Source organism: Lepidochelys kempii, chromosome 8 (genome assembly GCF_965140285.1).
Source record: "Lepidochelys kempii isolate rLepKem1 chromosome 8, rLepKem1.hap1, whole genome shotgun sequence".
In the NCBI taxonomy this organism is placed as follows: Eukaryota; Metazoa; Chordata; order Testudines; family Cheloniidae; genus Lepidochelys; species Lepidochelys kempii.
In genome coordinates this window covers 54744088-54980044 of record NC_136387.1, presented here as the reverse complement: position 1 = coordinate 54980044, position 235957 = coordinate 54744088, and the positions used below count along the sequence as shown (strand labels likewise).

Sequence of the window (235957 nt, the reverse complement as noted above, 5' to 3'; positions counted from 1 at the left end):
CAAGGACAAAGGGTGGAATATTTTGTACCTTGGGGAAGTTTTGACCTAAGCTGGTAAAGATAAGCTTAAGAGGTTTTTTCATGCAGGTCCCCACATCTGTACCCTAGAGTTCAGAGTGGGGGAGGAACCTTGACACAGGCCAATCCAGTCTGTTCTTAATACCCAGCCTTTGGACCTTGGCAGCAACCTTCACAAAAGGGTCTGCACGGTGAAAGTTGGTGGCTGTAACAATGAAGCAGCTGTGTGCACCTTTCACTGCTCTGTCCATCCTGGAGGCATCCCAGGAATCCAGCAGCACAGTCTCTGCTCTGGGGTGACGGGAAAGGACAGATTCCCTCAGAGAGGAGTGGACTTTGAATCCCCCCATCATGCAGCAAAGCAGTCACCATGCTTCTCCCCTCCTTGTTCTCTGCTCCAGTAATGGCCACCATTTGCATCAAGTTAGACAAGCACCTGCATGTCAGGAATGGTCTAGTTATTATGTAGTCCTGCCACAAGTGCAGGGAATTGGACTAAAAGTCCTCTCAAGGTCCCTTCCAGTCCTATCCTCCTATGATTCTATGATCATCTATAGTAAATAAAACTCACTGCACACAGAGCACTTCGCAGAAGTTTTCAGTTTCCATGGCTCTACATCCTTCCCCTTTTACCAGTCTGAGAGTTAATAATAATCAGCTATTGTGTATTGCTGCTGTGTATACTTAAAGCAGCTGCCACATTCTATCCCCAGAAGCGGCTGCATTTCAGTAGGCCCTATAGAGTCTTAGCTTTCTCACCAGGGTGCTGCAAAGCTCAATCTTTGTACTGTATTCTAAGAACCCCAGGGGCAAAATGCTACCATACTGAATTGCTTGGTCTCCTTGAAATTCTCCATGAAGGAGAATGAAAAAGATTATACGATATAAATCAGGTTGAGAAGGTGCCAAGAGGAAGCGATTCCAGCTCTGGCACTCATACTAGCTTGGGTTCATTGGTTGCTTAGTTTCTATTTTAATAGAGGAAAAATTAATAGACTAGAATGAAGGTTGCTGTGTGCATCACAGAGTGTATGTACCTTTCAGAGGCTCTCACCTTTCTTTCAGTTGTTATTGCATAAGAAAGCTACCGCTCACACGGATAAAGCTCCTGGTCCATTGCAATCAACCGTCTATGTTTGTAGTAGCGCTCGCCCTTTGGAAAAGTTTATTTATATTACGGTAGCACTTAGAAGCTCCAACTGAGATCAGCACCCCAAGCATTAGCAGAGCTTACCACCTACATAGACAGGATGGACAAAGACTGGAAGGGAAAGCTGAGGGACAGAACAGAGAGGTGAAGTGACTTGGCCAGTGTCACAGAGCAAGACAGTGACAGCGCCAGGAGTAGAACCGAGGGCTCCCAAATACTGTACCAATGCAGTGCCCTTTGGGGATCTGTAATCCCATGTGAAACGCTCCATGAAATAACAAACAAGAAACATCCGTGAGTTTTAAATTACTCTTGTACAAAAGACACCAACAGGCCCCGCAGAGGAGGGTTTCCATACTTAAAGAGTTTGTTTTCCCATCCCTTTCCTTCCAGGTCACTTCACTTGCTCGCAGACTTCACTTCCCCTTTCCTGAGGCACAAGAAGATCACAGTCCCCTCTGTGTTGCTCGGGGTTGCTATAGCGATCCCACCAGAGCAGGCTGTGCCTGAGTAGAGGCTGACAGGGGCTCAGCTTGTAACCTGAGAGAGAGAGAGAGAGCAAGCGCGAGCTGGCAGGTTGGAGATGCTTTGTATTGTGTTTCTGATTGAAAATGAGTCATTGGTTCTCAGGAGTACAGGTTGGAGATGCTTTGTATTGTGTTTCTGATTGAAAATGAGTCATTGGTTCTCAGGAGTACAGATTTCCTCCCGCCACCCACTCTCAAAAGCAGATATCAGACAAAAGAATTTCCAACCTGTAATTGGCTACATAAGGTTACTTAGGCTGTAGCCAAGGAGCTGGAGCTTTAAAAACAACATGTTGCTCTTCTGTATCCCCTGATCTGACAATACTTTAGAAAGAAAGGTAAAGATAAATATCCCTATTTTACAGATGGGGAAACTGAGGCACGGAGGTACAGTAATTTGCCCAAGGATACAGAGGTACAGTAACCAAGGAAAGTAACCAGCAGATCTGGGAACAGAATGCAGCCACTTGACTCCTAGGCTAATTCTCTCTGCACTGGTCTTTACCGCCTCCCTTCCGGTCAATTTAGTGCTGGTGAAAGGGGCCAAATTCACAGACTCTGAAGACCGAAATCCTCTGCCAATCTGCTGCCTTGCCTTTCTTGTCTTGTGAGGAAACCTGTAGGCCCAGACAGAGCTAGTGTAACCCACACCCCTGCTGGGTGTGGTGTTCTGCCCCATCTAGTGACACCAAGCCCACTCAGAGCGAGAGAGAGAAAATGAGGCTGCCCTACAACCTTAGCTAATAGGCAGTTGGCTTTTAGCTCATGCAGTAGAGGCTCACGCTTTAAGCTCCAGAGGTCCCTGGTTCGATCCTGCCTGCCGCCGACCAGGGTCTGTCAGCATTCCACTAGTACCTGAGCCAGGAAGAAGGCAATGCACAGAAAAAGGGAGACTAAACAGTTCTTCCCATGTAAAAAGAAGTCATATGAGGTTGAGCAAAGCTCTGGAAAGATCTCGTCTGTCCTGCTCTCGACAGGGCAAGTGCACTTGAAGCACAGGACAAAGGAGAGGTGGAGTCATGGGACTGCAGTAATTGCATGGCTGATAGTGTCAGCTTCTGGTGCAGTCAAAAGGCAGTGGTTGGAGCGGGTTCTTCAGGGGAGTGATAATGTGAAAAAAACAGAGTTAAAGCAGGACAATCTCAGGAGTTTTAGAATTTTAATGTCTGGGGAGAAGCCGTTGCAGGCTGGCTCAGTTCAGCCAAAGCCACACCCACAGGCCTTGTCCCAGGACTGCTGCAAACACACTGCAGCATTTCAGCACTGTTTTAAGTCACTTCTGAGCCAGCTACAGGGGCTGCACTTCCCCTTCCCAACCCTGGAGGGCAGAGAAGATGATGCAGTCAGCACCAGGCTGTTGCTAGGAATTGCCCTGGGAAAGTGGTGGAGACATTGCAGGCTACCTTTCAAGGGGGATCCTGGTACTGCAGTGAGCAGTCCTGAGGCCCTGATTCCTCCAGGATGCATTGTCAGGGCTCTGTGACGCAGTCACGAGCTCACTGACAGACTCACATGACAAGCGCACTCCCCCAGTCACAAACATCCAGCTGACGGGCCCACATGATTTCAGATGAAGTTCCCTGGAAATCAAAGTCTAAAGAAGTGAGGGGCAGCAGGGGGAGAGGATTTAGAGTGACACATCACGAATGTGTTAAGAAAAATAATTTACCTTGGCCAGCATCTGCTGTACTTCCCCATCTCAGCAGGGCTGTTTCAGCAACTAGCGGTGGGGACACTTCCTGTTTGGTTTGCGACACTGCTGGCTCCAGGGCCAGAGGAAACACAGAAGTACAAGCAGGAGAAGTGCAGAGTGGCTGCGTGACTGTAAAGAGCAAAGAAGGGCTGAAGCAAGGGGAGGCAGTCTTTACCCCACTGCAGGCTGCTGCTGCACCATGTCTCTGGCTCAGACCATCCGACTGTGGAATGAGGGAGTGTGTGCTACAGACCGCGAGGACTGGACAGCTGCGCTGGATGCTTTCAGCTCAGTGCAGAACCCCCCTTCCAAACTCTGCTTTAACATTGGCTGCATCCACCTGATCCTGGGGAATTTGGCTGAGGCAGAGCAGGTGAGTCACTCCTGTTACTGGCCCATTTTCACAGGCCAGTCTGACTGACGTACAACAGGGTGCAAGCCCAGACTTCTCTGCCAGACAGACTGACAGACCCGCTGAAACGTGGAGTGACTAACGAGTGTAGACTGGCCGATGGGATGACTTGCAGACCAGCAGGTCCAACACCTGGCTTGATCTGTAGCCCGACATACAAAAGGGTATTCAGCACAGATCCAAGGGGCTGGCTGGCAAACTGACCAAACTGGGTACAGTGTGAGGGGAAGGGGAGGGGAGATTGACACCCCAATGTAGGGGGCCATATGGAGCATTCCCTGAGTGGAACACATCAACATGCAGGGATAAAGCAACTGGTTAGAAAGACACAGTGAGACAACTACGGTGCATCAATTCACCCAGTGCATTCCTTCTGCCCTACTGAAATTCAGTTAGTTCATGGGTCCTAGGGTGATCAGATGTCCCGATTTTATAGAGACAGTCCTGATTTTTGGGTCTCTCTCTTACATAGGTTCCTATTGCCCCCCACCTCCCTGTCCTGATTTTTCACATTTGCTGTCTGGTCACCCTAATAGGTCCCAGCAAGATCCAGGCAGGAAATGGTTTTCCTGATTCAGAGCAGGGACTTGAACCTAGCTCTCCAGGTTCCCAGCGAGTGCCCTAATCACCCAGCTATTGGCTATACTGGAGGGCTGGGCGGGGTCCAGAAATTCCACCGTGGACCAAAGAGGCATTTCCCGACAGTTTCCTGACCAGCTCTGGTCTCCACTTGGGGCATCAGAAACCCTGGTCAGGAGAAATACAGCAGGCATGTAACAGAGGGACAGGCAGCAGGGGAGGAGGCAACCCCTCCCTTGTCTTGCTTCTCTCCATGTTCCTCTTGCTTATTCACCCCTCATTTAGGCCCTTCCCCGGTACTCTGCCCTCATGCCTCACCCCAGCTCAGGGCAAGTGTCTCTCCACAGCATGTTCCATTGCTCTAGGACTCCTCCCTGATCCCTAGCCTTGCACTCAATGTCCAGGTCTCCCTCTGCCACTCTCCGCCAGTCTGTCTGTGCCGTGTATGAACCACCTTCTGCTCTCTACAGGCGTTTGCCAGGAGCATTAACTGCGACAAGCACTTAGCCGTGGCCTATTTCCAGCGCGGGACAGTGTTTTACTGGAGAGAGAAGTAAGTGTTGGGTGCACTCTCCAGAATCGAGGGGTTCATGCTGCCTTTAGGCAGAGCCATTTCCTGGTTCCTGACTGGTTGAGAACAGTCATTTTGGCAAGTCAGTCCTGTTGTGATGCCAAAGGTGATAACTGGGGCTGGGGCACACCTCCCAAGGTAAACATTTTCTCTTGCTTAGAGGCAGAGGACTAGTGGGTTGAGAATGGGTATCGGAGCCTGGGGAATACCCCAGTGTCTTTAAAGACCCCCGCACAAGACAAAGACAATGGGGGACACAGCTAAAACCTTCATGGCAGGGCCTGTCTCACACATTGTGCAGTGCCTAGTGTAAAGACAATACTATTAACGCTGATCGTGGCTTTGAAAATAGCCTGGATAGAGGTGAGAGGCGCGAAGTGCTAGGGCTGGCAAACTGCGATGGGCAAGGAGGAGGGGGACGCACTCACTCCAAGAGATTCTGACATCTGAGACCCTCGAGGCAGCCATATCTCATGAGAGTGACTCCAAACGACTCCAGGACTCAGTAGGTAAAAGGCCATCAGTATCCTACGGGCTGGAAGGAGTCAGCTTAGAGCAACTCAGGGCTAGAGCAGGACTCTGTGGGCTTTTGAAGGATGGCAGGCAGCGAGATTAGCACAGAGCCATACCCTGATGGTTTATCACCTTTCTTTGCTCTACAGGTACGAATTGGCCATTGAGGACTTTAAAGAGGTGTTAGCCCTGCTGCGAGGGAACCAGTTGATAGACTACAAGATCCTGGGGCTGCAGTTCAGGCTGTTTGCTTGTGAGGTGAGGCGGGTGCAGGGGCTGAGAGTGTTTGAGACAGGCGAGGGCAGCCGGGAAGTATGGGAGGTGAAAGAATGGGGTTGTATGCTAACCCAGCTCCACTCAGCCAGTGGGTGCAACACAGAAGTGGGTCACCAGGGGACACGCAGTCAGCACAGCGGCTGAGAAAGCCACAAAGTCCCAGAGTTGGTAGGACCCCTACCACATGCACCTGTCCCACAAACCCCCCTTCACCCAACACCACCAGCTCCACCCCCGTGACCAAACTCCCCCAATCCTTTGTGCATGATTTAGTGGTTCCTAGATTTAGAGATCACCTCCTGATAACCAGTGAGGGCTGGCTTAGGGCCAGGCTCCTTCCTGGGGACTCAGCTCTGGGGTGAGAAGCTAAGGAGCTCTCTGCAGCTGGGCTCTTCTTTCTCCGTCAGTCAGGTTTGAGCCCCACCCCTACCACCACCATGGGGGGAGACTGGGGCAGCACTGCCTTCCCTGAGACATCTCCTCTCTACCCTACCAAATTTATGGCTGTGAAAAATGCATCACGGCCTGTGAAATTTGATCTCCCCTGTGAAATCTGGCTATTGTAGGGGAGACCAGATTTCAGAGAGTTGGGTGGCTGGAGAGCGGCGGCTGCTGGCCAAGAGCCCAACTCTGAAGGCAGAGCCACCGCAAGCAGCAATGCAGAAGTGAGGGTGGCATGGTATGGTATTGCCCCCCTTACTTCTGCGCTGCTGTTGGCAGTGGTGCTGCCTTCAGAGCCAGGCATCTGACCAAGAGCTGCCCTCCAGCCACTCAGCTCTGAAGGCAGCAGCACAAAAGTAGGGGTGGAAATACCATGACCCCCCCTACAATAGCCTTCTGACCCACCCCAGCCCCGTTTTGCTTTGGGACCTGCCACAATTACAATACCGTGAAATTTCAGATTTAAATATCTGAAACCATGAAATTTATGATTTTTTAAATCCTGTGACTGAAATTGACCCAAATGGGCCATAAATTTGGTAGGGCCCTACTGATTATCATCTGGCAATTAGGCAGCATGGAGGAAAGGGGCATCTTGAGGATTCAAAGCAGGAGTCCGCAGCTGGGCAGGTTCTGCCTCACAGAGCTGGACAAAGCCAGGATTTGGCTTGCAAAGCATGGGGAGGGATGGGATGGATTACTGAAGGCTGTTCACTAGCACAGGTAACTTTAGAGATGTAAAACTAGCTTCTCTTTGTAACCAAATCCCCCTGAAAAGGGAGATGAATTAGCCCTGGTGAGGGCAAATCACATGGCCCCTGGTAAAGAGTGTGATCACTGTTAGGAAGGTTACAAGCAGGGAGCAGAATCATTACAAAGAGAAGCAAGTCCTCTCCTCCCCCCTCAAACACACACATCACCTCATTGCCTTCAGAGAGGCTTTCTCGATCCTCCTTTGGGATGCAAGGACAAGCAAACCCCTCAGCAGAGTCCTCAGGCAGTGGGTGCCATATGCAGTAACGTGGGCCATCACAGGTCTGCAATCTGCCCTCTGGTGTAGGCCACTGTTCTGGGAGTGGGTCAATGGAGATGGCTCATTCTCTGCTCCCTGTCGACCTTGCAGGTGTTGTATAACATAGCCCTGCTCTATGCCAAGCTGGAGGACTGGAGAAAAGCTGAAGAGCATCTGACGCTGGCGATAGGCATGAAGACCGAGCCCCGGCATAACAAGATTGACAGGGCGATGGAAGCCATCTTGGTAAAGAACAACACTAGGGATTGCTTAGTGGGTCTGTTCCTATCTAGGCTCACACTGAAAAGCCAGGGACCTGTAGGGATGAGAGAGACTCCGAATTCCAGGAAGGCAAGGAACTGTCTTTGATCAGAGACTTTACAGAGCAGCAGAAAACGCTGAGAAATATTGCAGGAATTGTGGGTTTCAGGGTAGACAGTAGGATTTGCAGGTGAGTGGGGCTTGTGAGGGGATAGTTGGGCCAAGTGGGCATTTATTGTCAGAAGTGGGGGTTGAAGCAAGGAGGTGGTTGGGCTGAGTGGGGTTTGTGGGGAGGGGCTGGGTCATGGGGCAGTTGGATCGAGTGGGGTTGTGGGGAAGGGGCGGCTGGATCGAGTGGGGTTGGGGGAGCTGGGGTCGACGCAAAGGGGCAATTGGGTTGAGTTTACATGGAGAGAGTTAAACAGAAAGACAGAAGTCCGGCAATGCTGGAGCAAGCTGTGCTCTCCCCACATATCCCTGAAAAGCACTGTGATTTCTGTGTGCTGCAGAAGCATAGACTCTTTGAGCCGGTGGCAATTCCTCCGGGGAAGCTGTTTAGGCCAAATGAAAAGCAAGTGGCTCAGCTGGAGAAGAAGGATTACCTGGGAAAAGCTACGGTAGGAAATTCATCCAAGGGGGAGGAATTAACATGCAGTTTTCTCAAGTCGGGCTGTGGGTCAGAGGAGCCAACTCACTGGCCTCTGCCTAGGGATCCCCACTTATTTATTATTGGCTGAGTCTTGGCAGCACAGAGGAGAACAGGGAATTGAGGACGTCCCCGCCCTGAGGGACTCAGCCACTTGTAGGGGGAGGGAAATCAGTAGAAATCCATTGTAAAATTTGGAAGCTGCATGAATAAAACAAGAAAACGGGCCTGTGTGTGACCATGTTTTCAGGCCCCCTTCAGTGCATGAGAGCCAAACACTGCAGCACTGACGTAGCACGTGAGAACCGGGAAGCGAATGGCCAATTCCCTTGCCACTGCCTGAGCCAGAAAATAAACCAGCAGCAGCTAAGGTGCAAAGCAGATCAGTCAACCAACATCCTGTCAGCTCCAGTGCTTCCAGGGGCTATCAGTAATTCACGTAAGGGCGTCTGGTTTCGAAGGCCAGGATTTTTGAAACAGCCTAAGGGAGTTAAGTACCAAAATCATAGTGAAAGGGAGCTGGGAACCTAGCTCTCTCCAGCTGCTTTCAGAAACTCAGGCTACAAATATAGCTGAATTTTAAGCCAACATGGTCCCTTTCAGTGCTGCAGGGACAAGGCTCAAGCCTGAGAGCTCACCTCCATGAGAGGGCAGGCTCAGGTGCCCTGCAGCGTAGTAGAAAGTGTTTAGCCCAAAGACATTGCTGCTCTTGAACCAGGGCTGGGTGTTAGAACCACTAGAGGAACAGCGGCCCCCATGGTGGTTGGGTCAATAATACATGGGAATTGGAGCAGTTAGCTGGGATTTTCCAAAGCTGGAGAGTCAGGGCCATGGGGAGATTAGACTACAGTGAGCAGCAAGCAAAAGCGTAGGAGCAAGGGGGCAGGAGAGGGAGTGGGAGCTGGGGAAAGCCAGGAAGAACCAAGTAACGGCCTTTCCCCTCTTTGTCTGTAGGTCGTGGCGTCTGTGGTCGACAAGGATAGCTTTTCAGGGTTTGCTCCGCTTCAGCCGCAGGTGAGGCAGCATTGGGTGCATCGTAACACACGTAGCACAATACAGCACGTGCTGCCAATGAGAGAACGTGTACACGCGTCTGCACTGCAATCGCTGATGACATAGCAGCTAGATTTGACCTCGTTAGCTCAAACAGCAGCAGTGAAGGCACAGGCGGCAGCCGGGGCTAGCTGCTCCAGCCCACGCCCAGTGTCCTGGGTGGCACTGTATAACCCGTGCTGCTGGGGCTTCACCTCCATTGTGCTGCAAGCTAGCTCGATCAGTGCTAGTTTGGTTATGTCCACGCATGTGGCAGTCCCACCTGATTGCAGCATCCGTACACACACCTTGCGTGTGATTTTCAACAACTTGCAGGAAATCCAACAAGACCCAGATAGTTCAGCTGTTATTTTCCCTCCTTCTCTCTCCCTCCCACCAGCCTCAGTTTCCTGACAAACACACCTCCCCGCTAGGCCTTCAGCTGACATTTGCTGCTTCTGAGGTCTTCCATCTGTTCAGACTCTTGAGCCACCAGAAGGCTTTAGTTAAAGTTCTTTGAAAGACTATCAAGGAAGTGAGGTAACCACAGGGTCTGGTGTATGTCCTCTTGTGACCTGAAACAGCTCCATTGCAAGAATAAGCGGGCTGATCCCACTACGGCAAGAGGCCGATAGCATGTTTCCCTACCATTCAGTAGTATGGCCATGTTTAATGTAGCAGAGCTCTTGAAGAGGTGGTAAAATTGGCTAAATATCCAAAATGATTTGGTTTAAGACTAGAGGAGATTGTGTAGCGCTGCAGAAGGGCCTAGCAAAGCTAAACACCATGATGGCAGCTGAAATTCATCAGCAGGTGAGTGCATGGTGCTGCATATTGGAACAAACAATGAAGTGGCTGAATGGGCTCTGGGTTAAATTGTGGCCTCTTAGGGTCTGTCTAAGCTGCATTTAGACCCCCGTGGCTGGCCCGTGGTTTGGGCTCACGGGGCTTGGCTAAGGGGCTGTTTAATTGCAGTGTAGATGTTTGGGCTCAGCTAGAGCAGGGCCCTAGAGCCATGCAAGGTGGGAGGGTCCCAGAGCTCAGGCTGCAGCCTGAGCATCTACACTGTAATTAAACAGCCCCTTAGCCCGAGCCAGCTGGCACAGGCCAGCCGCAGGTGTCTAACTGTCATGTAGACAGACCCTTAGGGGGATGAGCCAAAGTGACATTATGAACATCTCCTGAGATGGCTGCCCAAAGCACAGCAGAGGTCCTGGGGGCAAATAAAGGGTTGGGCTGCACTGAAAAGGGAACAGAGATTAATCATGCCATTGCAAGTATTAAACTGCTGGTCTATATTAGGAGAAAGGAAACATCCCGAGAAGGGCAAGACACGTATTAGGAGCCTGGAGGGATTTCTTTTGCAGAGGGATTAAACTGGCAGGATTATTTAGGTTCTGTTTGTTTGTTTACAGACGAGTGGCCCTCCACCCAGACCAAAGACACCAGAAATCCTCCGGTGAGTTAAACAGAGTCTAGGGGATAACAGTAATGCATGGAGCCAGTCTGATACTGCAGCAAGTAGGCTATGGATACAGAGGCACGGCAGGCTGCAGATGTGTGAATTAATCAGACATGCAACATCACCCCCCCCCCCGAGAATTGAGACACTGGGACAATAGGGAACTGGACTGGCAGGTGAGAATGGCTTTGGTGATGAAAAGGGGTCTCGGACACTAATAGGGAAGGAGACAGCTGCTCTAGCAGTGGCCGGAGGAGAGGGGAACAGCAGGGTGTAGCTGGAGAAGGCTGTAGCAGCAGGGGCAAGGTGAGGAGAATGTACAATGGGGGCAGCAGTAGAGAGATTGGCAGCAGCGGTACCGGGGAGGAATGTGGAGACTGGAGAGGGAAGGAGTGGTGAGCTGGGCTAGGCATGGGAGCAGCAATTACTTCTATGTATTCCAATGAAATAAACTGCTGCATTGTGATTGGTGGGGCTGTAATTCCGTCTTGGGGATCCACTGACTTCCTAGACCAAGAGAAACAAGCCCTTGTGGCTTTTGGTGCTACCAGAGCCCCTCTGTAGATTTATAGCCCCGCAGCAGTTAAAGCAGGCAAGAGGGAATCAGGGCTGTGGGGTTCTCTTCCCAGCTCTGCCACGGACAGGCGGTGCTAACCTTGAACAAGTCAACTCTCTGCCTCGTTGTATCCACCTGTGAAACGGGGATGATGCTTCCCTAACTCCTGTGGGGGAGGTATCAGTGTATGCAAGGGGCTGCACAAGGCTCAGATGACTCGTCCTATACAAAAGCAGAATAGTAGTAACGTGTGTAGCACCCATCCCCGTACCGAGGCTCTGCGCAGTTACAGCTCCCAGACTGGCCTTGTCACACGCACACTCACTCTATATTGGATACTGGATTTTCTCCAGTTCTGGTGCTGGTTTCATTCAGAATGATGCCACCCCTAACAGGAGTCAGTAACTTACAGCTGTAATGGCAGATAGATTCCGCTCCCTATCTACTATCCCATGTGCTTTTGGGATGCAGTCTGAGTGAGCGATGGAAGGAGTGAGGAGACTCCGTGTGTGGGGAGGATGAGAGATTGCATCAGACACTAGCCCCATTGCAACAGCACAAACACCACGTTTCTGTTTGCCCAACCTAGCAACTTCCATCCTAATTTAGCGGCAATCATATGCAGTTCTGCCTTCAGAGGGGCTCAACCTATGATTCCCTGAAGTGCCATGGAAAACCACATGCTCTTTACCAGAGCACTGGGGCCAGCTGCTCTTTACTCTTTATCAATAAGTCTCCCCGGGCTCTCTTCCCAGCCCTGCCACTGACCTCCTGAATGACCTTGGATAAGTCACTTTGCCATTCTGTGCCTTAGTTTCTCCATCTATAAAATGGAGCCAGGTAATGATACTTATGACTTACCTGCTTTGTAAAGTGCTTGGAGGTCTATGTATGAAGAGTGCTATGTACATATGATGTACGTATGTATGATGATCTTGGTACTTCGATACCATGGTGAGGGGTGCATCGGGCCAAAATCCAGCTCTGTCCTCCCACTGCAGGGCTAATAGGGTACAATGAGCAGATAGGGTGAGGAAGGACGATGTCCTGACGACATAGTGACTGTGACAGCCTCAGCCACTAGAAACACAGAGGGAGGCGGGAAGAGGCCCAGGAGAACAAGAGATCCAAGACAAAGCTAAGGAAGGCAGCAGCGCTCTTCCCAGCTGACTCAGCCATTGCTTCCCCACCTAGGGCCCTGGAAGGGGAGCCGTACCGCGTGCTGTACGAGTTCACGCCCGAGACCACGGAGGAGCTGCAGGTCCTACCGGGAAACATTGTCTTTGTCCTGACGAAAGGGAAGGACAACTGGGCCACCGTTATGTTCAACGGGAAGGTACTTAGAGCCCATTCCACACGTGGGCTTCGCCAGGCCAGTGCTGGCACTTGCTAAGGGTGTGTTCCCACTCCATCGAAGGCAGTGCCAAAGCTCCCCCCCCCCGACCCCTATGGGGTGGTGCCAGGGCTCAGTTGCTGGGTGAGTTTGCTGGGTTGCTTTGTATGTCATTGCTTTTGTGCTGGGACCTGTTACCTGATCCATGTGCCTTTGAGTCCTCACTGCAGCCTGTAAAGTGCTGCAAACATAGACACGTTTCTAGGCTTGGTAGGATCCTTCCCTGCTACAGGTCCCTTGGGGAGCTGTTTCCTGGCATCCTCTAATTCCATCAGCCAGCATCTGAGCACAGACTGCCTTGCTCACCCGCCCCAGCCCCACCCCAGGCTGTCTGGTCCCTGCGCAGTGTTTCCACTCACCTTCTCACTGTGGGCTCACCAGCTTGTTCCTTGCATCCCCGCTACCTGCTCCCTCGGCCCTGCATTTATACAGTGCACCCCATACACTTTAACAGTACCCATTACACCACCCCCGGGAGGTCCCTGTTTTACAGGTGGGGAAGCGGAGGCCACAAAATGACTTGCCCACGGTGAAACAGCAAGCACGTGGCAGAGCCAGGAAGGGGATGCCAGCCTCTCAGCTCCAAGGCCTGACCACACTTCCTTCCTGTACAGCTGGTCTCATTCAGCAACCCTCCCCCACTTCAGTTAGTGACCTTCAAAAGGCCATCCAAGCCCCGCATTGCCCTTTCTCCAGAAACTGCTCAGATGCATCCCTCAACTCAAAGTGCAAGAGCCCTGAGGCTGCACCTGCAGCCAGATCCCACACATGAAAGCAAAGCCTCGGGCACTAGCCCCGAGCAGTGTCAGCCCACACTAGCTCCATGACACAGCAGCGTGAGCTGACCAAGCTGCTCTTGGTGGCCTATCTGATCAGATGCCATGCAGAGGAGGCATGCTCTCTCTCCTTAGATCCTCCTCCTGGGACAGTAGGTTCGGCCCTAGGCTGCTCAGACACCTCTCTGAACTGGAAGAGGCCAGAAGAAACAAATCTAAACTCTGCAGCAGCTGCCCTTCCAGGCTACAGGTGTAGAGGAGACCCCCAGACTGATGGGCATGGTTGAGTTGCTCCTTCCCGGCCTGTGGTTCTACCCATATGTTAATACATAACCCTGCTGCCATCTCCTCCTAACCACTCCTGCTTTTGTCTTTGTGTCTCCCCCCCCCCCCCACAGAAAGGGATTGTCCCCTGGAACTACCTTGAGGCCGTGGAGCTCCAGAACCAGCCGCAGGTCCGGGTAAGGCAGGCTGGCACACTAGCAGCCCCTTTGGAATAGATGTTTCCCTGCAGAGTGGTGTCTCACACCAGGAGGATGATGCTGCAGCTCACCAGAGCCTACAGCGCTGTCATTGTTACTGTATGCAGGGGCACCTGCCTGCAGCACCCCCTGCCTCATGCTCTCCAGCCCTGCCTGCTCACTAGGGCTGCATGAATTGCTCCTGGAACACCCAGAACTCCCCCAAATCAGGATGACCATGGCACCCCACCTTCATGAATGTCCATATATCTGGGTAGGTGCGGATCCCATGGTCCACAGAGTGGTAGCCAGGGATTGCCTGCGCCGCTGGGAGCGGGGAGACAGAGTGTTTCATCACCCCATTCTCTCCATCAGGATCTGAATGGCCTGAGAGATGTAGAGGCCCTGCCAGGCAGTTCCCTCCAAACGCACACTGCCCCCTACAGGTTACCACCCAGCACTGCAGCACTATCACACATGGTGGGGAGCTGAGCTAGGGCTACCCAAACCACCCCTCCAGGATCCCTGTGGCCAGTGAGTCGCAGCAGGGATGTGATGCACAGATCCTGCCACCCAAGATCCCAAAGTAGCAGCTCTGCCGGTGTCCTAAAAGGGCATCCCACATGCAGGACAGCAGGACCCAAGCTCCCCTTTGCTGTCCCCTGCTGATAGTAACACTAACTACAGTCTCATCTTGCACAGGAGGAAACCCCCACTGAGTTGGACATCCCTGCCCCACCCAGTTCTACCGCTCCGGAAAAGCCCAGGTCTTCAGCACCAGGTCAGTGACCGTCGCACCCAGGGATCACTGAGATGGCAGTAGCTGGTGGGAACAGGCACTAGTTTCACCCCATCTGATGGGGGTGTGCCCCCTCTTTCTTGCTCTGCTGTACCTGCACTGCGGGAATTTGTCCCAGCCAGCTGCAGCTCTTGCGTGGCCCTTATTTGCTGTTAGCACAGTAGAGAGAGGCTGGAGCAGGGGACAGAGTCATTTGTAGTGTTATATGGCATAGTGCTGGTGATGGACTCGAAGAACAGAGGGTTGAATTGTGACACGCCTCCAGGTCACTTGGAAGCACTTTGAAACTGTGCTCCTAAATCACTTGGGCACTAAGACCCTCCCACCCTAAATCCTGTCTGACTGGTGGGGAACAGTACAAAGTCGAGGCCCAAAGCTCTGGGTACAAGCAGGGCGTGTTTAGGAGGAAGATGCTCATGGTTTGCAGGCTGCCCGCTGTGAACACGCACTGCCTTTGAGGGGTTAGTTGGGACTGTTAGACCCAATTTTGCAGCTTTAGATGTGGGCTTCTCTCCCAGGGCTCTGAACCCTGCTCCAAAGCATTTGGCCCCTGCTGGGGCTCTCAGAGACTCCCAGTGCTTGTTCAGTACAGCTGGGACAGGGGGCACGAGGGCTGTGTTTGAAAAGCTGCTTGAACCTTCAATTCCATCTCGTATGGACAGCCAGGCTGGTTTCACTCCCTCAGAAGAAAAGGTCCTCGGTGTGCTCGGCTAAGGGCTGTCTGGACTGCGGTGAATGATGCACTCCCAGCGTGCCCACACTCAGACACCAACGATCCGTGAGGTGGTAGTGCCGAGCGGCGCTTACCGAGATCAGGGGCCCATTGTGCAAGGTGCTGTACAGACAGTCCCAGATTCCCTACTTATTTCAATAGACAAGTCAGACAAAGGAGTTGCTATTGTCCCCTTCTGCAGAGTGGGAACTGAGGCCCAGAGTAAATTAAGCATCTTGTTCAAGCTTGTAGAGCTGAGAACTAAACCCACTTCACTCACCTCCCAGTGCAGGGAAATCAGCACAAGAGCATCCCATAGCAGGCTGCTGCCTGCCTGTCCTGGGGCTGTATTCTCTGCCACTGTACGTTGCGCCATTTAAGATGGAGCTGGGTTTGCAGCAGCAGCGGCTGACTTCACTGCAAGTCGCTGGAGTCCCGCGTTCCACACTGTTCTCCAGCATTTGCCTGACAGGAGAGGGAGGGGGCTCCAGTTTTGCTGAATGAGGGTGTGAAACTGTCCCATTCACCAAGCCCAAAGACAGTGTCCCCTGACCCTTGAGTCAGGGCCGGCTCCAGACACCAGCGAACCAAACTGGTGCCTGGGGTGGCAAATGTAAAGGGGCGGCAGGACGTCGGGCTCTGGGGTGGCAGTCCTGCTTGGTGGTGGGCACGCGACTCTTCTTCGATCGCTGGCAGCAATTCGGCAGACGCACCGTCACTCCGCCTCCGTGTTCGGCAGCAAGGTTTTTTGTTTTTGTTTTTTTTTGCCACTTGGGGCTGCAAAAATGCTGGAGCCGGCCTTGCCCGGAGCGGAAAGCAGCCACGTGCTGTAGGAGTCAGCTACTAGCAGCCGTGTTGGACCTGGACCAGAAGCACTCAGATGTGCTAAGATACAGTGGTTAACACTTGTTAAAGCTGGCCAACCTGGTGGAGGGTGAGGGTGACAAGAGAAGAGGATGAGTGAGCGTGTTCATTCTAAACCCTTTGAACCATCTCGGGGGAAGCATCATGTCTGAATGACCAGATTTGAGACATTGTTGGCACCCTAGAAGATCCTGATATGGGGTTCTAATGTTGGAATGGCTTTTCTATTAGACCAGCGGTTCTCAAACTGTGGGTCAGGATCCCAAAGTGGATCACGACCCATTTTAATGGGGTCGCTGGGGTGGTGTTAGACTTGCTGGGGCCCAGGGCTGAAGCCAAAGCCTGAGCCCCACCACCCGGGCTGAAGCTGAAGCCCGAGGGCTTCAAGCCTGAATGACGGGGCTCAGGTTACAGGTACCCCCTACCTGAGGTGGCGGGGCTCAGGCAGGCTCAGGCTTTGGTCCCCCTCCTGGAGTCTTGTAGTAATTTTGTTGTTAGAAGGGGGTCGTGATGCAATGAAGTTTGAGAACCCCTGTATTAGACAGCAAAAAACTGCCTACCATCTTTGGCCTCATTTGATGCAGTTTTGGATGGCTGCCTGCAGTTGGATGATCAGGACCAAATGTAAATGTGTTAATAAATGCAAAATAATGCCCATTGGAAAATATAATCTCAATTATGCATATAAAATGATGGGGTCTAAATTAGCTCTTACCACTCAAGATGATGATGTTGGAGTCACTGTGGATAATTCTCTGAAAACATCCACTCAATGTGCAGCGGCGGCAAAAAAGTGAACAGAATGTTGGGAATCATTAAGAAGGGGAGAGATAATAAGACAGAAAATATCATGTTGCCTCTATATAAATCCATGGTACGCCCACATCTTGAATACTGTGTGCAGGTGTGGTCGCCCCATCTCAAAAAAGATATATTGGAATTGAAAAATGTTCAGAAAAGGGCAACAAAAAATTAGGGGCATAGGACAGCTTCCATATAAGCAGAGACTAATAAGACTAGGACTTTTCATCTTGAAAAGAGATGACTAAGGGGGGGATATGATAGAGGTCTATATAATCATGATGAGTGTGGAGAAAGTAAATAAGGAAGTGTTATTTACTCCTTCTCATAACACAAGAACTAGGGGGTCACCAAATGAAATTAATAGGCAGCAAGTTTAAAACAAACAAAAGGAAGTATTTCTTCATGCAACACACAGCCAACCCATGGAACTCCTTGCCAGAGGATGTTGTGAAGGCCAAAACTATACCAGGGTTCAAAAAAGAACTTTATAAATTCATGGAGGATAAGTCCATAAATGCCTATTAGCCAGGATGGGCAGGGATGGTGTCCCTAGCCTCTGTTTGCCAGAAGCTGGGAATGGGCAACAGGGCATGGATCACTTGATGATTACCTGTTCTGTTCATTCCGTCTGAAGCACCTGGCATTGGCCACTGCTGGAAGACAGGATACTGGGTTAGATGGACCTTTGGTCTGATACAGTATGGCCGTTCTTATGTTGAGTGGACTCTGCAGAGGGATTTTTTTACACTGACTCATGGTCTTAGTGGAGGTCTTCAGGGAACCTGAAGATGTGTTCTCCACTCAAAGTGCAGCAGCTTCAAAAAAGCTAACAATGTTAGGAACCATTAGGAAAGGGATAGATAATAGGACAGAACATATAATAAATGCCCCTATATAAATTCATAGTGTGCCCACACCTTGAATACCATGTGGAATTCTGGTCACACTATCTCAAAAAAATGTTAGAGTTGGAAAAGGTACAAAGAAGGGCAACAAAAACAATTAGGGGTGTGGAACAGCATCCATATGTGGAGAGATTAAAGAAGACTGGGACTATTCATCTTCGAAAAGAGATGACTAAGAGGGTATATGATTGAGGTCTATAAAAATCGAGAATGGTGTGGAGAAAATGAACAGGGAAATGTTATTTACCCCTTCATATAACACAAGAACCAGGGGTCACCCAATGAAATTAACAGGCAGCAGGTTTACAACAAACATAAGGAAGTACCACATCACATAACATACAGTCAACCTGTGGAACTCTTTGCCCAGGGATGTTGTGAAAGCCAAAACTATAACTGGGTTCAAAAAAGAATTAGCTAAATTCATGGAGGTTAGGTCTATCAATAGCTACTAGCCAAGATGATCAGGGAATCAACCCCATGCTCGGGGTGTCCCTAAACCTCTGACTGCCAGAAGCTGGGAGTGGACAACAGGGGATGGATCACTTGATAATAGCCCTGTTCTGTTCATTCCTTCTGCCAGTGGCCAGTGCCAGGTGCTTCAGAAGACAGGATACCAGGCTAGATGGACCATTGGTCTGACCCAATATGGCCACTCTTACATTCTAAATCTTTAACCCTGTTCATATATCCAGCATAACTTTAATTTTCTCCCTGCCCTCTATAGAAGCTGCAACTCCTGAAGTAGCATAACCCTCAGGGACTAACAAGCTTAACATGAGCAGGAAACAAACACCTAAGCTTACTTCTAAGCTAAGTGGTCATTAGCCACTGCCTGCAAGAGCCTGGCTATTGCTCCATAAAGCATTGACAATGAACAGTCACCAATCCCTTAGTCTGAGCTGGATAGTGGGCAGCGCTGTGCTGGGGGACGATGATGGATTGACAGCCCTGGAGAATGAAGCGCTGCATGGCCCCAGAACTGGCAGAACCAAGGAGCAGCAGGGTAGGCAGAGGGTCTGGAATGGGGCTTCCATCCTGAGCGGGAGAACCACCTCTACGATGTCCCTCCTTGCCCTCTGCTCAGGCTGTCAGCAGAGGGGCCACTTTGCACTGGGTTGGATGGTGGCAGGTGGAAACAGCTACATCTGAACTTGCTTTACAGCTAGACACAGTCTGTGAACATAATCAGGTGTCAGACAGGGACATGACGACATTGGCAGCTGGCTGTCTTGTTTGGAACAGAACAATCACTTTCAAAGGCCACGGGCCAAACAAAGCCACCTTCAGCAAGGAGGGAACTAAAGAACTAAATGAAAACTTTCATTCGAAGAAACCAAACAAAACAGCTGACCAAGAATGGCACTCTTTGAGAATGAGAGTTAGTTTGAGCATTTACCAGTTTTTCCAACAACTTTTTATCTGGAAATTTGTAAACACTGCAGACATTTTTAGGTTTTTATGAAAAATTTAAAAAGACTTCCTTTCCCAGGCAGCTGTACTTCAGAGACACTAGCAGAGTAACATTCAGCAATGCCAGCAGAGCTGACAGCCACACCAATTAGCCTTGTGAGTCAGAAGGCCCAGGGAACCTTCACATCCAGCAGGGTCTCTAGCCCAGCAAAATCCTTAAAACGGAGCACAAATCTCACAGTGGGACCATATTGAATACACTGGCGCTTCTGTAATGCCTTCCAGTGTCAAAGCATTAACAAACGAGGGGGCAGATCCTCAGCTGGTATAAACTGTCATAGCTGCATTCACTTCAATTGCACCAGCTGAGGATCTGCTCCCATGAATTTAACCTTATCTCTGTGAGTTAAGAGTCATCTGCAGCGTACAGAGAAGGAAACATGCACAGAGAGATTTTCAAAAGTGTTGAGCACCTGGAGCTATGGGCGCTCCCCAGTGACTTGCCCAAGGTCACACAACAAGGCAGGGGCAGAGCTGGGAACAGAAGCCAGGAGGTTTGACTCCCAGTCCACACATTAACAGATCTTCACAGATCCAAAACCCTGAGCTGAGAATGTAAGAGGTATGACAGATGAGTCGCATACATATTTGTACGTCATGATCATTAGTTTATCAGTCTAAACACGGGGAGTCTAACTTCCCTTCCATTCTAAAAATCCAGACCTCTACCACTTGTGCTAACTTGGCTACCATTGGTTTGAGCACTGGCCTGCTAAACCCAGGCTTGTGAGTTCAATCCTGGAGGGGGCCATTTAGGGATCTGGGGCAAACAGTGGGGACTGGTCCTGCTTTGAGCAGGGGGTTGGACTAGATGACCTCCTGAGGTCCCTTCCAACTCTGATATTCTATGATTCTATGATTAGTGCTGGAACTTACAGTGTCTTGTCAAGCCCCCAGCCTCTAGGAGAGACCACTGTAAACTGAACCCTGAGCAGCTCTGACACATTTCATCCAGTTTTACCATGTGAACCAACCTCCTCTTCTAGGTGCACCGTCCAGTGGTTAAGGAGCTCACTCAGCCACATGAATAGCCACATAGGGCAGATTATGTTACGTTACCCAGCAATTTGTGCTTTTATGTTTTGTTTTGTTTTTAAGAAAAAACTGTCTCTATGCTCTATGGTTGCAAAAATAACCTTTAAAATGTTGATGATCACTTGATGATCTTGATGAACTTGATGATCACTTTAGATAAGCTATTACCAGCAGGACAGTGGGGTGAGAGGGGGTATTGTTTCATGGTCTCTGTGTGTATATAATGTCTTCTGCAGTTTCCACGGTATGCATCCGATGAAGTGAGCTGTAGCTCACGAAAGCTCATGCTCTAATAAATTGGTTAGTCTCTAAGGTGCCACAAGTACTCCTTTTCTTTAAAATGTGAAATCAAGTGTAGCTGATGCAGTGATATCAGCCTGAGTCATAGAAATTTGGGTTGCTTCCATTCATCTCAATGAGGTGTTAATGGCAAAACCTAATGACACTAATGATTTCACTCATTTTGGCAGCAACAAGCTAATGTGCTTATCTGCTGTCATTGTTTGACCTAATGAGAGATGTGGGGTGAGGGGGCTGCCATTAATCTGAGTAAAAAGAAAAGGAGTACTTGTGGCACCTTAGAGACTAACCAATTTATTTGAGCATAAGCTTTCGTGAGCTACAGCTTATGCTCAAATAAATTGGTTAGTCTCTAAGGTGCCACAAGTACTCCTTTTCTTTTTGCGAATACAGACTAACACGGCTGTTACTCTGAAACCTGTCATTAATCTGAGTATATGTCTGCATGGAGAGTGACAATAGTTACCTGCTTAGAGTCCATTCATGTACTTTTTCCTCTGTTGTCTACTCAGCTCACAGACCTGGTACTTCTGGAAAACAGCAGCAAGAAGCTCCAAAGGTAATGGGTGTCTCTGTGTGCTTGTGGAGAGGAACCACTGAAGGGTGAATACATACCGTCCATATACACATGCATTTATTGTACTGGGGTAAATATTTGCGCTTTTGGAAGTGCTGCAAAACCAGAAACATTTTTGAGCTTGTCACCTTCTAGACTAATAGCCTCTCTGAAAAGTAATAGCCAGGCTGCGGGTCAGCTGGACAGCAGGATCTAAGACAGTCAATGTACCCAAGCACATCCTTTGACTTTTTACTGTGCTGGTAAGTTAATGATTGGGGTAGCTTTTGGAGAGGTATCCTCTATCCTCTCCCTGCACAGCCAGAGCAATGCAAGCCTCTCTCACACCATCTGCATTAGCGTGCCCTGACTGACCAGAGTGAATTGCTTTCAGACTGGTCAACACTAGAATTGCCACCATGTTTGCCAATAAGCCTTAGTCGTGATGGTGGCTTTTGTGACAGACACTTACCTGCTGGAAAAGCTATTAAAACCCCCTAGCTGGCAAATTGCTGGTGACCTGGGTCAGAATGGAACCAATAGCTTAGAGTTGAAAGGTTTCCGTTTCCATGCCAGCCCCCTGATTTATGCAGGCCTCATTCCTTGTCTTTTTAACAAGTCATAACTACCTGTAGTTATACAATAAGGCTTCTGTGGTGCAGATTGCAACATTCAATTCCACTTTTCCCCGCAGGATGTAGGATCAGCTACTTCAAACTCATATGTTCTCAAGGTGCATTACAAGTACACAGTAGCAATACTAGTCTGGCTTGGAATCACCTACAGCAAACTCCTGGACATGGTGTGCAAGAAACTGGAGCTCTCACTAGAGCATACTAAACTGAGGTGAGCTACTGCCCGGTCTCAGCATCATCCTCATCTTCAGGGGGCTTCTGGTCTCACGCTAATTTTCCCCTGTGGCACAGGTACCGGCCTGCAGGGAGTGAGGAGCTGGTAACTCTGAGCGAGGAGAGCATGAAGACAGTATGGAGTCACGCTAAGGACTATTGCCTGACACTGTGGTGTGACGTCACAGAGGTCAGTAAACTTTGATTCTAATTCTTGCTGACTGTGGACAGCATATCTGGCACCAGCATTCCTAGTTTATCATCAGCAGGGACTCCTGCTGGCTGAATTTGGGAGAGAAATACAGTATTTGAGAATCTGGATATTTGAAAGTAATTCAGTCTGAGGGACAGTAAGAGACAATGTGGTAAATCCATAGCCGAGGGCCAAACTCAAAGGTACTAAGTAAAGTGGTGTAACAAACTCCCCTAGTTCCTCAGAGACTGGCACCCTCTGGCCTGTTTACCCCACGCCCAGGCTGGGTCTTTGAGGGAGCTCCTGTTGGCATAACTTACACCCTGGGACCCAGAAGGTGTCTGCTAAAGTAGATGCAGTCTGGTATATTCCTGTCTCCTGGCCAGTTACCCTGGCATGGACTCTCTTTAAATCAGTGAGGCATTCAGAGGTGATGTGTGAGTGTGTGGGGTGGAGAGGGGGACTGTGTGCATGATAGGGCATTAAGTGGGTAAGGGTCTACTTAAATCGGAATGACTCTGGGCCAGGGTAGCGTGCACTGGGGCAGGGAGTTAGAAGTTGTATCAGCTCGTGTTCCCCTCTAAATCTGGGCCCAATTTATTCAGATTTGGGCTCCTGTATGATAAGCCTATGCCCATCCCTCCACAGCTATCAGGAACTGGAAGGCAGGGCCAGAGGTGCAGGGGGCATCTCAAAGAAGCCAGCCCCTCAAATCGAGCGGTCCCGCCATGTCAGCCCCTTTCTCCACCATACCTACCCTGCAATTCCTGTCTTTCACAGGCTGGAACACCCCACCCCAGGCCACTGCTATGCCTGGGTCCCAAATGCAAAGGGGACCAGCACACTCAGCTCAGCACAGGCCAGCCCATTAGGCGGGAAGAGGTTGTATGAAAGTCTAGGAGCTGGGGTGAGAGCTTGCAAGGTGCGCTGTGGGAAGACACAGCCAGGTGGCAGCTCCCCGGAACAAGCCACCCAGCAATCCCACTCCCAGCAGTGGCTATGTGCAGAGAGGCTGGTTTGAATTTTTATTTTTTTTAAAGACAGCGCCTCCAGAGAATGCCAGAGCCCCTGTGAGAGGCTCTAAACTTTAAACTTCCCTGGTGTTGGGGGTCCTTCCAAGCCCTCTTCCTCTCGCCTCCCCAAGAACTCAGTTCCACTCCAAATTTCATCCCTCATTCGGAGCCCTAGAATGGCGGAGCAGCTGCCCATGCTGAGCAAGACTAGCAGCAAGGCCCAAGCAAGAGAACTTGATTCTCCTTTGGTTTTGCACAAACCTTTCTTTGGCCTCGCGTACAACCCCAGTCCTCTAGTGAAATGAGTCAAGCTACTGAGGCACCCAGCCCTGTACACCCTGCATCTGTTGGTGACCGAGGTAGCCGTCAAACACAAAGGCAGGTAGAAAGAGCTACCAGGGACAACCTAGCTCTGATGAGTGCAAGGGTGGAGGGAAGCCTGGCTTTGAACCCAGGCATCTCAGCAGTGATCGAATGTCCTGCAAAGGACAGCCCGGCCTCCTGCTGCACGAACAGCTCTGAGAGGCATTTTACCCCGAGCGTGCACACTGAAGAGCACCAGAGGGGGACAGAAGCAATGGCTGTTCCTGTCACATCAGTGCAGCCTTGTGGCGGCAGGGGGCAGCTGACCCTTCAGGGGCTTTGGCAATGGCTACTTTCCCCAGGAAGTCTGGGTGTGTTTGACCCTCATACACGGGTGGATTCCCTGGTGGGCCAGCTGCTCATTTCTTGCTCCTGCCTTGGAGACAAACTCAGCCCCCTTGACCCAGCTGTACCAGGCGAGGATCGGTGAGTGCAGGCCATGCCCACCACTTCGCTGACTATTTGAGTCCTGGACTGATCTCATGGCAGGAGCCTGGGAGCCAGGCTTCTGGCTGCAAGTGAATCTAGGAGAAGGGCCCAAGTCCCACTCCTAGTATCTTGCACTTCTGTGATGCCTTTCACACAAGAGTCTCAGGATGCTTACAAAGCATCAGAGTGCACACTCTATTCTCCTCCCCCTGCCTTAGGGCCAAAGTGCCCCCGGTAGGACAGTAGCTAAGGAACGTATAGGATAATTACATAGACCCATTTGGTAGTTCTTGGGCAAGCTGGATAGAGGGAGAGATACACAGTTCGTCTGACACACGTAAACTTACAGTGTAACAACACTGCTAGCTCCTCCTGTGAAATTCAGTCAGTAGCTTTTCTTACATAGACATGCACTTTAAAGGAAACACCAAGCGGCATCTCAACAGGCTGTTTCCTGCATTAGGGAGACAAAGATTTAACCCGAGGGGAAGATGGCCAAGCTGAGGAGGGTACCCAGAAGACATCACAGCAGCTGGAAGCAAACCACGTGGTAGCACAATACAGTTATGAAGCCATCCAGCCCGAGGACCTGGAATTCCAGGCAGGAGACGTGATACTCGTCTTATCCAAAGGTAGGTTTATGCTGCTGTGACCTGGACTGGGGCTCCCAGTTCTGGTAGGAGCACTGGCCTGACTTCAGAGCTGCTGAGCACCTTTACCAGCTCCCACTGAGTTCAGTGGGTGTCCTGGATATCCAGGTCCTCCAAAAACCATGACAAAAAACCCTTGAAAGTTAATTCATCCAACTGTTACCTATCTCTTTAGCAAGTCACCTTTCTGCTGGGTGTAGACGAGCCAGCTGAGAACTTCTCCGGCTGCTTCCCCGATCTGTTGGGTCTCACCCTGCACCTTAGCGGGCTCAGCCCCATATGGAGTCAAGCCGGCGAGACCAGTAGAACTCTCCTGTTTCCAGCTGCTTCCGCACGCTTGGCTGAGACACAGGCTCCTCCACCTTCCAGCCTGCAGAGAGTAATCCCTTGGCTGCAAAAGCCAGCATTGCATGTGACACTTGACCGTCGCTGGTCTTCGTAGGACTACAAGCTTGCTGAAAGAAGCTTGGTGAGAGGCTGTTGGGTGTGGTCTTAGGGCTGTGGGGATAATGCTCAAATCCTGCAGGTTGAAAGTGTGGGGGAGGATAAGAAAGATGCCTTCCTTCCTTCCCACCTCTAAGAGATGGGCATTTTTAATCTGAAACCTGCAATATGGGTCTCTGGTTCCCTTTTCTCTAGAGAGCCCCCATTTAGGTCTTGTCTATACAAAGAGAAAAATTGCACCAGTAACTACATCAATTTTTTTTTTTTTACACTGTTGCAAATTTTCTTACCATGTACAAGGCCTTCAGATCAAACCTGCTAAGGTAAGGGCAGCTTCTGTCCCATGTGCTGCGCAGGAAGTGAGCAGGATTTTCAGCCGATTGACTAACCCAATGAAGCAGCAGGCTAAGGAGGGTTTAGGGTCTACACATGGACGCTTTCTAGTTCTCTCTAGTCCAGCTTTAGCTTTAGTCCAGTCATCCCCAGCAGCAGTTCAGCCCACCCAGATCCTCCAGTTCTACCCTCATTTCCCAGTTTAACAGTATTGGATGTTACCAGGCCACCCCTTCCAATCCACCTCAGAGCAGTCTTGTCCCACGCCTAATTAAATGCAGCCACACCGATTTTTGCTCTTTTCTTTTTTAAACACACTACACGTCCAAGCTGAGCCGACTTCAGTCGGCCTCTTGAGTTCTATCCCGCTTGAGACATGCTAGTTTGTTAATCACTTTCTCAATATCAGTTTTCCTTTTTTGAAAGAAAGGAAGAACCAGGGTGGCCATTTCAGCCCAGGCTACCACACCCCACCTTCGGAACAGAGCCACTCAGTTATTTCCCCAGGCCCTCTCTCCTAATCAGCTTCCTTTTTCACTGCACTGCTCTTTGGCAGTGATCGGTTTAGGGTAGAATTTTGTATGAATCTTTGATCCTTCCCAATACCAGTCTGTGGTGTTTTCAGGACAATTCAAGCTTTCTGGGGGTGTGAGGCTGTGTAGTGGGCCTTTAGCCTCGACGGTTTCAGCCTATGCACGGAGCACAGCAGGGAGGACAAGGCTGGTAGGCTCCAGTGCAGTTAGGCACAGATATGGATAAGAACAAGGCTCAGCCCTCTGCCCTGACCCGGTGTGCTCCCTTGCTCCCAAGAGCTCAGGTTGGAAGAGGGGCGGATTTGGCAGAGGACGAGCATGGCAGGAGAGATGGGTTTTAGTGAATCCCTCAATATGCGAGACCTGTAGCTAGATGCGGCCCTTAGATCTTATGCCTGCTCTAAGGCAGGAATAATTTGGTGGCTGCACAGAGGTGCTGTCATTAGTGAAGTGTCTTGTCTTCCTACACTCCCTCCGTGGCCCACTCAGGTTTTATGCCTTGCTTTTATATGCCCAGATGGCACCTGCCCCGCCCAGGATAAAGCCCTCTAACGCCCTGTGATCCTGCTGCTGCTTTTCACTGAGCCTGGAAAAGCCACCTCTTCCTTCCATTCATTTTTCAGAAATTCCAGCACTCCATTCATTGCACCATCGCCCCCGCTGCTGTTCTCCTCTGACACTTGCTGGTTTTCGTTCGTCTCTGTTGCTCTGGTTTGTACTCTCTGATGTGACCAGTGACAGACTGCAGCTCTGAGGGTGTCAGGCTCTGGCCACGCCATATTTGGCTTTGCCCCTTAAGTTTGCTCCATTGTCTTTTAAACAGGGCCACCATCCCCCCAGAACTGGGTCTGTAGGAACTTAGGGCAGTTTGGTGCCTAAATCCCACTGACAGGTTGGCACTTAGCAGGCTTTTGTGCCTTTGAAAAGCTTCCCCTTATTGTCCTACTGCCTCGGCCTGGTACTGCCTGCAGCTTTACACTGAAGACCAGTTTTCCCTCAGAAAGGGAGAGTCAGGGCTAGTCTACTCCCGCAGCAGCACTTTAATGTGCCTTGCCTGGTCGTGGCGCTCTCCCAGTGCTCTAAAAAACCCACCTCAACGAGGGGCGCGGCTCCCAGCGCTGGGGCACTGTTTACACTGGTGCTTTACAGCGCTGAAACTTGCTGCGCTCAGGGGTGTGTTTTTTTCACACCCCTGAGCAAGAAAGTTGCAGCACTGTAAATTGCCAGTGTAGACAAGCCCTCAGAGACTTCACTATTGCTATTGATTTTACCTGAAAGACGTTCAGGGTTTCATACTAGCGCCCATCACCATAGTATCTAAGATAATACTCCTGCGTCCACCTACTTCTAGAATCTCCCGTCCACATTTCCAGTCAGTCCTCAGGAATTAATATTTTTTATTTAAAAAAAAAATAGAAAGCAAGATTGCTTTTTTTCCCTATCTGCCTAAGGCCTTCCTGCTCTATTTACTCCTATAAGCTTTTCCCATTGTTTCAGAAATACCTGCCCATCTTCGTACCGGTCCTCCCCAGTTCTGCAGCCTATTCTTTGTTGCCACCTCCGACTTGCGCTTTCACAGCTGTCCATCCTGTCTGTCCACTGGCTCCCTCAGTTCCTCCTTCTTTAGCCACGTCTTCACCTGGCTTTCAGCACATCTATTTACCCATTTGAGGAGCTTACTGGCGCCCTTAGGCACTGATCGGTTTGTGGGGTGTGATGTTGTTTACAAACTTATCCACAGTGAAAAAAGCGTCTGCCTGTAATTTTATCTTCTAGTGAATGAAGAGTGGTTGGAAGGCCAGTGCAAGGGGAAGGTGGGCATTTTCCCCAGAGCTTTTGTTCAAAAAAGTGATGCCGAAAACCCTGAAATTTAATTCCACAGAAGACTAAGGATCCCAGGACGTGCAACAGCAGCATTTAAGATGTCTCCTCTCATTAACCACTGTATGCAGAATTGTTACCCTCGTGTGTAAGAAAAGCCTTAATTTTCTTTTTAATTTTTGTTTTGCCCCAGCTCTTATTTAAGCATGTCCCAGTTAGCACTTTGTTTATGAACCATCTCCCAGCGTGGAGACCAGCCACTCAGGCCTGCCTGAACAGTTGCGCTTCTAGACCACTTGAGAAGCAGTTCTCCCTGTATCTATTCTGTCTCTGGCAAAAATCTGGAAACCTCTTCTCAAGGAGGGCAGTGCTGTTCTATTTATGGCACTGCCAGCAAGAATGGAAGAGGAGCTGGTGGTCAAGAGCAAAGGATCAGGACAGGTTAATCCTGCCACATCAGTAGGCACCTGTCAGCCACCACAACCCTCCCTCTCCTTTTCCCCCTTCCAACATGACTCTTTTTTCTGCTCAATAAAATGGCTCCTCTTTCACAGTGCTTCACCTTCACTTACCAGCAGCTGGGATTTCTCAAAACTCTTAGGAAGGCACCTTTTCTCGTATCAGAGCTACTAGCCCTTCTGGTAGCACAGGAGCTGTGGATAAAGTTACTGTCAAATCTCTGCACTGACATTTACACTATTAGGTGTTCTACACTTTTTATGAGACGATTTCCCCATTCTAAGTCCCCACACTCCTAGCAGTATAAATATTGGTATTTGTATTCAAGTGAATTTATCGTTCTTGAAAGATGTCTGAAAACAGAAACATGAAAGCTACCACATCAGTACAGTGCTGGCTCGCCTACACTGCCCCACTAATGTGCCTCAAACCTGACTTAAAGGTACTAGCCTCAGACAAGGCAATTCAGTTTCCAAAGCTCATTTAAGAATTGGCCCCACATTGCTACTATGACAAGAACAGTACTATCAAGGATGATGTAGACACCTGTGCCACTAAGACTTGAACTGAGACCAAACATCCATCAGGTAGTAAGGACATGGTCAACGCCATCCTGATGTGTATATGGACAAATGGCCTGTGGGCAAAAGGCTCAACATCTCAGTATCAATCCCCTGCCATCCTAAACTTTATTGATTCACATACCGCCTTCAAAAGAAACTGTTAAAAGTACCACATGCAAATTTCTCCTTTTGTGCACATTTATTTTAGACATTAGGCTCAACTGACGTATTTACAAACTCAGTAAAATAAGTGGTGAATTAGACCAATGGAGATCTTCCTGGGGAAGTCAGAGAAAGGAGTTTGGCTGGGGGAGTCAGAGTGTTAGGTTAGAGGACAGGAGGTTTAGAACTGCTCAGGAATTTTTTTTTTTTTTTTTAAACAAAACATTTCCCTCCCAGCACCATGGGAAAATGCCGCTTTGTTAAAACCAAAACTTTCTACAGGAATGTACCACAGTTTTAACAAAACTCATCAGGGAAGGTCTCGGGTCCAGGATAGAATTTCTGCTCAAAACCAGAGACACCCCCCTGCCCTCACACACATTAGAACAGCCTGGTGGTTTGGGCATTCACCTGGATATGGGTGATCCAGTGAATATCTAATTATTTATACAACAGCTCCAACAGGAGCCACACCCAACCCAGCATTCAAACCAGGGACCTGAACCTGGGTCTCACCAATCCCAGGTGAGTGCCCTGACCACCATGTTATTGGCAGTTTTGGGATAGAAGCTCTTGCTCGGGTTTACACACACTTCAAAAGAACTCAGTTCCATCAGGATGCAGAATGGGGAAGTTTCAAAATGGTAAAAAGGTTCACATGGGGGGAAAACCATTTCCTTCCCAGCTCTAATGGTGTTAGACTGAGGATACAGGTTCTGGCTGGAGTATAGAGGGGCTCTGGTGGTGAGAACGTGAGAGAGCAGGGAGGCACAGAGGGGTGGGGGAGTCTTAGCTGGACATCCAGGGCTTTAACTGGACACCAAGAAGCTTCAGCCAGTTTACCCTTACTCCAAGGCTTCCGGTTCCCAGTTCTGCTTTGGTTCTCTCTGAGCCAGGGAGCTGCCAGTTCCACTGCAACACCGGCCTCACAGGAGTTTTATACACAAAAGTCTCCTCCTACCCTGGGCCCATGACTCACATCATCATCTTCTTCATTAACACTTTGTAGGGCGTAAGGGATTTTCCAGCCCACCAGTCTCCCTTTCTGGTCCCCATCCTAGGGAGCCTCTCTCCTGACTTGATGCTCTCCTGTAATTCTCTTCTCCTCCTGGGAGTCACTTAACAGCTGGGTTTTATGTTAAGGTGGCAGCTACTTGATTAACACCTGACCCCATTCCCCCAGCTAGTCTGTGGTTCCCTTGGATTCCTGTTTCCTTAAAGGAGCAAAGTCCTTGGACAGGGGTCAGGTGGGATCCCTTAGAAAGGAACAGCCCACCCTGTTACAGCCTCATGTATCACCAGTGATGCACATACCACAGTTTGGAAACCCCAGCCCCAAATCTTTCCATCAGCCCACAGGATTAAAGTTTAACTCATTCTCTGGGCTCTGGCGGTTTGACATAATCAGCCTTCCAACTGAAGGCTTTGCCAGGAACTCCCATGCATCATTTTCAGTTCAATGTTCAGAGCCCCTGTGCTATGTTTGCCTTTTGGGTCTCCCATGCCGGGTCCAATCAGAATCTCTCTGGCTCACTTAATCTTTCAATCCCACGTGGATATTATATTCCTTAGTATGAACCTTGCTCCCTTTTCTACAAAAAAAGAGAATCTAAATAACTTCCGTTCAGTTAGACAGGAAATAAATGCTACTCAGGCCTGGATGGAGAGAACATGGTTTAATTAAAGGCAAAGCTGATTTCAGCAGCTGCAGGTCTTGCACAGACAGACGAAAAACACAAAAAAGCTTACGACACAAACCAGTTTCTGTTGGGAATCCCCGAGCCCTATGCAACTCCAACACCGGAGGGTGGGATGGGGAATCCCGGCCCAAGACTCAGAAAACATTCCAAACACCAGATTCTCATGCAGAAATGGGATTCTGTGGCTGGGACTCTGGCACTGCTGGGCGTGAGATGGGGAACCTGGTTAGCTTGTCTAGGGTGCAAGAGTCAGTGACAGTTCAAGCACTGGAATGTTGCAGCTGCCTGGGTGCACAGCTCAAAATACACAAACTGGGGGCCTGGAGAGAAGCACAGAAGGTTTCGGTTTGTATTCACCACCTCTAGGATGGGAGCTTCACTCTTTAGACCTTTCAAAGGAAATATCTTCAAACTGCAACAGAGAACAGTAATGTTGCTAGTGCAGGGGGCATGGGGGAGCCAGTCATACCCTAATGAAGGGCATTAAGCTCTAATCTTCCCTTTTTGTAGTAATGGGGGCTGCCCAGACTCCAGTGTCACTGAGGCTCCTGCATGTGCTTTGCTCTGCAGCTGTTTCTCAGCTCAACGATTCTGAATCATCACACACAAAACGCCCCTCTGGCTAGCATTGCAAATGGACATTTAGCTTGTTTCCATAACTTCCCTGGGAAACTAACAGAAATGCTGTCCTTTTTTCTATATGAGATTTCCAGTCTTCCTTTTCCCCTAATAAATAGCAAATAAAATGCTGTATTTCCCTTTCTGCGCCTTTTCAGAAGTGAACGGCGCTATGTTTTCTTCTGGGTGTGGATTACACGTGCCTGTGATGCCTGGAATTTCACTCTGGAACTGGAGGTTTGGGGCTCAGCTGCATGTGAGTCTGGAGTTGACGTATACCTATGGGGCTGTGTACACACCACACTGCCCAGCTGACTGTCTTCTTTACCCCATCGTGCTGGACCCATTCGTTGTTTGTGAGATGTTGACATCGGGAAAAAAAACTACGAGCATCCAGCAACGAGGGGAAGGTGGGGGTAGAAAGAAAAACAAAAAACAAAACAAAAACACTGAAAGCTTCTACCTACCTACCTACTAAAAGGAGTCAGGCTGTGAATGCACAGACTAGTCTGCCCTTTATGAGGCTGGTCACTATGCCACAGTAAAATGTACAGGAATCAGAAACATTAATTTAAAACCCCGTAGCAGTTACTTGCTTGCACTGCAATGCCCACTGCGTCCCCAAATGTAGCTTGAACACCTACAGAAAGGGCATTTTACGCTGGAGTCTCTAACCCACACAAGGGCTGGCCAGAGCCTTTGAGTGAAAGATGAAGTGGTGTCAAGTGCCAGACTCTCCTTCATGAAACTCCTTCACTAGCCCAGGAGATAGATCCTCACCCTTTCACCACCCACCTCTGACCGGAGCAGCGACTGGGGCTTTCATTGCTACACACTGACTACAAAGCACATTGTGTATGGAAGAATTCAGTGTGATCTTACTACTGAGACAGTAATAATAATAATAAAGATGTTTAGGAATAATTTCAACTACATTCTCAGTCAGCAAAGCAATCATTAATGGATTCCTATTTTATCTCCCCAAAGAGAGGAAAAGGATTGAGAAGTTCTCATTGGCTTCTCCCATCTGCCCTTCATTCTCAGCTTTTACTTCCCATGTGGCTGGGGACATGCACGATGGAGAAGGTGAGAGGCGGTGATATCAGGTTACTGAGTGAGACAAACAGCAGTTCCTCTCTCCCTCCAGAGGGCCCGGGGGGATGGGAGAGTTCCTGATGTTTTTTGTTGCACTGCAGACATTTCGTGCACACTCAGTGGGTTGGTGGAGCACTTACGCCCTCCTGACAGCAAGGAACAGAAGAGAGGGCTGCCACCTGCACAGGACTGTGTGGGCGAGTCCTGCAGACCCAACATGCCATGGTTTATGGAGCCTTTCTTTGCAAGGATTGCCACCTCATTCTCAGTGTGGTGGATTCATGGGGCCTTGTCCACGTTGCTGCTTCTGCTTCTGCTGCATTAACAGTTGCTCCAGGGCTGACGGTCCAGGATGCATCATGGAACTGGACCAGATGGACTAAGGAAATAAAACCAGCAAGGGTCAGCATTTAGTACCTGGTTGAGGGGGCCCCTTCTCATATACATTTCCCAGACTGGCAAGTCTCCCATTTTCTCCTGCCTCCCCCCAGTATTTATACCATGCTCTTCACTGGAATGGATGCTTTTGTAAGTGGTTGGATCACAAATTAGTTACTAAAAGGACCCTTCCTCTTAACTCTCCTCCCTTCTTCCTGTATGCCCATAAAACAAGACAACGTGAACAGAGATTCCCATTACCTTAAAACTCATCCCAGACTAATGAATTCTTCTGCATTTCCACTGCTTGTTTTTAAATAGACACAGATATGGTAAAATCAGACCTAACGTTTGGGTTTCTTCTAGTTCAGCCAGTCTATTCCTGGTCCATATGACATTTCAAAGTGAGGAGAGAGATTTCTACAGTGTGAGAGAACTGACACCTACAGTGACGTCTTCCAGCACTGGACATGCCTAACACGTTGTCTGCATTAGTGGGTTTTGCAGCAGGAAACCTTCAGCTCATAGTACTAAGGCCTGGTCTACACTAAAAGGTTAGGTCAACCCAGCTACACTGCCCAAGGGTGTGAAAAAGCCACACCCTCTGAACAACACAGTTAAGTTGATCTAACCCCCAGTTTAGACAGTGCTAGGTCTATGGAAGAATTCTTCCATCAGCCTAGCTGCCGTCTCTCGGGGAGACGGATTACCTGTGCCGACAGGAGAACCTCTCCCGTCGACATAGGGAGTGTCTATACCGAAGCGCTACGGTAGCGTAGCTACAGTACCATTTCAAGTGCAGACAAGCACTACATTAACAGTCTGGTGCTTGGAACGCTTGACACGTATTCTGCATTGAGTCTCATCACCCAGATCTCCACACGCCATAAATACATTTAGGAAATAGGGGAATTACACAACAGCACTAAAATCTATTTTCTTCTCTTCAAGTTCAATATACCTTCAAGCTCTCCATGAGCACAGCAGAAGAATCCTCCATAGCGGGGCCATGGGTTGCCCAGGTGCCGCTGGGAGTGCTGGTCTGGTGCCAGCTGCTCTCCGAGGAGGAGGATGTTGCTGGGAGATAGTCCAGCCCAAATCCTCCCATTGCTAAAGCAAACAGAGGCTGGTTAAAAGTGCATGTAACAAAAAGGCACTGCAAAGCATCAGATTCTAACTTGGGGAGTATTTGCCCCAGGACTGGAACCTAGCACCCACCTGGTTTATCTGTTTTCCAACGGTCTGCAATCCTCCTGTCCCTGTTGTCTGGCGTCCCAATAGGTCCAAAGTTGGAGAATGGAACAGAATTGTGGTTATGAGTTGGAGGGGAGCTTGGCAAACTGCTTGGGTTGGAGGAGTGAGGAGACTGGCTGGCTGGTGTTGAATGATCTGTTGAACAATATAAATCAAGATAGAGTAAAAGAAATGTCAAAAAATTGGTAAGGGTTTTCTGCACATCTGAGAATGTTAAACTCTGCTACAATATCTGCAGTCACAAGGCTTTTCTCTGAGGCAGGGTCAGTTTATTCCTTATTATATTAACTTCAGGATTTGGAAATCTGCCAACTGTAATGTGACTATGCCACATCACAGTAGTAGAATAATTTATTTGATAGCCAACGGAAAAAAAACACGTGTGCTTACTTGAGACCACTGGAACTCTCCTAGCAAGATCTTTGTGCAGGGCTTTCTAGCCAATGGAATGGAGTTCGCCAAACTTATTTCAAATATGTTGTGGGTGCAGTTTTCAGTGTTGAGCCCCTGTTCCCAATCTGAAATTTGTTTATTTTGTAGTTTGACCAAAGCCATTGTTTTATACAAAAATGATTTTCTTTCTCCACTGTCTCGATCATTTTGCAAAGAGTCTGGCATTAAGTGATGAATCATCAAATTCAGAAAGTCTGACTTATACAGAAATCTGCGATAGCCTGAAAGGAATTCAGGCTTGTACTGAATACCAAGCAAGAGGTGTTGAGGAAGTGTGGAATATTAGCAGATCTAGCTGGTAGAGGAGAGAATGTTACCTAAGGATAGATGAGAGCCCTATAACATAGGGTAGCAGGAGGCCACTTAAATGAAGAGGCGAGGTGATAGAAAGCAGAATGGAGGGTCTTGCCATAAGTCTTACTGGAATAGAGACCACTCTGCAATTGCATCTTTTTAGACTGAGAAACTTCTACCCCCACATCTCATCTAGCACCCCCCACCTCTGTTCTGCTGCACAAACTAACCTCTTCTGCAGCTGCTGCCATTTGGAAGAGCGTTCCCATCTCTTGGCTTCAGCTTGCCATTTTCTGAAATCAATTTTTCCCTCCCTTGCCTATGCCTCTTGATTTACCTCTCCTTTCTACTCTAACTGTATTACTATATTATGGTCTCTAAAAGGTGAGCTGTAAAGGAAAAATGTGTGCGTGCATTTTTCTGCCTCTTTGTGATGTATTAAAGCAGCACTCCACCCTATATCCTTTACTTTTGGAATATCAGGACCATGAAACCTAGTCTTCCCTGATTTGTCTGAAGGACTTCTTGGAGGATTAGGACAGAAGCAGCAGGTGTGTCTGAATCATTAGAGCTTTTCTCCCAAATGTTTGTCAGTAATTAGAGTTAAATAAGTGTTAATAAAATAGCTTGGAAAATGGACTACAATTTCTTGCCCCACTCAGTTGCTCAGGTTTCTCTCTCTCTCTCTTTTAATGTCAGAACCCTGTAATTCTCTGGCATTTGTAGTCTTCCATCAAAAAACAGGGTATCAAAGACACCAAGCGGTAACAGACTTTGAAAAAGACTTTCAGGCCTTCTTTCTATACTATAAAGATGCAAATAGAAATTTTTTGTTTGCAGGTCACATTTAACAAATACAATACAATATATATCACAATAGGTATAGAAAATAGCTTCTGTGCAGCCTTCTGAACTCCTGTGCAGGAAAGAAGCCATATCAAGATTACTACCTGAGCTTGCTGGAAGGGAGGGAGACCAGGGCGTCCCTTCAAAGAGAGAATATAGTGATGTCTCCTGATGGGCCATTGAGGGAGTGACCTCTGCTTTTGTGCTGGTATTCAGGTTTTTCCCATATACCTCATTGAACATGCTGCTGTTTGGATATCTTTCCTACAATATTAAACAGAGTTTAATCTGAGTACCAGACTTATTTGAAACATTAAAGGCTGTGGAAAGAACTTGAGGTGTGGGTTAAAACACTTCATGAACTCCATATTTATTCCCCCTTGCCCCATCCCCTTTATAATCATTTTACTTATATAAACTATCACTTCCTGAATCATCTCCCCAGCTATACCACAAAATCCTAACTTGGTCTGTAACTGGACAGTGGACCATGCTCACAGTAGCTTAGTGGGAAACATGCAAGCAACAGATGATGAAAAGAAGGAAAAATATACACACTAAGGGCCAATCCTGGGGCCCTACAAAGGCAAGACTCCCAGTGAAGTCAACGGGAGTTTTGACTGTTGGTCTGCAGAATCAGGCCCTAAGAGGAGACAAAGAAGGAACAAACAAATGAGACAGGGGGACCAGACAGTGTGCCTAAGAGCTCAGAATGGAAAGACCCAAAAACCATCTACCTATAGGAATAAGATTATAGCTGGGAATTCCTTTCCAGCTTGTGTACATTTTTGGAACTAGTGTAACCACCCTGATTCTATAACACGACCAGAGCTGAATGGAAGTTTCCAATACTGAAGGGCTAAGAGTTCTTGGTGTTTACATACCTGGTTTAGGGAGAAGCCAGTGAGGGACAGGAAAGAAGATGACTGAGACATCAGCTCCGATGGTTTTTCTAGTAGGGACTTCTTCAGAAATCAAAAGGGAAAGATGTCATTAGATGGTTATTGTATTTGTGAATGAGAGAGAAAGCACATTATGCCACATTAAGGACAAGTTGTTTAATCACCAGAATACTTTAAAGCAAGTTGTTAATCAAAAATATTTTACAAGTTATTTTCAACATTGGGATGAAGCAAATATTGATACATGCAGAAGAGTGTCACAAACCCATCACATTAACTGAAATCCAGTTAATGCCTCAGCACCAGCAACTACACCAAGTTTGAGATGAAATCTCAACCAAACCCGTTTTATGATTTGTCGTGCTGGATTAGGCCACTGGTTTATCAAGTCTTGGTATCTTGCTTTTGGCCTTTGTCAGTAACCGATACTTCAGAGGAAGGCAGTCCCCTCTACCAATAAAGAAGCCAGCTAATTGTGCAATGTTATACATTAGGAGAGCAAGAATGGGAGAGTTTTATGCCCATTTCCCCAAATGATCAGTTCACCTCCTCGGCAAGAGATTTTATCTTTATTTGCAGCTGTGCCAAATATGTTAGCTGTCACAAGATAATTCAACTCTTAAAATAAAATATACATCTACTGTATCATGAAGCATCAAGACGTGACTATGTGGTATATGCCTTTTTAATTAGTTTTAAAATACTCCTTTAATGTCAAGTGTTCTCTTGTTCTCATCACAACATGGGATAAGGAGGAAGAACTGATCAATTTTTATGATGGCAGGGTTTCCCAAATGTTCATAGGTGGGGAACCATTTTATAGACCACTCCACTACCAGTCAATTATCTGGATCAATTCCCCTCCTATATGTAATCATGTAACATCCTGTGAAGGAGCAGAGACTATTGCCAGACAAAGCCGGAGTTAAGAACACCTGTGGGTTCAGCTAGCCCGCCCCATTATACCTACAGCCAATGCCAGGCCTGGAGGGGGGAGAAAAGAAGGAAGCCTGGCTCAGCCAGGGGCTGACTGGCGAAGAGGCAGGAGCTCTCTGTATGCCTGCCTGAAGGCACAGACCAGCAACCTGCCTGCCAACGCAGCCACTGGAGGCAAGTAAGTCTTCCCCTCCTAAGTGGAACCTACAGACCAGCCCCAACTGTGGGAAAACTGGACTAGCAGGGCCATGCCCCAAACTAAAATGACTTGCATAGGGAGCAGCCCAGGAAAACAGGTCCTGAAGCCCACTTCACAGCAGGAAGGAAGGTCTATCTCCCCTGCTTAGGGGTGAGTGACACAGGATCCTGGGCCGGGACCTGAGGGAGGAGGAGGAGAGCTCAGGTCCCCCTTCAGCCCTCCCTAACCAATGATCTAGCCACTAGGCTGTCTGGCCACCGAAGGCCCTATCACACACCCCTTTGGGAACTATAGTAATTACTTGTATTACGTTCTGTATGTTACTCTAGGTCAGTAGTCTCCAGCTGGTTGATCGTGATTGACTGGTCGATCCTGGAGACTCTCCCAGTCAATTGTGATGTCCGGTGGTGCAGCGGGGCTGTTAAGGCAGGCTCCCTGCCTGCCCTAGCCCCACACTGCTCCTGCAAGCGGCCAGCATGCCCCTGAGGTCCCAGGGGTGGGAGGGCAGAGGTCTCCGCACACTGCTCCTGCCTGCAAGCACCGCCCCCGCAGCTCCCATTGGCTGGGAACAGGGAATGGTGGCCAATGGGAGCAGTGCCTGAAGAGAGGGGTAGTACGCAGAGACCCCTGCCCACCCCAGGGGCTTGCTCTTCCTTTTCCGGGAGCAGCGTGTGGCAGGGGCTGCGCAAGGTAAGTGCCCTGCCCCTCCACACCCCCCACACAGCTGGGCCTGCTGTACTCATGCTACTCCTGATCTTCGTGCTGTCTTAATGGTGCAGAGCCATTCAGAACCTTGAAGGGGGTGGCACTTACCTTTGGGGAAGGGGCGGGGTAGATCCTGGGTTGCCCTTAAATTCAAAAAGTGATCTTGGGTGTAAAAAGGTTGGAGACCATTGCTCTATGTATTTAAGTTTCTTATAAAGCAGTTTAGCAGCTAGAAACAAGGAGAGCCAGTACAATGCCAGCAGTCACCCTCCACAGACAGCAGGGAATCTCTTGTCATTTTTAACTTCACACCCCTCAATTGAGTCCCCACTAGTTTTTCTCCCTTCTGCCCTACTTAACTGCTAGTGTTAAGGGGTCAGCAATAATGCACCTCAAACCAGCACGAGGCATTTTGGCATGATGTTCCCGTTTGGAACAGAGGGTAAATGTGAATCAATTTTCAGGAAGTTGGATCTATCCACATAATATAAAAATTTATGTGCCGGTGGGCAGCGAGTGCCACAGAGTTCAGGATGACTGTGTAAGTCACAAATGAATTGTATGTGACAAAGTCAAAATTAAAATTGGGGCATCACTCAATACCTTGTTAAATTCATTTAAAATTATTTAAAATTAAATCCTCTGGATTACACTGCAGCCTGCATTGTAGTCCTTTCCTAGAATTTAGACCTTCGTATCAGGAACATCTTTGTGTTTGATCCTGTCAAATGACCAGGAATTCCCCTGTCAGTTTTCTAATAAGCAGAGGCTAGCTTATTGGGTTTTGCCAGGGTGACAACTTGGTACTTGGAAAATGTTTTATAATTCAGACAAATGCCAAATTTGGCAATTCCAAACCACTCAAAGCTGGCCTCCCTCCACTTCTTAGCAAAGATTGGTTCAAATATGGGGGGAATACAAGATTTAAGAAGAGGGGAATTTGTTTTATATTTGTGCTGTTGGTTGTTCAGAATTGTGTGAAGATGTTCTTTCTTTGATTTATTTTCTATTATGTATGAATCAGAGGCTCCCAATGCATTCAGGAGACACGCCTCTTCATTTTATAAATCTAAGTATTACTAAGACTTCAGTATTGTCACAAGATATTCTACAGGGTATTTAATCAATTGTAACTTTAAACTACAATTGCCATAATAAAAATATGAAATAATGCTTTTTAATTGATATTCTGTTACTAATTCACAACGTTCAGCAGTTTTCAATGGTTCTCCCGGTCAACGTCAATTAAGGCGGCTCTAGTATGCTACTAAAACATAACATTCAAGATTTCCCACCAAACCTTGTTGTAATCTACAAGACTGAAAGTTAACCTTATTCTTTATCCATATACTTCCAATTCTTTTCTAAAAAGGTATTTTCTTCCTTCTGTGATTTTTTGCATTTTTAAAAAATTATTTTTTCATATTATGTAACATATAATCATTGTTTTCATAATACATGAAAACAATATGATTTTACATATGGATAAAATAGAATCTTGTGAGTAACCAAGCCTATTCCACTGTGGAAGGCATAGTTTTATAGATTCTGGATCAATGTTTTGCTTGTGGTCTTAACACTTTTAAACAAAGCAATTATTTTGAATTCTGAAGAAGCCAAGAGTCCAGAAACTGGATCAATTGCTATTCTATTTTTTATAAATCTCCTCCTCAATTATCCTGAGCTAATGAGCCAGCAGCTTGTTTAAACTCGCAGGCAGAGACTAACTCAACAAGGGAAAACAAAATTTCACACATCTTGCAACTTCACAGAAAAAAGATGCCAGAATTAGAGTGAGAAGCAGCAGAATTAAGTCAAATACATACAAAGAGGCTTCGTCCAGGAAGAGAGGCGAGAGGCCCCAGCAGAGCTGGGTAAAGATCAGGAGGATTAGACAAAATCAGCTCTTCCTCCTCCTCCAAGGCAGCCAGACTCTTTAACAGGTCCGGAGGAAGCAGAGGGGAGCTCTTGGGGTCCTAGTGACAGAAAGGAGTACAGTCAGATGCAGCAGAGGAGGGAAAAAGGAAAAAAAGCAAGAATATGAATGAGAAGGGAAGCCACAGAAAGAGAATAGAAACTGTAATAACCTCAAATAAGGCAAGACAGAACAGTGTCCAGAAGAGAGGAATATTATAAAGCAGTTAAAAAGGCAGCATGCAAAAGAAGCACAAGACCATAAAGAACAGTGCAACATAAGGAGAGAAACAAGGAAGAAGGGATGGAAAGAGAATGCTAAACTGATATTAAAACTAATATCTTGTCCTTATGCATATTTAGCAGAATGATGCAGTTTTACATCAAGTTGAAGTTTTCAGTCAGAGACTAGTAACTAAATTAGAGAATGTGCTCCCTGTTATATTAGTGATCTGCAGACTAATGGATTCATTCCACATTTTGTAAGGCAAGGAAAACCCAGATCTGAAGTCTGGTTTTCTGATAAGAAAAATCACCATATTTTTTCTATAGCCAATCTGTGTTTTGCTTTGGTTATTTTTTTTTATGGTTAAGTTTAGTTTTCATGAGAAAAACATTTCTACCTCTAATGGCCCTTACTCTTATGGTCCACAAGTGAATGTACCATTGGGCAAAAGGAGGTTTCCCTACCTGGGAAAGGGGGAGTGGACAGAATTAGCCATCTCACATTGTGTGTGTAATCATTAAATCAGCCACAGGTGGGTTGCGTGGCATAGTCTCTGCTCATGCTTCAAGCAGCCAAATCAAAAGTTGCAGCATGGATGAGATCCATGGATGGGGGTGAGGAGATCAGGACACTGGCACTGTTCCATCTAAAAACACAACCTGACATTAGGGCATGAGGCAGTTTCCTGGTCACTGTCTAGCTCTTCTCCCTCAAGGAACTGAACTGACCTCTTAATCCTCAGTACACTCACACAAGTACACCTGACCCCAGGTTAAAAATGGAAACCATGTTTCTGCCTCAGTTTCCTTATAACCAATACCAAAAAGCATTGCACCCCAGACTTCTCTTCAGCAGGACTAACAGAACAGAAATTAACCACAATATTTGTAACAGCAATATGAGGCACAACTGGATGAGCAGAAGCAAAGGATGAGTCTGGCAAAGCAATGGACCAGGCAAGCAGGTCACCCATTTCTGTTTGGTGGAGTTTAAAAGGAAACTGAGGCAGGAGGCAACTTTTTTTTTAATTTCCAGCCTAAGTTGGATGTGTTGGAGAGTCAATGCACCGAAGATATCAAGTGCAAGTTAGCAGCTTGTTTAGAAGGCAGTAATTAAATTTCAATTGTTTGAATACGTTTTTTGTTCTCTGCTCCTAGACAATAGGATCTCTCTCAACCTGGTCTATCACTAAGAGGGTCTCTTGCAGGAGGCAGGGGAGTCAGTCACCAAAATCAGAATGTGGCATGAATTTTCCATTTTTCATCAAGCAGCAAATTCTTGCTTTAGTGCAGAGGTTAATGTCACTTCTACACTGAGTGTGACTGACAGTATCTTGAACCAACAGTTTCCCCAAGAACATGCTCCCATGTACTTAGACCAACTGAGTGGCAAATCCAGTACTGGTGGCTGGAATCTCAAGTGAACCACTCTCCAGAAGGCAGTACAATATCATATTATCCCTGTTGGGGGGTGGGCCAGAAACAGCCCCACATTTAGGCATTTCTTGCTAGAGGATATGGCCAGAAATTAGAGTTTCACATTTAGGGATATCAGAGTCTTGCTGATCTTCACCACTTAATAAAATGAATGTTTACCTCAAAAGCCATCCTGGGCACAGTGTCCTGCTCTGGGCGGAAGACTCCTTGTGGTCGCTTCCCCCTGCGATCCATGTTAGCCTGTTGTGCCATCACTACCCTATTATCAGCCATGCCATAGGAGGAGTCCCAATAAAATTCTGGCATCTTGACTTCTGAGGGGTTGTGGTTATATGGCTCCATGGGGAAAGGCTTCATTTTTTTCTCCAGAGGCTGCTGCTGCATCACAGGAGGCTGTAATGACTGTTCAAACAGTTTTAGAGGGTCCTGGGCCTGAAGATAATAGGGCTGCTTTACAGGCATGATCTTTCCCAGTGGGCCTTGGACTTGAGGAGGATTCCAGAGATGCTTTGATGAGTCTGCCTGTGGATACTAAAAAGAGATGCACACTTTCACCATAAGGCATAAACAATGGATTACCATCATAAAGGTTAACTGAATGACTAACTGTTCTATTCAGACGTTCATTCCTGGTGACCACGCCCACTGGTCGATTACAGATTCTCCATTTATAAATCCCAGAGTGTCTCTCACAGTTCTTATTCACTGAAGTTCAGAATCTCAGTGAGCACTCACTTCACACTCCCTACTCAAGCTCTGAGGTAACACCTGAGAAATGTCATCCTCATTTCAATTTGCAGACTTCACAGACCTCCAATTGAGGTGCCTTGGGTGGTTGTGGAGTCTCTCTCAGCTACAGATTTCAGACGGAGCAATGTTCAAAAGGAGATTTCTCAAGTGCTGAGTGTATAACTAATGGATGGCACGGAACCAATGTGGTGAGGCATTTAACTAAAAAGGATAGGAGGGAATAGTTATGGGGAAAGATCCAGAGCCACCCTCCTTACCTAGACAGGAAACCTCCTGGCTGTCTAGAAAAGCCTAAAGCAGAAACATCTAGTCGAAAAGATCACCTTTTAGCCATCTGTACACATATGCAGAAGGGCGAATACATTGTCTGCCATACAAAACATTTCAGACCTCAATAGCTAGCTTTAATTATAGAGACAATAGTCCACAGCACCAAGCCATACCCTCCTGTATACTTTGGCCATACTATACTGGCCAAAATTTTCAAAAATAGGAGCTTAAAGTCCATAGTCCTAAATCCATATTTAGGCGCCTAAAGGCAGGATTTTCAAAAGGATCTAAGTGACTTCTGCGCACAAATCCTATTGACTTCAGTGGGACCTGTGCTCCTATTTTGAAAAAATATTGGCCACCGCATCCTTCCCTTTCATGGGTGCTTGAAGAATTTTATAGTTCTTATGTTTTAAGTTTACCTGCTGGAATCCAGAGTGGTGTGGTGGGCTCTTCCTTAGGGCCTGCACAGCTTTTGTAGGGGACTGTTGTTGCTGGGCCAGAGCTTGGACCTGTAATTGGCTTGCAGACTGGGCTGTTGCCTGAGCTGGTAAGGATGTAAGGGGTTGCTGGGAAGGTGGTACTGACTGTTGAGGTCCCTGGTTCATTGGCCCTGGTCCAGAGGGCCGCTGCTGGCTGTAAGGAATGTGGGACTGTTTCCCACCTTGCACCTGGTTTCCTGCAGAGGAGTGAGCTGTAGGTTGAAGAAAGGTTCCTGGAACAGAAACACCACCTGGGAAGGTGTAACCCGAGCTCATGGAGAAAGCCACAGGAGGAGGTATAACGTATGCTGGAGGTGGGAACCCTAGAAAACATAAAAACACACCTTTAATCATTAGGAAGCCACACGCCTTAAGAAATGCAGGATATGCATGATGGTTTTCCATTTACTGTGTTTCAGTCATGAAGACTGTAAATATGAGCTGTAATTCCACATTTGTGAGACTTTATATTTTCCCCAAATGACATCCACACACTTTCAAAAATCAGGGGAAGGGGTTTGATAATTTTATAGGGAAGTTCTATTTCTGAATTTTTTTTAGCTACCCTTCTAGTTAATGGTTATGGTCAATGGGAGAGACCCCTGAAATTTCTCCACCCTAAATTTAACCTATTTCTTTCTACTTTTTCTCCATCTCTCTTGCCTTCACCATCCTGAGATTTTCAATCTACTACTCTCCATCCCACATTCTGTCTGATACTGAATCACTGCAATGCTGAAGGGAGGACTGGCAACCTATCAAGCTGCACCCCACGCCCAGGTAGTCTCCAGTCCCTGACTTAGTTCTGTACCCACTTAGCTCTTTGGATAAACTAAGTCCTCCTTTCAGCAAGACTAAGGCTATGTCTAGACTACAGCTTCTGCCAGCATAATTTATGTTACTCGGGGGGGTGAACAAGCCACCCCCGAGTGACAAATTATGCTGGCATAAGCACTCACGTACACAGCGCTATGTCAGCAGGAGAGCTTCTCTCACTGACACAGCTTCTGCCACTTTCAGAGGTGATTTTATTACGTCACCAGGAGAGCTCTCTCCCATCAGCATAGAGTGTATTCACCACCCATGCTGCAGCTGCACAGTTGCATTGGTGCAGCTGCACCGCTGTACATGTTGACATGCCCTAACTTCTTTTCTTGCAGTTTAGATTGTTGCAGTTTGGGGAGGAAGACAAGGGACTGAAGCTGCTCCTCCCAACCCAGATTTTCAGTTGAGTCTAGTGTAAGAACTGAGGGTCCTCTTTCTCCATCCCCACTTTTGGTCACTTGGGGAAGGTGGGCTCTGCAACTGCTCATTAGGCAAGCAGCATGGAGAAAGTAAACATGATAGTGGCACTTAAAGCCACAAGATCCCTCTGTTTATGTGGGTAAAACAAAGCCCTGAGAAACAGCAGCAGCAAATCATTAAACATATTTAGACAATATATCTTAACACAAATATTAACACCACACCTTCTTCAGTGGAAACTTGGCTGTAAAGCATATAAAATATAAAAGATCAGCTATGCAATTATGAGAGTATTGTGTACAGAAACAAGTTGGGTCAGGTAATATCTTTTATTGGACCAACTTCTATTGGTGAAAGAGACAAGCTTTTGAGCTTACACAGAGCTCTTCTCCAGGTCTGGGAAAGACACTCAAGGTGTCACAGCTATCTATAAGGTGGAACAGATTGTTTAGCATAAGGAGTTAACATATTGTAAGTGACCATTCAAGATGAAATAGGCAGTTAATACTTTTGCAGTTGCAGGACAAAAGGAAGGTTACTGGGTTATAGATTGTTGTAATGAGCCAAAAATCCAGTGTTTTTATTGAGTCCATGATTTTTAGTATCTAACAAAGTATCTAACTAAGCTCCCAGGCTCATCTTTTGAATACTTCACTCCTAAGTGAAGCAGCTTTGCTTAAAATCCTGTTTTACTCAGTTTGTCATATTATAAGTAAATACAAGAGCAGACTACAGCAGTTTCATATTATAAAGTTAGAAGCTTGTCCTTCAACCACAAAACCTAAGTGATGTGCTATATTTGCATGTAAACCATACAGACATCATGGCATTGAACGTAATTCCAAAATATAACGAACCCTATTTATCTCACTTTTCAGTTCAACTACAACCTCTGGTTATTATGCTTTAAGTCAGGTCCATAACCTGAAATGATTATTTTACTAAAACTGTTGCTGCCTTGAGGGGCTTCAATAGATCTTTCATCACATGAATTTCTATGCAGTTAGTAGTAAGTGCTGCTTCAGATGAGAATCAGCTGATTTACCTGGCCGACTGGGAAGAGGAGGGAAGGCTCCTGGGTGATGAATGGGGATGAACTGGGAGTTGCTTGCCTGGCTTGGAGTCTGAGTTACTGGTGTTTTCCTGGCTTCGGACACTGGAGTTTTCCGCATCTCAGTCTGAGATTTTACCTATATCAAAAGAAATCACACAAAAATAGTTAGATTTTTTGTCAGCCATCTACATCATCTCAGCTCTGAAATGGAAGGCCCAGACAGAGATATATTCACTTTGTCCAGATAGTCGGAGGGGAAGAATGATCCAAGTAGTTAGGGCATGAGGACTTGGGAGATCCACAAGCTTCCTGTGCAATCTTCTGCAAGTCACTTAGCCTGTCTGTGCCTCAGCTCCCGGTCTGTAAAATAGGGATAGTAGTACTTCCCTACTTCACAGTGTATAAGAACAAATGCAGTCTGGAAAAGAAGCTGCAGCAAGACTTCTCCCAGTGTATTGCTCCAGCCCAAATTATGCAGAATATATGCAAGGCCCTACATTTTATGCAGCACATTTGACCCAAATTATTTAAAAGGACCCTCAAGTGGTCCTCGCGACAAGCCTCCCTACCCGAACACCAGTACTCTACCACTTACTACTCAGCCCCATCCAGCACAGTATCTTGCGTTATTGGGTATTAAATTCAATTCTATGCTGCCCCCACATTTTCAGGTAGTCAAAGGTTTTGTACTGCATGATGAACATTTAGATTTGGGGAAACAATTATGTAGCAGATTCAAAAAATAATGCAAGAAACTAAGGGACTGAATAACTACTTTATACACAGGGCCTTGAGTATGTGTAATGTGCATTAAAATGCACATTACAATGTCTAGCCACTCACTTCCTCATTCTCATGCAATACAAAGTTCATAAATCATAAGGCTGTAACACAAGGGCCTATAGGACACAAGCCTGTATGATAATAAAGCTTCGCATAACTAAGGCCTAGGCATAAAATGTTGATATAGGTAGTTACTGGGTAAGTTGTCTTTAATTGACAGTTTGACCTTAAGTCCCAAGATAAGTATTACAGTAAATGAGAGTGGTAGGTGATGGGAAAAAGTGAAGTGAGGTACCACAAAAGTATATTTTTGGAATTTTAGGGAAATTTAAAAGGACGCTGAGCTTAACCGAAACTAACATGTACTAACTGCAGATGTACCATGGCAACTAATTGACAAATGCTAATGAGCATAACATAAGAGACTAATTGAGCGATTGAAGACAGGGACTCCAATTTTATTGAGAGTAGAAGTACCTATAAGGGAAAAGGTTAAAACCATCACTGGATATAGATTTAGTTGGGGATTGGTCCTGCTTTGAGCAGGGGGTTGGACTAGATGACCTCCCTGAGGTCCCTTCCAACCCTGATATTCTATGACTTTATGATATGCATAAGATACGATGGGCGTTAGCATAACACCCTATACAAGTTAAGACCCAGCCTGAGGGCAGTTGAACATGTTGAATGTGTTGATTTGACAACCACACGCAGATCACCTCATCTATTCCAGGGCTCCCCACAAGAGATGATGCGAATATGTAAGTGCTAGCCATTTTGTATTGGCTCTATCTCCTTTGTGTATTACAGGGCTTGTGATCTTGTTTGTTTAGCAAATAAATTTTACTAGACAGAAAACATGCAGAATTGTGTTTCTTGTATGCTCCTCAAGTTCCTCGTTCTACTGGCAATTCTATTACTGTGCCCGATTTGGAAGCAGACCCCTTTCAAATTATTGTATAATATCTATATGAAAATAAGTACCCCCTTAGCAATCAGGCAATAGAAGCATTTGAATAGCCCCAAAGTATTTTCCATAAAATGAAAATTAAAACATCAGTGTTGTACAAAAGTTCTGAAGGTGACCTGCAGAAAAGGGGTCTTCTGTCCTGTTTTATTTCTTTATGTAGTGAAGTAGGCTTTGAAGTTTTTCAAAACAGATTTCTTCTGCTTGCAGGACTGAACTGTATTAGATTTTTAAAAATCTGATCAGATTTTGTCATTAGTTTTTAACTTTACCATTTTATAGTCTTAACTTGCTGAAGTGGATGTTTTATATTTGTTTCCTTAGGTTCCTAAATAGCAGAATTTGAGATGTTACACCGGGGGGGAGAGGAGGGGAAAATCTCTCCCCCGGCCAAAAATCTCAAAAAAAAAAAATCCAAAAACATTCACATTTTAAACTCTTATTTATGCTGAAAAAGACAGAACCTCATTATCAACCTTACTGTGAGGAAGCCATAAACTCTCAACCGAAAAGCTGATAAATTGCATATCTGCAGCCAGCATCACCTTCTGATCTACTGAATTTCCACAAGTCAAGAAAGACTGATTATTTTCACCAGGCTATCCTCCTTCAGGGTTTGAAGTCAACTTTGGTCTTCAGTCACTAAGGTGACTTTGGAAAATTACACCCGTAAGTGCCTAAATATGGATTTAGGTGCCTAATTTTATACCTCTATTTTTGAAAGCTGTAGCCTATGTGTATTTAAAAAGTTAATAGCTTTGTTAGTGTTGAAAGTAACTTTCTTTCAGTGACAAAATCGGAGTACAATTTTAGTCTAAGATACTGTAAACACTCATACACATGCTTAACTTTAAGCAAAAGTAATCCCATTGAAATCAAAATTCTTTATCTATCAAAGCAGATTAGAAGCGTAATTTTTTTCCTTTGCAGGTTACCTTCATAATACTATCACCTAACAGTGCCCCTCATACAGTAAATATGCTACCAGGACATGAATTTACCAGCCAGCAAGCCTATCATTTCTTCAGCATTGGTTTACACAATGTTCATGCATAAACAAAATGTCTTCGCAACATTAAGCCTGAGGCAAGTCTTTAATATAACAGTTCCACAAACCACTTAAATCACTAACACAATAAGTAGCTGCATCGACTGATCGATCAGATCTGATTTAGAGATTATCGGGGAACCTCAGGATACTTGGAGAAAATCAGCTTTACATCAGAGACATAAGAATGGCCATACTGGGTCAGACCAAAGGTCCATCCAGCCCAGTATCCTGTCTGCCGACAGTGACCAATGCCAGGTGCCCCAGAGGGAGTGAACCTAACAGGTAATGATCTAGTGACCTCTCTCCTGCCATCCATCTCCACCCTTTGACAAACAGAGGCTAGGGACACCATTCCTTGCCCATCCTGGCTAATAGCCATTAATGAACTTAACTGGATAAATTCATGGAAGTTCTCCTTTAAACCCTGTTATAGTCCTAACCTTCACAACTTCCTCAGGCAAGGAGTTCCACAGGTTGACTGTATGCTGAGTGAAGAAGAACTTCCTTTTATTTGTTTTAAACCTGCTACCCATTAACTTCATTTGGTGGCCCCTAGTTCTTATATTATGGGAACAAGTAAATAACTTTTCCTTATTCACTTTCTGCACACCACTCATGATTTTATATACCTCTAGCATATCTCCCCCTAGTCTCCTCTTTTCCAAGCTGAAAAGTCCTAGATGCTTTAATCTCTCCTCATATGGGACCCGTTCCAAACCCTTAATCATTTTAGTTGTCCTTTTCTGAACCTTTTCTAATGCCAGTATATCTTTTTTGAGATGAGGGGACCACATCTGTACGCAGTGTTCAAGATGTGGGCGTACCATGGATTTATATAAGGGCAATAAGATATTCTCCATCTTATTCTCTATCCTTTTTTAATGATTCCTAACATCCCGTTTGCTTTTTTGACTGCCGCTGCACACTGCGAGGACGTCTTCAGAGAACTATCTATGATGACTCCAAGATCTTTCTCCTGACTAGTTGTAGCTAAATTAGCCCCCATCATATTGTATGTATAGTTGGGGTTACTTTTTCCAATATGTATTACTTTACATTTATCCACATTAAATTTCATTTGCCATTTTGTTGCACAATCACTTAGTTTTGGGAGATCTTTTTGAAGTTCTTCACAGTCTGCTTTGGTCTTAACTATCTTGAGCAGTTTAGTATCATCTGCAAACTTTGCCACCTCACTGTTTACCCCTTTCTCCAGATCATTTATGAATAAGTTGAATAGGATTGATCCTAGGACTGACCCTTGGGGAACACCACTAGTTACCCCTCTCTATTCTGAAAATTTATTTATTTCTACCCTTTGTTCCCGGTCTTTTAACCAGTTCTCAGGCCATGAAAGGATCTTCCCTCTTATCCCATGACAACTTAAATTTATGCAACAGCCTTTGGTGAGGGACCTTGTCAAAGGCTTTCTGGAAATCCAAGTATACTATGTCCACTGGATCCCCCTTGTCCACATGTTTGTTGACCCCCTCAAAGAACTCTAATAGATTAGTAAGACATGATCTCCCTTTACAGAAAATTGTTGCGCAAAGGTCAACATGGTTATGTTCTTCTATGTGTCTGACAATTTTATTCTTCACTATTGTTTCAGCTAATTTGCCTGGTACTGACGTTAGACTTACCAGTCTGTAATTGCCAGGATCACCTCTAGAGCCCTTCTTAAATATTGGCGTTACATTAGCTATTTTCCAGTCATTGGGTACAGTAGCTGATTTAAAGAACAGGTGACAAACCACAGTTACTAGTTCCGCAATTTCACATCTGAGTTTTCAGAACTCTTGGGTGAATGCCATCTGGTCCCAGTGACTTGTTACTGTTAAGTTTCTCAATTAATTCCAAAACCTCCTCTAGTGACTTCAACCTGTGACAATTCCTCAGATTCATCACCTACAAAAGACGGCTCAGGTTTGGGAATCTCCCTAACATCCTCAGCCGCAAAGACTGAAGCAAAGAATTAATTTGGTTTCTCTGAGATGACTTTATTGTTTTTAAGTGCTCCTTTTGTATCTCAAGCGTCCATTCCACCACGTGTGTTCTTCCCTAAGAAAATCTCCTCTACACTTTCTACTGCCCTATTGGATTCATTGTTCCCAGGGGAGATAACATGATCTAGTGCTCAGAGCAGGATTCAGGGAATCAGTCTATTGCAGACGATCATACTCTCTGTGCCACTGAGCAAACATTTCCCTCATCTGTGAAATGGAAAAAATTACCTTTGAGAAAGTTATACAATTAGGTGCTATTAAATTTGAAGTATTATTTATCCTAAACACATTGGGCCATATCCTGTGCCTTGGCTTCATCCCCCTTGTACTGCTCTAGCTTGCAAAGGAGATGGAATGCTGACTGAACAGGGAAGCTGGAGTGTCCCTTCAACATAAGGCTTAGCTGGCTCCACAAATCTCCGTTGCCTGGACAGTTGTCTGCAGCCAGAAATCTGGCTAATATTCAATACACCAGTGTTCAAACTGCTCTAGGAAGCACAATGTACTTCCATAGTTTCTCTTAAACTACCCAACAGCACAGTAAATACAGCAATTCACTATCAGGAATGAAACAACATTAGACTCTACCCAGAGAGCAGAGCCAAATTCAGGAGCCAATATAAGTTACACCTTTTTCCAGCCTATCTGTGAGTTATTAACTAGCCTCTCTTCCACTTCTAGTTGGATACATAGGCCAAAGGTGGAAGTGACTCGTAAGATGGTATACGGTAGATTCCGCTTAATAGCAATCCTGATGTTAGCAACTTCTAGTTAATGGTTCCCAGCAAAATGTTGCCAGTTCCATTCACATTAACATTATATACACACAAAAAGCATGAAAAAATACCTCCTCCCACCCCACTCTCCTGCTGCTAATAGCTTATCTAAAGTGATCACTCTCCTTACAATGTGTATGATACAATGTGTATGATAATCAAGTTGGGCCATTTCCAGCACAACTTGATCATCATACACATTGTAAGGAGAGTGATCACTTTAGATAAGCTATTACCAGCAGGAGAGTGGGGTGGGAGGAGGTATTTTTTCATGCTTTTTGTGTGTATATAATAAGATCTTCTACACTTTCCACAGTATGCATCCGATGAAGTGAGCTGTAGCTCACGAAAGCTTATGCTCAAATAAATTGGTTAGTCTCCAAGGTGCCACAAGTACTCCTTTTCTTTTTGCGAATACAGACTAACATGGCTGTTACTCTGAAACCTGTCATTAACATCATTGTTAATGGGATCTGGATATTGGCAACGGCACGCCGCTTATTAGCGCCCATCCCTTATTTTGAAGAAAGGCCCATCGCAGGCAGATTTGCAAGGCTGCAGCCAGGAAAGGAAGTGGTGGGACAGCCTTTCCCTGCTTGCAGCCCCACAAAGCTGCCTGCTGCCAGTGCTCAGCCCATCCCAGTTCTTCCTTCAGGGCCTGCAGCCCAGCAAACCTCCCTGCACACAGGGACTGTACAGGTATGGGGCTGTGGATGGGCAGGGAGGTTGTGGGTAGGACAACAACAGGGAGAGGAGCTGCATCCCGGATGTTACCGTGGCACAGTACCTCTCCTTGTGCCTTGCCAGGGCACTGCATACCACGAAGAAAGCACTGGGATGTACTGAGCCCTGACCCTTGGAGAGTGTAGAGAGACAGGTATGGTGAAGCCCCATGAGCCCCTCAGCACCTCTGCTCCCCATAGAAAGTCCCAACATCCAGACTGCAGCTGCCTTGCCACAGTCAGGTTTGCACGGCTACATCCAGAAAAGGCATGTCCCAACGCTTTCTTCCCTGGCTGCTGCTTTCCAAATCTGCCTTCCGCTTATTAGCAACACTCTGATAATAACAGGTTTCAGAGTAGCAGCCATATTAGTCTGTATACGCAAAAAGAAAAGGAGGACTTGTGGCACTTTAGAGACGAACCAATTTATTTGAGCATAAGCTTCCGTGAGCTATAGCTCACTTCATTGGATGTATGATGATGTATGATGTCTAATAATAGCATCTTTTTGCTAGCAACCGAAAAGTTACTAATAAGCGCAATCTACTGTGCTACGTGAGCAAACAACTCCTTACACCCTCCTATTTTACCTGCTACACCCCCCTTTTCCAGGGTTTCCACACTAGTTATTGTACACCAACTTTGCTTTCCTTAGATTGAGTGGGCCAGGAGTCAAAAGTATAGGGTAAAAGCACACGCACGACCACATTTCACAGTCCGTGACATGTTTTTCATGGCTGTGAATTTGGTAGGGCCCTAGTTACAAGTAATGCAGTATAAGTTACATGATGGTAAGCTGATGAGAGTCTAGATCATGGGTGGGCAAACTATGGCCTGCGGGATTGCCACCCCCATGGCACTGCAGACCCCGAGCAGATCCCGGAAGCGGCCAGCACCACATCCCTGTGGCCACTGGAGATGTGGAGGCAGAGGGCTCCGTGCACTGCCCTCACCTGCAGGCACCTCCCCCCACAGCTCCCATCCTGGAGCCGCTCCAGGTAAGCGGTGCCAGGCCGGAGCCTGCACCCTGAACCCCTCCTGCACCCCGCTCCCCAACCCCCTACCCTAAGCCCCCTGCTGCACCTCTCCTGTACCCCAAACCCCTGCCCTGAGCCCCCTCCCACACTCTGCACCCCCGCTCCTCCCCAACCCCTTGCCTTGAGCCCCTTCCTGCACTCTGCACCCCCTCCCACAGCCCGCACTCCCTCCCGCGCCCCAACCCTCTGCCCCAGCCCTACATTCAAGGCAAGTTTGTTTACATTTGCGGAAGATAATGTCACCTGCTTCTTGTTTATTATGTCACCCGAAAGTGAGAACAGGCATTCACATGGCACTATCATAGTTGGCATCGCAAGATATTTACGTGCCAGATGCACTAAAGAGTCATATGTCCCTTTATGCTTTGCCCACCATTTCAGAGGACATGCATCCATGCTGATGAGTTCTGCTCAATAACTATTCAAAGCAGTGCAGACTCACACACTTTCGTTTTCATCATCTGAGTCAGATGCCACCAACAAAGGTTGATTTTCTTTTTTGGTGGTTCGGGTTCTGTAGTGTCCACATTGGAGTGCTGCTCTTTTAAGATTTCTGAAAACATGCTCCACACCTCATCTCTCAGATTTTGGAAGGCACTTCAGATTCTTAAACCTTGGGTTGAATGCTGTAGCTATCTCTAGAAATCTCACATTTGGTACCTTCTTTGCATTTTGTGAAATCTGCAGTAAAAGTGTTCTTAAATTGAACAACATGTGCTGGGTCATCATCCGAGACTGCTATAACATGAAATACATGGCAGAATGCAGGTAAAACAGAGCAGGAGACTTGGAATTCTCCCCCAAGGAGTTAAGTTACAAATTTAATTAGTGCATTCATTTATTTTAAGAGCATCATCGGCATGGAAGCATGTCCTCTGGAATGGTGGCGGAAGCATGAAAGGGCACACTAATGTTTAGCATACCTGACACAGAAATACCTAGCAATGCCAGCTACAATAGTATCATGTGAACACCTGTTCTGATTTTCAGGTGACACTGTAAATAAGAAGTGGGCAACATAGTCTCCCGTAAATGTAAACGAACTTATTTGTCTTAATGAGTGGCTGAACAAGAAGTAGGACTGAGTGAGGACTTACAGGCTCTAAAGTTTTACATTGTTTTGTTTTTGAGTGTAGTTATGTAACAAAAAAAATCTACATTTGTAAGTTCAACTTTCAAGATAAAGAGATTGCACTACAGTACTTGTATGAGGTGAATTGAGAAATACTATCTTTTGTTTATCATTTTTACAGTGCAAATATTTGTAATAAAAATAATAAGGTGAGCACTGTACACTTTATATTCTGTGTTGTAATAGAAATCAAACGTGAAAATGTAGAAAAAATCCAAAATATTTAACACATTTCAATTGGTATTCTATTGTTTAATAGTGCAATTAAAACTGTGATTAATCCCAATTAATTTTTTTGAGTTAATTGCTTGAGTTAACTGCAATTAATCGACAGCCCTAGTAAAAACGTATGATGCTAAAGTAAACAGGCCTTTGTATAGTAGAGGAGCTGATCTGTTAAGTCAGAAGTGTCATTTTTAACTAGTGACTTTTCAGTGTAGAACTACAATTTAAGGTACATAGCACCCTCCATTACCTCCCTTCCCTCAAGGGTAAACTTGTAAGGAAATGCCATGAATCACTTTTATATCTGGTCCCTAAATAAGGCCTGTTGCTGTTCTTCAACTAACAACTACTGGCATAGCAGTAGCACCTAGGACCTCAGTCACGGCTCCTTTCAGCTAGATGCTGCACATAAAAAAAGACAATCCCTGCTCCAAAGAGCTTACCGTCTAACAAAACGGCAAGCGACAGACTCTGTACTCAGAATCTGAATGCCTTACCTGCACTGCCACATTCTGCTTTCCTGCCTCCTGCATCTTCTCCAAGCTGCATTTCTTGGTTTCATTCTTTCTCTTGTTGTCTTTCTTTCCATCATTTTTAGTGGCTGCTATTCCTTTGCTATAGTCCCGTCTTTCCCTACCCACATCTTTAGGTGGATAGATTCGCCCTTGCTCTCGGTTTACCTCTCGTGGTTTAATGTTCTCTTTGAATGTGACCATTGGTTTCTCCCCAGTGTCACAGTTGCTAAGATTTCTGCCAGTGGACAGAACTGATTTGAGTCCTGGGCTCCCATCTGTAGACAGTGGCTCTGCAATGGATGTTTCCTGTAGGACGAGACTCTCTTTGGCTTCACTAGGGTCCTCTAGCAACAACTCTGGGATTTCTGTCAAAAACAACAGTTTTCCTACTTCGTTTTCACACTGAATCAGCCTAAAAAAAGAAAAAGGTACTGAATAGCATGTAGTAGTCCTTTTAGCCATGTAGCCCATCTTCCCAGGCTATAATAATGGCATGACATACGCAACGAGCCAGCACACAGCACACTAACCCCCCAGCCTCAGTACTAACTCCATATAACAAATTACATTATACCTTCCAGGCTGCTGGCACTCTTCAATATGCACACACACCCACCATTGCCCAGTCTCTACGACTTCACATACTATTGCCAGTATTGTTATTTAATTGTACCACAGTAGTACTCAGAGGTCCCATTGTACTAGATGCTTTACTACCATGTAGGAAGATACAATCCCTGCCCCAAACAGGTAAATCTCAGGAACTGTGTATTCCTACAAGTTTCACGAATGCTCATTATCAGATCCATGCATTCGCACATTGTCTTTTGTCACTACCACAGTACAAAACATTAACTTACATATGTAGTGTTCTACAATACACTAATGCAACATATCAACATTACCACTCAAAACTAAATCTCTGGCACCTGTCAATGCTACTAAGCTTTACAGCAAGAACAATATACAAACAGGAGTGAGAGAGATAGCACCTGCGTAGATACCTTGGCTGGTTGTCAGCAATCCATTTTCCTGTGAAGATCAGTCGTTGCTGCCGTACCCGTCGCTGCAGCCCTTCTTTGTCTCCTGTAATCCCCTGGTGGCCTTTGGAGAAATCCAAGTTCCTAATGTTGACGTAAACAAAGAATGGAAAATAAAATTAATCTCAGTTGCCTCTTGTACCGTAAAGGCAAATGGAGGCTTGCAAAAAGGACTATGAATTGTACAGAAAGTCTATTGCAGGTTTCATTTTCAGCAGGATTTAATAACCTAAATACAGGTTTCAGATGCACCCGATGAAGTGAGCTGTAGCTCACAAAAGCTTATGCTCAAATAAATTTGTTAGTCTCGAAGGTGCCACAAGTCCTCCTTTTCTTTTAACCTAAATACAGTTATAGATATCGGAATTGTATTTTCAGTTATATTACTTTATTAAAGAAGGTCTACATTAAGCAAGTAAACTAGTGACGTCAAGTCCTTTATGACATGACAAAAGGGTGCATGATATTAGGAAACGCTCTCATATTAATTAAGACCAAAATTAAAGGTTAACAGTAAGCAAATGGATTTAAACCAAGGTTTCTCCCTCACTAGCCATCTCCTCCTTGCTTTGGTAGTGAAGTCATAGTGCTATTAGTACTCTGATGCTACGGAAATTATTCAGATGTCAAGTATAGGCGAACTACTTTGCTACAGGATCAAGCCGAAGAACAACTTAGGATCAGAGGGAGAAAATCCCACAACTTCAACAGCAGCAAAGGAAACACAAGGGCCAAGTAGTTTTTTTTTTTTTTTTTCATATAAATATATTCCTTTCCCAAGTTCTCAGTGTGAGTTCTCCTTTAAGATAGTCACTGTTTTCAAAGCTGGGTTGAAGGCTATTGAAGGAAAAATGCAAAAAGGCAAATTTAAAAATTAAAGCCAGAAAAAAGAACCCCATCCATGTTTCAAGTTTTAGTATATTTTATATACAAATGTGTTCAAATAAATGGAACTTCCCCTTCCTCAAAAATGTTACTCCTGTGATACTGGACATGGACTCCAGTTCATCACAAAACTAGAGAGATAGGAGTCCTGCATGCAGACCACTTTTTACTTATTAAAATTGTTTGTAAGGAGATCTACATTCATCTGTACTTGCTCTGAAAATAGGGTTAGTGCAGAACATCAGTATCTCCCTACCACAAAGTCTTCCGCTCAGTACTTCACCACCAGTATGGGTAAAAAGAACAGGAGTACTTGTGGCACCTTAGAGAATAACAAATTTATTAAAGCACAAGCTTTCGTGGGCTACAGCCCATTTCATCGGATGCATAGAATGGTACATATAGTAAGAAGAAATATATATACACACACACACAGATAAGCTGGAAGTTGCCATACAAACTGTGATAAGCTAATTAGTTAAGATGAGCATTCTCTGCAGGAGAAAAAAAACTTTTGTAGTGATAATCAAGATGGCCCATTTAGACAGTTGACAAGAAGGTGTGAGAATACTTAACATGGAGAAATAGATTCAATATGTGTAGTGACCCAGCCACTCCCAGTCTCTATTCAAACCCAAGTTTGTGGTATCTAGTTTGCATATTAATTCAAGCTCAGCAGTTTCTCATTGGAGTCTGTTTTTGAAGCTTTTCTGTTGCAAAATTGCCACCCTTAAATCTTTTACTGAGTGGCCAGAGAGGTTGAAGTGTTCTCCTACCGGTTTTTGAACATTATGATTCCTGATGTCAGATTTGTGTCCATTTATTCTTTTGCGTAGAGACTGTCCGGTTTGGCCAATGTACATGGCAGAGGGGCATTGCTGGCACATGATGGCATATATCACATTGTAGATGTGCAGGTGAACGAGCCCCTGATGGCGTGGCTAATGTGATTAGGTCCTATGATCGTGTCACTTGAATAAATATGTGGACAGAGTTGGCATCGGGCTGTGTAACAGGAATAGGTTCCTGGGTTAGTGTTTTTGTTGTGTGGTGTGCTGGAGAGTATTTGCTTCAGGTTGGGGGGCTGTCTGTAAACAAGGACTGGTCTGTCTCCCAAGATCTGTGAGAGTGAGGGATCATTTTTCAGGATAGGTTGTAAATATTTGATGATGCACTGGAGAGGTTTTAGTTGGGGGCTGAAGGTGACAGCTAGTGGTGTTCTGTTATTATCTTTGTTGGGCCTGTCCTGTAGTAGGTGACTTCTGGGTACTCTTCTGGCTCTGTCAATCTATTTTTTCACTTCAGCAGGTGGGTATTGTAGTTTTAAGAATGCTTGATAGAGATCTTGTAGGTGTTTGTCTCCGTCTGAGGGATTGGAGCAAATGCGGTTTTATCTACCACTAATTAACCTCTCAGAGTTTGTATTGCAACTTCCAACTTATCTGTACGTATATATATTTCTTCTTACTATATGTTCCATTCTATGCATCCGATGAAGTGGGCTGTAGCCCACGAAAGCTTATGCTCTAATAAATTTGTTAGTCTCTAACGTGCCACAAGTACTCCTGTTCCTTTTGTGGATACAGAATAACACAGCTGCTACTCTGAAACCTGTCAGTATGGGTAAAGCATCCTTCAGCTGCCACTCACCTGAATGAGGGTCTCAGAGCCAAGAATCCCTGCAACTCAAACTCCTCTGGAAGTGGGGTAGCTGGTGAACAATCAAGAAAGAATATCAGTAAACAAGGCCTGGAATATGCTGCACCAGTAAGGTTATGGATATCCAGTCACCACATACAGTACAGCTCACACTACTAGATAAATGCTGTACTACTCATGCTGTGGGATCTACAGAAAGTGAAGGATAGATAAAATGAAATACAATATGCTCAGCACAGGAAAAAGCAGTTTGTAAAATATTCATATTCTAAGTGTACTAATACTAGAAGGTGCTTTATTCTACCATGATACCCCACACCAATGATGTTAGAGACACTTCCTCCCCACCTCCCGCCGCCCTTTCACAGAACACAGACTAGGAGCATCCTTACCATTAGTGCTGGAAAGATCTTCCTCATGGGGCTGGAAGCTGTTTAGCAGAGAAATCAGCCATGGCCAAATGCTACAAATCAAAAGAAGATAGTTTCCACTTGTCATGGTATGTCTGAACTGGAATTCTACTCATTGTACCAATTCAATATGGAGACCTATGACAGAGTTGAAATCCAACTCAGCCCAACTGCTTCCAAGAATGGATAAAATCAAGATTTTTGGCATCCCTCCCTTACTGCAACTAGTCAGGAGCCCTTATTCTCCTTAACAAAGTGAACTCCTTCTGCAATGAAATGATATTTTTTCAGTGCTGTCAAGGGAAGGATAGAATTTTGAGATGCAAGGAAAATGCTTTCAAAAGGTGGTCTGAGATAACCAAAGAACCCAGTTTCCTGTCACCAAATTCAGGAAGTATGGCAGGTGCATTTACCAGCTAGAGAGAAACAAACCACAGGTGTCACTTGATTTTAAAATATTATACTAGGGGAATGAGTTCACAGCCTTTGTTTGTAGTTCGTACTTTCCAATTCAAAGCTGACTGTTCTCAAGAGAATATATCTGAAAATCAGTTCAGAGACAAAATGCTTCCGTAAGATATAGTTAGGGTTAGGCAGACTCATTACTTCTAAAAACCTTAACAGAATATTGTAGTTCTAGAAGTAGATGTTGGAACACCACAAGTCCTAAGTTCAGGTTGGATTTAAGTTGAACACTAAACTACCTTCACTCTAAATGCATGCCCTGCTAAAGTTGGTGCAATGACTGGAAATACTTTGCATAGACACCACTCTGTTTTGATGTCAAATCTGAAGGACTACTCTATGGGGCACGTATAAGGTGAGGCAATTGTTAGAGAATGAAATAAAGTACTCTGATTTTACAACAAAGGGGGAAATAGTGTATATCCGTCTATCGATGGATAGTCAAGTCTTATTATAGCCAAAAGGAAAATAAAAGCGTAGTGAGGTACACAAATGTGGGTATATTGGGTCCATGGCAACAGTGAGATGGAAGGGACAGACTGATTCGGCACTCTGCGGAATGCCTTTATTCTCTGGGGCCCTAACAGTTTTTGCATATTTTGTTTTAAAATAAATGAAAGCATAAATTAGCGAATCTTTCAGATGTGAACCTGTGTCTGCAGACAGACAGAAAATAGTTTGAATAGAGATGTGAAATACTCCATTATCTCAATAGCATGTTAACATTTAATTGCCATCAACAGGCTTAAAATCAACCATTGATAACCATCTTGCTACTTGTTTTGCAAGCACATGGTACTCTGGGATTGCTAGATGAACTTGAATGGAGCACAGTACTATTACACTTCCCAACCCTCCAAATCTGACTCATGGTGAGATATGAAAATATACAGTAGTGGTGGAAATGGAAGAAGGTGGAGAAAAGTTCTGATGGGTAAGACACAGGCATATTCCAGGAGTATGAATTCTAGTTGGGTCTGTGGCAAAACAGAGGACTTCTATATAGCGAGTATAGTCTGCATTTCTGCTAGTTTATGGCTGCTTTTGTATACTATAGGGCAGGGGTGGCCAAACTTACTGACCCTCCAAGCCACATATGACAATCTTCAGAAGTTTGAGAGCCATGGCACACCTAGACGGGTCTCCAACCTGCTGAAGGCCAAGCCCTGGCAGGTGCACCCTGTGGGGCTGAAGCCCTGAGACCCCTCTCCTCACTAGACAGAAACCTCTACCCTCCCTCCCTCCCCCCTCACCCGCTGCAAGGCAGAGGGCCCAAGCTCTCCCCCACTCCCCATACATTTAAATTCAGTGAAACAATACAGGTTGAAACGAAGACCAGATAAATCAAGAATTACTCAGAGATCAGAAAATTACAAAGCCTAACCTCCTTTAAACAGAATGGTCCAGCTAAAGGAGCTTACAAAACACCATTAGCCATACTGACAGAGCCTATAGCCACCTTGAACTTGAGCAGATTGGTTAACTGAGCTTACAGCTCTGTTAGCACAGAACAATTTAGTGACTCCAGCAGATATTTGCTGACGGTTAAAAAACCTGAATAGCCTGTAAAACACATCCTGAAAAACACATCCTGCAGCATGGACTCCTATAGTAGCCATATTGGAAATAACCTGCATCTTGATCCCATCTCACATTTCACAATCTGCCTCTCGCCCCTACAACTGAGCTCAAAGATTTCTTAAAACTCTGTCTCTGCAGGCATGGTTCTGGCCTGGAGACTCCTTCCAGTTGTATGGCTCCCTTCATGGAAAAATACTTGCAAACTGGGCTACAGAAAAGGAGTTAGTATCTTTTCACTGCCAGTGTTAACCACCAAGTACAGTGTGCGCAAAAGAGCAGGGGGCTGGCACCAGTATAAAGACGAGTTATGTGTCAGATGAAGGAGAAAGTATTTCCTACTATATTCTAGGCAGTTTCACCAAACAACCCCCACGTTTTGTTGCCTCGAGGGACTGAGGCAGCGGAGCAGAGATTAAAGAACACTAATCCATTTCAAGTTTTCATTGTGCCTAATTTGTCAGGGTCCCACAGGACTTAAACTTTACAAGTGTACCAGTAATGTTTATATTGCAGTTCACTTGCCTCCTGTGACAGATCCCCTCATCTTCCCTTCCCTCTGCCAGTCAATGCCTTGGACTAACATTTATATCCTGTAGTGACTGGCATCAATTCTGTGAAAGCAACAGGCATTCTATGTCAAAGGCATGCCCAGAGCTCTCAGAATGAATCTGACCTTTTTCAGTAAATCTTAGCCATTATCTACCACATGATGAATTGAAATACAAACATGTACCCTGAAGGTAGGTCAGCCACTTTTCCTGAATGACTGCCGAGATTGGTGAATGTAAAAATGTTGATTTTCTAAGTCCATCAAATCCTTTTAGATCTAAATTACGGTAAGTAACAAACCCTCATTCTGTTTGTATGGTAGGGTGTGAGGGGAATAGAGGTGGAGAGTATAAATATCATCCGTGTAGTTCTCATCCATGATATTTGCCATACTTTCAACATGCCTTTTGAAATAAATTAATAAAAAGTCTTTACTAACAGTAGATCTCTGTTTTAGCTATTTTTGAGTCTAGTATGTGAGTGTAAAATGTTTAAAAAGAAATTAGGAGGCCTACTTAAAATAGTTTCCAAAGTGCACTGGCTGCTGTCTCATTTATATCAACAGGGAACAAACTTTTGTACAATATTTTTAAAAGAATGAAATAGACATTCTGTTAAAGTTGTCTACCAACCTGATTCTGGATAGGAAAGTGACATGCAGATATTGCAGCTTGTGGAACTGCAACAGAAAGCGGTGGCCAGAAACCTGATTGTGAAGAGCCACACACTAGAACTGGTATTTTATGGATATTTCTTTTGCTATCTGGGATTAAAGATTCCTACCCTTGGGTAATATGGTTTCAGCAGAAGAAAAATCTGTATCAGCTATTTGTTTTGTTTAAGGTAAGAGCAATGCTCCACAAGAAAAAGCACATAAACCTTCAGGGTTGAGAACTTGTGTATTTCTGCATTTTTCAGAGTACAGAAAATTCTAAATCTGCATGTAGTACAAGGATTATTTCCCCAATGAGTCCAAGAATAAGCACAGTTAAGACTGACAGAGATGTTTTCAAATAAATAGGACAGGGATACTTACAGCTTTACTATATAATAGGAAAGCCTCAGAAGTATGACTAGGTCCTTTTTCATTTGCGGACCCCTTTGGAAATCTATTGTCTGTATATACAGTTGAATTCTGTTCAGTCAGTTTTCAGTTTAAGTCTTTCATGGACCCCTTAGACCTCCGCAGACAACAGGTTGAGAACTACTGCACTAGAGTATTACAGAGATGGAGGGACACAACAGATACAGGTTTCAGGAGAACCAATGAAGGGAAAAAAGGAAAAAAAGTGTTTTTTTTATCCTAAAGGAAGCTTTTTGTTATTAGCAGTACTGTGAGAAAAACTTTAAAGAGACATGGTCAGCTTGAATATAGGGCTAGATACCTTAAGGGCCTGATTCATGCTTTCCCCCAGTTTGGGAACTCCCTTTTTAGGGCCTCTAGTTCAAGCTGTGCATTTGACAGCTCTTAGTAATTTTTACTATGGATGTAGTCACAGCGTCTCTTTGCTGAGAAAAAATAAGGTTATTTCACTAAGTTTTCAGTTATATTAATCTTAGCTATTGCTTGCAACTAATGAAAGTATAACAATCAGACCAGTGCGATCAAGTTGATGTTGCCCCTTTACTACGAGAATAGGAGCATGTAGACAAATTGAGCAAAAGTGAGGGATTTTTAAGTAGGGCTCTGTGTCCTACCTTCTCACAGCAGAATTCAGAACTTTTTACTTTGAGGGGAAAAAAGGAATAGTGCACGTTCATCTGTTCTGAGGGAAGGAGGGAAAAAGATCAAGTCTGATGAATGAAGGAGATATCATAGAATAGAATATCAGGTTTGGAAGGGACCTCAGGAGGTCATCTAGTCCAACCCCCTGCTCAAAGCAGGGCCAATCCCCAATTTTTGCCCCAGATCCCTAAATGGCCCCCTCAAGGATTGAACTCGCAACCCTGGGTTTAGCAGGCCAATGCTCAAACCACTGAGCTACCCCTCCCCCAGACAGGGCAAAAAATTTTTACTATCAAAGATGATTTTGAAAGACTGATTACTTACCTTACAGTAAGTATGGTTGTTAGAGATATGTTGTCAACATGGACTCCACTCCTGGTGCACATGTGCCTCATGCACACATAATTAGACTCTTTTGACCAGAGGTGTTCGTTGGGGCTGTGCTTGTCCCCTACATGTTCTCATACCTTCACCCAAACACATAAACAGCAGAGCAGGCCCAAATGTTCTTGAGTTCCTTCACCAGTTCAGAGCCCTAGAGGAGTAGGACTCCATAGTAGTGGGGAAGGAGTGCAGGTCATGGAATCTAGATGGACAACACATCTTGAAGATGTCATGGAAGTTACTGTAATGTAAGTAATCATTCTCTCTTCTTTGAGAGATTGTCCACATGACTTCTACTCTAGGTGACAAACAGTTGTCTGTTTGCTTGGATGTGGGTACTAGGAGTCCTACTTGAACAATGAATGGAGAACAGCCCTGAAATAAGCAGCATCTGATCTGGAAGCTTCTACCAAAGAATAGTGTCTTGTAAATGAGTGAACCATACATGTAGCCAACCATATAAACTTCAGAAATAGGAACAGTTAGCAGAGGATGCCTGATGTCTAGCAGAATGAGCTCTAATGCAGCTAGGTGGATCTAACTCACTCATAATATGTTCTTATACAGTTGAAGAAGAGCTAAGACTCTCAGAGGATAGTGCCTAACCCATCACTCACTTTCTCTGAGAAGGCCACAGTTTAGGTATGTTCCTAAAATATTTTTGTCCTGTTAAGGTAGTCTTACAATCCCTTGACTAAATCAAGTGTATGAAATTTAGTTTCCCATGAGACTGAGTGAGACTTGGGGAAGAAAACGAAGATGAATAAATTGATATACACAAACATTTTAAACAACTTTGGGCAGGAACTTGGGATGAGAGCTAAGAGTGATCCTTTCCCTTATGAAACACAGTTTAACGGAGCCCTGTCCTGAGAGCCTGAATCTCTACTACCCTTCAAACTGATGTAATGGCTACTGGAAAGGCAGTCTTCATAGCTAGGTGGTAGAGGGAACAGATTGCTAAGCACTCAAAGGAGGGGACCTATCAACCTTTTAATGTTATAGAGGTCCTAAAAAGGGAGCTCCCAAACTGGGGGAAAGCATGAATCAGGCCCTTAAGGTATCATCTAGCCACTGTAGGGTGAGAAAATAGTGTGATTCTGGATAGGAAAGTGATATGCAGATATTGCAGCTTGTGGAACTGACAAGTCCAGCTTTGGAGGCTAATAAATAGTCCAATATTGCTGAAATGAGTGTTGCTGAGGGAGACTTCTACTCCTTATGCCAGAATAGAAAACTTTCTACTTGGCTATGAGTCAATGTAGTCGAGGCTTTCCTGCTTTGGAGCAGAATGTTCTAAACTTCTACTGAAGAGCTTTTTCTGGTGGATGTCAGCGAGCCAACATCCAGGCTATTAACAACACAAGGTGAAAGATCTAATCATTGTGCTGTGAGACTATGTTGCACAGGACAGGCAAAGTCATCTGAGGCTGCATGGGGAGGTTCACCAGATCCGAATATTGGAACTCCTTGGCCCATGCAGGGGCTATCACAATTGATCCAACATCTTGCCTAAGTTTTCTACGGTCTCTCAAGGATGTTAGGGGAAAGCATATATTAGTCCCAGTGTCCAGGGGATAAGAAAGGAATCTGATAGAGCCCAGAATGGAGCAGAACACTTGACACTTCTTTTCTGACCTATGGCTAATAGGTCAACTGATGGGTATCTCCACTTGCAAAAAATGATCTGCAACACTGAGTCCTTAACTGACCACTTGTGATTGTCTGAGAACTGCCCCGGGAGGTGATCTTCCAGCAAGTTCTGAATGCTTGGAAGATGCAGGGCCAGTGACATCAGTGGGTGAGGAATAGAGCTGAATGCTCTCTTGTGCAGATGACCTAGCTCCTCCTCTACTGCAGACATAATATATAACTGTGGTGGTGTTTGTTAGCACTTCGACTGTAGATCCCTGGAATAGAGGCAAGAATGCTTTGCATGCCAGTCAAATGGCTCTGAGGTCTGGGACATTTATGTGCAGACAAACTTCTTGAGAAAGACCACAGGCCTGGTGTTTGAAGGTGACTTAGATGAGCACTCCACATCTCTCAATGGAGCCATCTGTCCCCAGAGTCTTGGTAGGCAGAGGAGCAGCAAAGAGTTCTTCCTCATACACCTGAAGTGGGTCCTTCTACTAGTTTAGTGAGGAGAGAACTTCTTGTGGGACCATGATAATCAGATCCATGAAGTGTCCGCTGAATGTGGATTTTTCATTGTTGACTTTGAGCCTCAGTGTGGCAAAGAACTTTAAGGTTATTTGAACTGCATTGGCCACCTGTCATGCTGAACTTCCTCAGATCAACCCTTCAACAGGATATGAATAAACTCCTCCTTTATCTCTGTAAATGAGCTGCTATGACCACCAGGTACTTGGTGAACACCCTCAATGCTGAGAAAGACTAAAGGGCAGAATCCAGTACTGGTAATGAGATGTTCCTACTAGGAATCTGAGGGATTTCCTGTGAGCCAGGTGTATATTGTTGAGACACCAAAGATCTAGAATGGGCTGCCAACCCCCTTTCTTTAGGAAGAATAAATAATGAGAATTCAAAACCCCATCTGCCCCTGAATTCTAAATCTCCCCCCACATCTTGGAGCAGTGGAAGAATCCACCTTCTTGCTTCAACAGTATCTTGAGAGGGGCTCCTGAAGAGGGACAGGGCAGTCGAGGGGGCAGCAGGAAGAAAATGGAATTGTATGCAATACCAGTTGCTGACAATCTCTTAGACCCACTTCATACCCAAATGTGCCCAGCAGGGCTATGACTGATAAGCATTTGTATACTGAATCAATGGACACAGGAGAATACCAGGGACCCATACACTTTCCTGCTCAAAGAGAAATCTTTGGAGTCCATCCCTGATTCCCATTGTAGTTGGGAAGGGGAAGTATACTGTATTGATGTCTCAACTGCTGTATGCATTGCCGTGACTGAGGTGGTCAAAAGTCTAGTTTGCACTACTGAGGGGAATCCACTACCATCCCAGCAAGGGAAATTCAGTACCAGGTCCACAGACAGGTCACTAACTGTGCCAAAAAGACCACAGATGCAGTGTATGCAGGGTACAGAGAGTGAGGAAGAGTCTGTGTGAGAGGAAAGGCAATCAGCAGATACTCTTTTCATAGCCAGTAACAAGATTCCAGAGGAATCCATCTTGGGCTATTTGGATGCCATTGACTGTGGCACTTGAAACAAGTTAGACACATGTTGACTCTTGTGTCTTGGTTCTGAGGATGTCTAATCTGGTCTCTGGAGCATGAAGCTCCTTCCTAGCTGTGCCTGAAGAAGTCAACAACTGGATTGAAGCCGACAACTGGTGCCTTAGACCTCTCAGCCCTGGAGCTCAGGATGAAATCCCAGCTGGCTTGGGCATAAGCTGAGAGAGACTGGAGAAAAACTGAACCTTAGCCACATCCTTCTCTGGGTCTGAGGAGGCTTTCACTGAAATCCTCCAGAAGCAGGCACCACTAACCTTATGAGTCTGCCTGGAACAAGAGCAGCAAAATAAGCAATTGTCAGAGATATGACATTTGCCTAAACAAAATAGCCACTTAGATTGCTGAATGGAATAGCAGCACCACAAAGTGGCGTTCCTAAAGCCCAGAGATTTAACATCTACCATAACAGCTCAAGTCTCCGTACAAATGGAAGGGAGAGGAGGAGGCTCCAAGCCTATTATCTATGAAAAATTAGTAAAAGAAAGTAGTAAAAAAAAATTTTTTTAAACAGGCAATCTAAAAGTTAACAACCTGACAGCTGTATTACTTAAACACTCACTGCAACTGAACTGAAGAGAAGCAGGCAGACTGAAAGGACTCTCTGCCAAGGGTGGAAAGAAAGAACCTGGGTAGGTATTGTGGGTTAGGTGGAGATGGAAAAAAAACCTGCAAGTTGTAGAAACGGATGGCCAGAAGAATCTGATCTCAGGTGCATCTGCAGTAAGAGAGGAATCCATGTGGACAACACATCAATGAAGAACTTAATATCTGTCGATTTTACTTAATTTTAAGTTTTTTACATGAGCCTCTCTTTTTGAAACCCTTAAATTATACTTGCAGTCTATAAAAGGAAACTGAACATATGATGGAACAAGTTGAAAAACTGTTGAACTCAGAGATTTCCTTTTCATTATCCTGTGCCTGTGATTTGGCAAAATGAAGCATGGAGAGGTCTTTATTTTTTGAAGTAGGAAGATTATGGGAAGATAAAAATTTCCGTAAGTTTTCTTTTTTTTTTTTAAATTTTGAGTGACTGTTGGGGAAAACGGTACATAACACTTTTTAAGGGCAGATTTCAAAGCACTTTGCAGTGGTGAGTAAGCACTATCATCCCTATTTGACAATCTGGGAACTGAGGTGCAGAGAGAGGTTAAGTGACTTGCCCAAGGCCACACAATTAGGGGCTGAACAAGGAACAGACTATAACTCCAGACTCCCAGTCCTATGCTATACCCACTGCTTTTGTAGGGCTCTGTCCATTGTGGCCACTTACCCCCAAGGATGACAGCAGCCTTCTCTTTATTAAGGTATACAATACTCTATTCTTACTGTGAAGATTAGCATTTATTCAGGCAGTGCCAATTAATCCAGTCACTGTACTTCACCTTGGTTTTTTAAAGACATCGAGAGAGAGAGAGAGAGTGAGTGTGAGTGTGAGAGAGAGAAAAATAATAGCCACTTAGGTGTTGAAAAACATCCATAGAGCCAAAGAAAATTAAACAATTGCTGTAGTTGTAGAATAGACTGGGCAGTGCCACAAAAAGCCTATAATTATGGTACTATGAGCATAGAGTAGAGCAACACCATGAGATGCTCTGTGCTGACCTTCCATACAAAATTTAAGATTATGGGAGAATCTTGGATTCTAGCACCATCCAAGCCTCAGTGTATGACTTTTGGAAAATCATTTTACAGACATCAGCCTCAGTAAATCTAACTGAGCGAGTACAAATAACCAACACAGATTACTGGGTGAGGTTGTTTGGTTTATGTTATGCAGAAGTCAGACTAGATGTTTGTAATGGTCCCTTCTAACCTATGAATAAAATCTAAAAAACAATGGTTATATATTTGCAAATACTGTATCTAGTTTAACACCCAGAACCCACATTTTTCTTTGCAAAAATTATGTACTTTTAAAAACCTCAGTGTCTGTAAATGAACAGTTAAGGGACTCAGGCTATTTCTTCACTACCTTCTTCACATTAATCCTTCTTTAGTCACTATCACCTTACACAACTGACTGAAAGTCAAAAGAAAAAAAAATAATTGTATCAAAAAGAGAGAGACTCACAACTGTCTTTCATCAACCACTGCCTCCTGGAAGACACTGGGCCTAAGTTTCAGCCAGTCCATCGAGACCTTTACAGCAGGAAGCGGGTATGCACCCCAAGACTCCTCCTGGAAGTCATTCTGCAGTGGACACTTGCACAGGACTCCAAGAAAGGAAACTGAAAGGATAACAGGTGAAGTGAGCTGTAGCTCATGAAAGCTTATGTGCAAATAAATTTGTTAGTCTCTAAGGTGCCACAAGTACTCCTTTTCTTTTTGAAAGGATAACAGAGGAATCCATAACAACTTTTAAAAGTGTTACACCATAAATCTACTTTGAAGGCTATTTATTTAGAACAAGCCACCCTAATGATTTTAGTTTAAAGATTCCACTGGCAGATCATAATCTCTTATTTTCCATGTACTACTTCTTACCACAAAGTTCAGCCATTAGCTTTTTGAATTGTTTTTCCTAAAAAGGCTCTGTTGACAACTGAAGAGAGGTGGTAAATCCAGTAGGACAAATAGGTAAGTATCTCCTTACAAGTGAATCAATGGAAAAAAATAGAAACTGAATTGGGGGTGGGCGAGAGGAGGGAACAATCCATTTTAAATGTATATTATATGGAAGCAAAGAAGAAAAAAAAATATTTGGAATCTCAGTACTTACTGAAGAGGGCAAGTAGCTGTGTCCAGCAGAGCTGCTCATCCTGGCTGTAACTATGCTGTTCAGTTTCATTGCTAAAATCTCGCAGATGATGCAGTTGAAACAGGTTGATGACAGTAATATGAACTAACTGCTGAGAGTTGAAGGCTTTTTGGAATAACAACCTCTGTAACAAAGAAATTTATATAAGAGAGTGTGTACTATAACCCAGAAAGAATGCATCTGAAAGGGTTAGTTGACTGACTGACAATTCAGACTTGTGGTTACTATTGTACTGCATTAGCAATGGTTCAGCCACTGGGGAGAAGGCACTCGTCCTAAAATGTTTGAGTGCTATTAGATTATCCCTAATAGTGAATTATCCCTCCAGCGCAAACATACACTTAAGATGGCACCGGAAGGGGCTCAGTTAAGTCTGACAGACTTTGCTAGATCTCTACACCTGTACACATAAGATGGAATGTACTGTGGGGGACTGGCCCACTCCATGTAGTTTAAATGTAACATGCAACAGAGTGATTACGTTAAAATGTGTGACTATGCAAACTGCACAGAATCAAACCAGCTAATCTTTTTCCCTTTCAAAAAAATGAAACAGCAGCAACTGTAGTGTCATGATTAAGATTTTTACAGATAAATCAGGAAATTCAACCATGATGTATGGTTATGCATTATGAGTGTTTTCATATTTAATCCCATGTGACAGAACTATTAATAGTGATGAAAATGGCACATGTTTACAAAAATGATCTTGCTTCACTAAGTACAGTAACACTAGACACCTGCCATTCTTTGGCAGATGAAGACGAACTTTAAACCTTTCTGATGCATAGTGATAAGGGTTGATATCCAATCTATCACCATAATCAATTTAGACAAAATCACACAGCGAGCTAAAGTTAGTTGCCTAAGAGGAAAAAATGACTTTTCTGAGTCCCATGCCCAGTTTTGTTGTTTGCCTAAGAGCATACAGCACCCTAAATTCTACAACTGGAGTCAGAAGCATAATGAGACTGCTGGTATTGTTGAACAGTCCGAACCCTATAATTTTGGATGTAAAGAGAGCTTCAAGTTTATCTGCATGACCAACCATACAGTATCTACAGCTAAAAATATTTCTGAAAATATAGCCCATCATTTCATCAGTTTCATGACATCCCGAAGGCTGAGCTGTTAAATGCCCATTTTGCTTCAGTCCTCACTAAAAAGGTTAATCGTGACCAGATATTCCAGTTAATATTAACAAGGGGAAAGGAATGCAAGCCAACACAGGAAACGAACAAACTAAGTTAGATCTATTCAGCAGGGCCTGATGAAATTCATCCTAGGGTATTGAAGGAACTAGGTGAAGAAATCTCAGAACCGTTAGCAATTATCTTTGAGAGCTCACGGAGGATGGGTGAGGTTCCAGAGTACTGAAGGCTAAACATAGTACCTATCTTTAAAAAGGGGAACAAAAAGAGGGCCTTGGGAATAATAGACCAGTCAAGCCTAGCTGCCCCAGTAGATAGGGGAAAGCAGTAGACATGATATATCTAATTTTAGTATGTCTTTTGACAGTCCCGCAGGACATTCTCATAAGCAAACTAGGGAAAGTAGTCTACATACAATTACTATACAGTGGTTGCACAACTTGTTGAAAGACCATACTCAAAGAGTAGTTATCAATGGTTTGCTGTCAAAGTGGAAGAATGTATCTAGTGGGGTTCCACAGTGGTCAGTCCTGGGTCCGGTACTATTCAATAATGACTTGGATAAAGGAATGGCAAGTATTCTTATAAAATTTGTGGGTGACACCAAGATGAGAGGGTTGCAAGGAGGACAGTCACAGGAAGACAGGATTAGAATTCAAAACTACCTTGACAAATTGGCTAATTAGTCTGAAATTAACAAGACGAAATTCAATAAAAACAAGTGCAAAGTATTTTACTATGGAAGGAAAAAACAACAACAAAAAAACAAATGCACCACTACAAAATGGGAAATAACTGGCTAGTAGTCCTGAAGAGGATCTCGGGATTACAGTGGATCACAAATTGTATACGAGTCAACACTGTAATGCAGTTGCGAAAAACGTTAATATAATTCTGGGGTGTATTACCAGGAATGTCATATTTATGACACTGGAGGTAACTGTCCCACTCTACTCAGCACAGGTGGGGCCCTAAACTGGAGTACTGGCTAATTATAGGCGCCATGCTTTAGGAAAGACTAAGACAAACTGGAGAGAGTCCAGAAGAGAGGAACAAAAATGATAAAAGGTTTAGAAAACCTGACATATGAGGAAATGTTAAAAAAACTGGGCATGTTTAGTTTTCATTAAAAAAAGACTGAGGGGAAACCTGTTAACAGTCTTCCAATATATTAAGGGAAGTTATAAAAAGGACAGTGATCAATTGTTCTTCAAGTGCAGTGAAAGTAGGACAAGTAGTAATCAGCTTAATCTGCAGCAAAGGAGATTTAGGTTAGATATTAGGAAAAAACTATAAGGATAGTCAAGCTCTAGAATAGGCTTCTAAGGGAGGTTGTGGACTCATTGGAGGTTTTTAAGAACAGGTTGGACAAACACCTGCCAGGGACTGTCTAGGTTTACTTGGTGCTGCCTCATTGTAGGGTGCTGGACTTGACATCTAAAGGTCCTTCCCAGCCATAGGTATCTATGATTTCATGCTTCACTTCACAACCCAGCTAGATGAAATGATTTTCTTATATCATGGAGAGGAGGAAGCTAAAACTATTCAGCTCAGTGTAGCAAATGCCACGTTACAGAACACGTTGCTTATATACACACAGCACAATGTAATGCACAAAGTCAGGGTGTCATTAGTTCTTGCACACCTTGGACGTGTTCGGTACCACAGAGTCTTCCGCATGCCTGAGCACTGTTCATAATTACTAATAAGCACTCTGGAAAGTACCATTTATAAAATGGCTAAAATTAAGAAAAGAGACAGTGAAGAACAGTTCGGGGGGGAGGGGGGGAGGTTTCTTGTTTTAAATTGTACCTAGCTAAATCACATTGTCTGGAGTAAACATAAAAAAGCTCATCTGTTTGAATTAGAGAATGTAACAGTTTTAAACTTATGAGCGATGTGCTTAAATTAGTGGTTACTCTTTACAGAGGAGACAGCTCAGTTTTGAATGGTTCCACTCCATGCACAGAACTGAAGGCTTTCAAAACAAACACTGCTCTCAAGGGTAAACTTTGCCAGCAGGAGAGGCAGCTTGAGCAGGGTTAAAACAGTCTTAATTACTACTAAAGAGTAAACGTAGGAAATCAAAGGAGGAAGCTCTTGTTTCCGAGTTCACTAAAGAATTTAAGGAAGACTCATCAGATGAAATAGTAGTAGTTGGGAGAAACTGCTTTTCACAAAATCTCTTGCGATCATCCAGTTCAAGAAGCAGAGAATCAAAAGTGGCACTCCAAGCTCAGAATACAGCCTATGTTTTAAACATTTAAATTAACCTTTTGTCTCCAACAGAAGAACACATTTGGATAAGCAATATTAAACTGCAGAAAAAAAATCATGCTGTCTGTGTAGGTGAGTAGGGCTGACCCATTATCAGCCTCACCACCAAATCTTTGCAGCCTGCACCTCATGCATAGGGCCATACCAAATTCACGGCCATGAAGAACATATCATGGACCGTGAAATCTGGTCTTGTGTGTACTTTTACCCAATACTATAAAGATTTGAACGGGGAGACCAGCATCTTTCAAATTGAGGGCCCTGACCCAAAAGGAAGTTGCAGGAAGATCACAAGGTTATTTTAGAGGGGTTGTGGTATTGCCACCCTTACTTCTGAGTTGCTACCTTCACAGCTGGATGGCCGGACTGAGGGCCCAACTCTGCAGGCAGCAGTGCAGAAGTAAAGGATGGCAAGCCTGTTCCATGCTATCTTTACTTTTGCACTGTTGCTGGCAGCAGCTCTGCCTTCAGAGCTAGGCTCCCAGCCAGCAGCCGCCCAGATCCGAAAGCAGTGCCACCGCCAGCAGCCGCACAGAAGTAAGTAAGTAAGTAAGGAGTACCGCAACCTCCCCTACAATAAAACTTTGTGACCCGCCCTGCAAGGGGTCAGGACCCCTACAGCTACAACACCATGAAATTTCAGATTTAAATAGGTGAAATCATAAAATTTACAATTTAAAAAATCCTACAACCATGAAATAACCAAAATGGACCAGAAAGGAATTTGGTAGGGCCCTACTCATGCATATCATGTTCTATTTCAGGATGCAATACACTTACCCTCTGGTCAGAAATACTTCGTCAGTTTTCTTAAAGGAACATGTTTTTCCAGCATATTAAATCAGTGAAAGACTAGATTCCTGGATAGATGTTAGATTTCCAAAGTGAAAAATTAGGAATTTTTTGTGGCACTAACCTTGAACTGTTCCTCCAGTCTCTCTCGAAGAGGGCTCAGCTTCTCCAAGCCCTTACTCAGATATACATGGCCATGGAACTTAATAAATGCCTTGATGAAGTCAGACACCCCCCATCGAGTCTTCACCTCATCCCGACTGCAGTTTGAGAGAAATAGTTGGCTTCAGTCTTTGTAAATAGACATAGCTGCATAGACTAAGGATCTTCCAGGCAGAAACAATGCTAATAGCTGCATCCCCTTCCCAGAGAAAGGACAGGGGTGTGAGAGAGAAGAGGTAGTTTCCACTGTTGGCTGCCCCTACCCAAGAGATGTGCTGGTAACTTGATACAGTTCAGTTGCCCCTCAATGGTGCTCCCACCCAAGAGGATCTCAGATACAGGTACCTCCTGCTCAATACATATATAAGGCGGATGTGGCTGGAATGGGGGTCAGTGATCTCCTACTTCTGTGTGCACATTTGGTACTATGAATGCTTATCTGTGGTGGGTATACACACAGACACACCAAATAAGGGAGGGAATACTTGCCAGGACAGAGGCAAAGGGAGTGTTAGTTATGAATAACTACTCACTCCCTAGAACAGATCAGCCTCACCTTTCCAGTGCTTTAGAAAGTGCTTTTTGTAGATTAGTGGAGGCAGCTGGGAAAGGGAACTTCACAGCAATGCTTCTGCAGTAGTAGAAAATTGTGGTCAGGTGGTCTCCTTTGGAGGAAGCTAAAATAGCCAACTGATTGTAAGGCTGACCTAGGGGAGAAGAGGATGACAATTTCTCATGGAGTGAAGTGATCTTTTCTTCAACTGTAACCAAATCTATTTGCTCTAGAAAAGAAGCTCTATTTCAATCTAAATCTTAGCTATAAGGACAGCAAGCTTCCATTTAAAGCCTATATATCCTTTATACAGATCAGATTAATTTGCTGAACCAGTTATTTGGCCCCATCTCAGCACTGCTATAATTCACAAGCTACAGAACTCGTGGTTCAAATTTTCACAAATCTATTAAATGTAAAAACAGATGCAAATGACTTAATAAAAAAAATTGTCTAAGCAGGAAGGTACAGTCAAGGCCAGGCAAAGTTTTGCCTCTAATATACCAAATCAGAATCTACTAGAAGTTACTGATGTAATACAATTTAAAATACATAGGACAAAAAAAGACAGCTCCAAAAATTTAGAAGTCAGTTTTAGATGACTACTGCACTAACTGAGTCCTGGTGGGTGTGGCTCATAAAAGTGGTTTGCATTCTCGCTACAGAGCAACCTGCAGCAAATGGGAATCTGTATTCTGTTCATTGTAGTTGAATTAGTTCTATTCAGTACTATATCACTGCACCTGCATAAGGAGAGAGATCAGGAGAAAATAGGGAGTCAGTAAGCTGAACTACAGAACCACCTCAAATTTGTATGAGTGACTCGGAGACCCCCTGTGAATTACTGAATTTTATTTATTAGTAAGTAAATAATTAAAGAAAGCAAAGAATGTTTGTTCATTTGACAAGTGCAGTATAGGTTTAATAATACTTCATACAAAATTCATAAATGTACTATAGCATATTCTGTAACATAGCTCAGTCTTAATACTACGAGACCTCACTATAATACTTTGCTATTAATCCTTTGAGAAATGAAAATAGATTGTGTGTGAACTATGGGTGAATGCAGATTAGAAGTGTGAATTATCAAGGTTCTACTGTAACTTATTGCTGGTATTTTATTTTTTTAATAATCAAGATCTTAAAACTATTTCTCCATTTTCTATGGAGAAAAAAGCAAACGCCTGAAATACTGATTTGGGATAGTAAACTCAGCAGAATAGAGGCATCTCAGACTCACCATTGGAGGGAACAAGCTGAGCTGCATGTCTATAGTAGGACTCTGCCTGGCTGGTCTGATTCCTGTAGCGAGCTAAAAAAGGAAAGAAAGGCAAGTTCAGACAGCAGTTTGTCTTGCTGCTCAGAGGGCTAAATTCTCCTCAACATTTCCAAGTATTTGGTCCTGCAGATTACAAGTACATACAGTTTACTTGAGGAGACCCATAAATGTCTTGCAAATACTTTAAAACAAACAGTAGGATTACATACCGAGTACCCGAAAGAGTACAAGGAACATCAATTCACTTTTAGTTGCCCTCCCTTTCCCACTCCTCTTTCAGGTCCCAAAATCACAGATTACCAGCTCTTATTCACTACCCTCAAATACACTGTGTCAGACACATTACACAAAAAGCTGTGAATGCTCCTCATTCCTCTTGACACTCGGAATATTCAATACCTAGTCCTAATTTTAAAGTAGTTGCAGGTTGCCTTTTGCAATAACCCCTTCTACAAAAAGTTTAATCTAGTGTGGATCATATAATCTAAATATGTAAAGCACCACAATAAAATTATAAATGGAATAAACCTTTTGAATTTAAGTGTACCTGGATGCAAAATAAAACAGCCAGGCTTATGAAAGTTAGACTTCTTACCATGTTCTTTGTAGGAAAGACTGTTTAACATAGGCTCTCTCTGACATGAACGCCTGTTAAATGTTGCAACACAAATTCTTGTAATAGCTCTTGCAATTTAACAGGTTTCTACTTTTCACTGTCTACCTCTGCAAGAAACAGAGCTCCTCTAGATGAAAACACAAGTCTAAGCAAATCATTAGAAATCACTCTTCATAATATCACTGCCTTCGTGCATCACAGTCTTTCAAGGGCTCTAACACTCCAACATTACATTTCAGACCGTTCAAACTGTTCAGTCTACAGGCAGCAGTTCAAGGCAGAGTACTTGGTCTAGCACAGGGGTGTCCAACCCGAGCCTGAGAAGGCGCCAGAATTTACCAATTCTGTACATTGCCAAAGAGCCACAGTAATACGTCAGCAGCCCTCCATCAGCTCCCCCACCCCTCTCCCAGTGCCTCCCGCCCACCAGCAGCCCTGCCAATCAGCTGTTTCGTGGCACGCAGGAGGCTCTGGGGGGACAAGAGGGAAAAGAGAGCACTGCAGGCTCAGGGGAGAGGGCGGGAGCGGGTGGAGTGGGAGCAGGGCCTGTGGCAGAGCCAGGGGTTGAGCAGTGAGCACCCCTCAGCACATTGGAAAGTTGGTGCGTGTACCTCCAGCCCCGGAGTCGGTACCTATACAAGGAGCCACAGGTTGGCCGCCCCTGATCTAGCTGCAGCACAGGTTGCACGGATTCCTTTCCAAGTTTATGCTATACAGAGCATCTCATCTCTCCTTGCTCCAAACACTCACCAATGTCTCCGAGGTGGACAAGGCAGTGCTGGCAGATGTATGAGCAGGAGCTAGACTGCGGCTTCACAATGGCGCTGGTGTGCGTCTGTTTATTGCTGATAATTCCCAGCTGGGAGGACTTCACACGGCAGGGTAAGTCTACATTAAACACTGTGCACAGCTCCTGTAATAACTAGAAGAAAAGCCCTGGTTTAATAATAAAAATCAGACAGTAATCAACACAGCAATGTCAAAGCAGTGCAAATACTACTACTACTGCATCAACAACAACAACAGAGTTGCATACCCCACCATAAAGAGCACCTCCATAAAGAAGACATGTTCCCCACACTTCACTGCCCAGAGGCAGATAAGTAGGGGGCAGAGGGCAGATGCAGATCTGTTACCATCATTTTTAAATATTTTCTGAGAACAGCAGTTACTAGTTAGGTTTTCCCTTAAAATTCCTGACTCCAAAGACTAGTTTGGGTAAAGAATTCACAGGAGAATAAAATTACTGAATTCTTATAGTACCACTTTCTTAAATGGGCATCCATCGTATTCTCAAAGTATACAGCAAGGTCCAGTGGATGTACACAATACTTCCTAATATACCTGTATGGCAGTTTTGAACTGAGCAAAAACATGCTTTAAAGCAGAAGTGGGCAAACTTTTTGGCCCGAGGGCCACATCTGGGTGGGGAAATTGCATGCAGGGCCATGAATGTAGGGCTGGGGCAGAGGTGCGGGGAGGTGTACAGGAAGCAGCTCAGGGCAAGGGGTTGGGGCAGAGGAGGGGGGGCAGAGTGTGGGAGGGGGCTCAGGGCAGGGAGGGGTGCGGAGTGTGGGAGGGGTGTTGCAGGAGGCTCAGAGCAGGGGGTTGGGGTGCAGGACGGGTGCCAGGTATGGCAGGGGGCTGGAGTGCAGGAGGGGTGCGGCGAGGGCTCAAGGCAGGGGGCTGGGGTGCAGAAAGGGTGCAGGGTACGGCAGGGGGCTCAGGGCAGGGGGTTGGGGTTCGGTCTCCAGCCCGGTGCTGCTTACCTGGAGTGGCTCCGGGGTGGCAGTGGTGCGTAGTGGGGCCAGGGCAGGCTTCCTGACTACCCTGGCCCCATGCCGCTTCTGGAAGCGGCCGGCACCAAATCCCTGTGGCCCCAGGGAGTGGGTGAGGGGGAAGGGGGTAGAGGGCTCCATGCGCTGCCCTGCGGGTACCTCCCCCGAAGCTCCCATTGGTCTCAGTTCCCCATTCCCAGCCAATGGGAGTTGTGGGGGGCGGTGCCTGCAGGTAAGGGCAGCACATAGAACCCTCTGCCCCCTCCCCATCCCCCAGGGGCCGCAGGGACATCGTGCCAGGGGCTTCCAAGAATGGCGCGGGGCCTGTGGCACCACAGGGGTGGCAATCCCACGGGCCGGATCCAAAGCCCTGATGGGCCGGATCTGGCCCACGGGCCGTAGTTTTCCCCACTCCTACTTTAGAGGCCTAGTTCAATGGGCTTTAAGACAAGACACTGCTAAGTCTTTGTAGCATGTCAGTACACTGTGCTATCCGTAGATATTGATTCCCCTTTAGACTGGTCCAAAGAGTTCAAGAAACAGACTTGGAAAAAAAAAATTCTTATGCTTTTTGCTCTCAACATAAAAGCTAAAAGTACACAAAATTTATAGTCTGTGCAGGATCCCATTCCCTTAAAATACTGTTAATGAAATTCATGGAGAAGGAAGTCCAAGATCACTTAGCAAAAAGTTAGATGGGAGGAGAGCACTACCTTTTCTTTATGGGAAAGAAGCTCTTGTGTCCAACTGCCAGAGGCAAAGGGAATATACAGGTAAAACCTGAGCAATTGAGAGGGGAAGGGATTTTTAAACTGATTGAGCAGAGCTGAATGTTAACTACAACAGTTTCAACATCCCTACCCCTTCAGATAAAAGCCAAGAGAGTGCCCACTACAGTTCTCTAGTTGTTCATGACATCCACTGGCATTTTGTCTGACTTGATAGAATGCCAGGCCAAAAATTATAGGTGAGAGACTCAAGTTCCAAAGCAGAGACAGTTGTTACTGAATCAAATACACTGAACGCTGATGTGAGGGAGTGCTGAGGAATGACTGAGTTTTGTTTTCCCGGTTAATGCTTTTGTAGTTTTGCCTAGAGGCTTCTGGCAGAAGCTCTTGAACCAAGAGCATTTTGCTACACCATAACGGAAATACCTATGTACAACCTTATTACTAAGAAGTAGACAGAGATGTAAGGAGTACTTTGCAGCCCTGTAAATTCACTTTCCCCAAAAAAATTTTAAAAAGGAGAATAAAGTGTCTTTTAGCTTCATATTAGCTGCAGACAACTGAATCAAAAAGACAGGCAGGTGAGACAGTCAACTCTTATTTATGTATTTGGCACAATCTTCCAGAGTCTGAGTAATCACTTGGAAAGTACCTGTCTTGGGCTGCAACATCTTGGCAAGGTTCAAGAGTCTCTTCCAAGAAAAGCACCTAATTCATAATAGGTAAATACTGAATAATAAGCTTTCTCCAAGACAGAAGACTCAAACTTTTAATTTAAAATGTGATATGATGAATAAAGAACCATCCAGAACTAGTCTTGTGATTAAGAAAGAATAATAATCCAGAAATAGAAATTGCATTGCTGGGACAGGTAAGAGCACTTCTTTCATTTGTCCTTTTAACAATAATTCAAACAAAGTCTTTGAAGGCATACAAACTCAAAAATCCTCTTCCGATGTGCCTTTGTATATCAGAATTGCCACTAAGTAACAAAGAAGGACTACTTGTTAGCTGGTATCTGTGTTGGAAACCAAAGACATAACATTGACCCCTGAATGTTCTCCAGCTGGTGATATGAAGGGTCACATAGATCATGGCCAATCTATCAAGGATGAATAAGCAGAATGCTTCCATTCTCAGCTAAATCTACATAGGAAGCCCAAAAGGGAACCGTAGCTGGTAAGGCTGACGGGGACAGAGAGCTTATATCCCAAAAGTTCTTGGATATGATGGTTTCCAACTTAGCAACTTTCTTTACTCAAGAAAGGCACAGATGTGTCACTCCTAAAAATCTTCAAAGTTATAGCTATGAACATCCTTGAAGGTTAAGAGGTGAAATGTGATATCAAAGTCTGCTTCAATTGTCCAGACAATACAGAAAACAGCAGCACAGAAAATACATATGGCATCAAGCATTTATGGTTTATGTGCTGCTTGAAGAGTCAAGTCCCTCAAAGCAGCTTCTCAAGAATGCTTCAATTGCTCTTCCGATATTGAGGATTTTGTCCTTCTCAACTAAGAAGAAAAAACTAATGGTACTTTTTCAAGCTCTGCCCATAATACTTCACCCCCTGCCTACTTGAACCTTTAGTCATTTGATAAATGTGAAGGTCTTACTTCATGCACATTATAGTTACATTTTAAATGTACTTTTTGCTCAGACACAGTAAGAACAGTCTTATCGTATGGACAAAAGCAAGATAAAGAATCCCTTAAAAGCAGAACATCTCCAACTGATGAAGAGGAGAGAAACCTCTGAAGTGATCTTCCAATATACAGTGTGATAGGTATTCATTCTCAAAGATGCCATCTGCACAGCAGTTTCACTCCTGAGCATAAGTAGCTTGAGTGAGGTCTCCAAATTAAAAGCAAATCAATTAGCACTGCAGTGAGCAGAGAAAGAAAGACAGCCTATGCCACAACAACATAAAAGTAACATGAACTTTAGCATACTTCAGGGAAGAAAGACACTTCCAAAAGACAAAGGTGTAAAAACAAGTAAGGCCACAATGAGAATCCTCAGACTGTCAGAAGTTGGCTAATTAATATAAGAGATATCCCAAAGAGAGAACTCCAGAAGACAGGAGAGTCTGCTCTGCCTCACCCATCATAACTCACTCACATATCCTCCAGTACTGTCTGAACAAGAACTCCTTTTCCTAGAATCTGAATTAAAGTTATAATGCTTCATGCGGTTGTGCAGGAAAAACCATGGCAGCTTTGCACATATTCATAATTTAAGTAGACCTCATGCAGCAAATGAAGCAGCTATATTTTGGATATTCTGTGTTGTGGTTCCTATAGGCATCAGACAAGGATGACTTATGAACTTTTTACTGGTAGTGGACTGGTAATGAGAGAGACCACAGAACAATCAAGGGTCATACAATGGACTTTCACATAGAAGTTAGAGCACCTTGACTTTGCAGATGACATCAGCTTGCTATCCCATACCCACAGAGACATGTAAGCCAGCACAAATGATCTCCAGGCTTATGCACAATTAGTAGGGTTGACAAACTTCAAGAAAACTAAAATTATGAGAATCAACCCAAAAGAATCATCAACAACACTTTCTAGGACTAATATGTCACATATCTTGGCAGCACTGTAAGCACAACAGGTGGAACAAAGACATTAAAGCTAGAATAGCAAAAGCCAGCCATGCTTTTGTAACTCTAAAGCCAATCTGGAGAAACAGAAATCTTGTCCTCCAAACTAAACTTTGAATATTTAACACCACTGTAAAGTCAGTCTTACTATGTGGTGCTAAAACTTGGAGTCTCAAGACCTTACTATCTAACTTACAAATTTTCATGAAAAACTGCCTTAGACATATCCTCAGTCTCAGATGGCCAAAATAAAAAGGTGAAGAACTCTGGAGAATGATGAAACAGAAGCCAATAGAGATGACTATGCCATACATGGAAAGACCCAAAATATCATGACAGGCAGGCATTGGACAGGAACCCTCAGGGTAAGAGGTGGCAACCTAGACCAAGAATAACATGGAAACACACTACAGAAGCAGAACTGAAAGCTATCAAAATGACAGGGAAAGAAGCTAAGACTGCTTCAGGAGACTGACAAAGATGGAAGACTCTGGTGAAGGCCCTACATTCTGCATGGAATGGAAAGGCATAAAATGAAAATATCTAGGGTTGGGATTATCAGGAGTGTAAGGGAGTTGAGTGCTCTTAATATTAATCATAACCCTTTTACTGTTATCAAATCTCCACCACAGTATCATTTTAATTTCATCTTTTTAAAATGGAATGGCCTTCTATGTAATCAGTTTTATAATAGTTTTTAAACAGCCCAATGAGTAGAGCCCTACCAAATTCACAGCCATGAAAAACGCATCATGGACCATGAAATCTGGTCTCCCCCCCATGAGATCTGGTCTTTTGTATGCTTTCCCTATGCTATACAGATTTCACGGGGAAGACCAGCATTCATCAAATTGGGGGTCCTGACCCAAAAGGGAGTGGGGGGGGGGGGATCCACAAGGTTATTTTTAAGGGGGAGGTCACGGTATTGCCACCCTTTACTTCAGCGCTGCCTTCAGAGCTGGGTGGCCGGACAGTGGCAGCTGTTGGCTGGGCGCCCAGCTCTGAAGGCAGTGCCCCACCAGCTGCAGTGCAAAAGTAAGGGTAGCAATGCCATACCATGCCACTCTTACTTCTGTGCTGCTGCCTTCAGAGCTGGGCAGCCAGAGAGTGGCGGTTGCTGACTGAGGGACCAACTCTGCAGGTAGCAGCACAGAAGTAAGAGTGGCAATATCATACCACACCATCCTTAATCCCTCCAGCAGCCCAGTTCTGAAGGCAGCACTGCCACCAACAGTAGTGCAGAAGTAAGAGTAGCAGTACTGCAACCCCCCCCCCCCCCAATAACCTTGTGACCCGCCCCTACACACACACACACACACACACAACTCCTTTTTGGGTCCAGACCCCTACAGTTACAACACTGTGAAATTTCAGATTTAAATAGCTGAAAATCATGAAGTTTACAATTTTTAAATTCCTATGACCGTGAAATTGACGAAAGTGGACCATGAATTTGGTAGGGCCCTACCTATGAGGCCTCAGCTGATCACCACAGAAACATCTCCCCAACTCCGCAACTGGTGTTCCTTCAAAAGTCAAAAGATTGCTGAGGGATAATTATGGGACCAACAACAGTAGTAGCTGTGTTTATTAAGATTACATGCAAAAAAACTATGTTAGAGGAAGATTAAGGTTACAAACTCAAGCACTTTGTGTAGTGAAGGAGACTCCTCTGTACGACCCCCCCCTTATTTGTTACAGAAGGTAGAAGACATGTAGTGGATTACAGAAAAGGAAAGGATGGTCTCAGGGATAAGGCAGCTAAAAGTTGCTCTGGAGAACTGGATTCAATCCCTTCTGCCACAGTTCCTACATCAGGGGTGGGCAAACTTTTTGGCCTGAGGGCCACATCAGGTTTCTGAAATTGTATGGAGAGCCGGTTAGGGGAGGCAGGCATGGTATGGCCCAGCCCCCGCCCCCTATCTGATGCCCCCGCTTCTCACCCCGACGCCACCCCCCCCCGGGACTCCTGCCCCATCCAACCCACCCTGTTCCCTGACTGCCCCCCGGGGGACCCTTGCCCCATCCATCCCCCCACTCCCTGCTCTTGGTCCCCTGACCGTTCCCAGACCCCCTGCCCCTAACCCCTGCCACCCCATCCAACCCCCGCCCCGCTCCTTCCTGACTACCCCCCTGGGATCCCTGCCCCTGACTGTCCCCAGACCCCCTGTCCCTAACTTCCCCCTGCCTCCCCATTCAACCCCCCTTCTCCTTCCTGACTCCCCCTGCCCGGACCCCTGCCCCATCCACCCCATCCAACCCCTTCTCTCCTTCCTGACTGCCCCCCAGGATCCCTGCCCCCATTCAACCCCCGTTCCCCACCCTCTGGCCACCTCAACCCCTATCCATGCCCTGAACTCCCCTGCCCTCTATCCAACCCCCCCTGCTCCCTGCCCCCTGACTGCGCTGCCTGGAGCACCAGTGGCTAGCAGCACGGCTACACCAGGACAGGCAGCTGCGTCGTGCCGCGCAGCACAGAGCACTGGGTCAGGCTGGGCTCTGCAGCCCCGCTGCCCAGAGCATTGCACTGCACAGCGGCGTGGCTCCAGGGGAGGGGGAACAGCTTTCCGGGCCAGGAGCTCAGGGGCTGTTCTTTGCCCACCTCTGTCCTACCTGATGCTAGTCAGGTCACTTAAGCCATGCTTTTCAAAAGGTGGTTAACTAATTGTGTGTTTCTCATTTTATGGATGCTTGAACTTGAGACCCTTGGTCTGATTTTCAGAAGTACTGAGCACTCACAGCTGCAACGGAAATCAATGGGAGCTGTGCTTTGAACATATGAAGTCCTCTATAATGCGAAATACTCTAAAAATCAGGTTCAAGGTGTCTCAAATGCTTTCCAAAGACAAGGTTCTCGGGTGGTTTTTTTCGACACTGAAAACCAGTATATTTTTCCCTAATCTCAATCAGAAACAGCTGAATGGTTATGGCTGAAATAAAAATAAAATAAATAAAAATGGGGGTGGGGGGGAGGGCACAATTACCCAGCACTGAAAATTTCAGCCCAAACAGTTAAAGTTTGGCAAACTTAAAAAAAAAAAAAAAAAAAACCCACACAACTGAATCCAGGGGTCTTACAACGAGAAGCATCAGGTAACCTTAGTAAGAAGCTGGTCTACCAGCTTCACCTATAATAAATATTTTACCATTTTTAGACTCAGACTGCTGTAAGAATGAATACCTCATGCTCTTCCTTCTCCATGTACAATATTAAACAATTGGTCAAGTGCATTATAGGAGCTTGTCTGCCTCAAGAGTAAGCAACTGCTGGAGAGAACATACTAAGTTTGACAAAATAAACAGTGCAAAATAAGCAGAGGAGCTGCATACATTCACTATCAGGGCAAAAGTGTAAAAAAACTTGCTCCAAGGTTGTATATTTGTATGGAAACCAGTGTTTCAGAACTCACCTGTGTGTAGAAACCACTAGCTGCCTCTAGGAACAGAGAAAGGTTCGCCTGAACTTCACTCCGATTCGGGTTTGCTCGGTTTTTTGCCTGCCCCTGAAGTGTTGTGATCTGATTCTTAAAAGCATGATTCCAGCTGAGAATAAAACACAATTCTGTTGGCTACAGCAGTGACTCACTGGGCGGACACTGAGCTCCCTGAGAATGGGAAAAAACTGTCTGTTACAATTATAAGGCACCTGGAGCTAATTCCATCAAAGCTCTCCACTTATTCTAGTGCCTTAACTGCTCCCTTTTAAAATGGAACAGAACATGCAGTGGAAATCTAAAGTCAAACAGGGAAGAACGGCAAATTCCCCCAAATCTCCAAAAAACAAATAGATTGTTTACAGCATTAACAATTATTTATTTGCTGCCAGCACTAACCAGCATGTCAAGCACTATTAGTCATAAAGCTTTGACCATCAGTCTCATGGACAGACTTAGAGAAACTGTTCAGGAACTGATGTCAGGCCAAAATGTCTGAACATCCAGCAGCTTTAACATCACGCTCTTCCAGACTCTTTGCCAGGGACTGGAAGAAATGCAGACTATTAACCAAGGCTGGTACAAAAAGATGCTCCTGTTCCTCAAATAAGATCCAGGGGTAGAAGCTGGGGGACAATCCAGCAAGAACCTCACCTGGCTATGAGGAAGTCATAATGAATGCCCCACTAGAGCACTAGCCCTATATGATCTCTCCCCAATCTCTGGCATGGAGTCTTTGTCCCTAAATTAGTATGAATGAACATTTGGAGCTCCTCCATCACCAGTTTCCCAAATGCTCAGAATGGCAGTGTTAGGGAAGATTTCCTGCTCTTCTGATCCGCCTTTCCTTGATGGGAATAGAAAGGCAAATGTCTCTTTCCCCCTCTTTTCAACCTCACACAACTGAGGGGGGCTCAATACCACTAGTCCTCACCCCATAAGAGGATCTTCGTCAGTGATGATTGCATCACCCTCTTCTCATGCTGATCACGAGGATGCTTCCAGCTTGTTTTACTAACACATAGCACTCTACTTCTGTGCTTCAGCTATAAGGCAGGGTGGCACTTGCCCATTTGTAAGTTAGAGTTGACATGAGTGGGTAAGCAAGTGTGGTTTTGAGTCTTTTGTTTTTGAGTCTTGTTCTGAGCTGCATCTCACTCACATGGCTCTCAAGTGGAGCTAGATCCCATCCCCTGACCTCAGTAGGAGCTACACTATATTTACTAAGGCCGAGTGCCCAAAGCTTCTTCCATGTCAAAGATTATGTGGCAGAGCAGCTCCTCTTAGACAGAGAAAAACAGATTATTCACCTGTTCGACTAAAAAGGCAGGTCCATGGATTAGAATTCTCAAATATTCTCAAACAAGTTTTTGGGAATGCTGAAGGGATTTCACTAGGAATTACATATTGGAAAGTCTCTATGCAACAAGTGACACCCCTCTCTCCAACATTAATCAGTTCCATAAATCATGGATCTCACTCACAGTGTGTATGCTACACATGCCTAAACAATGAACTATTATGTACAAGTCCTTTTTTGAGAGTACAAGTCCATTAGAGATTTTCTGATGGACAGCATGGTTTTCCCCAAAGTACTTAAGGGCAGGAATTGTAAACATCCTTTCATTCCCCATTCCCATACATTCCTCCTAGTTCTTTAAATTCAGTGTAAGATTATTCAAAATGCATTTATTCAAGCTTCCACTTACAAAAAAATTGAGCCCATTTTATAAGTTGTACCCACTCTTCCATAAGTCTTGGAAGGATCCTGCTCTAGTTCACAACACATGTGAATACTTGCGATTAGAATACTTACAGGTCCTGTTCCACTTTCTTGTCTAAAGCATACTCCAGATCAGTTACTAGCATTTTCTGGTATAAGTCCTGCAGAGCCTGTCTGGATGTCCAGACTTCAGCTGGACCCAGCTTTGAATCTGAGCATCAAAAAACAAAAGAACAGATTTACCATGTCCCAGTACACAGAACAGCATTGTTTCAACTGATTTTTCTCATTCCTGCCCCAGGAAAGAAAACACCATGTCGTGCCACATCCAATGTCATGCCACACCTCCCTTCAATTACAGCTTCATCAAAAAACAAAAACTAGGAAAACTAATGAATACCAGGAAGAGATTTTCAGGCTTTGCAACAAAGGGCCAAAATGACAAGCTGCTAGAAACCAGAGGATTGCACACGAATTTCATATGCAAACTATTTTACCAAAAGCACATCAACATAATATTTATTGCAGTTCTGAAAAAAGACTAAGTTACCACTTATATAAATTCACCAGCAATAAAAACATGCTATCTTGTAAAAGCCAGAAGACAGATGCTGAAAAGCTGCATTTTAGGACTTCGCAGGCTGCATTTGGGGCACCCATAAGTTAGTGTTTGACACAGCAGTTCCAGCATCTTTGGTGCTAGAAACCAGAGACAGATCTTTTCTCTTACTGAGAATATCTGCTGTTCATTTTTAAATAAGCATCAGATCAGTCATTACCCAAGACATATGAGCTAGGTCCAGTCCTCCTCTCTCCTCCCAGGTGGAAGATAGGACTCATCCTACATCACCAGCTGGGACAGAAAAGGACTCGTCTCTCCATAAGTGTTTTAAGGCACTGTATGGGAGTTTTAATTATTTAAGTTTCAAATTTTCATTTTCTATCTATAGCAGGGAGTATAGTCACTTGTACAGCATTCTCCATTTAGCCACATGGGAAGAATAGACCTTTAACAGGACACCACCTACACACTACAGAGAACTTGGAAATCCCAGCTATTCACTAGATCATATTTATAAGTAACTGTTTGAACTCAGGATTTCAGTTAGGTCTCAATGTCCAAAGTTAAAATGAAATTTTACAGCCTGCTTCTTTTATGCCCATCGTCTCACTCCTATTAGGAGTCTGGTAAGCATTTTGTATCACTACAACACAAAGAAAAATAGGACTCAAACACAATTTTAGTTACTGCACTAACGGTGAAATAAAAGACAATTACCTGTCATGTCAGCCTTCAGGACTTCTGCCTGCCTGCAAGAGGAAGACAGGACAAGACATTAGATATTAACAAGGACTGATGAAGATAATCAAGTTACACCAAACAAGTGGGGAGGGATGCTGTTGTTGCTGGGGTTTTTTCTCTTTTTAAAACACAATTGCTTGAGTGTGAGGCAAAGACAAGGGTTCAAGTCTTTTTAGGGATTGTATATACCAATATAAGCTAAGATGTGAATTTAAACCACTAGAATTTGTCATGTAGACACTTACGCTCTTATAAGAGTGGCTTCACTTTAGTTTATGTTGCTTTGAAAGGGTTTAAGCTAAACTGATTTAAGCCACTCTGATAAAAGCCACTCTTGTACCAGAAGAAGAATGTTTACTTGGGGAGTTATACTGGTATAAATGAATGTTACTTACCTGTAATCACAGTTCTTTGAGATGGACTCTGCATAGTCACACTCATGGGATGTGCTGGCTAGTGAAGTTCAGGCTGTCAAGCCTTCTCATAGCAGTGCTTCTTAGAGCACTCATGCATCCCTCTTATCCTTTGACTTTGCATTCATGAACGTTCTAAGGACAAGGCTATAAAAGGTGTCATGGTGCTCCTTACCCACCTCAGTTCCTTCTATGGAGTCTTAACAGAATCTTGACTGAGGAGTCGGAGGAAAAGGGGAATATGCAGAAACAATCTTGAACTCCAGTTACAGGTGGGTATCCTTAATTTCTTCAAGTGTCCTTAGCATATTCCCATTCATGGGATAATTTGGCAAGCAGTACCCCATAGATGTAAGGTGGAACTCCAAGTCCTAATTTAAGTCCTTGAAGTTCTGCTCTGCCAAACTGAGTGTCAGATCTAGATACTAGGTCAAAGGAGTATTGTTTTGTAAAGGTACGTATAGAGGTCCAAGGAACAGCCTTACAGATCTCTGCAATTAGAACATATCTGAACCTGGTCTACTCCTAAATGTTGGGTCGACTTAGATACATCACTCAGGGCTGTCAAAAATGTCACACCCTGTCTGACGTACTTAGGTCAACCTAACCTCCACTGTGGGCACAGCGAAGTAGACAAAATAATTCTTCCATTAACCTAGCTACCGCCTCAAGGGGATGGATTTACTACAGCAGGGGTGGGCAAACTACAGCCCACAGGATTGCCACCCCTGTGGCGCCGCGGGCCCCACTCCGCTCCCGGAAGTGGCCAGCACCATGTCCCTGTGGCCCCTGGGGGAGGGGAGAGGGTGGCAGAGGGCTCCGCACACTGCCCTCGCCTGAAGACACTGCCCCCCATAGCTCCCCAGTGGGAGGTATCTGCGGGTGAGGACAGCATATTGAGCCCTCTGCCACCCCCTCCCTTCCCCCAGGGGCCGCAAGGACGTGGTGCTGGCCGCTTCCGGGAACGGCATGGGGTCAGGACAGGCAGGGAGCCTGCCCTGGCCCCGCTGTGTGCCACTGCCACCCTGGAGCCACTCCAGGTAATCGGAGCCAGGCCAGAGCCCGCACACCAAACCCTCTTGAACCCCGCACCCCAGCCCCCTGCCACACCCCTCTTATACCCTAACCCCCTGCCCTGAGCCCCCTGCCGCACCCCTCCTGCACCTTAAGTCCCTGCCGCACCCCTCCTGCATCTCAACCCCCTGCCCCGAGTCCCCTCCTGCACTCTGCACCCTTCCCTGCACCCCTGCCCTGAGCCCCCTCCGCCCCAATCTCTTGCCCTGAGCCTCTTCCTGCACACATTCCCACACTCCTCCTCATACCCCAACCCCCTGCCCCAGCCCTACATGCATGGCTCTGCATGCAATTTCCCCACCCAGATGTGGCCCTTGGGTGCCCTAGATGAGGCAACTTTTCTCCCCTCTTCTCTGGCTGCGAGGAGGAGGGCATTCAAGGAGAATACCTAGCAGTAACCTTCATTTTATCCCACTAAGAAGAATAAGCTTGTCTCTTCAGGTTCCAGTAACTTATGGAATTGCGAATTTGTACGGTGTACCTGCACTACCAGAGTAAATGTTGATACAGAGTGAATAGGAGAGGAAGAAACTACTTCCTCCTCCAGAACTATCTTTGGATCTGATGCAGTCTTCAGAACTGGGGAAGACTCTTAGGCAGGGATATACCTTGAACCAGAATCTTAGTTTTTGATTTAGGATCTGATGTTATCCAGTCTAGATGCAATCGATCTGAGGATTCCCTCAATTTCAATTTGTCCCTGCTAACACAAGCCTTCTTGTCTTGGAACTGAAGTAGAAAGATCCCAGGGGTTTCTCCCGTGGTTTGGCCTTCATCTTACAGGCTGAAACAGACTGAGTCCAAGTGCCTTTAAGGTCAGTCTAATGATCTGGGGGGCCTGACTACACTGAGGTGCTGGATCTTGATCCTTGGGCAGAGATTGAAACCTTCTACATAGTGCTCTTAATGCCAGAGGTGTAAGGAGCAGACATAGGCGTTTTCATCATGAATAGGGATCCCCTGGATGTGTCGGGTTCAAGAGGCTCTAGAACCAGAGATTCGTGAAGCAATAAGACTTACAGGCTGTTGTCGCATTCCTTGCATTCCCTCAGGGTAAGTGTGCTACAGACAGAGCATCTTTAAGGAGAGTGACCCTGCCCAAGGCATTTTGTGTGGGCATCCAACACCAGAAAAAGACGGCAAGACAAGAGTTGCACCTTTCAAAAACAAGTCTGAACTTTCAGATCTGCCATGGAACCAGTCGTCAAAACCAAAATTAACTACTATCTATTATAATAAAAAAACCCTTTTCCTTAACCAACTAACCTTTTCATTAAAGTGACACTAAAAACTACACTAAAGTAAACCACTAAATTCTTTGATAGAAGAATCCTGATGGGATAGATGTGAATCTCTCCAGATCTATCTGCTGGTGTGGCTGGAAGGAACTGAGGCAGCAAGCAGAAGGCACCACATCCCCTTTCACAGCCTTGCCCTCAGAACGTTCAGGAATGTAGGAGAGGAGAGGTAGGAAGGATGCATGAGTGCTCTAAGATTAGGTTCCACTGTCTGAGCTGATCAGGTCAGCGCATTCCACGAGTGTGAATATGCAGACGACACTCGAAAAAATTATAATTGATGTACCTATACAACAATAACTAGTGAACCTTTCCTGTGTAGACAAGCCCTTAAAGAGTAAGAACAGTTACAGTTTCAATATGTAGGAAGAATATTTCTGAACCACTAAATGTCCCAAATCAAAGCCTCCATTATGTGTCTATATGGCAGATGCATCTAGTTCTTCTGTTTCGCACTAGAGATAAAGTACCTTTTTTTTTTTTTAATTGCATCTTATAGGTACATCATAACACTAGCTATATTGACTCACCCTTGAGTTTAATACCCAGAAAAAAATAACTCATTCTTAATGTTAATTGTTAAGACTAACTCATTTCCAAAGATCAGTTTTCACCAAGTCAATTACCAATTTATGTCAATTCTTTGACCTTAGAATAATTACTACCATTTAATATTGAACACAAGAAACAACTATTAATAAAATGTGTTCACTGGTACAGCATATTTCAATAAACCTTATCTGCCCATCTTGGAACACTACATTTATGATTTGAAATAAACAAAACCTCTATTCTTTTATTAAGTCCCTATACTTGTCATAATGGAATCCACATTTTGAGGGCAGGCCCTAACAAAGTACAAGTTTATAAAATAGGCAATGGAAATTTCTTAAATATCAGGGCATGTCTATACTACAAACTTTTGCTACCGCAAGTTACATCGGCATAAAGCCACTGCAGTTAGTGTATCACTTGTGCACATGCATACTTGGCTCCTCGAACTGGCTCCGCATGTACTCATTAGGAGTGTGTCAATATGAAGTGCCAAGCATAATGAGTAGGTAACCCAGTGTGCAACCCACCGCCGCCCAATGCACTTTCTTTTGAGACGTTTTGGCAAAGCACAGTGGGGCAGAAAAAAGTTGCACAGGGGGACTGGGAGTAACAGGTCAGCTTCCCAGCATGCAACTGTCTCCATTCCAACATGTTATCTATATCCCATAATTTTTGCGCCTTTTTAAAAAAAATCCCACAAACCTGCATGGCCTTCTTTGCGGTCTGCCATCTTTGACAGAAGCCTGGAGACTGCACAGCTCTGAAATATTGTCATAAGCATTGCAAACACAGGACACATGTGTGATATTCGCCTCCGGTGTTATCTGGACTGGTGATCTGGTAGGTCAGTGGTCTCCAAAGTTTTTGGATCGCGCACCCCCCCGATGCCGCCAAAGCAAGAAGAGTGGAAGACCTGCCGCAGGCGTGCCGCCGAAGAAAGAAGAAGGGAAGACCTGCCGCAGGCGTGCAGAGCTGCCGCCAAAGAAAAAAAAAAACGGCAGAGTGCTGTCTGGCAGCGCTCCTCCTGGGATCCTCTGGCGCACCCCACTTTGGAGACCACTCTGCGAGGTCACTTCAATCTTTGACTCTGGGAGCCAGCCTCACCCTGCTCTGCTGTGAGAGCCCCCCTCCTGGGCTGTTCACACACAGCCACTAGCATGTAAGCTGCTCCCAGCTACTAGCAACCGAATGACACTAGCCAATATCTCTGGTCCCAGACACAACCCTGGGAACCTCCGTCTTTCACTGTCCAGTTATGCCCACTGGACGCTGCAAGCTTATATAAGTTCGTCAATTTAACAAAGAAATTGATATGTACCAGGATTGTTATCCCAAGGGGAGCCTCTGACACACTTCAAACCAAACGCACTGCTTCAGGTAGAACAAACAAACAGATTTATTAGCTATAAAGACAGACTGATAAGCTAAAGCATAACAAGTCAGATCTGGTCAAATGAAATAAAAGCAACACACATTCTAAGCTGATCTTAACACTTTCAATGTCCTTAAAAAACTGAGGTGCTTCTCACCACAGGCTGGCTGGTTACTTTTCAGCCAGGCTCTCCCCTTTGATCATTTCAGTCGCTTGGTGGTGGTGGTGGTGGTGGTGTCTGTAGATGTAGGTGGAAGAGAGAGAGCATGGCAAAATGTCTCTCCCTTTTATAATGTCCTTTCTTTCCTCTTGGCTTTGCCTCCCCCCCACCGCCACATCAGAGTCAGGTGAGCATTACCTCATTGCAGTCCCAAACTGACCGAAGGAAGGAGTGACTCCCTCAAGGGTCTAACAGATTCTTTTGTTGCTGCCTAAGCCAGTGTCCATTGTTCCTGTGAGGCTGGGCTGGGTTTGTCCCATCCATGCCCTGACGAGGTGTGAACTGCCTCTCTGTTCTTGGAGAGTTTTTGCATGGGCTTGCTTTAAGCCATGAGAATACATTTTCAGCCTCATAACTATATACATGAAAGTATAACCTATAAGATTACTGTAACAAAAAAAACCCAAGTACTTGTGGCACCTTAGAGACTAACAAATTTATTTGGGCATAAGGTTCCAAATAAATTTTGGAGTCTCTAAGGTGCCACAAGTACTCCTTGCTTTTTTTGCTGGTACAGACTAACACGGCTACCACTCTGAAACCTGATTACTGTAACAATTGCTACAACATCACTATAAGAACCATGTTCAGTGCATGATGAGACTTCCAAAGACACCCAACGTGACAAACTCTGCATTGGATACCACACAATCATTTTATAAAGATGAACATAGGGGCATAGGGTGTTACTCCAAGGTACAGAGCGCAATAGCATGATCCTCCAGTATTTGCACAGCCATCTTAAAAACCAAAATCAGCGTGGAACATTATGATTTCTTGGAGGACAGACTGCTGTGCAACATAGTGAGAACCAATTTGAGGCTGTTGGTGGCATTCATGGAGCAGCTGCAGATAGTGGAGTGTCACCTCTGAGCCCAAGAAATGAAAACTGACTGGTGGGATTGCACTGAAATGCAGGCTTGGGATGATGAGCAAGGTCACATTCCTAGATCTGTGTGCCAAGCTTGTGCCAGCCCTCCAGCTCAGGAACACCAAAATGAAACCTGCCTTGACAGTGAAGAATCAAGTGGCAATTGCATTGTGGAAACTTGCAATGTCAGATTGCTAGCAGTCAGCAGGAAAAAATTTTGAAGCTTGAAAATCCACTGTGGGGGTAGTTCTGTGTGCAAGGCCATTACGACTGTTACTCTAGGCAATGTGCAGGTCATAGTAGATGGATTTGCAGCAATGGGATTCCCAAACTGTAGTGGAGCAACACACAGAATGCAAATCCCTATTTTGGCATCAGACCATCTTGCCACAGAATACAAAAGAAAAGGGTACTTTTCTATGGTATTGCAACTGTTGGTGGAGCACCGGATACGCTTCACTGACATCAACATTGGCTAGTTAGGAAGGTGCATGACATGTGGATCTTTAAGAAGAAAGGACAGTTCAGAAACCTACAAACAAGGACTTTTTTGCCAATGTTAATCTGCCAGTTGAGGAAATGTTGACATGCCAATAGTAATCCTAGGGGACCTAGTCTACCGCTTAATCCCTCAGTTCAGGGAGCCACATGCTGGCCATCTCAACAGCACCAAGTAAAGATTCGACCACTGGCTCAGCAGGTGCAGAATGACAGCTGAATGTGCTTTTGGTAGACTGAAGGAAACTGGCATTATTTACTCACAAGACAGTTAAAAAAATCCCAATGGTTATAGCTGCCTGCTGTGTCCTGAACAACATTTGTGAAGCAAATGGGGAAAAGATGCCTGCTGTTTGCTGAGTGAACAGCCAGACACAAGGGTGATTAGAAGAGCTCACTGCAGAGCTATATGGCTCAGGGAGGTTTTGAAAGAGTACTTACCCAATGATCCACAGTATTGCATTGTACTGTACTGTGATCTACCTGGCCCTGCTATTTTAGGACCTCTTAGGAATTGTTTGGTGCTTCGTGTACAGCTATAGAACACTGCCAATGCACCTATTAATTTTGAAGTGGTTGTTGTCCTTTTATGATTATTACACTGTCACTGATCTAATGTGTTGTGTCACGCTATACAGTAACAAGTGAATAGGTGCTTTCTGAACTGCTAGGAACTCTGCAGCATATGTTGTGAACTACTAATGATGAATTCTTTTCCACATAATAGAATTTTATTCAGTAACAAAACCAGTGCAAAAAACCAAAAAGCCTGTGCAATTTAAAAGCAAATACATTAAAAATGTAATATATTAATGGAACAGAACTTAAAGGGAAAGAACACTCACGTCCATTTTAGCTATCCATACACCAAACCGTGGCTTTCACAGGTCAGAGCATGTGAAGCTGTGGCTGTCCTTAATGTTGCCCCAGGATGGAATGGTAGGGTTAGAAATGTGGAATGTTTAAAGAGGTGCTGCAATGGAGTTCTCATTGGACTACAAAAAAAGAGAGACGAGCCTTGGACTGTTGAACCTGTAGGTCTGCAAGAGAGTCTGCAGCATCTGTTTGTTGCTGGAGAAGCTCCATTATGTCCTGATGCATCTCCCTCTCCTTTTTCCTGTCTAGCCTTTCTCCAGGATGTCTGCAATGTTCAGGCCCTTTACTCACAGTCTAAGGAGATCCTGCAAGCCAGCACTGCATCAAACATGTCATCCCAAGTCCTCTTCTTTCTACTCTCTATCTGGCTCTGGATCTGCAGGCATGGAGGAAGAAACCCCTTGATGTCACAACGGAGCAGCTGCACATAAAACACAGAGGTACTACTGTCAATACAGTCACAATGGAAAGTGAAAGTTAAGATTCAGAATTCCCTTCCCTTGCTCCTCTAAAGTTTTAAACAAGACATGCTTATTGACATTTCTGCTTCGGAGTGCTTGTGCACAGTGCTACTCATCATGATTGCTGTTAGTATGGCCCGCCGGGGGGAAGGGAAATGAGAGAATAGCTAGGTTGCATAAAACTATGAGTATAGGCAATGGCACTGAATACTGGCACCATTTTTCACAGGTAGTGGTGATTTAGCGGATATCTCACTCCTGAAGTAACAAAGGCATACAGAGCACAGCTGCTGCTGGAGTCCCAAAGCTGCCTGGGACTGTATGCTGTTAGCCTGTGTACTGCAATGGTGCCTGCCCAAGTCATCACTGACTGGCATGGGAAAGTGTTCTACTGTGGAGGAAAAAATAAGGCTGCCATCCCTAGAAACCTTCGGGAGAGAACTGCAGAGTACATCCAGGAAAGTTTCATCGAGATATCTCAGGAGGATTCCAGGGACATTCCCGTGTATAAAAACAAACAGCTCCGTGTGGCCCCCTTGCTTAACTCTACAGAGGAATGAAAAGCAGATAACTCTACCTCTCTTTGTTGTACTGCTATCTCATCTAATATGGGTAAATTAATGAAAAGTCAATAGCTGTGTCCTGTTAAGCTGTGGGCATCATCAGTACATCATTGTAATAGGAAATACAGTCGCACACTTACCTGAGGTTCCTTTCCCTGCAGCAGGCTCGCCCATGCTCGACTGCCAGGACTGCAGTGCAGTCTCAAACAGGTGCTGGTCACATATCCTCCATCCTCCTGCTCGCTGTTCATGCCAGGGGCCTGTGACTCGGGCTCTTTGGAGGTATGCATGGTGGTCTGTTGGGTGGTAGTAGAGTCTCTGCAACTATGGCTTGCGGTTCTTTATAAAAGCAGCAGGTCTGTGGCTCACCACCAGATGGACTGTTGGCCTCTCTGGCCTTCTGGTATGCCTGATGCAGTTCCTTCATTTTCATGTGGCACTACTGCCTCTCCCTGTTGTAACCTTTCTCCTGCATCCCCCATTAAATCTGCTCTTATAGGTCCACTTTTCTACAGCTGGTCCGTAGCTGTGCTTGCATGAGCCTCTTCTCCTGGTCCAATCAGGTTACCCAATATTTCCTGTCTACTCCAAGCCACAGTGCATCTGGAGCGGATAGCTGGCATGATCAGTGGCACATAACAATGGACAGCTGCTAGGTGTGCTCGGCAAGCCAGACAATCAGGAAAAGGCATTTAAAAAAAACCAAACAAACTGCAGGACTTTAAAAAAAAGCAGGGGGGAGGGGGAAGGGCGCGGCGCAGGCATATGGGACTTCTAGCATTTAGGATTCCCGGGCAGTGGAGCTGACAACTGCAACCAGAGCGATCAGTGTCAGGCACTGTGGGACAGCTGCTGGAGGACTGTTAGGGCCAACGTAAGTAATGTAGTCTCTATACTCGCACTGGCTTGACTTCAGTAGATTGACCTTAGCTCAAGGCCCCTTGGGGAGGTGGAGTTACTGCACTGCTAGAACAGCGCACATACATCGGTGGGAGGCCAATTTAACTTCAGGTACATGCACAAGTAGGCTGACGCCAGGCAGCTTAATCACCCTAACTTTGCAGTGAGGACCAAGCCCAAGTATATTTAAAATCAAATCCCTCTTCCTAGACTTCCAAGGAATTATCTGTGGGTAGTATTAACCATCATTCATAATTTCTCTCTCATCTCCAAGTCAGAATAGCTGTTGCAAATACAGGTGTCTGATTTATGGGTGAGACAGGCTATCCCCCTCTTTTTGGGGCTGTGACATACCCAGGGTACAATCCAGACCAATGAGTAGCTGTGTCACTCCTGACCGCAAACCTCAGATGCACTTTACACTGCTTTGCTGCTGTAGCCTCCAGACTGGACTGCTCACAAACAGCCTCCAGCATGCAAGTCGCTCCCAGCTACGTGCGCATACGCTGCAGCCATCCAGTCACACTAGCTCTTATCAGCCTTGAGCATATTGCAAGGTGACCCCAACACATCCCCAATCCTAGATTTACCCCCAGAAATATATGTCCTGTATTGCCCAGCCCTCTCCAGGATAACTAACTTATATAAAGCCCATCATTTTATTAATAGACATGATAAGCACACATCTAGTTACCCCAAATGGAGTTTCCCAAACAAACACATTGGATAAGATAAAATAAAACAAGTTAACTAACTACAAAGAGACAGATTTTAACTGAGTACAAGTTAGGAGGCAATAAAGGCAGAAATGGTTACACGAAAAAAAGAAACTAGGCATCAGTTAGAAATTAACATAGCCTGTTAAAATGTAAGAGCCCTCAACCTTCCCCACCCCACGCAAGCCTCCAAAATCCTGCAGGCCACCTCAGACCCTTCGCCCATGCCTATAAGTGGCACAAATCCCCCGTCACCCACTGTACCAACCTCCTAGGATTAAAACTGAATTACTACGCAAAAGGGAAATACGGTGAAACACTGCTTACCATCTCCAAACTCTACCCAGGCTGGGAAAAAATTACTGAAATAGTATTCCAAAACTGAGGAACAAGAGTTTATCATTGTTGCCATGGAGACTTGAATCACCTATAATAACTACTTGTTCTGTTTCTCAACTCCCCCAGCTTCTGCCCCCGACACCAACCTCCAATAACAGGACTGCTATCAGTTGCAGAACTCTGGACTCTGGACAGCACTGATATACATGTACTCAGTATTTAGTCACGTGTTGCACAACTGCACTTCAATGTTGGATACAATTTGCACCGTCTGTCATGGTATAATGAATAATAATTTTTGTTCAATAACTGATTTTTATTATTTGCACTGCCTGACATTCAATAAAAAATTATTTTGACAAACGTTCAATAAAGTTTCATAAAAATACCACATTTCCACTGTCATTCTGCAACTATTCAGGGATAGTTGAACAGGTCCTTTCTCCTATCCAAGTGTCCAGTAAAAGGCATCATAAGCCAGTGAAACAGAGGGTAAACTGGGTCTACAAGAATGACAAGAGGAATCAGACCACCCATAATGTTCACAGTGGTCCTGGGACCAAAATCATCATTTTTCATTAAACAAAAACAGGCGTGAGTTTCCAAAGAGCCTAACAGCATGGACCATTCCAGATCATCCCACATTGGTGAACCTGCCACAGTGATCAACCAGGCCCTGGAGCACCGTGGAGAAGTACCCCTTTCTGTTTATGAACTCTGAGGCCTGGTCGGGGAGAGGGAAACAAAGAATAGGCACATGGGTCGCATCAATGGCCCACCAATACACTTCAGGGACCCTAGCTGTGCAAATCCATCAATAACCTGCTGTGTGCTGCCAAGATGAATGACTCATGCCATCAGCACCTTCTTAATATAAACAGTGCATGCCTCCGTGACAACAATCCCAACAGTTGATCTACCAGCTATCAACCAAGAGCAATTTGGTATTAACTAATCATAGGTGACAAGCTTCCAGATGCTGATGCCACATTCTTCTCCACAGTGAGGAGAGAGCTCACAATGGTATGATGCCGCTACAGTTCTGTGCGGATCTTTAGAAAAGTGCTCTTTGTCATCCCAAAATTCTGCTTCGACTTCTGGGCAGCATCATGATCCTTTACCACCGGAGTTGGTTTCTCAAACCCAGAAATGGCACTCAATGGAATGAAGATGTTCCAAGAAAGCTTTACACACAATTAACTGTTTGATCTCATCCTCCTCTGCCTGCTCTGCTGAAAACGACTTGCCAGTGTGGCAGCTGGCTGCCGAAGCCACCTGGATGCATGATTCCAAATACATGCACAGCACCATCTATGTATTAATGTATGCATGGACTGTGGGATGCAGATGTGTTCCTTCCATGCTGGCTGACAGCAGTTAGAAAGTGCTGCTAACTCGCAAGATAGAATCAATCATGGGATGTGTTCAGAGGAATCTCAACAATTTGTTGCTATGACCTCTACATCCCAGATTTCCAGTGGGTATCCCACAACATGCTGACACAAAATCCCCATAATACATAGAACCCAGCAACAGGGCAAAGCACCAGGGGATACCTGCCCAGAACACTAAGAGCTTATTTTGAAACAAGATTAGTGCCTTGTGTATGCATTGATTCATGGGGGTAGCAGGCAAGAGTGAGCTGTATGGATGCAATTCATTTGGAATAGTTATTCTGCAAGAGCACACACAAAGGTAATCTGAAAAACCCCACCATGTAGACAAGCCTTCAGTCTACATGGCCACTGAAATCCTTCTAATACCTTATCCATGCTAGGGATTTTTTGGAGGGAAAAAAAAATCCCCACTGTTGTTCCCCAGTTGCCTATACTAGCTTTTCCAATATTGCTAAAAAGCCTCTTGCAGCTCCTGAGGTTTACCACCAGGTCATCTAAGCCTACTCAGAGCAGGTTGAATTGAAACAGGTAAAATACCAGCTATAACAGAAGCTTTATCTCCCTTAGAACTCCCAACATAAACATGACCTCCCTTCCAAAGTTACTTTTTTTAAAGCTAAAATATAGAGGAAGAGCTATGAGTGCAAAGATGTATACATTTACGACAATTTCTATGAGACAAGACTGAGTGATAAGATATATTCTAACAAATTATTCACCTTGGAAAGGAGGAAATTGTTTGCTATTTAAATGCCTAAAGATAATATATAAGGAACTAGGATCTTCTCTCTCTTTAGTAAAGTTATAATTAGGGCTGTCAAGCTATTAAAAAAATTAATAATGATGAATCGTGTTGTTAAACAATAGAATACTATTATAAATATTTTTAGATGTTTTCCACATTTTCAAATATACTGATTTCAATTACAACACGTAATACAAAGTGTACAGTTCTCGCTTTATATTATTATAAATATTGGCATTGGAAAAATGAATACTATTTTTCAATTCACTTAATACAAGTATTTAGTGCAATCTCTTTATCATGAAAGCGCAACTTACAAATGTAGAATTATGTACAAAAAATAATTGCACTCAAAAACAAAACACTGTAAAACTTTAGAGCCTACAAGTTCACTCAGTCTTACTTCTTGTTCAGCCAATTGCTAAGAGAAACCAATTTACAGTTAAGGGAGATAATGCTGCCCTCTTATTTACAATGTCACCTGAAAGTGAGAACAGGCGTTTGCATAGCACTATTGTAGCTGGCTTTGCAAGATATTTACATGCCAGATGCACTAAAGATTCATGTCCCATCATGCTTCAACCACCATTCCAGAGTACATGCGTCCATACTGATGATGGGTTCTGCTCATAACAATCCAAAGCAGTAAAGACTAACGCATGTTCATTTTCATCATTTTAGTCAGATGCCACCAGCAGAAGGCTGATTTTCTTTTTTTGGTGGTTCGGGTTCTGTAGTTTCCACATTGGAATGTTGCTCTTTTAAGACTTCTGAAAGCAAGCTCCACACCCCGTCCCTCTCAGATATTGGAAGGCACTTCAGATTCTTAAACCTTGGGTCGAGTGCTGTAGCTATCTTTAGAAATCTTACATTGGTACCTTCTTTGCATTCTGTCAAATCTGCAGTGAAAGTGTTCTTAAAATGAACAACATGCTGGGTCATCATCCGAGACTGCTATAACATGAAATATATGGCAGAATGCGGGTAAAACACAGAGCAGGACACATACAATTCTCTCCCAAGGAGTTCAGTCACAAATTAAATTAATGCATTATTTTTTTAACAAGCATGGAAGCACGTCCTCTGCAATGGTGGACAAAGCATGAAGAGGCATACGAATGTTTAGCATATCTGGCATGTAAATACCTTGCAATGCTGGCTACAAAAGTGCCATGCAAACGCCTGTTCTCACTTTCACGTGACACTATAAATAAGGGGGCAGCATTATCTCCCGTAACTGTAAATTTGTTTCTCTTAGAGATTGGCTGAACAAGAAGTAGGACTGAGTGGACTTGTAGGCTCTAAAGTTTTACAATGTTTTGTTTTTGAGTGCACTTATGTAACAAAAACCTATACATTTGTAAGTTGCGCTTTCACAATAAAGAGATTGCACTACAGTACCTGTATGAGGTGAATTGAAAAATGCTATTTTTTAAATCATTTTTACAGTGCAAATATTTGTAATAAAAACAATATAAAGTGAGTATTGTACACTTGGTATTATAACTGAAATCAATATATTTGAAAATGTAACAAGAACATCCAAAATATTTAATAAATTTCAATTAGTATTCTATTGTTTAACAGTGCAATTAAAACTGCAATTAATCGTGATTAATTTTTTTGAGTGAATCACGTGAATTAACTGCAATTAATCAACAGCCCTAGTTATAATGCAATGTAATAAAATCTGAACTGGAATAGGGTATATACACACAAGAAGTCAGAGGCTGAACTAGATAGGAACTCAGTTGTTCCTTCTGTCCACAATTCTGTTTTTCTGCCTTTCCCAAGTAACTGCAAGGGCTAGAAGCCCAGTCAGCCACACTACTATTTTCATCTCAGAATCAAAAATAATTCCCAGGAATGGAAAGCAAAGTGACCATTAGGAGGCTATTAGGAGGTTTAATTAATTTGTGGTTTTACACTAATTTGAAAAATATAAAAGCACTATAATTCTACTGGCTTAGTAAATGACCATCTAAAGCACCTCATTTCTGGAGGGAGATATGACCTGATCATATCTTTGCTCTTGTGGGCTCTAGGGTATGGAGGAGATCAATTCCCTTTGACACCCCATCTCAGGACATGTAAAAACTACACACCCACTTTAACAGCGTTTAATACGACCACTGGTGGTCGCACATTTATTCCACTGAACTGACATTTGGTTTCCTGTATTAGATTCCCTCCATTTGTTGCTGGCATTTTTTTAAGAATGTTGACTTATTTTATTTAATTCTGGCTGTTATTTTGTACAAAAGTTTTCATCAGGAGATGCTTTATAAACAAGTTTATTTGAACATCAGGGATCAAATTATTGTATCCAGACATCCCATCACGTTCTATGGGAGAAAAACTATTTGTTTCCAGTACAAACTAAGTCTGTTTACATGTCTCCTCAGAACCCAAGTTATATATTATAATTTATAGCAAATACAAGAGAACCAGTTATGATGCAGGAATATTTCATATTATCTCCTATTTCTATTATGTACAAGTTTAGAGAAGTATGGTTCAACAACCGTATCTGGAAGTTTTTGATCTATGTTGTAGGCATTGTTCCCCACTCAAGTCTGGGGATGTGCGCTAGCAACTCCCAAAGTAAAACTTAGTTGGATTTTGTTACTTGTTTTTAATTCTATATTAGTGTGTAACAAAAAAAATTGTGCTCTTCCGGTATGAATTTCAGATACATACATTAGCGTGCCCATGAAGTCGTTGCCTAGACTTGTTCTTTTAAAACAAATTGGTGGTTTAGAACAAAGCAAAAGGATCTGTTTAGACAGCTGAAAAGAAACAAATTGTAAGCTTAAAATTTAGTTAAAGATCCTATTTGATATAGGCAAAATTTAACACACAACCTCAGTCTAAACTAGTGAATGTAACAAAAGGATGCCTTTTCATGAACTTAGTAAGTATTATGACTCAAAAAAGGGAAATATTTTGATTTCAGGACTGAAATCTGAAGTCAGACTGAGAAACATGTCACACTTTAACAGTGACAGGATGAGAGAGCAGCCCAATCCTCATGAAAGTTTTTACATTAATTTTTCCTACAAACACTTTTAGAATAGCTTTCAACACCTTTCTATCAAAGATACTGTCAGGTAGTTAACATTCAACAATCCATTTTTCTAAATTCACATTTTTCATAATCTAATCTGAATTAGATCTGATTTACCAGGTGAAATACTCGCACATGTTCTTTGAATTTTACCTGGTCTCTTAGAAAGTGGTAGATGAAGAGACGTATGGCAGTTTGTTTGGTATACATGTGGGCAGAAAGCTATAGTCTTTCTTGTGGAGAGGTAACAGAAGGCTAACCTTGAAGTTAATAATACAGCTCACAGTAATTTATCTCCCCCCCCCCCCCCGCCCACAAAATAAAGTCATGTCAAAAGGCAAAAATAGAGAACAAGTTCCTTAGAACTCCCGGTGCTTTCATAGGTTATGTTCTCACCTGAAATATATTTTAATTCTTTAAATAATTGTTAAGTCAGTTAACACAAAATCATCTCCATTTTAAACACATAACCAGCCCTCCGTCTCATCAACAATAAATCTGAGAGGAACTCACAGTAACTCTGCAAAGTGTAAATAGAAAACAATCTGCATCACTACCAACCAGCCTGATAATATCTTCCTCCCAGCTTCAAAGGTGCCTTTCTTGGGACGCCTGGTCCCAGTGGCCCCGCATTACATGAAGCGCCATGGGGCTGCTGACTACATCAGAGCTGCCATATTGGATCAAACCAATAGTTCCTCTAAGTCTTGTATGACAGTGCCTAGTACCAGAAACTTCAGAAGGAATGGAATAACGTGTCCATAGGAGACATTTCTTCTGAACTCTTGTCAGTCCGTACTCGGATTATGTCCTGTAGCACATGGAGTTTAAGTCCTCCTAAAAATTATCCATATAAATGTCTAAATTCTCTTCTGAATCCTATCAAGCTCCTGGCCTTAGCAATATGGTGTGACAATGAGTTTCACAGGTTACTTAGGCATTGCATTAAAATATTTTCTTTTATCAGTTTTAAATGTTTTGCCTTTCAATTTAATTGAACAGTTGTTTACTTCTATAAACAAAAATACTGCACGGCATTATCAAAGATGAAACCTTTCATACATTAAAGCTTTCCCATGAAGTTCTTGCAAGTCCATAAAAGATTTAAGGAACCTGTTTTGTAAGCATTCAGTAATCTTCCTGGAAACCTGAAACCACACAAGCAGTTGTCTATCATAGAGTGCAAATGCCCAAATTAATCTCAAAATTCTAATATGCCTGCCACACATACTTTCCATACCTTCGTCCTATCTACTATAACTGTCCGTTTTCTTGGGTTAATCACCCAGACTGTCACCTGCAAAAGAACTGTTACTTACCTTGCAGTAACTGTGGTTGTTAGAGATGTATTGTCTACACGGATTCCACTCTTGGTACACATGTGCTCTATGCACATGAAACTGGATTCTTTTGGCCAGCCGCGTCCATTGGCGCTGCATCTGTACCCTAGATGTTCTTGAATTCCCACAATCTGAGCGCATGAAGGGCAGATCAGGCCCAACCATTCCTCAGTGCCTTTGCCAATTCAAAATGCTAAAGTATTAGAACTCTGTAGAGTAGAGGGGAAGGATGGCAGGCTGTGGAAACCACATGGACAACATATCTTGAAAAATCAGTTACTGTTCTTTTTTCATGTGGAAAATCACTTGAAGACAGAATCACTTGGATTCCACTCTTGGCGACGAACAAGCTGTTGTCTCTGTATGCTTGGAGGTGGGTACTAGGATTCCTATTTAAACAATAAAGGCAGTCTTTGGAAAAATCAAGGAGCAGGTCCTCAAGGAATCAATTCTGAAGCACTTGGAGAAGAGAAAAAGTGATCAGGAACAGTCAGCATGGATTCACCAAGGGCAAGTCATGCCTGACTAACCTAATTGCCTTCTATAACAAGATAACTGGCTCTGTGGATGAGGGGAAAGCAGTGGATGTGTTATTTCTTGACTTTAGCAAAGCTTTTGATACAGTCTCCCACAGTATTCTTGCCAGCAAGTTAAAGAAGTATGGGCTGGATGAATGGACTATAAAGTGGATAGAAAGCTGGCTAGATCGTCGGGCTCAACGGGTAGTGATCAATGGCTCTATGTCTAGTTGGCAGCCAGTATCAAGTGGAGTGCCCCAAGGGTCAGTCCTGGGGCCGGTTTTGTTCAATATATTCATTAATGATCTGGAGGATGGCATGGACTGCACCCCCAGCAAGTTTGCAGATGACACTAAACTGGAAGGAGTGGTAGATATGCTAGAGGGTAGGGATAGGATACAGAGGGACCTAGACAAATTAGAGGACTGGGCCAAAAGAAATCTGATGAGGTTCAACAAGGACAGAGTCCTGCACTTAGGACAGAAGAATCCTATGCACCGCTACAGACTAGGGACCGAATGGCTAGGCAGCAGTTCTGCAGAAAAGGACCTAGCGGTTACAGTGGATGAGAAGCTGGATATGAGTTAGTGTGCCCTTGTTGCCAAGAAGGCTAATGGCATTTTGAGCTGTATGACCAGGGGCACTGCCAGCAGATCAAGGGACGTGATCATTCCCCTCTATTCAACATTGGTGAGGCCTCATCTGGAGTACTGTTTCCAGTTTTGGGCCCCTCACTACAAGAAGGATGTGGAAAAATTGAAAGAGTCCAGCAGAGGGCAACAAAAATGATTAGTGGATTGGAACACATGACTTATGAGGAGAGGCTGAGGGAACTGGGCTTCTTTAGTCTGCAGAAGAGAAGAATGAGGGGGGGATTTGATAGCTGCTTTCAACTACCTGAAAGGGGGTTCCAAAGAGGATGGATCTAGACTGTTCTCAGTGGTAGCAGATGACAGAACGAGGAGTAATGGTCTCAAGTTGCAGTGCGGGAGGTTTAGGTTGGATATTAGGAAAAACTTTTTCACTAGGAGGGTGGGGAAGCACTGGAATGGGTTACCTAGGGAGGTGATAGAATCTCCTTCTTTAGAGGTTTTCAAGGTCAGCCTTGACAAAGCCCTGGCTGGGATGATTTAGTTGGGGATTGGTCCTGCTTTGAGCAGGGGGTTGGACTAGACCTCCTGAGGTCCCTTCCAACCCTGATATTCTATGATTCTATGACAGCCTTACCAAAAACAGGCTTATGAACTGGGAGCCTCTATTAAAGAATAGTGTTTTGTAAGTGAGTGGACCAAGCTCCATGCAGCAGCTCTACACATTTCTGAAACAGGAACATTCTTTAAATAGGCAACAGAGGATGCCTGAGCTCTAATATGGCTAGGTAGAGCTAACTAACTCATAACATGTTCTTATACAGCTGAAGACCCCCTAAGACAATCTCTTCTGGTGATGGCTGTGAGGTGCTAGAACTGACCTTCTTAAATAAACCTACATCTTGCAGGGGTAGGGGGGAAGGACAGCAAAAAAAAAAAAAAGGATTTCCAAGCTGGTTATGTGCCCCCCAAGGAGCCTAATAAGGCCAAGACTGAATGTTATAAGGATAAGGAGCGGCTATCAGAACAAATGTTTCCCACAAGATTCCTGAAGTCTGTTTCTGTACGAACAATCTCTGAATTCCCTATCAGACCAGTCAGGGTCATGAAAGTGGGAATGAGATGAGAGGGTTGGGATACTTCCCTACTATGTTCAGAGGGGAAGGAAAAAGGTTAGCTCCTCCCTTGGATGAGGTATACCTATCTGGTGTCTTAGGGTGAGCTTTTGCACAACCTAAGCAGGATTGCTTATAGGTACTGTGGTAGTATTAGAGAGCGATACAGAGGCAGAAGTACCTCTAGTTGCAGATGACAGCAAGGAGGATACTGGTAATGCAGTCACCCCAAGATCAGTAGGTACAGAGAATGACTTTTGTACAGAGAAAGTCAACAGCTGAGTCTTCAGCCCCAGAACAGAGGGAGTGCAGATGCAAGCTTTAAATGGCCCGTGGATATCCAGAGACCAACTGGTGCACAGCTGAACCAATATGGGCTGTGAACTGCCTTTCAGCCCAAGCATCAATACGGCAGCATTGTGCGGATTTACCTCACTTTAATACACAGAGAAGATGATCCATGTCTGCGTTCTCTTGGAATGGTGTTCCTTCTTATCCTTTTCTGACAACTCACTGGAAGAGGTCTTGGCTGCTCCATCAGATTCAGTAGTCAAAGGATTCAATCTTTCAGATGAAGAATGAGCCTGAGACCTTGGAGTAGAGCTGCAGCTCACAGGAGCACTAGTCAAAGAGGACTACTCAGGCCTGGTTAGATTTTTTTTTTTTCCCCCTTCCAGGCTCTCATCAAGCATTCCAGAAGAGTGAGCTTGAGCTGGGCCTCTCTTGCCTTCTGTGTCCTCCTGTAGAAGACACCGATCAAGCACCTGCCAGATATGTCCCTCACCAAGGCAAAAGAGTCACCTACTGCACCCATCACTAAGTGGGATAGCCACCACACAAGAGACAGGTTTTAATCATGGAGAATTTGTATCCACCACAATGACTGAACTGGGCATATCCCACCCCCAATCTACTATTAAAAAGTTTTTATATTTGTCAACAGACTTGATACAAAAACTATACTAAGTACACTATATAACTTCCTGCTACTAACAAGCTTAACAAGAGATCACACATTGCACGGAGTAATTGGACACGGACGTGGTTCTGTTTCTTTGCCATGAGCCCACTCTGTTCTTTATACCTTTGGGTAGCAGCACAAGGACATCTAGGACACAGGCACAGCTTCAATGGACAATGCTGGCCAAAAGAACCTGATCTTGTGCAAACAGGCAGTTGGCATACAAAGAGTGGAGTTCATATGGACAATCACTTGAAGAAGAAAGGTTACTTCTGAGCAATATTTTAATACATTTAACTTGGCTACATTCAAATTACGATCCCTGAACCTCCCACCCTACATGCTAAAATGCTAGGTCATCCCAATTTCAGATCAGAATGAACAACTCACAGTCAAACTTCTTAAAAAGGAGGTGTAGGCTCAGATGACAGGGAGGTCAACCACAAGGGCAACTTTGTTTCTGTCACCCAGGACATTAGGGACAGCCATACCAGAACAAAGTAGTGATCCATAAACGGCCAATTTGTGTTGTACAAAATGCTACAGGTGGGATAAAAATTCATTCCTAACCCCAGATGGTGCCCATTTTACACTGAATCAAAAGAAACAGAAAGCTATTAAAAACATGGGTAGGAAAGGGGAGTTATTACAGTGCTATTACAATTCCATAATATAGCTGCACTATTGAGTTCCACAGGTTGTGTAGTAAGTGTAAAGAGGGTTTTTAAAAACAAATTTAAACTTTGCTGCTTTTTAATTGCATTGAGTTTCTTGGGGCACTTAGACAACCACCTCTATTCCTCTCTTTTTGCAGAGAACTACCACCAACATATTCATGCTAATCCATGCTCTTCTAAAACAATGTGTTCAGTAGAATGCCAGTCACAGAAACTGACCTATTTCAGGTTTCTTTTCTCTACACTACTCCTCTTAGAAATTAAATTTTCCACAATATACATATGTGCCTTTAACACAGCAGGATCCATGCAGCAGAGAGTAAGAATGCAACGTACAACAGTACTGACCCATTAGCTACTGAGAAAATTTTGTTCAGGGTAAAAATTTTGTTCATTGACTATCCTAAAAATACCTTTACAGGAAGTGCAAAGTAGATGCAGTCCAAGTTGGAGATATTCCTCTTTTCCCAGCTTCTTGGACGTGCATTCGCGTTGCTGAAATTGGTAGAAGTTGTGAAAAACAATAATGTGATTTCAAAATACTAATCTGGCTTACATTGATACTCTGTTGTTTACCTTTGTTGCAAAAGAAATCACACCGCTGCCTCACATGGAGCACATTTTGGGTAATATGCATCATCTTTTGACCAAGGATCTCAAAGTGCCTTCCCAAGATTAGAAAAGTTTGAATGTTTATTGAAGAGAGATCATTACATTAATAGTCTAACCAGGAAGCTGCAGTTCAAATTAAATCCAACAAAAATTCCATAACATGGCTAAAATAATCTTGAAACATTCAACAATATTCCTATCGCAATCCATGCAGGACAGTAGCCAAGGAAAGTCATACCATTACCCTACTCTCTCCACTGAGCATCTGGAGCAACGTCAAATCAGCCATAAAGATACAGACTGCAGGGAAACACGGGATAGTGAATAAACAGGCTTCAAACAAGGTCAGCTACTGCAAGTAATATTAATACAGCATTTAAAACCCTCACTTAGACTGTGGATGTCACAGCTGTGATTGGAATTGCCCTAATGGTTGATATAAAGAATGTGGAGGGAGAAGATAGGTTTCCGTGATCCTGGACTCAGTTTCTCACATGATGCACAGCTATGGTTGGAAAACAGTATTTGCTATTTTACACAGTTTCTAGTAGGAAACAGACCCTGACTTACAATGTTGCAATGAAAAGGGACATAAAATTGAGAAGGCCAGAGCACTGAACAACCGTACATGTCGTTCATGAGTTTAGCATGTGCTATAGCAAGTTATTTTTTCTTATTCTGCAGCAGTTTCTTTGGTGTGCAGGTGTCAGTGTTGGCATAAAGCTTACAATCAATTTGATATTCAAAAGATGTGCACTGCACAGAACAAATACAGCACTAAAAAGCAGAATCTTTAGGCTGGAATCTGGCCTACCTCAGTAGTAAGCAAAAAAGTTACTGCTTTTAACCCCTCAGTGGTTTGTGTGAAATAGACTGGTGTTCTCAGTCCAGGTCTCAGAAGAGAAATATTACATTTGACAAAATTTCAAGCCTGTTAGCAAGTCTCTTCAGATAACTGCGCACTCCTTCATCCTTATAGCTGGTAACTTTTGGTCAGGTTGATGGTGACCCTTGGGGAAATTCAGTGCATCTTTTCTGTAGACAGAGCTTATGAATGATGTCAGTTTGACAGCTCTGAAGCTAAGTCCTCTAAGTTCACTTAGACTTTTGGAAAAAGTCTTTCTCCCTGCCTACTCTGGAAAATGCTTTTGCTGACAGTTTCTAGATATGTCTATCTGGAGAGTGGTGGCAGGGCATCCTAAGTGGAAGGCCTAAGTATCTGGAATTTGCTTCCCCCACTAGTTCAACACATCCTAGTGACTTTCATGAAGCAGTGCCACTCATCAACTTATTCCAGCTTTTGCCTAAATGGGCATCAGGGTGTGATTAAGGTTTTGCAATGGTTTGGGGAGTTTGACATAACTAAGTATTAATGTATAGGTGAATTGTATAAATTGAACAAGTATAATAGAATATATTTTCATGTGAAGTGCTTGCCCAAATAGTTTTTGTAAGCTTGAGGTTAACTGAACAAGTAGTTTTGAGTATTATAAACTTGGAAGTGTTGTTAATTTTCAGAAAGTTTTAACATTTGTTCAATTACTTTATTTAAAAGAAACCACTTGTTCCACACAAGAGTTCATAGGACTATTTTTATTCAGTTAGAATGCAAGGAGGTTTTAGTTAAAATTTCAGCTATAACTTCAGCAAGAGAACTAAAGCACCACTCCACCAAATCTATGCTTCCACCTAAAGTTCCTAGCCCTTTACACTGTAAAGATAAATAACTGACAAAACATTGGAAAGTTCTGCTAGAAGAGAATCTTCGGCTCCAACCTCAACCCCTGGCCTGAGTTCTACTTCTGGAATTTTCATCCCTGCGTGAGTCCTCTCTGACCCCTTCTCTTATCATCAACATAGCCCCACTTACAATATTGACTGGAAGAAGCGGCAATCCCACCACCATTGCACATTACCATTACTTGCATTCAAGACTCCAAGCTACTGCCCTTACCAGCACCACTCTGATATCAAGAGTTTCCTCTCATCTGCTCCCCTATTGCTTCCAATACAATGCTTCTCCAGAGATATAGTGAAATGAAACTCTGTAACAAGACTTGGCAATGAAAATGTGCCCAAAATGCAAGACCACCTTCACGAAGGGTAAACATGTATGCCTGCTCCCTTTTATTCTATGGAAAGGGAAACATGAGTCCATCCCTTCTCCTCTCCACCCAAGAATATGGGGTTCACTGGAATCTATGTGCAGAACAGAAAGACTAAAGGTGGTCTCTGGACTGTCTTAAAGGTGAACAAGGTAAGTACAAGGCTCTTTCTAGCCCTTATAGGAGAATGGTGTCTCAGACTGTATGCGAAAGGTAAGTGTGAGAAATTGTGTCTGACCTATGGGAGGGTTGAACTGGAACAGGGCTGAATCTCTGACCCATGCATAGGGCTGGGCAAGTTGTCCATTGGTCAACAGACAATACTTTGCATTTACATAATGCCTCTGCAACTGTTCTATAGATTTTCAGAATGTAGGTGGGGATAGTGACCCAACCTAGAAGGGTAGATCATCAGGGTAAAGTAGTACTGGAATTATAGGAGAATGGCTAGGGATAAGAGGGCAGAGTTAAGGTTAGTAGAGGAACCTTAACTGAATTTCCTAGAATTACTAGCTATTGTAAAAAAAAAATATATATATATATATACACACACATATATACATACACCTATATATTTTTTAAATATAGTGTGAGAGCAATATAGTCAGCCTTGTTATTTTTTCAGTGAAGACTGTCTGGAATAATATTTTATTAAGTTGCTTCCCTGCTACCATCACCATCCACAGCTCTCTTCTAAGCCTCTAAAATGGAAGCTGCTAGTGGCTAAGGTAAGGAAAAGGCAAAAAAGTTCTGTTCTAGTTTGCTTCCTTGTCTCCAGCTACTGACAATGCAGCTAAGGTAACAACTGTGCTCATTTAACAACATGTTCTGAGCAAGGAAAGTAAGTTACTGAAGGATTTTAAAAGTATTTATTTAAAACCATAAGAAGCAGTTCCATGTTCAAACTTAATAAAATCTCTGTTTTTCACATCTGTGTCATTTCAAGTCTCTGGTGGTGAAACTGTTTAAAAAGCATTTGCTTTCCTTTCATCACATGGTTTAAAATAAAGAGCACTCCAGATGCAAAGTTACTTCCAATTTCTAGTAGAAAATAAGTCTTAAATAACCAATATCCTTAAGGGATATCCTCAGCATCCCTTGTGATAACACATGCATTAGTGCACAGATAGTCAATCTGCATGCACTGGCTGGCAGCCAGTCCACTGGGAACAGGTAAATGACATTAAATTCAACCTGGTAAAATCCATTTATTCGTTGTCTCCTTGACCTGTTCTGTATTATACATTTTTTCTTTAGGTTTATAGAAGACCAATTACTCAGAAGTCTTTTCCAATCTGTCAGTCTTGGAACAAGACTGTAAAATTCTACTTGCTCCCAATGAAAAATTGTTTTTGGCAAGTTACAAATGAGTTTCGCCACACCCCCATCACCATGATAAGGATAGTAGATTTTTGCATCTTAGCTGTTATACATTCTATGACAATTTTGCAAGGCTCCTTTGAAACCAAGCAAGGAAGACACTAGACTTTAAGTTTCCTAAAGAAAAGCAATGCTATGGCCTATGACAGAGAACGGTAACAACAATGACACCAATACTTTCTCATCCCCCATGTCCACACTCAGAGAAACACACCAGTTTCAATTCTGGGTTGTAACAGATATTCACAAGTCATTACAGCAATATTAGATCTAAAACTCTTTTTCAGCAACATTGTACCCATTACATTAGAGAAGTTACTGAATTAACAATATTTTTACTGCTACCTTTGTCAGTGAATAATGTTGCTGTGTATGACAGAAGAGGTTCAGCAATTAAAACTGATGTTTCAGCTACGTGTTTTGTAGCACTTATATCCCTATCTAGACCTTAAAGTCACTGAATTCAGACTGATGTCATTTTAGATCATCAAATCAGCTTCAGATATGAAGTTATTTAGGTCAGACTTGAAGTGGCTAGATTGCTTTTTGGAGGTAAATAATCTAGCGGCAGTTAAGATAGCACTATTTTTAAATGGGTTAAGTTTGAGACTATCAAAGGCAAGCATTGGCAAGCATTCTAAAATGTTCAACATAATGGATGATTGAGTATTCTATTTAATACTATGCTCTCAGTATATATAACAAAATACGCAGCCTTATCATTCTGCAGGACCTAAACAGCAAAGAGTAGCTGTCATTAGCATCAAATAGTAACAAACTAGATTTTCCTCCAATCTCGTAGCTAAATTTTATTTCTTATGGATGGCTGTCAGAGGTCTTCTGAAGATTATGAATCTGGTTTATAACTTCTCATAAACATATAAAACAGACTAACTGGCTACATTTCAAGTGTCTTCCAACAAAGTATAGTGTGTCCATTCAAAGCAACTGCTTTAGAAGAAGAGGCTATATTTCCACAAGTCGATAGACTCATTCAAACAAACAGAGGCAGCGTCTAAAATACAGTTTCATTAGCCAGCACTCCAAAAACCCATCCTGGAGTAGGTCAAGTAAGAAACTCTCCCCAGCAAATGCTATCAACTTCTGCAAACTAACCTTTAATTTAAAAAAGAAAATAAAAAAAGTGTATATATACTTTATATAAGGACTGTCAATTAACTGCAGTTAACTCACACGATTAATTGAGATTAATTTTTTTGAGTTAATCGTGATTAAAAAAATCGCAGTTAAATAGAATACCATTTGAAATTTATTAAATATTTGTGGATGTCTTTCTGCTTTTTCAAATATATTGATTTCAATTACAACACAGAATACAAAGGTTTCAGAGTAGCAGCCGTGTTAGTCTGTATTCGCGAAAAGAAAAGGAGTACTTGTGGCACCTTAGAGGCTAATAAATTTATTTGAACATAAGCTTTCGTGAGCTACAGCTGTTAGTTTCTAAGGTGCTACAAGTACTCCTTTTCTTTTTACGGAATACAAAGTGTACAGTGCTCACTTTATATTATTTTTACTACAAATATTTGCACTGTAAAAATGATAAAGATATGTATGAGGTGAATTGAAAAATACTAAGTATTGAAGCGCAATCTCTTTATTGTAAAAGGGCAACATACAAATGTAGATTTTTTTTTGTTACATAACTGCACTCAAAAACAAAACAATGTAAAACTTTAGAGCCTACAAGTCCACTCAGTCCTACTTCTTGTTCAGAAGAAGACAAACAAGTTTGTTTATATTTATGTGACATAATGCTGCCCGCTTCTTATTTACAATGTCACCTGAAAGTAAGAACAGGCGTTTGCATGGCACTTTTGTAGCCAACACTGCAAGGTATTTACATACCAGATCTGCTAAACATTCGCATGCTCCTTCATGTTTCCATGCTGATGACTATCGTTAAAAAAAAAAAAAAAAGGTTTCTTAAATTTTTGATTGAACTCCTTGGGGAAGAATTGTATGTCCCCTGCTCTGTTTTACCTGCATTCTGCCATATATTTCATATTATAGCAGTCTCAGCCCTGGTCTACACTAGAACTTTAGGTCGAATTTAGCAGCATTAAATCGATGTAAACCTGCACCCGTCCCCATGATGAAGCCCTTTATTTCGACTTAAAGGGCTCTTAAAATCGATTTCCTTACTCCACCCCTGACAAGTGGATTAGCGCTTAAATCGGCCTTGCTGGCTTGAATTTGGGGTACTGTGGACACAATTCGACGGTATTGGCCTCCGGGAGCTAACCCAGAGTGCTCCATTGTGACCGCTCTGCACAGCACTCTCAACTCAGATGCACTGGCCAGGTAGACAGGAAAAGAACCACGAACTTTTGAATCTCATTTCCTGTTTGGCCAGCGTGGCAAGCTGCAAGTGACCATGCAGAGCTAATCAGCAGAGGTGACCATGATGGAGTCCCAGAATCGCAAAAGAGCTCCAGCATGGACCGAACGGGAGGTACGGGATCTGATCGCTGTATGGGGAGAGGAATCCGTGCTATCAGAACTCCGTTCCAGTTTTCGAAATGCCAAAACCTTTGTCAAAATCTCCCAGGGCATGAAGGACAGAGGCCATAACAGGGACCCGAAGCAGTGCCGCGTGAAACTGAAGGAGCTGAGGGAAGCCTACCAGAAAACCAGAGAGGCGAACGGCCGCTCCGGGTCAGAGCCCAAAACATGCCGCTTCTATGATGAGCTGCATGCCATTTTAGGGGGTTCAGCCACCACTACCCCAGCCGTGTTGTTTGACTCCTTCAATACGGAAGCAGGTTTTGGGGACTAAGATGATGATGAGGTTGTAGATAGCTCACAGCAAGCAAGCGGAGAAACCGGTTTTCCCGACAGCCAGGAACTGTTTCTCACCCTGGACCTGGAGCCAGTACCCCCTGAACCCACCCAAGGCTGCTTCCTGGACCCGGCAGGCGGACAAGGGACCTCCGGTGAGTATACCTTTTAAAATACTATACATGGTTTAAAAGCAAGCACGTGAAAGGATTACTTTGCCCTGGCATTCGCGGCTCTCCTGGATGTACTCCCAAAGCCTTTGCAAAAGGTTTCTGGGGAGGGCAGCCTTATTGCGTCCTTCATGGTAGGACACTTTACCACTCCAGGCCAGTAACACGTACTCAGGAATCATTGTACAACAAAGCATTGCAGTGTATGTTTGCTGGCGTTCAAACAACATCCATTCTTTATCTCTCTGTGTTATCCTCAGGAGAGTGACATATAATTCATGGTCACTTGGTTGAAATAGAGTGCTTTTCTTCAGGGGACACTCAGAGGAGCCCATTCCTGCTGGGCTGTTTGCCTGTGGCTAAACAGAAATGTTGCCCGCTGTTAGCCACAGGGAGGGGGGAAGGTAGCCACGCGGTGGGGGGAGGCAAAATGCGACCTTGTAACGAAAGCACATGTGCTATGTATGTAATGTTAACAGCAAGGTTTACCCTGAAAGAGTGTAGCCACTGTTTTATAAAATGTGTCTTTTTTAAATACCGCTCTCCCTTTTTTTTTCTCCACCAGCTGCATGTGTTTCAATGATCACAGGATCTTCTCCTTCCCAGAGGCTAGTGAAGCTTAGAAAGAAAAAAAAAAAACGCACTCAAGATGAAATGTTCTCCAAGCTCATGCTGTCCTCCCACACTGACAGAGCACAGACGAATGCGTGGAGGCAAATAATGTCAGAGTGCAGGAAAGCACAAAATGACCGGGAGGAGAGGTGGCGGGCTGAAGAGAGTAAGTGGCGGGCTGAAGAGAGGGCTGAAGCTCAAATGTGGTGGCAGCGTGATGAGAGGAGGCAGGATTCAATGCTGAGGCTGCTGGAGGACCAAACCAGTATGCTCCAGTGTATGGTTGAGCTGCAGCAGACTGCCACTACAGCCCCTGTGTAACCAACTGCCCTCCTCCCCAAGTTCCATAGCCTTCACACCCAGACGCCCAAGAACGCGGTGGGGGGGCCACAGGCCAACCAGCCACTCCGCCACAGAGGATTGCCCAAAAAAAAGAAGGCTGGCATTCAATAAATTTTAAAGTTGTAAACTTTTAAAGTGCTGTGTGGCATTTTCCTTCCCTCCTCCACCCCCCTTCCTGGGCTACCTTGGTAGTCATCGCCCTATTTGTGTGATGAATGAATAAAGAATGCACGAATGTGAAGCAACAATGACTTTATTGCCTCTGCAAGCGGTGACTGAAGGGAGCAGGGGAGGGTGGTTAGCTTACAGGGAAGTAGAGTGAACCAAGGGGCGGGGGGTTTCATCAAGGAGAAACAAACAGAACTTTCACACCGTAGCCTGGCCATTTATGAAACTGGTTTTCAAAGCTTCTCTGATGCGTACCGCGCCCTCCTGTGCTCTAACCGCCCTGGTGTCTGGCTGCGCGTAACCAGCTGCCAGGCGATTTGCCTCAACCTCCCACCCTGCCATAAACGTCTCCCCCTTACTCTCACAGATATTGTGGAGCACACAGCAAGCAGTAATAACAGTGGGAATATTGGTTTCGCTGAGGTCTAACCGAGTCAGTAAACTGCACCAGCGCGCCTTTAAACGTCCAAATGCACATTCTACCACCATTCTGCACTTGCTCAGCCTGTAGTTGAACAGCTCCTGACTACTGTCCAGGCTGCCTGTGTACGGCTTCATGAGCCATGGCATTAAGGGGTAGGCTGGGTCCTCAAGGATACATATAGGCATTTCAACATCCCCAACAGTTATTTTCTGGTCTGGGAATAAAGTCCCTTCCTGCAGCTTTTGAAACAGACCAGAGTTCCTGAAGATGCAAGCATCATGCACCTTTCCCGGCCATCTCACGTTGATGTTGGTGAAACGTCCCTTGTGATCCACCAGAGCTTGCAGCACTATTGAAAAGTACCCCTTGCAGTTTATGTACTCGGCGGCTTGGTGCTCCGGTGCCAAGATAGGGATATGGGTTCCGTCTATGGCCCCACCACAGTTAGGGAATCCCATTGCAGCAAAGCCATCCACTATGACCTGCACATTTCCCAGGGTCACTACCCTTGATATCAGCAGATCTTTGATTGCGTGAGCTACTTGCATCACAGCAGCCCCCACAGTAGATTTGCCCACTCCAAATTGATTCCCAACAGACCGGTAGCTGTCTGGCGTTGCAAGCTTCCACAGGGCTATCGCCACTCGCTTCTCAACTGTGAGGGCTGCTCTCATCTTGGTATTACTGTGCCTCAGGGCAGGGGAGAGCAAGTCAAAGTTCCATGAAAGTGCCCTTACGCATGCGAAAGTTTCGCAGCCACTGGGAATCGTCCCAGACCTGCAACACTATGCGCTCCCACCAGTCTGTGCTTGTTTCCCGAGTCCAGAATCGGCGTTCCACGGCATGAACCTGCCCCATTAGCACCATGATGCATGCATTGGCAGGGCCCATGCTTTCAGAGAAATCTGTGTCCATGTCCTGATCACTCACGGGACCGCGCTGACGTCGCCTCCTCGCCCGGTATTGCTTTGCCAGGTTCTGGTGCTGCATATACTGCTGGATAATGCGTGTGGTGTTTAATGTGCTCCTAATTGCCAAAGTGAGCTGAGCAGCCTCCATGTTTGCCTTGGTATGGCGTCCGCACAGAAAAAAGGCGCGGAACGATTGTCTGCCCTTGCTCTGACGGAGGGAGGGGCGACTGACAACACGGCTTACAGGGTTGGCTTCAGGGAGCTAAAATCAACAAAGGGGGTGGCTTTACATCAAGGAGTATTTCAGGCAGGACTTCACGGAGGGTTCCAATAAGAAATGGTGCACCTAAGTTATTGTTCTTATTGGAACAAGGAGGTTAGCCTGGCCTCTGATTGATACATGGCTAGATTTACCTTGCTGCACCTTCTCTGTGAGTGACTGCAGTGTGACCTAGAGGAATGAGTCCCCTAGACGGGGGCGGGGGGGGAAGCAAATGAATACAAAACAAATCTGGTCTATTTCTTGTTTTGATCCACTCCATCTATCTTTTACATCTTTGGCTGGCAGCAGACGGTGCAGAAGGACTGCATGCCATCCACATCTCATGGCTGCCCGGCAGAAGATAGTACAGTACGACCGCTAGCAATCTGTATCGCCTGCCTACTCACCATAAGACAGTTCAATAGGACTGACTGCAGGACTAAAGAGAATGACCTGGTCAAGTCACTCCAAATTTAGTCCCTGCGCCCATGTCTGCCCAGGCGCTCCCAGCCGACGTGGCCAGGAGCACCTCGGACACGACGAAAATGGCTACCAGTCGTACTGTACCGTCTGCTGCCAGAAGGCAATGGGTTGCTGCTACTGTGTAGCAATGCCGTACCGCGTCTGCCAGCACCCAGGAGACATACGGTGACAGTTACCTGAGCGGGCTCCATGCTTGCCGTGGTATGGCGTCTGCACAGGTAACTCAGGAAAAAAGGCGCGAAACGATTGTCTGCCCTTGCTTTCACGAAGGGAGGGAGGGAAGGGGGGCCTGACGATATGTACCCAGAACCACCTGCGACAATGTTTTAGCCCCATCAGGCGTTGGGATCTCAACCCAGAATTCCAATGGGCAGCGGAGACTGTGGGAATTGTGGGATAGCTACCCACAGTGCAACGCTCCGGAAGTCAACTCTAGCCTCGGTACTGTGGAAGCGCTCCGCCAAGTTAATGCACTTAGAGCATTTTCTGTGGGGACACACACACTCGAATATATAAAACTAATTTCTAAAAATCCGACTTCTATAAATTCGACCTTATTCCGTAGTGTAGACATACCCTCAGATGATGACCCAGCACACGGTTGTTCGTTTTAAAAACACTTTCACTGCAGATTTGATAAACCGCAAAGAAGGTATCTATGTGAAATTTCTAAAGATAGTTACAGCACTCAACCCAAGATTTAAGAATCTGAAGTGCCTTCCAAAATCTGAGAGGGAGGAGGTGTGAAGCATGCTTTCAGAAATCTTAAAAGAGCAACACTCGGATGCGGAAACTACAGAACTGAACTACCAAAAAAGAAAATCAATCTTCTTCTGGTGGCATCTGATTCAGATGATGAAAAATAAATATAATTGGTCCACACTGCTTTGGATTGTTATCTAGCAGAACCCATCATCGGCATGGACGCATGTCCTCTGGAAGGGTGGTTGAAGCAAGAAGGGACATATGAATCTTTAACACATCTGGCACGTAAATATCTTGCGATGCCAGCTACAACAATGCCATGCGAACATCTGTTGTCACTTTCTGGTGACATTGTAAACAAGAAGCGGGCAGCATTATTTCCTGCTAATGTAAACAAACTTATTTGTCTGAGTGATTAGCTGAACAATAATTAGGACTGAGTGAACTTTTAGGTTCTAAAAAGTTTTACATTGTTTTGCTTTTTGAGTGCAGTTATTTTTTTTGTACATAACTCTACATTTGTAAGTTCAACTGTCATTATAAAGAGACTGCACTATATTTGTATTAGGTGAATTGAAATTATTTTGTTTTTTACTGTGCAAATATTTGTAATCAAAAATCATATAAAGTGAGCACTGCACACTTTGTATTGTGTGGTAATTGAAATCACTATTTGAATATGTAGAAAACATCCACAAATATTTAAATAAATAGTATTCTATTTTTCTTAAAATAATTAATCACAATTAAATTGCTTGACAGCCCTATATATTTATTTCTAGCCTCTATGGTTGCAAAGACCACATCAGTTTGCTCTTGCAGGGTTAAACGGATGCAGTGCTGTCCTCCTAAATCTGCAGAAAGTGAGCTCTGCTGTCTATTCTGTTGCTCACAGATTCCACAAGCTGCTGCACAGTGAAAGTGGAGATGTCTTGCCAGTTTTCAGATGTGTGTGGGCATCAGTGAAGCAAGAATCTGGCCACTCGTGCTGCAGTGTTGGAAAGCCATGAACAACAGTACAGGCAGGCACTGCAACTATCCATTGTGAAGGGGACTCAACATTGAAGGTGCAGGGAACTGAAGAATAGCAGAAACAACTTCTTTCCAACAAAAACCTGAGGGGGTGAGGAGGTTAAAGTAACCCAGAAGACTGGGTGAGGTGAATAATAGTGGAGGATACCCCAGCTTGCCTACATGAGGATCTTTAACAAAACAGCAATTGTGAGGCAACTTACTCTACAACAGCTATTCTGAAATCTCTCTCCATGTGGACACTATTCTAGAACAGAAGTGATTTTATTCCAGAATAAATACAGGAAACTTAACAGCCACTTCATGAACACCAACAAAAAACATTGAGCGGAGCTGGTCAAAACAGGGGTGTAATTTAACAAAATTTCAGAATTTCTACAAAATGTATAAATTTTGAATATTTTTGAGAAGCTCCAACTCTCATTGAGCAGCACGCAAATAAATTTAAGACATTCCCAACAACCACAAAGTCTAAACCAAAATCACTTGTAACAGTTCATAAAGACTAACAGTTATTTATGTAATAGTTGTCTAAGGTCTGTGCTTTTATATAAGCACACATTTTAACAATTTAAGAGTACATGAATACCAAACAGAAAAGTTTTTCTTCTGTCAAAATTCCACGCACCCATGATGAGACAGCTAGATGTACTTAAAAAACCCTCAGTCCTAACACTTATTCAAGGCCATAAAATGCTGATTTAATGTAGAGGACACGGTAAGCACGTATAACTGGGATTTATTCAGTTTGCCAATAAATTTATTCACTATACCAATTGTGATAGTACGTTACTACACGCTGTGGAAATCATATTTCTAATTCTCCATTTTAAGAATATAGTCCACATTTAAATATTTAAGAAGCTGAATAATAGTGGAGAAACAGAGTTAAGACTGAGTGCTGGTCAGAGAGAATTCCTGCTCTTTAAATATTCCCGAGCATTTCACAAATGTAAATAGATTTAATCTAATGATTAATTTCATCTGCTACGGAAATGCGGGTACTTTTTGGGAGAGAAACACTTAATGGTAAGTGAGCAGGACCTTGGCTTTATTAGTACTAGTTGACATTCCATGAAAGACATATGACCTACAGTTGGTTTCAGTAAAGATACCCAAAGAACGTAAGTATGGAACTAAAGAAGCAACCAAGTAAATGTTCCCAATACAGTGCTATAACATGAGCCTTCAAAAACAGACTAAGTTCTAAAGAAGGAGAGAGAAGAAAATCAAGAATCACATATTTGGAACTTGCCACAAATCAATGCTTGAATTTCAGCCAGATGCTGAAGTTTATTTCTAATGACTAAATAGCATCTGGGAGATAAGAGTGTAGACTGTATTTTCTGAACCACCCTCCAGCAGTCTTCCACTGAAACCAAACTGTTGAGCTTGCACCTCCTGAATTCTTTCAGTCAGGCATAGATTACGGATTTAAATCTAACTGTGATTCATGATAGTCTTGTGTAAAGACTGACTATCCTGGTAAACTACAATGGCCACCCGATCATTTTAACTTTAAGCAACAGCAAACAATAAGTAAAAGGAATCAGAAACTGAAGGTTCACTCTGGGGGAAAAAATGTATCACTACTGCATTGCTACAGGACAACAGTATTTCCATCAAAAACCAATATACTCTGAAATGTTGGTGGTTAAAAGCTTTAGTGCACGTATATGTGCACTATCATCTGCTGGGTATTTAACAGGGGTTAGTGAGATTTTAGCTAGCCACTGCTTTTCCTTATTACTTAGCACATCTATATATACCGGTCTAACATATTCTGTTCTTACATTAAAACAAAAAATTGAAAATCACTAATTTTGAAAATCACTAGGCCATTGTGTGAAAACAAAACATGGAACCATATGAATCATGACTGCTGTAATCTGATAAATCAGGTATCCATATGTTCAACTGAATTTTCAATTATATATAAATTTGATTTTCTATAACTCCCTTCCAGTTTGTCATCCCAACAGATAAATTTCCACACAGGCCTCAAAATGTCTCATTGCTACAAGCTCCATTATAGTACTTTCTAGCCTTTGCAGGTCTCTAATAAAAGAATCCTCTCCATAAAAGAAAGACTTTGGTTAACACTAGTGATTAAGTCCATCATGACATTGCAAAAGTGTACACAAACTTGCCTATTTTAATCTCAAAGAACACCCCTAATTCTGGATATTTCAATCTAACTCAGTAACTTCCAAACAGGCAATCCCCACATTTGGTCTGTGTCTTTAGTGCCCTGACCAGCAATCCTGCATGCATGGTGGATGCTGCCAGAATAGATAGTTACCTCAAAAGGCATCAGCAAGTGCTTGAAGTCACCACCTTTTAGGACTTAAACAGTAAGATCTGAAAACTTCTTTCACAATAGATTCAAATTTTTGAGACGGAAGAGTTGTGCCAAAACTTCGACTGAATACACTGCTGCACCAGCTAAATTCAGATGAACCATCTCTTGGAATTCCTGTTGCCTGAAACGTCAATTTCTTAAGCTTTTTACTCCTATGACGCCATAAACTGTCGCTGATATTAAATCTACTACACCAGAGTTAAATAAATCTTGAGTAAATCCGTTGTATACCAACCTTTGCTCAAGTACAGACTTGTCATCAGCAAGCACAGTAATAAATTTAGTTTTCTGTATGTGTTTGAGACACTTTCAACTTTGCAGTTGCCTGTATAATGTCTTTCACAAGTGGATGCAAATATGGTTTCATCCAAGATTAAGGCCACTTTTGGCATACAAATTGTAGACTACAACAAAATCTCTGAAACTGAAATGTTTAGGGTATGTGTAATCAAAGTGGCAAACTATTGCATGGCCTTATGTTGTGTGGCTATGCTTTAGCTACTCACTCCTTGGCACACTCTTCCATGCTATACATTTTATACGTACTTGGGGAAAAATAAAGAACAGGCAACTCAGCTATAGCTACAGATCGTTCCCCCCCCCCCCCCCCACACACACACACACCAGGTCAGTATGTAGTTTTTATATATGTTTAGACAGTAAGACAAGGACTGACTTGTAAATCAAAGTATCTGCTAATTATGGACTCAGTACAAAGCTTATTATGGATAAGTTGGCTAGTTAGACCTAACACTTGCCTTTCTGGCAAAAAAATAACCCCATTTGGACTGATTGTGGCCTACAGATTGTAAACTTATTCTCCATATAAAAATCAAAATGGCCTTGGCAGTGGCAGAAGCAGCAGCTACTGCTAAATTTTTGGGGTTCTAGGAGTTGCTGCATAGCTTACCCTGGCTTGGCTGGGAAATTAAACTTATTTGGAGACCTTTGCATTAACTACCTCTGAGATACTTGACTGCTGGGGGGTGGACATGGACACAAACAGACAAGCAGTAGTGACTTTCCAGAAATTGCTCTTGAATAGCTTTAATGACAAGTTTCAGAGTAGCAGCCGTGTTAGTCTGTATCAGTCTCTAAGGTGCCACAAGTACTCCTTTTCCTTTTTAATGAAAGGATTATTCCTCCAAACTGGACATCAGAACTAAAGCCCAAACTGAGAGTGTAGCGCAGTGTAAGAGAGCTCCAAATAGCAACCTTCTCAGTGACAGATACAGTGCCAAGGTATGCTGTGGAAACTTATTCCAGTAACTTCCAGATCACTAGAAATTTAATATAATCATGTAACCACATATACATTTTTTGAACCATTTGAACAGCCATTAAACTGAGATGGACCGACCCCTGGTCTTATCTACATAAGCCACAAGAATTCTGGAGAACTTGCGGGATAGATTTGTTCCTATATAGGTAACTTTAGGCTTCCAAAGAGTCTTAAATGCCGAGCCGGACATCCTTGGGCTTGGAGGGAGAGGAAATGTGAAGACTAATGGCCTGATTGAGATGGAAGTTTAGACAGTAATTTGGGGTGAAGATGCATGACCTACTTTTAATAAACACAGTACAAGGAGGATCCAGCCATCGGACTCTTATCTCACTAATTCTCCAGGCTGATGTTACAGATATAAGGAATTCTGTTTTCAGAGATAGGACACAGTCAATAGTCTAAGGTTCAAAGAAAGGAACTCAGGAACTTTGTGAAAACAACATTTTGTTCACAAGAGGTGGTTCACACATCAGAGGGAATACCCGGGAAAAAATGAAGAGCCACCCTGGTCTACTTTTTGAGCTGTCCAGAAGGAGAGTCTTCCAGTTCATTGGGTAGAAATGTCTTGTTAATGGTTTCCTACTTTTGGACCTCAGCAGAGCACTTGATCTACTGCTCCCAGCAATCAACCAAGCTGTCAACTTGAGATCCCATTGGACAATCTCATCCCAAACCAAAACAATATATCTAGCAGACTGAGAACCTGGACTTGTGGATTTAACTATAGTTTCAGAAGGCCAGAATATCAAAATTGCCATGCCCAAGTCAATTGCCGTGCCCAAGTCAGCATCTTGGTTACATCCTTATCCGATTTCTGATGATCTTCTGGCTCAAGGTTGAAGGAAACTCTTGCCTCTAGTCCAGAGGGGAATATCTGTTGATGATGCTGGATCCTGCCTGCTCCTGAAGTATATGAGGAGATATTTGGCAGTCACTGCCGGCAAAGACATCTAGCTGGATCTTACCCATTTGCAGAAAATGTAGAACTAGTCATATTACTGACTGTCAACTCTCAAGGGGTCTGCCAAAACATTGTCTAAACTTTTTCCTGCAAATGGAGAGCCACTGGAGCACACTGACAGTGAATGCTGCATTCCAACATGATAACTTTCTGACACAGCTGGCTAAATCAAGCCCCTATCCTCGGCAGTTATTCTAATTTATCTGTGTGAGGTTCTCCATCAGGATTTGGACTTGATAATTACCAGTCCTCACCTATCACATAGCCTGAGCATAAGCCTTATGCCCCAAAAAGGTTGAGGCACTTGGTGTTTATTCTTAGATGCGAATCTAGAAGCTCCAGCCTGGCAAGGTCTCTCATTGGCCACTGCTATTGAGAGCACATCTAGGATTAGGCAAGAGTAAAAATATTCAAAGCCCTCCTCAGGGACTTGATACTGTCTAATTACAAAAAGAACTAAACCTAGAGTCAGCAAAAGGGCCCTTGCAGGCTGAAAGCACCATTGTTCATAGGGGTAGCAACACTGCTTTCCCGCAGAATATCAGAACCAACAGGCTTTCTTCTGGACCAAAATAAATCCTACGTCTAAGGACTCCGTACTATGTCCCCAATAGCTCCCAGAAGGCCTTCATGCCATCAGCAACCTAGGCAACCTATATGCTCAGCAGGAAAGACTAGGAGAAATGAGGCACTCCTAACTCATCTGTGACACAAAACTCATTCCCTTCTATTACTGACCTCCTCAGACGGAGATATTAGCTGTGGGGACACCAGGCTGATTGCAGGACCAGGAACAGGTGGAGAGATGCTGGCTTCAAGAAATAACTCTTGTAGTCTGATCCAGTAGATATAGGAAACAAAGTCTGACAATACATGGATTGCAACCAGAGTAACTACTCTGCGCAACAGCAAATGTGAGATATTAGTGATATGGCACTGAATGAAGACAGGGAGCAGTCAAGAGGAGATTAACACAGCAGATGCAGGGAAGTAATGGAGCTATTGGTGAGTCCATGAAGACAGAGAAACAATGTGAATTATAAAAAAATTAGTAGTCAAAACTTTTAATGAAGAGACTAGTTTGATCATGAGATTAAACCAATCACATGAACTCTCAGTACTGTTGACTTGTCAGTACCAGAATTACTCAATGGTATGCAAGACCTGTAATTCAATCATCTTTCTTTCTATGGTTATGTTCTACCAGAGTAAAGCTACATTTAGCTAAAATGTAGAATTCGCACCTTTGTGAAATACATGTGTTAGTTCTAGCCTCAAATAGCTAAGAGTTTAATTAAACTAATGCACGTCAAGTCAGTTATGAAAAATATATTTCCTCAAGGAAAACTTGAGGAATGAGCTAACAGTTCAATTCTTTTCTTTTGTAAAAGAAAAATAAGCTGTTTACAGGAAGTAAAAGTTAGTTCTATTTTATATTAAGATTTCCATTAATGTACTGTTCCACTATGTATGATTTAAAGTGACCTGACATTTCAGCTTTATTCTCTCTCCAATACCACAACAAGTTTGCTCCATTTATTAATATTTGTGGGCTTAGTTTTATGTATTTTTTTAAATATTAAACAACAGCCTTGCAAACTCACCTGGAGTCCTGAAAGATAAGCCAGGCTCTTTCCTTCTCGCATATCACCAGCAAGTAATAAAGTTTACCCTCCATGACACCTCAAGAACCACACTGAAGGCTGAGGTCGGGTGGGTAGGTTCACAGGCCTAGCTGTTGGGGAAAAAAAAAATATTACCCTGTTCTCATAAAGACACATGTACTCAGCTTTACATGGGGCAAGTAATCACAATGAAGTCAACGGGACTACTCACAGCACGTAAAGTTAAGCACATGCTTAAGTCTTTAGGGATCAAGGCCTATAGAATCATAGGACTGGACCTTGAAAGGTCATCTAGTCCAGTCCCCTGCACTCACGGCAGGACTAAGTATTATCTAGACCATCCCTGACAGGTGTTTGTCTAACCTGCTCTTAAAATCTCCAATGATGGAGATTCCACAACCTCCTTAGGCAATTTATTCCAGTGCTTAACTACCCTGATAGTTAGGAAGTTATTCCTAAAGTTCGACCTAAACCGCCTTTGCTGCAATTTAAGCCCACTGCTTCTTGTCCTATCCTCAGAGGTTAACAAGAAGAATTGTGAAAAAAATATGTAATATACTTGAAAAATGTTATGTCCTCTCGATCTTCTCTTCTCCAGACTAAACAAACCCAATTTTTTGAATCTTCCCTCATAGGTCAATTTTCTAGACCTTTAATAATTTTTGTTGCTCTCCTCTGGACTTCCTCTAATTTTCCACACCTCTCCTGAAATGTGGAGCCCAGAACTGGACACAATACTCCAGTTGAGGCCTAATCAGCATGGAATAGAGCGGAAGAATGACTTCTCATGTCTTGCTTACAACACTCCTGCTAATACATCCCAGAACAATGTTTGCTTTTCTTGCAACAGTGTTACACCGTTGATTCAGATTTAGCTTGTGGTCCACTATGACCCCCAGATCCCTTTCTGCAGTACTCCTTCCTAGGCAGTCATTTCTCATTTTGTATGTGCGCAATTGACAGTTCCTTCCTACGTGGAGTACTTTGCATTTGTCCTTATTGAATTTTATCCTGTTTTCCGCAGATCATTTCTCCAGTTTGTTCAGGTCATTTTGAATTACAATCCTAACCTCCAAAGCACTTGCAACCCCTCCCACCTTTGTATCATCCACAAACTTTGTAAGTGTACTCTCTATGCCATTATCTAAATCACAGATGAAGATATGGAACAGAACTGGACCCAGAATTGATCCCTGTGGGAACCTGCTCAATATTCCCTTCCAGCTTGACTGTGAACCACTGACAACTACTCTCTGGGAACGTTTTTCCAACCAGTTATGCACCCGCCTTATACTAGCTCCATCTAGGTCAGAGGTGGGCAAACTACGGCCTGCGGGCCACATCCGGCCCACAAGACCGTCCTGCTGGGCCCTTGAGCTCCTGGCCCCTCCCCTGTGGTCCCCCCTCCCCTGCAGCCTCAGCTCACCGTGCGGCGGGGCTGCGAGCTCCTGCCGGGCAGCGCAGTGGTGTGGCTGGCTCTGGTCAGGTGGTGCGGCTGTCAGTCCTGCTGCTCTGACCGGCATGGTAGGGGAGCGGAAGGTTGGATATGGGTCAGAGGTTCATGGACGGTCAGGGGACGGGGAACAGGGAGCAGTTGGATGGGGCGGAGGTTCATGGACGGTCAGGGGACGGGGAACAGGGGGAGTTGGATAGGCAGTGGGAGTCCCGGGGGGCCTGTTAGGGGACGGGGGTGTGGATAGGGGTCAGGGGGTCCTGGGAGAGGGTGGTCAGGGAACAAGGAGCAGGGGAAGTTGGATGGTTCGGGGGTTCTGACGGGGGGAGTCAAGGGGTGGGAAGTGGAAGAAGGCAGATGGGGGTGGGGGCCAGGCTGTTTGGGGAGGCACAGCCTTCCTTACCCGGCCCTCCATACAGTTTCGGAACCCCGATGTGGCCCTCAGGCCAAAAAGTTTGCCCACCCCGACCTAGGTTGTATTTCCCTGGTTTGTTTATGAGAAGGTCATGAGAGACAGTATCAAAAGCCTTACTTAAAGTCAAGATACCATGTCTATCGCTCCCCTACCCCCATCCACAAGGCTTGTTACCCTGTCAGTTTGTAAACTGGACAGGCTTGATATTGGATCAGTGAGACAGACCTGGAGCCCCACTAAATTTTGGTGGGGTTGGGACTTTTTTTTTTTTTTTTTTTTAAAGAAGGAGTAACATCAGAGAACAACAACATTAACATTTTTCACATTACAGAGAAGAATGTCTCCATTAAGTAGATAAATTTAAGCTCCTGAAACGGAGGTCCAAACTTGAACTACCTGTCCTTCCTCTTCCCCTACCCCCAACCCAAACTTCACAGTCACATCATCTTTTTAAAAGGAACACACCAGAGAGTTTTCAGGTAGGAAGAAGAGACAGTATACTCTTGAAAGCGTTCTCTGTGGCTTCTAATTGGGAATTCCATTGCTAGCGGTGTTTTCCTTTCAGGTGTCTCTCCCAGCTCTAGCAAGAGCTAGCAGAACACACAAGAGATATTCAGACATAAACAAGTCTGCTCCTGTAAGATTAATAACTAGTTTTGTGGTAAGAGTACCTGAGAATTCCCAAGTAAACAGAGAATGAGAGCGAGCCTAATCAAAATTGCTTTGATTCATAAAACATACCTTAGACACCATTTTCACCTGAGCAGGGAGATCATGCAAACTGGGAGTCTTGGAAAACCATTAATATGATCTTTGAGAGAGGTCTCATAGGCCTGAATGTAATTAAGGTTTCAATCTATTACTTTCCTGTCCCTCTTACCAGACTTTATGCAAATCCTTGAGTACCTATTTTAATGTTTCTAACTTATTCCTCCCAGACGACAAACTAAAATGGGACAGAAACAGCATATACAGCACAACTGAATCCAGTGATAACAGAAATTGAAACCCACGAGAATCAGCTACATAAAGGTAATTATCTGGTGATGCAGCTTAACTGGTGACCTGCAAAGGATATTTTTAAAATTGGGGTTTCTCCCTTTTTCCATCTTTATGGCACAGGAAGGTGACTGAATGGGATCCCCCCGGCTTGGTTTTGAGGCTTGGTTGGTTGGTTTTTTTTACACCTTTGGAAATATCAAGCTTGTCAAGTTTGACTTTTCCTGGTTCTGCTAGAAACTTCCATAGGTGTCTCAGACATTTATCAGCTCTTACATTTTGATTGAAATGACACTGATTCTTTAACAAAAAAGTTCTTCATCCTAACTGCTCTATACTCACTGAAGTTAGATGTTTTGTGAAGTTAGATGTGTTAAGGGTGGGGGGAAGGGACAGGGAAAGAGGTTTAAACCGTTCTGGCTAAAAATCCGTTCCCTTATTAGTTCAACTTTCAGTCTTCCTTGATTCCTGCAAAGTCATTTCACTATTTCTCCAATCATTAATCTTCCAAGACAGACAACGCATGAATTCCCAACCCAAAAACCAGGCAAAAAATTTTCACAAAAGCCCTCCAAGGCCTTATTTATACAACAAAGAAGCACTCTTCCCGCCCCGCTCCCACCTTTACAAATCACCATCCTGTTCAGCTATCCTTAAGCACAACATCCTTAAATTCAATTATTCCTTCATCAGTGGATTCCAACTGAGAGTTCTTATGCTACAGTAAGAGAAAGGATGGCCTTCTTCCTAAGGCAAAGAACTAGCAGAATGGGCATTAAGACACCTGAGTTCTATTCTCAGCTCTCGTACTGTATGATCTTGGGCAACAGTTATCCCAAACGACATCTCTGTACCCCAATTTCTTCCATATGTAAGTTATTAAAATGTAAATAGCTCCATAGACATATATAATACTTTACTTCCGTGGATAGTGCACACTGAGTCCCAAAAAGCTTACAATCTATATAGGTCAAAAAAGACAAGGAAGAGTTCTGGAGACGGAGAATGTTTGACTACTGACAACAAACTAAAGAAGTGGTTTTAAAGGAGGGAGTAAGTTTTTGCCAGTCAAAGACAAGAATACTTCCAGAAGTATTTTATTTATCGTTTGTATTGCGTTAGTACCTAGATGCCTCAGTCCCATTTTAATAGGCACTGTACAAAAATGAAGCAAAATGACAAAGAGAGAAAAAGCAGTAAGACAAAAGATTTGAGAGGAGCAAAAGGAATAGATGTAGGTGATTATAGAAGGTCTTGCAGATGAACAGGATCTTGAACTTGATGTGGCAAGATGCGGAATGCCAATGGAAAGATTCCAGGAAGTTTGTTTTTTTTTCCAGTGGGGGAAGGGGAAATTGGTCAGAACAGAGAGAAAGGAAGATAACTTTAGTACCACCAATTTTGAAAGACCTGGAGGATAGCAAAAGAGTTCAGCGGCAGGGAGGCCTGTCAGGACTAGATTTCAGTTATAAAAGCAAAAAAATGACTAGAACATTGATAGGGATTTAACCACTGGAATCAATGAGAAAGATTCATTTGAGAGATATTAACAAGGAAAATGCATCAGCATTGGGTGGAGGAGAAAAGAATTAAATGCAGCACATATTACAGGCCTGGGAGACATGAAGGATAGTGATGTTGTCCATGAACAAAAGGGAGACGGAGGGAAAAAAAAAGTTGATTTAAAAAGAACAAATCTGAGATAGCATGGAGACAACCCAGAGGAATGAGAGGCAGCCAGGAATACAAGACTGGATAGAGAAAAAGGATTTGGGAACTGCCATTATGGGGGAGGTAGCTGAAGTGTTTTAAGATCCCTGGAGAGAAGGTCTTTTAGAACTGTAAAGAAATATATTAACGGCATCTCATCACCTCTTTCAAAGGCTCTTGCTTCAGTCCCTGAGTCTTCAAAAAGGGATACATGTCTCCTTTTAGTATATTTACTGGTACTAGGCTCATCATTATCTAGGCTTTTTTGCTGATACTGGTCTTCTAACTTACAAGACAACTGGGCTCTTAAATGCAAAGAATTAAGTTTACTTCATGCTTATGTCCCAGTACTTTCCACTCCAAAATACTGTATCGTGCATTTCTGTACTTTTGGGATTCCACAATACTTTCATTCTGTGGAAAAACCCATTGACTATCTCTTCTCCTAACCCCCCGAATTGCTTGGTTCCAAAAACATTTTAACTCTACAAGCCACCATAAAAAGCTCTGCAGACTACTGGTCCAATGATCACAATTTGAGAACCTCTGCTATATTGCCTTTCATAGAAAAGAAATCCCAAGCACTTTACAGACTACAGATACAGATTTTGCTTTACATGTAGAACCCATTTAACACTGCACAGTATAACTAGAGCTTAGCCTTGTATTGATTTGAAACTGCAGACAAACGTAGGCAGGAAGAATATAATAGCCCAAATTAGAATTGGGCTAGGACACCATCATTAGCATACCTGGGCTTGCATAAAGTCCTATGTGATATTTAACAACCGCAATGAAGGACTTAGGATTTCTCATCTGAATAACTTAACTCTCTCTCCCTCGACAACGCCAGCTAATGCCACTTTGCCATGCAATCTTCCCCACTTCACCCATTTCACCCCACTTCATCCGACCATAGCCTCTTGGCCCAACCATCTAGTCCAGATCCCCTCAACACATCCCCTTTTCTCCCCATGACAATTTTCTATCACCTTTCCCAGACAGACTCGCCTCCTCCCTCCTGCACCAGTATATCCTTTACTCCCCCACACCTCCCAGAGTCTTCTACTGAGGTTACCCCTACTTCCTCCATCTATTCCACTCCTCCCTCGCTGTCTGCTCAGCCTCCTTTCGTTTGCATTTACCTCCTCCCAATAAACCCCCCTTCACCCGATGTACTCCCCAACTATGCCACTCCCTCCCCCTCAATGTCCTTCTCCTAGATCACTGCTTGCCCACCCCCCTTCCTAGTAGGCATCCCTTACTCACCTCTCACCCCCCAACACCTCTCCCCCCTTCCCTCCGCTCGCCCTGTCAGACGTACACAGCCAGCCCCGGCTCTGCCCCTCCCCTTCAACTCACCTTTCGCCCCCGGGTCCGTCCCCCCGTTACACCCCCGCCCGGGCCGAGCTGCCGGGACTGACCCTCACCTCACCCCTCCTCCTCACCGGAGATACTGCGCACACAGCAGGCTCATCCTCCGCCGCTCGCTGCCCGTCCCCGCCACCCCTCTCCGGGTCTCACAGCCGGGGCCGCTCCGCCGCCAAGGAGCCGCCGCCGCCTCCGGCCGCCGCCATCTTCCCGTGCTGGGCCCAGGCTCCTCCTGCCCGCCGGGTGCCCCCGCTCTGGGTCTCCGGCCCGGGAGTGGGCGTAGAGAAGGGGCAGTTCTCGCGAGACCCGCTCCGGCACCGCGCAGCTCTCAGCTGCCTGCCTCAGGCGACCAGGCTCGAGGAGGAGCCGCCGCCGCCTCCGCGCGCCGGGGCAGGCAGCAGCAGCCTCCGGGCTTCACAGTCAATGCTGTCCGCCTCCCCCACACTTCCGGGCCCGGGCCCGGGCCCGGCCCCGCCTCCCCAGCCACACTTCCTGCCCGCGCTACGGCCAAAGCCTTCCCCGCGCGTTCGCTGCCAACCCGCCAACCCGTTGTCTGGGCTGCTGCTATAGCAACGGGAGGTTGCCGCACTATCACCATAACAACCGCCGAGCGTGCTGCTCTTCCGGATTGGAATAGAGCCAAAAAACTGGCTCCTCCCCATGCTCCTCCTGACACCGCCCTCCCCCACTTGGCTGCCTGCCCTACATCCCGACCACTCCCCCACTCCTCTCCAATACCCCCTCCCTCACCTGCCCCCCGCCCCTCCCCCCAGCCCCTCTCCCCCCAGCCCCAGTTGTCCGTGTGAATACACTGTGCTCTGCCAGAATCACCAGCTGCGGGGCCGAGCTGGCTGGGCCCTCATGAGTCAGGGCACTGAGGGCAGTCGCTTGGGGGAAATCACACAGATCCCCCCCGTGCTTCGTGCCGATCAGCACCTGGAGTGAGGATGAAACCAGACCCGCTCTCCCCACCCCTAGAAGAGCTCAGCACGGCCCAGCGCATCTGGGAGGGGGCTATGCCTGCACCTGCCTCTGCAGCATCTGGCACTGTCAGCGATGGTGCCAATGGGCTGTTCCCAGATTCGTGCAGTTGTTACAGCAACGTGCAAATGTCCTACTGTGCTGCCCAGCGCTCACCGCTGTGCCAGTATCACGGAAAGTCTGAGGGTTCCTTCCCAAAGCGGGGGGAGAGCAAGCTAAAATACAGTCAATCCATTTTCCTTGACGTCAGGAAGCAATTTGGTGTGTCACAGATTTAATCATGTAGGATTCCAGGAAGCTCCTAGAGCCCAAAGCTGTGACAGTTAAAATGAGAGTGATTTCAAACAGTTCGCAGTGAGATGCTCACTGCTTCATTTCAAAGTCTTTCATCACAAGAGGGAGCTAAAAAAATACATTGATGCAATCTAAGCGAGCTCACTCCAAATAATAAGGAAGGTTGCCTGCCACCTGTCAGTAATCTTTTTTTAAAAAAAAAACAACAACCCCAAACCACCTAAGGCCATGCTGCAGCCCCTGTTTCCTTCCAAGATACTCCCTGTAAGGGGGAGTAATCATGTCCCTTCTTTCCTAAATGCTCTAGAAATGACCTCTTATTGCCTCCTTGAGGACTAGAGCTATTCCAGTTCCTTAATCCAGCTGTTTGCTTGGTTCTTCCTGCTCTCATTTTTCTACCCACCACCCTATTACTAGAAGGGTGGGCTTGTTCAGCTCACCCCACCCAGCCCACCAGTCAGAGTTTGTTCCCAGCTCTCTCACACATACCCACACTTTGCTGCTGGCTCTCTCTTCCTCTCCTTGCCAGCTGGGAGAGTGAACTGGCTTTTTCCTTCTCTGGGAGAAAGTACAGTGTAGTGCAATTAGGGCCTGATTTTCATGGATCAGCATGCACAATAGGAGCCAGATTTCCAAGAGTTCGGCACCCAACTCAGTGTTGTTCACTCTTTTGGTATTATCACACATATCTCATGATATTTGGTGCTTTTCTTAAAGCCTCAGGTCCTGGAGTTCAGTGATTGTGTGAGAATCTCTGCTTTTTATTTTTAAGAATGTTTCTTTCTGCTCATAGTTACAGAGAAAAGCATGAAAACATGAACCCAAAAGGCTCAAAAAACAGAACACATATAAAGAGACTCAACATTTATTTTTAAAACCCCCTCATGATTTTAAAGACAATATCATGATTGTTTGGGGCCCAATTTATGATTTTTGAGCTCTTAGGGTGTTTGGTATGTTGAGCTCTTTGGAAAATCTGGCTACTTATTTGTGTGCCTGAATAGGAGCAGGACTGTTTTAAAATCTGGCCCTTAGGGTCTGGCCCTGGACAACAGGGGGCTTGGTTTCTAGTCCCATACAAAAAAAAATAGATAAAAATAAAAAAGTTAAAATGGAGTTAAGATTAAAAGAATGTATTAGTAATTTAAGGTAAAAAACTGTGCAAACTTTGGCAAGTCACTTAATCTCCTGTCCCTCAATTTGTCAATCTGTAATTTGGGGATAAAAACACTCCCTGCCAGTGCCAGACAGGTTTGTGTTTCGAAAGAACTTTGAGACCCCTGGCCAGATGATGCCACAGAAATGCAAAAAAAACATTACAAGTGTTCTGTAACCCACACACCTCCTGAGTGTGGTTTTCTGTCTCCTGTAGTGGCACTGAGACCACTTATTTGAGAATAAAGAGTCTGCTTTACAGGCTTAGCTCAGGACTAGTTGGCTTTTAGCTCATGCAATAGAGGCTCATGCACTGAGGTCCTAGGTTCGTTCCCGCCCACTGACAACCAGGGTCTGTTGGCATTACATTTCCTCCATTGCTACTGTAGACCCATCTTCTTCCTCTATGGGATCCTGAAATGGGCAGCCTCTCCACTGTTTGTCCCTTCATCCTGGCTAGCTTATGCTTTGAGATGGGGTAGAGGGGAAGCTCAACTTTGCCCTTCCCTACTAGCTGGTACACTTATATCAGGCATTGCTTGGCTTAAGTAGAGCACCAATGAGAATATGTGTGGGAGAGGGAAGCTTCTCCAACCAGACTGCCAGATGTGCAAATGAGGGGAGTACTTGGGTCAACAAAGCTTCATCCCACCAAGAACAGAGTGTGCATGATGTGGTAAATGAGTGGCTTTGTGCTAAGAGCTCTGAGGAGATAGTAATTTAAGCCCATTGGAGAATCAGAATATCTATCCCCATATTTATTTCAGCCCTGGCTTGGACGCATCATAGGTTCTCTCCACCTTCCTTTTAGGGGAAACTTTTAACCCCCCGCCCTTCACCTAACTCTCCCACAAACACACAGGTCAGTTCTGCATACATTCCCTATCCAAACCACCAGAGTAATTTGGGGCAGGTGACGGTTGGGGAGCAGAAAGTCTCCCTTTGAATCTTAGACTCCAAAACTGGGGATTCAGTTTATAACATTTTTGCAGAAAGCCTCAGCTCTGCTTACACTGACCCTCTTCAATGACATTGCAGGAAATCATAGCAAAATATCTACAGCCACTGTGACTGAGTAGCAGGGACTTACCAATAGAAAAAGCTATAATTTAGTCATCTTTTGTAGTGTTGGGTGGCTCAGAAGATTGGTAGTAGTCTAGGGTGCTTTTCACTTTTAGGATACTAGTTCAAATCTGGCACTAGTGACTACAAGGTGATACTACTTGATGGTGTAATAGTTGCTAGTGCAGGAGGAAAGAGGGTCTTATTGCTAAAGCACAGGGCTTTTGGGTTCTTCTGACTCATTCATTTACTTTGGGGGACTCCTTTAATCTCTTTGTGCCTCAGTTTCTCCATCTGTAATATAAGGATAGTAAGTAGAGCTGGATGAAAATGAGGGCTCAATGGAATCACAATGTTCTTTGTGAATGTGTCAATTCCATTACAACTTTTGACAGAAACCAGGCAGGGATTCCTGGCTCCTGGGACTGGCTAGCTCCTTGGCTCTCACCTGGTGGGCTGCTCTGTGCCCAAGAATCCCGGGCTTCCTGATTACCCACCTGGTGGCTTATGTGCAGTCAATTAGCCAGGCATTCAGGGAGCCTGTTACCTGAGCAGGCCAGCAGCTGGGGAACCAGGCAGCCTGGAGATCCTGGGAAATGTTTTTAAAAGGTCAAAACAAATTATTTCAATTTTTTCTCAACAAAATGTTGGAATTCCCATTCCATGAGATATTTCAACATTTTGATTTTTTGTTCTGAGTCTAAAGATTTTTTTTAACATTTGGAATTTCCCACTAAATGGGAATCACAGTTTCTGACCAACCCAAATAACAACACTTATCTACCTCATGGGGCAAAGGCTGGCTCAAGCAAAGCTGGTGTCCTCAAGCTACCAGGGGACCAAAATTCAGTTTCCACCTTTGTGTCCCATAATGAATGTTATTATCCCATAGCATTCTCTGTTATGCTAGCAAAGAAAAGCAGGAGGCACTAGAGAATGTATTCATATCTGGTCTGTGTGTTTGTGGAGATAGGAGAAAAGTGTTAAGCAGAATGAGAGGAGATGGATAAATAGATTTAAAATATGCCAGAAAGCATATAATAATTATAATAATACATAATTCCATAGTATAATGTAAAGCTACAAAAATGTTGAGGAAATATACATGACAATTTTCCTCTGGATACATGGATAGTCCTCTTGTGTAATCTTGCTGAAGATGATTTTTCTTCTTATCCCAAACAGAAATTCTTATATATTCTGTATCTCTTCTGTACTATTATTCATCACATGACAATGAAAATCTAAAGAAGCCCCCAAAGGCACATAGATTTCAGAAGCTTCACATTGTGCCACCGGTGCAGATCAGTTATGTGCTCTGGGGGAAAAACAAAGTATTTCCAAAATATTTGGAATTCTTGCACAGATACTATGGCATAAAATAAGCTATTCCTTTCATAGGACTTCCTTATAACATGGTAACTCTGCTAGATGTAGCAAGAATCTTTGTGATACTCCTTATATAATCATTACAATGTTTATTTGGTTTTTCTTTGTTTTACAGCCTAACAGAATGAGAGGAGAGAAACCTGGGATGTGCCCGAGCAAAGGCTACAACAATAAGGGAACATCCCAACTTAGGCAGATCAAAGATCACCACAAAGCTCTGAATCAGCACAAAGCAGCTTGCATGCCAGGCTATGAGCACTGGAACACAGCTGTAAAGCTCGTACTAGCATTTTGACCTGTCACATGGCACCCTCTTGACTCAGGAAGGCTCCATGCAACTGTGGGCTTGGCAGAATTGTCTGAGCCAACCCTGCATGGGGCTGTTTGAGGCCTAAATTTGCAAAAGTGTATGACATGTTTTGAGATGCTTGGGTGGAGGATGCTTATAGGAGGGCACATGCATCACAAAGGAGACCAAAAAGTGGCAGGGCCCAAACCCCAGTGCACAGAAAATCACTGGTTTCAGAGTAACAGCCGTGTTAGTCTGTATTCGCAAAAAGAAAAGGAGGACTTGTGGCACCTTAGAGACTAACCAATTTATTAGAGCATAAGCTTTCGTGAGCTACAGCTCACTTCTTCAGATGTTTGCTAAATGGCAAATCCTTTAGCACACTGGGTCTCAACGTGGAGGTCATGACCCTCAAGCAGGTAGTGGAAAGACTAGGGTGGTGGTCATGACCACTCTCCCTTTCTTTGTGGCTAGATGAGAGGGGGGATCCTGATTGTTCTATTGCAGTATGTGAGATCAAGAGGGGCTAACATTCTTAGTCTGGGACCTGAAAAGGTAACTTTTAGATACAAAAGTAACAAAGACAAATTATGCAAAGGGAAGTATTTGGAGAAGTGAAATCCAGGGCTAAAGGGTGTAACAAAGTAAGCATTTAAAAGAATCAACTTGTAGATTGGATCAGAAAATGTAGTTACAGGACAAGGAAAGTTTTAAAGGAGGGTTACTCCTGATCTTCATTAAAAATTAAAACTATGTTAAGAACAAGTTATGGTTGAGAATACATATGGGTAATTTACGTGTAAAAGAATATTACAATCACATGAATGTTATCCCAACATCAAGCATCACAAACCCAGGAAATTCATAGTTAAACATAAAAGAAATGTATACATGTTAAACATATGGAAATACAAAGCTAAGGCATCCAAACAACCTTAATTCTGCTCTATAGTGATACCATTAAGGAGAGAGAAGGGAAAACAAAAACAAAACACAGACACACAAAAAAACAACTCACCCCTCCAAACCTCCCCCCCCAAAAATAACCAACCAAACAAAACCATTAATGTGTCTTTCAAATTAGTTTAATCTAATCTGAGACTACACGCTACAATGAATTAATCATAATTGAACGATTGTTGCATAATGTCACTACAGGACGCCAAAACTGCTCTAACTTACTCCAGGGCAAGCCAGAATCACTGCACAGCCCTAAAATGTAGGGAGCATAAGGGTTTCTTCAGACTCAACCTAAATCCACTCTGACCCTGCTTCTCCTGCAGAAATGGAGTTCACTGAGAATCAGGCCTCCACAGTGGAATGACTCCATGGATAGTAAGAGATTATTATTATTTCTAAGATGTGCGATTGTTTTGTATAATACTTAATGATGTCAGCATATAAACACTACCTATCAGTTCATTTATCTACTTCATTATTCATTTTATGCCTGAACATGTCTTTATGTAGACAAAACTGCCACTGAGTTTAGTGGTGCAGGGGCCACCCGAAGGGATGAAGTGGATACAATTTGGGGCCAATCACATACAGATGCTCTTTTATATGCAAATTCTGATGATGTTTTGAAAATAGGTCCCTTACCCTTTTAAAGTGTTTCAGGTTAAAATGTGTTAAGGAAAAACGTGTTAATTTAGCTGCTTTATGTGTGGCCTGTGTGTGGAAACCGTGGCCTCTCAGGATGTAGGGCATGAGTTTGGTTGTGTCAGTCCAGTTGCTAGTGGGCAGGTGGCCACATCACAATACCACCACTTTGGGCACTAACTGGTGCTGTTGGTGGCAACCTCAGTAGAGGTAAGGGATTTAGCTTCCCCTTTATTCCAGTGTATAATCCCTCCAATGCAGAGTTGAAAATTGCATTGCTCTTGCCTGGGTAGTCCCTGTCCTAGTGATAAATAGAGGACTTCAGTCTCCAGGACTGTCATCTAGAAGGAGGATGCTTAAGGGGGAGGCTTTTTGCAGCTGTGAGGTCATATTCCTAGCAATCATATGCACATGCATTCAGACAGAGTTCCTCTGAGTGACAGCCACTGACTCCTTGGACTCCTAAGGGCAGAGGGCGTTGTCTGGGGTTCTGTGCTTGACATACCCTTCTGGATCTTTTGTTTTGACCCTGTCACCTGCAGTCCCATCCCTGTGTTTTCATGTTTTGTCCCCTGCTATTAGTTGTTTCCTGGGTTCCGTGGCTCCTCTGTTCAGCTGAAGGAGTGGACCCTTCATTCTCCTGGTGGGATCTGCCCCCGCATCGCTGGATTCAAACAGGCAGGAGGAGGAAGCTTGATGGGAAGGCTCTCTGTGATTGTGAGGCTATATTCCCAGTGCTCATATGCACATGCATCCAAGCAGAGTTCCACTCGGCAGCATTCACTGACATCCTTGACAATACTTTGGAGCAGTGGGACAGCGTCTGGAGTCCTCTGCTGAGCGTTCTGGTTACTTTGACACCTCTCTTGTGTCATTCATCCCCTTTTATTAGCTGACCTCAGTTTCTTTGTGGCCCTTCCCCTTGTCTGAGGATATGGCGAATGCTGTTTCTGTAGGGGTTCTTCCTCTCCTAACTGTGATCAAATAGATTAACAACTTTCCACCTTTCCGTCTTCTTGGCACCTCCCCTCTCCTGAGGAGGTTGCTATCACTGTTTACTGTGGTTGAGCCCTCTTCAGGTAAGCTGCCTCCCTCTTTGAGGCCAAACAGAATGACAACCACATTGCATATTTAACGTAAACATTTACATTACATTTAAAATGGCACCTTGACATTTAAGCTGTCTTATGTTCCATCCCTGAGCTCACACTGTCCTGTGGATAACCCGAGCAGTATTGCTTTAAAAGAAAAGATGGCTGCAATGCCAATTTGATTTTTTGTAATCCAAGTTTAGGTTTGGTTTTAACCTTTAACTAACCAGAGCACAGATTTTCTCTGACTGCTAGCACTTGCGTGAGCTGAACATGATATATGTTCACAAATACATGAGCCTTCATCACTGCAAGCCAGCCCTCTCTGCTTTTGCATGTGGATGTTAAAGGGAAACTTATCAAAGTTAGAGCTTGAGTTTGGGCATTCTGTGCTGGGTGGGACAGCCCATTTTCCACCTATTCATAAGAAGTTGTTCTGCTTTTCTTCATTGTCATCTTCTGCAGAAGAAAGTGAGTCCTCTCAGTTAGCATGTGCAGTGCCCTGAGGGAGCAGGACATGTCACCTCACATCACGTATGTATCTGAACAATGCAAGGAGTGCCAATTGCAGGATGGGAGGACCTGGCTGTCTTGTTTAGTCTTGTTTGAGTCAGGTGAGAGTCAAGATCCACCCCAAAGCCAAAAAATGCTGAGAGAGACTCCGCTATAGTAAAACTAGTTGCGTATACTTTGCTGACTGTCATAGGAAGGAAATGGATCTGTGAATTTTCAAGTAAAGCTAGTTGTGTCGCTTACCGAAGGCTTAATTTGGCATTTCTTTTTGTGCAGGATATATTTAAGATCCTTGAATCTTCTGGGGTCTCAGGTATTTAGTACTTTTGTCCTCTATTGGTTCATCAACTTGCTGTGCTACTTAAAATGTCCTGGTGCCATCTGAATAACAGAGGTTTCAGTGACATGTCAAAAGCACTGATTAGCACAGTGGGTTATCAGCAGCAAAATGAGTTAAAATCACTTCCTTTTAGGGTGCCTGAGGGTCGAATTTCACCTTCAGTGGCAGTGGGAAGAACCACAGTTTCGTCTATGGTGCCATCAGCTAAGCCTTGATGCATATCCACCCTTTTTGCCCCTTTCCTCATGGGTGCCCCTCAGAAGGAAAAAGAAAGGAGAAGGGAAAATTTTCACTGACAATCTCAACCTGCCCCACCCCACATCCCCAAATAAACTGCATAGAGCTGGGTCAAATTTGCTTTCCCAAAGTGACTATCTCTATGGAGTATTTTTTTGCTCCCCAGGGAAATGTACCTCCCCCCCCCCATGCTCCAGTGAACAGTAGGGAAACAGACACTTGGCCAGCTCACCCCACAGAGAGCCTGCTCAATAGAAAGAGTTGTATTATTTAAAGAGGGCTTGAAAGGATTTACTCCATAGTTGAGCAAGAGAGTCCAGGTGCTATTTAAACCCAGGTACACAACAACCTACACCTCCTCTATACCCACAGCTCAAGAGAATGCATCAGCCAAGTGGCAGGGAGTGCAGTGCTGTGGCATTGCAGCAGGAGATGTCATCATCCCTAGCCAGAATCTATTTGGGGTATTTATATGGCCCCTGTTAACATAGAATCATAGAATCATAGAATATCAGGGTTGGAAGGGACCCCAGAAGGTCATCTAGTCCAACCCCCTGCTCGAAGCAGGACCAATTCCCAGTTAAATCATCCCAGCCAGGGCTTTGTCAAGCCTGACCTTAAAAACCTCTAACGAAGGAGATTCTACCACCTCCCTAGTTAACGCATTCCAGTGTTTCACCACCCTCTTAGTGAAAAAGTTTTTCCTAATATCCAATCTAAACCTCCCCCACTGCAACTTGAGACCATTACTCCTCGTTCTGTCATCTGCTACCATTGAGAACAGTCTAGAGCCATCCTCTTTGGAACCCCCTTTCAGGTAGTTGAAAGCAGCTATCAAATCCCCCCTCATTCTTCTCTTCTGCAGGCTAAACAATCCCAGCTCCCTCAGCCTCTCCTCATAACTCATGTGTTCCTCATAACTCATGTGTTACATAGTAGCTGAGTACCTCACAAGCTGAGATGTATTTATCCTCACACTGTCCCTCTCACATAAAGAAGGGCTGTTCTCCCCATTGTATAGATAGACCTAACCACAGAGAGACTGAGATGCTTGCTCAAGGTCACACAATCCAGAGCAGGGAACTGAACCAGGGCCTCTCACATACCAGGCTAGCGCCCTAACCATGAGGCTATTCTTCCTCTCTAACATTATCCTTCCATCCTTAATTTATCTGGGGCTGTCCTATGTATATTGTGGTATCCTACCATTTTCCAAAGGTTTCCCCCCTCCTTCTCCCAGTGTTTTCCCATAATGGCCTAACCGCTGGACCAGCCTTCCTCTCAGTGAGCTATCTAATCTTTTTTGACTGTGAGATCTTTGACGCAGTGAGTATTTCTCCCATTCCTAGACAGAAAACCATGGGTTGAGAGTACATATCTGTAACTGAAGGGTAAAAAAAACAGACAAACAAACTAACCATTCCAGGGATGTTGTAGTTATCTCAAAAATCAAGAATTATAAACCCAGAGTTAAAGTTACACTTAAATCTAAATATGTTAAAGTAAGAAATGCACAGTTAAGGCATCCAAACAGCCTTAACTCTGCCGTGTGGTGATCCCATGCAATAACCATACAATTATGATTAAGGCATTTTAGTTTGTGGTCTGAGATTAGATTAAACTGATTTTAATAGTCTTGTGCGTAAGGAGAAATTAGATGCACAAGATTTCAATTAAATTTAACTATATGGAAAGTTTGAAGTATCTTCATTATTCACTAGTTAAGACCATTCAGGACAAAAATCAAACAAACAAAAAACACAGCCCACAATCAAAACCTTGAAACAGGTACTACAGTTCTTAAAGTGCCCAGTTTTTAATTAATTACAATTCAGACTAATTAATAGAATTACTTGTAAAATCTCAGAAAATCCATTCTGTACTCAGACATAAATGCTATAGATTTGGGGAGGAGATGCTGTATTTTTCACATAAAACAAAGGTTGAATCCCTTCTTTAAGAGCAAACCAGAAACTAACCTTAACTATGGACCAGATCTTCCATAATGTTCAGTAGAGCTACAGCACCAAGCACAATGCTGGTGCTCAGTAAGAATAATTCCTTGCAGCAGCTTAGAAATGAAATTAGGGCAAGGAAGCAGCTTCTTAAAATATAAGGCAGGTCACTGGAAACGTTCAGCTATTTTACGGACTCTGTGCAGAGCTGTGGCCTTGAAAGTGACAACCCAAAGGCATTATGAGTGTGATGCCAGAGCAAGCACTCCTCTCGTGGTGCCCAAACAAACAAAAAACGTTTATGAGGTGTGTGCATAAAATTTGATATTACAGTAACTGTGTCACAGTCAGAGATCCAATTGAGAGAAGAAGCAAAACAGTCAAAAGATTTTCACAAGCGCTATGTTCCTCACTCTTAGAAGTTTTGTACTAGAAGATTAATTCTTTCCTGGATCATATAAATTTACCACAGCTTGGAGATGCTGAGAGGTCCACACTGCAGACTCCCACCTGCCCCCATTTCAGTGGAAGCCGTAAACACCAAGAAAGTACTTGGCCCAATTTTCAAAGGAAATGTTAGAAAAAGTTTGCTCCAATTTTGCCTTAGCTCTTTCTTTGTTTTTTGCTGTATTTAGTGCTATTGAAAGGGACCAGCTTTATACCTCTAGAGACCATCCCTAGAAGGTACACATATAGACCTCCATTACCTTACAATAGTTAATGTCACCACACCCCTGTGAGGTAGGGCAGTGCTATTATCCCCACCTGAACTGAGGCCCAGAGAGACTAAGTGAGCTACACAGAAAGTCTGTGATGGAGCCACAAATTGAACCCGGGTCTCCCAAACTAGCACCCTAACTGCTGGACAAGCTTTCCTCTCAGACTGGACTTCACTGAACAGGTCTATAACACAGGCAGTGACAGTGCAAGTTTTCGATGAATATAGCCCATTAACATGTTCCAGCCCCGAGCTGCAGGGACCTTCACCAAAGGTGGAAGAATGACAGTTTAGTCTGTTGCGCTATTTAGTGCTTGGTCCCTTTGCTGAAACAGTCATTAATGGAGCCATTTGTGATGTGTACATGAGGAAGAAGCTGTATGGAGTGCACTAACACATTTCACACAGGCCACCCACCAGCCTGCAGAAGGCGATGACTTTCAGTCATCACCAACCTGAACTGAATTAGAACCAGAGCTCTAGAAGTGAAAGGTATTATACCTAGTTACCTCAGCTATCCACACCTAGCTGGCTTGTTATTTCCTTCAGTCTATATCTCTCAGTGCCCAAAAACATAACTCAGGTTATTACTATGTACAAATCTAGTAAGGCTGAGCAATGGGTTATATGACCTCATATAATCCCTAATTAAGACAGAATTAGATCTGTGAAGATACTTTAGTAAATAATTGAGTTTGTGGGCCAACTTTCAGCTGCTGAATACAGGCACAATGGGAAATTTATAAGTAGGCTGCTCTTGCTCCTTGGAATGTCCTGGAAAGCGAGTCCCATACCCCATATGGACTTGCACTAATGTAGTAGAGACCATCTCAAAAATAATTAATTCCATGTTTTAACATAAGACCCTGGGTGAAATCCTGGCCCTACTGAAGCCCATGGGAGTTTTGCCATTGACTTAATGGGATCAGAACATAAGAATGGCAATACTGGGTCAGACCAATGGTCTATCTAGCCCAATATCCTGTTTCTTAACAGTGGCCAATGCCAGATGCTTCAGAGGAAATGAACCGAACAGGGAAATTATTGAGTGATCTGTCCCGTCATTCACCCCCAGCTTCTGGCAGTTGTAGGTGTAGGGACAACCAGAACATGAGGTGGCATCACTGACCATCTTGGCTAATAGCCATTCATGGACCTATCCTACATGAACTGATCTAATTTTTCTTTTGAACCCACTTATACTTATGGCCTTCACAACATCTCCTAGCAATGAGTTCCACAGGTTGACTGTGCATTGTGTGAAGAAGTACTTTTTGATCAGGTTTTTTTTTTAAAATGAAAACTTTCATCCAGTTCTTTAGTTTTCTCCTTGCTGGAGGTGGCGTTGTTTGGCCCATGGTTTTTGAAAGTGATTGCTCTGTTCCAAACAAGACAGCCAGCTGCCAGTGTCATGTCCCTGTCCGACACCTGATTATGTTCACAGACAGCTGTGTCTGGCTGTAAAGCAAGTTCAGATGTAGCTGTTTCCACCTGCCACCAGCCACCATCCAGTCCAGTGCAAAGTGGCCCCTTTGCTGACAGTCTTAGCAGATTTATATGGTGGCATTATGATAGTTTATGTCTTATTACCTATCCTTTTCCTAATGATTCCCAACATTCTGTTAGCCTTTTTGACTGCACATTGAGCAGATGTTTCCAGAGAACTTTCCACAATGACTCCAAGATCTCTTTCTTGAGTGGTAACAGCTAATTTTGACCCATCATTTCAAAAGAGGCCTGTGCTCTGTATACATAGGGTGCATGAATTTGCAGATTTATCCTTACTGAGGGCTACTTTAAAATGATGTATTGCAAACAGAAATAGCAGCAACTCCTTTCATTCAATGATGGAAAACATTCTGAACTCATTTGGACTGAGGAGAATGGTAAATATAGGCCAGATTCTGCGCTGTACCCACAGTGCAGCCTAGGGGAGGATGGTGCACACTCTCTGCCCATCATGGACTCACACATGACCCGGCACACCCTTACGATGGGGAATATGAGGTTGCCGCACAGAGGCTCATTTTGCCAGCCCTACACTGCCTCTGATCTAAGCAACTCTGCCTCCTTTTTGGCTACAGAAGGAGTATAAAGGGGCAATAGCAGAGATCAAAACCTGTCCAAATTACCATATATACCCGTTCATAAGCCGAATATTTTTGGTAAAAAAGTGACGCATCAAAGAGCGGAGTTCAGCTTATAAATGGGTCTACACCAAAATTTGATGATTTTAAACTCTATGAAATCACTGAATTGAATATCTAATACATTATCGTTTTGTTTACCTGGAGCGTCCGCAGGCACAGAGCCCCCCAGCTCCCAGTGGCCGCGGTTTGCTGTTCCCAGCCAATGGGAGCTGCAGGAACGCTCCGTGCCTGTGAACGCTCCAGGTAAACAAAACGTCCAGGCCTGCTAGCAGCTTACCCTAATGGGCCAGGAGCCAAAGTTTGCCAACCCCTGAAATATAGGGTCGGCTTATGAAAGGGTCATACAGTTTTTGCTATTTTTACCTATCCATCTTGGGGGGGTCGGCTTATAAACAAACAGGCTAACGAACAAGTATATACTGTACTCTCTGATATTTGCTTGATGTGGTCCCCAGGTTGCTCTGACAAATGGTTACTCCTTTAGCAACTGTTGAATCTTGTTACACTCATATTCTCACACACACACTCCTCCGCTCTCATTCTTGTCTCTCCTGCTTTCTTCTTGGGCATCCCCCATCCTTACATTGCCTGACATTCTCATACTGTCACACTGGAAAGGGCAGGAAGAAATCAGAACACATCCCCACATACATACCTTGGCTGTGAATCATGGGCACAGAATTAGATCATTCTATACAAAGCCAAACTGCTCTGTGAATTCAGTTTCAAGGTTTATTCTGAAGCTATGTACTGATTCAGTCAGCGCTTGATCCAAAGCCCTGAAGCATGGATAATTCACTAGGAGAGGGGAGCTGGGATTTGGGGATTTACAAGATCTGTGCTCATTTCCCACTTCTGTGCTCATCACTTCTTGTGTGATCTTGGGCAGATCACACCATCTCTCTGTGAACCCATTTCCTCATCTGTAAAATGGGGATAATAATCCTTCCTTTCTCCTACCCACCCTCTGTCTGTCTTGCCTATTTAGCCTGTGAGCTCTACAGGGCAGAGGTGTTTTTCTTACTCTGAGTGTGCATGGTGCTTAGCACAATAGGACTGGGGCTCTCAATAGAGGGTCTCTAGACACTACTGTAATGCAAATATTAATAATAATAGCTGGCTGTGGGAGGATCATCATCCAGTGGCACAGAGCTGTCTGCCAATGTAGAGGGCAAGGAGATAGGAAAGAGGAAGTGGAAGGTTTCCTGGTGCCCTGATGATACCAGCAGCAGTGTCAGCCCCTTATGGCCATTGGCAGTGATGCATGTTAGAAGTGACCTCAGCACCTGGGTGGGACCTCAGCACCAAAGGGACACCAGCCCATGGCTCAAGCTACCTTTTTATCCCCCCACCTCCTAGAGAGTTGCACTGTGTTTTTTGTCAACTGATGAGAATTTGGACCACGGTGTTCAAGTATTCAACAAAGGGACAGGAAAGAAAGGTACAGGACAGGCTGGGCTGTAAACTGCTTTGCAGATGATGCAACACAAAACGCTGCTCCATATTGTAGCTGATGATTGCAAGTCAGGGAAAATGCATGCACCACGCACTCATTCTTAGACCCATCTAAAGCCGTACCTTTTATCATCTCTTTTTTTCTTTGTTCTGCAGCACGGCTGTGTGAATAGCATGTGTTGACCCCCCGTATTACCTCTTCAGCACAATTCCAACACTCATCTCATCTCACATACCCGGGGAAGGTTGCTAAGAGACACCAATGTCCTTACCTGCCACACTTCTGCCAAAACCGAGGCACTGGAAAATGAATAGTCAAGGACATCATAGGCCAGATCCTCAGCTGTGGCCTAGAAGCACACAGCCCAGCCTATGGAGGCCATCTTAAAACTGCCCTGATCCAGGATTGACTGCATGCTGGGCCAATCTCCAGTGTAAATTAAGAGTAGCTGGAGGGCTGCTCAAACTTGCACAAGTTGCCAACATTCCGAAGGGGCTGCTGTGGCAGCCAGGGCTCACTGGGGCTCCTGGAAATCTCAACCACACCCCATTTTCCCCAACTACACTTCCTTCTAGAACAGCTTCTGGGAGTGGAGGGGTGGCATAGGAGTCATTATGTTGGCTCTGCACCATGGGGTAGGAGGAGGGGGTCTGATCCTCCTATGCTTGGTTATGGTCCAACCCTATTCTTATTGAAGTCAATAGAAAAAAAATCCCTACTAACATTAATGTGGGGTTTAGAATTGGGCCCAAAACATCCACTTGAAATGACGAGAACATAATTAGACCCAAAATTATTTTAAAAATATCAACTTTTCTGAAATTCAGCCTGTTTTCTTCAGATGTAGCCTGTGCAGGAGTTTTCAAGACGATTCCCTGTTATGTTCACAGCACACAGACAGAAAAGTTAGATACAAATCCTAAAATACGCTGCATGAAAGGTTGCAACATAACACTACTTTATTTGTTACAATCCAGAACCCTGACACACAAGACTCAAAAACAGAGAGTGAGAAAACAGGCTGCTTCCTAAGGCAGCAAAGCACAACTCACCCCACCTTGCTTTAAGCTGGCTCTTTCCAGACTGGTTGCAGAGGACCCAGCTCAGATGTTTCCTTCTGAGCCCCCTAGATTGCAAGCAGGACCAGGAAACCCCTTAGGATTTAAAGTGGGAGCTTGTCAGTAATTCTTAACAGTAGCCATATTTTCTAAGCTATGTTACAGGATAGAGTACAATAGAAGAAGTCTAACTAGTGCCCTGTACAATGATCAAAGCACCTCTTCTCCTAGGTGTCACATTTCTCTAGCAGTCCAGTTCAGCATCTTATTAGCACTGCATTTGCAGGTTAGCTGGAAGGTTTTAGAGGTTTTCTTATCTTCCCTTTCCCCTATCCTGACTCCACCTTTTTCTCATTCAGCTGCTATTCCCTCTTTTTTAGTCATTTGCTTCTAGACACTCATTATTCTGCACTCACTGAACAACAGTATATCCTGTCCATTAACTCTGGCAGTTAGACAATCATAAACCATAAAGATCACTGCATCATTATTTAGTTCCTCACAGCTTCCTGAGCCTCATCTTGCAAGTGGTTCTTTTAATCCTTTGGTGTCACTTGCTAGGGTTCTGCTGTGGCTTTTAGCCATAGCCCTGTGCTGATGCAGGGGAAGGGCTGCACTGGGAGCTATTATACCTCAGGAGCACAGTGTGGATCAGGTCTCGCAGGGACCATGCTCCCTCCCATGCACAGTTGCCTGGATCTGTTGGAGGTGTAGGAGGAGAGTGGGTCATGACTGCTCTCTCCTCTCTTTGGCATGGTTTCTGAGCCAGGTGGTGCTATGACGGAGCAGTCCCTGTGCTCAGGAGTGTACAGGGACTGGGACTGGGACTGGCCCTTGCGAAGGGAGAGGCTTCTTGCACCCTTCTCCACCATTGTGCACCCATCCAAGGGTCAGATACACCCAATCCAGGATGTTAGATTTACCCAAAACTCAGCACCCTCAACATCAGTGACACTTTGGTCAAGCGCTTTGTGAAAATGGAAACTGACTTGATTCACTTTCACCCCCTTTTCTGGGCTGTCAGGCTTTTGCTGGGTAAACTGCAGCTCTCTGCATAGACTTGCTCATGCAATGGACTTCTGACTGCCTCACACTGCTCTTCCTTTATGTGATCATCATCCTTGAACTAAACAATTGTTTCCTCTTCTCCAGCCCATTGGTAGAGTAGAGCATATCTGTAGGATTCAGATGCTGTGATGATGGGAACCAGTATAAGAATTTAGATAGAGAAAGGGTAGAAGAAAGGGACTTATCTAGTTTCTGAAACAGGTAGCAATTTGGGGAATATTGCTGGAACCCCTATGAAAGTAAGGAAAGCATCTTCCTTCTTTCAGTTTCTTCTCCCTTTCTATTGGGGAGTAACTGGATGGCTCAGAGGACTGCAAATAAGAGGTGAAGACTTTACCTTTATTAGTGGTTTAAATCTGAGCAAAGTTGGTAGTGTGTGAAAGGTGTTACCATCTGATAGCTACCCAGAGATTTATGTGAAATGATGTGATGAACTTTGGCCATTTCCTTGTGTGCAGGTGACCACATCATAAAAGCCACCATCACAGTTCTGTTTAGCACCATTACTGGCTGCGTTAACAAAGAAGTGAAGGCTGAAAGGGGAACGGAGGCTGAACTAATCTTTTTCCTAGAAGCAATGCCTCCAGAGATGAGCTGATGCCCGTGAGTGAGACAACGTGGTGCAAAGATTGCACTGCCTGAGCTTTGCATAGATAAAAACATTTGCCACTGATATAAATATCCAAGCACATTCCAAGGGAAAATAAGAACTATTATCCCTGTTTTACAGATGTAGAAACTGACTTACCCAAAGTCACACGGCAGATTAATGATGAAGGAACTGGAATGAGAACCCAAGTCCCCTGGCTGCCTTGAAAATGTCTTATCCAACGAACACCTCAGTCTCCAGGGCTGTCAGGGTGGAAAATTCACTGAAAATTTTTAAAGGAACAAAAATCAATGTGTTATTGAATCAGTTTTGAGAAAGCCCCAAACCCAGCAGTGCCCCAGTGCATAAAGGATTATAGTAACTACATATTTTAAATGCAGTGCATCATTTGCTCATCAGTGCTTATAATTAATGACACTGTCTGACCCCTAAGAACATGGCACAGACTTCACTAAGTGCATCTCATGGATCCTCTATATTAGATTTGTCATGTGCCTGAGCCTTGGGCTGCAGTCAGAGAGAAAAGAGAAGACTGAGAGTTCAGTCTGATTGTTCAAATTTCTCCTGTCCTCAATATTTGCTAGAGAGCAGACTTTAAAATCTTCTGCTCTACTGAGAAAAGATGGGCTAGTCAAGGCTTCTTAATCTTCAAAGTACTGAATTCCAGAGTACAGTCCATTGATGTCTCTGTGCAAGAATTCTGTATGCCCAGCCTGCAGGAGAGTTTGTGACACTTTCATATACTTTTGATCATCTGCTTTATTTTAGGCTGAAAATTGGCTAAGTTAGAAAGAGTGACCGATCTGTCTCCATAATCTCAGCCCATAGTCCTGTGAGCAGCTGATTCTCCCTGCAGTTTAGAATCGGAAGTTTGTGACTCTTATCTGTTGATGGACGTAATGTTCTAGATTTCCCCCCTCCTTCATATCTGTATATGAGCCCCTCCCCTCACTTTACACACACACAGACACACAGACAGATGACAATCATATTTCTGCAACCACATGCTGAAGTATATTTAGGCCCCGATCCTGCAAGCTGCTCCATGCACACAGTGGCTTGAAGGATCAGGGCCTTATTTTGCACCTCTGGCCAGCTCATCTAAACTCTGCCCACAAATCCATCACCACCAGGACTACTAACATGCCAAGCCTCTGAGCAGCCTCAAGTAGCCACTCTCGGATCAAAAAACTAAATAAAAAATTCAAGCTTTTCAGAGAACTGATTCCTCCTTTCCCGGGGAAAGCACAGGTCCCCCCTTGCCCATTGCTCTGAAGCCCAGGAAGGTCTAGGCCCCATCGCTTTTTAAGGTCTGACACCTTGTGATGGTGTCCACTCACTTAAAATGTGATAGAGCCTCCTCCTGACCATCCTGGGGATTAGCTCTGGGTAGGTGGTGCCCCTCCTCAGGTGGTGTTTCTGCTGTTGTCCTCTCATCCTGTGGACCCCTCACGCTCCAGGAACCACAGCCTCCACTTCAAGACTTGGCCCTCTGGCTGGGTCACCATACTTATTCCCCTTCCTGGGCTGACGCAACAAAGTCTTTCCTGGACAAACTGTCCCAGGCCAAGGCCTGCACCTTGCTGCTTACCTTGCTGCTCTTCCCTGAGCCTTTTCCTACCTTTCTCATAGCCCACTCTCTGGGTTCGCCAGCCTCAACTCCTTCCTCTCAGAAAGGAGCTGTGGACTATCCTCTAGCCCCTAACGCACCTCTCTTCTCCCAGGGAGTGGCTGCAGCCTACTTCCCTGCATCCCCCTTCTGCTATCTGCTCCCCGGCTTTATGGAAGTCCCACCTGTTCCTGCCCAGCTGAGCCTGCTCCCAATCAATCCCCTGCTCCCTGGCTGCTCCTCCAGCAGGAGCGGCTCTACCAATTTTGCCGCCCCAACCAGTCACCGCCAAATTGGCTGCCATCACAACAGCGGTGGAAGTGCCGCCGAATTGCTGCCACAGCCGGAAGAGCAGCGGGGCTGCCACCGAATTGCTGCTGCAGGACATGGACCGCCGCCCCATTCTCAATGCTGCCCCAAGCACCTGCTTGGAAAGCTGGTGCCTGGAGCTGGCTATGTCCTCCAGGTACAGCCTGTGGAGTTAATTGGCCTGCCTGGCCATCTTAACCCCTTCCAGTCTTGTATGGGGTGGACACCCCTTCACACACCTGGTGAACCATCAGAGCTAGAAACACCATACTGGATCCATTGGAGAGCAGGGAAGTCTCCCTCCCCAGTAACAGAAAACATTTTTCATAATTAGCAACAACTGGCCATGGTAGTTTCAGAGAAGGCAGACCTTAAAAATCATAACCCTTTAATGTGTAGCAAAGCTATTTTAGATCATTCATAGAGGCTTAAAAATGTATTCTCATTTTCCTGGAAATGTAGGGTGGGAAGGGACCTCAAGAGGTCATCAAGTCCACCCTCCTGCCCTGAGGCAGGACCAAGTAAACCTAGGCCATCCCTGGCAGGCATTTGTCCAACCTGTTCTTGAAAACCTCCAATGACAGGGGTTCCACAACCTCCCTTGGATATCACCCCAATGCACGTACATGGCCATTAAAGCACTTGGTTTTAAAGGCAGAACGACACAGAAAATAGCACACCTATAAAATTGCAGTGCTCTGAAGGCTTTACTATTTCCTAAAGTAACTTTTCCCTAACTTGCAGTGTAAGCCCGGGGGTCCCCAATTTATTTAGAGTCTGGATCACTCCATTGTAGAGAGACTGTTTGGCAGACGTTTCCCTCCATTCACTATTACATAACACCCTGGTGACAACAAAATTTCATTTGTTTTGAATCTTTTCACAAAATATACTTCCCTTTTTTCAGTTTTCTGTAGTGCTGAAGTGACATTGCAGCATCTCTTGTGATGGGCTATTGCAGGAGGAAAATAATGGGGACCAGGGAATAAATGTATCAGAAAGGGGTCTGTGTCCTCAAGCAGACCCATAGCCAGCCAAAAAAGTCCCTTTAACTCCAATCCCTGCTCTGTATCTCTAGTTTCCTGGTCTGATGTCAAAGTTCCAGGTCCAAGTTGAGGTCACTACCTCGTCAATTTTAGCATGCCAGGCTGATGTCAAGGCTGAAGGTTACTGGCCTTGTACCTCTAGTTTGCTAGTCTAACAGCAAAGGATGGACCTTTGGGACTTCACTGACTCAATATCTCTAGCTTGCTAAGTGACATCAAGGCAGGGGCCCTGCTGGGGTCACTGGCTCAGCATCTCTAGTTGGCTGGGGTTATTTCAAGGCAGAAGCCTCTTTGGGACCTAGCTCTAGTTCAGTCCCGCTAGCCTGCTGGTCTGAAGTGAAGGCACAGGTTTCTCTGAAGATGTATTTCTTTTAAAATACATTATTGCTTTAAAAAAATGTAGAGCTAATTGATTTTGAATACATTTGTGGTTCAATATGAAAAATGTTCGAGAGACTAAATGGACAATACATTGGCTGAGCTTGGTTATCAACAAAACAGTATGATACAGGAAAGAAAGAATGAATACATCACCTATCCATCCAGGAAGCCAGTTCCTGCAACATGTTCAGTTCACCTTATGCCGTTGCTACCCAAAATACAGCCTCTAAATCACTGCTATTTATAGGATGGTTGCTTACAAGTTAGGAAGCACTTTATATGACACCTAAGATCCGGCCCCCAAGTACGGACCAGTTTCTTAACTTGTCGTCCTGTACCTTCCTTATCTGTGTTTTGGATACTGCCATTCCAGCTATTGGTCCATGAAATTATCTCCCCAGCTTGTACCTGGCCAGCACATATATGTATTTTCCATTTGACAGTTTTCCTATCCACTTAGGCCAAATGCTGAGTTGTCCTGTTCTAAGACAATGTGGGATATTCCAGTGAACAGCCATGTGGGAAAAACAATACAATGCAGCTGGCATAGCTGCCCAATGGTCATACATACAATAGTCTCACCTTGTGCTTGATCCATACTACTGTGCTGTAAATGATACGTGTAACATACACATTGGCTAATGCTGCAAAAGAAAATGAATCATAAACGTTCACAGGACTCTACAAAATCTTAAAGATTCACCAAGAGCATTTCTGTGGACACCAGCCTCTCTTTTTGGAGAATAGTATTCATATTAATAAGGAAACCAAATATTCAACTTCTGACCAAACAAGAAATTAAAGGACTATTTTCAAGTGAGACTGGCAGGCAAAACCATAGGAAGGATTCGCCCTTCCACTCTTTACCCTACTCGGGACAGAGTCAGTAACAGCCCTTTTCTCAGCTGGAAGAGAATGCCCCAGGTACAAGCATCTTGCGCAGTGTCACTTGCAAGCCCTACCATAGCATACATGGAGTGGGGCAAGGGCAGGGCTGTGGGCAGGGCCATAGAACACAATACTATGGGGGATTCTGATCTGCTCCCAGGCAGGGCTACAATAAATTTACGCAGCTTCTTGAGCTGCCTAAGTTAGGCCAGTATCTGTTTTGGCCCCCAGACCAGCCCAGAATCCACATGGCATAAAAGTGGGTTTTAAGCTACCTTAGCTCTCCCTCTCCCTGGGCTGCCCATCTAGGAGGCATAACACAAAAGTTTCACCTTGAATCACTTCAGATAACAAATTTAATTACTTATATTTTTAATGACACCTTTGTTTACTGTTAACACTGAGAGAATTTTAAAAATTGAACATGCCTTTCACTAGTTGGGGTTGACAGTTTATTTTTTGCCTCTCTCTTAGTCCATGTAAAGGAAATAGACCAGTCAGCTTTACCTTTAGGGTCTCAAAGCCTAGCACAATGCTGCAATGGGACTGGCAGGAGAATGTTCATTTGCTTTTAAAAATGGTGTACACTTGAATTGCAAAAAAGAAAAAAAGAAGAAAAAAAAAGAAAAGAAAAAAAGGAGCCATTTCTAGAGGTTTGCATAGTTGTGAAAACTTATTTTGAGAAAACCTAAATGCAAGGCCAAATCTGACCTCTGCCAATGTTCCTTTAAATGATCATGTGTGACTGAACATCACATGTATGTCTGGAGCATACACTTACTCTGTGTTCCATTTTATTTCAGCTCATTAAGTATAGTGGACAAGGGGGGATCCAGTGGATATAGTGTATTTAGATTTCCAGAAAGCCTTTGACAAGGTCCCTCACCAAAGGCTCTTAAGCAAAGTAAGCAGTCATGGGATAAGAGGGAAGGTTCTCTCATGGATTGGTAACTGGTTAAAAGATAGGATAGGTATAAATGGTCAGTTTTCAGAATGGAGAGAGGTAAATAGTAGTGTCCTCCATGGGTCTGTACTGGGCCCAGTCCTATTCAACATACTGTATTCATAAACGATCTTGAAAAAGGTGTAAACAATGAGGTGGCAAAATTTGCAGCTGCTACAAAACTACTCAAGATAGTTAAGCCCCAGGCAGACTGCGAAGAGCTACAAAAGGATCTCACAAAACTGGGTGACTGGGCAACAAAATGGCAGATGAAATTCAATGTTGATAAATGCAAAGTAGTGCACATTGGAAAACATAATCCCAACTATATGTATAAAATGATGGGGTCTAAATTAGCTGTTACCACTCAAGAAAGAGATCTTGGAGTCATTGTGGATAGTTCTCTGAAAACATCCACTCAATGTGCAGCGGCAGTCAAAAAAGCAAACAATGTTGGCAATCGTTAAGAAAGGGATAGATAAAAAAAACAGAAAATATCATGCTGCCTCTATATAAATCCATGGTATGCCCACATCTTGAATACTGTGTGCAGATGTGGTTGCCCCATCTCAAAAAAATATATTGGAATTGGAAAAGGTTCAGAAAAGGGCAACAAAAATTATTAGGGGTAAGGAATGGCTTCCGTTTGAGGAGAGATTAATAAGACTGGGACTTTTCAGCTTTGAAAAAAGACGACTAAGGGGGGATATGATAGAGGTCTATAAAATCATGATGAATGTGGAGAAGGTAAATAAGGAAGTGTTATTTACTCCCTCTCAGAACACAAGAACTAGGGGTCACCAAATGAAATTAATAGGCAGCAGGTTTAAAACAAACAAAAGGAAGTATTTTTTCACACAACGCACAGTCAACCTGTGGAACTTCTTGCCAGAGGATGTTGTAAAGGCCAAGACTATAACAGGGTTAAAAAAAGAACTAGATAAATTCATGGAGGATAGGGTCCATCAATGGCTATTTGCCAAGATGGGCAGGGATGGTGTCCCTAGCCTCTGTTTTCCAGAAAGCTGGGAATGAGTAACAGAGGATGGATCACTTGATGATTAACTGTTCTGTTCATTCCCTCTGGGGCACTTGGCATTGGCCACTGTTGGAAGACAGGTTACTGAGCTAGATGGACCTTTGGTCTGACCCAGTATGGCCGCTCTTATGGTGAAATTCACCCCCAGGCAGAGAGCCAGCACAAAACATTTGTACCACTTAAGTCCTCTGTGAGAACTTTATAGGTTTTAGGGCCGTATGGGGATCATTATGAACACCCACGTCTGACCTCCTGCATGATGCAGGCCATAGAACCTCACCCAGTGATTCCTACATCAAGGCTACCTCTTATTCCTGACTGTGACACATTATTTTCATCCTAGCTCATCCTTAAGGATTTTTCCCTGAAGTGGCTGAGAGATATTGAAAACCTTAACACAACTTCTTTCTGCCTGGGAGTATTTTCTAGTGCTTCTTCCATTTTAGTTGTCAATGTCTTTTTCTTAAAAGAGCCCTCACTGCTGCATATAAACTGCTTCCTGTTTTCTATGCTTTACGCAGAGAGTGCTGTTTGTTTAATTTTGACAGATGAGACATATGGATAGAAATGTCAGACTTTCCTAGAGCCTTCAGCTTTCAAGGGCTATTCAGAAGGGGGCTTGTGAGGTATCAACCACGAGGAGGTTTGAACAAGCTTGTCAAGAGAGAAAAGGAATGCCATCAACACACAATCCTCCTAGCAGCTCATCCAGGGCTTCAATGATGCTGCAATTCCTCTGGAATTCTAGACAGCTGAACACCACAAAAAAAAAAAAAAAAGAGACTAGGAAAGAAAACATTCTTTCAACATCTTGGAAGCTTTCCCATGGACAATGGCAATCTAGTCAGAGGGACAAGGGACAGCCTCTGTGTACAGTGGGTTGAAAGAAACTCCAGGTGTGTGTTTTATTGGGTCCCATAGCTTTTGGGATGGATGGACTGTCTCTTGTTATGTGTTTGTGCATTGCCTAGTACAATGGGCCCCCTAGGTGCTCCCATAATGCAAGTAATAAATAAGATTTTCCTGCGCAAATGGGCTTGAATTCTCTGTAGCTGGAAGAACTTTCCGATAGGCTTAAGGATTTCATCGACTGCTATCAGAACTTGGATCTGTGGCCTTTCGCAAAACAAAACTTTTCAAGTCCAATCCTGGAAATAAAAAGATGCATCCATACTAGCAAGCAGGGGATTGTGCAGATTGATAGTGAGAACCGTAAAGAGGAATACATAAACTGGGGCCATACAGACCTTTGTTGTTAGCAGAGATGAAAAACAGAGGCACAAAAGGGAGAGAAAGATGGGTATAGTATTGTGGAACTAACAGAGACAAAGAGCCTGCAGTATAAACAATAAATGTTTGGTACTTTGAAATCTCTTAAGGAAAAGGACAGAAAGAAATCTGTGTTTTTGTTAGAGGAAGGGCAAGAAAGAGAAAGCTGCATGCAGAATTACTCTGTGTTGGGAAGGAAGCTGCTTGCAGAGGATAGAATCTCCCTGGTGTTAGGAGGAATTCAAGGGATAGAGATACCCTTGAGCTGGAGGGGTGGGGGAGAGCATTTGTGAGTGTTTGAATCCAGCCTGCTGTAGCCTATCTTGGTGTGAGTGTATACATGTGATCCAGTCCCGGGGAGGGGGTGGGTGGGAGGGAGAGAAGATCCAGTCTCCAGAACCACCTTTATGCTGTGTGTAACCCAGACTCCAGCAGACCCTCTGGGGTGGGTGTGTGTGTGTGTGTGTGTGTGTGTGTGTGTGAGAGAGAGAGAGAGAAATTCAGTGTCCATTAGCCCCTTCTTGGTGGGTATGTGTGGGGATCCGTCTCCAACAACTCCTGCTAGCTGTGTGGTGTTGCGGGAGGGGAAGCCTGTCTTCTGTAGCCCCTCCCAGGTGTGTGTATATAAGGGGGGAAATCCAGTCTCCAGCAGCCCTTCTCTGGGGGTGGTAGCGGGCTGTGAGCATGTGTAGATTGTCTATTACTATGTGTACAGAGCCTAGTACAATGAAGCCCGGGCTTCAATTGAGCCCCTAGGTGCTGCTGTAATACAAATAATAAATATTATTGTGGTGCTACTGTGCAACAGGAGTTGGGGGGTTGGTGCTCTGGGAGCTACTACATTCCCCTCAGTAGAGTTTGGAGTAAAAATTGGCAGGATCCATTGACTCAGATTCCAAAGCCATAACGGGCCATTCTGATCATCAAGTGACTAGTCTGCCCCCCCGCCCCCCGTAACATAGGCCTCAGACCCTGCCCAGAATAACTCCTTTTAAACTAGAGCATATCTTTCCAAAAACAATCTAATCATGATCTTGAATTGCCAGTGATGGAAAATCCACAACGACCCTTGGTAAATTGTTCCCATGGTTAAGTACTCTCACTGTTAAACATTAATGCTTTATTGCCAGTCTGAATTTGACTAGCTTCAGCTTTCAACCATTGGATCTTAATAGATGTGCATTTTTCCAGGGCTCTGGGCCAGGCTGCATCAAGGTCTGTATTTTCCTAGCAAAGTAGGAGGGGCTAGACCCTGTTTTCCATTTAGATTGTACATACTGGGGTTTGAGGCCAAACATTTTGAAGATCCAGCTGCCAGATATGTAGTTTGTTGGGTTGTTTGTTTGTGGCATTCATATGCTGGGCTACATCATGGTTTGGGATATTTTAGTGCAGCAGGAACAACTATGCTTGTTTTGTACTCATACCATGCTCTTTGGGTGGTAAGGGCAAAAATTGTACGGCTCTGGCAGGAGTCACGTGCTGGGTCCTGAGTTCTGTGGTGCTGATGCACTGGGGTGTGCCAGAGTTTGGGGGTAGTAGGAGTGGCTGGACTTGTTCTCTATTCAGGCATTTTAATTTGGCTGGCTCCAGAAAGATCCTGGTGCCATAGCTAATTTTGGGTGTGAGTGACTATATCTCCAGGCACCAGCAGCCCCTCTCTAGGGGGTGGGTGTCTGTCTGTCTGTCTCCAGCAGCCCTTCTCTGGTGTGTGTGTCTCCAGCAGCCTCTCTCTGGAGTGTGTGTGTCTCCAGCAGCCCCACTGTGGCACTGAAAGCGTTAAAGGAGGAGGGGAGAGATGCTGCTTGCGTCTGGCTCAGCTCCTTGGAGCCCACAGCGCCGGCTGCGCCTCGCCTCCCTCCTCCCTCTGCAGACACACCGAGACACAAAAAGAGGCTGGAGCGAGCTGGCAGAAAAGCAGCACCATGACCGAAACCACCAAGACCCACGTTATCCTGCTGTCCTGCGGCAGCTTCAACCCCATCACCAAGGGGCACATCCAGATGTTCGGTGAGTCCGTCCCCCCCGCCCGCTCCGCACCCCTGGATTTTTCAGTGCGATTGAATTTGCTGGCACCGGGCCATCAGGGAGGATGCTGGCTGCGTCGGAGCCGGCCTGTTCTGCGGGGAGGCCACATGCCCGGAGCGAAGGGAAGCTGGATTGCACCAGCCCTGGGGTCGGGGCTAGGGTGGCCTGATAGCAAGGGTGAAAAATGGGGACACTTATCTTCAGGGAGGATAGTTGCCTATATAAGACAATGCCCCTAATATCCAGACACCTGGTCACCCTACTTGGGCACTTAGCGAGCAGGACTGCCCTGCGTGGCTGGCTTGGCAGGGCTAGGACCATGGCAGGGGTCACTGGTGAGAGAGAGCCCAGGGCAGGCTGGAGGTGCAATGGCTAGTTGTTAGGCATCTACTCAGTCAGGGGGCCATCAGTGCCAGGGGCAGCCAGGCTCTGCCTGCTTAGGCTGAGGGTGGGAGCTGCAGGGGCTTTGGGGACAGGGAACTTTTGTTAGTGGGATGGGCAGGGGGATCAATCTGGCATGTGTGTGTGCGTGGGGGGGATCTTCCTGGGGGTGGGAGTGGGCAGGAGATGTGGCATTGGTTGATTCTTTAGGGGCTCGGTGAAGATTGGATGAAGATTTCATGGCTGCGCAGGATTTGGGGTGAGTGGGGTGGACGGGGGGGGAGGGTGTTCAAAGGTAGATGAGTGTTTGCTGGACTGGACAGGGGCCTCTGGAGGAGAGGCGGCTGTTTGAGCTTTGGTGTCCATGGAGGTTGGGTGGGTTATATGACTGGCTGGGATCAGGTGGCAGCAGGAAGGGAGAGGGGCCCTGCCTGGCTCGGAGCTGGTGGCACTAGGGTGGGAGTGGGTTTCCCTGGCTGTGTGGGATCAGCTGGCAGCAGGAAGAAAGGGGGCTTCCCTGCTGCGGGTCTAGGAGTGGGTTCGCTGCTTGCTGGCTGGTGTCAGAAGAGCTGTCAGAGGCTATTGTTTGGTGTCACTAGGAGAGCATGTGCCAGGTGCAGGTGAGAGATCAATGCTGAGGGTTGGGCGCTGTCCGCAGGCAGGTGCTGAAATCTCCTTCCTGCTAGTAAGAGCCTGATATGTGATATATTGAAGCATACTCAGGCTGGTGCGGGCAGGAGTGTGAGGGGACAAGGTCATGTTAGCTAGCAAGCCCTGGCGTTTTTAAGGGCTGATTACATACCATTGTAGCTAAACATCTCATTGAAGGATTAATGAAACTGAACAAGTTCCTGCTACTGCTCTAGAGAAAGGGCCCATAACATTCCCCAAAGGACCCGAAGAAGAGCTCTGTGAAAACACTGAAGCTTGTCTCTCTCACCAGTAGAGTAGCTTGTCTCTCTCACCAGTACAAGATATCACCTCACCCACCTTGTCTCCCCGAAGGGATAAACATGAGTGAAGTCAGGTTAATAGATGTGGGTACTATTCACAACCTATTTTAATTCAGTATAAGTTGTGTGCATATATACAGCTAGAGATGAGTAAGAATCCACTAGATCTTCCTTTATTTACACAGGGCTCTATCTACAACTCTATTGTCCAAAAATCTTCTCCTAGACTCTAATTTGCCCCGAAGTTCTTAAATATGGGTCTGGAGAGATCTGCACACTCGTACCCCCCTTCCTGCCACCATCAGATTTACATTAGAAACTGAGCAACGTTCCCTTTGAAATGATCCACCTACCCACAAAACTGGATTGGGTCTTATTTTAAACAACAACATTTAACATAATGTGTAAAGAAATTCAAAGCAAAGCCACTGTACGGGGCAGAAAGGTATTTTGAGAACTGTTTGATACCACTTTACCATACAGAGAAAGGGTGGAAACCAATGCTCAGTTCGTACCTACACAACAGACCATAATGAGAACCATTAAGTATTATTTTTCTAGCAGGTTCTTGGTGCATCTTTTCATGCTCTTGGAGTCTCCCATTTTAATTTCCCCTGATTCACCACACCCAGAGACACACACCAAACATGGCCTCGCATGTGGCTAGAATGCCTTTTGCAGTGCATCGTGCCACTTATTCTCTGGGGGATTCTCTCTCATAGGCACTGAGTGTACTGTCTCTGTGGCATTTTCATTTCCTATCTGTCTGGAAAATGTAAGACTGGACCAAGGTGTCAGCTCCAGCTCTTGTGTGTGAGAGATCAGAGTACTAAACAGAGAGCCAACTAAAATACTAAGTGCTAGAAGCCTGGGTGACAAACAGAAGGAATTAGAAACACTAATTTCTAAAAGGAATTTGATCTGATTTGTATCAGTGAAACCTGGTGGGATGATTCAGATGACTGAAATGTTAAAATCACTGGAAACTCACAATTTAGAACAAAGAATGGACAGAAGGGGAGAGAATGGCATGGTACGTCAAAAATGTGTGTTACCTTCTTTAGAATTACTGACAGTTCAGAAGGACAGCACCTGAAATGCTTATGGATCAATACAGTAACTGATAAATCACAAGACAGGGTACTGAGGAGAGGGGGCGGGTCTGCTATACACCATCGAATCAGACCAAGGAACAGAAAGAGCAGCTCCTTAATCATCTATCAATAATGTGTGGAAAGAAAAAGTGCAATATCATGGAGGATTTCAGTCTGATGGATATATGCTAGGGGTCTCATGCTAATGCTGGTAAAACATACTTGGAGTTTCTAAAAGTTATCAATAACTTTCTAATACACAAAATAATGCAACTAACTTAGTTGTTCAGTATTAGTCCTCATTCTGATGAGGAAAGAGGAATTGATAACCAAACTAAAAACTGATTGTTCCATAGATGCAAGTGATCACAATTTAATTTCCTTTACTACGTGCAAACAGAATATAGTCCTCACCAATAATATACTTGGTACTTTTAAATGGCCAATTCCCCAAAGCTGAAAACAATTTTGAGCAAAATTGGTGGGAGGAAATATTTAAACATAAAAATGTGAATAATTGGAAATTGTTTAAGAATGTTTTATTAAGTGAAAAATGAATACCCTCACAATGCTGCAGTCATAAACGAAAGATGAAAACAACAATAAATAAATAAATTTATATAACAAATAGAAAAAGTGGATGCTGATAGTAATGAATACAAATTGGCAGTTAGTAAATGCAGGTGATTGATAAGGAAAGCTAAAAGCATCAGTGAATAAATCTATGGCCAGTATGATTAAAGAACAAGAAGAAGTTATTTAAATATATCAGGAACACATGAAATTCTAGTAATGGCGTAACTCAGAAACTAGATCAAGATGGTAAATTTATCAATCCTGGTCCAGAAAAGGCAGAAATAGTCAATATTTCTGTTCTGTATTCAGAAAGAATCTTGAGGATATATTCATATCTTACAATGATAAAGAAGTACTTTCTATTCCATCCGTAATTAGGAAGGATGCTAAACAGCAATTATTAAGGTTAAACATTTTTAAATCAGGAGGAGTGGATAACTTGCACCCAAAAATATTCTTTTAGAATTTGCTGAGGAGCGCTCAGAACTATTATAGCTGATTTTTAACAAATCTTGCATCACTGGGGAAGTTCTAGAGGACTGAAAAAAAGAAAACGTTGCACCAATATTTTAAAAGGGTAGACAGGATGACCCTGGAAACTATAGTCTAACATCAGTCCTGAGCAAAGTAATAGATAGGATAACATCGGATGCAGTCAGCAAGGAATTAAAAGATGATAGCATAACCAACGCTAATCAACATGGTTTTATGGAAAATAGGTCTTGTCAAACTTGTTTTGGTATTTGGATGAGATAGGTTTTGTTAATAAAGGTAACTGTGGTGACATAATGTACTTGGACTTCTGTATGGCATTTAGTCCTGCATGACATTCTGATGAAAAAAACTAACATTTAAAAAAATATCAATACATCCCATATTAAATGGATTAAAATTTGTTGAACTGATTGATCACAAAAAGCAACTGTAAATGGGAAAGTGTCATCCAGCGGGGATGTTACTACCAGGGTCCCACAAGAATTTGTTCTTGGCCGATTGCTATTCCACATCTTTATCAATAACCTGGAAGAAAATATAAAATAATTGCTGGTACAATTTGCAGATTACTACTCCGCCAATTTTTGTGTCATTAGTGATGGGACCAGGTCAGTTATGGTAAAGTGGGCTCATTTGAACAACATATGTTTTAGCACAGCAAAATGGAAGGTCAAACACCTAGGAATGAAGAATGTAAGTCATATTTATAAGATGGGGGACTGTATCCTGGAAAACAGCATCTCTGAAAAGCACTTAGGGATCATGGTGGATAACCAATTGGACATGGGCTCCCAGTGCAATGCTGTAGCTAAGAGAGCACATGTGATCCTTAGATGTGTAAGCGGGGGGACTATCAAATAATAGTAGAGAGGTAGTATACCTTATGTACCTGGGATTATTGAAACTATTACTGGAATACTGTGTCCACAGCTGGTGTCCAGACTTCAAAAAGGATGTTGAAAAATTGGGAAGGGTTCAGAAAAGAGCTACAAGAATGATATGAGGTGTAGAAAATGTGCCTTCTAGCAAGAGACTAAATAAACTTGTTCATCCAAGAGAAAGTTAAGAGATTCATTATATCAATGAATACCCACACAGGGAAGAGATTGCTGCTAATAAAGGGCTCTTTAGCAGAAAATGGTAGAATGAGATCCAATGGTTGGAAACTGAAGTTTGACAAATTCAGGCTAGAAATAATGCTCACATTTTAAAGTGAGGGGAATTAACCATTGGAACAACTTATCTAGGGATGTGATGGATTTTCCTTCACTTAAATCAAGACTGGGTAACTTTCTAAAATATATGCTGTCGCTCAATCAGAAGTTATGGGCTTGGTGCAAAAGTTATTGGGGGAGGCTCTTTGGTCTGTGTCATGTGGGAGGTTAGACCACATGGTCAGATAGGTCTTTTCTGGCCTTAAAAATCTATGAATACATTATAAATTTGGACCCAGTTCTGCAACCCTTACTTAACCGTCGGCCCATACTTACCCCAGTAGGATTACTGGCATGAGTAAGGGCTGAGAACTCTCATAGCAAGTAAGGACTGCTTTTGTGAGCAAGGGTTACAGAACTGGGTTTTTAAGGCCACATCCTGGTCACCTTACTCATGGAAGCTGCCCCACTAAGTCAGTGGGAGTGATCATGTGAGCTAGGCAAGCAGGATTTGGCTCTTAGTTTCTATGGCTCCTTTGACTCTGTCCTCAACAGAGAGCAGAACAGTGCTGCTTCCTGTAAATAACGTGTTCCAAACAACTAACTAAATGTGTATTCAAGAGACCGTCTTCCTCTCTCAGGTAAAGAAATGGCCCTCATAAACCTGATAGGAAACACTTGCTCTTCAATATCAGAGAAATTATATCTGCTTAAAATACAACTAACAGAGAGAGGAAATGCCAGGTAAAGGCCGATACTCATTCTTTCACTTGTGGAGCTGGATCCTGTAGTCTTCTACTCAGGGCAAAGCCCAGCTGAGTTTGCCTGGAGGATTAGGGCTAGGGTGGCTTTTTTTGATGCGTGCTATTGTCGACTGGGTCCTTTCTTCACCAGTCACTTGAGTTTAACGTGAAGCTTCCTCCTTAGGTGCAGATTTTCAGGTGGTTGTGATTTTGTCACAACCATGCATTTTACAACATCCTCCACTGGGACAGATCCCCATAAACATGGCAAGTCCCACTGACCTCAGCAGGGCTCTGGCCACACTTTGTAAATTGCAGGGTCAGGCTCTTAACACTAGCCAAGTTTAATTTTCTTTATATATGTGTGTATAATAGATGCAGGTATAATGCTATGCACCCACCTATATGAAGTGGTTCTGATAACACCATAATAGCTCTGAAATCACACCTTGAATTGTTTGTAATGTTATATGTACTCTGAAATGTGTATGTAGTCTGAGTCACAGTGTTTGAGTTGCCTTTTGTATATTTAAAGGAACATTGTCCACTTTGCTTAGGATCCAAATTTCAGCTTTGTTTATAAGCAGGGGAAGGGGAAGGGATGGGCTTGTTTTATAAAATCTAAAATTAATAGAGATATTTGTGATTCTTTTTAATTTAAGTGAAATCAGGTTTCCTTTTTATTCCAAAACAGGCATTACTACATGAAAACAGACCCTATGCAAAAATCACAACAGTATGCAATTGAGCGTGAGTCTCAGAACAAAGTCCTCAGTTAAAAACAAATGGAAAAGACATCAAACATTAAACATTAAAAACCATATACCTGCTTGCCTTAAGTCACGTGCATGGGGTGGTTCCATTGAACTCAATTGAATTCAGTTTTCATTTCAAGTTAATACTCAGCAAAACATTGTGTGGCATTTGCCTAACTCTGCATAGTATATGTAATACTGTCAGAAGCAGAACTTCTGAGGCAAAGCCTACTTCTAATTGATCCCCAGCTGATTGCAATTCTGTATGCAAAAGGATGGGGCAGCTGCAATGAGAAATATGCCCATTGACCACACCCTGAGGTGCCCAGACAAGAAAGCCAACAGCTGCGAAGGGGATCTGTCTATATCACAGTTCCCCGTCACCTCCTTTACATTAAAAAGGCAAAGCAATGACACCAAAGGACAAACTCTACAACCAACGTCAAGAACAAAAATATAATCTGTGCAGCACCATTAACAAAACAATGCAAAAATTGGCAAGCTTCCAGCTGACAAGAGTGTGTTTGCTTTTTCATTAAATCATTCCCCTCTATCATAGGTGATCCCCATGTATCAGCAGCCTGCTAAGGGCAGGAGAACCAGGAAGTGAAGCTGATGAGAAACCAAAGTCCAACCCACCAGTCTAGTTTAAATCTCCAGCAGAGTGCGAAGTTGTAAATGTAAACAAACAAATGTAAACAAACTGCACAGATGGTGAAAAGTCCATTGAAATGTTAAATGATCTAGGATGTGACACTTGAAAAGAAATTTATCAAAGCATGGAGCCAGCTAACCCTACCAAGATTTCCATGAAGCTCTCCCAGTCTTTCTTTAGCCATAAGGGATACAGCAAACAGGCAGAGTTGCAGGAAAGAGATCTTTATTGAGCATTCCTAGAAGGCAGTATTACCTGTAGAGTAAGAGGCCTCTGTTTGTTTAGTAGCAACCTGGCCTGAGCTTGCATTCCACAGCTTCTCCTCCTGAAACTCGACCCTCTTTTTCCAGTTCCACTCATCATAAAAGGTTGGAGGATCAGCTGCCTCCACAGCACCTCCCCTCCTGAATTCCCTGGATCCTGAGCAAGGCCTTTACAGGGCTAGGGGGTGATGGGTTGGGGTGCATATATTGTCCACTCCTAAATCCACAGGGAAAGCACATAAACGTTAATGCAGCTTTATTCTGATCTCCCTGACTTTCCCCTGGGCTATGGAAGCCCTTATTCATGGTGAGTTCCAGAGGCAGCCACTGATGGAAGATGCCCCTGGTAGTGTGGGTCCAATGGAGCCCAGCTGCCAGGGGGCAAGGAGGCCCAGTGCCAGTGGGAGGCCCAGGTCTCTCCTTATACTTCAGGATCTGTGTGTGGCCCGCCTGTTCCTTGTGCATGGGACAAATCCATGACGGAATGATTTGGAGAGAACCCTGCAAAGGGAACCTGGTGCATTTTCCTTCCTTCTTGCAGAACTTTCTCCTACAGATTTTCCCAGTGAGACTTTACTAACTCATGATTTTAATTACATCTATGACATCCATATGCACACAACCTTTCTAATCTCCTGCATGCTGGGTTATTGTAAGATTCTATTTGATACAACCCTGTTTTTGCAAGAGAGAAATGCTTTTCACTTAGGAGCTTACATAATAACATAAGAACAGCCATACCAGCTCAGACCACTGGTCCATTTAGTCCTATCTTCCAACAGTGGCCAGTGCCAGATGCTTCAGAGGGAATGAACAGAACAGAGTAATTATGGAATGATCCATCCCCTGTCATCCAGTCCCAGATTCTGGTAGTCTAGAGCCTATGTCACTTAGGTGCTTTAAAGATTTTTTTTATCCAAGATGAATCTCTCAGCCCCCCCCTCCTACTCCCCATTTAAAGAACATTTGTTTTCCAGACAAAATAAGTTACAAAATAAGCCATTGGGATTGTGGCATCACAGGCAATTTGGTGAGCAGAACATGGCGCCCTCTAGTTCACATTCACATTGGCAGCTGTGAATCACAGCTCCAACCCCCTTCTTTTTCTTTTTGTCTAATGTGAAGTGAATTTCTGCCCATATCTATTCATCTGTGTACCTACTAATGGTGAGTACATGCCAGCTATCTCCTGACCAAATGATTCGATCTGAAACATTTTTACTGAAGAAATAAGAAAGCGCTCCACTGCCCAAAGTAAAAACTCCATTGCAGCACAGTTCAAAGAAAATTCCAGCAATTAAAAATCCCAGCGGGCTGCGCTTTGATTAGTCAAAGCAACCCATCGAAGGGGAGCCACTGAAATCTGTTACATTATGTAAATAGGCTTCTAAGATAAAGAGACTAAGTTTTGAAAGTAACGAACAGGAAGGAGATGGAGAGTTTCTTTGTTTTGTTATTTTAATCTCTTGAGTTTTAAAAATAGGGTTTTCTTAGTGGTGGAGATGACTGGACTACAAAAACAGCTGAATCAAATGATCTCAGAACACAGCTTGTGAAATCCCATGTCCTGAACAAGATGTTAACATTTCCCTTTTCCTGCTTTCACTTCAATTGTGATAGTATCTGTACATGATCACAAGCAAAATTCCCATCCTGTGAAGGGCACTCAGAAACCTAAAAGAGGAGATTTTTCTCAGCAATGTGAGCATTATGGATTTAGGATTTATGGGGCCCTACACAGTATTATTAAACTGGCGCCCCTATGCTGGCACATTCTGCTCTATGAATACTGGTGCTGGTATACTGGTGTCCCTATGCCTGTGCATTCAGCTCGGTAAATACGACCCCTGCCTTCTGCCTAGTAAGGAGACTGCAGCACATGCTGGGTGTGCGGGAGCCAACCCCCCCCTGCTGTCCCGGTCAGAGGCACGGACTCCGTGTGTGGGGCTCCAGGGCTGGAGCACCCACAGGGAAAATTTAGTGAGTGCAGAGCACTCACCGTCACCAAGCTCCCTCCCTCTGCCCCCTCCCCCTGTGCCTCTCCCACGCTGGCGGCCCTATGCTTACCAACTCCTCCTCCTCCCTCCCAGTGCTTCCAGAATGCCGCAAACAGCTGATTTGCAGCATTCAAACTCCGGGAGGGAGGGAGAGGAGCGGGGAGAGGGCATGCTTCAGGGAGGAAGCGGGGAAGAGGTGGGGCGGGGGTGGAGCAGGGGCAGGAAGAGGCTTGGGGGCAGGGGAGGAGTAAGGGCAGGGCCTGGAGCAGGGTGGGGGGGTCGAGCACCCCTCAGCAAGATGAGAAGTCGGCACCTATAGTCCTGGTGGTGCCCCAAATTTTCGGTGCCCTACACAGTCACGTATGCCTGACGGTGGCCCTGAATGTAAGACCTAAAAGCTTCTGTCAGGCTGGCTTGAATTTCCCTTGTATTTCATGTCTGAATCCTTTATACAGAATTATCTCAATCTGTCGATAGAGCACAAGATGGTAATGTGACACTAGCAGCTACTGGGTACATCACAGATAGATAGGCCTGATTCTCCACCTTGTTGCACCCAGTTTTATACTAGGCTATATACTGTTCAGTTCAGTGGAACTGAAGTAGGGTAACAGAGCATAGACTTAGGCCCACAACCGGGGAGATGCATTCCTTACACTGCTCTGTGTGTACCATTAGTGGGGCTTTGGAGAAACTGCCACTGAAATCCAAACCACTGAAAACTATGGACAGAGAACAATGGAGAAAACATGGGAAGGACCAGAGCTCCAGCAATTCCCATGGCCCCTTGTTGATACTGGAAATTGCTGGTGTGGGATACACCCAACCCCTGATCCCAATTCAATGCTCCAGAGAAAGGTGAAACCCCAGGGGAGTGGGGGCATTTCCTTCTTGACCCCCACATGTGAAAATCAGTTCAACCCTGTGCATGTGAGCACAAATCACCCTACATATGCTTCTAATCCTAGTTAATGCATCACATTTTTGTCTAGAGTAGCCAACAAATGTGGGGAAGTTGTCCAAGCATCTCTTCTTTAGCCTGGATAAGTCTGGCGTGACTGCATGGAAGCATCCTTCCTTCCTCTTTTTTCACTGAAAGATTTAGCCTCTTCTGGCTGGGAAGTAACTGGTTTCTAATACTTCCCCGAACAATAGAGGAGAATAGTGTTTCTGTAAACGCTTTGGGGCAAGGAGGACCATCTTTGTCTGCATTTCAAAGTGGCAGGCACATCCATGGTGCAGGCGCAGTTAGAATACGCAGCGTTCGGTATATAAAGCTGTGCACTGTGTGGCCATTTAAACCAGTGGGCCTAGTTCTCGTCTCACTCCCACTGGCATCACGCTCTGGATGTCGGTGGAGTTAGCCTGACTTGTGCGTGTGTAAGTGCAAGCAGACTCAGGCCAATAATAACTAAAAAGCCTTATTTGGTCATAGGAAATGATGGCGTTGGATCACCCCTCCCTGTGGTAAAATGCATGGGAGGGGAGCCAGGGGAGGAAGTTTTTGCAAACATCTCTTGTGGAGATTCCCTCACAAGTTCCACAAGGCAGGGATGTGGATTGTGCGCTCTGTCACGGTACAGACCATCACCCCCAGGCCCTCCAATTTTCTGGAGTCTGCAGAGATCCCAGGGGTCAGTGGGAGGCCAGCACCATCCTCATAGAGTCGCTATGGCAGCTCTGGTCCCTAGCGGTTCCATTAGTGCCACCCTTGCAGGGACTCCACCTGGCCACACCTACCCTGGGATTCCCACTAAAGAGGAACCCCTGTTGCAGAGGGGGCTGCATGGAAAAGACACTATAGATCCAGGGCATATTAGCCGTTCCTTGTAAACTCCACAGGGACAAGAGGGAGATTGACACTCACCTTGGCCTGGCCCAGCCCACCTCTCCTCCCTGGGAAGCCCCCAGGCCCACGGAACACATTGTGCTTGGGCTGGGGGGGAAAGAGGGACAGTGCCCTGCAGGTGACAGTCTCCTTTCTATACAGAAAGGGGGCAATCCATGCTCCGAGGCCCTCCACCACACAAAGATCAAGGAGGGGGAGGCTCTTTGAGAGGCGACATTGTCTAGTGCCCAGGGTACTAGGCAGGGAGTCAAAATGCTTGGGTTCTGCTCCTGCCACTGACCTGCTTTGTCCCCTCCCAGCCTTTGTCTTGTCTAGACAGACAGAAGGCTGTTCGGGACAGGCACTGAGTGTCACTGTGCTCGTACAGCACCTAGCACACTGGGGATCTAGGGGCTACCATCCTACTAAGAATTAAGACTAATTCTTAACTAATCCCCCCTGCAATAGACTCTTTCTTTTCCAGCACTCTTCCTTAGCTTCCTGCGACCCAAGCCTTTGTCTTCTTTATGCCTCACAGAGTTTAAACTCCATCCCTAACCTTTCTTGGGCTGGGTCTCTCTAAAATATTTACGTGCTGTTAAATATTTAGCAGTGTTTATTCCATTCCATAGACAATGGCGCTGTCTAAAACAATGCCGTTTAACAGAATGTTGGGGAAGGAATGGATCTCATTTTCAAGTAAAAAGATGAAAATAAGCCCAGACTGGAGCAATCTAACCCAATAACTTTGTTAGAAAAGAAACAAAGGCCCCAGTTCATTTATAAAATACTTGCCATTTATTAGTATGTCTACGTGGCTCTGGCTGCTAGCTTGTTATGTTTTAATAGGGGGAGCCCATGTGCTGCAAAGAATACTAATGAATTCACTTGTATGATTAATGACACATATTCCTGTGTTTAGGGGTGCCAGCCTAGGACTAAGTTCAAGTCCCTGCATTGCCACAGATTTCTTGTGTGACGTTGGGCAAGCCACAATCTACCCGGGCTTCAGTTCCCCATCTCTCCAATGAGGATATATTAGCACTGTCCTACCTCACAGGGGTGTTGTGAGGACAGATGAGATAGTAAGATCTTTGGGGCAGGGACTGTCTTTTATTGTATGTCTATGCAGCACCTGGCACAATGGAGCCCTCCTCTGGTGGAGGGCTCAAGGCACAAATAATAAGTAATACTTATAATCAAGCATAATGCTTTGTACTTCTATAGAGTCTTTCATCCAAAGCTATCAAAGCACTTTACAGACAGACACTGGTCTCACAGCTCCATTGCGTAGGTATTAGCCCCAATTTACACCTGAGAAAATGGAAGGGCAAAGAAGGTACCATATGACCAACCTAAGGTCCCAATAAGTCTAGGGACAGATCCAGGAGTCCTGTATCCCAGGTTCCCTATTGTAGCTGCAATCCTCATAGTTTTACAGGAAGCTCCTCTGAATCACGATGCCCTCAGTGAATGGCCTTTTAGACCACGGAGGAATTCCCCATTAAGAGCACTAGCTGCATTGGAATAGGGACTGTGACTGCTGCTGACCCAGTGCCCCGGGGCAGTGGGGAGATGCCTGGTTTGATTTCTCTGCATGTGTCACTGGTGTGGTATGAGCCAGGACCAGACGGCTGAAACAATTCCCAGCAGCTATGGAAAGACTGGAAGGTGTTAAAAGAGCAGACAACTCAGCATGGGACTTAGATACACAGAAGGTCCACTTCAGCATCCAAAGGCACCCTCTCATTAGGGACCTGATTTTCAGGGGTGCTGTCAGCCACCACAACTACTGCATGTGCTCAATACCTCTGAAAACTCAGGCCCAAGGTGGAATTCCTGTCCCCTTTAAGCAGCCGTGCTATTAAAACTATTGGTCTTAAGTCAGCTCCCTGCGAGACATCGTGATTCAGTGGTTTGGCTGGTGCTCACCTTTGTTTTCCTCCTTTCCAGTGGGGGCTGGTTTCCTGCAATGGGTCTGAGCACAAGATCCATAGATACAGTTTTATCTTTTGGTCACCATGGCAGAACAATCCTAAGACATTTTGTCATTGGAGGATGCTACCATGAGCAACGCCCAGGGGTTGACCCCAGCATAGGGGTGCAGTGAAATTCACGCTGCTTTCTGGTTTGGGAGATAGGTTGGCAAAAGGAAAATCCAAACAAGGAGAAACTTCCCTTTGCATACAAACAGAATTCTTCCTTCCCAGGGGAAGAGTGTCACAAATTGCTCAGCATCTGAATCACAGCCATGTATGCTTGGGAAGGAAATCCAACACCCTAGTTGAGCGCAAGACCACCCTGAGGAGAGCACATTTTACTGTGCCTTAGCACCAGGGGAAATGCATAAGAAACCTGTTTTGTTTCCAAGATCTTGCAGCTGGGTCTGTGAGTCTGAAAGGAAAATCTTTGTCTCCAATTGCCTTCTTCGGTGCAAAGGTGTTGTCAACGGTCTCTTCTGAAGAAAGCAGGTGCTGGGGATAGAGACTTGAAGAAAGCTGGTGTTTGCTTTCCAGTCCAGTCAGAGGAGACAGAGTTGTGGTGACAGGCCTGCAAGTCTCCAGTGTGTCACTGTAGCGACTTCTCAAGTTTCAACACTGACTCAGTGGGTAGCAGGTGGAAGTGAGGCAAGGCAGTGGGGTTTATGGCTAGATCACTAAACTGTGAGTCATGAGACAGAGGTTCTATTCCCAGCTCAGCCACTGACTTACTGCATGACCTTGAGCATGTCACCTGATTGGTATTTCCTCTACCATCCTTTGCTAGCCTTGGCTATTTACATGGTGAGCTCTTCAGTGCAGGGATAGTTGTGTCTGTACAATACCTGGCTCAATGGGGCCCAGAGCCCCAAGTGGGCCTCTGAGATGCTGCTGTAATACAAATAATTGAAGTATAGAAAATGACAGGGCTACCATATGGCAATCTGGGAAGTAGAAGCCACTGTGTTTCAAATCATGCTCACCTCCCATATGTAAGCAGTCCCACAGATTCCAGTAGGATGACACACACATAGGAGGAGCCAAAATTTGGCCCTTCAAAGTCAAGGTGAAATGTTTTCAAATCCACATTGGCATAGACAGATTGCCTGCATCTGTATGCACATTACGTACAGCACATACCATTGACAGGGTAGTTTGTCCTGCCCACCCTCACCCCCCACCCATTTGAGAAGGCTCCCAAGCCAAGTGGCATTGTGACCTGGCGGGCCAGATCACAGTGCCCCCTTGAGGGCCAAAGTGGAGTGGCACTGCAGCCCCACACACTGGGTCGCAGCACCATTCATTGAAATTTGGTCCAATGGCCCTTTTCACAATGGAGGGGTGGACAGGCCAAACATGAGTGACTCTTTGACCCTCTGCACTGGGTTGCAATCCCTGGAGCAGGGAGCTGGAGCCAGCCCCACGTGCCAGGAGCCGCTGCTGCTCTTCCAGGATTGAGCAGGGCAAGTGTACATTTAGTTTCATTAGTATTTTTGTTTTTATCAGTATCTAGGATTATAATGCATAATACATTTTCCTGCTCATTGCCGTAAACATACAAGTTGTGTTGTTTTTGTTTTAGTCTTTTAATAGCCTGTTTTAGTCTTAAATCGACCCCCTTTTCCTGCCAGTACTGGGGCTTGCAGCTATTGTTCCTTTCTTTGCCAGCTCGCTCCTAGCCAAAGCAACGTAGACTGAAATCACCTGAGCGCACACATGACAAGCTTGGTCGCAGGTTCTCCCCTGCACTGTGTCCTCTTCCAGCCCCATCCCTGCAGCTGGCATAGGGAGCACAGCCAGGGCTGCCTTGTACTCCAGCTACAATAATGGCCTCTTGGATGGCTTTGGGGCACTAGCCTGGCACATAGCCAACCCAAGATTGGCTTCAAACACCACCCACTGGCACAAGCTGTCCAGTGTATTCCTTTACCATGGCCAAGGACCTGGGACTATAAATCCATTGCTTCTCATACTCCTCTGCTCAAGCTGTGTATATGCCTAAAGGAATAATATTACAAATGCCAGAAGCTACAAAGTACTCCCCTTGATGTGATCCAATGGCTCAACAATTAAAGCAACTAGAAACACTTAAGAAGGGAAATTAGGCCAGAGGAAAAGGATGGATTTTAAAAAAAAATGTTACTGACACCATTTGACAAGGCTGATATGGGCTGAGCTGTGCATCACAGCCTCTTCTGGGCTGTCAGACCAGGACGCTGTTCCATTTCAGTCATGTGGTTTGACTTTTGATGTAAAGCAAAACAGGCTACTCCAGAGGGAGGAAAAGGAAAATGCTCATGCAGCAGGTTTTCTTTTTACATACTTACCATTTAAATACATGTGTGGAGCCAAGACAGTAACAATGTTTTCAAAAGGGAGCTGTGAAATAGCTGGAATACATTCTTCTCTGTTTGCCAAATAGCTTGTTTTTGCCACTGATATTTAAAGTCTAACTGAAATAAAATGTAGCCACATGATGCAGATTCTGGGCTGGATCCTCAACTGGTGTAAATAGGTGTAGCTCCACTGAAGACGACAGAGTTATGCCGATTTACACCAGCTAAGAATCTATTCTTCTGTATGGTATTTAGAGAGTAATGTTTCAACCCACATAATCTGCAGTGTTAACATCCAAACGATTCATTGCAGGGCTGTTTTCAAGTTGTGCTGCTTTGCTTGCATCCTACTTGCAGTGTAGACACACCCCAGACCCAGGCAGCTGGTGCCTTCCTAACCCTCCTTGGAAATCAGACAAGAAAGAAAAGACAGAGGTGAGATCTAGTTTGCAATAAGCATTTTGTGGGGTAAGTGGGAAACAGAGAGCATGTTCCCTCTGAGTGGCAGACTGTCCTCTGCTGATGGGCATAGATGCTACCACGACTATCTTCTGCTCAGAATGAGCTGGAGCCAATCAGAACTGCCGTGATTTTCGCTTTCATGGTTGGCACTAAAATGAAGGCTTGTTTCACATACTGATATCCACAGCTGCAGTTTCACACTGAACACCGAAGCTCTATTGCCTATATCAATTTTTCACCGATTTCTCTTGAAAACATAACATTTATCACACCGGAAGACACCAATAGGTCCACTCTCCTATCTCTGACACAGTGCAGGCTGGAAGCTTCAGAAGAAGATATAATTTCCCCACCACCCTCCATAATGCGCAATGCTGTACCATGGATGGATATTATTACTGACCCCATCATGTGATCAGCTAATGCAGCAAACCAGGAAAACTGATAGGCCTTGCCATCTTTCCGTCACTCATGTAATTGTAGATGCTATTCTTATGTATAGCTGTCTACTCCTTTTTTGAAAGTTACTAAGCAATTCACCACAGTAATATCCTGTGGCTGTGAGTTCCATAGATTAATTATACATTACGTAGAAAAGATTATTTTGAAATAGATTTATCAGTTTCTTTCCAGCAGTTGCTTTTAGCAGTTTAGCTAACTACTGAATATAAACGACCCTTGGCTTTTCAGTCTCTTCTCGCTTCACATTCAGCAAGAGCTTGGAGGACTCTAGTAAGGCTGTATTTTATCAAATACAAAACAGATACAGTGTTAGAAGAAATATGGCCCCCCAAAGGACTGAACTATACATATTATGAGCTCTGTCCTGCAAGGTTCTGAGCATCCTCACAGCTCCTATTCTCATCTTTGGATACTGGGGCACTGAGCACCTTCCAGCATCAAGGTCCAAGTAACTTTCTCATTAGTGCCAGATTGAGAGCTCTGTGCAATTAAGTTGAACTGTCTCTTTGTATAGTTTATGATAGTGCCTGCAATGGTGGGCACTTTCCATACAGGAAAGAGGGTACAATTCCTGTCCTGCTGATAACGTTACAGCAGAGGCTTCTGCATCATATGCATTTCTGAGCGCACCTTGCTTTTCCGTGCCCACTGGTATACTTCCTAGTTTGATGGGAACTGCTGTGCTGCTCTGCACTCCCAATGCTAACCTGGGATATTCCACTCCTTGTCAGTGTCATCATCATCTGTGGATAACCGGCTGCACCATTCCAAGCTTCATCACCGTGTCAGGACTTTTATTAAGACTTCTGCAAGTCTCTTCTTTTTCCTCTTCTCCCTCAACCCTGATAGGAGATAATAAACCTAAGGATGCCCAGGTTGTCTCCAGATGCCTAGATAATGCTTCCTCAGATGGGTTATCCTTTCAGGGCTACGTTTCATCAAAAAATCACTGATAGCTGAGTCTATATTTAAGCAAAAATGGACGGTTTCCTCTGTGCCCCCCCCCCCCGCAAACATACACACACTGCCCCCCACAAGGAAACCTTCCATGCTTCCAGGATTTGTGCTGGAAGTGGCCCAACTTGATTATCATACACATTGTATGGAGAGTGATCACTTTAGATAAGCTATTAGCAGCAGGAGAGTGGGGTGGGAGGAGGTATTTTTTCATGTTTTGTGTGTATATAAAAAGATCTTCTACACTTTCTACAGTATGCATCCGATGAAGTGAGCTGTAGCTCACGAAAGCTTATGCTCAAATAAATTGGTTAGTCTCTAAGGTGCCACAAGTACTCCTTTTCTTTTTGCGAATACAGACTAACACGGCTGTTACTCTGAAACATGATTGTGAACTGATCACTCAGTCCTCCACTGACTTCTTCTTTTAAACCTCTAATCTCACTCTGCTATCAGGAAGCAATCAGTGGTCAACATATGGTCACAGCATGAGTTACATTAGTCATCAGTCATTACTTTCTAGTTGGGGTTGGACTGGGCCCTCTGATACGATGTCTGGATGGCTGACTAGTGAATATTCATAGGTGGGAAATTGAGGTATCCTTCTTCTTTGACTCTTTTCCAAAGTCTCGCTTTCAAAGTTCTGCAGCATATATATTTCAAGGAGTTCACTGGACATGTATATTTGTGGATCTGAAATGCATGAAAATGCTTTTCAAAATCCATGAAAATTAATTTACAGGAACAATTTAAAGCTCCTTTCTCTATGGCAGGCTGAAAAACTGGTAGCATCTTGATATCACCAGTACCAAGGAAATTAAACCTGATTAATTGGGAAGGCAAGTGACTTTTATTCTGAGTGTTTTCTTGTCAACACCCATATAACACAAACAATTGGGAAAAAAGTTCCTTTTATAGGGTTCAGCCCCACTGTCACTTCTGATGGGGGCTGGCTCTCCCCATCTGTAAAAATACCTACCACCCAAGGTTTTGGGAGGCTTAATTCAATAATGCCTGCAAAGTGCATTCAGACCCTTGAACTAAAAGGTAAAGTAGTGGTATCATGTGCAATATACCACTCTTCAGGTTGTTTAATTTCACACTATTTCAACCGTTTAGAATGAAGACCCAACCTGATTCAACGTACTATCACCTATGTGGCCATGAAAGGATCCTATAAACACATCTCTGATTTTCTGTTCTGAGTTATAGGTTTTGCTCCGTGAAATTGTTTAATTAGTAACTGCTGGTTCTTTGCTCTATTTGGGTGTTGTGGGAGGGAAACAACATTTGGGACCTAAAAGTTCTGCAAGCTAAAAAAGAAGATAAAGCGTGCTAGCATATGAGGGGTACTGTTTTCTGCAAGAGAATGTTTTTAAATAGCCAGACAGAAAATGACCAGCCCTCAGTAGCTCATGGTAATGTCCAGCCTTGGCATGGGGGGTGGGTAAAGCCCCCCCTTGGGGAGACTAGCCCCCAGCCCTGCCCCCTTCTGCTGAAGCCCCTCCCCTGCAGCCAGAGGAGCCCCGACCTGCCCACCCCAGCCACCCCAGGCCACCCGCCCCAGCCATCCCAGGCTGCCCCAGCTCCTGGGTGCCAGCCTGACCCCCCGCCAGCTTCAGGGGAGAGGAGGAGGAGGGAGGGTGGGGCCTCGGGGTGCAGTGTGGGCAGGGCCACAGCCTGGGTTAGGGGAGGCTTAGCCTCCCCTAGACTATGATACTCGCCGCCCATGAGCCTTGGGTTATCCTTGGGAACTGGGGAAGGCAGAGACCAAATTACAAAATACAAGAATCACAGACATCTATTTTTATGTCCTCCATTGAGTGTGAATACAGAGTCTATGGAAATGGGCCCTATCAACAAATGGTATCTAGTCCTTTGTAATCTCTCTCTCCTAGCTCTTGGTCAGAGAGGGAAGAGGGGTGTGCAACACTGTGACGGATTAGGTCACAGAGACCCCCTTGAGACTGTCACCTGATGTGCTGAAATCACCTCTGAGCCCGTTTTCTCTGCCAGCTTGGGACTCCAGAACCCTGCCTTGTTAAGCCAGACACACTAGCCTGCTGCAACACAGACTCAGGGTCTGGGCCACGCCCCCAAAGCTACAGACTTTAACCAAAAACAGCTCAACAGGTTACCTCTCCAGCACCCACACACTGAGTTCCCAATGAGATCCAAACCCCAAATAAAATCAGTTTTACTCTGTATAAAGCTTATATAGGGTAAACTCATAAATTGTCCGCCCTCTATAACATTAATAGAGAGATATGCGCAGCTGTTTGCTCCCCCAGGTATTAATCACTTACTCTGGGTTTATTAATAAACAACACAAATGATTTTATTATGTATGAAAAAGTAGGATTTAAGTGGTTTCAAGTAATAACAGACAGAACAAAGTAAGTCACCAGGCAAAATAAAGCAAAAATACACAAGTCTAAGCCTAATACATTAAGAATCTGATTACAAGTAATATCTCACCCTCAGAGATGTTTCAGTAAACTTCTTTCACAGACTGAACTCCTTCCTAGTCTGGGCCCAATCCTTTTCCCTGGTACAGTCCTTGTTAGTTCCAGCAGACATCTCAGGTGGTAAGCAGGGGCTTTCTCATGACTGGCTGACTCTTTGTCCTGCTCCACCCCCTTTTATAGCTTTGGCACAAGGCAGGAATCTTTTGTCTCTCTGGGTCCCCACCTCTCCTTCTAAATGGAAAAGTACCAGATTTAAGATGGATTCCAGTATCATGGGACAGGGTCACGTCCTGTGAGACCCCAGCCTCCATTCTTCCTGGGCTGGCCCACACATACACAGGAAGGTTTGCAAGTAAACAGAGCCATTTACAGCTCATTGATTCTGAAGCACCCTTAATGGCTTCCACTTAATATGTTTACATCAGTAATAGAAGTTTATACCTTATTCTCAGGTTTCAGAGTAACAGCCGTGTTAGTCTGTATTCGCAAAAAGAAAAGGAGTACTTGTGGCACCTTAGAGACTAACCAATTTATTAGAGCATAAGCTTATTCTCCTAACTCCAGACATAGAAATAATACATGCAAACAAATAGGATGACTACACTCAGTAGATTATAAGCTTTGCAATGATACCTTACGAGAGACCTTTTGCAAAAAAGCATTCCAGTTACATCGTATTCACATTTATAAGTATATTTTCATAAAACATATGGAGTGCAATGTCACAATCTAGCCCTTTGTAATCGCTCTCTCCTAGCTCTTGGTCAGAGAGAGAAGAGGGGCTTGCAACACTGACTGTGTATTGTGATCTGAAAGTAATATTGTAAAGCTTAGTACTGAGCTACAGCCCCATGGAGCTTTCACTGGTCAGACATGTTATAAGAGAGAGATTCTGCCCTGAAGATCTTACAGTGTTTACCTAGACAAGACAGTCAGAAGGTGGGAGTGTAAACAGAGGCACAGAGAGGTGAAATGGCTTGACCAAGGTCACACAGCAGGTCAGTGGCAGGGCCAGAAATAGAATCTAAATCTCTCTGCTAGACCGCACGGCCTGTACATAACGCAATATCTATTTCACAATCCTCTGTGTAACTTATTTGAACTAAGACTGAAACCCTCCAGTGCCCTTAGTTCTCCTGGGGCTCACTCTGATATTTGCAGCACTTTGCAAGTCTCTTTGCCTGGGACCAGCTATTCCACTAGTAACTCCTCTCCTTATCTGAGGTCAGACTTTCCTGAGGCACCTAAGCCCCACTCAAGAGAAGACATCAGGTTAAAAAAGAATACATTCTTAGACAAACGAGTTATCTGTATTACAAAAAATACCTTAGATAACAGATGCTGAAAAAATATTTTTAAAAAATCACGTTCACGCCTCACTGCTTGTGTCTTTTATTAGATGTTGTCACCTCTTTCACAGTCAAAATAGTCTTGGGTCCAGAGGTTGTAAAACAATATTCCATAGACCACCAGTGGTGATCTACACAGTGGAACGTTCTTAGAACCAAATGGTGGGCGATGGGGGTGTTGGGAAGCTAGGTATATTCATTGAGTGGGCTCTCTCTTTCTCATCTAGGGATCTGAAGAATTACAGAGTTGTAATACCACTGAATTAGTAAATTTTACATTTGTTTAGAGACAGTTCTTGGTCATTTTCTCTTTCAGGTTCCCATATATTGGCATAATGATGTAATGTTTTGGCTGCAAACAAAGCAGGGAATTATTAATTATTATTATTATTATTTTAAAGAATACCATGCCTATGGAAACAAGTTTAAATAATGGAAACATTTTCTATTGGTCTCAGTCTTTGTAAATGATTCTTGTTCTTATACAAAACCTACATTTTAGGTCAAGTTTGACCCAACAGTATCTTTTTAATGAACAACGCTGTTTGATTGCATCTTAGTTTTAACCTCCATCAGCAGGATATTTTATAAATCCAAACAAACTAGAAACATTCCTATGTAAAGAATAAATGCTGGGAGTGTGTGTCAGTTTTCAAAGTGCCAGAAAAAACCCCAAAGCAAATAATATTTGAAATCAGGCCTTGAAAAGTAAACACAAAAATATCTGATTTCAATAATGTAAATTGTATGTGATTGGAGAAATGTCAGAGGAGCTGAAACATTGATGATTAAACTTATTCAGTGTGAATGACTGAAAATAAATGCATCTTTTAAATAACCAGTACTTTCCAATCTGGGAAGCAGGAAACTTCATTTAATGCAATCTAGATAAATAATCACTTATCTTTTATAACGCTGCAGAATGTCCTGTGATCAGTCTTTCCTCACAGTGATCTTGCTAGAAATAAAAGTGGCAAAAATAAACAGCATTCATTTTAAGCAGAGGAATGTAAAGGTGAACTGGAGAAACACCAGTATAAGTGAAGAATTTACCTCTTGGGGTTATATAATCTGAAGGGCCTCATGTGGATTCGTTGGGATCAGGAGCAGGCCTGTCAGGGTCCCAACAAGGGCAGTCAGGGCCAAAGGTCAGAGCAGGGACTAACCTGAGTCTGGGAATAGTAGAAGAGTTCGTAGTGATGTCCCAGGCCAGGCACTGAAGTTCAAATCAAGCTGAGGTCAAACCGGGAATTCAAGAGCAAGAACAGTCATGGCAAGCCACAGAAGATCCACCCTGATGCCTGGACACTTCTTGGAATGCCCCTTGGGTTTATGTAGGGCAGGGAGCCAACCAGGAGCCATGGTCCTGATGTCTGTCAAACCCTGAGGCGGAAGTTCCCATGCTCTTTGTCCACGGCAGGTTCTGGGAAGTGGAGCGCAAAGTGGTAACAGCTGCTGCTGGGTAGCAGCCTCGACCTGCCACCTCTAAGGGTCTGGGTTCTAGACCATGGGGCCTTATGTGGCCTGAACTTTGTGCTGATTTTCCAGGGACAGTTGTCAGTCAGTGGATTGTTTTCCTAAAACTACGTTTTAAAGCAATGCACAATGTGGAACTCATTGCCATATTATATTATTAAGGCCCCGAGTTTAGCAGGCTTCAGAATAGGAATAGACAGAAATATCCAGAGCTAGCCAAGAAAATATGTAAAGAAACTAAATAAGAGTTTTGGAAAGGATGTAAAACTTTCTGCTTCCGAGCGCAAACCAGCCTCTATCTAGTGGGGTTTAGGAGGAAGCTTTCCAGGGGAGGTTATCCTATAACTGTCTACGGAGGAGTTTCTTGCTTCTTGCTCTAAAGCAGCTGATAGCATTGCAGCCTGGGGTGGGATGGCAGCAGGTGGATTAGCTCCATCCCAGGAAGAGGAGAGAGACAAAGTTGTCATGGGTCATTCTCTGGAGTGGCATAGAGCACAGATGGTGCTTTCCCAGGAAGGGGACCACGCACAGATGTTTTTGGCATTTTCTAAAATAGGCTTTTACCCAAGGTTTTTCAGGGCCTAAACGATTCCGTTTTCTGCAGAGGCTGAGCTGGAAGCCTGCGGGTTAAAGAGTTGTTGTGGAATCTCATCATGTGCAGGTTGAAGGCTCTGCACTATTAGCAAACAGTGGTTTGGGTTAAAAGCTCTGAATTTCTTAACTGTGGCTGGTGACTCATGATAATAGCCGAAAGGCGATCTGTCACTTCAGATGGAATCAGGTTTCTTCTCAATCCAAGCAACTCTGGGCTCACTGTCACACTTCTCCACCAACCCTTGAGGCTGAGGGACAGCACGGAAGGCCAATGTGTTCAGTTAGCCAGCTCTGTGATGTGCCCCCCGCAATGAATTAGCACTTACTTAAGCACTAAATCACACCAGGATGTGCATTCTGGGAGCACTGGTGCACACCTTAGGAGCGCTATGAGGCAGAAGGCTTTCCCCAATAGGCTAATGCACACCTTGGCAAGGTTTATTGCTGTTATTTTATTTATTTATGTAGAAAAAAACTATTTGGAGCATTAAGAACAATTTACTTTGGAAAAGAGACACGTTTTTCTGTGCAGGAGCATCACAGCCCATGAGCAATTCCTAGAGAAAAAACAATTCAGGAGAGGCCATTTGCCAATTCCACAGATGCCATCAAACCACGGTGTTGAGTAACTGTAGGTTCTTACACTTGACTGCCCATGGCACAGTGCCACATTGTGGATACTGCATGTATCTAACAGGAAGTGCAGAGGCAAGTGGAAGATGGCTAGAGAGACCCAAAGAGATACTCTGGGAACTCTGAGTCAGAAAGTAAATCCCAGTTAGTCCATTACATTCCTCATATAATAGTTCAGTGATAGCATTTAACTGAAACCTGAGATTCCCAGCTTCCTCTTGAGTACCTCACTCACCCTGAATCATTGTCCCACTCAAGGCTTCACACCTTCTTTCAAGGTCCCCGCTGAGGCCATCTGCATTGAACTTGGAGGGAGGAGCACGAGTTGCAGGAAGGAAGAGCTTGAAGGAGGCACCAAGGCGGCAGACTGTGTACATGTGGCTGGAATACTGGCTGCAATTGCAGCTTCTCCCTCTCTCAGTAAAGAGCTAGTTTAGTTTTAGAAACATGGAGTCCCCTCATGTTGTTACCCAGCACATGGTACCTGAAATACCCACCATGCGTGGAACTTTGTGTTGGGACCCACCCACATTACAAATTCAACCATCTTGGAGAGACCCCACAGTTACAACCCAATTGACCCAACATAGTCAAAGCAATTTCTGTCTTGCAGCATAAACAGGACTTAACCATGTCCCTATGTCATGCTAAAGCCTTGACTATGCGGTGAACAGGTGACAATTGCAGTGCTGAAGAGACGTTAGAGATGGGCTTAAGGTATGAAATTTAGATCCAAATCTGGGTCTGAATCCAAACTTCCCTCAGAGTTAGTAGGGGTTTGACATCTGGGTCAGTCCCATCTCTCTCTTCAAATATCTCCTTATCACCCACTTCTTGTATAGTGATGCTTTCCAGTGTTTATCTCCCCACAGATGGCCCTTCCACGCACTCATGCAGTCAAACTGCTGTCAGCCTATAAATAACCCAACCCAACAACACTGTTGACTTTCCATTAAATTTACTAAATTAGTGCCCACTTACAAAAGCAGCAGTGAAAAAGCTTTACAGTTAAAGAAGTGAAACATTCAGACATTTGGAAATGCTATTTAATTGATACATGGAAGATTAGAAAACTAACTACTAAAAATGGATCCTTCACTTGGCACTTCTGTGTTGCAATATCATATAATTATGCTACAATGGCACCTGGAGGCCCCAACTAAGTCTGAGGGTGTGGCGTGCCAGGCACTGTACAGACATATACTAAGAAACAGTTCCTGTCCCCAAGAGCTTACATTCTAAATTGACAAGACAGACAAAGGGTGAGAGGAGTAACAAGCACAGAGAGGTGAAGTGACTTGTTGCATGCCATAGGCAGAGCCAAGAATATTGTAGTGTCGTCCTCAATGTTAATCTTCCATAGATTTATAATCCAATAACTGGTTTTTCTCAGTGTCTATATCCTGTACCTTCTTGGATTTATTTCCCATGATCTGTATTTATTAGATTGCAAGCTCTTTGAAGCACGGATCTTGTCCTTTTATCTGTTTTTTTAAGAGCGGCACAGAACTCCATAATCATGTCCAATTTAAAAAGTGAGCAGTTTAAAAATGAGCAATTTTTACAAGCAAGCACACAACAATACTGTGTGCATCTTCATAATAGTGTGGCATTCTGTGGAAGCAGAGAGGACAATTAAGTATTAACAAAATTTGAAATGATTTGTGCAACCAAAGATACGGTCATGCCTATAGAAACTTGTGAGTAACTTTCCAGTTCAAGTTAAATGTATCTCAAATGTTTTCTTGCATTTCTGGGCAGTGCTAAACCTTCACTTGAATACATTTATAGAAGAAGAAAAGTTTGTTTCTAATGGGCAAGATTTGTAAAAATGACTAGTGATTTGGGGTGCCTGTTTTGGGGAACTCAGCTTGACACCCTTCAAAGGGCCCTGATGTTTAGAAAGTTCTGAGCACTCACCCTATCAGAATCAGATGTCTTCAAGATATGGGCAGGCTGCAGGAATCACCAGGTGAGATTATATGGCCTGTGTTATCCAGGAGGTCACACTAGATGGTCCCTTGCAGTCTTAAAATCTGTTCGTTTATTGTATATCAAAGTTGTCCACCCAACAACTGTAGCAACCCAAAATCACTAGTCACTTAGGAAAATGTGGAACTGTGCTTTTTTTAAGATGAGGTCCAATTCCACTTTTAAGAATTAGTTTGTAAATTGAGTAATATAACATCATAAATTCATGAGATTGTGCATAGACAAACTGAAATTAGTATTTCTAATCTTTTGTTAAATTTTCTCGAACCATAACCTTACCTTCTTCCCTTGTTGATTTGTTAAGTGGGGAATAATGAAATGATGCTAAAGTTAATGAAGGTTTTGCTTGGGAATTCAATTTTTTTTAATTGAATTGTGATATCAATATAGGGGGCTAAAGTTAAGCAATCTGAATCCAGATTTAGGCACTTTAGTGACCTGATTTTCATTTGTGTTCAGTACTGGTGATTTCCATTGCAGTCCCATTTCAATACTTTTGAAAATCAGACCACATATTGAAGTGCTTAATTCTAGGCACTCAGGTTTGAAAATTCTGAGCCCTACTTTTGTGTGTGCTTAAACTACTGTGAATACAGTGCTGCAATCTTCCTGTAAATTTCCACCTCATTTCGAATCTCATCTGAAAACACATCTTTTCTCCTCTTAATTTTTCTCTTGCTTGACTTCCAGCTTTATGACTCAGTGCTTTAATTTATCTACCCTAGCAAATCTTTACTATAGCAGTTTTCTGTAATTGATATCACACAGTCTTCTGCTTAAGGCTGTAAGGGGTCCTGAGAAATTGTTTATATCGGTGATACTCAGACTCAGTGGTTCAGGAGCCAAATTAGCAATCAACATTACCCAAAAGAGCCACAGTAGTGTGAATTCATTGTTTCATTTACTATATATATATATTATTCTCACAGCAAAATGACTGAACAAGTATTTTTATTTAATCAACTACAATTGGTTAATAACCTAGTAAAATCATCCTGATTGGTTAATAATTAAGTCACTTAATAATTAAGTTTTAGTATCACGTGTTGCAAAGAGCTACAGGAGACACATTAAAGAGCCACTTGCAGCTCCCGAGCCTCAGTCTGAGTATCACTGATTTATATGACGGACACTATAGAAAAGGATAGTAGAAAAAACCTGTACCCAGAAAATCCATTCTAGGTTTTACACTGAGCCTTTTGAATTGTGGGACAGACTTTGAGAGAATAGTCTGTGTTGGATAAATATACATGCAGGGCAGATAGGCTCAGTAAAGCTCCTAGTTTTGTTTATCACCAGAGTGTCTCAGTAGCTAGATTTAAGGAGCTCCCAGTAAACAGGGACACAATAGTATTATCCCACAGGAAACAGTCTGAGGCACAGCAAAGAAGATGACTTTGGCCAGGTCACACAACAAGTCAGTGGACGAGCAGGACAGAACCTTAGAGTCCTTGTTCCCAGGCCCCCACTACAAGGCATCAGGTCAGTGATATGGATCAGCGTCAAGCATGGAAAGGAGGCAGCAGACTGCAGCCTACCCAGGCATTATGAAGTGGCACAGGAGAAGAGCTTACCTTGGCAGGCTTACCTGGGTTTAAGATCACGACAGCAATGATACAAGGCGCGTCTCTCTCCAACTTCAGTGCAGAGGGCTGGTGATGCGTCTCCCAGCTGTGGCTGAGTGGAGGATAATTTATACTAAGGAACACAGCAGGATAAACATTATCAAGCAAGTTTCAGAGTAGCAGCCGTGTTAGTCTGTATTCGCAAAAAGAAAAGGAGTACTTGTGGCACCTGAGAGACTAACAATCTAGGCATCCTATGAAGTGAGCTGTAGCTCACGAAAGCTTATGCTCAAATAAATTTGTTATCATCAAAAAGTAACTTTGAAATAAACTGATGATCCCATAGGAGCAAATGTCCAGCTCGTATAAACCGGGGTAGCTCTATTGAAGTCAATAAAACTATGCTGACTGGTCCAGATCCTCAGCTGGTGTCAAACTATTTGTGTTCCAGGGTGTGTGGTTCTCCCACACCCTTCCCCAAAGTCACCAACTTTTCCCAACCCCACTGCCTCGTTTCCTCTCCTCTCCCCCTCCTCTAAGGATGAGAGGATGCAACTAGGTTTTGCTCAAAAGCTCGTGTGGTTTGAAATTCACAAGCATTTTCTCCTCTGCTCTCCTTAATTTAAGCTCTTGTTTCCAAGGGAAATTTAATTCCAGAGCGTTTTCCCTAACTGAACAGAAGCCTGCATTGTGCAAGCAAGAACGCTCGTTCTTTGCCATTAATTCTCGCCCTGCCTCTAGAGCTACCAGGGGAATGCAACAAATGTGCAGGTCTAGATCTCAAAAGCTGATCCAGAGCCCATTGAAGGCCGCCGAAGTCTTCCCATTGGCTTTGGCAAACTGAAGGCCCCCTCCAGTAGGGTGACCAGATGTCCCGATTTTATAGGGACAGTCCTGATATTTGGGGTTTACTCTTATGCAGGCACCTATTACCAGTGATGAGCTGCCAGAAGCTCAAGAACCGGTTCCTTCACTCGCTCCGGGTCTTCGGTGCCACGTCCTTCAGTCCCTCCGGGTCTTTGGCGGCACTGAAGGACCCACCCCTGAAATGCCACCGAAGACCCGGAGCAAAGGAAGGACCTGCTGCCAAAGTGCTGCCGAAGGCTCAGAGTACTGCTGGGTCAGTAAAAATTCACATGGGAGCCTCCCCAGCCAAGAGCTCAGGCGGGACAGACAGGACGATCCCGCGGGCCCCATCCTGTCTGTCCCACCTGAGCTTCCCCACTCCTTTAACAACCGGTTCTAAACTGGCTTCAAAATTTAACAACTGGTTCGCACGAACCAGCTCCAGCTCACCACTGCCTATTACCCCCCACCCCTTGTCCCGATTTTTCACACTTGCTGTCTGGTCACCATACGCTCCAGAGTATGAACTGTGACAGGTTCAAATTCTGTTCTGAATGTCGAATCTCATCCAAAAGGGTGGGTACCCAAATTGAGTCCTAACTTTCTTGCTCAGGGCCTGATTCTGATCTCACTTACACTAGTGTCACCCCATTGACTTCAATGGAGTTACTCCTGATTTATGCCAGCATGAGAGGAGAATCAAATCCTTTCTCTCCCTATCTGCCCCCCAGCATACTAGTGAATGAAAACCCAGATGCAGCAGAGCACAGCTCAGCTGATCTCCATCTCCATCCCCTGCTCGAGAGCGAATTAATTCCCAGACTTTGCTCAGCACAGTAGTTCCCTTTTCCTCTCTCATACATTTTTCAAGACATCACCTCCACCACAATTGATCTCTAGCCTCAGTCTTGCATTGTGACGCCTCCCCCACCTACTCAGCTTTGCATGTGGGGATGGTTTGAGCGTCTTTGCCCTCTAGCGATGTGCGGCGGGGGCTGGGATGTGCAGCTGAGCTCAGAAAATTGCAGGTTCAGAAGTATGGGGTTTTTCCCCCTTCTTCATTTGATTGATTATTTTAAAGGCAATGACGGAAAAGCCATTATTAGCAATGGCAAAAGCAGCGTGTTCTGAAAAGAAGCCACCAGTTTCTTCTCTGCCCCTTACAGAAGAGAAAAGAGCAAAGCGGGAAAGGCATATACAGATTTTTTTTAAGAGCACAGACAGGCATCAGCACAGACAGCTCCTAGAAGGAAAAGCTCTTCTCCATCAATAGCCCGTAAAGCGAGTCCAGCATCTAATAGGGACAGACATGTTTAAATGAAAAGAAAGAGCATAAGACATTTTATAAGGGAAAAAAGTTTAATCAAAAATGCTCCCTGAGATGCAGGTTTCATGCTTTAATTTATATTGTTATTTGGTGTTTCAGTGGTGCTGGTTAGAGCTGCAACTCAGCAGACCGATTTTCCCCTCCAATAATAAAATAAATAATAATAATTATTAATTATAATAATAATAATTAATGCCACCATCTTATGTGGCACTTTGCATCTATCAATACTTGTATGGGCAACCAATATTGAATAATGGGCTCTTCCGTCTAACAGAGAAAAGTGTACCATGATCCAAGGGATGGAAGCTGAAGCCAGACACATTCAGACTGGAATAAGGGGTACATTTTTAACCGTGAGAGTAATTAACCATTGGAACAATTTATCAATAGTTGTGTTGGATTCTCCATCACTGACCATGTTTAAATCAAGGTTGGATATTTTTCTAAAAGATCTGTTCTTGGGGGACTTCTCTGGCCTGTGCTATACAGGTGGTCAAACTAGATGATCACAGTGGTTCCTTCTGGCCTTGAATTGATGAATCTTTAGAGCCCAGCGCACTTTATGGAGGAGATCGGTAACATTATCCCTGATGCAGAGAGCTGGTCAGTAGCATCAAAAATACACTTTTCCCCCTGAAGTCTCACTCTGCACTTGTAAGGAAACAAAGGACATTCTTTTCTTCCTCTGGAAAGACTCCCTGGGTGACTATGAACGAGTCCCTGCATCTCTCTGTGCCTCAATTCCCCCATCTGTAAAACCGGGATAATAATGCTGCCTTTCCAGCCTTTCTAAATAATGAAATTCACCCAAAACAATGGCCTTCTCATGGGGCTGCAGAGTCTCCCAGAAGGTGCCCTAGGAGCTCTGGCATTCCCCTCCCCCCTTGCATACATTCCTGCTCATAACACACATTACAGGAGTTACAGGGAACAGAGCTGTAGTGCAATGAGAGGGTTTTCAGCAGTTCTGCAATGCCTGGCTGTCCAGTTGAGCTTTCCCTCAGCACTACCCTCCAGATGCTTGATTCCCTTCTCCTGCCACCCGCCCCGCAGCCTGTCCCTAGCTGGAGAAACTAATCTGACTCAGCCTGCTCTGCTAACAGGGCTTTTCGTCAGTTTATCAGCACAACGACAATGGCTCCAACCAACCTTCACAGACATGAAATATAACTCAGTAACCTACAAAGCCCGTCATTCTTTTTACAGCCAGGATTTGAGTGCTACAAGAAAACTACAGCAACTTTCACAGAAGAGCCAGGGCTTTTCCACCAGCCTTTTGACAGCTGATTCACTCCAGTGCCTGGAGGAAAACAGCCACTGCTTAGCACCCAGTTTTTGGAGCCCCTCTTAAATCAAGTGATTGCTTTCCCCCCACTCTGCTGCTGCAGGGCCATCCTCGGTATACCATTGTTCCCAGCCTTACAAACTAGTTGGTGTGTGTATGCTTACTACTGCCCTCTGCTGGGTGGAACCAGAACTGCTGGGCTGTCCTCTACTGCTAGCAGAAAATGGAGCCTCTCCTTTAGTTTAAACCAGAGAGCCCCATGCTATTTGCACAGGATGACCCCACCTTCTGGCCCTGCTGTTGGTGTGACATTGCAAGAGGCCATAGCGTACCGGGAAGAGACAGCTGTGATGCTCCTATGCAGCCAGGGGGTCCTTTTACCCTACTGGCACAAAAGGAGATGGCAATGGCAGAGACTCTTGCTACCTTGTGGCCTGGCCTTTTAAAGGCACCTTATTCCAGACCTTTCTGAAGCCAGACTCCACATGGGCAACATGCCCTGCCTTGGCTCTCTGCAGTAAGTCTCCTCAATGGAATATAAAACCTTAATCCACTTCCCAACCTCTGCTCTTCCTCTTAACCCTCACCCCCCAATCAGGACCCCCATATTGAACCCAGGCCTACCCTAGACCACATCCTTAGCCACTGCAGTGCACTGACCCACCCACCACCCCTGATCAACAGCCTTAGCGCTAAAGGCCTACAGACCCACAGCAGCCACGACCCAGGCACCTGATTGGCTGGGCAGGCAGCACTTTCATTGGATACCTGGACTATATAAAGGCCTCAACAGGCAGAGGAAGCTATTTCAGTAATAGGCCATTGCCTGCTGATTGCTGCCTAGATCACCTTGCCATGCTGCTTCACCTGACCCTGCCTTGCCACATCGCCAGACCTTGCCTCCCTAACCCACTGATCCAACCCCCTGGATTGGATCTGCCAGCTACAGACCCGTGAAAGATCTCTGACCATTGCCACGGGCTACCTCTGATGCCAGTTGACCTCCCGGCTACCCAACCACCCATGCACATTTGACTACTGCTCTGGATTGCCCCTGAGACCACCTCAGCCACTGGACATTGCAGTTTGCTCAGACCACTTTGGTCTCCTTCAAGACTTGCCCTACTTGAAACAGGTATGGAACCAACAGATGCCCCAGGGGATGCTGCACCTCCAGGAGCAGGTCACTCACTAACAGGCCACAATGGACCAGCTTTGGGTGGAAAACTGCACACAGTGAGAACAGATCAAAGGACTGCAAGTGGGAAGATCTCCTGGAGCCCCATGGGTCCACATCACCTTCAGAACCCATGGTACCTTTACCGGTGTGCTACAATGGGACCCACAATGGGAAAACAGATGCTCTGTCCCACAAAAGGGAATATGCCAGTGATCCTAAGAGACCGAAGAGCCTCCTTGCATCCTGTTGCAGGGGGACATGGGAAATTACAATAGGGTCCAAGGAGCAACAAGCAGGAAAATCAGTGGGGGAATCCAATCAACATTTAGATGTCTGTAGACAAATGCAGGTAGTATGGGAAATAAACAGGAAGAACTGGAAGTACTAGTATATAAGGTAAACTATGATTTAATTAAAGGTTTCAGAGTAACAGCCGTGTTAGTCTGTATTCGCAAAAAGAAAAGGAGTACTTGTGGCACCTTAGAGACGAACCAATTTATTTGAGCATAAACTTTTGTGAGCTACAGCTCACTTCATCGGATGCATACTGTGGAAAATACAGAAGATGTTTTTATACACACAAACCATGAAAAAATGGGTGTTTATCACTACAAAAGGTTTTCTCTCCCCCCACCCTACTCTCCTGCTGGTAATAGCTTATCTAAAGTGATCACTCCCCTTGTGAGAGATCCTTACAAGGAGAGTGATCACTTTAGATAAGCTATTACCAGCAGGAGAGTAGGGTGGGGGGAGAGAAAACCTTTTGTAGTGGTAAACACCCATTTTTTCATGGTTTGTGTGTATAAAAACATCATCTGTATTTTCCACAGTATGCATCCGATGAAGTGAGCTGTAGCTCACGAAAGCTTATGCTCAGATAAATTGGTTAGTCTCTAAGGTGCCACAAGTACTCCTTTTCTTTTTATGATTTAATTGGCATCACAGAGATTTGGTGGGATAAGTCTTTTGACTGAAATATTGGTATAGAGGGGTATAGCTTGTTCAGGACGGACAGGCAGGGAAAAAAGGGAGGAGGGGTTGCATTATACATAAAAGATATACACACTTGTTCTGACGGGAGGCAGATCAGCTGAAAGTCTCTGGGTAAAGATAAAAGGCTTAAAAAAATAGGGGTGATGTCATGGTGGGGGGTCTACTATAGACCACCAAATCAGGAAGAGGAGGTGGATGATACATTTCTAAAACAAACAAACAGAAATATCTTAAGCACATGACCTGGTAGTAATGGGGAACTAACTAGACATCTGTTGGGAAAGTAATGTAGCAAAACACAACATTTCCAATAAAATCTTGGAAGGCATCAGAGAAAAAAATTTTGTTCCAGAAAGTGGAGGAAGTAAGCAGGGGGACAGACATTTTAGACTTGATTCTGACCAACAGGGAGGAATTGATAGTGAATCTGAATGTGAAAGGTAATTTGGGTGACAGTGATCATGAAATGATAGATTTAATAATTTTAAGGAAAGGAAGGAGAATAAGGATAATGGACTTCAAAAATCAGATTTCAGCAAACCTAGAGAACTGGTAGATAAGGGCGCTTGGGAAGAAAATTTAAGGGGAAAATTAATTCAGGCAGCTCCTCAAGGAGACAATATTAAAGGCACAACTGCAAACTATTCTGATGCAAAGGAAAGATAGGCAGAATAGTACGAGGCCAATATTGCTCCATTAGGAGCTCTTTAATTACCTGAAAATCAAAAAGGAATCCTATAAGAAGTGGAAACATGGTCAAATTGATAAGGAGGAGTACAAAAGAACAGCACAAGCATGTAGGGACAAAATCAGAAAGGCTAAGGCACAAAATGAGTTACACCTGGCAAAGGACATAAACGCAATAAGAAGAAGTTCTTTAACTATATTAGGAGCAAGAGAAAGACAAAGGAAAGTGTAGGTCCTCTGCTTAGCAGGGAAGGAGAGCTAATAACTGATGACATCAAGAAAGTTGAGGTGTTTAATGCCTATTTTGCTTCAGCCTACACAAAAAAAGTTAATGATAACTTGATACTCGCACAATTAATATTAACACCCAGGGGAAGGAACACAAGCCAAAATAGGGAAAGAGCAGGTTAAAGAATATTTATATAAGTTAGATGTGTTCAAGTCAGCAGAGCCTTATGAAATTCATCCCAAGGTACTTAAGGATCTAGCTGAAGCAATTATCTTTGAGAACTCCTGGAGGATGGAAGAGGTCCCAGAAGCCTGGAGAAGGGCAAACATAGTGCCTATCTTTAAAAAGGGGAACAAGGAGGACTCAGGGAATTATAAGCCAGTCAGCCTAATTTCAATACCTGGAAAGATACTGGAGCAAATTATTAAACAATCAGTTTGTAAGCCCCTGGAGGATAATAGGGTGGAAAGGAATAGTCAGCATGGATTTGTTAAGAACAAATCATGCCAAACCAACTTAATTTCCTTCTTTGATAGGATTACTGACCTAGGGGATAGGGGGGAAATCAGTAGACGTCATATACCTTGATTTTAGTAAGGCTTTTGACACAGTTCCTCATGCAATTCTCATAAGCAAACTAGGGAAATGTGGTCTACATGAAATTACCATAAGGTGGGTGCACAATTGGTTGAAAAACGGTACTCAAAGAGTACCGGTTATCAATGGTTTGCTGTTAAACTGGAAGGGTATGGGGTCCTGCAGGGGTCAGTCTTGGGTCGAGTACTATATAACATTTTCATTAATGACTTGAATAATGGAGTGGAGAGTATGCTTATGAAATTTACAGATGACTTCAAGCTGGGAGGGGCTGCAAGCACTTTGGAGGACAGGCTTAAAATTCAAAATGACCTTGACAAATTGGAGAATTGGTCTGAATTCAACAAGATGAAATTCAATAAACAGAGAGCAAAGTACTTCACTTAGGAAGGAAAAATCAAATGCACAACTACAAAATGGGGAATAACTGGTTTGGTGGTAGTACTGCTGAAAATGAGCCGGTGGTTAGAGTGGACCACAAACTGAATAGAAATTGTCAATGTGATGCAGCTGCAAAAATCTAATGCTAATCTGGGTCTGGGGTGTATTAACAGGACAGTTGTCTGTAAGACACAGGAGGTAATTGTCCTGCTCTATTTGCCACAGGTGAGACTCCAGTTGGGGCATTGTGGCTAGTTATAGCCACCACAATTTCGGAAATATGTGGTATAATGAGGCCTTCGCTTGCCCTCGCAACAAATCAGCCAGAAACCCCTTCTGAGTGCAATCACCAGTGCTTTTTATTTTCAGTATCAGCTCCCACCACCTTCTATTTACAGTGTGCTCCAAACCAGCAAGCTGGGGGACAGCTAGCTTCTCCAGCCAGCTGGGATGCACAGCCTTTGGCTCCTCCCTTGCCTTTCTCTTCCCCCCCTTCACTTCCTTCCTGCCAGCTTTATATCGCCCCCTGGCTAATAAGGCCCGCAGGTGCTTCTCTTCCAGCAATTAGGCGTGACATACTCAGCCAGCCCCAATTAATGCTTCTTAATTGGAGCTGGGCTAACAGGGGCCTGGCTCAGGACCTCCTGGCCAGCCCCCTGGCACAGTGGACAAATTGGAAAGAGCCCAGAGGAAAGCAACAAAAATGATAAAAGGTTTAGAAAACCTGACCTATGGGGAAAGGTGAAAAAAACTGGGCATGTTTAGTCTCGGGAAGAGAAGACTGCGGGTGGTCCTGTTGACAGTCTTTCAATATAGTAAGGTCTGTTATTTAAAGGACAGCGATCAACTGTTCTCCATGTCCACTGAATGCAGGACAAGTAGTAATGGGCTTAATGTACAGCAAGGGAGATTTAGGTTAGGTATTAGGGAAAACTTTCTAACTATCAGGGTAGTTAAACTCTGGAATAGGCTTTGTAGGGAGGTCATGGAGTCCCCATCATTGGAAGCTTTTAAAAACAAGTTGTATGAACACCTGTCAGAATGGTCTAGGTTTACTTGGTCCACAGCGCAGAGGGCTGGACTTAGTGACTTCTCAAGGTCCCTGCCATTTCTGTGATTCTCTCCTGAAACCACATCACTCCCATGGAGGATCACTGCTACCTGATTTGTTCATGACACTCCAGCCCACCAAATGACCCCTTCACCCAGACACTCCTAATTTCCAATGCCAGAATAAATGCCTCCTCATTCACAGGCATATCTGCGTCCCTGGGGGCCACCCCAATTTGAAGGCCCTATGCATTTGTCATGACAGCCTTTGGGCTGGACATTTTGGCAAGGCAAAAATCATTCGCATGGGACGTCCAGCATCCTGGGACCCAAAACTGCGTTCCGATGTTCATGCCTACCTCAGGCCTTGTGACACCTGCGGCTGTACCAAAGTGCCCTGAACTAAACCCTTTGGAATGTTAATACCCATTGAGACCCACCTTGCTCTAGGCCTTGGGCTAATATTACAAAGGACTTCATTGTTGAATTACCAGCATCTGAGGCGGCTCTCTAATCCCAGTCACAGCTTCACAGAAACAGCGGAGGCTAACGCGTGTGCCTGTATATTCAAGGAGCACTTGCAGGTGTTAATTTTCACCCAGTCGTAGATCTTGGCCTGTCCCCCTGATAAAGGACTGAGTCTCTTACACAAAGTTCTGTGACGGACTCAAGCTCTTGCTCATATTCTGTGCCCTTCCCCTCCCCCCCAAAGCATCCTGTGACCTCTCCCCAGGAATTCCAGGAGCAGCCTCAAGACTAGTTTTTAAACTTGTCAGGACCCATCTCCCTCCACTTGCCCACCCCCAACGTCTTCCTACCTCTGACGACTAACTTCATGGCCCTGGTGCCCTCCTGAGGAGAAATCGTGTGGCTTCTGCAATGCAGGGCATACGAGATTCCCACTGAGAATGGAATAATCAAAGGCCACATCACCTTTCTAATTCCCTTCCTCTGTCAACCCTTCCCTCCCAATTCTTTCTCCCCATACCAAAGACATACCAGCCCATCAACCCTTCTCCCTCCCAACCCTGCTACAACTCCCTAACAGCTGCCTGTTCAAGACATTAATGATCTGGAAGAGGGGAGAAAAATCCATAGATGATACTAACTTGGGAGGAGCTGCTGTTGCAAATAGTATAAAGGACAGACAAATACACAACTCTCAAGAGAAATTAGAAACATGGGCAGGAAAATCGCAACATGAGATTTGCCTTGGAAAAATTGAAGTTAATGTGTCAAGGAAAAAAATAATCCCAAACACACATATTCAAGGGGAAACAGTAATGCTGAAAGCACCACAGTGAATATCAAAGACGACATGATATGGTGGCAACCAAACCAGTGTCATTTTGTGTTTTGTGCAGAGACATCACATCACAGAACAGGGCAAGTAATAATCTGACGTTACATGAACTGAATGCAACAGCATGAGAAATACTGTATTCATTCTGGACACCTCATTAGCAAAAAGATAGGCACAATGGAGTCAGTTCAGAGAAGAGCTCCATAAATAAGGAGCAGGTTGGAAGGGCTGACTTTATAAGGGCAAATCAAAAGAACTCATTATGCAGATTTTGGCTGAACAACCTCTACAGTGGGGATACATTATCACAGTCTGCAAATATTCAAGGGTGCAAAAACCCCAAGAAAGGAGAGATGATTTAGTGAGACATTTGGGGTATCAAGAGGAGGAATGTGATGAAATCCAGAGAGACAATTTAGGGTATCAAGAAGAACTACCTGAGCAGGAGGTGTATTAGGTATAGACAAAGAGCCAAAGGGAGCAGGGCAAATTGCATCTTTTGGACCTAGATCTGGTTAAACAATAGGAAACCCACTGTCTGGCCATTTTAATTAAATTTCCCCCTCTTCAACAAAAATTCTACATTTTGACACCCCAACAGCTGGTCAAAAGCTGTCAAAAATGTTTATTAATATTGTTCCTATTTTGAACTTTGACCAGCTCTATTCTGGACATTTACAAACTAGGTAGGACCACCCAGTAGACAATACGCATCGGAAACACTCCTGGATTGTTTGGGAATGCACCTGAGGACCTAAGTAGCTCTTTTCCATTCCTAACTTCTATGATGTCCCCATCTGTCCCCAGCACCAGATTGCAAAATGTTCTCAATTCCTCCCAACCTAATCCAAACCGTCTGAATAGGGCAGGCTCTAGAGCTGGCAATTGTTCTCGATAGTGCAACTCTGGCTTCTTAACAGCAGCTTCAGAGTTCACAGGTGCACAGCTAGGTACGCTGCCTATAGCATGAAGCTACCCAAGTGCTAAGACAGGGGTGGCCAACCTGTGGCTTCGGAGCCACATGCTTCTCTTCAGAAGTTAATATGCGGCTCCTTGTAATAGGCACTAACTCCGGGGCTGGTGCTACAGGTACCAACTTTCTAATGTGCCGGGGGGTGCTCACTGCTCTGCCACAGGCCTGCCCCCACTTCCCCCCCAAAAAAAACCTGCTATGTCCTCACTCCTCCCAAGCCTCAAATTGGGAGCGCAGTGCAGGAGCTGATGGGAGGCTGCTGACATATTACTGTGGCTCATTTTTGTTACTTGAAATAGCATCTTAAAGACTTGCCACCAGAGTCTCAGTTGGTGTATATTAATACAGCTCCTTTGGCTTGGAGCTATGCCAAATTAAACCAACTGAGGAACTGGTCCCTTCCTCTTCTATTCATCTCGACCAGTTTTCTCTGATTTCTTTTCTCTTGTTTTTTTATGGCTTCTTTTGGGAGTAAAATGCAAACATAATTGGCTTTGCTTAACAATAATAAATTTGTGTAGCAGCTTATTGTGCCAAAACGTTGCTGTCAGTGCATCAGCAATTGACGTCAGTGTACTTCATTAAACAGCAGCCACTGCAGAGCCAGTAGAGGGAACACAGACAGAATGGCCCAAAACATAGTGGCTATGTTTGTTGTCAATTTCATGGCCATGGAGTAAATCACTGCAAGCAACTATCCCTTCCAGGGATGAAATAACATCAGATCTCACAAATAAGGGAGGGATCCCATTGATTTCAGTGTGCTTTGGATCAGGCCCTAAGAAGGGTGGGAGGCCTGGTAAGTAGTTGGAAGGGAAAAACCAGTTCTGCAGGGAGCTTATGTTGATGATTCAGATGACAGCACTATTGTCTCAAGGTTAGCACTGACCCCATGTCCTTAGAGAGTGCTGTGCTGCTGGAGGGGGTGTTTATAGGATGAGACTTAAAACCAAAGTCCTGACCACTCTGTGTTGCCAACTCTCATAATTTTTATTGCAAGGCTTATCATATTTGGCATTTTTATTCAAGCCCCAGCTTCTGGAGTCATGTTATTTTGTGAAAGACTCCATTTTCATTTAAAATAAAAACAAGTTTTTAGCTGCCATGGTTGCACACAAAAGCTGGAAAACATAACCCAAGTGCACCCTAAAGGCTCAGAGACAAGAGGGCCAAGAAAAAAAAGCCCCAAATATATTATTTTTAAAAATCTCATGATTTTTAAGCCAGTCTCGTGATTTTTGAACACTTGCAGTTGGCAATACTGCCATGTGTGCTCACTAAAGAGCCTAGAGTGCTTTTGAAAGAGGAGAGGTTTTAGCCCTAGCTTCCTGGCTAAATTCCAGTTGCAATAATTGTATTGAGTTTACCAAAATATGCTCTGCAGTTTGTCTAATCTGGTATTCTTCATTTCCTGTCCAAGTCTTGTGCTATGTTGAAATGTACTTTCAACAGCTGCTGCATTTCACCCCAGAGGGGGCTGCCTTTCATATTTGGGTGCAGTGTTTCTTGCATATAGATATGCACAGTATAAGAACCTGCATAGATAAGTTGATTTTTATAATACCAACTGTAAATGCTTTAGGATCCTTTGGGATGGAAGGCATTAGATAAATGTTCAGTATCGTTATTACGTTATTCAAAAGTGAGGTTTATAATCCGGAGGGGGCTATCACAACAGAGTTTAGCAATAATACCCGGCACTGTCAGAACATGGTTTTAATTTTTAAACAGACTCCAAAGAAAGGACAATGAGTCCTGCAAAGTTATATTTCTCTTGCGTCCTAATAAAGGTTTAGGTTGGGATTTTCAAAGGCCCCTCAGGGAGTTGCATTAAAATTCATTGGGATTGGAGCACCTAATAGATTTCTTTGAAAAGCACAACCTTAGACGAAGGGTCACATTTGCAAAAGCGCCAAAGAGATTTTGGAGCCTAAGCCCCATTTTAAAGCGAGTCGTGCCCTTGAATGCCTCCATTTTGGGGTGCCCAAGAGGAAACGCTTGTAAGGGGTCTGATTTTCAGAGGGCAGATGTTCAGTGCTTTCAGGCAGGGCACGCAGAAATCCAGGCACCAAACTCATCAGTGACTTCTGAAAGTCTTGGCTTTCGGCTCCCAAGTCAATTAGACACTTTTCCAAAAGGTGACCCCTGTACTCTACCTGCACACTGACAAGGGCACAGCCACCAACCTCCACTTCTCTCTCCTTCTGGGCCTGGTTCAAGAGAAAAGAACCAACTGATTTCGTGACCTTTTCCTTCCAACAAAACAGACCTCCGCTTGGAGGCTGAGCCTTTGAGGACAAAGGGGGTCTTGGTGTGTGAGCTCTCGCCCCCTGAAAAAGACGCTTTGTAACGGACGCACCGACAGTCCTGTAACCGTGGCAGTGCTAACGTGGGCCGCTGACATAGATTCACGAGGCAGAGCCCTTGTTCCACATCATCAGTCCCTAGAGCAACCCTGGAATTGGTTTGACTCCTAAGTGACCTGCAACGCAGCAGCTGGGCTACTCCCGCAGGCGCTGGCTTGATGTTGAAAGCAGCCCCCTTCTGATTCCCCTCCCCAGTGTTAACTGCTGGGCCGGGGAAGCTGAGGGAAAGGAAATAAAGAGGGAGGGGAAGCAATTTGCTCATTAAGTCCTGTTCTCCAGCAAGAACTGCAGGCATTTCTCCTCTCTGTCTCACATGGATAGGGGCGCTCCCATCTGTGCCTGGAGAACAGAACTGCTGCTCTGCACTGGTGCCAGGGACAATAATGCAAAGGAGGCCATGAGCCAGATCCTCCAAGAGGGACACCCTAATTTACACCAGCTGAGGATTTGGCCCCATTTCTCTGCCCCGAGGCAGCTCATTTAATGCTGAGGGGGAAAAAAAAGTTCAGGTCATTTGGGGCAACAGAAGGAAAGAAAACCCCTCGCTACATCTCCCTTTCTTGGCCCTATCTCACTGCTTAAAAAGAGCCAGTTAGAACCAAGTGGAAGCAATCCAATGAGTGGGGAGTATTTGTGCGAGGTCTGGGAGCCTGTCAGGAGCCTGCCTGTGGTATGTTACACAGCGCAAGTGCCCAGTCCTGGGGAGGGGGAACTGCAGTGGATGAAGAGAAGAAATGATCTGATCTCATTAATAACCCATCCCCGCCAGCAGAGAGAGTAGCTGGCTGCCTTCCTGGAGGCTGGGATTTTATCTCTTAGCAGCAGTTGTTCTGGTCACGCTCCTGTGCCATCACTCTCCTTGCCCCCGATGGTTCAGTCTGACCCTGGCAGCCCCCTTTCTGCTCTATAAATTCCTCCCATGCAGGATTTCCTCCCCCGGAAAGGATGCTTGCTGTCTGCCAGAGATCGGCCTGGCTCAGCTGCGTTTCAAAGTACAGGAGATGTTTTAATTCTCTTGTCCTGGGGGGCTCTGCCCCTCCTCTCCAGTCAGATGACAGGCTGTAGAGATTAATGTGTCCTCTGAACTGCCAGGGCTTTGTCCCAGAGCACAAGGGCTGTGACCTGGCGATTGTCTGAGGGCTGGAGTGAACAGGGACAGAGTGAACTGCTTTGCTAATACAGCCATATCAGACACAGCGTCCAAATGTCCCTCTTTAGAAAAAAGCATCTCAAAGCGCTTGACTGGACCTGCTGCATTTGGAAGCCTGGGTGTGTGAATCCTGCTTGTCTGCTTGTCTCGACTGGCACTCGAACGATGGTGGTGAATCCCACCGCATGCCCAGAGACCGGACGAGTGCAAGGGGCCAGGACTTCTACTGCACTCAGAGAGTGTGAGTGTGAATCCCTACAACAATGTCTGCACAGAGGGCTGACCCTTCTCGCACAACGTCAGAGGAATGCCCATCTTGCCCGGAGAGAGTGAGAGCTTGGCATGAGGAGCCTACTGTGGGGGAGTCTGAATACCTGACCTGCCGCAGAAAGCTGGCGTGGCTACTGCTAAACCGATCTCTGTGACAGAATTGTAGAAATGCAGAGCTGCAAGGGACTGTGAGAAGTCTGCAAGTCCAGCCCCCGGCACGGAGGCAGGGCCAAGCAACCCTGGACCATCCCTGACAGTTGTGCAACTTCTAAAAAGCGCGGGAAGGGATCGCAGGGTTTTTAAAAGCCTGAGGGCCAAATTCTACACCCCACCCAAGCCCACACACCTCCCTTGGAAAAAGAGGGGTGTGAATCAGCTTGGACTTTATGCACATGATCTTTTTCCCCCCAAGTAAAATACTTTGGACTAGTCAGGATCGGGGCCAGTCTTTACAAACACAAGCCAAAAAGCCGTTGTCCTTTGCACAAGCAGGGGGTCGCTCTGTCCCCCATGCAGGCCAGAGGCCTATTTTGCTACACCGTCATGATCTAGCAGTGACAAATATGTACCGTCCGCTCTCGCTGCTCCCTGTAAGCGACCCCTCACAGTTACTGTCCGATTTGGTGGAACCGTGCACACTGCATGTGGAAATGAGGCTGTGTAGCCAAAGAGAGGTCGGAGGGTAAGTGCATTGCAGATGTTCATCATGCACCCGTCCTGCATAGCTAGTCCTGGTTACATTCACGGGACAGTCAGCGCCACACAATATTAAAGACAAAGTCCCAAGCACATAAAGATTTTGACATAAGATGATGAGACAAAGCCAAGAAATTAAGATCGAAGGCTGACAACCCTGCCTGAACCTGAGCAGCTTTTGGGGGTGGGGAGTGGGGGCAGACAACCAGTCTGAATTAAAGATAGAGCAATGTTTCAGAGCTCTGGAAGGGCTCCTTGGCAGCCCTTCTGTTATGTAAGCAAGGCCTTGGTGGGCAATGGAATTGAAAGCCATTTGTGTGCGCGAGTCGCTCTTGCTGGGAATGTGTCACGTTATTTCATATTTCTACTGCAGTAGCACTGAGGCACAGGCCCTGCCCCAAAAAGCCACAGTCTAAAGAGATCAGGCAGGCAAAGGGTGGGAGGGGAAACAGAGGCACCAAGCGATGAAGTGACTTGCCCAAGGTGACAGCAGCTCAGGAGCAGAGTCAGGAACAGAACTCAGGTCTCCTAAGTTGCAGTCCAGTGCCCTGTCCACTAGACCACATACTCTAAAGGGAATGAACAGCAATCAATAGAGCTTCCGTTCCACAGATCTACTGCTGGAGCAAATCCATTCCATTGAAGTCAATGGAGCTAAGCCAGTTTACACCAGCTGAGGATCTATGGGCCAGGAGCAACAGCAGTACAATACTGCCCCAAGGAAGGGGAAAATTGGCTTCAGGTGATATGTACAGTTCAGGGAACTGTTTTCTCCAGCACGGCTATTGTGCTGAAGCCAATAGATACTCACTTTATTATTCCCCTTGGCGTTCTCTGCCTCTCCCCCTTCTCCTGACTCCCTAGCCTGACTTCTCCCCCACCTTCTCAGCTCACCAGCTTCCCCTGCCCTACTAGCAGGGAGAGGCCCCGCCGTTCCCCACTCCCCCGCACCAGCCTTGTCGCCGGGGGAGTGAGATGGAGAGGCCAAAGGTGATTTTGACCCAGGGAAACCAGGAGAGAAAGAACCACATTGAGCCGGGGAGCGGAGAGCGCAGCCGCCAGAACCAACTGGATGGGACATATGCCTGCCCACGAGGAAGGGGAAGGGGATTTTCCTCAGAGCACCTAGGCCTGGCGAGCAGCGCCCAGTCTCCATGAAAGGAACTGTTGTTTCTATTGCAAAGCATCATGACCCAAACAAGCAGCAAAACCAACTCCACTGGAGCCCCTGGGTAACAGCGCTGCTCCCCACACACTCACTAGCCTGCCAGCTCCCATCAGCCCCGCCATGCACAAAGCAACAGTGACCAGAGCACATGGCATATTGCAGGTCTGTGGACAAACCGTTACCACCAAAGCACGAGAAGCTGGGCCTAATGCATCTCTGGTGTATCTCCATTGCAGTCAAGGGAGATACACCACCAAAGATTAATATGGTCCCCTGATTTTAATGGAGAATCCTATTTGTAGCGAACACTCTTGTTGGCGCCCAATGGGGATGTCACCACCAATGGGAAGGTCCCAGGGTTATTACTCCTATTCGAATGGCAGGAGCAGGGCAGGTTCCTCGAGGGGCTGGAGAGGAAGGCAGGGTTTTTCTTCCCTCCAGTTTAAGGCCCTAAAAAAAGAAAGTTTTAGACACATCTGTGTAATAGCTGCATCCACCGTGACCTTAGATGGGATTAAAAAAATCGTCCTGAACCCCTGCCCCCCTCCTGTGCCAGGGTATTAGCCATCAGGTTAGGTTAGGAAGAAAGTTCCCCTGCCATTATTCCATAATTGCCTAGTTGGGGGTTTCTTGCACTTCCCTCAGAAGCAGCTGTACTTGCCCCTTTCACAGAGACAGGATACAGGTCTGGATGGGCCACAAGTCTGATCTGGCAGGGCTATTCCTGTCTTCCTATGAACAAGGGATTCTTAGGCAATCCAGAATGGCATCCTCCATGCGGTGTGGCCTCACATAGGCAGGGCCTGCGAAGTCGTGCAGGGTGGAGGACACCATTTTTTTCTCCTAAGTGGTGTCCTCCATGTGGCATGACCTTACACATCTGGGGCCTGCACGGTTATACCATGCAGATGATGCCATTTTGTGTCCTCCATGGGGGCCAGATGGAATCGTCCAGCCCGCAGGCTGCTAGCTGGACAACGCCCATCTGGTTGGGTGTGCCTTGCATGCTTAGTGTACCACTGCGCTCTAAGGTGACTGTCGCACATCCCCTCAGTGCTTATCAGACACCTCTCACTGTGACTGGGGCCACGACTTGGGGAGAGGAGGTCACAACTGCAGAATATTTTGAGGATGCAAGCAGCCACTTTCGACTATTACCAAGACACTGGCTTCCACATTCAGCTCACAAGCAACAATATAACATCAACTGGGAACTCTCTGTACTGACATGGGAGTAACCACCACACGAGCGACACTTCAGCTTCTTCCTCCTTCCAACAAGCAATCCCGTATTGCCATCTGGAGCCGAGCCTCATCCAGCCGTCTCACATCCCCAGCCAGGCAGGCAGCGCAGAGACGAAGCCTTGATCGGGAGAGACTATGACACAGTCTCAAGTATCCCCACTTTGCTGATGACACCTTGGGCCATGCTGCTGGATTGGTTCTCTGAGTGTATTCATATACACACTGCATGACAAAGCTGAAAGCATGAACCTCTGTGGGACTCTCTACAAGAGGGCACTGCTGCAGATAAATTATTATTCAAAAGTCAGAGCAACTCCAAAGCAATCTCATCCACTATGGCTATTCCACAGGACTGATCTGGAAGCGATACATGATCCAGGCTCTTGAGAGCAAAGGATGGGTTTAACAATGCATCACTTGATCAGTTTAATTTCTGTTTTAAAGTCAAAGCTATTTAGCAATTCAAGGAGCTCAGAAAACTTAACAAACTACTTAGCTCCTGGTCCCTCTGTCATTAAAATACACACACAACTCAAGTGATTCATAGAAATTTTGTTTCAAAACATGAGCTCCTGGGCAGAAGCCTCCAATGCAGAATTTCAGATGAAAGCGCATTTTAACGGATGTAATCAATCATTGGGAATTGAAGGTTTTAAAAAAAGCCCTGATGCCTCCTTAACTTCCAATGCTCTACGCCACAATATCAAGCCCAGCAGATCTTCCAATACGTTATCTCAACTCCTTGCAAACTTTGTTAGATGCTGTTGAGTTTTAAAATGATCATCCTCAAAAACCTAATGCACCTTGGATGGAAAACTGCTCCACTGTTTTTTCTCCTCTCTGCGCGCCTTCGTTTTTTTCTTCTTCTTCCCGTTAGCATCCATATGTTGGTAAATCTTTCTGCTGCAGTGGGTGAGGTCCCTGCAGGGATGGCACCCGAGGAACTTTTCAAGTGGAGAGGATGCAGGTCTCCAGAGACAGGCAGGAATGAGCGAGCTGGAAGCAAATTCTCTAACAATAATAATAAAGTGTCCCAGTGCCTTGGCAGTGGTGGAAGTCTCTGGTGCTTCCCCTCCTTCAAAAAGTAGTCAGAAGTGACATTTGGGAAATTGAGAGCCACAAACCCATTCCCCAGTTGCTAGGAACTCCTAAGCCAGATACAATGAACGTCAAACCAGATCAACAACACCATGAACAGAGAGAGAGAGAGAGAGAGTTTTGTTTAAGCAGCAGCAGCCGGAGACAGCAGACAAATGGAAAGTGAAGGAACTCAAGAAAATGGGTTTGTTTTCATCCTGGAGAATTAACCAGCCTAATGTGCGGGCTCCTGGGTTTGATTTGGCCTCTCTGGTCTGCTGAATGAGAGCAGGGACCACACGCTTACAGAAAACATGCAACTCAACCTGCCTGAGAGTGCAGCTTTGGTTCCCAAAAGGAGCCACATGCAGGGAATTGAAGGGAGTGGTGCTTGCAGTATTTTCACACTGAACTCGTTTGTGCGCGTGCACACACTCACATGCTCACGCGTGCACACACGCGTGCACACACACACACACACTCTCCCCCCAAAACCATTGTACAGGAATAAAGAAATCTCATCTTGTGCGCAAACTCAGGCACGGGGCTATTCAGGTCTTAGAAAATGCTGTAGAAGAATAAAGTGAAACCTCTGCAGGCTGACAAGTTAATGAACTGAGCCTCACAGCAGCCCTTTGAGGTTGTAAGTATTATTACCCCCCCACCCTCCGACAGGGAAATCAAGGCACAGAATGATTAAGTGACTTACCCACAATCCCACAACAAGTCCATGGCAGAGCTGGGAACAGAACCAGATCTGACTCCCACTTCTACTGTTAACCACAAGGCCAGTTTTCCTAGTACTGCAGAGAAAGAACACAGGACATGGTGCTATGTAACAGATTTTCACAAGCAGTTGCAATGTCCAGGCAGGGGCATCTTGAAAGCAAATGGTTCGAAATTGCTAAATACACTGTAATACCCTGACAATGAGAGGGATCTGATTAACAACCAGACAACACTCAGAATGACAAAGAGACTAGTATTAACACTCCAGCCTTAATTTCTCTCTCTCTCTTAGGCCTGGTCTACCCAGGGCACTGAGGTTTTGTGCACTTAGGAACTTACATTGCCCCCCATTAATATTTCAGCACCTCATAGGCGGTACGTCTGCATTGCACTCAGAGGTGCGATTGGAGCCCAGGCAGCCTCACACATGCTAGCTTTGATCTAGCTGGATTGGCTAAAAATAGCAGTGAAGATGTGGGAGCGCAGACCCCGGTGTCAATGGTACAAGCCCACCCAGAACCCTGTGTCCATACCGGCATTGCTCTCCCATGCTGTAGGCTTGGCTGGTGCATCTGCGCTGCTCTGTTTAGCTGTTCTGTTTAGTTACACTAGCATGCGTGCTCCTGCCCCAGCTGCAGCCACACCTCCAGTTGCAGCATAGACAGACCTGCAGTCTTGTCACAACAACTGGGAAGTGCTACGATCCATGGCTTACAGGTGGGGCTCTGAGGCACGGATGGACTAATTGACTCACCCAAGGTCACACAGGAAGTCTGTGGCAGAGCAGGAACTTAACTGCAGGTTTACCAAGTCCTAGGCTATCACCCTAACCCCTGGACCGTCCTTTCCTCCTGGGGATGGGCTATGAATAGTGTATGGTCCTGACATTTTCCAACAGTCTCCCCTGTTCCATTGTAGACCCCCCCCCTTCTTCCACTGTCCGCATGTAATGGGAAAGGGCCAGCATCAGCTATGCTAAAAGCCCCTCTAACCCATGAGGGCTAAACAGTCTCTGCACTGAATTTCTTGGCTGTGTTGGTCCAGCTCAGTCCCTCTGAAGTTCTCTTAGCTCAGTTTCCCTTCATGTTCAGTTCTCTCGCTCTGTCAGTTCACAGCACAGTGGACACCGAACTCCACTCGGGGGATAAAAAAGTTAATTTCCTTGTTTCTGGAGAGGCTGGCAGACAACTGCGCACAAAGATGATCTCGTTACACAACATATGCCAGCAGCTCTGGTACTCTTACAGCATAGCATCCTGCAGCACTGCGCTGCTGAGGCTGACATGTATCTGGCACTTTACGGCCTGGTGGGCAGGGCGCTGGCCTGGGACGAAGTCTGCTCTGATGTAGGCAGAGCAGGGATTTGAGGCTTTCACATATCAGGCAAGTGCACACACATGCAGCAAGTTCCATTGTAATTATAGGCATTCTGAGGGCGGGCAATGGGCTCTGAGGGCAGAACATGGCACTTAGTTAACAATTCCATGCGGATGCATGAAACAGAGACTCGTCCCGCCCGTTCTCTAGAGGTGTGTTGGCTCTGGAGTGCTAAGGACTAAACCCATCATACAAACAAAGGGCTTCTCCACACTGCAGGTCTGAGCCACTGCTATGGTTACCCCAATGCAGCTGCTCCCATGCAAAGCCCTAGTACTGCCGTGCTGCACCACTGTAACTGTGACTTGCCCCTCACCAAACCAGAGTTAGCTGCTCCAGGGCAAGTGAACCCCAGTCCTGCCATCGGGTCTGTGCGGGAGAACATGTACCCCACCTGGAGCCATGTACAGGCACAGGGGTTCATCTATATGGATCCAAACGCAGGACGGGGACCTAACTGGCCACTAAAGTGAGCACCCATAATTCTGCACACGCACAAGGGGAAGATCTATGTAATTTCTGCATAGACATTTCTCAGAGCAGAACCATATTTCAAGCATCAGTGCTGACCAGCTGGTGTCTTTATTCTCCCTTCTGTTTTATTTTCAGACTATTTCTGTTACAGATATATGTCTGTTTTTAAATCCAGATGTTAAGCTTTGGCTCTTGGAATTAATGGGTGTGGGGAAGATTCCTCCAGAGCTGCAGCAGGGACTGCAGAAGAGTTAGATCAAAACCACACTAAAATGGAAACGCAAATTGGCAATAATGGTTTGACCACAAGATCGTCTCCCTTAGCAATGTACATAGGGCAAAGTAGAAGTAGGGCAGCATGCTGTGTTCCAGTACTGTAGATGGGGCATACATGATGCACAAGTGTTTATCTACTATGCAAACTATCTGTGCTCTATACTGCCTGCCCTAGTCACTCATGTGCTACTGTGTAGGGAGTGTGATGACACCTTGAATGGAGCCTATGCATAGTTTTAATATCCTTCTTCAAAAACCCAAAGGCTGAGTCTCCTCTGTAACTCCAGATGTGCTAATAGAATTGTTCTAAAACATAATTCCTGCTGATGTAATTTAGACCGAGTATCACATATTGTTAGTTATATCACAGCAGTACCTAGATGCCCCCATAATACCAGGGCCCCACTGTGCTGGACAGAGTACAGACGCATAGTAAGAGACAGTCTCTACCCTAAAGAGCTTACAGTGAGATAGACAAGCCAAAGGATGGGAGGGGAAACTGAGGCACAGAGAGGTGAAGTGATTTGACCCGGGTCACACAGCAAGTCAGTGGCAGAGCCAGAAAGAAAGACTAGGTCTGCTGAGCCCCCAGCCAGTGTCTTACCCACTAGACCACACTGTCTTTCACATACATGCAAAATGTAGTTTGTAAAACTGCCTCTGCTAGCCAGACAAGCTGTGTCAGCAGGAGCTGTTTTTAAATTGTGTTTTAAAACAGTTTCACCAGCCCCATTAATGCACCCGCACAGACAGTGCCAAAGAGAATAAATGCAAACAGTCATGACAGAAATGTATGGGGCCCATTTTCAATCTGCCCCAAAGATTTAGCTGCACTCCACCCACAATGTTGTTGCAAGACAGGTCACTCCATTGCACGCATTCTTGTTTTAATTACTGTGATTGTTAAATGAAGTCAGCGCTGGACTGACATCTCTGAAGACTGGGGGGCTAGATTTAATCACAGACCAGGCCCTACAGCAGTGCCCATGGCAAAGCAACCTTTCCCCTCATCCTCTCACCAATGACCACTTCTAGGGGTCAGACAGGAAGTCAGTCACCAGACCCTATTCCTTCCCTGGGCTCTCTGCCGAGATTGCCAACTGTAATGGTGGTTTCTGTGATGTAGACACCTGCGTCCACTAAGAATGGGGCAGAGCCCACTAGCTTATTTCACATAGGCCACCAAACACCTTTCGGATGGTAATGGCTATGTTCACTATTAACCTGCATCCAATTAAAACCAATTACATCCTTTATCTGGGGTCTTCCTCAATGCCATTTGAGCTCTGCCACACTGGCATGACAAATTAAGCTAAAGAGGGCATTGGTAGCCTTACATTCTGAATATACAACAATCTCCCCTCCCCTCATACACACAGGGCTGGGTCATCAGCTGGATTTGAAATCAACTCATGATGGTTAGCACTGCAGGTCACACCTCTGTTACTTGAGCTAAGGGATTATGTTCATTAGCTGGTGGTAGTAGTACATGGCTATCCTGGAGTGTACCAGTCACTAGAGGGAGATTAATACGTTCTTTGCCATTGTATTACAAATGCACTTGGGTTTTGTGTATTTTAATCAGAGCCTTAACATTACTGAAATATTCAGAGCCAGCATCTGTGCTGGTGTTAATGGGCATGGCTGGACTTCAATGGCATGCCACTCAATTACACCAGCAGAGAATTTAGCCCTGACTTTGCATTTAATAGCTTCATCTTTATCCTAAAGGGACAGTTTCCAAGGGGCCTCAATCCCGCCACCACTTTTGCACAGTAAATTTTGCTTGCATAATTATGTGCAGGAGAAAATTCAGGGATTTGCACAAATTGCATGTGAAAATTGAGACCAGTTTTTCAAATCTGACTCAAAATGCTAGTTGACTTTTGGCTTTACTGAGTGGAATTTACATCGTGATCCCCTTCCTCCTCCTTTTTTTGTTTGTTTTCTTCATTAGAAAGAGCCCGGGATTATCTGCACAAGACTGGAAGGTTCATAGTAATTGGTGGAATCGTCTCACCTGTACATGACTCCTATGGGAAGCAGGTTGGTTGATCAAGTTCTTGCTCTCTCCTGTGTGATATTGCCAAAGTAATCTGCAGGAAGCTGGGAGTGTGCGTGAATGACAGGAAGAGTTAGGTCTGAGGGTTTCTAGTTCAATGAACGCCCTGGGGAACCAGGTATGCTGGTTCCAAAACGGAGTCTGAGAAAGAGTGAAATCTTACAGCTCAGCTGATGCCAGAGGGAAAGCTGTGGGGAAGCTGAGCAGAGGGCTGGGATAGATTGTGCGAGTCAGATAGTACCCATTAATAGTTCTGATGAACCTGATGTAGGGACAGCAGTGTTACCAGCTCTTGTGATTTTACCCTGTCTATTTTTTTTCTTAAAGCTGCAGCTCCTGGAGTCCTGTGATTACACGAAAATCTCAGCTTTCATTTAACTCCGCCCCCCCCTCCCAAGTTTCTAGCCCTCGTGGTTACAGAGGAAAGCTGGAAAATGTGACCCCTAAAGGCACAAACACCAGAAAGCAAATAATGGTTTTTTTAATCTCATGTTTTTAAAGCCAATCTCATAAATTTGGGGGCCTGGCTCATGATTTTCATATGCTTGGGCTTGGCAATACTGGGACAGGAGCTGTTAAAAGCATCATTTGGAGAAAGAAATCCAAAGACGGGGAAATCTCTATATTTGAGCTGCAGAAGTCTCCTCCTAACCAAAAAGACTGGAGAAAATGCTGTCCCTATCATTAGCCCCCAGGCCAGATGGGATTCAGAGAGAAGCAAAACTCTTATGATGTCATGTAGGCTGCTTGTTTCTGCCCTCTGAATCTGGGCAAGACATAGATACCTCTGCTCTATACAGATGAATAACAGTGGTGATGGCCCATCTGCGAGGGTGCTATTGGGTTCACACTCCTTTTAGTGGATCTGTGTCCCTGTGATGCATTCAAGAGAGCTAGAACTAGGTTTTGGTGGGGAAACCTCAGAATTGAATCAGGTCCAAGCTTGAGGGAAGACTTGATATTGGACAAAGCTTCACTGATTCTCCCTGCATCCTCTCTTAGCTACTATTCTCTTTCAGGGCCTGGTCTCCAGCCGACACCGTCTGACCATGTGCCAACTGGCCGTCCAGTCCTCTGACTGGATCAGGTGAGTAACACCTTGGGTATTACTGGTAGGGTTATACAGGGAGACTTTGAAAGACACAACGCTCCTTTTATGGGGCAACGCCTGTAGGAATCCGGTTCGAGTCACATCCACCAGCTCAGGGGAAGGTCAGTTCAGACTGAGCTTGGAGAGGATTTTCAAAGGGCTCATCTCAGAGCCGGCGAGTGGTGTGCATCAAACATCCCCATCAAGGAAGGAGGTGAAAGCAAAGCTCCAGTCAGCCCTGCCGACTGCGGGCTGATGACAGACATCCTTATCGGCTAAGCACACAGTGTGTAATTAAAGCAAGCTTCCACTAATTACCTTAATTATGCACCAGAAAAATTTGTGCCATTATAATTTGCATGGAAAGAGCATGTTTTAATAATGGCTCATTGTTACTGTGAGTGCGCGTGCCTATATAAGAAACTCAGCAGTCTTTGTAGGTCAGAGGAAGGGCACGTTCCTCACGCAAGGAGAGAGAGAGAAAGTGAGAGGAGGCTGCTGAAAAGAAAGGGCATGAGTAAACATGCTGTGGAGGAGAGGAGGGAAGGGGAAGAACAAGGAGAGAGGGACAAGTACCAGGAGGAATTGCAAGGGAGGAAGATCAAGAAGATTGAGAAAAGGAGTAACAAATAGGGCATATCTGGGCCTGATCCAAATCCCATTGACTTCAGTGGGATTCTTTCCATTGGATGAGGCCCAGATAGAGTTGACTAATATTGATGGCCACATGGAGACACACCAAGTTGCATCACATGATATGGAAGCTATCAAAAGGATTGGATGGATGGTCATGACTGAGTGTCTGCCTGGCTTTGGTGAGCATGTGTGTCTGACACAGCTGGGAGCATCTGGCCATACGTGCAGAAGTGTGTCTGTATGCACAGACTCCGAGTGCTATTGTTTCTTATTACCGCTAGTGTCAATCCCAGATACACAGACTCTAATGAAGAGCAGAGATGGTTTCTAACTTAGCTCAGGCATGTACAGCACAGAGGTTACGCAGACATTAGGCACTCGGCGTGTTTTTAATTCGTGAGATCGTGTCTGTGACTCCTCAGGTGGGGTGTGTGAGAAAAAATACATTCAGTTGCTAAGAAAATGTTTAAGAAACATCCCAATTTAGCAGCTCATTAAGTTTTCAATTAAGCCAGGCTGTAGCACTGGAGGTTTGCCTTTCACAACCTGGTGTATAGAGGAGGGGTGGCAATCCCTGCACCCACAGTCTGTGTGAGACAGGCATGAAATCTCATTGCCAGGAAAGGCTCTGGGAACAGCCAGGGTGCGATTAGCAATTCATGAAAGATTGGGAGCTCCCAGAAGATCTGAGAAAAGAAAAAAAGAAGAAGTGTTTTCCTGCTCTGGGAAAAAGGCCCAATGGAGGAAGCTTTTCCTAGAAAAAAGACTGCCTTTCACATTGTCTCTGTGCAAAAAGACAAAGGCACCAGACTAATGAATTCCCCGCACGGCCTCAAGAAACAACTGCTGGATACATTCCATGTCTCCCAAGTGATTTTACAAACATCAGGCTATGGGGACTGATGGTCCAGTGGTTAGAGCACTAGCTGTGAGGATGTGGAAGACTAGGTTCAATTCCCTGTTCTGCCATAGACTTCCTGTGTGACCTTGGGCAAGTCCCTTAGCCTCCCATCTGTACAATGTGGATAAGAGCACTGTCCTACCTCACAGTGGGAGGCCAGCCCAGGGGGGGAAAAGTAAGAGGTAGGACGTTATGAATAACGTCACAGCTTCTGGACACTGCCTCCCAAGGCACAGCTACATCCCCTCTCACCCAGACCCCTGCCTGGGGCTTCTCTTCACTGGCTCAGCAGCGCCGGCACAAATCACTTGTTACCCCAGCCAGCACGTCTAACGCGAGGGGCTCACGCTGGTGTGGTGACAGCCCAGCGCTGACAAACCTTTCGCCACGTTCCCCATTTCTGCTCTTCCTCCCGCTGCTCTGACCTTTCAGTAACTCACCAGAGAACAGTGGGCTGTTTCACCAGAGGTCGGGGCAGTAAACGACGTTACCTCACCGGCCTTGTCTCGCTAAAGGCCAGCAATGGCGGTCAGTGGGGCGGCCCTTCCCTTTGTCCATGACAGACGTGTCAAGCAGCTGTTGCTCAGGCTCGTGAGAGTCGGTCAGGCTGGTATGCTGCCGGTGCCATCGTGTTTGGTGGTGCTTGGCTCTCGGGACTGCACCTGCACGCAGTTTAATTTCCTAAAATAAAAGTTTAAACCCTTAAGAATTTCCCCCTTTGGCTTTAGCTGTGGCACTTCAGGGTGGGAAGGGTTAAGGATCCGACCCTCAGATGCTTCCTCCCATATGGATAGAACTACAGTAGGTCAAGGCCCAAGAGTGGGGACAGGTAAGAGCCTCTCTACGGGGCCTCACACCCCTCTGTGATGTAGGTTGCCAACAGGCTGGGCTGGTGCCCAGTATCCCCACGGAGGTGCCCTCCAGGCCAGTGATCTGCCTGCAGTGCGGGCGTAGTTCAGTGACACCATGTCCCAGCAGCCACTGAGCTCCATGCAACTTCCATCAGTTCCTCCCAGACGCTGTCTGGGTGAGGGGGCAGAGAGAGAAAGTGCTTCACTGAGAGCAGCAGTGGCATGGGCAGCCATGCGGATGTTATGCATGGTGCACATCATTGGCAGGGCAGGGCAAAAGAAGCAGTTTGTCCCAGCCCCCCCCCCCCCCGTCCCATTTGAGAGGGCCCCCAAACAGAGTCATGCTGTGACACAATGTGCCAGGTTGCAACGCCACTCACGGAAATTTGTCACAATGGAGGGGCCCCCTGGTGATGCTGTGAGCCCTGACTTGAGAGTGCTTCAGCTGTGCACACCATAGGAAAAATTTCTGGGAGCAACCCTGGTGAGCAGAAACCCTGGACAGCCTCTTCCTCAGGAGCCCAGTGTGCTTCTCTGTCCCATTGTCACGTTGGCGACCAAAGCTGCTGTCTCAATACATTTCCATGCAGTGTCTGGCACCTGGCCAGGGGCTAGAGGAGAAGAGCTCTTAGTGGGCATGCCCAGGACTGCGGAGGGAAAAGGAAACAGAGCAGGGATGGAGACGTTTAACCAAAGGCATGTGGGGGGAATACAATGAGAATGTGATGGCTGGAAAAGCTGCATTTGGCATCTTATTCCAGCCTCTAATCGCAGGCAGACATGAGGAGGTTAACATGGATGGTTCTCAGCAGCATGGTCCTATCTGTTGTCTCTTCCTGGCCTCTCCATTGCAACTGAGCATGCTGGATGGTGAAGGACAGAGCAAGATTCACATGCAAACCCTCTTTGTTATGTTCTCACCTCCCTGCAGGGTGGACCCCTGGGAGTGCTATCAGGACACCTGGCAGACTACCTGCAGTGTGCTGGAACACCACCGTGATCTGATGAAGGTGAGTCACACCTGGGCAGATGTGTCACAGGGGGGAGGGGAAAGCTGTGACTAGTGGGAGACGTGGTGCAGGAGAGTGATTAGACCGATGCATTTTTAATGCCCAACATGAGTGTCCCTCAAATAGCTTTGATCTGTTGCACTTTCAGGGCTGAGTTCAGGGTCAGCAGTAGCCAATGCAAGGCAGGTTTCTCTCTCTTTCAGGTTGACTCAGTTACATCAACGTGATACATATGTTCAATGGACTGATCCTTAGCTGGGGAAATAAAGCATAGCTCCCTTGACACCTGTGGAGCTGTGATGATTTACCCAAGCTGAGGTCTTGGCCCGACACAGGTCAAGGAGATAGACTATTACACAGGTGCGTGTCTGCCTCTCCTGGCTGAAAAAAAAAGGAGTCAGCCCTCTAGGGTTGAGTGCGCACGTCATCATCAGCCAGCAAAGTACCAATCACAGATTGCAGCAAGCAGTCCGGCCCAGATCAATACACCCACATGGAGAGGCTAAAAATACCATCAGTAACAAGGAACGAGGGGGACATGTCAATTTAAACAAAACCCTGCTCCTCACAACAGAATTGCTCAAGCAAGGATTCCAAACAGCCGCCATTCCTGGAAACTGAATAGTTCTCCAGACCAGCAAATAGGAAAGGCTCCCAAGAATGCACCAAGGCCCAAACTCCAGCAGCCGCCAATCAGAGACAGTCACAGCACCTGGTATGCAGATCACGGAAGGTGTACATGGTGTGACAAACTCACTGGCCCGGAGCACCCCCTTTTGGTGAGTCCTGGCATTGCCACCCTTTTTCCTCCTCTCCACCTCAGGGCTCACATGGTCTGCTGTGTGACTCTGCCGGCCAGCCAGGTCCACCCATTACAGAGTATCAACGTCCTGCACCAACGGCATCACCAGTCCGACACCCCCACCCCTCCTGGCCGGGTGTGTGTGTGTCAGACTTCTCCCCGCAGAACTCAAAACCCCCCAAACAGAACCAAGCACCACTTCAGCCACTCCACTCATCCTGGGGTTGAGCCTCTCTGGGTTCTCCCCAACTCTTTTGGGACAGCGAACCACTCGGCGGCCTCCACTGGACTTTGTCCTTCCGTTAGAGCTCACCGTAGGAATCCGCTCCATGCCTGCAGCTTTCCCATGTCCCTTCTGTCCCTGGCCATTTGCCACAGCTCCTTTTTTAGGAGAGACTCCCAGGCCTTCTCTCCCTCTGAGCCCCCACCCCACTGGGTCTCTCCCCACTGCTCTGAGTGCCTCGCTTTATGAAGGTGACTCTCCACCCCACCTGAGTCTGCCTATGAACTGTACCTAATGCACCCTCCAGGTGCCACCAAGTGGGCTAAACGAGCCCTTGGCCTCCCATTAACCCTTTCGCTGCCAGTGTGGGGTGTACACACCCCATTGCAGTGGAGTTATTCAGGAGTAGCTATTGCACTGTAAATTCACATACTTCCTCAATCTGAATTAAGTTTCACTGTGTAGATGGGCCCTCACAGTATGGGAACTAGGCAAAAGGAGAGTAGAAGAAAGTGGAATGAAAAGAACATTGTGCCGCACATAACCAAATTGAATCTACCTTTGGAAAAGGGCTAAGGACAAACTTCCAGGACCATGTCTACTCCAGGGAAATGCTGAGCTTCTATACACTGGGGAAAAGAAAAAAAGACCTGTCAGGACGCACACAAGAACGAGGCTGCAGTGAGAGCAGGTGGAAAAGGCAAACTCACAGCTAAGCAGACATCACCCTGCTGGCCACACAGTCAATCCAGGGGAAAAGAGGGCATTTGAAAGGCAAGTGAATGAAGCCCTGCTTACTCACCTACCAAAATAACCCCACGGGACAAACCTGGCTCCGCTGGCCCTAAGGAATGACTCAAAGCAACAGGAAAATTCAAGGGCATCTTCCGTGCTGGGTAAACCCCAGAGAATACGTGACACAGTAGGTGAAACCCCTCCACAGGCGCAGGCAGAAGTGAGAATGAAGCTCACAAACCCTGAACAGAAATGGGACTTCCCACCACCTCTCCAGCTAATGACCTTAGACCATTATCCTACCCTCCAGCAACAGCAACGGGGAGGTTGGCATCAAAATGCCGCCCTGAGACTTGGATGAAAGGGACAAACAGGGCAGGGGTCAAGTGGGCAAAGAAAGGCAGGAGGAGGAACCAATTAAACAAACCGAGTTAAGAAGAAAAGCAGAAGGCTCGGCCATGCCACTGGCCTGCTGCAGTGCCAGGCAGGCAGGATCTGCAGGCATCACAGCAGGGGCAGGTTTAGAGGAAGCAGTTAAAAGAAGAGAAGGTGGAAGCTTCAGGCGTTTGGACAGGGAGTTTTCACCAGGTGTGTGTGTGGGGGGGGGGTAGGTGGAAGAAAGCGTGGAGGAGTTTTGATGGAGAAGCAGACAGGGGAGTGACTGAGGCTGGCACCACTGGCAGAGTGATGTTGGGGTGTCCACAGCTCAGTAAGCTAGTAGATCTGATGGCTAGGGAGGGGGTAAATGGAGAAGGCTTTAAAGGCAAAGACAAGGCACTCATGGGAGAGGGGGAACCATTGGAGGAATGCAAGCAGAGAAGTGATGTGATGAAAGTGCAAGTCAAGACGACCATTCTGGGGGTATTAACAGGATTGCCCTATGTAGGACATGGGAGGTAACTGACCTGCTCTACTCAGCACTGGGGAGACCGCAGCTGGAGTGCTGTGTCCAGTTCTGGGCACCACACTTGAAGAAAGATGTGGACAAATGGAGAGAGCCCAGAGAAGAGCAACAAATGGTAAAAGGTTTAGCAAACCTGACCTATAAAGAAAGCTTAAAAACACTGGGCATGTTTAGTCTTGGAAAAAGACAGCTGAGCACGGACCTGATAACAGTCTTCATCTATGTTAAGGGCTCTTATAAAGAAGACAGTGATCAATTGTTCTCCGTGTCCACGGAAGGTAGGACAAGAAGTAATGCGCTTAACCTACAGCAAGATTAGATATTAGGAAAACCTTTCTGACTTTAAGGGTGGTTAAGATCTGGCATAGGCTTCCCAGGGAGGTTGTGGAATCCCCATCATTGGAGGTTTTTAAGAAGAGGTTGGACAAACACCTGTCAGGGATGGTCTAGGTTGAGGGTCCTGCTTCAGTGCAGGAGCTTGGACTAGATGACCTCCTGAAATCACTTCCTGCCCTACATTTCTATGATTCTTTGACCCTAGTAGCAGTGTTGTGACTGGACTGAGGGAGGCAGTGTGGCTGGCAACCAGGCCAGAGAAGGGCAGATTACAGTAGTTGAGACACAAGATGAGGAAAGCCTGAACTCGTGCCTCAGCGGTCTGGACAGGCAGGCTAGGCTGAATATTGGGTCTCATACAACACTACTTCCCACTGCTGTTCTGCCCCTCTGGATCCTACCAGCCCCTGCCCCATGGAGCTGAACTGAAGGGAGGAGAGCTGATGTCTCACAGCGCTATCGTTACCTTGGGGGAACATTCCAGGAACAAGCCAAGTTGTTCTGAACCATTTCAAATCCACCCTCCAGTCAGATGAAATTTTTATGATGGTTCCAATTCCTCTGAAGGGAGACGAGTGGCGCGGATACTGCAGTAGCACGAGGGAAGGGATTATAGTGAGAGCTCAGGGTGGGCTGGATTCTCTCCCCCCCGCCCCTCCGCATTAACATTCCTTTAAAGTTCTTAGCTAGCAGGGCAGGAGCCACCCCAGGATTCCGCAGTTAATGAGGCCCCGTCTGTTCACTTCTTGCCTCCAGTTCGAAAGGAGCGGAAGGAAGGAGCAGCTGGGAGTGGCTCAGGAAATAAGATTTGACGCAAGAATGTGTGTTGAGTCCAGTCATTATTCTGCTGTCTTTCTCTCCTAGCATAGGGTGAGTTAGCAGCATTGCAGTCTTATCCTGGGCAACAACATGGGGGCGGGGGACCCAGAACGGTGCTAACTCGTTGCAGGGCTAAAACAATGCTTAAAGCCTGCCTGCCTCTTTGAGATGTGTGCAGCAATCTCCTCACAGAAGCAAATTCACACACAGTCAAATCGAGAGCCAGCTTTTCTATTCCTCTTAGGATCACGGCCTGAAAGGGGAATGTATGGCTCAGGGAACCGGCAGCTCATCTGAGCAGGAGCCTTTCACCTCTGGGAGTGGCTCCAATCTGGCACAGTTTGACACTGACTGAAGCCGACTGTGACCTAGCAGCTGTTCACAATGGCCTTTGTGAAATGACTTTGGAGAACTCAGCTCAGCTCCTAGTGCGCAGGTGGCTGCATCACAAAACCCACCACCAATTAGCACTAATTTGAAGTTAATTTATCATACTCAGCAGAGAAGACTGGATGGACCATAAGGCTGAAGGCCCCTCACATTCCAGAGATGGTCACGCAGGCACTCGGATATGATCATCACTGGCCAACACCCTTTTTAGCAGACTCAGCAAAGGGGATAAAGACTGAATGGGCCATGGAGACTGAATTACCCAGAGCCAGTCCCTACAGAACAGGGGAAGAGCATACCAATGTGGCAGCATGGGGGAAGCTGACACAGCCTTTCCCTCTGCCAACCTCATGGTGTGGGTATAGAGAGGTATTCAGTCCTCAGGGCTGCCAGGCTGACACCAAATTCACTTTAAAAGAACAGAGAAGGTTTGAAGTCTCCTGTTCCCATAAGGCCCATGTGTGCTTGGGGGGCGGGGGACAGAGAATCTCGAGTTATTAGAAAAAAATGAAATGGCAATGTATAAATCAGACTTGCAAAATTATCCAGCCTGGGCACCAAAATCTACTCAGGTGCCCTTTACTGTGATTGACAATCACGGAAAATCCAGTAACACTTTACCTGCCTGACAAAACATTACTCAGCTCTGGTGAGTGGGTGACTAGAATGTTGCCAAGCTGGTATAAGATCTGCGGGCGTGCGGACAGACATCATCTCCAGTGATAACAGCATCTCCCCTGTTGCTTAGCTTTGGCCTTCATCTTATACCTAAAATCCAGGAGAGGAATACTTGAAACCACACAATTGTCCTTATTAATTCACCTTAAGAGTTAAGGCGGCCATCAAATATACAGGGCTAAATGGGAGAGGGCATTTGGGTTAGTATTTTGTCAATACCAGTTTTTGAATTGTATCCTTATCATGGTTTTGCACAGATCAAGCTGGCCTCATTGCACGTACTAGAAATCATTCCAGTGGGTATCCTATTTGTGGAGATGCTTAGGGTATGCTGAGCGAGTCTCCCAGCCCAGGTCTACAGACGGGAACAGGAAGTATGAAATGAGGCTGGCTGTGTCTCCGAGTAAAGGCTGGAGAACGTTGTTAATTTGTGAGCTGTAGGGCTGGCTACCAAGCTAGAGTGAGAGATCTATGGCTGTGTTTCTGGCTCTGGAGTTGCATTATTGACTCCTTACATTTCATCCCCACCCTAGCGAGTGACTGGCTGCATCCTCTCCAATGTGAACACACCTTCCATGACCCCGGTGATTGGACAGCCCCAGAATGAGTCTCCACAGCCCATTTACCAGAACAGCAACATTTCCAACAAGCCCACTGCAGGTAGGTCACAGCAGAGGGAAGTAAGCTCTCCAAATGGAGCAGAGGCAAGCCCTGCAGACAGCACCAATCTGAAATCCCCAAACTTGTTCTCGCAGAGATGGGGAAGGGAAACAGACCTGTCCAAGAAACAATAAATGAAGGTTTCAGGTAAGACTGTCTATGGTTCCAAAATGTATAAATTTGAGTGAATTGAGATTCCAGACCCATGCAATTCAGCAACATTTGGGTTCAAGTTTGGAAAATGCAACCTACCTGTCACTGGGTCCTTTTACTATCTTCTCTCTCCCTTCCCCAACTCCTTATTGACTGGGATCTATCAGCAGAGTCCACTTGAGTGTCCACACAATTGGCACCGGGAGCAACATGGGAGAAAGACCAAACGGGCCATGGAGACTGAGTCCCGCTCCACAGCTAGAAGTGGTCTCTTCAGGTTCAAGTTAAGGTGCATAGGCAGAGTATTGGGAGGAAGTTCACACTGCCAGTGTCTATGCCTTACCTGTTCTGTGAATGAATAGAGGACTTCCCTTTCGAAGGGCTGTCACTCTGGCACTAAATCTACATGAAAAAGGTATCTTAAAATTGCCCCAAAACCAGGCCTGACCCTTAAAGTGGTAGAAGTGCCATTTCACGCCAATTTTTTTGCGTGTAAGTACTGCGTTTCACACTTAAATCCAATGATTAAGCACTCAGGGGGCTGTCTGAGGACATTTTAAATATGCTGTTACCTGTTTTGTATTTGCAATCATGGTCATTCCAGGTGCAGATTAAGCACAGTCCTGAGTGCATGTTGCACCGACAACTGCACACCTAGCTTCGTTAAAATCCAAATGGGGTGAAATTAAAGAGTTTTAAGAGGGGGCTGAAATCAAGAAACAACGATTATCTCCGTAGATTGAGGCTTTAGTAACCAAACCAGTAAGGGGCCATTTGCACCAAGTTGCTGATCAGATCCTTAGCAGAAAATATTGGTTTCTTTCCAAATCTTGGTGCGGGGAAAAAAGCTCTTCAGGATGATGAACGTCTACATGAAATAACTTCAATATCGCAACAAGACTCTAAACGAGTCATTCAAACAGACGGAGGTGAATACAAACAGTACAGAAGGTGGGGACAAGAGCTTATTGATTTAAGAACCCAGCCAGCAGAGACGGCCAGTGGGGATTCCCTCACACCCTCAGGGTCAAATGCCCTGTGTGTTCCGAGAGCTCTGTAGGGGAATAAAAGACAGGCCTTGTGCAGTGGGACATGGTTCTTGCAGGTAGCTCAGACTCTGAACCTGCCTTTTACCTATTCTCTCTCCCTCCAGCAAAGATCTTGGGGAAGGTGGGAGAAAGTCTGAGCCGGATTTGCTGTGTCCGTCCGCCAATGGAACGCTTCACCTTTGTGGGTATGTCATGAAAATGTAGATGCTTGCATTCATCTACGTTCCTCCCCACTCCGTGGTCTTCCCCTGCTTTCCTGCTTCACATCCAACCCAGTGCTGCAGTATCACTCGCAGCCAGATCCTCAGCAGGTGAAAATCAATGTAGATCCAGCAGTGGTGCTATGTCCATTTATACCAGCTGAGGACCAGGCCCCCACTCTCTCCCCGACAGCCTCTCCCTGGTTGTCACAGAGATTGTCAGGGGTTATGCCAAGATTCATTGCAGGTAGGCGCTCAGATCCTGCCCAGGATTTCCCTGGATGGCTCAGCAGGAAGAAGCATTAGTTTAACTAGGGAAATCTGCCCCGCTCGAGCCTGGCTATGCTAGGGGAAGAGGCACAGCGACTCCATGAGTTTGCAATGCCTGGATGTAGACAGACACCACCAAGGTGAAAGAATCCCTGGAAGTATTAACTCCAACCACTAACAGGAAATCTACATAGTCTCTCTCACCATAGATTGTAAGGCTGGATGATTCCTTTATGATCACTTGGCCTGACCTCTTGCACTACGCAGGCCCTAGACCCTCACCCAGCCATTCCCCTGTTGAGTGGGAGCAGATCTTTTAGAAAGATGCCCAATCTCCTTCAAAAGACTCTGAGTGATGGGGAACCCACCACCAGGTGCCAGGTAGACAGGTAGGCTGGTGGAGGAGGAATCCTGTTAACACTAAGGAGCCACTGCTGAACAGTTAAAGAGCCATCTCCCCTCCTGGGCACGCTCCGGCACGGATGCTCATTTGAAGCTTGGATTCTGGCACTTCTTTCTCTAGATGAGAATGCGAATTTGGGGACCGTGATGAGATACGAGGAGATTGGTGAGTATGTGCTGTTCTTCCCTCGGGAAGGCGGGGCCCTGCAAAGCGCAGAAGTGGGTGGCATGGGAGGGGCCACGCAGGGAACGGAGATTAACAGTCTGTTCTAGCGACCGAGCACAATGCAGGTGCAAAATTAGCGGACCGGGTCATTGCTCCCATTGGACACCAGGCATCTGGATTTGGGCTGACTCACAAGGGTGATGAACTGCCCTGGGCTGATTCCCATCCTCACTGGGGGGAGGACAGCATTGCTACAGGGTTAGAGAAGAGGACTGGGAGTCGGGACACCTGACTTCTCTTCCTAATTCTGACACTGACTCACTGTGACCTTGGGCCAGTCATTTAACTGCTCAGAGCCCCTAAGGTTGCATCTAAAGCTAGAGCTGGCTTTTGATGGCGTAGCTGTGTTGGTTAGGGATGTGATTTCATCTGGGAAATGGTGGGTAAGGTATACCAGCCAAAGAACTCACTTCCAGTATAAGCTGCGTCTCCACTAGCAGGGTTTGATGGTAGAGCTATCCCAGTATAACCCTTGCTAGTGTAGACAAGGCCAAAGAGGAGAGTCAAAATCTTACTTATCCACCATTGTAAGGTACTTTGAAATCCTCCAGTGGAAGTTGCTATACATGGTACAGCCTGTTCTAAGTGTTCCTTGCCCACCTCTCCCCACCCCCATTAAAGTAAGTCTCCGGCATTAAAGAAACACAGCAGGGCTGCCGTGTTAGCACAAAGAGAGTGTCCCTGGCCCAACTGCAGAAGAAAGGACTCAGCGCCAACTTGGTGAAAGTTGGTGAACAACTTTCAGTGTTCTCTAATGACGAATACCCTTCTCCCATCACACAAAATACCATGGAGAGCCTGGCATGAGCCACTCAGACTGAGACGCCCAGTTACCAGTGCGTCAGAAATTGGTCAGGCCCCTTCCGAAATGTTTTTCGCCCCAGCTGGTGAACAGAGAGTTAAGGGCATCTCCCACCAACCCCTCCTAACTCTGGCTGCCTCCAGTCCAATGGCGGAGGTGTCTAGCTCTTACAAATGAGGGAGTTCCTTTCAATATTCCTTTAACACACGGATCCATTTTGTGGCGTGTCCAAATATAAAAAACCCTTCGCATCCTTATAAGCCTCCCTGCACTTCACAAGCAGAGGCTAGCAGACCCCTGGCAGGAAGTATCCTGCTGAGGCTTCTAGACCAGTTTCATTGTTTACACTTCCCACCCCCCCACCCCCCGCTAGCTGTAAAGCAGCTTAAAAGCCTTAGAAATAGCATGGATAGCTCAGGCAGGAGATGATCACTGGAGCCTTCTATGCACCCCTATAAGTGTTAAGTGTTAACCCCGCCCAGAGTTCAGAAGTAGAGGAAAGTGCTGACTTCTATAGGTGGCTAAGACAGGGAGGATGTGCGGGGGGGGGGGGGGGGGGCTGCATTACATTGGGTGTTCCTCTATCCTTGCAAATTTAAGCAATATTGCTGCTTCCCTCTGGTGGCCAAAAGTGGTGATGTGGACAAAGAAATCTGTTCGGCAACACTCAGTTCTAACACTGACCACTTGCAGTTTCTGTGCCTTTAAATGTCCTAGGTTCTGAGGGTCAATAAGTAGAATTGTACACATCTCAGGAGTAAAATGTCAGCAGTTGTGCAGGTCAGCAAGCCACTTAGGGCTTGATCCAAACAGGGGAAGTTAAAGGGAGGACATGAAAGTCGATAACAGGTTTGCCCTGCAGCAAGCAAGTATCGGGGCTTTCTGGCAAATTCATCACTGTCATGGCAGAGTAAGGTACGTACTGGGGAGCAGTGGGACACCCCCATTAAAGACCCTGGTGTTAACCAGTTGTCTGGGTCCTTGTAATATCTAACAGAACTAATAGAATATCTGTCATTTTAAAGATCTCAAAGCACTTCTATACACCTACATACACAGGAATCACTTCTTTCCCCATGACATACTTTACACGGCACATGCACACATGCTGAAATGCAGCCATCTCTGGGGTGGAATGCAACAGCTGTTTAACTGCCCACAGCAATGCTGCACAGCAGTGTAGGAGAGGAAATGAAATGTTGTTTGAAACAACAGAGGTATTTAGGGTAGGCAGATGGTTTGGCCAGAGTACTGCACCGCGCTAACATCACTGTTCTTGCAGAAAGTGCGACAGGACCTTGAATAGCCACAAAGCGTCAGGCCCTGTTTTTTGTGTCTTACGGAAAGAGTCTCTCCAGCAGCACAGTGCAGGGGTTGTTGGTTCAGTAGTGTCACGGGGAAGCCATCAGCCCATGTCTCTGAATGTCTCCATTCTCTGCTCCCTTTCTTCAGAGCTTCGTATCTTATTGCTTTGTGGCAGTGACCTGCTGGAGTCCTTCTGTATCCCAGGCCTCTGGAATGAGTCTGACGTGAGTAGCCGCCTCCCACTGCATACAATCCATTGTGCACTGTTTCCTTCCCTCCCCTCTCATTTTTCTCGCCTCTTTGCTCTCTCCCACGGTGACCTTACATGTGGCATAACATTCCCAGGAAACAACTGAGTCAACTCACATGGGAGACCTTGAACAGTCTGCGTCTATCCCCCATTCCATCCTGCGCCCCCTTCTATTTCACACCCTGAGCTGAGCAAGCCATCCTGCTTCTGACTCTCGGGACCCACTCGGCTTTTATTTCAGGTTGGAGCCAAAAACTTTCCCTTTCACATCATGTTTTTCTCCCCACCCTTAGGGAGATGAGTGGCGGAGACAGCTGGGGACTGCAGCTACTTATGGCTAATTCTGAGGATGTAAGGAAAACTTTAAAGGCCATCTCCCAAACTCATTTTCCTTTATAAACAGATGCTGTTAAATAGATTTAGGCCATAAATTTGGAATATGGGGAGAGGCGTATAGGGGTTTACAAGATCCAATTTTCATGACACTAGAGGAAAAAGAAATGTAAATAAATCAAGCAAAACAGTGTTCGTGTAGTATAAACCTACCACTAATAATAATAATTCCAACCTAGCTCTTACATAGCACGACAGTGTTAGGAACCCAAACACAGCTGCCTTGTGCTAGGGCATGAGAACCAGGAAGTGAAACTGACCAGTCTCAGTTCACTGCCGGAACTGAATGAAAGGAGACATTATTACAGCATCCATGAGGAAAAGCAAATTAAATTGGTGAAATTATTTCTTCTAATCTGTGTTGCCTTAAATGCATGTTACCATCTTTAAATTTTTTTTTTTTACTTTGGCAGATTATTTTGTCTTTAAAGCTGAGTGCTGTGTTGCCAGCCCCGAATAGTCTAAATCACGAGTCAGCCCTCCCCGCCCCATAATGAAAATTAGTTTAAAAATCTCATGATTTTTTAAAAAAATTGGGGGGTTGGGTTTTGGCTGCGGGCATCTGGCATTTTTAGTGCCCACTTGGTTCACATTTTCAGACATTTTCTCTGCAACCATGAGGGCTAGATGTTGACTTTTTAAATTATGACCGCTGAGATTCTCACAGTCATCTGACTCCAAGGACTGGTGCTTTAAGTAAAAACATCAAATACCACAAGACTCATGCTAAAATAACAAGAATCCGCAACACTACATGTGGAGCAAAGGATCATTTGATGTGCTTTTCTAATACACCCATCAATATCGGGGCTCTGGTACTTACCAATAAAAGTAAGAATGTGCCTAGGTCATCATAACCCAGTTTATCATCAAACTGACCCCATTCACCACCTAAGGTTTCTCCTAATTTGAGTGACAGATAGCAACAAACATAATTTAAAGCCACTACATTAATACTCTTGCTAGCTAGAAATTCCACCTCCAGCAAACCTATCCATGTTCATGGATTCCGAGACCAGATGCAATGATCGTGATAATCTAATCCCGTGGTTTTCAACCTTTTTTCATTTGCAGACCCCTAAAAAATTTCACATGGAGGTGCGGCCCCCTTTGGTCCACAGACCATCTTAGACATGGTCTGTGGACCCCCAGGGGTCCGTGGACTGCAGGTTGAAAACCACTGTCCTATAGTAATGACAACCTTTTGCAGACCTCTTAGACATGGTCTGCAGAGCCCCCGAGGTCCGCGGAACACAGGTTGAAAACCACTGATCTAGTACGATCTCCTGTATAATATAGGCCATGGAACTTCCCCCAGATAATTACAGATAACATTGTCAACACAACAGAATTCTATTTTAAGGACCAAGGACCGAGTCCAGCAAAGCCTGTAAGCATGTGAATAATCTGTTCCCTGATAGCATAAGTGTAATTTTTAGAGTAAGGTTTTCAGGTGTTCCTGGAACTAGGAGTTCAAAATTTGCTTTCCATGATTATTCTGTATTAATCACATATAATCTGCTGTTTCCTTGAATGTTTCCCCCAATGAATTCATGTACTAGAATATCTGCAAAAGGGAACACAAAACAGATGCAAACATCGTGGCTGTAAATGCATTTTTGGGAGAGAACATGCTAGGAAATTGGATTTGGGGAGAATATTTGCCTAAGCTTTGCCCATCTGTCCAGATGATCACTTTTGTCAGAGCCAGAAAATACTGAACTACCTAAATCAGACACATGCATAAAAGCAACGGCTCCATCTTGCAAGGACATAGCTAGTTCTGCTAGATGTTCTAATGCCAAAGCAGGTCAGACAGGTCTTACATGACATGTCCATAAGTTGTTACATTCTGTCTCAACTGACCTGAGGGGAGCTCAGGAAGGGGAGAGATTTCCCTCCTACCTTTGAACGCGGCAGACATGTTTTCCAGTGAAATCCTTTGTTTGGTGTTATAGGAGACACAGAAAGATATGTGGTCCTACCCGAAGAATTTAAAACCGACACAGACAAGACAGATCAGACATGCTGGGAGACCCAGAGGGAGGTTCAAGCGTTGCTCTTTTCCTTGTTATTGACTGGGCAACAGTGTTACTGAAGTGGATGATTGTTAGCTGGCTTTGTGGGAGAGGAGAGTTCTAAGCAGGTGTTTGAATCAAGGGAAGGAGAGGCCTTCCTGAACAGCAACACAGAGGGAGTTCCAGGCCTAAAGGGCTGTGTGAAAGGAAGATAAGAGGTGTGGTGGGGTGGGGTTCATTGGCAATGTGGCACAGTCCTTGAAGACTGACTGAGAAACTTAGACTTGGTGAAGAAGGCTACAGGAAGTTTGTGCAAGGGCTTGGAGGAGAGCAACATGGTCAGAACAGTGGACATGGAGGAAGATAATTGTGGGATATGTCTACACTGCAATGTAAGCTCAGGGTTCGAGTTCAGACTTAAGCCTAACCCTCTTGCTTCCATCTACACACAAAGTGCACTAAACTGTGGCTCAGAGCTAGGTCCCAGGACCCCATGGGACCCAGGGTTCAAGCCCTATTGCTTTGCAGTGTAGACACAACTCCACTGAACTTGCGCTCTGGGAGTCTGCCAAAATTATCCCACAGTCCCACGGGCCGACTTTCTTTGTCCTCTGAACAGTCAAGTTTGGTGGACTGTCAAGTTTTCCCCCACAATGCACCACAAACAAAGGGCTAGAGCAGCCACATTTTGAGAGGGCACTAGGAAGCCTGGGATAGGGGTGGCTGGACTTGGACCTGCATAATGAAGCCTAGACGCTGCAGCCCCAGTTTGGGACCCAGATTTCAACAATTCCTAACCTGGGGTTACACATGAACAAAGACACTCAAGCCCTAGGTTAACAAACCCAAGATCTGCTAACACAAGGTCAGCTAACCCTGGGCTTATATTGCAGTGTATGGGGTATTCCACATTACAACGTAAACCCAGGGTTAGTGGGACTCAAGTCAGTTGACCCTGCATTACAGAACTCAGGGCTTGAGCGTCTACAATGATTTTTAACCTGACATTAACCCAGGCTCAAACGGGGGCTCTGGCATCCTCACTGTAGCTCGCAGACCCAAGTCAAGCCAACCATATCCCAGATTCCCTACTGCCCTCCCACAATGTGGCCTCTCTAGTCTTTGGCTGTGGTGGACTGTGGGAAAACTTGACTGTCCACCCCCCATGTGGCAGGAAGTTTGAACAGCCTGCTGAGCAGTCATTTTGGTCAGTGTGCTCCCAGCTACCAGAGCCAGCAACATGGAGGAGGCACCTTTTGAAGAACTTCTCATGTTTGCACTTGTACTCCTGTGTCAGGAAATGGGCAGTGCTTCTGTGAGACGTTGGTGGACATTTCAGCAGTGTTTTCTGACCCACCAAAGCCACCTGACAAAACTTGTGATGGAGGAGGAGGAGGAGGACACAGACATGGCCGATGCAAAGTGGCTGAAGCTGCTGATGGCACTCTGTACAGCCGCTGGTGACTTGGGCTTCTGGAGCAGGGCCACAAGCACAGCCTGGTGGGGTAACAGCATCATGCAGACCTGAGATGACCAGCGGGGTGGGAGGTGGAGGGGGGAGGGAGAGAAGAAGAAACACAAAGTAAACTACATTTCTGGGGCTTTGTGAGCAGTTTGCCGTGACACTCCGCCATAAAGACGCGTGCATGAGGGTGGCCATTCTGGTCCAGAAGCAAGTTGCTATAACCGTCTGGAAGCTGGCTACCCCAGACTGCTACAGGTCCATTGCCAACCAATTAGGTGTTGGAAAGTCCACTGTGGGTAAAGTGGTGGCAGAGGTTTCTGGGGCAATCAGGCGTGTGGTTTACCCCAAGGTGGCAGCCATAAGTGATATTGTGGAAGTAATTGTTGGCTGTGAGAGAATGGGGTTTCCAAATTTTGGGTGGGTATCAGGGGAGAAAGCTGGGAAATGGGGAGGACCCAGGAGAGGAGGATAATCTAGATGAGGAAAGAACAAAGTCTGGACAAGAGTGGAACACACACACTGGACCACCAGAAAATGGCTTTGGGAGTTGTCTTTGAACCAGTGCCAGATGATCTCTAAAGCCAAATTTCTCTGGCATCCCACACTGAGTACTCAAGCAAACAAACTTCTAACATGGATACAGTGAGATCAACAGAGAGACTCTATTTCAGCAACTATGTCCAGTCTAGGAAACAGCAGCCACTCCCTTCTCCTGCTCTGCAACTGGGCAAACCAGAGAGGAAACCCCGAGAAACGAATTGCTTTGTGAGCTGCTTTTCCATCCGGACATGACTCTAGGAAATCAATTCACAGACTGAAAAATAATGGATCATTTTGTAATTTGAGGGCTTAAATTAAGGCACCTAATCCTGCATTTCAGTGCTCAGACCTGCGTTTCAGTGCAGCAGATCAGTGCTCAGTCTAATAATTTCAGCTGGTCTGAGTGCTAAGGGTCAAAATTGGGTGCTCTAATTTGGACCCTAAGTTTGACCCTTGTGATCCCACGCAAAATAGGACTGGATTCTGGGGGGAAAGCAGCCCAACACCCTCCCCTTCAATTAAAGTACAGGAGGGAGTGAAGACAGCAGCTCACTGCCGATTCTGCTTTGCTTGCTGCAAGCAGCACCTGCTTAGAGGAATAACATTTGTATCAGGTAAAGATAATGCTGTTTAGCAGGTGGCCATTTATTTGCTCAGATATTTCCTGATATGCTCAGAGTACTAAGTTGTGGGGAGTTGTCTGAAAGGAGAAAGTGCTTCAAAGAGCTGGTCAAGATGTCGTCTCACCTTCCACTGAAGGTGCACAGCTTCCATTCGCCAAAGTGGGGCAAAGCTTTGGGGTTCTCTCTGACTCCTCGCTAAGCTTGGATGAAACTAGCATCAGTTTCCCAAAATGCCTTCTTCCACCTCTAGCTTACTAGGCATCTTCACACCTTCCCCCTTCAGGCGAGGACCTGAGCACAGCACTCCACGCCTTCGTCACCTCCAGACTGGGTTGCTGTAACTGAAGCTGAATGTGGAGAGAGAGGATGCACAGGCATGAATGTGGCTTCACCTTCACCATGGCTTAGGCCACAGTGAGCACATCAGGCATGTGCTCAAGTCCCTCCACTGGCTCCCAGTCAGTTTATGATGCCAATTTAAGACCTTGGTCCTAGTTTTCAAAGCAATGAATGGCTCAAGCCCCAACTACCTCAAAGGCTGAATTTTGATTTAGGAACCCCCAGGACAGCTGCGCTCCCCTGGGCCAATGCAGATCACAAAGCCGAGGATGAAGCAAGTGAGAGCTGGGGCCCTCTTGCAATCATTTCGAGCTAGCATGCTAAAACATAGCGGTGCAGCCGCAGCTGTGCAAGGGGCTAGCTGCTCCAAATACATAGCTCGGTGGGATCATACTCAGGGCAGCTAGCGCCTCCTGCCCCTCGCACCACCCCAGCTACATTTTATTTTTAGTGCACTAGTGTAGGTGTGGGTCCTTGAGCTAGAATTTATACCTCCAACTGGCAGTGTAGACATCCCCTGGGAAGCTGCCAATTAGCCTCCTTAATGACATTCATGTTTCTGGCAAAGACTTCCCAGGAAGTTTGCAGAAAGAGGGTAAGTTAAGACTTAGTTCCTTCAACACATCACAGAATATTTCAGTGCATCTTTTGTTTGAGTCAGGGACCTGCAAGCTGGTTCCTGGGCCAGCGTCGCCCTGGCACGGGAGGCTTAGAAGGTTCTGAAACGTCCCTCTTTGCATTGCTCCCAGATGGAGGTGATTGTCGGGGACTTCGGGATCGTGGTGGTGCCCCGGGACGGCACAGACACAGACCGGATCATGAACCATTCCTCAATACTCCGCAAGTACAAAGTAAGTGACTTCACACAACACAGACATTCCCTGCATCGTGGCTGGGACTGGGTCCGCTTGGCCTGGCTCTGCCTTCTGCCCCTGGTTTCTTACTGCGCCGTTGGGGGACAGGCCAATGGGCAGGGTGAGCTGGCTGTGCAGTGGCAGCTACGAAGCTTTACCGCTGCACCACTTCCATAAAGCAGCACCAGTACCTGCAAGTGCTCCCAGCCTCTGCATCCAGGGAGACATTCATCCCTGTGCACAGGACCAGTGTGAGGCCTGTGTGTCACTTACATCTTCAGGGCTCACAGGCCTTGTTCCAGACCTCAGCGACTGGGATGGAGAACCCAGAAGCCCTCTCACCATCCCCAAGGAAGTGCCCAACTCACCTCTGGGCACTACTGTCCTCATGGCCAGAGACCCCGACATGCTGGGTGCACAAGCCATGAGGAGCAGAGGGCTGAGGTCAGTCATGTTAATTTGCTCTTCTCATTTTCACCACAGAACAACATCCTGGTCGTGAAGGATGACGTGAACCACCCGATGTCTGTCGTCAGTTCAACCAAAAGCAGGTGCGTGACTCAAAGGGCCTCCTGCTGCAGGGTACAGAGACCCGCCCCACCCTCTCATCTCCCATCCAGTGGATCCAAGAATTTTCCACAATCCACCACAAACATTTCCCCATCTATCTAGATACTTACATGGCCCTATCTCCATAGTATCTGAGCACCTCATAATCATGGATCCATCCTGTAAGGGAGGGAAGTGGTCTGATCCCCTAGTTACAGATGGGGAACTGAGGTATGGAGCGATTAAGTGACTTTGGTCACACAGGAGGTCAGTGATGGAACAGGGAATTGAACCCATGTCTCCTAAATCCAGTGCCTTAACCACTGTGCTGTCCTCCCTCGCCAGTCTCATCCTGTCCACTTGCATTGATCTCACATACATTCAGACCAATGGCTCCTTTGGCTAAAATGTTACTGTGTGCATACGTGTGAGAGACAGTAACCCTCATAAATGCACCCTTCACTGTGGAGCTGTGAATAGCTCCTCCATGGACTGAGCTCACATGGAGCCTGATTTGAGCCCTATCCAAACACCTGCTTCCTGTTGGGGAAGAGAAAACGGTCTGGGGCAACATGGGGTGGGTAACTGGCAAGCGCTGACTCCCTCTGTTCTCTTTGCCCCCCAGACTGGCCCTGCAGCATGGGGATGGACACGTTGTGGATTACCTGTCTCAGCCCGTCATTGACTACATCCTCAAGAGCCAGCTATACATCAACGCCTCTGGTTAAAGCCTGAGGTGCTGCAGCAAGGCAGCCCCACCGCCCCACTTCTCTCCAGCTCTCCATCACACTTCTCGCTCTCTGTGTGTCTGTCTCTCTCTCTCTCACGGCCTCCGGTGCGTCCGCCTGTCTCACTCACTGACTCTAGCGCTCGATAGTGCAGGAATCTCCAGGGAGCTGTGGGATACCCCAATGGTACACATCTCAGCAATCTGCTTCGGAGAACCCTTCCCCTTCATACACCGGGGGCAGGGGGTACAGTAAATAGAGATGTACCCAGCATGCTGTAGGGAGGTGGCTCTGGTGTCCACCTTCCCAGCATGCCCTAGGGAAGTGGCCCTGGTGTCCACCTTCCCAGCATGCTCCAGGAACAGGGGCTTGGTCTTTTCCCATCCTACGGCACTTACGCTAAATAAAACACGGTGGATCTTTTTATTAATAGTTTTAGTGTGAGCCCCTTGGCCTCATAACATGACGCACTATGTCCGTGCTTGGCAATGGGAAATCCTAACCCACTTGGCTCAATGCCCAGACTCGAGCTAGGCTGAGAGCTCTGCTCAGGCCACTTATGGGACAGTTTAGCTCTGAAGTAAAAAAGAACTGTGAAAATTCTGAAAGGGTTTTCTGGAGCTAAGGCTCCCGGGGCAGGGGGGGGGGCGGGGGAAAGCACACCTCAGCCTGGCAGCAATTGCTTCTGCTGTAGATATTCATGGGGGGGGGGGCTCCTTTAATCTTCACTTGACATGAACCTGGTCACTCCAGGATGTCCCTTAAGTGGTCATGCTGTGTTTGAGTCACAGATGGAGGGTACCTGACCCAGATCCTAGAAAGGAACCTGTCATACCAGACTAGATCATGGGAACTCAAAAGCAAACAGCAGCCGAAGATCACTGGTTGTGCTTCTTTCAAGCCCAACCATTAGATTTCATAGCATCCATGTCCCTTCCACAACATGGCAGCATCTGTCTGTGGGATGCTGACGGGGGAGAGGCTCTGTAACCTGCTATTTACCAACAGTCAATACACGTCTTTCTGATCAACAGGCATCATATCCTGCTGTGCAGGGAGGCACATAGGTCTCAGCGGGGGTTACAATGATATGTCAAAAGGGGCCGATGAATTCATTAGCAGGGAGGGGGGCTGCCATCACAGCTAACCCCTGAGCAAACTTGCCTTATACAGATGCAGGTGGGTAGAGCATAGCTCTCAGGGATCTCATTTGATCTATAGGCACAAGCTGCTCCCTTCATACCCGACCCCTGGGATCTACTTGCTGGCACTTCCCTGGCTAGTATGATCTCCACTCCTGCCTGCCTCCCTCCCTCTCCCCCTCCTCTCTCCCAGACTGTGGGGTTCAAGCTGCCCGTGAGGAGTCTGTTAAAAGCCTGAGAGCTCTGGGGCTTGCACCTTCCCCCGTCTCCTGCATGCCTCTTTCCAGACAAACCGCTCTTGTGCTTTGCTGGCCAGGGCTGGGGTTGTAGCACATTGGGCCAAATGCTGGCAAGGGGAACAGATGCAAGGGGGACATACACTGGCCAAGAAATGCTGAGAGTGGGTTGGAAGGAGCAGGGATGTTTAAGAGACACAAAGGCCTCATACTGGCCCCGGCAAGCAGGTTGCTGTGCAGGGTACCACTGACTTGCAGAGGACTCCCGGCCTGTGACACTGTGTGCTCTGGAGTTATTGCATCATTAGAGAGGAAGGCAAAGCCCAGTTTTAGGTTTCATCCTTCCGCTTTTCCAGTTAGCCCTTTTATTTGGAGTTTAGCTGCTTGTCTTTAGTTCTCAGGCACCTGCCATTACTTCCCTGCTATGCTTGTGCTAACCTGGGCTGTTTCAACCCGACTGCATTCCTGTAACAAGGTGCTGTAGCTATTCTCCGCTGGTTTCTCTGCATTCCCACCAAGGTGCCATGAAAAGCAGGAGGGCACTAGAATCCCAGCCAGGGAACTTGCTGCTTGTGCCCCTTGGAGGGCTGTGATCCTCCGCAGGGAGAGGGAGCATTTCAGGGAAGGACCTTAAAGCAAAAGCCCTTAAAGGGTTGCAATGAAGCACAACCTGCTCCAGTGGAAGCTTCAAAGAGAAGATGCTGCACTAGATTTGGTGACCCGCTGCTCCACGCAGCCATCTTGCTTGCTGTGAACTCACTATCACCAGTTACCAAGAGAAGCCAGAGTCCAGGAAGGCGACTCTGTCATGGCAAATCACTGCTGTCAGCCCTTCAACCAGAATAACACTTACCATTTGTAAACTCATTGCAGTTTATTGCGCTTTACAGGAAGTCAATGATCAGTCTTCAGAGGTAGGTATTGTCACCCCCATTTCACGGAGGGAAAGTCAGAAATCCAGAGGTTAAGTGACTTACCCAAGGCCCAGAAAAAAATCAATGTCAGAGCAGGGATCAGAACCCAGGAATCCCTTGGTCCCTGCTCAGACCACAAGCCCATTCCTGTCCTATTAGAAAGGCAACAGGATTGTCAGTGGTACTACCAGCAAGCGTTCCCTTCCCAGGCTTTTATCCCCACCT

At 45.2% G+C, this 235957-nt stretch overlaps 3 protein-coding genes across 13 annotated transcripts; 2 read left to right on the top strand and 1 right to left on the bottom strand.

The window, feature by feature from the left end:
- Nucleotides 1-3145: 3145 nt before the first annotated feature.
- On the top strand, nucleotides 3146-28404 carry NCF2 (neutrophil cytosolic factor 2). Of its 2 annotated transcripts, XM_073356647.2 has the most exons (15): nucleotides 3147-3760; nucleotides 4849-4931; nucleotides 5612-5720; nucleotides 7303-7437; nucleotides 7962-8069; nucleotides 9053-9112; nucleotides 10546-10589; nucleotides 12343-12484; nucleotides 13716-13778; nucleotides 14481-14559; nucleotides 21183-21229; nucleotides 21921-22072; nucleotides 22153-22264; nucleotides 24536-24704; nucleotides 27809-28404. In XM_073356647.2, the coding sequence occupies exons 1-15, from the start codon at nucleotides 3587-3589 to the stop codon at nucleotides 27904-27906; spliced, it is 1575 nt and encodes a 524-aa protein (XP_073212748.1). In that variant the 5' UTR covers nucleotides 3147-3586; the 3' UTR covers nucleotides 27907-28404. The 2 variants fall into 2 exon arrangements, with proteins under 2 accessions (XP_073212749.1, XP_073212748.1); XM_073356648.2 differs by lacking the exon at nucleotides 7962-8069 and having other exon boundaries at nucleotides 3146-3760.
- Nucleotides 28405-30698: 2294 nt separating this feature from the next.
- Nucleotides 30699-133291, bottom strand: SMG7 (SMG7 nonsense mediated mRNA decay factor). Of its 10 annotated transcripts, none has more exons than XM_073356626.1 (24): nucleotides 132926-133290; nucleotides 126880-127010; nucleotides 88073-88104; nucleotides 86887-87004; nucleotides 85047-85179; nucleotides 77269-77440; nucleotides 75864-75935; nucleotides 74624-74774; nucleotides 74030-74165; nucleotides 69647-69809; nucleotides 68999-69155; nucleotides 58985-59055; nucleotides 58584-58644; nucleotides 56013-56132; nucleotides 54991-55420; nucleotides 45786-45930; nucleotides 43436-43818; nucleotides 42153-42524; nucleotides 40244-40393; nucleotides 36560-36640; nucleotides 35780-35939; nucleotides 34047-34217; nucleotides 33790-33938; nucleotides 30699-32829 (listed from the first exon to the last, which is right to left on the bottom strand). In XM_073356626.1, the coding sequence occupies exons 2-24, from the start codon at nucleotides 126951-126953 to the stop codon at nucleotides 32716-32718; spliced, it is 3615 nt and encodes a 1204-aa protein (XP_073212727.1). In that variant the 5' UTR covers nucleotides 126954-127010; nucleotides 132926-133290; the 3' UTR covers nucleotides 30699-32715. The 10 variants fall into 10 exon arrangements, with proteins under 10 accessions (XP_073212727.1, XP_073212732.1, XP_073212734.1 ...); XM_073356631.1 differs by lacking the exon at nucleotides 126880-127010 and adding an exon at nucleotides 109076-109157; XM_073356633.1 differs by lacking the exon at nucleotides 126880-127010 and adding an exon at nucleotides 95243-95694.
- Nucleotides 133292-160080: 26789 nt separating this feature from the next.
- Nucleotides 160081-233870, top strand: NMNAT2 (nicotinamide nucleotide adenylyltransferase 2). Its single transcript, XM_073356625.2, has 11 exons — nucleotides 160081-160310; nucleotides 211135-211223; nucleotides 212259-212326; nucleotides 215649-215727; nucleotides 221148-221274; nucleotides 222581-222661; nucleotides 223470-223514; nucleotides 225829-225905; nucleotides 232059-232160; nucleotides 232647-232714; nucleotides 233338-233870. The coding sequence occupies exons 1-11, from the start codon at nucleotides 160226-160228 to the stop codon at nucleotides 233438-233440; spliced, it is 924 nt and encodes a 307-aa protein (XP_073212726.1). The 5' UTR covers nucleotides 160081-160225; the 3' UTR covers nucleotides 233441-233870.
- Nucleotides 233871-235957: the final 2087 nt, after the last annotated feature.

Coding starts and splice junctions, on each gene's coding strand:
- NCF2 (XM_073356647.2), top strand. CDS start 3,587: ATGTCTCTGGCTCAGACCATCCGACTGTGGAATGAGGGAGTGTGTGCT. Junction 7,438..7,961: donor GGGCGATGGAAGCCATCTTG/GTAAAGAACAAC, acceptor TGTGTGCTGCAG/AAGCATAGACTCTTTGAGCC. Junction 14,560..21,182: donor GCCCAGGTCTTCAGCACCAG/GTCAGTGACCGT, acceptor TTGTCTACTCAG/CTCACAGACCTGGTACTTCT.
- SMG7 (XM_073356626.1), bottom strand. CDS start 126,953: ATGGAGGGTAAACTTTATTACTTGCTGGTGATATGCGAGAAGGAAAGA. Junction 42,525..43,435: donor ACCACTCTGGATTCCAGCAG/GTAAACTTAAAA, acceptor ATCTCTTTTTAG/TATCCACAGGCAGACTCATC. Junction 33,939..34,046: donor TTGGAAAACAGATAAACCAG/GTGGGTGCTAGG, acceptor TGTTTGCTTTAG/CAATGGGAGGATTTGGGCTG.
- NMNAT2 (XM_073356625.2), top strand. CDS start 160,226: ATGACCGAAACCACCAAGACCCACGTTATCCTGCTGTCCTGCGGCAGC. Junction 212,327..215,648: donor CAGTCCTCTGACTGGATCAG/GTGAGTAACACC, acceptor ACCTCCCTGCAG/GGTGGACCCCTGGGAGTGCT. Junction 221,275..222,580: donor TTCCAACAAGCCCACTGCAG/GTAGGTCACAGC, acceptor CTCTCCCTCCAG/CAAAGATCTTGGGGAAGGTG.